The 288358-nt window shown below is 50.1% G+C and overlaps 1 protein-coding gene across 1 annotated transcript; it reads left to right on the top strand.

The window, feature by feature from the left end:
- The first annotated feature begins 59898 nt into the window (after nucleotides 1–59898).
- LOC140917984 (heparan sulfate glucosamine 3-O-sulfotransferase 4) lies at nucleotides 59899–200298 on the top strand. Its single transcript, XM_073361513.2, has 2 exons — nucleotides 59899–60875; nucleotides 194461–200298. The coding sequence occupies exons 1-2, from the start codon at nucleotides 59899–59901 to the stop codon at nucleotides 195095–195097; spliced, it is 1614 nt and encodes a 537-aa protein (XP_073217614.2). The 3' UTR covers nucleotides 195098–200298.
- The last annotated feature ends 88060 nt before the right edge of the window (nucleotides 200299–288358 follow it).

The raw sequence follows: 288358 nt of genomic DNA, 5'->3' as shown, positions 1-288358 counted from the left end.
TGAAATTAAATTTCTTTTGGACCTCTGAAGAAAGAGCTCTGCTGCAAACACTAAGGACAAATATGTATCATGCAAAGGCAACGCTTGGAGTTTCATTCTAGAGGAATCATGCATTAACTATTAGGTGTATACACACTTTCTCTTCATAGTTCACTTCAAAGAGTCATGCTCAAGAGATTTGCTCCGCGGCTGTGTGGCCTGTTGATTTGTGTATAATATAAGAATCTCTTATATCCTTATAAATATTTTAGCTGCTCCTTCACTCACAGCCCCGTTTCCAAAGCAAAATAGTGTTAAACTTGTTTGTAGTATTCTTTCTTCCTCTGCAGCCCTGGGCCATCCCATCCATGCCGCTGGCTGCTTTTCCTGGGGTCAGTGTGATTCCTTAGCTCTTTGGGTTATGGTTTTATGCATATCTCTGCCCTGGTAAGCCTGATTCACCACACCTGGCTGACGCCACATTTCCTGCTACACTGGAGTGGCAGCTGCTGGTGAACGTGGCCCATCCTTTACACCAGCCCTAATCTTGACCCTTCAGCCCTCAACTAGCACTCAGGGCCTTGCTAGAGTTTTTCATGCCCCATTTCCACCCTCTCAAACCTGGGCGATACTGATTATGTTCCTTTCTATTCAACAAACCCTGTCTACTCATGTCCCACCCAAACGACCCAATCTGACCCTCACTTGTCGACTTCCCACTTGCCATTCTGGGCTCAGAGATGTTGTCCTCTGGGCCCTGGCAACAAGGGTTGTTCTCTGCTGGAAGTTCGGTCTGCTGGCTCAGCAGCATGACCCTCCACAAGGCAGAGTTGTGAGGAATGGTGACTGGGGCTTGTTTTTCAAGAACATCAGATCTTGGGGCTCAGGAGGTCATTTCCCATCTGATGGCAGTCACTCTACAGTATTTCATATCCTGGGTCGCTGCCAGATGGGGGTGCCTTTGCATGTAAATGATGGGAATTAATTCCCTGTGCCCAGAGCAGGAAATACTGGAATACAGTGAAGATTTTTTTTAAAAAAGGAAGGGGAAAAGCTGAAAATAACGTGACGTTTTCTTGCTGTAACCGCGCCTCTCCCCCATTCCTCAGTGGTCAGTATTATTTATTAGTGCCCAAAAGCCACGCTGGGCTCCAAGAGGTGCTCCCTTCCCCAGAGAGCTGAATAGCGTTTAGAATCCTCAACGTGCAAAAAGACACAAAGGAAAGATAGAGAAATCATATTTTGTGTGTGTGTGTGTGTGTGTGCGTGTGTGTAGAGAACAAATGCTTCAGACACTCCGTGAACCGTTGCAGAGCATATGCCTAGTCTGAAATGCTGTTTGTAGTCAGGATGGTGAGGTTTGGAAAAGCTCCTTATCTTTCCCCTTGTGTTTGATTTATGTATGATGGGCTTGGCAGGTAGGCAGGTTAGCTCAGTAAGGCCAGCAAGCTTATCACATTACAGATGGGTAATTTACTTTGGGGGTATCCAGCTTTCTAACCCCAGCTCATATCCAGCAGGAGCAAATCATTACGCTCCGTTCTTGTACCCAGTGCAAAATGATACAACACTCCACAAACTGCTGCTCACCCATAGATTTTCCAAATGCCAGCCCCACCAGCGCTTGGGAGGATGACGTACATGCGCGTCGGCTGCATCTGATCATTAATATGCCAGAAGTGTAATTGTAGATGTGCTTTAGGAACGGCTGTAAAAATACTTCGCCCCAGTTCCATCCGGGAATATGCTACCTGCAATATGCATGATGCAGAAGCACTTAATTCTACAGCCTGTCATTTAGAGAGAGAGAGATTTCAAACCAGTATTCTTCATAATTCCCACTACCAGCATCAGGGCAGAGGAGGGCAGCCACGGGGCAAAACAGGGAAAGCATCTCCTTGGTAGGTTGAACCCGAGCCGATGGAATTCATTCTGTGTGATCCACCTTGCCCGGGGCTTTGGACTGTACGCTGCCGCTGCGTTTCTCTATTAACCTGAAATACTGGACGCACTTTGGACTTCATCTCTGGGATTTGTATGCGGCAGCAGCTTTATTAATCCGAAATCTGACTTGGATTTTTACTTGGTGCTGCAAGTGTTTTCCAGGTGGAAAACTCTGTTGCAACCCAGGGGCAGGCCCGCGTGTGTCTCTCCATCATAGCACCCGTCTGCACACACGCATGGTGTGCACAGACACGCACTCAGGGCACGCCCTGGCAGAGTGGGTTGCTGGTTTGCCTTTCACCCCTCCAGCCGGGGCAGTTGCTGACTCCTTAGAGCTGGAGATGTGCGTTGGTGCTGCTCAGCCCTTCGCCCTTCCCCAGCTACTTGGATCACCGACATCCTCAGCATCTGCCCCAGGCCTCTGGGGCTCATGGAAGCGCAGGAATTGGAACCCGAGGGAAGCGTTTGCAGTTTCTGTTTTGAGAGCCGTGGCTGGAGTCTTTGACCATACGTTTGGCTCTGATTCGAATGAGCCCATGGAGGGAGGGAGCGGATGTATGGCAGGTGCAAGGAAAAGGCCCAGCCCCTCCTCACTAGGAGCTGGACCCGAGATGTAAGTTGTTGCATTATCAGGGAGAACAGGAAAGACCAGGGTAAGATAACGACATGGATAAACACCCTGGGGGAGTTCATGTAAGGCTCTTAACTATATGGCTGGGGCCAATCCCTCGAGCTGACCAGGCCGTTGGCTGTCTGGTTGGTGGTGCCGCGCTCTGAACGGCTCCCGGGAAGCAGCCGGCATGTCCCCTGCTCCAGCTCCTATGCGTAGGGTAGGGGTGGGGAACCTAGGGCCCGTGGGCCAGATCTGGCCCTGTGGTTACTTTCATCCAGCCCACGGTGCCCCCCGCGGGGCAGGAGCTGCCATGCCAGCTCAGCTCACTGCGGGGGGAAGCCCCGAGCCTCTGCGCCCCCAGGCCAGCGAGTAAGTGGCCCGCGATTGATTTTTTTCTGTGGGTCAATGGCCCGTAAAAGAAAAAAGGTTACCCACCCTGGAGCCCTCACTCCCCCCGTGTGACCCAACCCCCTGCCTCAGCCCTTATTCTCCCCTCTGCCCCCTGGCCTCAGAATCCCTCAGTCCCAGCACGGAGCATCCTCCTGCATCCCAATCCCCTCATCCCTGGCCCCACACCAGAGTCTATACCCCCAGCCAGAGGCCTCACACCCCACTGCACCCCAACCCCTTGCCCCAGCCCAGAGCCCCCTCCCACACTCCAAACTCCTTGGTCCCAGGCCAGAGCACCCTTCTGCACCCCAAATCCCTCATCCCTGGCCCCACATTAGAGCCCGCACCCCCAGCCGGAGCCTGCACCCCACCCCCTGAGCCAGCCCGGTGAAAATGAGTGAGTGAGTGAGGGTGGGGTGAGCCAACGATGGGGGGACGGCGGGGAATGGAGTGAGCGGGTGCAGGGCCTCGGAGAAGGGGCGGAGCCTAGGCAGGGGAAAGATGTTCATTTTTGTGTGAGTAGAAAGTTGGCAACCCTAGTGCGTCCCCAAATAAAGGCCCTCAGCAGCCTCTACCAGCTCTCCTCTTTCAGCCAAAGTGTTTCCTTCTGAATACTTTTTCTTAGATGTGCAGTGAGTGTCTGCCCACCCCACCCATCCCTGCACAGCCCTTGGCAGCAACCCACGCTGCAGGGCCAGACAACCTCCTGTCTTCGCTGACGAACCAGGTGGGTTTTTACTGCAGGATAATGAACACGTTTATCCCCATCAAAACCCAGTGGAGACAAGGTTTTACCACCATGCAAACGAGACAAGCCCGATCAGGAGCTAGAGCTGACCTCACCTTGGACGCTGCAAATGCCCCATCTCCATGGGTTGTGCCCAGTGAGACCTGTCCCACCGGGATTATCTCACCATTCAGAATGAACCAAGATGACACCTCAGTTCCTGTTTTCCCAGGGCAGTTCCTGCAGACGTGGCCCCCTTTGCTCCCAGCCCATTCGCAGTGTCGGAAGTGCTGCTGGGTTTCAAGCTAGAGCAGGAGAAGCCCCGGTAGATGGAGCAATCCCCTTTTGCCAGTGCCAGGCACAGCCCTGCAGTCTGTTTTCTAGTGCTTTATCCAGGCCAGCTTAGTTCTCCTGCTAATGATCTCAGCCATGAGCTCACCTGCTGAGAGCCGTCTCTGATGCAGCCAAGGAAACCTGCCAAGGTCTCTGTCTGCTTTTTTCCAAAGGTTGCCTGTTCCGATGGAAGCATTTCCCATCGCTCTCGGCATGTTGCACAGTCACATTGGACAAAGAGAGGCAAGAATCAGCCACAAAAAGCGTGGCAAGGAAGGGATCTGAGAGCGGAGGGTGGGAAACCAAGAGGTCTCACTGACCATGCTGAAAGTGCTAACCCCCTCCTGTGGACGTGTGATGGGCAGCGATGGAAAACCTGGCCCCTCCCAGCCATTCCCAGGTAACCCTTCCCCCAAAGTGTGCTCATACCACATGGTCAGCGAAGCTATGGAGGGTCAGCTGTCCCTCCTGCGAGCACAGTAGCTCCTGCAAGGCAAGCCAGGGAGAGATCCAAAGCTCTGGGGTCCAGCTTGGGTCCCTCTGAACTCCCAGAGTTTGGGTTTCCAATTCAGCCCCTGGCCTTGGGGCAGAGGCAGCTGGATGCCCCCCTGCTCTCCTACTGGTTCGGGAGAGACCGTACAATCCCCCTTGTAGTTAGCAGAACTCCAGCGGGCGGGATGCTCTCTAACCTTGTGCTAAGAGCGGAGCTGAGCTTGGTACAATAGCTCCAGCTTCACTAAGGCATAAGAGCAGTTCAGAACCTGATCTCTCCAATCACAAAGAAAAGCCTTCACCTGGAGAATATTAGCTCAGCCCCCCTAATGCAATAGCAGTCACTGAAATCCATCTCCAGCTCTTTAATCGAAAAGGTAGAAATTCCGGTGCTATTCTTCTCCAATATTTACACAACTAACTGCCGTGCTGCGAGGTACAATGGGAGCGCTGATCTCAAACAAATATGTAGTCACGGCTCGAGACTTAGTCATTTCTCTTAAACACAGAGATGCTATTTTCCCTTCCAAAGAGAGGCTTTAGCATGGATTTCTCGGAACAGACAGGCTTCTGCTGCCAATACAACTGTCGAAGACAGCTCTGAGGCTCCTCGGCCTGGCTGGCAGCAGGATACCTGTGGTCACATTTCACCTGGCCACCACACACAGCCCGGAGGAGCTGAGGGAGAAGTGTGGCATGGCAGCTGCCCCTCCCCAGTGACCGAGACCTCTCCTGGCCAGCAGCCCGTGGCAGAGCAGAAGTCAGAAGGCCGGGGCAGCTTGAGAAGGGGCTGCGGCTCCCATGGAGGGGTGCCACAGAATCACGTTATAAACCTAGGTGAGCCTGGTGTTTCCCACATGCAGTGGGAGTGCTGGGCTCTGACGGCGTCCCGTCATTCTGCAGCTGTGGGACAGCGTGTTCAAACGCTGTTCTCTGTGGTTGCAGCTGCACTTACTGGTGGGGCCCAGGGAGGTCACTCGACCGTCCAAGTGCCTTCCTGCAGCCACAGGCGAGGTCCCGCCGCAACTGCCATGGCTCCCACCAATAGCCACAGGAACCGTCTGACTGTCCCAATGTGCAGGTACAAAACAGAACGCCTGGTGAGCCCTGGGGCCCAGACCTTCGTGTAACATTTCCCTCTGCAAGGAACCCCTCGCGCTCCTCTGAATACTTGGCTGGCCAGGCTGGGCTTCCTTCTGTGGATGAGCTGAGCTGGACAATGAAGAGTCTCTCTGGGATTTGGCTCAGCCCCCAGTGTGCATCCCCCCCGCCCCATTCTGTGTGTGTATTTGCTGTTTCTAGAGCCTGGAAGCAGCTCCAAGGGCAAATTTCCCTCTGTAAGAAGTTTCATTTCCTGTGCTGAGGCCAGGGAAGGGCAGTTCATCTCCGCAGAACAGGGGACGTGGCATTCATTTGGGGTTTGGTCCAAACTGGAAAGGCTTCAATGCAGAGGAGGTTCATAAATTAATTTGGGAGAAAGGGGACCTGACTGTGAATAAGGGCCCTCCTGCAGAAGTTCTGGATTTGCATTTGGGCTCCTAAGGAGTGCCGAACCGTAACTATTTTAAGAGGTGTTTTTAGAGCCCCCCAGGGATAAGTGCTCAGTGCAGCTCACCAGGAACTCAGAACTTCCCTTATTGCTAATGGGGCAGCCGCCTGATTCCGCTTGCACAGCACTGAACGTTTACCGCAGGTAACTTGCAGTGCTACTGATTATCTTATAATTGTGATTCCAGATTTGGCACTGCTGTGACAGGTGGGGTCTCTGGATGTTTCTCACTCTTAGAGACAGACAGACACCAGGGCAGTTCACCAGCATATATTTATGGATACTGCAATGGAACAGATGCCTCGGTCATGGAAGCTCCTTCACTAGTGGGTTTTCCAAAGGAGGCTGAATAGCATCTGTCTTGGATGGTTTAGACACAACAAATCCTGCATCTTGGCTGGGGGTGAAACTCGGTGACCCTTGCGGTCCCTTCTAACCTTGGAATTCTATGATTTATTAGGCTCTAAATTATAGCAGGGCGCAAGCAGGAGCACCGTTTGTTTGTTTGTTTGTTTGTTTGTTTTTAAACTGAGCACCCGTCACAGTAAATGCCAGCAGCCCCAGTGCTTGGAATAATAAATGTGCAAATAGCAATTAACAGTCGCTTCCTTTGCTCTCTTGCAAAGGACATAATTAGCCGGTTCCATCTGTTAATTATACCTGCCATGGTTCAGATATTCACACCCTAGCCAGATCTCATGGCAGGAAGGTGAGCTGATTAAGGAAGCAGTCATTTTCTAGATTCAGGTAGCCTCTCTCTCTTTACCAGGGGATTGCCATATGGGAGCTTCCCCTCTAAGGAGGACATACGCCCTTTGATTCATCCTCACTGTTGCCTATCATCTGTCTAATCCTTTCCCAGTGGCATTGTGCCAGGCCTGGGGAATCTCCAATGACAGGTGCTCCTCAGAAACAATTTGGACTACAAATCTCATGGCAGCCTTTTTCTTTAAAAGAAACCTCCCAATGCCTGCTGGTTCCGGCTAGGACAGACGGTCCAAGAACAGACTCTCTGTGCTATTTCCAATGCCAGCGCTGAGAGGCTGACTCAGACTTTGGGTGAACATGGGATCTGATATTTCTTTAAATCTGTAGCAGGAAGCCAGGCAGAGGTGGGGCGGGGGGAAGGCAGGGAGCTGAGGAAGGTTCTCAGCAGAAGCACAGTGGTGCAGAGGGGCTGTAGAGATGAGCTCTGAGTCCTTTGTTCAGTGTTAGAGGAAAGCAGCTTTTTTTCAGTCGTTCTTTACCATTTTCCCATGACAACTTGATCTCCTTGCTCTAAAGGCCCCCATCTCCTGTGTTTTCTCCTGTGGGGTCTGTCTAGATTAGGGGTTCACCATGCACACCTATTCAATACTGAAATGTGCCATCTGCCATCAAGCACAGAAGCCAAGGGTCAGTGGGGCACTGGCCCAAAGAGGAGAGCATGGTCACAATGAATAGCAGCCATCGCTGGGCGTGGGTGGGGAGTGCAGCCATCCCACTCCCTGGTCTAGCTGTCCGGGGAGAGCTGCGCCATGGGGGCAGCAGGCAAAGAGCCCACTGACAGCGAATGACAGGGAGAGCCTTCCCTCTTGTCACCCTGCAGTGATAAGAGATGAACAGGTGTTTCCAAGAGGCGCTAACTAATTTTTTGCTGGAAATGGGGCAAAACCACAGGCTCCTTACGTTCCCGGGCACAGTAGATGGGCTTTTGTCATTGTACCTACCCCAACATGAGAGAGGAGTGCTGAGCCTTAGAGAGGCAGATCCCCACCAGGGAGCTGGCTCGAGCAGATCCCCATGCAGCAAGGCATTGCTCACAGACTCGCCCCAGGCTGGCTCTCAGTAGCAGCTTATTATATTTACATATCGCTTTGTCCATAAACGTGCACCCTCCTCATATCTCCAGGAGTGTGTACAGCAATGGCAGCATTTAGCAGGACACAGTCAGTCAAAGGGGAACCCCACTGGGAAACACAAATCCACCCCACTGCCTGCCTGTCTGAGCAGCTGGGGCACACACCACGCACACAGGGCCATATTCACCCTGCTCAGAGGGGCCAGAATAAGGCCTAGGCACCCCTGCCAACCCCAGAGAGGAGGGACAGTCTGTGGATGGGGACTCAGGAGCTCTGGGTTCAGTTCCCAGGGACTCCTGCGTCATCTTGGGCTGAATCTCTCTGTGCCCTGGGTCCTGTCTGTGCAGTGAGGATTGTACTTCCCGTCTCCCACTCTGTCGGCTTGTCTACTTGGATTATCAGTCTTCAGGCCGGGTGCTGTTTCTTACAGTGGACACCTGGACAGCCGGGGCTGGTGCTCTTGGCTCTGCGGTGATGGTAATAATAATTAACAACAACGTAACCATCCGGGAAAATTCAGGGTCCATAGCCATTTGAAAGAAGTGTGCAATTCCATGGTTATACAATGGAACAAGGCCCATCCTGGGTGATATTCAACCCCACCGAGACTCTGTGTGCTCTGGATAGGTTGTGTTCACCCTAACTATCCACAGACATGGTTTCTGTCAGGTCACCTGGAGAAGGCAATGCCAGGGTCAACCCCCCCAGAGAGACCCTCAGAAATGTCAGTCCAGGGAACAGCTGCCATGACAACTGGGGACGAGAGACAGTTTCTGTATGGAGCCGTCCCAACATCTGGAACTGGAGCTGGGCCTGCATGAGCCAGTGTATGCTCTGCAGGAATGATGCGATGTGCCCCTTGCAGCTGGCTGCAAGCAAGCAGGCTGCTGCATCACAACTGCAGGGTCTGCAAAGTCAAGGGACCTTATGGGAAGACTCTTCCCGTGGCCTGTTTGGAAGATCATGGGCAGGCAAAGCAATTGCTCACCTGTTCTTCATGTCTTGGCAGTTGCTTGGTTCCAGTTGCTGCACAAAAGACCAACCACTCCCAGGGAGAGCTGGGCTTTGGGAGGGGAGCCTGTCTGCTTGGGAAGCCCTCTCCCTTCTCTCTACTATTCTGGGACACCTGGGGAGTCCTCTCTAGTCACCAGAGGGCAGGAGCGTGACCTGGATGCTGCTCCCCTGCTTGCAGTGTGCTTGAAAAGTTAGTAACTTTCCATTGCTCGGCTTCAGCATTGGCATGAAAACAACAGAGATGCTGGCTCAGATTGATGTAGTCTTTTGAGTATTCCTTGGGAGATTTTGGTTCGTCTTAATCTTCACTGCAAAGGCAGAGCATGTCATTTAAGCCTTTTAGTATTCCAACAGTATAGTAACAAATATCACTTAGAGGCCGATTTTATAATAGTTTTAAATGTTTTGCTTTCAGTGTATTTGCATAATTCCGTGAAAAGCCTGTAAAGAGAGTTTGCATGTTGTGGTCATGGAGCAAAATGAATGTGAGAAATCACGTAACGATGATCGACACCGGTGGTCTCTCTGCCAGCTCGCAGGAGGAGCAGGCAGAGGAGCAGAGACACAAAGTTGAGTGGGCGGGGTTCAGGGATGGGGTGAGGTAAGGAGTTGGGCTGGGACACTGCCTCAGATTCAGGCAGGTCCATTATTTAATGTGGTCACCATGTGGCAGCCTTTTGGTGCCCTTGGTGGGACAGGTGGGGGGTCTGAGCCACTTTCCCTGGGGGCAGGTGCTCACATCAGGGCTGGTACTGACTGAGGGTCTCAGCAGAGAGGTGAAGAGGGCCATGGATTCTCAAGTGCTCCACCATGCATGGGCTGGGCACAGTGGTGGCTGCCTGGAGCGGGGTCAGGGATGGTCCAAGTGGGCTTTGACCGGGGACACAGGCCAATGCATCCAGGGGCTGGACACACAAGGCACTTGGGATCACTGTATTCTCCCTGCGTCGCCTTGTTTATTTGCCCGTGTTAGTCAGAAAGCCCGGTGTGAAGCTGGTGCCGACGGCGATCTGCACTCTGCCCAGCAGGCCTCTAGACTGGCCAGTTCCAGCCGCTCAGTGTAACCCACAGCAGAGACTATTCCGCAGCCCCCGCACACCGAGCTGGCAACCAGCAGGCCTGGGTCTGTTCCAGGCCCTGCCGCTGGACTCGCTGCGTCGCCTTGGGCAAGTCACGCCTCAGCCTCAGCGCATCCGAGCAACGGGGCCAGCAGATGCACACTGCCCTGCCCCTGCCGTGCACCGTCAGAGGGGCGCAGCGCTGTGGTTATCCCTCCTTATCCTCCTGTGGGAAGCTTTGGGACTCCCTCCTTCAGCAACACTTCTGGTTCTGTCTCCCACATTTCCTGTGTCCTGCTGCCCTTGTTTCCATCACCGGGGCCACCGGGGCTCTTGCCGCAGAGCTGTGTGCTTGGCTGGTGCTGTTCCCCTGGCCCTGTGTCGCTGAGGGCTGCTCCCTCCTCGCACTGGCCGGGGCAGGAGTGATGAAGACAGCTCCCACTCTGAGGACGTGTGCTGTGCACCTCCACGTCCCTGGAGCCAGGACCTCGACTGGCGCCTGTGCAGACCAGTCCCACGCTGGTATTTGAAGGCTCTTGTCCCCTTCGTATCTAAGCCATTGTCACAAGGGGCTCCCCTCCCCCAGACTGCAGAATACTCCACCATCCTCCCTGGCCAGGCAGTGACAAAGTGTCAGAGACGTGTCCTTCCCTTGGCTGAGCTCTGCCAATGTCCCTAAAACGGCTCCTCCTGCTCACCTTCGGACCCCATCACCTCCACCCCTTCCTGAGCCCTCTCAGGCTGCCATGGCGTGGGTCCTTCTTTCATATCTACAGCTGGGCCTCAGATGTGAGAACCGTAAGTGACCAAAGAAAGGAAACTAGCCAGTGTGCAACACCGGGCAAGGATTAACACTCCTTTCAGTACCCAGACAAGTGTTCTGTAGTCTGCTATTGAACAAAATCAAACAAGTCAGAGCTGAGAAACTGAATCCTGGGCAAGCAGCGTCTTTTTAGACTGAAAGATTGAGTCTAGATCACATCTTTCCCCTGAGATGCTTGATGGATAATGGGCTTGTTTACCAGAGAAGATTAGTCTGGAACTTTATAGATTTCGCCAGAGCTTTTGACTCCATTCACAGTCACTACAAAAGCTCTTGTGACAATATGGGCTTCCTAGAAAGATATTGTGACCACCTAAGTTGCTGTAGGAAGGTTCAAAATGCTGTGTAAACAGACAGTGCAGAGACCGACTGATCTGATATCATCACTGAACTGCAACAGGGATTCATCTCACCTCTCCTCTTCTGCATTCGGATACATTATGAGATGCAAAAAGCAACATCAAAGGAAGACACAAGAATTTTATGGAGTAGAGGAAAGCTTCAAGATCTCAACTTTGCAGGTGACATTGGTCTGATGGACAATTGTTCAGACGGGCAACTGGACGATCTGGGTAGTTGTAGGCCTGTCAGTCTGATACCAATCCCAGGTACAATAATGGGGAGGCTGATAAGGGACTTTATTAATACAGAACTAAAGGAGGGTAATATTAGTGCAAAGAACTTGGGTTTATGGAGGATAGATCCCGTCAAACCAACCTGGTATCTTTTTTGGATGAGATTACAAGTTTGTAATAGTGTTGATGTAATAAACTTAGATTTCCGTAAGGCGTTTGACTTGGTACTGCATGGCTTTTTGATTAAAAAATTAGACTAATATGATATTAACACAGCACACATTAAATGGATTAAAAACTGGCTAACTACTAGGTCTCAAAATGTATCTGTAAACTGGGAATCTTCATCCAGTGGGTCTATTGCCAGTGCTGTCCCATGGGGATTGGTTCTTGGCCCTATGCTATTTAACATCTTTATCAATGATCTGGAAAAAAACATAAAATCAACACTGATAAATTTTTCAGATGATACAAAAATGGGGGGAATGGTAAATAATGAAGTGGACTGGTCACTGATACCAAGCAATCCAGATCAGTTGGTAAACTGAGTGCAAACAAACAATATGTATTTTAATACAGCTAAATGTAATGTATACATCTAGGAACAAAGCATGTAAGCCATACTTGCAGGATAGGGGACTCTATCCTGGGAAGCAGTGACCGAGAAAAAGATTTGGGGTTGGTGGTGGATAATCAGCTGAACATGAGCTCCCATTGTGATGCTGTGGCCAAAAAGACTAATGCGATCCTTGGATATATAAACAGGGGAGATCTGGAGTAGGATGAGAGAGGTTATTTTTTCTCTGTATTTGGCACTGATTTAACCATTGCTGGAGTCCTGTGTCCTGTTCTGATGCCCACAATTCAAGAGGGATGGTGATAAACTGGCGAGGGGTCAGAGAAGAGCCACGAGAATGATTAACAGATTAGAAAACCTGCCTCGTAGTGACAGACTCAGGGAGCTCAATCTATTTAGCTTCACAAAGGGAAGGTGAAGGGGCGACTTGATCACAGTCTGTAAGTACCTGCATGGAGAACAGATATTTGATAATAGGCTCTTCAGCCAAGCAGAGAAAGGATCCAGTGGCTGGAAGGTGAAACTAAAAGAATCCAGACTGGAAATAAGGTGTACATTTTTAATGGTGAGAGTAATTAACCGTTGGAACAAATTTTAAAAATGGTCAGTGATGGAGAATCCACCATGACCCTTGGTAATCCAGACTGGGTGTTTTTCTAAAAGCTCTGCTCTTGGAATGATTTGAGTTCAGGTCTCTGGCCTGCGCTATACAGGGGTCAGACTAGATGATCGCAATGGTCTCTGAACCTATGAAAAGAGGAGGACAGCACATGGCAGCTGAGAACGCCATTGAGGAAGATGTCGCTGCCAGGGAAACAGACTATGACCGAGCAAGAAACGTGGCAGTGGCAGACGGAGGTGGCAGGAATGGTCTGCTCCATGTGGCACAGGCATGAGAGCATCCGATACATAACAAATAACAACAATGGCTCTGAGAGGCTATGGAGCCCAACACGCTCCTTCCCCAGCCCCGTCTGCCCCTGCAGCCCTGCACAGCTGGCTTTGAGCAGCTCCAAAGATTGGGCTGGATCCCAGCCCGACGGCCCAGGGGCCCCGCTAGTTGGTACAGCCCGTTATGGCTGGTTCCATTTTGACTGCTCCAAAAACCGTGAATCCCTCCCCAAACCAAACTCAGCTCCCTGCCCCCCAGAGAGATGCAGCCCGATGCAGCCCACTCCTGCTGCCGGTCGCTCCCCACAGGACTCCCGCTCCCCTCTGGTCACCACCCTCGCTCGGCACGCGCCTGAAGGTGGCGCGTGTCCCCTGCACGTCACAGTGGGCGCCCGGGACTTGTGCGTGGGCAGGAGGCATCGAGGGGCCGTGGCCAGTGCCAGGCTGAGCGCGGTTTATACCCTGTGGCAGCACTGGCAGGAAGGCTGTAAGGGAGCCACCTTCTCTCTTTCCTGCCATTTTCTGCCCTTCGTCACATGCTGCACATTAACGCTACGCTGCCGATATACATTTAATGCACTGAGCAGAGCTTGGCTTTCCCCCCTGAAGCTGAGAGACTCCTGCTGGCCCCGGCAGCTGGTTGCCAGCCTGGCTGTAGCCTGCAGCGGTTCTCACATCTGGGCCCTGCCCTGCGCGCGCTCCACAATGCTCACAGCATTGCCTTTTCACTTCCCTTGTGACCCGGGAGGAGCAGCTGCACCAAGCGAACCCGTGAGCATGAAAACTAAATGGTTTCATCCAAGGTGGCGGAATATTGTCCAGGCAAACAGGCAGCCGTGGGGAGCCTCCCTCTCCGACCCATTGTTTCCACTTTCAGTTTCTGCTGGTGGTAAACTTCAGACGGTGCAAACAACCGACGCTCATTTCCATTCTGTTCCACGGCTGCCTCAGCCAGCCCTAATGATGGCTCAGGTAGAAGGCACAATCCCCAGCCCCTGTCAGAGGGGAGAAGCTCTGTTCATCACACCCAGGACTGCACCGTCTATAGATCAACACACACACACACTCCCCGTCACCCCCCCCACACACACACACACACCGGGAGTGTTACACACAGCTGCTTTGTTGTTAGGAAATAATTCTAAATTCCAAAGCAGAGGCTGAGAAATTGAGTCCTGACTCACTAGACATATTTCCTATATGTTAATTTCAAACAGACTTTCAGAATGTGCTTTCCTAGATCTAAAGTTGGCAACAGAATCTTAACTATTTGAGTTTCTTGCTGGCTGATAAAATATAAATAAAGGAACCAACACTTTATAACAGCAGGAAGAAAAATAATTGCCAGGGCTGGCTCCTATTTGAATATTGTTTAAAATCCATGCAGCGTGGAGGAGGCTGTTGCAGTTGCATTCTCCTTGTGTGAATAACGATGTTACGCAAGAGTTCCCAATCTGTACAGCAAGGCGGGAGGGTAAGGGGGGGTGTTTTCTAATTGCCCCCACCAAAGGCTGGAAATGATCGAATCACACAAGTTAAGAACCATTCTCCATCCTGCCCCTGAGCAATGGGAGCAGTGCTGTGTGTTTAAGTTCTACATGCCAAGGGCTGGGCTGTGATCTCTGGTGCCAGAAAGCGTTTTCCCGGCTCAACAAGGGGAAGGGGAAGATGCTGGGGGCAGTTCTCTAGCAGCTACAGCAACTGGCCAGAGCAATGGAAGGAAAGAAAGAGATGAGTCAAGGAGCTGGCTGGCTTGCAATTGCCATTCACAGTTTTGAATCCCCCCAGTAGCCTGAGCACACAGAAGAGCTGAATTTTGGCAGGATTTGTTGTGTTTTTAACATGGTGTTTTTTTAAAAATGAGCTGCTGCTGCCACTGCAGAGGCTCCCAAGGACGGTAAAGTGACACTGACTAATTTAATTCTGAACAAGCTGGAGCAATGCAAATATCTGACAAATTGATTTAATTGCATTCACGTACAATAAAGCTGAGATCTAAAAGGTCAGCTAGAAAATGGAAAGGGTCCCTGGAGTGCTAATAGGGAGAAGCTGACTTTAATACACATTCATCACATTTTATCATCTAATTAGTTCACACAATGCCAGACTGATAGACAGAGGCCTAAACAAAAGTATTGATTGATTATTACCCCTGTATCTATCATATTACCTTCAGCCCCTTGTCGGCTAGTTCTGGCAACTGCTGCTTAGTGTATCAGCAGAACAGGGTGTTTGTTTTGATAAATTGTTTTTCTATAAAGAAAAGGAGGACTTGTGGCACCTTAGAGACTAACAGTAGCTCACGAAAGCTCATGCTCAAATAAATGGGTTAGTCTCTAAGGTGCCACAAGTACTCCTTTTCTTTTTGCGAATACAGACTAACACGGCTGCTCCTCTGAAACCTGTTTTTCTCTAGCAGATTTTAGACTCAGGAAAGTCTCTCTCCTGGATTCCAACTGATAAAGGTGCTGCTTTATTCCCCAGAATGCAGCCAGCCCGGGCTCCCCCCTCACCTGGTCTGCATAGTGAACAAACAGCAAACCCATCCAGCTCAGGTTGTTAATGAGCCCCAGGATTGCACGGTGTTGTTTGGACAGGTCAACTCTTCTAGAGAAGTTAACACCAAACCACTTGGAATCAGCAACTTTCTGGCCATGAAAAGCAGGACCCACATCTCTAGCTGACTTTCAGTGTCTGTGATTTTGCCTCGGTTAAATATCGTTAACTTTCCTTAGTTACTGTAATGGGCTGGAGCCCTGGCGGTAATGTACAGTTCTGGCAGGGCATCTCTCAGGGTTCTCTATCCGATAGGCACTGGAAGACAATGTTGCTCATCCTGGCTGGGTCCCTGTTTTGGGGGCTCCTTGATGTGATCTCTGGAGCCTGCGTTCCCTTTCACTGTTATAGAAGTGCTTCTCTGCAGTTCTTTTGAGTCTCAGATCAGTCACAGTTTTCCCTTTTCTTTGCTTTTACAAAGCAGGGAAATTCTGAAAACACAACAGGAAGCCTCCTTGCAAAGCTGAGTTGTTTCCTATCACTGTGCATGGCACTCGCATTTGTGCTTTAGTAGCTGAGTTATAGTTGCTATGAAAAACAGATCTTGGCCTGCCCTGACTTTGTGCATCTTCCATCTCAGCCCTTGCCAAGGTGGCCATGTGGCTTTTTGCACTTACTTCCCTCCTACGTGCCCGGAGCGTTTGCAGAACGCTCACAGAAGCCTGGGCAATGAAACCCTGACTTGTAGTGTTGCTTTTCCTAAGTGCTGCAGTCCCTGCTACTGGACAATCTGGGCTTTCACCTCCGCAGCGGGGACTTTGAAAGGCAGGCAGAGATCAGGGAGAAGTGGGCATTCGTCCACCAGGAGGGTGCCTGGAGCCTAGCCACTGTGCTTTGGTCTGCAGTCTTTGTGTTACTCTGAAAAGGGCTTTTCATCCAGGGAGAGGAAGCAGACGTGCTTCTCCCCTCCCAGAGCCCAGCATTTCTCACTCACAGATGGAGAAACATTTTAAAAATCATTTTAAAAAGACAGATGTGATTGCCCTGACTGGCAGTTGGTGAGAGCTCAGCCAGGATGGCCAGAGGCTGCTGCAACCCACATGCTCCAGGAATGGCCTGGCAGGCTGGGCTTGATAAAACCAAACTCCTGTGTTGACTCGCCATCTAGGCGGGGCCTGAGCCGCTCCGAAGAGCAGGTGCTGCACTGTGCCACACGCAGCCGGAACCTGACAGGGAGGCCAGGCAGTGCCACGAGCCGGGGCAAGGCACCGTGGAGTGTGACATCCTCCCAGGCAGCGAGCCAGGGGTCTGTTATCGACCAGACTGTGTGTCTCACGGAAACAGTGGATCCCGTGACAGACAGAGAGAACGAGCTACACCCAAGCACCGCCCGCTCCCACCAGGGAAAGGAGAAGAGGACGAAACTCCATGGAGTCCCCTTTGGACTCAGCTTTGCAGCTGGCGCTCAAACAGGGGCACGCAGAGGTCTTCCGGGGGGACATCAGCTCAGCTAGAGGTTTGCCTCGTTTTACAACAGGTGACATAAAAAGCACCAGCGAAGTCACTACAAACTCAAACTTCATCCAGTGACTTGTTTAGGCTGCTCTATGTTCCATACGCCGAGATGGAAGGACAGTGTTTGTATTCCAGTTGATTTAGATGGTAAAAATGAGAACGTCAGCAACGTTTCAGTAATAGTGTGGCAGTGATACTTTTGTATTTTTATGTCTGACTTTGTAAGCAAGCCGTTTTTAAGTGAGGTGAAACTCGGGGGGTACGCAACACAAATCAGGCTCCTGGAAGGGGTACAGCAATCTGGAGAGTTTGAAAACCACTGCTGTCGGAGACCCTCAGACAGACAGACAGATGAATGGACAGATGGAGAAACAGACTTTTCTCTTCCAACTCTTTGAGGCAGGGGAGACTTTGCAGCATGGATGTAATGCTTTAGCATTTGTCTTTGTTGAGAGGTGTGATGTTTAAGACTCCTTCTTTCCCTGAGTAGTGCCCTCCTTTCTCCATGGCTCATTTCATAAACCTTGGAGTCTGTGGTACATCTGTACTGTAGGAGGATGTGATGAGATAGCTTTCCTGGAGGTGCTGTTACCTGATCAAACCCAACTTCCTGGCACAGTTGCAAACGCTGCTTCGACAATTGTTTAATTCCTGTCACTTTCACACCACTGAAACGTCTCCATAGAATCATAGAATCATAGAATCATAGAATATCAGGGTTGGAAGGGACCCCAGAAGGTCATCTAGTCCAACCCCCTGCTCAAAGCAGGACCAATTCCCAGTTAAATCATCCCAGTCAGGGCTTTGTCAAGCCTGACCTTAAAAACCTCTAAGGAAGGAGATTCTACCACCTCCCTAGGTAACGCATTCCAGTGTTTCACCACCCTCTTAGTGAAAAAGTTTTTCCTAATATCCAATCTAAACCTCCCCCACTGCAACTTGAGACCATTACTCCTCGTTCTGTCATCTGCTACCATTGAGAACAGTCTAGAGCCATCCTCTTTGGAACCCCCTTTCAGGTAGTTGAAAGCAGCTATCAAATCCCCCCTCATTCTTCTCTTCTGCAGGCTAAACAATCCCAGCTCCCTCAGCCTCTCCTCATAACTCATGTGTTCCAGTCCCCTAATCATTTTTGTTGCCCTTCGCTGGACTCTCTCCAATTTATCCACATCCTTCTTGAAGTGTGGGGCCCAAAACTGGACACAGTACTCCAGATGAGGCCTCACCAATGTCGAATAGAGGGGAACGATCACGTCCCTCGATCTGCTGGCTATGCCCCTACTTATACATCCCAAAATGCCATTGGCCTTCTTGGCAACAAGGGCACACTGCTGACTCATATCCAGCTTCTCGTCCACTGTCACCCCTAGGTCCTTTTCTGCAGAACTGCTGCCTAGCCATTCGGTCCCTAGTCTGTAGCTGTGCATTGGGTTCTTCCGTCCTAAGTGCAGGACCCTGCACTTATCCTTATTGAACCTCATCAGATTCCTTTTGGCCCAATCTTCCAATTGGTCTAGGTCCTTCTGTATCCTATCCCTCCCCTCCAGCGTATCTACCACTCCTCCCAGTTTAGTATCATCCGCAAATTTGCTGAGAGTGCAATCCACACCATCCTCCAGATCATTTATGAAGATATTGAATAAAACCGGCCCCAGGACCGACCCTTGGGGCACTCCACTTGATACCGGCTGCCAACTAGACATGGAGCCATTGATCACTACCCGTTGAGCCCAACAATTTAGCCAGCTTTCTACCCACCTTATAGTGCATTCATCCAGCCCATACTTCCTTAACTTGCTGACAAGAATACTATGGGAGACCGTGTCAAAAGCTTTGCTAAAGTCAAGAAACAATACATCCACTGCTTTCCCTTCATCCACAGAACCAGTAATCTCATCATAAAAGGCGATTAAATTAGTCAGGCATGACCTTCCCTTGGTGAATCCATGCTGGCTGTTCCTGATCACTTTCCTCTCATGCAAGTGCTTCAGGATTGATTCTTTGAGGACCTGCTCCATGATTTTTCCAGGGACTGAGGTGAGGCTGACTGGCCTGTAGTTCCCAGGATCTTCCTTCTTCCCTTTTTTAAAGATTGGCACTACATTAGCCATCCTGCAGGTGGTTCCAGATGCCAGGCTCCCATCAGCACCATGCTGTGCTGGTAGGAGGATCAGACAAGGTGCTTCCCCCGTGCGTGCTCTGGTCTGGATCTTTTAAACGGGGCCAGCCCAGTAGTCTGAGACTTGGGTTTGAGGAGAGCTCAGGCTTTCAGTGAGGTGAACCTGCCCCTGACCAGAGGACAAGGGCAAAGTCTGTGCAAGTTCGAAGTCCTGCTCGAGCCCTGAGTCCTCCTCAGGTTCTCCACCCCACATGGCTGTCACTGCTTCTGCATCGCTGGCTGTAGGTACACAGCTGATGACCCTCCAGAGGTGCTGTCCTGAACACTGGGCTGTTACCAGGGCACTACCCTGTTATTTCTCAGAAGTTCATAGCACTGACTGTCCCCAAGTGAGTCCTGGTGCGTGCGATAGCTTAGCCTACTGCCACCAGGCCTCAGTAAGCACTCTCCGGCTATCGGAGAACCGGCTTGCTGCAGGCAGGAGACCACGGGCAGTGCGCTTTTGTCTCCCAGTCTCAGCAAGGATTGTTCGAAGCAAAGGCAGTAACCATGTGCCTCGGAAAGTCTCCACATGTATTTAGTATTGATTTGTACAATGGCAAATGTTATGAACTGCAATTCCGTTAAGCATGAGCCAGTGGCTTCTCCCCATGACCCAGCTGCCATGCGCAGCCTGTTCTCAGCACAGAGCTGAGTTTGGGGGAGATTGATCTTTCATCAAGGAGTCTAAATTGATAGAGGGCAGGGAGAGAAAGGAAAGGCCTGACGCCAGCGGTCATGGTAATAACATGCAGCAGGGGGCCCCTAATGCTGTGGGGAGAGACTAATTAATGGCATCTGCTTTAATACAATTTCACTGAGTTTGCCACATTCCAGCTTGTATTTTAATCAGCCCAAAGTAGTGAAAGTGCAAAAGAAATCCCTTTCAAAGGAGATGAGTTTAAGCATTTGTAAAAGTAATTTAATGAGCAAAGGCAAAACAACTGCCATAAGGTTACATAATATTCTCTTGGCATACAGTTACATTTGCATTTATTTGCATTATTTTTGTGTCAGAACATATGGAATGGGACCTCATCGGGGAAGCGGGAGGGTTTGTTTTGCCTTTTCTTTAGGCTCTATCCATTCTGACTCCAGATTATCTCATTATTCTGGTTTTAAATCATTAGGATTTGAACCTGGATATTTTAATATTGCCTAATCTGGAAGATTTAAATGGCTTCTGGTGAGACAGGCACATTCAGCTGTTGCCACAATACTGGAACTCAAAACCCCCATCTTCATGGCTTGATTTCTATAAAAAATGAATAAAACACTTAAGTGGGATGACTGAGTTTAGCTAACTGGAGCACCCAGAGCACGTGTAGCTCTGTGTTAATGAGACAGTTAAACAAGTCTTAGAAGATTAAATGATCCCAGCCCTGAGGATCTTCCTCCCGGGACTGAAGCAGCATCTACGCCCTGCCCATGGGAAGGGATTGGTCCCTCTGTGGGTGCCACACTGAGGATGCTGCTGCTCTGCACTCAGTAACGCTGTACAAGGAGCACACACCCGGAGTGGCGAAGCTGCTGCTCCTGCTGTATCTGGGTACGTGGACATGGCTGAGACGGGCTGGAATTTACAGGGATATTGTCATGTCTGGGTTTGGGCACAGCACTCTATAAATAACTGCTGCCTCCCTCTTCAGCCCCCCCATCATCCCTCCCTCTGCCTCCCTCACCTCCATAAGCGACATGAGGAAGAGGGAACCATTGCATATGCCCAAAGCACACCCATGGGCTGGAGTCGGCTTTTGTGTAAACAGCTTTTCCTCCTGTGTAATTCTGTTGACTTCAGTGGAGTTGTTCCTGCTTTACACCAGTGCAAGTGCGGGCAGAATCAGGCTCTTTATCTTGGCAGATAAATGAGGTTGTTTCTTGAAATTAGATTGGGGAAGCATCTGTGCAGGCCTGGAGCAGCTTTCCAGCGTGATCACTCAAAGCGTCTCAGGCCCACTGGCGCACACACTTGCTAGACTCGGCTCAGGAATTGCCACCGGAGGCCAGTCGACTGGCTGTCATGTCACTTCACACTTTCTCCCATGCCTCTCCTTCTGCTCCTGTAAAGATCAGCCCTGTCCTGCAAACCCCTCCTTCAAACACCCTCTGCCATGGTGCCTACAGCCTGGGCAGCGGGGGTGCTGTAACCACCACTTCTCACCTGGACTGGGATCAGCATCTTGATTCCTTGTGCTCCCGCATGGCGGCTGCAGCCCCCTGCTGCCTCTTTCATCTTGGACAGTGAGCTCTTCTGGGCAGGGCCATCTTTTTGCTGCGTGTTTGTACGTGCCTAGTAGGATGGGGCCTGGCCCTAGGCACGGCCACGACACACTTAACAGCAGCATGTACCACCCAGCAGATGTAGCAGCCTCTGAAGCTGAGGAACTAGTCTCAGTTCGTCTTTAAAGCTTTAGGTAGGGAGGGCTCAGGCTGGGATCGACCATCTGGAATTCTTGCCCGTGTGCCAGCCCTGTGAAGTGCTCTGTGCCTCCTGGCTGCCCTCAATCCCCTTCCCTGCTTCAGCGAAAGTAGAAGGAACTCAGCCCCTTCTGGTCTGGGAAACCTCCCTTGTAGGGCTGGGTCCTAGCTCTGGACTGACCCCAGTTCAGGCGGTGACCTAGGGAGGGTTTCTTGCATTTCTGGGTCTATCGTGACTAGAATAACCCGTCTGAACAGATGAGCACAACTAATTTATTCTGAGCAAAGCAAGAAATAAAAGGATAATCAGGTTATCCCAAATGACAGCAACAACATCTGTATTTTCTGGTACACTGGGCACATTTGATGTGCAGAATATTGTAATCAGGCTGGAAAACTTGTCAGTGATATTCCTTTTGTCCCTTTCTCAAAGGAGCAATGGTTAGCACTCCAAAAAGAATATTAATTGCTACAAAATGTGGAGAGTAGCACATTCCTGTCCTGACAGTCATTTGCTTCTGTCTTTCTACAAGGGACCTGTTTGTCCTACCAGGGGTATTTCTTTCGGCAGTCCGTCGGGAGGGAACAACTGAAAGTACATGGCCCACAGCAATCTCTCAATAGCTGCCAATGTGGATTTGGTTCATCATGAAAGATCCAGCTGCCTTTATAATGTGACACTCACCTCAGTACGGGGAGCAGCTCTGTGTCCTTTCCCCAGCTCTGCAGCCAGCACACCAGCCAGACCTGCCCTTGCACTCAAGCACTGCAGGGTCAGTGTGGGTGAGTGGCCAACTCAGCCCCTCCTTCAGTCCAGGAATTGCCTGAGATCAGGCTGGACAGTACATAAGAACACAAGAAAGGCTCCACTGGGTCAGACCAAAGGTCCATCTAGCCCAGTATCCTGTCTTCCCACAGTGGCCAGTGCCAGATGCCCCAAAGGCAATGAACACAACAGGGAATCATCAAGTGATCCGTCCCGTTGCCCATTCCCAGCTTCTGGCAAACACAGGATAGGGACACCATTCCTGCCCATCCTGGCTAAAAGCCATTGCTGGCCCTAACCTCCATGAATTTATCTAGCTCTTTTTTGAACCCTGTTATTGTCTTGGCCTTCACAACCTCCTCTGGCAAAGAGTTCCACAGGTTGACTGTGCGTTGTGTGAAGAAATACTTCCTTTTGTTTGTTTTAAACCTGCTGCCTGTTAATTTCATTTGGTGACCCCTAGTTCTTGTGTTATGAGAAGTAGTAAACAACACTTCCTTATTTACTTTCTCCACACCAGTCATGATTTTATCGACCTCAATCATATCTCCCTTTATCCATCTATTTTCCATGCTGAAAAGTCCCAGTCTTATTAATCTCTCCTCATACGGAAACCGTTCCATATCCCTTATAATTTTTGTTGCCCTTTTCTGAACCTTTTCGAATTCCAATATATCTTTTTTGAGATGGGGTGACCACATCTGCACACAGTATTCAAGATGTAGGAGTACTATGGATTTATATAGGCAACATGATATTTTCTGTCCTATTATCGATCCCTTTCTTAATGATTCCCAGCATTCTGTTTGCTTTTTTGACTGCTGCTGCAAATTGAGTGGAACTATCCACAGTGACTCCAAGATCTCTCTCTTGAGTGGTAACAGCTAAGTTAGACCCCATCATTTTATATGTAGAGTTAGGATTATGCTTTCCAGTGTGCATTACTTTGCATTTATCAACATTAAATTTCATCTGCCACTTTGTTGCCCAGCCACCCAGTTTTGAGAGATCCTTTTGTAGCTCTTTGTAGTCTGCCTGGGTCTTAACTATCTTGAGTAGTTTTGTATCACCTGCAAATTTTGCCACCTCACTGTTTACCCCTTTTCCAGATCATTTATAAATATGTTGAATAGGACTGGTCCCAGAATAGACCCCTGGGGTACACCACTATTTACCTCTCTCCATTCTGAAAACTGACCATTTATTCCTACCCTTTGTTTTCTATCTTTTAACCAGTTATAAATCCATGAGAGGACCTTCCTTCTTATCCTGTGGCAGCTTACTTTGCTTAAGAGCCTTTGGTGAAGGACCTTGTCAAAGGCTTTCTGAAAATCTAAGTACACTATATCCACTGTATCCCCTTGGTCCACATGCTTGTTGACCCCCTCAAAGAATTCTAGTAGATTGGTGAGGCATGATTTCCCTTTACTAAAACCATGTTGACTCTTCCACAACAAATTATGTTCATCTATATGTCTGACAATATTGTTCCCCTAGAAGAATAACATGAGGGGGAAATAACATGTTGCATCTGAAAAAGTGAGGTTTTTACCCAGGAAAGCTTATGCTCAAATAAATCTGTTAGTCTTTAAGGTGCCACCAGACTCCTTGTTGTTTTTGTGGATACACACTAACACGGCTACTGCCTGATACATGAGGGGGAAAGGAGTCCAGGAGAGCTGGCTGTATTTTAAATAATCCTTATTGAGTTTACAAGGACAAACCATCCTGATGTGTAGAAAGAATAGTAAATATGGCAGGCGACCAGCTTGGCTTAACAGTGAAATCCTTGCTGATCTTAAACACAAAAAAGAAGCTTACAAGAAGTGGAAGACTGGACAAATGACCAGGGAAGAGTATAAAAATATTGCTCGGCATGCAGGAGTGAAATCAGGACGGCCAAATCACACGTGGAGTTGCAGCTAGCAAGAGATGTTCAGAGTAACAAGAAGGGTTTCTTCAGGTATGTTAGCAACAAGAAGGAGGTCAGGGAAAGTGTGGGCCCCTTACTGAATGAGGGAGGCAACCTAGTGACAGAGGATGTGGAAAAAGCTAATGTACTCAATGCTTTTTTTGCCTCTGTCTTCACAAACAAGATGAGCTGCCAGACTGCTGCACGGGGCAGCACAGCATGGGGAGGAGGTGACCAGCCCTCTGTGGAGAAAGAAGTGGTTCGGGACTATTTAGAAAAGCTGGACGAGCAAAGTCCATGGGGCCAGATGCACGGCATCCGAGAGTGCTAAAGGAGTTGGTGGATGTGATTGCAGAGCCATTGGCCATTATCTTTGAAAACTCATGGCGATCGGGGGAAGTCCCGGGCAACTGGAAAAAGGCTAATGTAGTGCCCATCTTTAAAAAGGGGCAGAAGGAGGATCCTGGGAACTACAGCCCAGTCAGCCTCACCTCAGTCCCTGGAAAAATCATGGAGCAGGTCCTCAAGGAATCAATTCTGAAGCACTTAGAGGAGAGGAAAGTGATCAGGAAAAGTCAGCATGGATTCACCAAAGGCAAGTCATGCCTGACTAATCTAATTGCTTTCTATGACGAGATAACTGGCTCTGTGGATGAGGGGTAAGCTGTGGACATGTTGTTCCTTGACTTTAGCAAAGCTTTTGACACGGTCTCCCACAGTATTCTTGCCAGCAAGTTAAAGAAGTATGGGCGGGATGAATGGACGATAAGGTGGATAGAAAGCTGGCTAGGTTGTCGGGCTTAATGGGTAGTGATCAATGGCTCCATGTTTAGTTGGCAGCCGGTATCAAGCGGAGTGCCCCAAGGGTCAGTCCTGGGATCGGTTTTGTTCAATATCTTCATTAATGATCTGGAGAGGATGGTGTGGATTGCACCCTCAGCAAGTTTGCAGATGACACTAAACTTGGAGGAGAGATAGATACGCTGGAGGGTAGGGATAGGATACAGAGGGCCCTAGACAAATTAGAGGACTGGGCCAAAAGAAATCTAATGAGGTTCAACAAGGACAAGTGCAGAGTCCTGCACTTAGGAGTGAAGAATCCCATTCACCGCTACAGACTAGGGACCGAATGGCTTGGCAGCAGTTCTGCAGAAAAGGACCTAGGGGTTACAGTGGACGAGAAGCTGGCTATGAGTTGCCAAGAAGACCAATGGCATTTTGGGCTGCATGAGTAAGGGCATTACCAGCAGATGGAGGGACATGATTGTTCCCCTCTCTTCGACATTGGTGAGGCCTCATCTGGAGTCCTGTATCCAGTTTTGGGCCCCACACTACAAGAAGGATGTGGAAAAATTGGAAAGAGTCCAGCAGAGGGCAACAAAAATGATTAGGGGACTGGAACACATGAGTTATGAGGAGAGGCTGAGGGAACTGGGATTGTTTAGTCTGCGGAAGAGAAGAATGAGGGGGGATTTGATAGCTGCGTTCAACTACCAGAAGGGGGGTTCCAAAGAGGATGGATCTAGTCTGTTCTCAGTGGTAGCAGGTGACAGAACAAGGAGCAATGGTCTCAAGTTGCAGTGGGGGAGGTTTAGGTTGCATATTAGGAAAAACTTTTTCACTAGGAGGGTGGTGAAACACTGGAATGGGTTACCAAGGAGGTGGTGGAATCTCCTTCCTTTGAGGTTTTTAAGGTCAGGCTTGACCAAGCCCTGGCTGGGATGATTTAGTTGGGGATTGGTCCTGCTTTGAGCAGGGGGTTGGACTAGATGACCTCCTGAGGTCCCTTCCAACCCTGATATTCTATGATTCTGAGATTTATTATAGTTTCATAGAATCATAGAATCATAGAATATCAGGGTTGGAAGGGACCCCTGAAGGTCATCTAGTCCAACCCCCTGCTCGAAGCAGGACCAATTCCCAGTTAAATCAACCAGTTCCAACCAGTTTGCCCAGTACTGAAGTCAGGCTTACAGGCCTGTAATTGTCGGGATCACCTCTGGAGCCCTTTTTAAAAATTGGCATCACATTAGCTATCCTCCTGTCATCTGGTATAAAAGCTGATTTAAATGAGAGGTTATGGACGACAGTTAGTAGTTCTGCAATTTCACATTTGAGGTTCCTCAGAGCTCAGTACGGCTACCTTTGGGGAACTGAGTTGGGACCTGCTTCTCAGAGCTCTCCTGGCTCCCCCAGTCTATTCAGCTGGTTCTTTTCATGGTTAGCAACAGCCATTGCTCTTCCCCTAGACCTCTGGACATAGGGAGGAGGGAAAGATGGGGGAGGAAGTGGGGAAGACTGGAGACCCTGAGTTTAACCTTATGAATGACTCCCCTGCAGGAGACAGCATGTCCCTGTTTCAAGGCTTTTGGATTGGAGCTGCCCTGCCGGATTCGGAGCAGGGACTTGACCCTGGGCTCGCACATCCAGCTGAGAGCTCTAACTTCCAGCTGATGGCTGGGCTCTCTCACACTCATATTTCCAGGAACGATTTCAAAAGGTCTCAGGCTTTTCCACATCAGAACAAAAGCCCATTTCAAAACGTCAATGTTTTTTGCAAAATGGACGACGCGTTGTTTCCAGGCTGTCCCAGTCTCTGATAAGTCATGTCAACTGCTGGCATCACCACAGTTCCCCTCAGCAGCCGCTCCTGACTGGTGAGAAGAGCAGCCCCGTTTCCACCTGAGGTTACCTCAAGGAGGGGGTGGCCATGACAGAACCTGCTTCCCCTCCCTCTGTTTGCCAGTGCTTCCTCTGCTAGGATGCGTGATGCCTTGCGTCCGTCCCCATCCTGCAAAGGCATGTGCTGTTCAGAGGCACTTTACTGCTCTCTGTTGTGATGGGTTCGAGTTAGCACAGCTCTGAAATCACTGCTCAAGTTTTATTTATGCTGATTTTTTTTTCTATTTCTAGGCTTTGAGCTCTGACGATTTTAGAGGGGTTTTATTTGCTACTAAATAACAGGTGGTTATTACTGAGTTTTGAATAACCACTTTCAATGGATGAATTTTATGTTCTCATATGGTGTAATCTGTGCTGACCATAGACATGAGGGGCGACTACATTCAGGTTGAAGTCAGGGGCAAATCTCCCTTTTACAGGGGGTGCCCCAAAGAGCTGAGGAAGAGCTGTGGGAATCTCTGGTACTTGCTGATTTAGGCACGGAAGGATCTTACCAGAACCCAGGTAAAACAACAACTACTTTGGATACAGCTCCCAGGCTCTGCAAGCTCTGGAGAGAAGGCTGATTCCTATTGATTCTTCCCTCATCCCCATATTTTCCCACATTCAACACCAAATTTTCAGCCTGGCCTTATCTGAGCCTCCACTCAAGGGCATAAGTCACTGCAGGTGCAGCTTTGTGCCTATCATTATTTGGACCCACAAAAATGGAGTCTGGTGTCTGAAAATCTGCAGGGTCCAAATACCCTCCCCCGCATTGCAGTGCAAGCACATAGGGGAGCAAATGCCTGGAATAACGGAGGCCCCGAGGGCCTGTGGGAGAGGATCAACTGGACGCTCGTGCCCCAGGAACTGCAGGCAGGAGAGGAGCACGTTTGCCTGGCTGGGGATTGATCTGGAGCCTGTGATCGACAAAGGGGCTAGGCGGCTTTTCCTCGCTTCCAGTGATTAGGAAATTTTATTTTCTCCTCCCACGCCCAGCCGCTAACCCTCCAGCAGGGTCTCCAGCCCGGCCTGCGGTGCGTACCACGCAGAGAGGGAAGGCTCCTCCCCTGGGAGACAGCACGTTTTGTTGCTTTTTGGCTGCCCGTAGCGCTGACACCAAGCTCAGCGTGTACCCACCCGGGCCTCTGAAACAGCCTTTGGCTTTCCTCTCAATCTTCCTTCTGTCCCTGCAGCTCTGTTCCCATCTCTCCCACTCCCACCCTACAAGGATATAGCGATAGCCGCCAAATGGAGCCGTCTGAAGCCGAGGCCGGAGATCCCAGCCAGGGAGCAGCATGGTGTGTAGCTGGCTTGGTGGAGACAGGAACAGTGTTATCTTCATCCATAGAGGACGTGACGAATCGTACACTCCATATCATCCTGCTCGAGACAAGCTTGGGAGCCATCCAGCAGTCAGCCGGTCGCTCTCTTGTGTCATTAATAGCTCAGGTGAAGGGGTGGCCCTCTCACAAAGGCATTTACCATCTCTTGTGTGGAACCCAAAGAATTATATTTAGCTGCAAGGTTATAATTAATCTCCTCATTTCGTTTGTGCAGGCTCCCAGTATATGCAACTAGGCACCATCTTGGAAAAGTACCGTTGATGTTGATTTCTTTTTGTGCTAGCTCATAAGAACTCAGGGCCTAAGAAATTAATCATGGTGCTGGCTAAGATAACTGTCCCCTTGTTTGCTAGTTTCCATTTAAATTGAGCTTTGTGCGGCTTTGATGAAGGAACATATTAAAGCTAGCATGGCTGACATTTTTGTAATAAATTCCAAGATGAATTCCATGCATTTGCTGCACTAATGTGGAAGGTGGAGATAGAGACCGGGATGAGCTGAAGCAGAAAGTAGACTGTAAATTGAAGTTTGGCATTGAATATAAATGGGAAGCATTGCTTGCCTGACAATAACAGTAAATCAGGTTCCGACCCCACGGGGCAGTAGGGCTGAGAGATGCTATTCCAGCCTGACTCTGCAGGTTCGATGGGTCGCTCGGGTGCGGGTGACTCAGCGAGAGATGTGTAAACCTAAGAAAATTGTTCTTTCCAGTGTAAAAGTGGCCCCAGTCTTGGCCCTACAGGTTGTGTGCCAGCCAGGGGCCTGATCCTGTGCAGTGCTGAGCTCCTTTAGCTTCCAGTGACTTCAGTGGGACTTGGGCTCTCAGCAGAGTGCTGGGTAGTATTGGACCCTTAGGGTGGCCTGGGGGGTCCTGATAACCAGACACACTCTTTAGCCATCCTGTGCCCCTCTCTTGTGGCTCACACCCATTTGGAGCAGCACATTCCTTCCTCTCTAGCCGCACAGCACACGTACTAGCCACCTAACTGCCGAGTGCTGTTCTTGAGCAGTGCCTGGAGCCCTCCGTGGAGCTCAGGGTCGCCCTGTGCTGGGTGCTGTGCAAATACACAGCGAGAGTTCCCTGCCCAAAGAGCTTACAGACATGATGGGCAAAGAGTCGGAGAGGGCACTGAGGCCCGGGGAGGGGAAGTGACGTACCCAAGGTCACTGAGGTCAGTGGCAGAGCCGGGAATAGAACTTGGGTCTCCCGAGACCTTGGCCAGTGCCGCAGCCACTCGCTAAAGCCCTCCCAGCTTTTCCTGAGCATTCCAGCTTGGACCCGTCCATGTCCAAGGGCCACGCCTGTAAAGAAGCACTTGCTTGGGAATCCTCCATGGAATGGGGCTCTGTGGGGGAGGGGCCCAGAGAAATTAACCTGCCGTTAACCCTTCTCCCACCACGTGACTAACTGAAATGGGCTAAAGCCCCCATTCCCTTTCCATTGGTCCACAGCCCTCTTTTACAGCCCCCGGGCTCAGTACTGCCTAGATTAAGCACCAGTCAGTTCCCACAGATGGTAGTAATGATGGTTCATCTTCCCTGATGCCTGAGAGAGGTTTCTGTTCCCTCATGGGAAAATCCTACAGAACTACTAGGGGATAAAACCAGCAGGAGTCTATAGGAATTACTTAATAACATAAAGAACAGGAGGACTTGTGGCACCTTAGAAACTAACAATTTATTTGGGCATAAGCTTTCATGGGCACTTCATCAGATGCATGCAGTGGAAAATACAGTAGGAAGAGAGAGAGAGAGAGAGCTACAGAGAACATGAAAAAATGGGGGTTGAAATGGATGGGACAGGAAACCTTTGCTAGGTGTTTTGAACCATCTGGTAGAACCCTATCACCAGGATACACTCTCATCTAGATTCCAAAGGGAGGCCCCAGAATCCCACAGAAATGTTCTCATTTGCTATTCAGTCCAATAAGGCTTTTCCAAACAGGTTTTCTGTGTATCAGCCCCTCACCCTCTTTTCATTCAAACCCTTTTTTAAAGCCATCTGGGCCAAAACCTTTCCACCACAATCCACCAAAAACAAGACATTAGCTGCATTAAGTATCATGACACCAAGCAGTAAATATGTAAAACAAAGCCAATCTGGGATCTGCTCCCTACAGAAAACACGACGCTCCCTAGGGAACAGTGTTTTCTGCCGCCCTTTGCTCTTCTCTCCCCACCCTCGGGGATGTGGCACAAATTTAAAATCAGAAAATAACAATGAACATAATAAAATCCGTTCTTTAAACTGCCCAGCTAAACAGACCAGGAGCCAAGGCTCTGAGTCCCTGGAGAGCAGGCGAGGGGCTTGGGCTCAGCAGCCAGAAGAATCAATTGCTGAAGCCTGGGAAAAGTGAATTTGAGTTTGTTAATTCAGAAAGGAGTCTGTGTGTTGAAGGGTAATGGAAGTAATTCTGGGGGAAATGGTTCTGCCTCTGATTAGAGGAATTGATGGGCTAGGAACTGTGCCGTGATAAAGCTAAGGCAGTGTGAGGAGCAATGTTTCAGGGGATGCGGTCACAGGGAGTGCTTGGTCTGCAAGAATCAGCAGTGAATTTCTTAGCTAAGTTCCCATTGCAAACTCCTTGTAACTGGTGATGGGGTAGGAGGCAGAAAGATTCTGGCTCTGTTTTGGATCCCAGTTGAAACCTGAGATATCAGCAGTTAGAAGAATAATTTCTGGCTAAAACTGAACACCAGCACAGATAAGATGTTAGCTGCACAATGGCACTGACCCTAAGGCACTGAGAATGAAGAGATCTGTACTGTGTTCTATGGAGCGGGACTGGAGACTGGTAGATATGAAGACGGGGTGTAACACGGCTAATATTGCACTCCCCAGAGCATACAAACAAGAGAGAGGTTTTTACAGGAGTATAAACAAAACAATCCCCCACAAACCTAATCAGAATTGAAGGTTTTAAGCAGTAGCCACAACTCTCCGGGGTCTAGACAAAGCTAGATTTAATCATGCTAGCCACAGGAAAGGACATAAATACTGCTTAGGAGATAGGAGATGCCTGATTATGAATTATTCTGGTCAGAGGTTGCAAAGATTTTAATGCCAGAAAGAATCATTATCATCATCTTGTCTACATAACACCAACCAGAGTACCTCGCCCAATAATTTATGCCTCAGGCCCATCTCCTTGGTTTGAGCAAGCCCATGTCTTTTAGAAAGATATTCAGCCTTGAGTTAAAAACTGCCGGTGATGAGAAATCCATCCAGCCCTTGGTACATTGTTCCTCACTTAAAAATGCGCTCCTCATTTCTAGTCTGAGTTTGTGTAACTTCGGCTTCCAGCCATGGGATTTCCTTCTGCCTTTTCCTGCTAAATTAAAAGAGCCCTTGTGACGTTATTGACATAAGCTGGGACCGTATAGATCGTTGTTACAACCAAAGTCCTGTAGTGGCACCAAATCTTGTATAAAGGGGGTCAAATGAGGTGTCTAAGACCAGGTTATGGTTTGCTGGGTTAGGATTATGCTGTCTGTCTGTGTGTATCGTTTTTGTAGTTGAAGTTATGAATATTGGCTCTGTACTGTCTGTAGTTCAAACTTGTGCTATGCTTCTGCGTGACACCCCAGACAAGTTGGTGTCAACTCTGCCTAGCCTGCCTGATGGCCCATTAAGGACCATCAGCTACACAACTGACCCACTGAGAGAAGGCAGACACACCTTGGGACTCAGCAAGGCGTGCAGGGACCTGCCTATGGGCAGAACTCCGAGGTGTTTCCAGGCCATGTGCTGGACAGCTTGTCCTTGGGACAAAGAAAGCAGAGACCACATGGCAAGAGACTGTAGAAAGCTGCTGCAGCTCCTCCATCTTGTCTTCAGTCCTGCTTCTGACCTCTGGAGGGACTCGGCTACACTGAAGCTCTGAACCAAGGACTGAAAGACCCATCCCAGCTGGGGATGTTCTCCAGAGACTTGATCTGAACCTGCCGTTTATTCCATCACTCCTGCAAGCCTGAACCAAGAACTTTGCCATCACTGTATGGAATTGATTCCATTTCACCAGTCCTAGATCTCGTCTATATTTCTTTCCTTTTATGAATAAACCTTTAGATTTTAGATTCTAAAGGATCGGCAACAGCGTGATTTGTGGGTAAGATCTGATTTGTATATTGACCTGGGTCTGGGGCTTGGTCCTTTGGGATCAGGAGAACCCTTTTTCTTTTACTGGGGTATTGGTTTTCGTAACCCTCTGTCCCCATAACGAGTGGCCCTGGTGGAGATACTGGGAAACTGGAGTGTCTAAGGGAATTGCTTGTGTGACTTGTGGTTAGCCAGTGGGGTGAGACCAAAGTCAGCTCTTTTTGACTGGTTTGGTTTGCCTTAGAGGTGGAAAAACCCCAGCCTTGGGCTGTGACTGCCCTGCTTTAAGCAGTTTGTCCTGAATTGGCACTCTCAGTTGGGTCCCGCCAGAACCATCATCATTACAGCCATGTACTACCAGAAATCCCTTCGCCGTGCCGGTACTTGTAGACTGATCAAGTCACCTTTTACCTTTCTCTTGGATAACCTAATACAGTAGATTGAACTTCTTTAGTCTCTCACTAATAGGCAGGTTTTGCAGACTTTGAATAATTCGTGTAGCTCTTTTCTGCACCCTCTCCAATTTTTCAACACCCTTTTAAAACTGTGGGCATCAGAACTGGACACAGGATCCAGTAACCGTCTCACTAATGCTGAGCATAGAGGTAATGACAGCTTCCTCCTCGTACTCAGAGTCCCCTGCGTATACATCTGAGGGTCGTGTTCACCCTCTTCACTGCAGCAGCAGACTGGAGCTTATGTTCGGTTGGTTCTCCATCATGAATACTGAGTCCCTTTCTGTGTCACTTCTTCCCAGGATGCACTTCTCCATATGGTAAGTATGATCTACATTCTTTGTTGCAATAGGTATGACCTTGCATTTTACTGTATTCAAAATGCATATTCAAATGAGCCCACCTTACCAAGCAATCCAGATCATTCTGTATAACTGACCTGTCCGCATCATTATTTATCACTCCACCAACTGTCATGTCTTCTGCACATTTTGATAAGATATTGAACAACAGTGGACAGAGAACAGATCCTCAGAAGCCCCTCTAGGAACACTCCTGATTGGATGTCAGTTCCCCATTTACAATTACTTTTTCTGATCTACTAGTTAACCAGTTTTGACTCCATTTAACATGGGCTATACTGATTTTGCACCATGTTAATATTTTTTTTTATCAGCATGGCATGTGGGACTAAGTCAAATGTCATAGAGAAGTCTATCCACAGCCGTTACTGTTATCAATTAAACATATGGCCTCATCAAAAAGCATTGACAAGTTTGTTGGACAAGAACTATTTTCTATAAAACCCATATCGATTGCCAGTGTTGGGATTTTGTGGTTCCCACTAATAACCAAACGAGTCAGATGCCGGGCAGAATCAAGGGTCTTTGATAATTTATTCAATTCAATTCAACTTTATTCAATGTGCACAAAGGGAGAGCCCCCGGTACAAAAATCAGCCAGAGTCCCTCCAGCAAGGAGCCCCCCCGTTGCTATTTTATAGCACATGGCAGTTACATAACAAGTGACATAACACAAATCTCTAGCCAGTCATATTTAACCTTTCCATATATGGATTTGTTCATCGCATGCTTATACTTCTCCACTCCACATGTTGAGCTCACCCCCCTCCCCTTGGCCTGTTCTAGAATGTTCCTAGCGTGGTGAGCCACACCATGCTTCTTTATGCATACTACCTTCCACATCACATTTTGTTCAAAATGAACACAAGCATACCCTTCACCAGTAAGTATGCTGCCATTCTTAAATGATTTACGGACCATGTCCCATATCAGCCCTGCCATGATTTTGCACAGAATCGATGTCGGGCTAGCTGGCATATAATTGTCAGGGCATCCTGTTTACTCTGTGTAACTATTGTAAAAAGTTTAGGTTTTTTCCAGTTCTCTAGAACTTCCCATTATTCCAAGATTTGTTAACTATTAACAATTGATAGTTCATAGAGCTCCTTAGTCAATTCTTTTAATACTCTTGGATGCAAGTTATTAGCTTCTGCTGATTTAAAAATGTTTAACTTTAGCAGCTGCTGTTTAACATCCTTATAAGAAGCTTACAAGAAGTGGAAGATTGGACAAATGACCAGGGAAGAGTATAAAAATATTGCTCGGGCATGCAGGAGTGGAATCAGGAAGGCCAAAACAAACCCTGGAGTTGCAGCTAGCAAGAGATGTTAAGAGTAACAAGAAGGGCTTCTTCAGGTATGTTGGCAACAAGAAGAAGGTCAGGGAAAGTGTGGGCTGCTTACTGAATGAGGGAGGCAACCTATTGACAGAGGATGTGGAAAAAGCTAATGTACTCAATGCTTTTTTTGCCTCTGTCTTCACGAACAAGGTGAGTTCCCAGACTGCTGCACTGGGCAGCACAGCATGGAGAGGAGGTGACCAGCCCTCTGTGGAGAAAGAAGTGGTTCGGGGCTATTTAGAAAAGCTGGACGAGCAAAGTCCATGGGGCCAGATGCACGGCATCCGAGAGTGCTAAAGGAGTTGGCGGATGTGATTGCAGAGCCATTGGCCATTATCTTTGAAAACTCATGGCGATCGGGGGAGGTCCCAGATGACTGGAAAAAGGCTAATGTAGTGCCAATCTTTAAAAAAGGGAAGAAGGAGGATCCTGGGAACTACAGGCCAGTCAGCCTCACCTCAGTCCCTGGAAAAATCATGGAGCAGGTCCTCAAGGAATCAATTCTGAAGCACTTAGAGGAGAGGAAAGTGATCAGGAACAGTCAGCAGGAATTCACCAAGGGCAAGTCATGCCTGACTAATCTAATTGCCTTCTATGATGAGATAACTGGCTCTGTGGACGAGGGGAAAGCAGTGGACGTGCTGTTCCTTGACTTTAGCAAAGCTTTTGACATAGTCTCCCACAGTATTCTTGCCAGCAAGTTAAAGAAGTAAGGGCTGGATGAATGGATGATAAGGTGGATAGAAAGCTGGCTAGATTGTCGGGCTCAACAGGTGGTGATCAATGGCTCCATGTCTAGTTGGCAGCCGGTATCAAGTGGAGTGCCCCAAGGGTCTGTCCTGGGACCTGTTTTGTTCAATATCTTCATTAATGATCTGGAGGATGGTGTGAATTGCACCCTCAGCAAGTTTGCAGATAACACTAAACTGGGAGGAGAGGTAGATACGCTGGAGGGTAGGGATAGGATACAGAGGGCCCTAGACAAATTAGAGGATTGGGCCAAAAGAAATCTGATGAGGTTCAACAAGGACAAGTGCAGAGTCCTGCACTTAGGAGAGAAAAATCCCATTCACCGCTACAGACTAGGGACCGAATGGCTCGGCAGCAGTTCTGCAGAAAAGGACCTCGGGGTTACAGTGGACGAGAAGCTGGCTATGAGTCAACAGTGTGCCCTTGTTGCCAAGAAGGCCAATGGCATTTTGGGATATATAAGTAGGGTCATTGCCAGCAGATGGAGGGACGTGAGCATTCCCCTCTATTCAACATTGGTGAGGCCTCATCTGGAGAACTGTGTCCAGTTTTGGGGCCCACACTACAAGCAGGATGTGGAAAAATTGGAAAGAGTCCAGCAGAGGGCAACAAAAATGATTAGGGGACTGGAACACATGACTTATGAGGAGATGCTGAGGGAACTGGGATTGTTTAGTCTGCGGAAGAGAAGAATGAGGGGGGATTTGATAGCTGCTTTCAACTACCAGAAAGGGGGTTCCAAAGAGGATGGATCTAGACTGTTCTCAGTGGTAGCTGATGACAGAACAAGGAGAAATAGTCTCAAGTTGCAGTAGGGGAGGTTTAGGTTGGATATTAGGGAAAACTTTTTCTCTAGGAGGGTGGTGAAACACTGGAATGCGTTACCTAGGGAGGTGGTGGAATCTCCTTCCTTTGAGGTTTTTAAGGTCAGGCTTGACAAAGCCCTGGCTGGGATGATTTAGTTGGGGATTGGTCCTGCTTTGAGCAGGGGGTTGGACTAGATGACCTCCTGAGGTCCCTTCCAACCCTGATATTCTATGATTCTATGATCCTCCCTCGTTACTGATGACATGGCCTCTCTTGGACCTCCTATCTACGGCAGCTGCATGTCAGCAAAGAACATAAGAATAGCCACACTGGGTCAGACCAAAGGTCCATCAAGCCCAGTATCCTGTCCTCTGGCAGTGGCCAATGGCAGGTGTCCCAAAGGGAATGGTTATCATCAAGTGATATCACCATGATCCAGACTGGTTATCATCAAGTGATCCATGCCCTGTCACCCAATCCCAGCTTCTGGCAAACAGAGGCTAGGGACACCATCCCTACCCAACCTGGCTAATAGCCATTGATGGACCTATCTTCCATGAATCTATCTAGCTCCCTTTTGAACTCCGTTATAATATTGGCCTTCACAACACCCTCTGGCAAGGAGTTCCAGAGGTTGACAGTGCATTGGGTGAAAAAATACTTTCTTGTGTTTGTTTTAAACCTGCTACCTATTAATTTCATTTGGTGTCCCCTTGTTCTTGTACTATGAGACAGAGTAAATAACACACCAGTCATGATTTTATAGACCTCTTTCATATGCCCCCTTAGTCGCCTCTTTTCCAAGCTGAAAAGTCCCAGTCTTATTAATCTCTTCTCATACGGAAGCCGTTCTATACCCCTAATCATTTTTGTTGCCCTTTTCTGAACCTTTTCCAATATATCATTTTTGAGATGGGGCGACCACATCTGCACACAGTATTCAAGGTGTGGGCGTACCATGGATCTATATAGAGGCAACATGATATTTTCTGTCTTATTATCTGTCGCTTTCTTAATGGTTCCCAACATTCTGTTCGCTTTTTTGACGGCCGCTACCCATTGAGTGGATGATTTCAGAGAACTATCCACAGTGACTCCAAGATCTCTTTCTTGAGTGGTAACAGCTAAATTAGACCCCATCATTGTATATGTGTAGCTGGGATTATGTTTTCCAATGTGCATTACTTTGCATTTATCAACATTGAATTTCATCTGCCATTTTGTTGCCTAGTCACCCAGTTTTGAGAGATCCTTTTGTAGCTCTTCGCAGTCTGCCTGGGACATAACTATCTTGAGTAGTTTTGTATCATCTGCAAATTTTGCCACCTCACTGTTTACCCCGTTTTCCAGATCGTTTATGAATACATTAAATAGGACTGGGCCCAGTACAGACCCCTGGGGGACACCATTATTTACCTCTCTCCTGACTCTAAGCCTGAGTCTACTACCTGGTGCCTCATTTGGTAGCCTGGTGCGTCCACTTGGCACACATATGAATGAGGCACGAGGTGCAGAGCCAGGGAGGAGCAGCCCACAGACTATGCCCTTCTGGTGTCTCCCCTGAGAGAGGCTTTTATAACTGCTGCTGTACTTTAGCAAACAGCCTGGCTAGAATGACATGAATTTTAAGCCTCTCTCCTGTGAATGTACCATATGCACAGACCCCTGTTCTGGGGAGAAGCACTCAGCACATCCAGCCAAGGGGAATGTGGGAGAGTTGGAGGAGTTTTCTGAGGCTTTTATTCTTCAGGACAACACATGTAGGGAGCGGGTAATTTGTTTAATCAGTGTGATGGCAGAGGGCGTGAGAGGACCAGGGGGAGACAGCTTGAGGGATGGGAAGACAGACCAGAATGTTTTTATAATGAAGAATGAACCTGTGCTAAATTGTTTTAGATTAATCTGGAGCTAACTGAGCTCATTAAATGGAAATGATTTCATCCAGGACCATGAGAGAGTGCCTGAGGAGAGCTCTTCAGAGAGCAGAGACATATTAACCCCCGCCCCCACCCCCACGTGGCTAGCACAGTTCAGACTCAAACCACACAGGTGAGAGATTCAAGGTTCAGACTGACCCTCTTGCTCTCCCTGCTCAGCTCTCCACCCCTAGAAGGGAGGCAGGCACATTCAGCGGGCGAGACTGCTGCTCTCTGGAGATTCCTGCAATCTAGGTAATTGCAACCTGCCTATCTATTCACCTGGACATGGGATTCTTCTTCACTGCCAGTCCCGAACTGGGGGCCAGTGCTGCTGTGCATGGTTAACAGCTGCTGTGCTCCACTGCAGAAGTGGCTGTGTTTCAGCACTGGGCGAAGGCATTCCTGTCTAGACACAGCCAAATTCTGCTGCTCTTGGTTAAGCGACTCGCCCATTTGCCCTGTAGTTTGTAAAGCATTTGGGGATCTTTTGGGCTGACAGGCCCCATAGGGATGCCGGATATTTTGGCAAGGTCCTGTGTAACAAGGTGAGCTAAGGTTTTAGAGACCAAAAGGACTGGGGATTTGGGCCCCAATTCTGACCCTTCTCTCATTTCTTGATTAGCTCTCACCCTAAAAAGCTCCTTCATGCTGTTTTTTGAGAGTTTTCCCAAGAGTACTAAAGAAAGGGAGCTCCTGGGAAATGCCAGAAGCCTTTGAGTCTGGGCAGGAGACTAATACAGAAACCCAAACTGTCAGGCCAGGCCTCGCAGTGTTCACTGCCCCAGTGGCAACTAGCCGTGGGACTGTTCGTGTTAAGCACAGCTAAGCCCAGCTCAGTTCCAGGTGAGCCCCCCTTGGTCACCTGCAGGGCTGGGTGAGTCCCTTGGGGTGGACTGGCAGCACCGATGGCCTCGCAAAGACTGGAAGACGCAGCCATTGAATTTTCCTGCCCAAGGTTTGTCCACAAATGGTGAACACAGAGCTGAAGACAGACTTTTGCTATGAACTATGCCCTCCGGCTCAGGGAGCCCATGTGGAACTTGACCGCAGCTCTGCTGCAGACCTCGGAACCCGATCTGCTCCAGTGGTTACGTGTAATCCCAGATAGCCCTTGTGCTGGGTGGGTTTGTCTGTGCCAGAGAAGGGCCCCTGAGGTGCCACCCAGTGCCCTCTAAAAGGGCCAAGACACCAGCACGTCCCCTCTGTCTCTGCCCACAAGGCCCAGCTCCTGGCTTTTGCACAAACACCCACCAAGTTATCACCTTTCATTCCCTCCATGCAGAAGGGGAACTGAGCCAATTGGCTCGGCTCTCCTCTCCCTGCTTCTGGCTGTACAGTGGGGAGCCTCCAGCAGCTTGAACAGTGTCAGTCCAGATTTCCACTGGGCGGGGCGGAGAACCAGGCCAGTGCATGTCAGCAGGAGCTCCGACTGGCTAGTGCCTGCTGCCTTCCCAAAACGTCCCTATTGATTCTGAGCTTTCAGGTGTGGGCCCCTTTGCAAACTGGATTAAACCCAGAGCTCACATGCTGCGACTCGCCTTGCCAAGCCCCCGCCTGGGTGAAACTGAAGGGCTAAGATACAAAACATTCAAATGAAGGTTTCCGCTTATGGAACTCCTGAGACCACCCCTGTCAGGGCAACTGCCTGGAAATCTCCCCACTTCCCGGCTGGTCAGCACCACGCCACCAGCTCATCGGCAGGGAGTGAGGTGTTACCTGGTCATACCATCCTGCTCTGCCGGCCCCACTGCAGAGTCAGGGATCAATGACAGTGTCACGCTGGCTGCAGTGGTTCACGACCGTGAGTGTCAGCCTCAGGGTAGATGATCAAAAAGCAGGGCAGGGACCCCAAACTGGTGGTATGGTCTCTAATGAGATTTCACCAAGCCAGTAACAAGTGTGAACTCCTGAAGCACTCTAACAATCTTACCATGGAGCCACAGACAGTCCCCTTGAGCACTCCAGTCTATCTTGCCACCAAGGCAAGCTTAACTCTGGATAAATGGTTGCTTTACTGCAAAAATCACAAAATATTCAGGTTGCTTCCAGTCCTGGAGACTGGTCATTTACCTCAGGTCAGAGCTCAGATCTCAAACCAAAGACAGTGCTTGTAGCTAATCCCATAGTAAACAAACTAAGGATTTATTAACTAGGAAAGGAAATGAGAGCATTGTTACAAGGTCAAAGCAAACAAACTTAGATACACAAATGAGTTTCAATAGGTAGTTTTAAAAGGTGACAGACTTGTCATAATCTCTCAGCTCTGACTGTCTTTTAGGGCTAACCCAAGTTGACCGTGGGGATCTCGGCTTCTGTTTCCTAGCTCCAGCCCCTTTGTCCAAACAGCAAAGAGAGAGGGAAAATGTTCTTGTTCACTCTCTTTATTTCCTTCTTCCAAAATTCAATCTGGTAGGATGAGCCCTTTTGCACAGAGCCTCTTCATGGGTGTGCAGGGGCAATTAGCAAAGTCTTTGTATTGTGATGCCCCACGATGGCCCATTTCGTTTTGTTAGCCCTTCCTGGTGGACAAGAGGGGATTCCTTTCACGGGGATTTAGCATTTGGCCCTCGGTAAAGTTTTCTCTTGTTTGGCGAGTCCCATAGTTCAGAACAAACACTTTATGGCTCTAGTGCAAACACTTAAGTACCTTGTAGCATCGGATACAGACCATAGAAGTAGGGTTAATACATGTCGCTACTAACAAGTATTTCATAAAGTCTACACCCATTGTTCTAAGTCCAATACCTTCCTGAGCCAGTCTAACACACGGGTGAAACAGACTGGGTTCCAGCAATGAATTTGTCAGTGCTCGGCTGAGGCCTAAAGCCTTGGCAGGAGTGGGCACCTGGTTTGCCACGGCCAGCGTCACAGATGGCTCTGAGTCCAGGACAAACCATACAGGAATCCTGGACAATGCAGCTGTCAAACCCACAGGAATGGGAGGAAGTTTCCTCCTTTAGGGAATGATGAGCATTCAGTGAAACTCCTCAGGAACACTGGAGTATCCGCTCCTGGAGGATCAATTTCCACTCTGATCACCACAGTAAAACTCTGTGTGAGGCAATATGATTTCCTTCTGTGTAAACAGTGATAACTTCAGAATTACCCTGGAAAGACAGAGACCTCAAGAGATCTTTAAATTACTGGCTATACCATTAATCAAACGCCAATGCAAGACTAGCAAAGACTCTAGCTACTGAGCTGGAAAATGCTTAAATTCATTTATTGGGACAGCAGGGGAAGCCAGATCCTGCAGCAGACATTGGGGCGATGCCAAGGGCTGCGTAGTCCAGGAGTCGGGAGGCCACCATGCTGACATGGTGCTTTTACAATATTTACTGACTGTCTAGGGCTGCAGTCTGTTTCATCGCACAACCCTGGGGCCAATTTCAGCCGAGATGGGAGCTCTCCGTGCAATGGGGCTGCAGCCGCCGAGCCCTGGGCTGCATTTCACCCCTTGGCCCGAGAGTCGATGTTGGGCAGCCATCCCAGGTGCTGATTCCAGAGACATCCCGGGAGTTGCACGTGCTTGGGGTTTAGCAACATCTGCCTGGCCGGGCCTCATCCTGCTTCACTTACAATGGAACTGAACTAAAACGGAGAGATGTGGCTGGGAGCTCCTTCCACCCTCTAGGGTTGTCATGCCAACCAGAAGGACAGAGACACCGACTGTCTTCACCATCTTGACATCCGCTCTGAGCTGCGGGTGCCATGGGTGCGGAGAACAATGAAGAGACCTCAGGCTGCACACTCCACTCAGTCATTCTCCACCCCAGAGTGTATTTGTATTTCCCAGTCAGTTCCTGAGTCTGCTCCTGACCTGGAAATGGGACATCCAGGCAGGTGCCCAGGGGAATAAGTCACCCTTGCAGAGTCTTTAGAAGGAGAAGGGGGTTGGGAATCAGCAGGAAATCCCATTGGAGAATGAGCCTCGAAGGCCTGGACTTACTGGGCCTCCTCGTTTTCATGGCAAGACTCGGTCACAAATGCGAGGCACGACCACGGTGTGGGTAGAGCTCCGCCCCTCTGGCTGAGGCTCCTCCCTCCCAGTCTCATCAGTAGAATCTCTCGGGAGCTAAGGTGCAATGTGTGTGACCAACCCACTATTTCTAGCTGTCCTGGCTTTTACCGTCCCCAGACTAGCAGGGGCTGGAGAAGATTCGGAGGTTGAGTCTCATTGGGCCCCTCCACCCAGCTCCGGGCCACACACCCCATTTGAGACGCCCACCTGTCCTGGTGAATGTCTGGGATTGATGCCAAGTGCTGGCAGCGCCTGCTGGTTTGCATTCCCAGCAGTAGGCAGCGTGTGGGGGGGCACTTGCCTGTAAAGCAATATTCCCATGTCTGGCCATCTCTAGCTACCCCAAGCTTTTCACAGGCCTGGTGTTTGGCTCACAGATTGTGTTTGTATCACGTAAACTGCCAGAAATGACCTGCAGAGCCAGTGTTCTTGGGTCAGGCACTGGGCAGTGAGCAAGGGACACTCCATTGTCAGAAACGCATGTGTCTTGGGAATGTAGGCTACAGCACTTTCCTTGGCAGGTGTCCTTCTCAACAGCTGCACACCCACATTCCCAAGACCCTCTCTCACAGCCTGCTGCCCTTTCAGGTCATTTCTACTTCTTCCCTGCCTCCGTGTAGCTACCCGTCTGTCCGTCTACCCTCCAGCTAGCCGTGGCATTTCTAGACTGCTGGGTGTGGCACCAGTTCGGCACTTCATTCCAAGGCGCCAGTGGGGACAGACTTGTAAAAACGTATCCGTTCCTCATAGGAACATAAGAACGGCCACACTGCATCAGACCAAGGGTCCAGCCAGCCCAGTGTACTGTCTGCCGACAGTAGCCAGTGCCAGGGGCTTCAGACGAAGTAAACAGAACATGGCAGTTATCAAGTGATCCATCCCCTTTTGTCCAGTCTCAGCGCTGGCAGTCAGAGGCTTAGGGACGCTCAGAACAGGGGGTTGCATCTCAGACAGTCTTAAGAACATGAGAGCGGCTAGACTGGGTCAGACCAAAGGTCCATCCAGCCTAGTATCCTGTCTGCGGACAGTGGCCAATGCCAGGTGCCCCAGAGGGAATGAACAGAACAGGGAATCATCAAGTGATCCCTCCCCTGTCGCCCATTCCCAGCTTCTGGCAAACAGAGGCTAGGGACACTCAGATATACTCTGATGCTCAGGTGCTGAAACACCTTGTTTTACTGCCAACTCGTCCACCCCTCCATCTCCTCCCCATGTTTGTGTGTTCAGCCAGCCTGGTGCGTCCTGTTCTAATCTAGACTGTAAACTCTTTGGGACAGGGACTTTTAAATACGTGTCTTGACAGTTCCCAGCACAATGAGGACCTGTCCCTTTCTGTGGCCCTGAAATATGGGTGTAACATACTTGACAACTAATAGTAATGATCACAGTATGTCACTGAGCACTGCGTACTTAGCCAGATGTTCTAAATCTAAATCTGGGCTTCTATGGCCACATAAGGAGACACGGTTCAGGAGAATCCGATGGGTGGTCATTCTGGGTCTGCCTATACCACATTTGGGAGTATTTGCTGTTGGATTTGGGATCATCACAAATCGATATCCCAGACTGCCACCTCATATAAATGATGCTTTGCTAATTTTCATGGATCCCTGGTGTCCTGTCATGCACTGACAGTTTTAGTCCAAGAGCTGCAGAGCAATATGCTTTTGAGTAATAGCATCTTATTGGAGTGTAAAGATCTTCCTATTTCACTGATTTATCCTGCATTTAAACTATTTCAAAATTCACTTACTTGAAGTAGTACTGGAAGCAAAATACTCCCTGTAAATAGCTTTGCTTCTTCTAAACTGATATCTCTGAATGGGAAGATGGAATGACTTGCGCTATCTATTTTCTCTTGGAGGCAGCTCCGCTGTTCTGTTTTGACTGGTTTTCAGGAAGAGGGGCCAGAGATGATTCTTTTTCCTCTAAAAAAAGGCTTATGGGCTGGCAAGGACTATTTGACCTTTTCAGCTGAGGCCTTAGGGACTCACTGAAGATTAATCTGAAGTTTGTGCAAGTAGCTCATTAGGAGATCACTTCATTTTCAATTCACTGCATGGTGGATTTTTGAATCACAAAATGCCAGATATCAAAACCCAATTCCTTTTCATTTGCATTATGCTTTTTCCTCCCTAAATATTTTAGATACTCTTTCTGAGCTGTCACTTATCACATCGCAGAAGAACAGCAGAACCGAGCCAGGGCTGGTTACATTGTTCAGCTGTGACAGGAAGCTGAAAAGCTACGAACGTGGAAGTAGAGAAGGAGGCAGATCATGCGCAGTGGACGCTGCAGAGAACAGATACCAGCACAGCCAGTGCATCTACATGACTGGAGATGTGGAGAGCAAAGTGGAAAATTTTTATTGAAAATGATTTTTGAAGAAAAACATTTCCAACTAATTTCCTCCCAATTTCCCCACCATTTTTTGAACAGCTCTAGTCATGAGACAAGGAGCCTTTCGTCTCTAGGTCCCTGGTGTCAGGTCAGTAGAGACCAGACGTTATTACTGTAGCTTTGACAGGCTCTAGGAATTGGATTTGCACCAGTGGTGATTAAAGCAATGGTGGAACTGGACCAGACTGGCTACCTCCTTAGCAGCTGTAAGAGAGAGGCCAAGGCCTGGGTACATCAGAGATTGGAATTCCCTGCTGCCGGTTCATTGGTGGGGGCATTGAGTGTCTTTGCTAGAGGCTCGCCTGTACTGTTCCTATTCAGGGACATCCCGAGGTCTTCAGTCTCTAGACCTTTCACCAGAACTAATGAACATTGTGGGGACAGAGCAGCAGGATGGGTTGTTGTTAAGGCCCACAATCACGACTCAGCAGATATGGGCTCTGTTCCTGACACTGCCCTGACCCTCTGTGCAAACGTGGGCAAATCACTGCCTCTCTCCATGGGGACAGTAGTTAGGGGTGAGCACTTTGGGCCAGGAACTGGCTCTTACTTTGGCTGTACGGCACCAGGGGGCTCCGCTTTCCATTGGGCTTTGCTGGAATGCAAGTAATAATCATTGAACATTAACAAAATACCAGGTTAACTTCATAAAGCACAAGCACCAGGCAAAACTTGGGAACTATTTCTAAGAAAAAGAAACAGAACAAATGTGTAATTTCTAGCAGAGGGAAGATGACTCTGTGTCCGTGCTAACTGTCATTACAATAACTAATGATCCAGTCCAGGGGCTGTATCTGGTAGGTTTTTGGGAACCGAGTTTCATTGTCCCAGTTACATCGGGATCATTTCAATCAGGCAAGCTAGGGCACATCAGCAGGGAGATTCCCTTTACTAGCCCAGGGACTGGGAACAGTAAACGTGGTACCAAGCTTCAGAAAACAGTGATCCTGGTATAATCATCTGCTAAATCCAGCTTCGGTGCCTAGCTCAATAACGTAACACATTCTAAGAGGGGAAAATGCTCCCTAACCATCCAAAAGAGCAGAGCCATGAGCAAGAGGGGAAGCGGGGGTTTGTAGGGAATAGATCTTGGCAGGAATGTTCTGGGCACCTCACCACCAGGCAGATGCTGATAAATTCGGGAGCTCAGAGAACAGCTACAGAAACGATGAGGGGGTGGCGGGTCCAATGGATGAGCAGCGATTAAATGAGTCCAATTCGCAGCATTTGGCTACTTGGCACATGTGTGAAGAGGGGGGAGAGGGCGGGATTACTCCGGGGGTCCAGAGGGGTTCGCTAGGAGGATGGGCTGATGCTATGGAAGGGAACATCTGTTGGAAGGTCTCTCTTGACAATGAGCCGTGTCAGGCTGTGGGATGTCCTGAGGAAACGACGTTTCGTCAGAATCATTCCAACCAGCTCCACTGGGAATGACCAACGGAGCCAGAAGCAGCCAAGAGGTGAAGCCAGACGAGGATGCCGGGGAGGCCCTGAGGTCTGGCCAGGACAAGCTGTTAGACACGCTGGCGGCAGCCGTCCCGGCAGATTGGAGAGAGTGGGACCAGGGAGGTCTGGGATGGAGCTGGAGGAGAGGGACTCAAGTAACCCTTGTAAGCTGCTTGCTTTGTGAGTGTGGTGGTGAAGGGAGGGGGCAGTAGCTGGAGAGGCAGGTGGTTTCAGAGTCTCAGGGGCACCAGGCTGACACCTGTGTTGTGAGCAGGAGCTAGAGGAAAGCGATGAGATATTGTCCCCGAGACGTGGGGTCCAGGGAGGCAGGGTCATCGTCTCATGATGCTCTTGGTAGCACCCACCTACCTCCAAGTGCCAGGCTGTGGGATTTATTGTGGTAATGGCAGCTGACTGCCGGACCCTCTCTGCTGCCAATAGCAGGCTCTGGGTGATGTGGCTTCAGGCAGCTGGCAAGTTGGCCTGTGCTCCTGGAAGCCATTTTCTCTGAAATCACCTGGTGGCTTAATTAGCTTATCTCTGAGCCGTCTGCAGAAAAGGGTCCTGCACTTCCCTCAAAGGCTTCAGGTGCCAGGATGGGGAAAACTCGTCTCAGTGATGGAGGACGGGAGAAGAGTGGCTGCTCAGGCACGGAGATGGTCTCTGACAGGAAATGGCCACATTAACTCCTCTCATAACAATCCTCCTCAGCTGAGCAAAATCCAAGCCTGGCTAATATCGCTGGTTCAGACGTCCATCACTCGAACAGACGCCGCTCTCCAAAGCAGCCCGGTGGAAGGAGTCACTGTCTGGGCAGGTTTGTGAGCTGGCTACGTGGCTTATGATCACATGCTGGTTTATGATCTATTTGGGTGACAGATGTCCATGGGAGAAAGGCGTTATGCATTTGGAAAATGAAGTTATTTGGCGTGGTTAATGGGGCGTGACTGCGTGAGTGACAGATGTCTGTGTGCCGGACAGGGCTGGCTCCCCTCACTCTGTTCCAGGAGCAGTCACTTTAGAAGAGTTTCTTTCCTCAGAGAGGCGAACACTAAAATCTTCCCTTAACCGTTTACCTACCTGTTCGTCCTCAGCCATTCACACCCCATGGGCGTCAGTGGGCTCTGGGGACACTTGAGCCCCAGTAGGTGTGTTCCAGTCAGAGCTGCCTGGTGCATCTGGCTATACAGCAGGTGTGTGCTGCCGGGATCGGGCTCGGGCCCTCGGCAGGAAAGCAGTCGACCTCGGCCTGCCGCCGAGCACATGCATTTTACCATTTGGCCACCAGCACGTGGGCCAGCCCTGTAGAGCGGGAAAGCGGTGCTGTGGGGGTAGCACTCACATTCACCACCCCCTTAGTCAGCACCCACCCCAAGAGTTACTGCAGGGCCCACAGCTAACAACATGGCACAGGCCACCTGCACTGCCTCTGAAAGCCAGAGGACCTGTGGGGCTTCAGCACCCCACAAACCAGACCCCCTGTGCCTGGCTTTGGCCAGCATATGTGTTATGTTGACCTATTCTGTAGAGGTTACTACGTTCTTATGGCTTTCAAAAGCTGTGAAAGGAGGAAGAGCTTCTTGGCTCACGGTTCCGACTTTTCTTTCTAGTGTCTAATAATTTCTAAGGTTTCTCCTGCGTCTCTGGTGGCAAACTGGGCAAGTCCTTTTGCAATATTCAGTTCCCACCACCTGCAAGAATTGCAGAACACTGCTTCTCTTTCTCTTCGTGGGCTGCTAACAGTCAGGTGTCCGAGGCACAGCCTGAGAATGACGAGACAGGTGGCGAGCGGAGACTCTTGCTTATTATTCAAGAACACATTCCTTTCCCCGTCTCCCCCATGTGTCTGCTTCAGCCACCACATCCGATGAAGTGAGCTGTAGCTCTTGAAAGCTTATGCTCAAATAAATTGGTTAGTCTCTAAGGTGCCACAAGTCCTCCTTTTCTTTTTGGGAATACAGATTAACACAGCTGTTACTCTGAATTCAGCCACCTGCTGCATCTTAACCTAGCCCGCCAGCCCTCTGGGCCAGGCCTGCCTTTTCTACCTCCACGTCTGTGCAGCACCGAGGACAACGGGGCCCTGCTCCAGGCCTAAGGCTCCAGACATTCCTGTACTGCACGTAATGAAGGGGAAGAGAGGGATCAGTTATTCTGATGGTTGGCTCTGACCACAACAAGGGAAAAGGCTGCCAACAGCAGCTGCAAAGGTCTGCCCTACCCAGGAAAGAGGCAGAAGAGGAGGCTTTCCCAGCGGAAGTGGGGCTCCACAGAGGTAACTCGAGTGGTCTTCGGCGAATCGGAGGGTGGTGTCTGCATTGCAGATCTCAGAGCCCAGTGCAGAATGCGGGAGACACGGAGAATTCCTGCTTCATTAGCACATTCGTCAGTGGCGATCAGAGAGATGCACCCCGCTGGATATGGCACTGCAGAGGCTGGACTGGCCATTTCATCTCCATGCCCCCTATCTGACTGCTGTGGTGATAAGATGCCGGGATGAGCCCCTCAGAGAGAGGCCTGTGTGCCAGGCTACCTGAACTAGGCTAGGGAGGTCGGCACCAAGACTGATTCAGTGGCATCCTGCCATCAGCAGCCATCCTGGGCCCGCAGGCCGGGGAGAGGGTGCGAGAGAACTCCCCTGGGAAGGGCCACGGTGCTGAGACAGTGTGCGGCAGGAGCTCAGCACACAGCACAGTTAATTGACCCCAGGGAGCATTTCATTCGCTGCATTGTCTCCCCGGAGGCAGAGCTGGGCACTGATGGGCAGCAGCTGACGATGGGCATTTTAATATGCACAGACGGGCTGGCACAAGAGCCAGAATTCAGCCTTCCAACCCAGTGCTGGCAGCGAACAGGGCAGAGGTGAACTTGTGCCTCCGACCCCCAGCGCCTGTCAGCTGCTGAGACTCATCCGCCCCTTTCCAATTCATAAGCCACCCCCGTTGTTTAGGCAGCTGAGTGACACCCCCTCCACCGTGTTGGAGTGCACAGGGTCACTGGCCTCACCCACCTCCAGGCGAGATCCTGGCCCCCGGGGCGGGGGGGGGCCTGCTGTGTTTACTCGGATGAATGCTTCTCAGCATTTCTCCCCCCAGACCCAGGTCACACTAAGGAAGGAGTCACTCCACTCCCCCAGCATGTGCCTCCCTGCTGGGATCGCTGCACTAAGCCCCGCATGCACCGCACCTGAATGCGACGCCCAGCCCCAGAGCTGGAGAGCCGGTGTGTTACTCCGGGAGGGCGCTTTCTGCTCCGCCTGCCGCTGAACACACAAGGGTCACTCTAGCCGTGCATGGGGCTGCCCGGGGCCAAGATAGGGCCCAGTGCTCAAAAGGGGCAGGGGCAGAGTAGGAGCTGCTGGGACACAAGTCACAGCACAGTGAGCAGAAGGAGCAGGAACTCACAGTGGCCGGACCGTAGCAGGGGCAGTGGGAGGTTAGGGGGCTAGACCAGAGCAATGGGGCTCAGGTGGGGAAGAGGCCATGTGGGCAGGGCTCCCAGGGGCCAAGTCTCCACTCAGGGCTCAAGTGGGGAAGAAGCTGTTGGGGCAGGGCCCTGTGTGGGGCTCAGAGGGGCGGGGAATGGGCTCTCCCAGCACTCCTGCAAAGCTGCAGCTTGGAATATGGAAACAGACCTGGAATTGGAGTAGTTCAATCAGCAAAAGGAGCAGGGTCTTCACTCTTAGGCACCATCTACCCTGGGGAATTAACCCTTTCCTGGGTCAGCAGGTGAGTCCCCTGGCCCAGGGCTGAGAGTGCTGATGGGACAAAGCCATTTCCGGCACCATTCAGAGGTAGGTGTGGGGATCGGGTGGGATCGTGGCCCACCTACACTAGCAGTGATATCATTCTCAGCCCGGGGTGGGGTGCCCAGTGCAAACCTGGCATTGGTACAGGTCAGAGCTCTTTCCATTTACAGCCTGTCCTGAAGAAATAACCTACCAATAGTAAGTGACATTCACAGCACAGTGCACTGGGCCCACTCCCACTCCCTGGACCTGTAGGGAGCGGCTGGGACGGCAGGGAGATCTTGCCCTGCAAGGCCGCAGAATGGCTCTTGGCCTGTAGGCTGACCGCGCAGCCCGCACCCCAGTGTGTGTATTTGTATATGATGGGAGGGAGCTGGCAGCCTGTGCTGTATCCGAGAGCTGCTCCCTGGCCCTGGGTGAGGGCACGCTGCACACACATCCCCAGGGCTGAGTGCAGAACTCGTGCCGTCCCTTCTCCCGGGAGGTTGCCCGGTGGCTAGAGGTGACTGAGTGAAAATATCTCAGCCTGGTAGGAGCACAAGGGGCTGAGCGTGATATTCTTTCAGGTGGATTTAGTGTTGGTGGAGGGTGACCAGCAGACAGGATGGGCTGTGCCAGGGCAGATCTCCCTGGGCAAGACATCTCCAGCCCGTGGGTCATCCAAGCATTGACCTGTTCTCACAAGGGGCTAGATGCTGCCAGTCACTGGGACTGTGATTTCTGTGATCTGGGCCCTTGTCCAGAGGGAGCTAGACTCAGAGCACAACCCCCAGACGGGGTAATTTATAATCCCACTCACCCTGAGCTACTGTCCTAAAGGTAACAGGCTGCCAAGCCCATTCCCAGGCTGTGTGCTGGGTAATCAGTGTCATGCGGTGTGATGTGATACCAGCCCAGACTGACATCACCCTGATAAAGCAGCCTTGTCGGTGATACAGCAGCTGCATGAATGGTTTGTCAGGAGCTTTGATCAGGAATGTTGCCACGTCTGAGCAACCATCCTACCCTTTAAGTTGGGAGGCAGCATGCTTCATTGTACAGGACATGGGGCTGGGAGCCAGGAGACCTGGGCTTTGACTCCTCCACAGAACCCCATGTGCCCTTGGTCAAGTCACTTAGCCTCTTTCTGTGCCTCAGTTCCCAGTGTACAACAGCCCTACCTTGCCTCACAGGGGAGTGTGAGGGTGCTCAGATCCTGAGGTAAAGTGGGCCAGAGATGTACCTAACAGCTTCCTGGCTCTGCAACTAACTCACGGTGTGCCGTTGGGCAAGGCTCATCATCTCTCTGTGCCTCAGTTTCCCCCTCTAGGGATGATGACATTTAGCCCCCTTGAGAGCGAAGCGTTATAACTGTTATAGTAACGCACACGTTGGGGACACCCAGCTTGCTTCTGCGCTCAGTGTAATCTGCTGCCTGGTACGCCATTTCAACCCGCCCTGCCATCAGCCAGAGGCCTCTCTTCATTTGCAAACCCTGGCACTTGGCTTGCAAGCACTTGGTTAGATTATCTCCTGACAATGTGCAGATAATGCCACTCACCCACACACATCACTGCACGTCAGTAGGTGACAGATTGGAAAAGCTCCCACTGACACCCTTTCTGAAGGAGCAGATATGGCTGCACACGCATTTAACAGGGAGATGGAGGGCAGGAGGGGGCCAGTCACTCTGGCCTTGCCTGATGGGAGTGGGTCTCTGAAATCAGAGCCAAGGGTCACTGGGCTCGTTGCTATACTGGGCAGCCCGTGAACTAGATACGTCACTATTGACTAGAGCCACTTACTAGGCTCCTTCTGTGCAGTGCCCCGACACTTCAGAAAACAGAAACCTCCTCTGAGCCTGGAGAAGAATGCAGGCCCGTCACATTGCCATAGGACTGAACGCAGGAGGGGCAGGCAAGCATCTGCTTCTGCATTCCCGGTGCACGGTCTGGGGCCGGGGAGAGCAGAGCGATTAGCAGGCCCAGAGAGAGTGGAAGGGACACTGAAGACCACCAAGAACCAGCAGAGGCTCAGACTAATCCTGCTGATCTGCTGCTGGGGAGGCGGGCACCGTGCCCGCAAGGCTGTGGGGCGGTACAGTCCCTGCTCTCCATGCAGCTGGATTGAAGGGGGGCGGTGACCCCGGAGGCATCTAAAGCAGCCCCAAAGAGGAGATCAGTGGGCTGAGTGTGCATTTTACACTGCTTTCCTGGGAGGATGGAGCGGTGCAGTGGGTGTCTCCCTCAGCTCCGTCCTCTCCCCACCCAAGCAAGCCAAGCCGCTGAGTGTCACGTATGCGGGGATCCTGGTGTGCAGGAGTTTAGAGGAGCCCAAGGGAGGGAGTGAGGATGCAGCTGAGCTCAGCCCTGCTGCCCCTGTGGAGCGAAGCGAGACTCACTGCCATAGCACCTCCTGCTGGTTGTCTTGGGAATTAGCTCTTCCAGCCTAAGGAGCGCCCTCTGCAGGCCGGTGTCTTGCCTGCCGCTGGCCACCATGTCCCTCCCGGATCCCAGTGCCCCTCTACCTCAGGGTTCTGTCCCCAGCAGTAACCCAAAATCTGGGTCTCCCCACCCAGGGGAACCCCCAACCCTTTAAACCCACCTTGCCTCAGTGGCTACTGCCAGTCGCCATCTAGCCCCCGCTCACTGGGGCAGACTGCAGTCTGTAATAGCCACTCATCATTGGCAAGGAGGTTGGACCAGCTGCCTCTGCCAATCACCGAGCTGCCCCTCTACAACCCGGTGCCTTTTGGGCCCTTAACAAGGCCACAGCCTCAGGGTTTACCAGTCTAGAGCTGCTCTGCTCCCAGGCAGCTAGTCCTTCTCCCTCCAGGGCCAGAGTGAGACTCCACCAGCTTCTGGCCCACAGCCCTCTTCTAAGGCCAGCTGGGCCCTGATTAAGATGACCACAGCTGTGGTCAGCTACTCCCTCAACTTCCCCCAGCTGTCCTCACTCCATTTCCCAGCCACAGCCCTCTCCAGGGCTGCTTTTAACCCCTGTTCTGCAGGAGTGGGGCAGCTGCCCCACTACACCCTGGGATTCTGCTCTTTCCCTGCCCCTCCATTTGGAAGCAGAAGGCCCAGCCTGGCCCAGGCAAACACACAGATTCTCCATGTGAATTTAGACACCAAAGAAGCCTCAGTTCCGTAGCCAGCTCAGGTCGAGGCGGCCAGGGCAGACCCTTGGTCTCAGTGCAGGCAGGGATGGCAGCTCCATTTGATAATGGCCCGGGAAGTTGCGAATCCCAGTGAGCTACACTGATCTCAGCGGTGGCTGTGTCCCTTTCCCTAGCCCCAGGCATGTGGCCACTTCCCTGAATGGCTCCCAAGATCCTAGCAGTGGCTAACTCTTCCTGGGCTGCTAAACAACTCGCACTGCAGAGCCCTTGCCTCCCCCGTTCTGCTCCAGACCTGAGCCATGCTGGTACACGTGCAAGGATGGGCCTGGGTGTGGGTGACAGCACCTCCCCCATGACCCTCCAAAAAGGGTGCAGAGAGCCGGGGACTCTGCAGCCGCCAAGGAATGGAAATCCAGTTCCAAGCCTCAGCCGCTTTATGGTCCTTTCCTCAAGGATGGTTTATTATCCAGCAAACCATCTCAGCCGAAACCAAAGAGAAACGAAACCCGGCCTCTACCAGCAAATAGCCCGAGGACTCAAACAAATCCCAACGTCTTGTGAGTGTTCTCGGCAGGGATGGCAGGGGGGAGGCAGTCACCTTGTCACCATGGAAACACAGGGCAAGGGGCCCTGTTCCTTACCCAGTCCGCAGCAGAAAGAGCATGGACAAATTCAACAGGCCCCTATTAGCCCATATCTGGCCACTGCAAAGAGGAGTTTTGGGTGAAAGTGGGTGACAAGAAAGGCCCTGCCCTCTCTCGGTGCAGTCACACCGGTTATACAGGGCTCCATGGAAAGGTGAAAGGTCATTTATCTTGATGTGTGAACTTAGTGCTGGTGAGAGGTGCTGCCTAGACATCTCTGGAGGCTGAAGTTGTCTCTGTACCCACAGAAGGAGTTCAGGGGCCATGCCAGCTTCCGGCTCGCGGCCCACTGGCCAGCAGCATGCTGAACAAGAGCATGAAGGGGCTACTTTAGGGTCCAAGTTTCCTTTCCATTTCTGCTCATCATCCCTTAGCCTGTCTGCTGGGACTTCTACCAGCACAGAGATCTACTGAGGGCAATGGCCGTGGAGTTTTAGGTGGCATGGATTCCTGAGACCGTAACTTATTTCACACAGACTGCTGACAAAAGTCCTCGGGATACACTCCGATCCTGAACTCAGAGCTGTTTCCCCCACATCAAAAACTCCTTGAGACTGCAGAATGCCATCACAGAGCTTTTGCCAGGTTTTAAATGGTTCCTTCATTTGTAGTTTACTAGCTAATCAGCCTGTATTTACAATCTCATTCTCTCATTCAAGTGGCTAGGACACAACATGGGATAATTCTTACCTCTTAGAGGTGTTTCATTGTTTCTGATTAAAAATAAAGAATGAAACTGAAGTAGCAGAGGAAGGTTGGGTAGGGAGGTTTCTGGAAATATAGGTTCCGGACTATATAATTACATCTACAATGTTGTAACTGTCAGGAGAAGAAGACCACATCCATACTCGCTTCTAGGTGCTAGTAGCAATGAGCTAATACAAGCTTCTGACACACGTAGATTCACAGATTTTAATCAGGCCAGAAGGGACCATTGTGATTGTTTAGCCTGACCCCTTGTACAACACAGGCCAGAGAATCGGACCTAGCAATTCCTGCATCAAGCCCTATCGTGTGGCTGAGTTAGAGCAGATCGTTTAGAAAGATATCCAATTCTGATTTAAAGACTTCAGGTGATGGAGAGCCAATCACAACCCTAGATAAGTTGTTCCAGTGATCAGTAGCCCCCTCCGCCCCCCAACCCTAAAATGCACACCTTATTTCTAGCCTGAATTTGTCTAACTTCAGGGTCCAGCCCTGGGATCCCACTAGGCCTTTGTCTGCGAGACTGAAGAGCCCTGTGCTGCCAGGTAGGCACTTGTCGACCATGATCAAGTAACATCTGACCCTTCTCTTGGGTAAACTAACTTATGTGGACAGTGACACAAACAATTCCTTTGTTTGGATAGGGGCCAAACTCTGCCTTCCCCTCACGAGTGGGATGCTGAGCCGCTCAAGCGACAACAGCGAAATGGAGCCCGGTGCGCGGCCTGAGAGAAGACCATCGCCAGTGGGACGGAGGGAAGCTGCCGGTAGCGCAGCCATGGGACACGCCTGGATTTCCCGCTGTCTAGCTCTCCCCTAGGGGCGACTCAGCGCCCATGAAAGCCATTGACATGACTCTCGTGACGTCAGGGAGACGTGGGACAGGCCCTAGTGCCTCGTACAACAAAGGGTCCCTGTAATAGGGCCTGCCAGCAGCCGAGCGACCCCCCCTGGCCAGCTGACTCTGCTGCTCCCTTCGCCAGGGCTCCTGCAACGGACGCGACAGTCACTTTCCGTCACCGCCCTGCACAGCGACTGGGGTTTTATCACATTAACACAATTCTCAAACGAACACAGAAACAACCTTCCAGCTCGGCTCGAGCTGGCACAGCTCTCCTCCCTAGGGACCTGCCACTTCTCAGGCACCCCGGCAGGGACCTCCTTCCCTCCAGCTTCATCCACCATCCCTCATGGCAGGAGCCCCAGCCTTTCGCTTCCCGCTGCTGCCTTTTACCCAGGGATCACCCTATTCAACCCAGGGGAGGCTCATCCTGAAATGAGAGCTGCCTTAGCCCCAGGCTCTGCAGCCCATGGGCAGTGCCCAAATGTCTACAGCCACCCATTGCCACAGGATGCCATGGAGGCCATGGGCCCAGCAGGAATCACAAAGGAGCCGACATTTATATGGCGCTGAGAGAATCCAGTTATATCACATAGGGTAGGAAAAATAAGAAGTGACATAAACGTTCAAGCTTCAGGGCAACTACTAAATAACGGGGCTTGAAAGAAACCCCCTCTATGGGAAGGAAATGCTGTAATTGTCCATCGGGTTTTTTGCACCTTCCTCTAAAACAGCTGGTCTTGGCCCCTGCCGGAGAGAGGAGCCTGAGCTAGATGGCTCATGGGTCTGATCTGCCCAGGTTATTCCTGTGCATAGCCAGCAGTACCCGCTGGACTCTGAACTGGACACTTCCCGAATACTTGGGAGTAACTTTCAGGGCTAATTAATGAGCCTGGAAATGTGCAGGTACGCGATGTAAATGTAGGAGCCCTCAGTAGCAGAAACTGTGAAATAAAGTGTCACACTCCATCAGTTTCTATCACATCCACTCACAGAGCACCACCGCCACTTGGATCACACTCACATCTGCTCAGGCATGTGTTTGACACCCATACAAGAAAAATACAAAATGTTGCTTCGGTTATGAGGAATAAAATACTCAGCTCTGAGCCTGGGTACCAGCCGTTTCAGGAAAACCCCTCGTTGTACAGGGCTTTCCAGTCTGGTTGTAAAATTTTCCTCTGGGCTAGAAGCTGGAGCCCAGGAGGAGATTCTATTTCCTTGATGCTGGATATGTGTGCACATCCTGTTCGGTGCATGTGCAGCAAGCAGGGCACACGGAGAGGCGCCCCTGGAATCTCAGACGGGGCCTTTTGGTAAATGCTGTGCTGTAAACGTGTGCTCTGTTTTACAATAAATAATTGATGTTTTTCTGGCCCCTCCTGTTTATTTTGGAGCTTCAAAATCACTTCCGTCTCCTCTAGGGTAAATCCTCATTTCACAGGTGAAAACGGCTGCCGCAGAGTAACTGCATTTGGCCAACACGGCCTTGGAGATTTTTCCCACGCGGAGTCAGTGCAGAGATGCAGAATCTGCTGGGTCAGTGGTTCAGGCACCATGCTGGCAGATTCAGCCCATCACTGTGATACCCAGTGATTTCTCCAAGTTTAAATCAAAGACAAACGAGTGCAGAAGCAGGTACGAGATGCTCCAAGGATGTCCAAGCACCGATCTAAGAGGCGATATCTCCATATTAATGTTGGAGACCAACTCCAGAAATGGCCAGCGTGCATCCAGGTCAGTATGGAGGATAATGAGACAACACTGTGGGCCCTGCACACCCAGAAGTCGGGCAGCTCTGATGCATTCAGACCATGCTCATAGCTCCCAAGTGGGGAGTAAGGGGAAAGGGCTGGAGCCAGCAGGCTGAACTCTCCCAAGGCCTGATCAATCAGTGCCAGTTCTCTCTGGAAAGAGCAGTTGCACTATTGATTTGCTTACGCTCAGATTGCAGCAACTCCATGGGATGTAGGTTAAGGACAGTTAGAGTAGCTAAAGCCATTGCTAAACCAGAACAGCAGATTAAACCTGCTCTGCTCAGAATGTCTGGGAAGGGTGGAGCTGTATCTAGCCCTACAGTTCACACTTCCATCTACAATGGGCTGACCTTCCCCTTCCCATACCCCCCCCCCCCGGAGTTTTCAGGACCTTTGGCTTTGGGTTTGAATCCTGATCTCACCTTGCTAGTCCTCACTTCTGAAACAGATGCCCCTCACCCCTGAAGAAATGCCCCCTGGAATGCACCTGTTCACGACAGAGATAGAAGGACAGTGCGGTCCCAGGGCTAGGAGTCACCCAGCACAACCTACGCTGGCTTCCCAAGCTCTATGTTGCACTGCCCATGGCCGTGCTCGGCTCTCGCAGGTGTGTCACCGGATCCTGAATGTGCTCAGTAGAGAATCCGCTCCAGTACTGAGGCACAAGGCTGTGAGTGAAGGAGACGAGGCTTTACTTCTGTCAGCTCAGGTTAGCCCCAGAACATTAACATAACTGTAACGCAGTTGAAAAGGAATCCACTAGTTACAGGAAATGATTTACAGGACACAAGACTGCCTTTCAGAGGCCTCAAGTGTACCATAAAAAATATACTGTAAAGGAGTAATCTTTATCTGAAGTGAAGCTGCACAGAGAGAACACATGTCCAGCTGAGAGCAGCATTGAGCTTTCGTTCACTCTGGGAAAAGTCAGAGCTCTTCATCTCATTTGATTAATTTTTTTCTTGGCACTGGACATCTAGTTAATATTTGTGCTCAACGACGGTGGTTTTTTCCTCCAAATGTTGCTCTTGTCCTGGGCTCAGACAAAGGCAGAGTTGCTGATAGTATCTCCCCAGACAAACTGCCCTGCTGGGTTTGTGTGTTAACTGCAAGATGTGGAGAAGTCAGACTCCACTCCCCACTGTCCTGTGCCACGCTGCCAAGACTGGCCTATCTCGGACCAGAAGGTGCCAGGAGCAGTGACCCCACCTGCCCCCCTCCTCCCGCCAGGCTGATGCCGAAGCCCATTGGCAAGAGCCTGTGTGGTTGGGTGTGGAGCAGCTCTGTACCCCCAGGAGTCTGAGGAGGAAGGGATGGCTGTCTTCAGCTGTACTTTCTTCTCTCCCTTGGTGAAGCTGAGGTTCCCTGGGGTTCACAGTATGCAACACTGAAAACATGGGCATTGTGGTTGCACCCAGCCCAGAAATGTGTGTCGCTCAATGAGCACCCCCACAACAGGTGTGGGATCTCCAGTGCTCACACACGAGCCAGGCGTAGCATGCAGCGGCACCTAAGTGTGCCGGGGGGTTTCTGTCCCTCACGCAGGCGGGTGCACTTAGGCACATGCGTCTTCGAAATCGGGGCCCTAATGTTCACTTTCAGATCCCCCTTGAGTCAAGGCAGCAATGCAGAGAGGAAGGAGAGTCCAGAGGTTAGGGCACTAGGGTTCAGTTCCCTGCGCCATCACATATCGCTAGTCTCTCTGAGGCTGTCTACACAGCACCTAGACACCCACAGCTGGCCCGTGCCGGCCACCTGGGGCTCGTGGGGCTCGGCCTGTGGGGCTGTCTCATTGCTGTGTAGACTTCTGGGCTCAGGCTGCAGCTTGGGCACCAAGACCCTGCGGGGTGGGAGGACCCATCTGTACACCCAGAGAATAGCCCTGCCCTGCCCTGCCTCCAGGGGGCTGTAGGGATAAATACACCACAGATTGTGAGGTGCTCAGCTCCTACGGGATAAGTACCTAAAAGATACCAACAGACTCCAGGGCAAGGTGGGGAGTGTAACAAACCCACGTCCACACACCCCAGGAGCTGCTCAGCTAAGCACACCTCTGCGGCAGGGGCAGAGAACTGCAGCCCTCCCCTCGCCCCAAATGACAGATCGGGGAGGTTACTGGATGGTACTGGAGCCCAGGTACCTCTTGTCGACATCCCGAAGGACAGAAGGACCGGGGTAATTTTAGGCCTTTGATGGAGTCGCCCCTTTCCGGAGATCACTAAATCACCCTTGCAGGGCCTGGGTCCAGGGCCCCATATCGGTATTTCTGAAGGATAAACAGGGATGGCCACTGCCTCCCCTTGCATCCCATGGGGGAGCCAGGCCTGCCCTCAGGGGAGATGGCGCCTCCTTAGTCATGATGAGGGGAGCTCCTGGGTTGGGGGGGGGGCTGTACCCCGGGGGAACAGACTCTCCTGCCCATAGAAATGTAGGGCTGGAGGGGTCACCTAGTCTAGCCCCCATCTTCTGGCTTTTCCCCACAGAGGGAATCCCCCAGCTCTGGGGGCAGGGCCCAGCCTCCTCTCATGAAAGAGGAGACTCCTTTCCCCTATGACTTGGGGTCACCGTGGCCCCTGCTTGGAGCCCCCAATGACAGAAGATGGGGGCCGACAGCCACTCACCCCAGAAACCTGCAAAGGAGAGGGGGAAAGGCCCTGTCCTCACAAGGCCAACAAGGATTAGTCTTGGGGAAGCTGTGGAGTAGTGGGGAGGGGGCCTGGGGCGGGAGGGGGGCAGGGAGAAGCAGAGGGCAGGGTGCTGGGGGGTCGGAGTGGGGGAAGGGAGGAGTGGGGGTAGGGCGGCTGGGGGTCACAGCTGGCAGACTGGGGCAGCAGGAGAGGTGGGGCTGTGGGGCACAAGAATTGTAAGGCAGGAAGGGGACAGCCAGTGCTGCGAGGGGCGGGGGGCAGCAGGGATTTGCATGGGGGAGGTCTCAAGGGGCGCGCTCCTCATCTCCATTCCCAGCGCCCGGCGCTCCGAGCGCACCCGCCGGCTCCGGCCGCGCTGCCCCGGCCCCGGCCCGGCCCCGGCCCAGCGGCACCCGTGCCCGGCGCGGTCCCAGCCCCGGCGGCCGGGGCCAGGCGCGCTCTCCCCGTGCCGGGGGCGGGCTCTCCCCACGCGGGAGCGCGCTCTCCGCCTCCCACCCGGCACAAAGTTTAGCAGCAGGAACTCGGGCGGCAACAGTGCGAGGCGGCGGAGCCAGAGCGCAGCGTCCCCGGCCGCGCCGCGCCGCGGAGCCGGTCCCCATGCGCCCGGCCGGCGGGCGGCGGCGGCACCGCGGGGCTCCGCGCTGACTGTGCCATGCGGGGCTCCCCCCCGGCGGCTGCGGGGCGGGAGGGCGGCGGCGCCCCATGCGCGCGGGGCTGCCGGGCGGCGGCTGACACCATGTGCGCCCGGTGCCCGGGGCTAGGAGCGGGGAGCAGCCATGGCCCCCCCCGCCCAGCCTGGGGCGCAGGGCGGGCGCGGCTCTAAGGGGCCCCCCGCTCGCAGGCTCTTCTGCATGTGCACCCTCTCGCTCTGCCTCACCTACCTGTGCTACAGCCTGATGGGGGGCACCGGCCCGGGCGCCCCGCGCTCCCCCGCCGCCCCGCGCGGCTCCCCGGCCCCCGCCGCCCCGCGCGGCTCCCCGGCCCCGCGCGGCTCCCCGGGCCCCAGCGCCCCGCGCGGCTCCCCGGGCCCCAGCGCCCCGCGCGGCTCCCCGGGCCCCAGCGCCCCGCGCGGCTCCCCGGGCCCCAGCGCCCCGCGCGGCTCCCCGGGCCCCAGCGCCCCGCGCTCCCCCAGCGCCCCGCGCGGCTCCCCGGCCCCCAGCGCCCCGCGCGGCTCCCCGGCCCCCGCCGCCCCGCGCGGCTCCCCGGGCCCCAGCGCCCCGCGCGCCTCCCCGGCCCCGCGCGGCTCCCCGGGCCCCAGCGCCCCGCGCTCCCCCAGCGCCCCGCGCGGCTCCCCGGCCCCCGCCGCCCCGCGCGGCTCCCCGGGCCCCAGCGCCCCGCGCTCCCCCAGCGCCCCGCGCGGCTCCCCGGGCCCCAGCGCCCCCAGCGCCCCGCGCGGCTCCCCGGCCACCCCCGCGCCCCCCACTCGGGCCAGCAACGCCAGCCGCCCGGGGGGGTCGGCGGCCGCCTGGCTCCGGACCGCGCTGGCCCCCGGCGAGGTGATCGCGGCGCCGAGCGGCGCCTTCGAGAGGGACCCGCAGGAATCCAGCACCACGGACGAGGAGCTGAGCCGGGCGGGCAGCACCACGCCGGACTACGGCGAGAAGCGGCTGCCGCAAGCCCTGATCGTCGGCGTGAAGAAGGGGGGCACCCGGGCGCTGCTGGAGGCCATCCGGGCGCACCCCGACGTGCGCGCCGTGGGGGTCGAGCCCCACTTCTTCGACAGGAACTACGAGAAGGGGCTGGAGTGGTACAGGTGAGCGCCGGGCGGGCCGGGCCGGGCCGGGGGAGAGACACCTGCCCTAGGCAAACAGCCTGCGGCCCCCCCCGGGGCAGGAGCCGGGCCTGTGGCCGGCGGGGAGCGCTCCTGGCTGGAAGGGCTGGGCCCGGACCCCCCTGGCCTGTTTGGAGAAAGCCCCCCCCGGGCAGGGCCAACGCTGCCTGTAGCCCTCCCCCTGTGCCCCTCTCCGGCTACATGCCCGCTCCCCTTAGGCACCAGATCAACCCATCCTCTGTGCCCTGGGAGCAGGTGGCAAATTCCCTTCCTTCTCCCCATGCCGCCCCTGGAGGCTCTGGGCCTCATGCCCCGCAGGGGCGGTGTGGGCGGGGGGGCTGTGTCTTGGAGCCTGAGGGCAAGGCTTGTCAGCCTGTGCTGGGTACCAGGGGCTGTAGCTGTGGGAGGATGCACCAGTCCAGCTCAGTCCTCCCAGCCCTCAGGGACAGAGGCTGGGGGTGGGGGCGGTGGGGTTAGTAACTGTTGTGCCCAGGGATGGAGGAGAAGGGAGTGTGTGTTGTTCCTGGTTTGACTTTCCATTGCCTTGCTTTTGTGGGTGTGGGTTTGTGTCCCGTGTGGGGTGTGTGGCTCACCCTGAAGGTTTCTGTGTATTTAAAATCTAACTTTCCCCCTCCCTGCAGAAGTTCTCACATTGAGTCTATTGCTTACTTATTTATTGCCAGCAGCGGGCTCAGGTCTGCCCATCTCCAACCTGGCAGCTTACCCGAGCAAGGTACTGTCTCCAGGATCTGTGTGAATCCCAGACATGCTCTCCCCTTTCCACTGCAGGGACCTTGGAATTGCTTAACGACATAAAAACAATATATAAGGGACATTGATAGTGACAAATAAGGGGGGCAGATGAGGCCCCAGAGCAGCCAGTGCCTGGCGTGGAGGCAAGTTGTGCGATAACACTTTTAAATGCAGGTAAATAAATGTATAATTAACGTGACTGGCTATTATACCATTTCAAATACAGGGTTGGGATGGAGATGCCAGAAATAGATAAAAATGCACATTTTATGCAGCCCCCAGTACACAGAAGATTTGAACAGATTGCTCTGGGCAGCTGCACTTGCCCTGTACAAACCTAGACTGTTCAGTAGTTAATAATTACGGAAATAAACAAGCCTGCAAGCCCAGGTGATAGCTGCAGTTTTAAAGTGACAATAAATAAACAAGGATTCTGTCTTCATACAAGCCGCAGAATCCTGAATTTACTTCCCAAATGGAGATTTATTCCTTGTATGCAACAAGTTCCATCTGCTAGAAGTTTCTGAATTGACTAGACTGAGCTCTGTGTATGAATTACTCTTGGTATTGCCTTTTGCTATTACACATTTGAAACTTTTAACATAGACTCCTTTTAACCTGTTCAAATCTATGAAAACTGGATGAATTCATCAGTAGGTTTCTTTGCTGTTTCAGCATACCAAACTAATTGTGATGTTCACTGTTTTAAAATATTTATCTCAAAATGTGAAAATACAAATAATTAATTTAACTTGAAGATTACTGATGTTATTATTTTTTAGTTTCTGGCAGCACCCGCACTGTCCTTGTTGCTTTCCATATAGGCAAGAATCATGATTAAAACATTGAGGTCCTGGCTTTTTATTTCACTCATTAGGGCAGTTAACTAAACAGCTCAAAAGAATGAGGAAATTTTCAGTTTCAGGGGCAAAAAGTTAACAACTGTTTAAATTAGCTGGGTTTTGTTTTTTTTAATAAAAATAAAGTGTGAGGTTTTCATGCCAACACTAACTTAGATATGGTCTTCAGGCAGGTTTCCTCAGAAATTTTGGAAGCAAAGTGTGTGCGTAACGCTTATTTGCTGTGGGTTTTGCTTGGCTTTGTTATGATGCCCAGCGATTCTCTGAGGAACTCCAGCGAAGTGGAGACCAGCAATCAGAAAGAGAGTACTTGTGTGGGAGCGTGTTCGTTATGTGCTGTCAAAGGCTGTGCCTGTTACATCAGCATCTGGGCATGAGGAGGAGGACTGGCTCAGCTGATTTCATTTTGTGCACACTTTGTTTCAAACAGCCATCATCATATTTTACCTAATTTTCACCCAGGAAAGCTTTGCTTTAAAGACCAAGTTTAGAAACTTGATGAAAGAAGCTAAAGATAGGGGTGTAGAGAGGTTTGGTTTTGTTCAAAATAGGCAGAAGAAGATCAAGCATTGAATATGGCAAGCAGCTGTGTTTGCATCTTGAAAGTAAAGCTGGGAGAAAAGGGCCAGGGAGTGAGCGTAGATTTCCCTTGGAGTGAAAGGCACAAACAGGTATGCATCTGCAGAACAGTATTTGGATTTTGTTGTCATTCTTGTAGCTGTGTGGTGTTGCTCTGCATAGGTTTGTTTACGCTCATTTTTAGTGCTGGTGAATGGTGCTGGACTCGACAGCTGTGGGCACTGAAATCTACTGGTTACCCTACCTGCAGCCACCTCTCAAGCAATGAGCAGATTTTCTTCTCTCTGCCAAGGTGTCTCAATCCTAAACTGGAATTGCCATACTGGAAGACAGCAAGGGGAGACTTACAGTTAGCTGTCCTTAGTGCCTCAGAGTAAGGCATAAATTCCCATTTCCCATTCCTAGGAGACAGTAATTTTATGTTCTACTCCAAACTCTGCCAACATGGCCTAGAGCTAGTCCCCTTTTAACTTCCCTATGCCTCAGCTTCCTAATCTGTAAAATGGGGATGATAATACTTAGCTATTTCTTTTGGATGTGTATCTTGCTACAGTTGGTCATGCTTTTGTCTCCTTGAGATTGACTGAGGTAATACACTCTACATGAGGTTGTATCTTATGATGATCCAGAAGACAAAGGTAGTGCAAAATACACTTTATGTAGAGAATCAGTTACACCGGTTCTTTAGAGTCTCTGCCGTTTTTCTGTAATGTTTAGGAAAAGCTATGTGAATGAGTGATCTGTGTTGATTGTGATAGTTTGAAAGCCAGGGTTAAAGTTTATGTGGAAATTACAGAATTGAAATCTTCCTACGTGTGTACTGATGGATTTTGTTTAAGGTGGAGTTAAGGCTGCGGGGGATTGTTCAGCATTAAGGTGTCAGAATTGCTTTTGGAATCATCATTTGTGATTCCATACACTTTAGCGTTGGGTTGTTTGAAGTGTACATCATGTGTTCAGTGGTACATCTTCCCTTCAATTGCATTTATAGACTTCAGTGTAAGTTAACTGTTGTTGTTGAATTTCCTAGATCTTCTTTTTTGTAAATGTAGAATCTATTTTGAATGCTATTAAAAGTTGTGTTTAAGGGTTTGTGGGAAGCGTTATCTACTTTTAGTCTCTCTTTTTATTAACAATCCACTGACATTTCTTTCTGGCATATATATCTTTTGCATGTTCTTAGTTTCACCTCTTTCTTTTATCAGTGACATTGATACTTAACAGTAGATATTATCCTTCATGGTAAAGAGAATTAACTGCATCCCTTCTACAATGCCAAAATGATTGTGAGGTTTGGCAAAGGTCATGAGGTCTTCATTTCCAGCAAAGTGGAAATTAACTGATGCCTCTTCATTCCTTCCTTACCCTTCTAGATCACATGATCTTTCTATCATCCTAAATATGAATTGCCATGGATTTTTAGTCAGTACTTGGTGCTTTTATAATCCAAGAATTTCCCACAGTCAACAGAGGGGAATGTCCTCACTGCACAATTAACTGGGGTGACCAGCACTGGGGTGACCAGCACTCGGGTCTGAGTACGGGGGTTGCCCTAGTCAGGGTGAGAGTTGTCACACTGCAAATCCGGATTCGACTGCGTCCACACAGTTGCTGTGCTCATCCATATTAGCTCAGGAACTTCTGGGGGCTCGTAGCGCTGCAGCATGATATGATGCTCTGTGATTCTTTCCTAGTGAATTGTGGGAGAACTTGTCTGTCCTTCTGGGCACACGGGGGAATTGTGAGAAGGCATCGGAGGACTGTCAGCACTTGAGTGGTTTAACCTGAATCCTCACTGCAAAGTGGGCAGGTTGCCAGCCCAAAGGTAAGCCATGTTCATGCGTTAGCCTATAGCCCAGGACGGGCCAGCTAGCTCAGGGGTAAAGCTGAGGTGTGGGTGTGAATGGGAGTCAGGATAAGGCCAACCCCACCTAATAGCCGGGTTTAACTCTGCAACAAGGATGGACTCCCAATCATTTCTGGAGCTGGGATACCTGTGTCGTCTTGCAGTTTCAGATGCCAAAACTTGTATCATTTAAAGGTTCGTCATCTACTAGGAAACCCTTTGGCAAAACCCTGCATGCTCCAGAACAAGCTAGACCTGGATTCTGTGGCAAAGTCTCCGAAAACTGTGGCACTCTGCTGCAGCTTCATTTAAGTGGAAAAGTGGAAGTGTTTACTCAGTGAGATACTCGCCGAATGATACAGTTAGCACACTAGCCCCTGTGCTGTTCATTTAGAGGTTAATGTAGAAACAGCACCAAATAAAATGATTTGACTGGTTTTCAGCATGCCTAAGCGGCAGCATGTTCCTGCATTGTAGGACTTGTCCCGTGGAAGCAGGTTTGGGGAGTTGGGCTGAGGGCAAGTGGGGCATTGGCACCTAAAGAGGCAAGGAAAGCTGCCTGGGCGTGATAAGCACATTAGCTAAGTGTTGCACGTGTGTGATCAGCAGAGAAATAGTTAATCATGTTGGCATGTAAATTGTCAACTTTAGGTATCACAGTAACTCACAGAGAAGGGTGGGACAGTTCATGGATCTCAGAGCGATTGTTTCCGCTGCTTGCAGGTTCAGGAAGCTTCATGCTTTCAAGGTTATCTTGGCATCTGTAAGGGCTAGAAACATTTTTAAATGAAAGTTTAGAGTCTGTAGCATCCATTTGATAACAAATGCACCATTTGTAACAAAATAGGATAAGCCTCATAACGTAAATACAGCATTTATGACTAGCAGTGTTAAATCCAATATTTTCACATTAATAACCATGCCATGTATCCTGTGTCTTAGATTTTCAAATACAGTAATCTATAAATCAATGAATTTTCGAATAAAAATGGAGACATTTTAAAATGATTATAACTAACAGATTTACTGTTAAATTCTCAGAAAATTCATTCAGTACTGTTAAGAGTAAGTGCTGTAAGTATGGGGAGGATATGATAAATTTATATTCTTCATTCATAATGAAGACCTTTCATCCTTTTAGTGAAACTCTCAATGCAACTTTAACTAAGGGACTTCTATGGTGTCTTCATAATTATAACCTTGCTTTTACTTCATGGCTCATTCTCTCTTATGCCTCAATCCTTTAGGGTATATCTACACTACGAAATTAGTTCGATTTTATAGAAGTCAATTTTTAGAAACTGATTTTATACAGTCAATTGCGTATTTCCACACTAAGCGCATTAAGTCGGCGGAGTGCGTCCTCTCTACCATGGCTAGCATCGACTTACAGAGCGGTGCACTGTGGGTTGCTATCCCACAGTTCCCGCAGTCTCCGCTGCCCATTGGAATTCTGGGTTAAACTCCCAATGCCTGATGGGGCAAAAACATTGTCGCGGGTGGTTTTGGGTACATGTCGTCAGGCCTCCCTCCGTGAAAGCAATTGCAGACAATCGTTTCACGGCTTTTTTCCTGGGTTACCCGTGCAGACGCCATACCACGGCAAGCATGGAGCCCACTCAGCTCACCATCACTGTACGTCTCCTGGGCAGTGCTGGCAGACGCGGTACTGCATTGCTACACAATAGCAGCTCCTTGCCTTTGTGGCAGACTGTGCAGTAGGACTGATAGCCATCATATGTCTCCTGGGTGCTCCTGACAGACCTCGGTGAGGTCGATCGGGGCGCCTGGACAGACATGGCTATCCTCCTCTTCGAGCACCGAATGGGAGCCAGAGACTCCAGGTCATTCTCTTCTTTAAGTTTTGTCTCATGGAGATTCAGTCCTGCCTGGAATATCATGCAAGCTGGAGGCTTCTGCCTCAGGCTGCTCTCCCAGCCGACAGCACTGCGCAGTTGCACCTACCCCAGCCTACACCTTGCTCCCATGGCTCATGAAGCCTGGACAGTAGTAAGGAGCAGTTCAATTATAGGCTGAGCAAGTGCAGAATGGTGGTAGAATGTGCCTTTGGATGTTTAAAAGTTCACTGGCGCTGTTTGCTGACTAGGTCAGACCTCAGTAAACCAACATTCCCATTGTTATTGCTGTTTGCTGTGTGCTCCATAATATCTGTGAGAGTAAGGTGGAGACCTTTATGGCAGGGTGGAAGGTTGAGGCAAATTGCCTGGCAGCCAGACATCAGGGCGATTAGAAGAGCACAGCAAGGCATGCTTCACATCAGAGAGGCTTTGAAAACCAGTTTCATGACTGGCCAGGCTTTGGTGTGACAGTTGTGTGTGTTTCTCCTTGATACAAACCCGCCCCCTTTGTTGATTTTAATTCCCTGTAAGCCAACCACCCTTCCCCCTTCAAACTAAAGTAACTATTATTTTCAAACAGGGGGGAGGGATAGCTCAGTGGTTTGAGCATTGGCCTGCTAAACCCAGGCTTGTGAGTTCAATCCTTGAGGGGGCCATTTAGGGATCTGGGGCAAAAATTGGGGATTGGTCCTGTTTTAAGCAGGGGGTTGGACTAGATGATCTCCTGAGGTCCCTTCCAACCCTGATATTCTATGAAACCATGCATTCTTTCTTTATTAATTAAAAAAAGAGAGAGATAACGGACAAGGTAGCCTGGGTGGGGTAGGGAAGGACAAGGCCACATTGCTTATTGTAGCCACACTAAAAATCAAACTGTTTGAATGACAGCCTTCTGTTGCTTGGGCCATCCTCTGGAGTGGAGTGGCTGGGTGCCCGGAGCCTCCTTCTGTGTTCTTGGGCATCTGGGTGAGGAGGCTATGGAACATGGGGAGGAGGGTAGGCGGTTATACAGTGGATGCAGCAGGGGTCTGTGCTCTTGTTGGCTTTCCTGCAGCTCCAATAGACATTTCATCTTGTCCGTTTGCTCCTCCCTTAGCCTCAGCATCGCGTCCTGCCTCTGCTCTTCGCGCTCACTTAATTCTTTCCTGGTCTCTACCACTGAATGCCTCCATGCATTAAGCTGTGCCCTGTCAGTGCGAGAGGATTGCATGAGCTCAGAAAACAAGTCATAGTGAGTGCGGTTTTTTTGTCTTCTAATCTGCGATAACCTCGGGGACGGAGACGAAAGGGGGAGCGTAGAAACATTCTACGCTGTATGATTCTGGGGGACTGCATGGTCACCTATGCTGCTGAGTTCGCCATGCTGACCAAACAGGAAATGAAATTAAAAAGTTCCTGGGGCTTTTCCTGTGTACCTGGCTAGTGTATCAGAGTTCAAAGTGCTGTCCAGAGCGGTCACAATGGAGCACTCTGGGATAGCTTCTGGAGGCCAATACCATCAATTTGCATCCACACTACTCCAAATTCGACCCAGCAAGGTCGATTTTAGCGCTACTCCCCTCATTGGGGAGGAGTACAGAAGTCGATTTTAAGAGCCCTTTAGGTCAATGGAACGGGATTGGTTGTGTGGACGCAGTCATTTTTAAATTGACCTAACGCGGCTAAATTCAACCTAACCCCATAGGGTAGACCAGGCCTTAGGCTTAACTTTTCACGTGTAAGTAGCCCCATTGAACCAATGAGCCTACATGCATGGGGAAAGTTCAATGCACATTCCTTGTCTGTCTTGTCTTTCTAGGCTGTCAAATTGTTAGGGCAGGGCCTGTCTAAGTTGGTTGTAAAGTGCCCAGCGCAATAGAGCCCCCCGGATGCTACAGTCATAGAAATAAGTAATAACAATAAATCAGGAGTCCTAGTTCTGAATAATAGAAATATCTGTTCCCGAACCAGTTGGTCCAAGAAGCAGTTGTACTGGGATTGAGAAATTGATTCTTTAAACCACACCCCTCTGGCCACTACCCTAGTGCAGGGATAGACAATGGGCGGACCATGGGCCAAATCCGGACTACCAGACACTGTTGAATGGACTGTGAAAGCTTTTTATTTACTTATTATTATCATTATTGTTATTGCAGCGTGAAAAGATGTTGCTCTGGAGTCTGGACCTTAACTATACCTTGACCAAGAAATTTGGATCTTGACGAAAAATAATTGGTTACCCCTGCACTAGTGTATGTTTGGGTGGTGACTGTCATGTGCTATTGTCGTTTTAGCAGGGTTTGTTGCCTCCCTGCTGCTGCGACCATGCTGTGTTCCCCATCCCTGGCTGTGTTGATCTAGAGGCCAGTGGTCTGTGCTTCACACTCGTACAGTGTTTGTACTCCTGTGACCTGCAATTTGTATCCACACAGATTGAACAGCATGAATTACCTTTCAGGTAGATTGGTTTCCATGGCCATGTGTCCCTTGGGCCTCTCTGCTCAGACTGCCAGCAGGGGAAGCGAGAGGAGGGTAGGGGCAAGGAAGGCTAAGATCCGGGACTGAGACTCTGGACTCGTTTCACATTGGGCCCTGAACAGCCATCCGATAGCAATAGCCTTTAGTCACCTCAGTGTTAGTCCTGTGCTGCTGTATAATATTTGTACCCCTCTATTCTGCGTCATAAGATTCAGAGAATAAACCCACAGCCGCTAGTGCTACCGTTCAGTGCTGAGGAGCGCTATCGGGTGCAGAGAGAGATGGGGCTTTTCTTCGTGTGGTGTGAGAGACTGCTGGTGCTTTGCAACTACTGTATTTCTCTGCAAAAGGCCTTTCCAGTGTATACTGTATCCTCAGCACTTCTGATAGTTTAGGGAAGGGGTATTGATTTTTCCAGGACCTGCTGTGAGTTGGCTTTTGCTGAAATGCAGTGACTCAGCTGCCCTCCCTACGCTGTGGATCCGATGTATGGGGATTACCCTGGGCTGTGAATTTTAAATTATACACACGTGCCCCATTGTAATGTTGGTTGTTTCAAACCTGTCACCTCTTCTTTTTCCTCAAACATTGAGGACCTGATTTTCAAAGATAGCCTCTAATTTTGTGGCACAATTTTGCACCTGCAAATAATTCCGGGATAATGTCAGTGCTGTTTCTCACGGGGGAAGAAAAGAACTAGCCCACTGTTATTTCAGATGCATATTTCTCTTGTGCATTCCTGTGCATACATGCAAGGCAGAGATGCATGTATATATATACACCCCACTGAGGTCTGTAGCCAGTTCTCATGGAAATTGACAGAAGGACTGCAATAGATTTCAATGCTCTTTTGATCAAGCCTGTACAGTGCATGCCAAGGGCCAGACTTTGCCCTTGGCCAGGTGCCTGGAATTCCCTATTCTTGCCCTGCTGAGAGGTTGGGGGTGAGTAAAGGTCTCTCATAGGGTACATTAGCCTCTTAAGCTGGGGGGCTGGATCTGCTCCCAAACCAAGAGCTACTCGGTGACTCTACCCTGATGCAGATAGGTCTGGCCCAGAGACACTCACAGTCTTTCTGTGGTCTTAGGCCAGGAGAGCTACGTTTCCCAAAGATGGTCCCTGGTTTCTCTTAGCCTCTCTGCTTTGTTTCAGGTAGAGGGATGTAGGGGGATGTAGGGAGGAATCAGGCTTCGCCGCAATGTCATGTGGCCTAATGGCCACAGAGCAGCACCTAGCGCTCAGCACCCCCAAGCCGGCCACAGACACTGAGCTCAGCCCTGCACAGCAAAGGGGAGCGTGCTCGCAGGGGAAGCATTGCGGGAAGACCCATTCCTGCTGGAAGGCCCTTTCAGATTCGTTATTTGTTTGCTGCTGAAAGGGCCTTGGGGGGCCACGGTGCACAGAGACCCTCCTGGCCTCCTACCAGGAACCAGGCCTCAGTGAGCTCAGAGCTATGCGCCTCCTCAACATGGCGGAAGTCACACTCCCGCCCCCACCTCCTCAGCCACACCCACTGCCCGTCCAAGCTCCACCCCCTCGTGCCCTGCCCTCTTGAGAGGGAAGGAGCAGAGGCATGGGGCTTGAGGCCTCCTGCACTCAGAGTGGAGGATGAAGTCTGGTGCTTCTCCCCACACGTAGGCTCTATTCACACTCACATGGCAACACAAGAACCTGGTGCTCCCCGCTGGGTTCTGTGCATAGGCTTGCAGGGTCATGGTCGTCATCTCGGCTGTCTATAAGGACACCACAAACAGGAGCAACTAAAGATTTCCCCAATTAAGCATTTATTTTTTGCTTTCTAACTTATCCCCTGTCAGGGGGCTATGCCTTCCCCACCTCTGCTCCTGCACCCATCCCTGGGGTAGTCATCCTTCCCTCAGGACTCCCTGATTATCCAGGTCAGAGTTCTGTTTGTGAACGCTTCCAATGAGCCCAAGCAGATATTGGGCTGACTGCGAGGTCCCCCTGCTCTGTGAAGCTGAAGTCCCTTCTGTTGGGATTATGACTGTCCGAAAGCTGTCCTTAAAAAGGATATGACAAGAGTTACAAGCTGGGAGATAAATAACAACAACCAAAAGGTAAATTTATGTTTCTTTTAACACCCTTTTGGAGCATCCTTTTGCCAGATGGTGGCCAGTGCCACGTTGCCAGGCCTGGAATGATTTACATATCAATCTACGTATGTGGGAACAACAAAGCTTCAGAGCATTTGTCTCCGTAATCCACAGAGGAAATTCTACAGTGCTTTGCTTCTACCGATTTGTCATTTATATGATGGAAGTTTTCAGATTGAGCTTCGTGTGACTGCCATTTCACATTGGCCATGCAGCTACTGCAGCGAAGGGCACAACAGAAAACCCAGAAATAGGACTGAGCTCCTTTGGAAAACACAGTGGAAAAGAATCAGCTGGTTACATTTCTGGGTTTAAATGATGAGTTTGACCCCTATTCATGTATTGATTTAGTGAGGCATATTCTGCTTTGTAAAAACTGCGGTCTAGTTAAGGGAGGAACAACAGGTTTACAAAGAAAGTTAAGAGCAAAGGCTTTTGATTTTCAAAGTGAAAATTCCACCACAGATTGGTGACACCTTCTACTGAGAGCAGTTTGAATCCTCTGCTTTTCATGGATCTCTTTTTTCCTCCTGTTGTCATGGGGATTTCTTTTCCCTGAGTTATTATATCATGCACTTCAGCAGAAATTTTATTGCTTTTGGGGCTGGCAAGGCTCATGTGGGACATTTCTCACTGCTCACGGTGTAACACGCTGAGGTAATTTCTTTCAAATGTTTTTTGCTTGAAGTGGCTTCAATGAATTGAGAAGGGTAAGAGTGTGAGTGAATGGCTGAGAATTTAGCACTGAGTTCAAGTAAGGAACATACACTATCAAACTTTCCAAAGCATTCAGAGTGGATATTATAATTTCACTGTGGCATATAAATAGCTAGCAGTACATTTTATTCTTTTTCCCCCGAATATTATTTAGCATTAGAATCTGTTTAAATTGCTTTTCAGCCCCTTTTAAAAGTTTTATTGTAAATCCCAGGCTAGCTGAATGTCTTCATCCAAGGGGAAAATTATTGTTGTTTAGATTGAAGATATAGGGTCCAATCCTGCAAGATGCAGCATACCCTTTAACTTCCGTGGGAGCTGAGATCACTCAGCAGGATCAAGCCTTTATGACCCAGGCCTCACACACGCAAGTCGGACTTGTCACACACACAAGTGGGAGTTGGCCCCATTGAAGTCAGTGAGGCCGCTTGGCTGAGTAAGGATTGTTCATGTGAATAAGCATTTGCAGGATTACACCTTTAACCCTCAATTCTGCAAAGATTTACACCAATGTTTAACTTTCCGATTGAATTTAGTGGGATCATACGGAAAGTTCAACTTCAGTCTGTGCAGGATCAGGGCCTTAACCTGTAACCTCTTTGGGGCAGAGGCTTTTTCATTTGATTTCCCTGTGAAGCGCCCAGCATACACTTGGCAGCATGTCAATATAAATCATTGGTTGACATATTGAGAAAATGCCTTAATGCCAACGTTATGGGGCTACCCCAGAACTTTTAATGTGGCCAGAAAGACATTGTTTCCTTTACAGAACTAAGTCTCTGGATTTTTCTAAGGCCAGTTTCAGCCCGCAGGGGCTATGTCCACTGAAGCCAAGGGGAATCACTGGCATGAGGGAAAGCATAGGCAATTGGATTCCCTAGCTGGGACTTCTGATCCGTGGTCTCCAGTATGGCATTGGCTGTGGCCTGGCTACCTGCAGTTCATCTTCCCTTTTCCCAGCTGCTGGAAGGCCCTTGAGCATGTCAGGGTTTGGAAACTCAATAATAACTCCGAATGAGACTCTCCTCGTTGGCAGCAGGAAGGCGGCACTCTTAGGCAAAACTTGTTAATTACTGCAACCGAGGTTCCAAAACCAACTGCCGCTTGTGAACACAACATTCATTGGGTGTTTTATTCCCATCCAGGTCTCTGCTCTGCAGTGGCTTTGAGTTAGTTGCCATTTCAATGCTGAAAGAGTATTTAAAAAGCAAAGTGTTTGAAGGCTGTGGAAAAAAATCATACTTATGAAAAATATCTATTTTTGTAAATCTCCAATTTTCTTCCCCAAAGTCTCCACACCAGTTTAGTAAATGTTGCAAGATTTGCTGTTTTTCTCCCTGTCAGATTGTACATCTAAGCATCATAAACTTGCTCTTTATTGCTTTAATATTACAATCACAAGTCACATTTTATGTAAATGATGGTATTTACCTTGACAAACTCTCCTGTGAAGTACAGTAACTTTAAAGAATTTATTTTGCAACATAAACAGGCCCAAACTGCCTGGAGTGGATGTAAAATTCAGAGTGGTTTTTACAGCTAAGTTCTTCTCCCAAAATGTCCTGCTAGATGTGCTGGGGCCTGAGCTGGAGTCGGTCAGCTCCAAATTGAATCAGTGCTTCAGAGAAACTGAGTAAAGGAGGCTTATGGGAAAGAAGAATCGGCCAAGAGATTGCAGCTAAATTCTAGAACCTGTGAAGCAGCCCAGGACAGTGGATTAAAGCACTAACTGCCAGGTGTTGTTTATTAGGAAAACTGTTGGAACACGTCTTGAGCCAAAATTTGCTTTTAGTTGCATCCATGGAGCCACGCTGGAGCAGAATTTGGCCCTTTGTGTTATGACTGAATAAAGGCCTTGGGTTCATTAGGCCAAGAGCCGGAGGAATTCACAACTCTCTGGTGTTTTGGACCCACATACGCCTCCATCCCACACAGAGATGGACAAGCAACACAACTGACTTTCCATCACTATTCTCACACATTTGTAAGTAGCATTGCTTCATCTATATTCACGCTCCATGAACATTTGTGTAATTCAACTTAACAGGCAGGGAGTTCATAGAACGTGAATTTCAGAACCATGCACAAAAGCATTTGTTGAAACCAAATTTTGGATTCACATAGTCAAATATGTATACTGCACTCATCCAATCAGGGAACAAAAGCAAAGCCATGTGACATTCTGACCAATTGCAACGAAGTAACGTTGCTGTGAAACTGAATCTCCGGTTTTCACAGGGCACACTTTGCCATTACCACAAGGAACTAAAAATATCATCCAAAAATCAGAAATGTATACACTGGAGGAAATCACAGCCTGGGTGATGTGTGCAGAGAAAGTCTAAATTAGCTGGAGAAGTAATGAATTGTAAATTATACTTTCAGCTCTAATCCTACACAAAAATTGCGGTAAAATATTAACACCAGAAATGCTGACTCATGAAACTCCAATTACAAACCGTGAATCCTAGAGTCATTTCTGTTGGAGGTGCCCTCTAATTGGCCGGTAGTTTATCCCCATTTGGTTCTTCCCCCTAGAGAATATTGGCATTGATTCTGCTACCTTTTGCATACAAAGTCAGCACTCTAACCTGCGAGCTAATTTCCCATCTATTTATTTCAACTAAATGAATCCCATGCCATCTTCAGCTGCTATCACTGCTATCCTCTGTCTCTAATTTTGGGCCTCAGCAGGGTAAGAGGTACACGCCGATGGGACAAAGGTGTTGAAGAAAGGGATGGCATTGTGTTATTTACATGGGCTGCAAAGCACAAAAATAAAGAAAAAAGTGAGTGGGTTTAACAGCTAGTAGCGAGAGCTGAGAGCCAGAGAGGAGTCTGACAGTGTCGTGTGAAAGGCCATGATCCTGGAATGAAATGGTAGTCAGAATAAACGGATGCAGTGATGCAGGATTAACCATGTGACGGTAGCCAGTGGATACCAACCCCTGCCACACCAGAGGGGGTATTAGCTTTTTGTAAATGTGATTCAAGTGATGTGGCAAGGGCCAAGAAATAAAGTGCAGCCTCTCAGCAGCATTCCTGTTGGCGAGATCTGTATGGCATGGTACCAGAAATGGAGCAAACGAAGCTACCTGAGTCCCTTGGTCTGTTGCCATTGGCTTCATAGCCACACTTGTGCCTTCCTACCCTCCACTCACTAGCACGACTTGGGTTAGAAAGCACAGAGCTGGGGGATGCAAGCTTTCATGCTGCAGTTAGCACCACTGGAAACTCCACCGTAACCAGTTGTTCAAGGCGGGATACGAGAGGCCGTGTCCAGTGCCCATCCCCTCTCTCTGCCTCCCTCCCAGAGCTTTAGCCCCAGGAGAGTGCCTTCGAGGGGTTTTCACACACACTAGCAATGTGAGGGGAAAGAGGACGTGGCAGGTTAGTGTAGGTCTGTGGATCAGCATCAAATGACAAGCTCTGTGTTACAAACACCGTTTGGAGTGGGAGACTGTCCGGTGCCTACGCTGCTGCCTTTTGCCTTCCGTCTTCTGGTGAAAGCTCCAGGGAGGGGTCAGAAGCAGTTCTTGTGGCTAGCCAGAGGCTAACAGTGCACTCAAGGGTCGTTGGTCTGGAGGGTCCCCCATTCAAATATAGGTTTCAGAGGAGCAGCCGTGTTAGTCTGTATTCGCAAAAAGAAAAGGAGTGCTCGTGGCACCTTAGAGACTAACCAATTTATTTGAGCATAAGCTTTCGTGAGCTACAGCTCACTTCATCGGATGCATACTGTGGAAAATACAGCAGATGTTCTTATTTCATGGTTTGTATGTATAAGAACATCTTCTGTACTTTCCACAGTATGCATCCGATGAAGTGAGCTCTGTAGCTCACGAAAGCTCATGCTCAAATAAATTGGTTAGTCTCTAAGGTGCCACAAGTCCTCCTTTTCTTCATTCAGATATAAGCACCGTAAACCAGCAAACTAGCTGCCCCCTGAGGATCCAGTTTAACTAGGTAAGTTGGTAACCAAGGAACAGATCACCTGACAAGGGCTATGAAGTGCCCAAGTAGAATCACCTGCCTGGGGCGGGTATGGGCAGAGTCTTATAAAAGGGAGGTTTTCTCACTGGCCATTCCGGAGAGTGGCTGGGCAGGAGGAATCCTGCTGGACCCACTGGAAAGACACATATCAAATCTTCCAGGGCTCTTGGCATGGTGAGGGTGCTGAGGCAGGGTTCTGCATGCAGGTTTTCCGTAGATCTGTGTGTCCCGTTTGCTGTGTTAAAGTGTGTGTGTGTAAATTCCTTTGCAGAGCCAGTGTGTTACTTGCTTGCACTGTCCCGTAGTCCCTGCAGGGGCAAAAAGTAAACCAGCAGGCCCACAGCTTCCCTGGAGCTCTGGGAGCATACAGCAGCTACCAGGGAGACATGGGAGAGCTAGCACTAGTTTCAGGGTCTAGGCAACTGGACTGTAGGGTCCCCACTGCCAAGAGGGTTACCAGACACAGGCTCTGCACCTGGAGAGTTTGCCTCCCTGCCCAGAGATGGACAGACAGTGCCTGAACTCCACCCAGCCCTAGCAAGCTAAGAGCACATGGGATCGAAGGTTTGGGTTCAGTACAGCAGCTGCTGCTTGTGCTTCTCCTCCCATCCCCCTTATACACTCATGTTAGCCGCTGCATCACGTGAGTAAGCTGGGTCGGGGAGATGACCTGTCCCTGTGGATGCACTACACATGCCTACATCAAGAATAATAAAGGTTCCTTACTCAGCTCCAAATCCTCTAGAAACCTGAAAGGAAAAAATCAAAGCACGATGGAAAAATGCCTGAAGCAGTAACTTCATTGGTAAAGGAACACGTCTAGCTGAGAATTGCGAAGACCCAGCAAATCATAATGCAATTTCTTATGCAAAAAGGATTTATCTCTATCTAAATATTATTCTGCATCATTACTCACTGAAGGGAAGCTATTGCTGTCCTAGGTTAACTGATTGAACTTTGCAACCAAAGCTGCAAGCTCATCATACTGATGATAGTTTGACTTTTATTGCTCCTAAATTGCAGTGATATTGTTAGATATGAGTAAATGTACACTCCATTAGGAAATATTAAAGTTTTATACCTCTTTAGAATTAAAAAGATTAAAACAGGCATTTCTGTGATCTAGTCCACCATGAAATTGGAATCTATTTGGTATGTAAAATGTATAATACAAATCGTCTAACAATTAATGATAACAGTGGGACTAGGTTGGATTTAATGCTCAAAGGTAGCCTGGATTTTCTGAGGCTGATAAAACATATTGCCAGGTAGTCACAACCCTTATGGCAAGGGTCACTTGCCATAGTTACAGTTCCACCAAGGAGTTTTGTTATAACTTGGTTTCTATATGCTCAGAACTTTCTGAAAACATTTCATGGTGGGCTGAAATTGTCCATGCTGGGCATCTACCAAAGGGAGGCTGTTTAGAAAGTTTGCAGGAAATTTTCTGCAGTTTGCAATGCTGAGAAAATACTTTTCCGCCAAAGGAACCTTTTAAAGGTGCGTATTTGTTCATTTGTAACTTGAAAGAGGATGAACATAAAACTGTGGCATTTTATTGCTCTCTTGGGACTAGGGCCCCCATCCAACATAACACTGAAGCACATGTATAACTTGGTCAGTGGGACAACGCATGTGCCTAAGTTTTTTGCTGGATGGATTCTAGGTCCTTCCCCTACTTCACATACCAGTCAGATAAGTGCTTAAGAGGGTGGTTTTGCACACGTGCTTAAGCTAGTGTTCAGAGCGTCAGGACTGACGTTGGTGCTAAGGGTGAAATTCACACCTGTGCATGGAGGCCAGTGATTTTTGAGTGCGTAACAGGTGGACAGGCTTGGTGATGGCCTTCGGCGCAGAGGTGATTTTCACCCTTAGGACTTGGGCCCTGCAATAAACTCTGTGCAGGTTCAGGACCAACATCTCTGTCATAGCTAATGTTTTAGTAGAAAACCTTCAACCAAGCGCTATATAAACAGTTCTCCATGGGTAGATGTCTGTGCACAGGGGCTGGATTCTGCATCATTCCCTTCATGGTTGGTTGGGAAGCAGGGAGCCTTTCCCATACAGAACTTCTAACCTCTGCAAGGAGAAGTTTCTCCCATGTGGAACTTTACCACTCTGACGACTCCTTTTCATCTCTTCTTCTTTTAACCCCTCCAAGAGCAACACTGGGGATTCCAAATGGAGTTTGTAAATGGTGCCAGAACAATAGCTCCTCAGACATTAATGTTCTTTTAATTGTCCCTTCAGGGGGACAAAGAAATTTAAAATAAATCTGACGTTATTATGAAGTTAGAGTGTGTATCTCAGTGCTCAAAACTGGGGAAATGGGAAAACCCAGGTTGTCACGTTAACGTTCACTGGCCGCCCTGCACATACTTTGTATTCCTAGTCAGGTCACCCTTTGTGAAAGTGCATTTTAATATCTAAAGTATCTGCTGCACAATGCTGATCACTCTGTTTTTAAATGTGTAGGACAGACTCTGGAGATCCTTCTTCGCTGACCTGACAGTGAGACCTTTGGCACTTCATTGCTGGACTTGTCAGTGCTTTAATGAATAACCTTAATGTTACATTAATGTAGGATTCTTGTATTTTAATTATTTGTGTTACCATTGGAAATGAAGGGGCACAAATGGCAGTGAGTTCAAAAAGCAAGTGGCAGGTTTAATTGGCTGTATGTTTGAAGCTGGAAGCGCTTGGTGATTATCTGCACAATCCCTCACAGGGCCAGCTTCTCCAGTCCAGCCACGTTGTGCTCAGCATCAGACCCCACAGAATGGGCAAAGGTGGCTTGAGGCTGCCTTTGCAGCCCCCCTGCCCCGATCCTGGGGATAGTAGGCCACCAGTCTGATCCCTGATGTATGGCCACCAGTCTGATCCCTGACTGTGCGTCATTCTGCCCGTGGCCCCAGGGGGATGTTCCAACAGGTGGAGATCCCTGGGGTTCCCTTTGACCACAAGTTGGTGGGGCGTGAATGCCACAGGAGCTGCTTTATGAGCACTGATACCACCCGTGGATTCCTCTATCCATGGGGACTCCTCCCCGGGCAGTTACACTGGCTTTCGGGCTGCTTTGTGCTACCAGAAAGGTGCAAAGCTGCTCAATAGACCACAGAATCTGGTTCATATTAGTGCTCTTAAAAATATAATGTATATGCAGAGGTACCAGGCTTGCTTTCTCGGAGCACCAGGCATGCCCTGCCTGTGGCAATAAAGCCATTTATGAAGCTGTTTTGCATTCAAGGATTTGCAGTTTCCTGGCCCATGAATATTCAGATCCGGGCTTGTCCTTTCTGTGGGTGGACTGTACCTATAGTTTCCTCCTCTTTCTTTTTTTCCCAGTGGATTCAATTAGTTCTATTGGCTGCATTAGCAATAAACAGTTCCCTCTGTGGCGTGGAAATGAGTTTGTGTTTCATTGTCTCCTTGTTACATTTTAAAAACTGGCCAGGGAAGGGTGAGTGGGGACCCTGCAGGGGGGCTGCCCTGGTTTGCAGAGCCAAGCACAAGAGGGCACAAGATGTATGTGGAGCAGCACTGAGAATTAATGAAGAGTCTTGAAAACCACAAACTCAGAAGGTTGTTTCTGCTGAGACAGGAGCCCCAGCACACAGGGCCCAGTTTAGCGGCTATTGGTAAAATGTTCACAAGTGCCACGTCCCAGTGGCTCTGGGGTAACCTAAGTCACTTAGATGCTATTGAAACTTGGCAGAGACTTGGTGGGATAACTCACATGACTGGAGTACTGTCATGGATGGATATAAACTGTTCAGGAAGGACAGGCAGGGCAGAAAAGGTGGGGGAGTTGCACTGTATGTAAGGGAGCAGTATGACTGCTCAGAGCTCCGGTATGAAACTGCAGAAAAACCTGAGTGTCTCTGGATTAAGTTTAGAAGTGTGAGCAACAAGGGTGATGTCGTGGTGGGAGTCTGCTATAGACCACCGGACCAGGGGGATGAGGTGGACGAGGCTTTCTTCCGGCAACTCACGGAAGTTACTAGATTGCAGGCCCTGGTTCTCATGGGAGACTTCAATCACCCTGATATCTGCTGGGAGAGCAATACAGCGGTGCACAGACAATCCAGGAAGTTTTTGGAAAGTGAAGGGGACAATTTCCTGGTGCAAGTGCTGGAGGAACCAACCAGGGGCACAGCTCTTCTTGACCTGCTGCTCACAAACCGGGAAAAATTAGTAGAGGAAGCAAAAGTGGATGGGAACCTGGGCAGCAGTGACCATGAGCTGGTCGAGTTCAGGATCCTGACACAGGGAAGAAAGGAGAGCAGCAGAATACGGACCCTGGACTTCAGAAAAGCAGACTTTGACTCCCTCAGGGAACTGATGGGCAGGATCCCCTGGGAGAATAACATGAGGGGGAAAGGAGTCCAGGGGAGCTGGCTGTATTTTTAAAGAATCCTTATTGAGGTTACAGGGACAAACCATCCCGATGTGTAGAAAGAATAGTAAATATGGCAGGTGACCAGCTTGGCTTAACAGTGAAATCCTTGCCGATCTTAAACGCAAAAAAGAAGCTTACAAGAAGTGGAAGATTGGACAAATGACCAGGGAAGAGTATAAAAAAATTACTCGGGCATGCAGGAGTGAAATCAGGAAGGCCAAATCACACCTGGAGTTGCAGCTAGCAAGAGATGTTAAGAGTAACCAGATTGGTTTCTTCAGGTATGTTAGCAATGAGAAGAAAGCCAAGGAAAGTGTGGGCCCCTTAATGAATGAGAGAGGCAACCTAGTGACAGAGGATGTGGAAAAAGCTAAAGTATTCAATGCTTTTTTTGCCTCTGTCTTCATGAACAAGGTCAGCTCCCAGACTACTGCACTGGGCAGCACAGCATGGGAGGGAGGTGACCAGCCCTCTGTGGAGAAAGAAGTGGTTTGGGACTATTTAGAAAAGCTGGACGAGCACAAGTCCATGGGGCCAGATGCGCTGCATGCTAAAGGAGTTGGTGGATGTGATTGCACAGCCATTGGCCATTATCTTTGAAAACTCATGGCGATCGGGGGAGGTCCCGGATGACTGGAAAAAGGCTAATGTAGTGCTCATCTTCAAAAAAGGGAAGGAGGAGGATCCTGGGAACTACAGGCCAGTCAGCCTCACCTCAGTCCTTGGAAAAAATCATGGAGCAGGTCCTCAAGGATTCAATTCTGAAGCACTTAGAGGAGAGGAAAGTGATCAGGAACAGTCAGCATGGATTCATCAAAGGCAAGCCGTGCCTGACTAATCTAATTGTCTTCTATGACGAGATAACTGGCTCTGTGGATGAGGGGAAAGCGGTGGACGTGTTGTTCCTTGACTTTAGCAAAGCTTTTGACACAGTCTCCCACAGTATTCTTGCCAGCAAGTTAAAGAAGTATGGGCTGGATGAATGGACTATAAGGTGGATAGAAAGCTGGCTAGATTGTCGGGCTCAATGGGTAGTGATCAATGGCTCCATGTCTAGTTGGCAGCCGGTATCAAGTGGAGTGCCCCAAGGGTTTTGTTCAATATCTTCATTAATGATCTGGAGGATGGTGTGGATTGCACCCTCAGCAAGTTTGCAGATGACACTAACCTGGGCGGAGAGGTAGATACACTGGAGGGTAGGGCTAGGATAGAGAGGGCCCTAGACAAATTGGAGGATTGGGCCAAAAGAAATCTGATGAGGTTCAACAAGGACAAGTGTAGAGTCCTGCACTTAGGACGGAAGAATCCCATGCACTGCTACAGACTAGGGACCGAATGGGCTAGGCAGCAGTTCTGCAGAAAAGGACCTAGGGGTTACAGTGGACGAGAAGCTGGTTATGAGTCAACAGTGTGCCCTTGTTGCCAAGAAGGCCAATGGCATTTTGGGATGTATATGTAGGGACATTGCCAGCAGATGGAGGGACGTGAGCATTCTCCTCTATTCGACATTGGTGAGGCCTCATCTGGAGTACTGTGTCCAGCTTTGGGCCCCACACTACAAGAAGGATGTGGAAAAATTGGAAAGAGTCCAGCGGAGGGCAACAAAAATTATTAGGGGACTGGAACACATGACTTATGAGGAGAGGCTGAGGGAACTGGTTTCAGAGTAACAGCCGTGTTAGTCTGTATTCGCAAAAAGAAAAGGAGTACTTGTGGCACCTTAGAGACTAACCAATTTATTTGAGCATGAGCTTTCGTGAGCTACAGCTCACTTCATCGGATGCATGCCATGGAAACTGTAGCAGACTTTATATATACACAGAGAATATGAAAAAATACCTCCTCCCACCCCACTGTCCAGCTGGTAATAGGGAACTGGGATGGTTTAGTTTGCGGAAGAGAAGAATGAGGTGGGATTTGATAGCTGCTTTCAACTACCTGAAAGGGGGTTCCAGAGAGGATGGATCTAAACTGTTCTCAGTGGTAGCAGATGACAAAATGAGGAGTAATGGTCTCAAGTTGCAGTGGGGGAGGTTTACGTTGGATATTAGGAAGAACTTTTTCACTAGGAGGGTGGTGAAGCACTGGAATGCGTTACCTAGGGAGGTGGTGGAATCTCCTTCCTTAGAAGTTTTTAAGGCCCAGCTTGACAAAGCCCTGGCTGGGATGATTTAGTTGGGGATTGGTCCAACTTTGAGCAGGGGGTTGGACTAGATGACCTCCTGAGGTCCCTTCCAAGCTCAATATTCTCTGATTCTATGAAAAATTTTACCCTATACCCTTAAAAGTGGGGCCTGTTGGAGTCCATTCTGAGAAGGCTCCTAAACACACAGCACCTCTCATTACCCAGTAGGGATGGAATACATTTAACTGGTCTTTATTTAAACTGAAGCATGAGTTCCTTGGTGCTGAAACGTCAATTTCAATCCAACACAGAGGTTTATTGAAATGATATTTGAAAATGTCCACCGTTTGAAATATTCACTAGGGAACCGGGACTGTATCAAGGAGCCGTGTAATTTGACCTCCAGGGCATGGAAGCGCACAATGTAAAGAAAGAAATTAAGCTTTATAAGAACTGGAATAACATGGATTATGTGGCCAGGGTATATAAATAATTATACAGGACGCCAGAATTTTGTTAGCAGTCTGCACTTTTAGGGGGTTGAAATGTCGTCAGGTACCTGAATAATGTTAACAGACCCATAAATCATTCTTATTTCACACTGCGTTAAACAGAAATCATATTAGTTACAACGTTGAAGAGAATCTAAGTAAAGAAAAGGGAAAGGCAAGGTAGTAAGAGGAAACTAGATTTAAATCTAATTGCTTTTTCATGTGTATTTCATTGCTGTTTGGCTGGAACACAATGGTATTCTGTAGGAACTAAAGATTAGACTGTGCACTGGGAGGGAATTCACACAATGTTCCTCCTCTCCCATCCAGGTTGTTAACAGCACACAGTTGTATTAATGGTGGATGAAAGAGAATGTCTTTGTTTATTAATTTGTTTTTAAATGGCATGTCCTCTTCTTTCTGTGACTAATACATTTTTAAGCTGTAGCACTGGTTTCTTTTTTATTAATGAGATTAAATCTCTGCTCAGATGAGAATTTCTAGACCAGAATGCTCAGAATAGCTGCTTTGACCTAAATGGATTTAACTAGTGTTGGAATTCTTGGAGAAAGAGCTCTGTGTTTTTCCTATCCCCAAGACTTGTGTGTCACACCTGGAAAAAGCCTGAACTGGCCTCTAATGGAAAGTGAAGTGACTAATTAAACCCACTATCTTCAAAACTAACTATGGAACCGAAGCCAGGACTGTTCTCCACCACAGTCCTGCAGGTTGTAGTGAATTTCTTTGCTGCAGGTTTCAGCGGATGTGCAACATTGAAAGTTACTGTTAATAACAACATAAAGCAAAGATGCTTAACAAGAAAATATGTCTATTTAAGATGAAAACCCATTTTAAACAGATGAAAAATGAGAGAGTGGGGCAGGATAAGCGGGATGGCAAGTTAAGGAATTAATCACATGGGTTGTGGAAGGGAAATAAACGTGATAAAAGGATTTGTCTGAGTAGATTACAGACAAATAAAAAAAGGCACCAGGCATCACTGGCTTGGGAATTGTACTCTTTAGAAATCTTCAATCATCCTTACAATCAATTCTGCATTTCCTTAATAGCGGTGTGAAACATGGCTCCCTGTGCATTGTCTGAGATTAACCGCTAACTGCAAACCATACATTAAATGAAGTATTGAATATTTGTCTCGTAACAATACACTTGGAAGTTGTTTATTTCCTTGCTAGGTCTTCTGCGATGCATTTAGGTACTGTACCTAAATTGTAAAATACATACTTGGAATATCTGCCCTCAATAGTCTCCCAATGTCTCGCCTGAGAACCAGCTGTGCCGAGGTCCCACAATTACAGTGAGTTTTTCCTATAAAGGGGCTGTTTGTTTCTGGAGACAATTACTCTGTGACTTTATCATACAATGTATGTTTCCCTGCAACAAACAATCTGCTTTATGGGTTTTCTTAGTAAAATACCAAGTTGAGATATGCTATGCTCACTAATATGATTCAATTGTACTGTGTTATCTGACCTTTAAGGAACTCGCAATCTATAATAACACGGTTCTACCACAGATCCACTAGTAGAAAGGAGCAGGAGCATTCCAATGTAGATTGTATACTCCACTGCTAATGGAATAGAAAAGTCTCCCAGGATGGACCTGGGATGTTGCGCATCACAGAGACGGCCTGCTGGGATATTGGCACTGGGTTCTTGGGAGTCAGATAATACAAAACTGGGACCATTAATCTCCTCTCCCCCAACTTTGGGATGTTGGATGCAAGTTGCATCTCAGCCAGTGCAGGTGTTGGTTGCAGCTTTGCATTCCCACAGGTCACCGAAATAAAGCTTTGCACAATGAAAATCACCTATGGCCTCACTCTGCCTAGAGCCCTTGGCAGCAGTGTAGAAGTGAGCCCCTCTGGACAGGCTGCCCTGAGCTGTTATCACGTACTGTGCCCTGCACGTGATTCACACGGGTGATGTAAAGCACTTCCCACCCATCTACCTACATGCATCTCTTCACTGGCTTTGGGTTCCATGCCCCTTGCCTTAGACATTGGGTCCAACACCACCGATTGCGAACAAAGGGTGAGCGCACCACTTTCCAACCAGCTGCACTGTCCCCTGTAGCCTCTGTCTCCCTGCAGCCTTGAGCAGGAGGGAGCTCCGGGCTGGCTCAGAGAGAAGAGGTTATCCCTGGGTCCAGGAGTCAAAGGAATTCTAGCGCAGAAGGGCAGAGCTGTACTTGCTGGTTGCAGTGACCACGTCGAATTCCTGAGACCAGGCCAATGGCTAGGTCACTACCTGGGTAGGCAGGCGCTGTTGGGAGCGACAATGGGGACACGTTGCTGACTGTAGGAGATACCAGACTGGTCAGACCTGCCTGAGACATTTGGTGCTGGTCTGGTGTCCTGGCTCTCGTAGTGACCAGCACCAAATGTCTCAGGCAGGTGCAAGGACCCCAGCAGTGATCAGACATCCTAGGCCAGAGGAATCTGTTCCTGACCCCCATCTCTCTGAGGTGGGGCAGCCGTGGAGCAGGAGGCTTTCGAACGCTACCACGGACGTGCTGAAAGCCAGGAGGAGATGGCTAGTCTGAATAAAGATGGAGGAAACAGGGAGAGAAGAGAGGGCTGCCTGCCCCACGCCCATGACAAGTAATCCATTCCCACTCCCCACCTGGTTCCATCGCAGTCAGGGAATCTTTGGGCTCCCACCCCCCCCCAAATCATATCTTCCTCTGTCTCCCCATTCTCCCCCAGTGCCCCTGGTACCAGCAACCCCCTCCCCGGTCCTTCGGCTTCTCCCTTGCACTTGCCTGCTGTGGCCCTTGGTGTCACCTTGCGGGGAGAGGGCTCCCCTGTTGTGCTCCTTTGACTGGGATCATGAGTGGGGGGGTTGAGGCCTCAGCAGCTCCTTAGCCTTCAGCCTCTGGTCTCTTTGCAGCCGTCTGTGTGACCTTTTCCACCCCTCAGCGCACCGCTCCAATGGCCAGGTTAAAACATGAGTAAAGAGATGAAATCACATTAAAGGAGAAGAACCCGGTTTCCTAGCTCCCCTCGGCAGAATACTCTGCAAAGCCCAGCCAGGTGGGCATTGCATGGCTGAGCTAGAGAGACAGGAGGGCACATCGGACACCGCTAGAAACCCACCTCTTGCCTGACTTTGCCAGGCCATGCTGAGACAGCATCTCCTCTCTGGGTCCCTGAGCCCCCTGCTTTTCAAGGGCTTCCAGAGCCCAATGTTATGCCAGACAGCCCCCATCTCTGTGTCTCAGCTTATCCCTAAAGTGTCTGTTAAAGGATGATGCCTACAACAGGTGTCAGTGTTTGCATTCCCCTTCCTCCAGGGAAGGGGGAGAAGCTCCTTCAGTGATGCTAAATAGCTGCCTTCTAAAAGCTCCGTTTTCTGGCTCAGCAGATGGAAGCTGCCTGCTCCAGGAACTCCATAGCTCTTTTCCTGGGATTGAAGGAGTGACCTACATGCATCATAACTCAGTTTTCACCTTATTTCCCCCATATTAATGTCTCTTGTTGACAGATATTAGCAGCTCCCCATCTACCTTCTCTGTGTCACTCATTATTCTGTATCTTTTTATCATGTCGCCTCTTGTATGTCTCCTCTCTCAAGTAAACAGGCACAATTTTTTCAAACTCTCTTCATAGAGAAGGTTTTCCAGACCTCTAATTGTTCCTGGCCATATTTGAACCCTCTCTTGGACAGTAGTAACTTTGGATGACTTTGTTTAGATAGGGGCATGATGTGGGATATTCAGGAATCTCCTATCCCTATCATATGGGCAGAAAACTCCAACAGAGGAAGGAAATAGCCATTAACAAAATAAGGGGCTATTTTCGAAGAAGCTCTAGTAAAGCCAGTGCCAGTCTCTTGGTTTGAAGGGTTTTTTCCCCCATCCTGCCACATGGACTTCAGGTACAGATCTTTGCGAAATCATTTTTCCACTGAAGAACCAGAGATCAGAGAATCACTCTGTTTAATGTTGAGTGTGCATGAACGTGCAGGGATATTATCTGAGGCTCTAATAACCTCCTTAAAGGTCACCTTTTGATCCATCAAATATCCTCTTTACCAGGAGATAAGGTTTAAAAATGAAAGGTGAAAAAGAGAGAGCTTAAGAAAGAAGGAAAACTTGGAAGCTAGCAGTGCAGACAGGTGGTGAGCATTTTTACTCTCAGGTTATTAGAGCAACTGCTGAATGGTTGGAGAAATCACCATGCAATGGATGAACTGCCATTGAGGTTTCGTGGGCAGTAACTTTCTTAGGAGTTAGATCCCTAGGGAGGAGCGCATGTGAAATCTCTTTTGAATCCTATTGGACTGCAGGGTTCTCTGGTGCTGGGTTAACTAATGCACCAGGGCATCCTGTTTGAATTAATCACTTGCAGGCTTTTGCTCAGGAGAAGTAGCATAAAGAATCACTCGGGATTCAACTCTGAAAACCTACAGTGGGGAGCCCAGTGGCTTGTGCATTGCACTAGCATGTTGGGGGATAGTAATTGCTCTTCGCTAGCACCTTCCATCCGAGGTTCTTGTCCCACTTTGCAGATATGAATGAATTTGGCCTCCTAACACTGCTGTGAGACAGGTTAGCATTATCATTGCCACGTCCCTTAGTATTTCTGCAATCGCCCGCGAGGTGAGGTGACTTTTCCAAGGGGCATGCAGTGAGTCTTGCAGAACTAAGGACTGAATGTGGCTCTTCAGCCTCCCCGTCCTGTGCTTTATCCACAAGACCAGCCCTAGCCCCGTAGCGGCTGTGCTGTCTTCTCACGTGTCCAGCTCTGAAGAATGACGTAAGAACCCTTTGAAGAGAACCAGCTGACTTAGGAATTGTACTGAAAGACTTTCAGGGCTGCTGCAGGCTCATGGCGAGGAAAGAACTGGAGGGGAGCTCCCCCTCTGGAATTGTTGGTGGCCCACTAGAACAGTGAAGTTCAGTGACGAACAAGCAGGCAGGAGAGTGCTGGGTTTTGTGAGCTTAAATGTGTAATGGGGCCGCGTGTTCTCCGTCATACAGTTCTTGGGATGCCTGTATTGCACTGAGTGTTCCCCAAGGGCAGGGATTGTGTCTCTGTAGCCATGCCAAGCACCACGAGCTCTTCTGACGTCAAAATACCACACGAAATGTAAGCTTAGAAAATTACTACTTGGGGGCTAGAGGAGAGGACCCAGCAGATCTCACAGGCCTGGGTGTGCTGGGCTTAGGATTGGCTTTATATCGACCCAGTCAAGTCAAAGAAAAATCAGCGTCTGCTGGATCTTGTGGGTTGGCAGTGGGTCAGTCAGCGGGATTGGCACTTCCCCCCCCCCCCCCCCGCTGGGTAGCAAGCCAAGCATTGCGTGCTGCCTTTCGGGCTCAGCTGATGACATCACTAGTGCTGAGGTTTTCTGCTGTGCCTGGCTTGAAGTTCACCCCCTTGCACCTCCACTTGGCTGGCAGGGGTTGGAACGTGATCCGGACATGTTTACATGGCAGTGGGGATCAAGTACAAAGCTGTCGTGCAGCCGTGGGAGCCCTTCTGTGATGTGGGGTTTCAGCAATTGTTTGCCTTTTACAATCAGTTCCCACGTGAGGGGCTTTAAGATGTATAACTGTCTCCTTGAAACTGCGGTGTTCAGCAGGTGGCAACACACAGGCCTTTTTAAAAATCTGTATGAAGGATTTAAAAAGGAAACCTTGACTTTTAGATTGATTTTTAAATAAGCATACATTTAGCTGGTAGTGCTTGAAGTACGTCTTGGATTATATTCTTCTGCAAACAGAATATTCTAATTGATCTTGCTAATAAATAATGAAAGCCAGGCATGCTACATATCATTCAAGGTTATCCTATGTTTGTACCAGCAGCACTGGGGTGGTTTCTGATGTGTAAGAGATTTGGCTTTTTTATCACACACACAAAAAAAGAAAGCAAGAGAGGCCGGGGGCTGGGAGCGAAAGGAGAATGCTGGGTTTGGCTAGAGTTCCCTTCTGTTATTTTCTAAAATGTAATTAGTGAGCTTCACCGTGTGGGATTCTTAAACATGTACAATTAACGGGCAAGCCTTTTCTTCCCTGGGAATGGCTGGCCACGGCACAGACCTGGCCTTGGATTTCTGGAGTTTCTAGCCACCATGACTAACTGTCCTGGGTTTGCTGTTGTAAGCCTGACCCTTCGTGTTCTTAGTGCAACTTTTTTGTTTGCAAATAATAATAACAGAAAGTCTTCAGCAATTGTCAGGATAAAGGTGCAGCTGATTACCAGAATGGTAGATTGTCTGCAGAATCAATTTTAATGTTGAGCCTAATATTGATCGGAGCTGTGACGGGTCACTTTCCTGTAGTGCAAGAAGCTTCAAGGAGCGTTTGTTCTGGGCTGGATCCAGGGTGTCTGAACGCTCAGAGAATACTAACCTGGCCAGGGCCGGGGAGCTGGAGTGGCTGGACTCTGTGTGTTTTTTTTGAAGCACTCACAGGAAAGAGAGCACACCACAAGCCTCAGTGGGCAACTTCTCCCTTGTGACACTTTCCACACAGGCTGTTCTTGTAGCAGGGCACACCCTCTGGGAGGGCATCAGGAGGTTACAGGCAGAGTGATTCCAGCACTTGAGATGCATGTGTATCTATCTGTATAGGGACCTCATGGCAAGACTTTGTACAAACCAAACCAGCTACCCAGAGAAGCGTGGCACAGATTCCTGCACACAGTAAACCTGAATCAAAGGGGCAGCGCTCAGCCTCATTTCAAACCAGGGCACTCAGAGCACCACAAAACATGTATGGAATGGACTCCCACAAAGCTGAAACATCTTGCTATATATGTTGTGCTGGCTAGCCTATCCACAACTACGAACACTGGCTCATCAGGCCCCAGTAGACAGCCAGCAGCACCAAGGCCATGCACCACCTCCTGATTCAAAGGAGCATGGTTTTATGGTTTGCTAATGTTGCATGGGTCCTTTGCTTGCAAAGCGGAAATTACTCATTTGGTGATATTTCAATTATCACACAGGGGTGGGGCATTTATTTGGCATTTAATATGTAATTAGAGTCAATATCTGTTTCTCTCCCCGAGACAGTGCAAATCCCATGAGGCCAGATTTTGACCTGATGAAAGTGTTGGCGATGTGACTGCAGGGAAGTTGCTCCAGGGCAGTAGACTTTTTGCCCAGCTCAGTGCAATTATAAAGCCTGTTATTAAAAACTAGTGGATGTCGCAATAGAGTCTCAACTAAAGCCCCAGCTTGCGGCTGGAGCCATAACCGTGATCAGAGTCGTGTGGAGGACGAGGAGTTCAGTTTTCAAGACTTCAAAAGTTGGCTTCATTCTGAATCAGAGCAAAAACGGAGAATTATGAAATTCTCTGCAAAAGAAAAGGCTGAAGAAATGTCAGTTGGGGTGGATCAAATGTTTAATTATTATTTATTTCGGGTTGGCAGAATTAGATTTTTTATGTAATTTCAGTGGGACAATAGGAATGTTTATTTTTATCAATTTAAATTTTCTGAGTTGCACAAAATTATGGGGTTTAAACATTTAAAAATATTTTATCGATTTAAATTTTCAGAGTTGTGGTAAATTGGGGGGGGGGGAGTGTCAGAGAGCGATTATTTAATGGTAGTAGACATTGAGATTCAAAACGTTAAAGCTTTAGAACCCTTAAAACACAAATTGTCAGCATCATATTTCAAAATATACAAAGTAAATCTCCTTAAATCAAAGTCTAAGAAGTTCTCAAGCAGGACTTTCCCTACTTCACCTGTCTGGACATTTCAGTTATCTTGGATGGAAATTTTTTTCTTCTTTTGTGTGTGCATGGTGAAATTGTCATTTACCAGCATATACTAATAAACATCTAATCATTCCAAGACTTATTATATTACAGTATACAAAATAAAAAAAAATTCTCAATGAAAAGTCATTTCAAAATGAAAAATGGGAACATTTTGTTCCAAAAATGTCAAAACAGGACATTTCAACATTGTCAGGCCTTATTTTCCCCATTTTCCTTCCAAAATAGCGTTCCAGTGAAATCAGCTAGATTTCATGAAGCATTTTGATTTCCATGGAAGTGGGTCCCTCGAAGTTTCTCCAGCTGTGGGATGATGGTGATTGTCACGTCCCATCCCAGCGCGTGGCCCTGCAGACAAAAGCCCCTGGCACTTATCACAGGGGGAGGCGCCTAGACAAGCTGTCGGCTGGTCCTTTCCAACCAAGTGAGTCCCTGCAGCAGAATCCTCAGGATTCCAGGACTCCAAGCAAAGAAATCTGCAGTGCTCTCCGTGGGCCTGCAAGCCAAGATTGCCAGCTCTCCCCTTGACTACTCAGGGAAGCAGGCAAATGCTTCCTGGCCTGAGCTAGGGCAGTGGTCTGTGTTTAGTCCTTTGACCTAGATGGAGGTTGCTCCTCTGGCCCTGCTCCCTGGTTTGTGCCCTTTGGCTGTCCTAGTTCAGCTGTTGCTTGGAAGCCCCTTTCCCAAGCTCTCAGCCAGCAGAGGAGCTAGTGGCTGTGTTGGCCCCAGGCTACGAGAGAGACAAGGATCTCCTCTGCAGCGTGCTGAGCCCTGTCTGCCTGTGCCTGGCTGCTGCGGCTCCTCCCCTCAGGCCCCTCTGGAAGGGGGCAGGGGTCAGTGCCAGCTACGGAGGGCTCTGGGAGGGAGGCAGAGGTTCCTCTGCTCGCGGTGTGGAAGTGCTGGGTTACCAACATTTACCCACTCGCTTCACAGACGCACCCTTCGAGGAGGGGTCCCTCGCACCCAGCCATCTCCCCTGCTCACCACCCCCTTGCACCCTGGCCTGCGCTGGGGCACGTGAGTGGGAAATCTGCTCAGAATGAGTCTTTTCTGGTCTGCCCATGCAGCAGGGGAAGGGCAGACACCGGGAACTTGCTGTCGGTCAGACTCCCAGCAAAGCGGGCAGGAGCAGAACGGGGGGAGGAGCAGCCAGGCCGGGGGGTGCGGGGAGGAGAGGCCACCAGCGAGCATTGGAGAGGCGAAGGAGGGAAGGACCAGGGAAACAAGGGCAGCAGGTAACAGACACTGCACTGCAGTGCTCCATAACCCTCCCGAGTCACTGCGATCAGACCCTGCACGGCCTGGCCAGCCCAGGAATCCAGCCTCTCCTCTCCCCACGCTAGCCACAGGTGAAGCAGGGAGCGCTGAGCTTCAAGGCAGCCGGCTGAGCAGAATCTGCAGGCAGGGAGCAGCAGTGCCAGCCTGTGGCCGGGGCAGGAGCAGGGCGGGAGGGGGCTGTTTTGTCTCCTAGGCACGCCGACCCCTCTGCAGCTCTGAGCATATCCCCTTGCAGCCTGTGGCTGGAACTTGTCCCTGCCCAATGTGTGTGGGGAGGGGACGGTGCAGAGAGCTGGAGCTGGACCGAGCAGCTGCTTCTCCTCTTGCTGGCTGTGCGGCCCCTTGTGCGGAGCTGTTCCTGCTTCAAGGCAAATGTGGTGTCTGAGCAGCAGCCAGTGTAGCTCTTCCAGGAGAAAGGAAACCGGTTGCTATCATCCCTTTCCTTAAGGAAGCTGGCAGCCACGCTTCCCACCAGCTGGGGCTCCTGCATGATCAGCCAGCAAAGGCAGGACGATGTGAAAGAGCTGCTGACGCCTCACGGAAAGCTCATTTAAAAACCATTGTATTTGGATGCGCGTGTGCAGGGAGATCACAGATTTTCTGTTCCTCTCCCCCTCACTCTGTGTCACTGGGGAGGTTTGCATGGAAAATAGGATCCGGGAGTGGACGTTTATTCTCTGTCCTTTGGCTAGTGGGGGGCAGGATGCATGGAGCTGAGTATTTTAGTACATTCAGGGCCAAGCCCCAGGCCTCTGATACGCAATGGCATCATGTTCAGTGAGTGCGCCGAGTCTGCCGGGCCCCCAGACAAGCACTTCCTGGGACTCTCCTCCCTGGGATGCATAAGCCAGGCAGGGGCAGAGGGGAGGATGTGTTTGTGCTGGCTGGAAAGGACACAGAAGCCACAGGCAGGGCAGACAGTTACACTCCTGGGACTTGGGCTGCTGTCACTTAGCAAAGGAGTTTATTTTCCTTTTGCCTGAAATGTGCTCCAAAAGGTAGCAGGCATGTGAATGCCCGTGATCTGGAGGCAGGGAATAGTAATTAGAGTGGGGCACTGAGCGTCAGGACTTCTGAGGTCGGTTGCTGACTCTGCTGTTGACTCGTGGCATTACCTTGGGCAAGTCACTTCACCTCTGTGGATACAATAATACCTGTCTCACAGGGTGTTGTTACGAATCTGAGTTAATTAGTGCCTGTAAAGAACGCCAGATCTTTAGAGGAGAGGTAACTTAGTCATGTTTGTAATTTAATCTAATTTTAGAAAGTCTCCCTGACAGAAACACTGGTCCCGGCTCCCAGACAAGAGCCACCGTAGCCCGATTACCGAGACTGCTGCTTACAGATGTCGGTCCCTCAGACACGCTGGCTCATGCTGCCCCCCCCCCCCGGCTGGACTCAAGCACAAGCGGGGGGAAGGGGGGCAGTGAGGGTCCCAGTCCTGGCCTGGTGTCATTGTGACATCTCAGACACCACCACAGGCTCTGAGGGCGGCAGGATGCCTGGCTTGTCAGAGCACCAGGGAATCTGGGACACACAAATATTAATAGAATCGCTGCCTCTCGGGAGCCTTCTACAGGAGTTTCTAAAAATTCATTTCCCAGGGGAGCTCAAAGCTCAGACACAGCAGCCGCTCTGGTGAGCGCCCAGTGCTGCATGTGGGTTGGCTGAGGCCTGGGGCCGCAGGAGCCATTGTGCGCCTAGACCCCAAAGGGCAGCAGCTGCTGCGAGGGGGCAGATGGTGAGCGAGCAGGCCGAGGTGCTCTCCGCACATGGAATCGCCTCGACACAAACGTCACCCTACGCTGGCACTTTGTGCCCCCATGGCACTAACTGACCAGCTCTGCCACGAGCCCGAGGCCCAGGGTGCCCAACCGCAGCCTGTGCAGACGAGTTTGTCGTGAGCCTGAGGATTGGGAAGGGAGCCGTTCAGGGCCAGGAATGTTTGAGACAGCCCCTCACGGGGAGAGACTGCCCCGGCACCGCTTGCTGAGCTCCTCTCCGCAGGCTGGCGAAACTGCTCCGGGCATACGGCCTCCCAGCAACCCAAGCCAACCAGGTGCAGCTGTGGGCTCGGGGGCTGCTCTCAGGTTAGGAACCTGGGAACCATCTGGTCCAGCTTTGGGGAAAACTGTGAACAATTTCTGACACATGCTGCAGCCGTAGCTCAGAAATCTCGGACGGTGCCCTGAGGTATTTCCACTGAGTGTCTGTCTGCCCTGGCCCTGGGTTCGAATCCGTGTTACCAGCACACTCCACAGCTCCAGCTGTAGGCATCAGCTCATCCATCAGGCCTTGGCGAGCCAGAGGACACAGACCCTGCAAACCAAGTGACCATTCAACACTTGGCTTGCCGGGGATTGGACTGAGCTCAGGACCAAAACTAATCTACCCAGAGTCCCAGCTAAACTGGGGTTTGGCACTGGAATGAAAGGCAAATGCAGGAACAGGCTCCCGGGGTCTCTCTCCAAATTGTTTAAGATTCACAAACATTCTTCCCCCCACCCCTCTTTATTTTGTTTCCTCAACTCTTGTTGGGTTTCCCACCAGCCAGGGCTGGAGGCAGGAGGGATGGGAGCTCTTTCCACGGCATTCACAAGCTTGGAGTTCCCTTTGCTGCCCGCCACTGTGGCTTGCACAGGAGGTGGGCAGGAGATGCAAACGGTATGAACGGGATGAACAAAGTCGCTGCCCAGCGCGAGAGAATTCAGCATTAATGGTGCTGGCCTGTGGACCAGCACACTGCGGGACGGGCAGAACCGCTCACCGGGGCTCAGTCTCGAGGGCTGCTGCCACCACAAGCGTTGTCCCAGAGAGCGCTCAACAACTCCCGGTTCCCACAGTGTCTCCGTGAAGGGCAGCGCTGCGTGAGGCCGACAGAGACTTGGGGACACATTGTCAAAAGGACCCAAGTCCCACTTTCAAAAGGGACTTGGGCACGTGGGGGCCAACGTCCTGGGGCCTGTCCCTGAGACTTTAGGCAGCTGAGTCACATCGGTGCTTTTGAGAGTGTTACCCTCAGTCTCCGCCCAAAGAAGCCACAGTCTAACAGACAGTTACATACAGGGAGATCGGTGGGGCAGACCCTACCAGCTGTGCAGATCCTGAGGGCTGCACGCAGCCACGTGGGCCCTAGATAGCCAGGCCCTGGAGGTATATTACCAACTAAGGCGGCTGGTTTATATTGATACCTTGGACATAAGTGTCCCCTCTCTGGTTCATGTTCTTATCCAGACCCAACTCCTGGCTTGTGCCCTCTCTACTGCCTAGCTCCAAGCCGTGGGCTGCGGCTTGCCTAGCAGAGACACCAAGGGGCAGCGGGGCCTCGAGGTCCAAGCAAAGGACAGCGAGTCGGGAACTCCAGCATTTTACACCCACTTGTCATTGACTCCCAGTGTCTTTGGGTTTATCCTCAACTTACAGATGGGGAAACCGAGGCACCACTATTACTACATAGGAGCTGCCAGACTGGACCAGAACTGAGGTCCATTCAGCCAAGTGTCCTGACTCAAAGAGCAGCCAGTGTCAACCGCTTTAGAGGAAGGACCTAGGAGCAGACAGTTACAGACTTACTGGCCCACAGGGAAACCTACCAGTGAGCAGTTGGCTTAGGCACTGAAGAAGGAAGGGGTAAGGCCCTTCTAGCAATGGGTTTGTCCTATGCAATGTAACTGGATGGTCTTGCAAGCCGTATAAATGTCTAATCCTTTGCTGAATGCTAAGCAGCATCAATGACCCCTTCTGGCAGTCCGTTCTAAAGTTCAGTTATGCAATTTATTAAAACAAAGTATTTCTCTGTATAGGTGTTCAGTACGTTGTCATTCAGTGCTGGTGGATATCCCCTTCTTTGTGAGTTATGGGCAGGTAGATAGGGATGTCTGATCTACTTTCTCTAGAGAGACAAGGTGGGGGAGGTAATATCTTTATTGGACCAACTTCTGCTGGTGAGAGAGACCAGCGTTAGAGCCACACAGAGCTCTTCCTCAGCTCTGGGTCTCCAGAATTTCTGTGCCACTCACACACTGCATCTAGGTCTTCGCAGCACCCAACTGCTTTCATGGCTCCTCCGCCCTGGACTCTGAAAATCTCTGCTGGGATTTAAGAAACTAAGATCCAGTCCTCTCTGGCCCACAGGGGCCCTTTCCCAGGGACAGCTCCCAGATTGCTGCACTGGGCAGCACAGCATGGAGAGGAGGTGACCAGCCCTCTGTGGAGAAAGAAGTGGTTCGGGACTATTTAGAAAAGCTGGACGAGCAAAGTCCATGGGGCCAGATGCACGGCATCCGAGAGTGCTAAAGGAGTTGGCGGATGTGATTGCAGAGCCATTGGCCATTATCTTTGAAAACTCATGGCGATCGGGGGAGGTCCCGGACGACTGGAAAAAGGCTAATGTAGTGCCCATCTTTAAAAAAGGGAAGGAGGAGGATCCTGGGAACTACAGGCCAGTCAGCCTCACCTCAGTCCCTGGAAAAATCATGGAGCAGGTCCTCAAGGATTCAATTCTGAAGCACTTAGAGGAGATGAAAGTGGTCAGGAACAGTCAGCATGGATTCACCAAGGGCAAGTCATGCCTGACTAATCTAATTGCCTTCTATGACGAGATAACTGGCTCTGTGGATGAGGGGAAAGCAGTGGACGTATTGTTCCTTGACTTTAGCAAAGCTTTTGACACGGTCTCCCACAGTATTCTTGCCAGCAAGTTAAAGAAGTATGGGCTGGATGAATGGACTATAAGGTGGATAGAAAGTTGGCTAGATTGTCAGGCTCAACAGGTAGTGATCAATGGCTCCATGTCTAGTTGGCAGCCGGTATCAAGTGGAGTGCCCCAAGGGTCGGTCCTCGGGCCGGTTTTGTTCAATATCTTCATTAATGATCCGGAGGATGGTGTGGATTGCACCCTCAGCAGGTTTGCAGATGACACTAACCTGGGAGGAGAGATAGATACGCTGGAGGGTAGGGATAGGATACAGAGGGCCCTAGACAAATTAGAGGATTGGGCCAAAAGAAATCTGATGAGGTTCAACAAGGATAAGTGCAGAGTCCTGCACTTAGGATGGAAGAATCCCATGCACTGCTACAGACTAGGGACCGAATGGCTAGGCAGCAGTTCTGCGGAAAAGGACCTAGGGGTGACAGTGGACGAGAAGCAGGATATGAGTCAGCAGTGTGCCCTTGTTGCCAAGAAGGCCAATGGCATTTTGGGATGTATCAGTAGGGGCATAGCCAACAGATGGAGGGACGTGATGGTTCCCCTCTATTCGACATTGGTGAGGCCTCATCTGGAGTACTGTGTCCAGTTTTGGGCCCCACACTACAAGAAGGATGTGGAAAAATTGGAAAGAGTCCAGCGGAGGGCAACAAAAATTATTATGGGACTGGAACTCGTGACTTATGAGGAGAGGCTGAGGGAACTGGGATTGTTTAGTCTGTGGAAGAGAAGAATGAGGGGGGATTTGATAGCTGCTTTCAACTACCTGAAAGGGGGTTCCAAAGAGGATGGATCTAGACTGTTCTCAGTGGTAGCAGATGACAGAACGAGGAGTAATGGTCTCAAGTTGCAGTGGGGGAGGTTTAGGTTGGATATTAGGAAAAACTTTTTCACTAAGAGGGTGGTGAAACACTGGAATGCGTTACCTAGGGAGGTGGTGGAATCTCCTTCCTTAGAAGTTTTTAAGGTCAGGCTTGACAAAGCCCTGGCTGGGATGATTTAGTTGGGGATTGGTCCTGCTTTTGAGCAGGGGGTTGGACTAGATGACCTCCTGAGGTCCCTTCCAACCCTGATATTCTATGACAGGAATGCGGCCAGTGCAGCAGGCTGCAGAACCCCATTTACAATGCACCAACTCACCCGTCCTCCCACCTACGCATCCCAGAGCTTGAGGCATCGGGGAGGTAAAAGCTGTATCTGAATTTGGCAGATCAGGCCCCTTGTGAGCTAGGACTGAACAAACTGTACTGCTCCGATCTCTTAGCTCTCCTGGATGGAGTATCTCTAGCCGGCTGCTTTGTGCCCCATCTTTCCACAAGCCAGTCCATTGTTATTGGCTTGGTTCTTCTCAAAACACACAAAATCTGATTCCTGTCTTCTTTTGCTTCAGCCTCCGCAGAGGGTGAAGATGACAGGAGCTTGACTAGCTGTTTAACAATCTGCCGTTGCCTTCTCCAATTCCCTGCAATCATTCCATAGCGATCCAATTTTCTCACTTACATTTGCTCTTGCTAACAGATTTGAAAAACTCTTTGTTAACGGAAATAGTCTCTGGAAGTCACTGCATTGTATTTCTTTTTGCTATTCTAATTAGCCTTTTAATGCAGCACTGCTGATATTTATAGGTGGCAAATCTTCCCCCTGTCGCCCTGCTTCTCCGGGTATGGAGAAACTTCTAAAAGCCTTTTGTGCCTGGCTGTTTTCTACGTCCTGCTTCCCCTGCCCTTCGCCTGGTTCAAACACCCTGACGCTCTGCTGCACTCTCTCAACCAAAAATTGGACGGGATTCCAGGGTCCCATTCCCAGGAAGTCACAAACCTTTGAGCAGCTGCCTCTGCTTCTCGTCTTCATGATTATTTCCAACCCACTCACATGGTGGTGTTTTGCTGCTCCCTACTTCATCCAGTTCTTCACCATCTCTTGGAAAGATGGCTGCCTGACATGGGCGCCCACATACAACTGATTTACCCTGTCCTAGCAGCTTGTCAGTGTGGACATGGATCCACTTCATTCATCTCTTACATGCTTTTAAGATCTCATTTCCCAGTCAGACACCACAGTCTCTCTGCATCCTTGAACTCTGAACGATCTAGTGTAGCCTTTTGTTCTGAACATCTTAGCTCCTTTCAGTCAGAAAGGCCTTTACATTCATACAAAGGGAATGTGGTAAGATATTCTTTCCTATCCACCATCCTCATTAATATTTTAAAATAAATCACCCATTTGATTCTTTTGATATATTAAAGAACTTGGGTCGAATGATTTGCTATGCTGCATGCTGGAAATGCTCTGAGTTAAGACTAATGAGTCCATTTTCCCCAGTGTGTGTGTTTACACGCACTTATCCTACCAGCACTTATCCTACCAAACCTGATGGGAGAGTAACCCGTAAGAACTCTCTTCCGCCACGTGTTCCTAACCTTGACTTAGGGACAATTCCCCCGGTAATGCTTTATCTCTGCACTTATGAAGCTTAAGCTACCCCAGAGCTCTTCTGGTTCAATGCCAAATTCCAGAATCAAACAGCAAAGTGATTTTTACAGGGCAATGTTTTATACATTGTAAAAACTTTATCCTTGCACTGGAGATGTAGAGCTTTACCCTTTGTGCAATCCCGCTGCCAGAGCCTTTCACTTTGTGGTGTCAAACAGAGAACACACAGCGCAGGGAATCTGCTGGCTTATCTGCATTTAGAAATTGTGTTAAATCTTAAGAGCCTCATTCCAGGTAGAAACATTCCGGTGACAAGGATGTGTTTTCTGTTGTGCAAATCTCTGGGTGTGGTGTGACAAGATGGCCGATGGTAGTATGTGGGTCCTGCGCTTTTCTTGGCTGGGGCTAAGATGCCACCTCTTGCCCCTGCTCTTGGGGCCTCGAGGGCCCTACTAGTGGCTCAGGAAGGTGGTAGAGGAGGGAAGTGGGAGAGGGGTCTGGGTTTGCGCCTCACTCTGAGCCCCAGCCCCTTTCAGCCCCTGTGGGTTCTTACCCTCTTCCCCCTTGGGTGGGGTACCTTCAGTCCTTAGACGCTGGGGAAGGGAGTCTCCCTCCCCTGCTGGGGCAGGGTCTGTCCTACTTCGGTTCTCTGGTTTTTCGAAACACACCTCCAAGCTCCAGTCCTCTCTCCTTCCTCCTCCTCCTCCTCTGATTGCCTGAAGCAGGGGGGTTTATTAGGTTCCTGACAGGGCCTTAATTGACAACAGGTGCTCCAATTAACCTGTAGCAACCCTCCCTAGTCTACAGGAAACCACACCTTAATTAGCCTCGAGCTCGCCCATGTCCTGGTGCTCAAAAGGAACACTCTACCACTGCTCCCTGGCCCTCCTGAATCACAGTGGTAAGGTGGGGTGGAGAGTGCAGACAGACACACACACAGCCCGGTGAGCTTGGTGGGCTACTGTTAATGTGCATTATTCTAAGGTGCTGTCTCTCCTTAAAGAGGACGCTGTGTTTTGGAGAAGGTCCCTTTGAAATCTGAAGGTGAGCTCTCCATCTGGGCACCTCCTGCCAAAGTCCATGAAAGTTCCAGCTCCCAAGTGCACTGCAAAAGGCCAGGCAGTACCAGAGTACCTGTAATAGAGACCCTGGCAGTGCCATCCCCCACCCCCATGCATTCTTCTGTGATCAGCTCAAGTAATCCCAGATGTGTGGTAACCCCCCAGGCATACATTATAAACCATCCTGAACATGACAGTGTCCCATAACTTCCAGCACAGGAATTGGTGGGTGAGATTCAGTGTCCTGTGCTATTCAGGTCAGACGAGAGAACGGTAATGGTCCCTTGTGGCCTTGCAATCTGTGGCTTTCCCTGGAGGAAAGGACGTCTCCTCACATTAAGAGCTGAAGCCAAGTTCTCCAAACTCTAGTGTGGGGGAGGTGTAACTTAGTACGGGATGAGAACATCTTGCATGGCAAGGAACCGAACCAGAAATGAGGCTGTTTTCTCACCGGGGAAGCTCCAAGTGTTTTCCTAATATCCCGTTTTTGTAAGTGCATATTTTGGAACATGGATGGCTGAAACTAGTGGGTTATTTGTTGACACAAGATATTAGCCCTTGTCAAGAGATGTCTTTTCTGTGCATACATTACATTTTCGACACTTTGTTTTCTTTTTTAAATTGCCCCAGTTCCTCAAACTCATCTCCGTTTTATCATTCGCTTGATGCACTGCATGTTTTTGTCCAGTTAATGAGATAGTTGCAGCACCAGGATCCTTAAAGAGCCAGACACATGGGAGAAAAAGTGCCACAGTGGCTTAGCAGCACAGATCCAGATGCCCTGATACCTCAGGGGGTCTTCATTTGAACTCAGTGATGTGTTTTAATTCCTTTCCAAATTTCCCGTGTCTGAAACTTGCAGTAGGGCCCTGGCCTGCCTGCTGCCACCTTGAGAGGGAACCTGGGAGGGTCTGACGTGGGGATGAGAGGGGGCATGACTGGCGGGTGCGGAGGTGCCTGGAAACGCCTGCCACACCAAATAGAGACAGCTGTGCTCAAGGTGCGCAGCTTGGCAGCGTTTTACAGTGAAACACTGCCCCAGATACACTGGGAGGGAAAGCGCCCAGGTAAGGTCAGTGAGGAAGGGGAATCTACTGTATCATGATGCTCTTGACCTGCACCAGGCATGTGAAATGCCTCTGCATCCATCACCCTGCACGGGAGGCTAGGGGGCCCCAGGACCCCATATCGTCTCCTCAGCCGTAGTCAGTTTAGTGCCGGAAGCCAGTTATTCTACCCAGCCGGAGAAGATCGCAACGTGGCCTCTTACCCTCACCTTATTTTTACATCCCAAACAAGAAGCGCTGCGGGAGAGAGAACAGAAGGAAAGCGTCTCAGAAGAGGATCAGACTGGCAGTGAAACAGACTCCTCCCGTGATCGGGGCAGGCTATTTTCAGCAGCAGGACGAGCTTGGGGAACTCCTGGCCACAAGAGCTCAGACTGAGCCATGGTGTGTTGAGAACAAAGTGCAAAACATGCCCCTTCCCACAGTCCTGATCAGGGTAGGGGCACGGTGGTGACAAGCCCTTTATAAATACTGAGGTAGGTCAATAGACTCTTCTTCCCCCTTAAAATGGCCACTGAATTCAGAGCAAAGGCATCTAACAGGATGTTCTTGACACAGGCATTGAACTTCACCCTGGTTTAAAAATAAGGGCCAGCTCCTCAGCTGGGGCAAATCAGCCAGTGGGATTCAATGCACCCAGTTCTGGATCTGGCCTGGCACGAAGTACGTTGCAGGTCAGCTGCTCCCGTCGACTGAGAATCCCAAGTTGCTTTCCACACCCTCGGTGGAGCCATACAGCCCCCCTGCAAAGTAGCTAAGGGATATGCAGGAACGAACGCCCCAAGACTAAGCCTCGCTTTCCTCCCACTGAGGGGGAGGCAGCAGAGTACAGTCCAGAGCAGGACGTGAAGAGGACTCTCTTATCTAGTTGAGACTGCAGGGGGTTAGAGGCAGAACATTGAGACACGGGCTAGCGTTTGGCAAAGCCACTGAGATCAACTGTCTGCTCTTTAAAAAAAGTGCCCTGGGGTCTGTGATGACCACAAGTGGGCTCAGTCCTCTCTGACACAACACACCCCATGACCTTGCCTCACAGGCACGGCGGTGGGAGGCCTGGCCAGTGGAGCAGACCTACCTGATGTTCCCAAAGCACTGGGCAGCATCGCGTCACTCAGGCAACAGAGTCCTGTCCTCAGCATGGCCCTAAGTCTGTCACTGGGTGCAGCTGTCTTGTAATGGCGCATTAGAAGTTATATGTAAGGAGCCATGTAAGGCTCGGACCCTTGCCCAGAACCTGGGTGCTGACATGCACACAGAAGAGTAGGGATACATTGATGGCTTCAATCCAAGATCTCTGTGTTTTCATCTGCTAACGTTGTTTCAAACGTACCCTTTTTCTGGCAGAGCGAATAAGGGCCAGATTCTGGTTTTGGCTACCTGCAGAAAACCCAAAGTGACTCTCTGACGACACTGAAGTTTGTCCACAGTCACTCTGATGGCATTAGACAGTGGCCCTGGGCATGATCCAGATCACACCAGTACGTGTTATAACACGTTTGATTGGCACAAACTCTCTGCCATCAGCTTGCTCTCCGCCTGGTTAGTGATGGGCAAAGGACAAAACATGCTCAAAGATTTACCCTGAATAAGCACCGAAAACCTGGTCAGCATCCTTTAGTGCTTTTTTGTAGCTAGCTTTTGCATTGACAAGAGCTGCACAGAGATCAGCTCTTCACAAAGGCTTCTCACGCAATCATTTAACGTTTTGTTTCTAATTCATTTACGGTATAATTCCCTGAGAGGGAGAAGCCTCCAGTACCCAAGGGGTTAACGTTCTGTATGTGTCCAAGAAGCTCCTGTCTATTCTCAAGTGCTACTTGTACCTTTCCAAGCCTCCTAAACCCACCTCCTTGCTGCGACAAGCAAGAAATCCCAGCTTGCGCTCACTCAGTCTGAGGTCCCTTCCTTAGCAAAGCCATGCAGCTGGTTGCTCCTGTACCCAGCTGCACACATGCCTCCTCTGGTTTGCTGCTGTTGGTGGCTCTGCAGTCATTAATCCAGGGGAACCAATGACAACTCATGGGGATGTGGTTCTGGGTTAAATCTCATCTCAACCAGACATGTGCTGTGCAGCCTGCATGTTGAAGAAGTGATTTGTCATTGGCTGGATAGCAGCACCTAGTAATGAGCAAGGTAACTCCCGGCTGAACCAGAAGCTGCTTTCCTGTGTTAGAGCAAATTGGGAAATATTGGCCAGAGTCAACATCTGTCCCTAGGGAGTTGTGCAGTCTGTGCTCTCAGGATGTGAGGACCATTCTCTCTCTACAGTCTCCTCCTTGACTCAGACTGGTGCCACCCCGCTTCGACAGCCTGAGCTGGAGAGAAGCATCCGTGACGGCCGGCAGCTTCGCCCGATGGAAAGGGCAGAGGGAGGTTAAACACCGATATGCACACGCAATGTGTGCATTGCAAACAAAATGCCAGCCTGTCCTGTCGCTGGATTTGAACCTTTCACGTTAACAGTCACCATTTTACCTACTGGCCATCAAGGGAACGTGTGATGAGCAGGGCCCTGTTCTGATGCGTGATGCACAGTAACCGAGCTCCCCCCATCTCCTCCCAGCCTCCTCTGTGCACAGAAACCTTCCTGAGCAAACCAGACTTTTTTCAGCCAGACAGTGAGCTGTCCACGCGGACTGGACAGCCAATCAGAAAAGGGAAGAGGAGGAACCTGACCCCAAGGCAGACAGACCTAGACATCACTGAGGCCATGTGCTCCCCGCTGCACACACACACAGGCCAGGAATGGCTACAGGACCTCAGCCACCACCTGCAGAAATCCATGCTGCAGCCTATGGAGCAGGCAGGAGACTGAGGACCTGCAACTAGGATCCTTTCTGGCAAGAGCTTTAGCAGCATTGGAGAGCAACTCTCTGGGGAGCCCGCTCTGCCCATAGAGATTCACCTGGGATTCAGAACAGACCACAGCAGCGCAGAGCTGCACTCCCACGGCTCTCCCAGCTGCTGCTGCCCCGGAGTGCCAGGGGAAGGCCCACACTCAACACTGTGGAGACATTTTTGGGCCCCACACTACAAGAAGGATGTGGAAAAATTGGAAAGAGTCTAGTGGAGGGCAACAAAAATGATGAGGGGACTGGAACACATGACTTACGAGGAGAGGCTGAGGGAACTGGGATTGTTTAGTCTGCAGAAGAGAAGAATGAGGGGGGATTTGATAGCTGCTTTCAACTACCTGAAAGGGGGTTCCAAAGAGGATGGCTCTAGACTGTTCTCAGTGGTAGCAGATGACAGAACAAAGAGTAATGGTCTCAAGTTGCAGTGGGGGAGGTTTAGGTTGGATATTAGGAAAAACTTTTTCACTAGGAGGGTAGTAAAACACTGGAATGCGTTACCTAGGGAGGTGGTGGAATCTCCTTCCTTAGATATTTTTAAGGTCAGGCTTGACAAAGCCCTGGCTGGCATGATTTAGTTGGGGATTGGTCCTGCTTTGAGCAGGGGGTTGGACTAGATGACCTCCTGAGGTCCCTTCCAACCCTGATATTCTATGATTCTATGAATTAAAGCCTGATTCTCAGGGGCGCTGAGTCTCCACAAGCCCCCTGGGAGACGGGGGTGCTAAGCATTGCTGGGAATCAGGCCGCCCTGCCCACTGGTCCCATGGAGACTCCCATGCAGGGGGTGGGGATCCTGCCATGGGGCGAGCTGCTCTCCACCCCTCTGCATGGGAATGGGAAGATCCGTGCCTCTTGTTGGCTACTCCCTTGTTTGCCTTGCAAGACTTGCCAGGTTGCTGGCATCTTTCAACGGGCAAGAGATTCCGGGTGTGGGAGGGGGTCCCCTGCATAAAAAATACTCACTAGTCAGAAATCCAACCCCCCCCGCCCAGTTTGGCATCTTTCTCCCCTCCCCACTCAGGCTTGTGAAAGGGGCCAGCGATGGCTACAGGTAATTACTGGGAAGCCTCCCCAGCGGTGTGGAGCATGTTTCCTAGCAGGCTGTGTCAGCAGCTGCATCCCTGAAGAGGGCTCCAGGGACCATTGCTGGACTTGCTGCTGTGTTTAGACATTTTACAGGGGACAGGGGGAGGGGAGTTTATTGCAGTATTTATGAGGGACAGGAGATTATCTGCATACTCTGAAAAATCACTGGCCGATATAAAGAAGGGAAAGTATCTTCCCTTGGCAAAGAAGGTGGATTGGTATTAGCCTGGAGTCAAAGAGGATCTTAAATTATTGTTGTCTTTTTGTATCACTGAGCAGTGGCGTAAAGATAAAAGCCATCTGGGAGCAGTTCAGATAAGTGGGGGAAGCCAGAGAAGCCTAGATAAACTGGTGACAATCTGCCAGGATGAACCTAGTGGCTGTTAATGTTTCTGCTTTGCTTGCTAGGATTCACATTCATAACCCTGAGATCTGCCAGGGTTGGGCAGTGTTAAATCCTTCTCCTCTTCACCGCTCCATCCATTCCAGCAGGGGTATTGCTTGTGGCCACATGTCTCAACAGGTGTCACTGCAAAGCAGCGCTGTCTCTGCAAAGCGTTGGCTGGAGTCCTCAGATTTGTGCTGCCTCTCGGAAACACCTGTTCATTAAGCAGCTCTGGCTATAAATTCACATCCTTAGCTTCATGTTTATCATTTCACCTGCCTCCAAATGGAAGCTGCAGGCACTTGGATCAGTGGATTGACAGGCTGTCTGGCTGCACAGCCACCCGAGACAGCTTCTCCGTATACAGAGATGCTTCTGCTTCCTTTAGCCACAGCATGGAGGAGGGAGGATTATTTTAACACCCCCCTCCCCCAAGGGATGGAAGTACACTGTAAACAAAGTTTTCCTCCATTGGGTGACTTTACTGCTCTCCACTGACACAGCTGACTAGCAGCCTAAAGCCAGGATAACTAGAGAGCTGAGACTTTCAAGAGTCAGAACACGTGCTGGCTGATACATTAGAGAATTAAAGAGTTAAAAGGGCACCCACTTGAAGCCAATAACTAAGGGGTTAAATTAGTTAACCTCTTGGTCCACAGCTGACTATTGTATGGCTAACATAGGGAAAAGACTCCTGAAATCATCTGACCCTGGCTGGTTCTATAGTTTAGACATGGGTCTATTCATAATAACGAATGGAGTGTGCAACAGAACGACCCAGCGAGAGCAGCTTGGCTGCTGCTTAGCACGTGAATCCTTGAAGTGTTATGGGGACGAGCACATGCTGTTCGTGCAGGAAGGAGCACAGGGAAGGCTGTGTTTGTACTAACTGCTTCCTGAAGCCTCGTTGAAGGGACAGGCTGGTTTTCGCACTGGCAGCCCTGAGACCGCAGGAAAAGTGGGCACTCAAAGCACTCAGTGTCTCGGACGCAGGCAAAACAGGCACCCGTGGAACGTGGGTTTCATGCGTTAGAAACCCACCATTCCTGCAGGTTTACTGACTTTATCGTCACTACTGCTTCTGTCACACCGTGTCAGTGCTCAGAGTCTCCAGCCAGGACCGGGTCTACAGAGGAAGAGACAGCGTCAGGCCAAAAGGGCTTGAACTCCAGGAAGTCAGGAGATGGACACAGGGCTCCAGGTGACGATAGGTGGCATGTGAAGGGAAGCATGGGGGAGAAGAATACTGTGGTTTAGCTGCATCCAACTATAATAAATATTTGAAAGAGTAAAATGCCTGGTTCCGAAATCTTCCTGGTAGGAGAATGTCTGTGCTGGCCCTGGGCAGCCCAGATGATCAACAGACATTCTCCTCATCACGAGGGTTAGACTACCTGACTCTGAGCAGATAGTCCGGATTCTTACGCAGACATTTCTAGACCATCCGTGTTATTTGTTAAACTGGCTTTGGTGGCAGAGTCAGTGTTTCCCAAGGGAGAGAAATGACACAAGGGAGGAGCCTGCGGCATGGAGTGAAATCAAAGCGGAGAAGCCATGACAGCTCGCATAGTGCAGCGAGACAGACTGGGGCAGAATCACCTGCCCGGAGCTCAGAGCTGGTTTTGAACAGGACCTGTGCTCGGTAGAGAGGTCTGGTGGCACTCTCATGCCATGGTGCTGGGTGCAAAACGAACACCCAGACAGGTATTTTAAAATTAAAACTGGAGTAATCTTGAGGCCCATGTCATTCAAGAATTTCCTGAGGTCAGCCACCATCTTGACTTCAGTCCCTGCAGCGAAGCCAGGCTTGGTGAAATGCGGTCACATGGCTGCATACCCTGTGCTGGTGTGGCATAGTCTTACAAAGACTGAGGATTGGTAATCAGTTCTCCTGGCAAGCCAGCAAGCTGCACGGCATTACAATAATCTAGTCTGCAGGAGATAAAAGCATGAACAAGCTTTGTGGAGTCAGACAAGGATAAGCACAACGTCTGGGAGGTTTTTCAAATGATAATGGGTCTCCTTAACAAAATGCTAAATTCTAAACCCTGTGGAAAGCCACACATGAGAGGAGGGGTTTACTTGATGATCCCAGATGAAGTGCAAGCAGATGGTAAGAGCCAGTCTGCTCAAGGGCTCCTTCCGGTGGCCAACACCTTTACCTCCACCCGTCTGTGAATGAGTGGGAGATTCCACCTGGACCCTGACTTGTACACCCAAGAGGACATGGCACCACCGTACCCCCGGCAACCATCCGGGGTGCCTAGGTACCCACCAGCCTCCTGTCTTCTGCTACCCTCCCAGAGCCCCCAAGCTGTCCCCAGGGTTATTCTGTCCCAGGAGAGTCAAAAAGCCCCATTTCACACATTGCCCCTCAGGATAAATTCCTGTGCTGACCCCGCACACCAGGGTCCCCTGGGTGCTTGGGCCCTGCCCTGGCAGTGCGTTGCCAGCAGCGTCACCGCGTGCGTCTGTCCGTGTTCCCAGCGTGCTGCTGGGAGGCAGCTTTGAGTCATTTCAGAGGGTGCTCAGGGTGACTGAGCCTTTTCGAGGCGATCTCACTGACTCCCTGATGATTTCCAAATCTGTCTTTGTTTGGCGCTGCTTCTTGGAATGGCTTCCTTTCACAGCGCAGTTTGTGAGGGGAGTGATAAGGCTCATGAATATGTAAATGCTGTTCTGAAGGTGGGAAGTTTTTTCGGTTTGACCTACGATGTCTGCCTGAAGTGTGCATGTTTTGGAACTCATAGAATGGCATCTGCAGAAATAATGGCTGGGCTGCTCACTGCCGACGCCCCCCTCGGACGTAAGCCTCCAGTCATTATCAGTAGGTTTGCAGTGGGAAACCGGTGCTACTTGCATTCCAACTCTGCAGAGGTAGTAAGGTCAGACCAGCTTGCCCAATCAGAAGCGGATGAACAGTGGGACTTATCCGAGAGATCAGGGAAATGCTCAGAGGAATCCTGCGAGGGTCCAACTTTCAACAGCTATTGCAAAGCACCAGCTTCTCACGCCGTCATTGAGGGAGCGCAGGACGCCGTACGGGCCGCAGAAAGAGACACGTTGTTATTCAGCACATACCGTCCTTGCTAGCGACACAGTCCAGCAGCAGGCTGTTACCAAATGCAAATGAAATGGCTTTGCAGTTCTTTGGCATTGAGCACCCGGCTCACAGTCATACACTGCCTGCTAGATTGCAACTAAATATTCAGTTCTCTGTGACTTCAGTGCCAGCAGTGAGTGCCTCCTGCCAGTAGTGTACACTAAACCCAGCTAGCCTGTACCGCTGACCCTAGTGAGATGGGCCTGAGCCAGTGGATCTTTGAAAGCTTCTGTAAATCATCACGGTCAGTTAATCACTGACTAAGTGACAAACCCCTTTCCTTCTCACACTGAGATCCTCGGGACTGCCAGAGTGTCAGGATAGATGGCACGCAGCATGGCTGATGTAGGGACTTGAATTAAACAGCACACCTCCTCTGGGGCCAGGAGCCAACTCTTCTGGGCTGAGCAAGAGCTGCTGCATTGTGGGAGACCGAAACCATTAGAACTGCCCAGCACAAATAGCTCCAGAAGCACGATCAATCGTGTGCCTTGTAAGTAGTGAAGTACCTCCCCTCTGCCCCCAGAAATCTGGGTTGGCGTGGAGCCCTCTGCAGTGTAGAGCTCTGTGCCGAGGCAGGGAGACAAACTCCTTCAGACTGCTGTTGCAACTTCTCGAAGGTTTTAATGATTGTCCTCAGACAAAACTAACCCTTTACAGTCTGGAAAATGCAGTGTGGTGTGCTCCAGGGCAGCACATGTGACAGACCACTGGGAATAAGCCTGTGGTGGTGGCAGGGTCCAGGAATTAACATGGCATAGGCAGGACTTCAGCTGCCAGCCCGGTCCTGGGAGACGACCGCGAGGCCCCTAATCCAAGGCAGCCCTGGGACTTTTCCCCACTGGCACATTCCTCCCAGGCTGATGGTTGCCTGTTGCCATAAAAATCTATGTCAATAATGAAGCTCTGGACAACATGGATCATAGAATCATAGAATATCAGGGTTGGAAGGGACCTTAGGAGGTCATCTAGTCCAACCCCCTGCTCAAAGCAGGACCAATCCCCAATTAAATCATCCCAGCCAGGGCTTTGTCAAGCTTGACCTTAAAAACTTCTAAGGAAGGAGATTCTACCACCTCCCTAGGTAACGCATTCCAGTGTTTCACCACCCTCCTAGTGAAGAAGTTTTTCCTAATATCCAACCTAAACCTCCCCCACTGCAACTCGAGACCATTACTCCTTGTCCTGTCCTCTTCTACCACTGAGAATAGTCTAGAACCATCCTCTCTGGAACCACCCCTCAGGTAGCTGAAAGCAGCTATCAAATCCCCTCTCATTCTTCTCTTCTGCAGACTAAACAATCCCAGTTCCCTCAGCCTCTCCTCATAAGTCATGTGTTCCAGACCCCTAATCATTTTTGTTGCCCTTCGCTGGACTCTCTCCAATTTATCCACATCCTTCTTGTAGTGTGGGGCCCAAAACTGGACACAGTACTCCAGATGAGGCCTCACCAATGTCGAATAGAGGGGGACGATCACGTCCCTCGATCTGCTGGCTATGCCCCTACTTATACATCCCAAAATGCCATTGGCCTTCTTGGCAACAAGGGCACACTGCTGACTCATAGCCAGCTTCTCGTCCACTGTCACCCCTAGGTCCTTTTCTGCAGAACTGCTGCCTAGCCATTCGGTCCCTAGTCTGTAGCTGTGCATTAGGTTCTTCCGTCCTAAGTGCAGGACCCTGCACTTATCCTTATTGAACCTCATCAGATTTCTTTTGGCCCAATCCTCCAATTTGTCTAGGGCCCTCTGTATCCTATCCCTGCCCTCCAGCGTATCTACCACTCCTCCCAGTTTAGTATCATCCGCAAATTTGCTGAGAGTGCAATCCACACCATCCTCCAGATCATTTATGAAGATATTGAACAAAACTGGCCCCAGGACCAACCCCTGGGGCACTCCACTTGACACCAGCTGCCAATTAGACATGGAGCCATTGATCACTACCCGTGAAGCCCGACAATCTAGCCAACTTTCTACCCACCTTATAGTGCATTCATCCAGCCGTACTTCTTTAACTTGCTGACAAGAATACTGTGGGAAACCCGTGTCAAAAGCTTTGCTAAAGTCAAGAAACAATACATCCACTGCTTTCCCTTCATCCACAGAACCAGTAATCTCATCATAGAAGGCGATTAGATTAGTCAGGCATGACCTTCCCTTGGTGAATCCATGCTGACTGTTCCTGATCACTTTCCTCTCATATAAGTGCTTCAGGATTGATTCCTTGAGGACCTGCTCCATGATTTTTCCGGGGACTGAGGTGAGGCTGACTGGCCTGTAGTTCCCAGGATCCTCCTTCTTCCCTTTTTTAAAGATTGGCACTACCTTAGCCTTTTTTCCGGTCATCTGGGACTTCCCCCGTTCGCCAAGAGTTTTCAAAGATAATGGCCAATGGCTCTGCAATCACAGCCGCCAATTCCTTTAGCACTCTCGAATGCAACTCGTCCGGCCCCATGGACTTGTGCACGTCCAGCTTTTCTAAATAGTCCCTAACCACCTCTATCTCCACAGAGGGCTGGCCATCTACTCCCCATGTTGTGATGCCCAGCGCAGCAGTCTGGGAGTTGTCCTTGTTAGTGAAGACAGAGGCAAAAAACTTTGGCTGTCTCCGCTCAATTGTCACCAGCTCACTTAACCTTAATAGGGAGCCTGACGCTAGAATCAGCAAAGCCTCTGCCATGTTTGGCAAATGTACCTCATGGGTCTGTAACAACCAGCTGCTAACCCTGAACACAAAGGCATCTGTTCATCAGGCTTGTGTCCTCACTACCCACTTTTTCAGCTGTGAAAGCTGGGTGACGTACGCCAAGTAGGAGCAGATATTGAACAGTTCTCGCCTCTGCTGTCTTAGAAAATGTTCTGGAGTTACTTGGGACCAATGGATCACCAATAATGAGATCTTTGAGAGCACCAGCCTACAGTCTATGCAGACCATGCTGGAGGCTCACAGGCCTTGCTGGCTGGGACACCTGGATCATCTGCTGAAGGCTGTGCTCTATGGCCAACTCAAGAACTGCCCGTGACGCAGAGGAAGGCCAAAGCTCTGGTACAGCGACAAGGGCAGCAAGGCCTCAAGAAATTCAGCATTCCCACTGGCAACTGGGAGAACCCAGCCTACAGCCGCTCAGTCTGGAGAAGCTGGGTCAAGGCTGGTGCAGTGACTGTGGAGAGCCGTCAGAGAACCCAGGCTGAGGCCTGCAGGCGAGCCAGGAAGTAGAGCGTGCTCCAGCCTCCATCTGGCGAGTGGACCTGTAGCCACTGTGGAAAGGTTTGTCCCTCATGCATTGGGCTCTTTTCCCCGTACCATTGCCAAGCACCACTGACAGGCCGACGTTGTCACGTCTCCTTTCATCTGTCACGATGTTGCATGGCCAGATGTAGAGCTTCAGTGGTTCTATTAAGCAGACGGCACACCTGCTGCAGACAGCCCTGGCTCGCTTTTCAAAGGTGCTGACCAATCTCAGCTCACAGGTACTTTAATAGAAGGTGCGGGTGCTGAGCGCATCTGACATTCAGGCCACGAGGTTGCCAGTACTCTGCAAACTGGACGCCCCTGAGTGCTTGTGAACAGACCTGTGCGTGCCCCTCCCTTCAGACTCATTCATGAACCTTTGAGCTGTGTTCCCTGACTCTGCCAGCTCGCAAGGCAAAACTCCTGGCGATAGTCCTGAATCCAGGGCTCTGCTCTGCCCATACCTGCTGCTGTGCTGTGCCCCTGAGCAAGGCGCAGGGAGATGTGGACTCACAAGAGTCTCTGGCACACAGACAAGGGCATTGGCCAGGAGTTAGTTTTCAGCCGGAGACCCCCATGCCGAGTAGTGACTGAGGCGGGGAGAGTGCACTGGGGATGTTCGCCAGACAATTCCCTTCTGTAATTAACCTTCCCAGCCACCAGGTGTCACTATTCCACAAATAAAAGGGAACCCGAATTCCCCTGGCATCGCACAGCTTGGCTCTGGGCTCCGCCGTGGCGGTTCCATTCCCACCAAGAAGTTATCCAGCAACAGCCACTGCCAGCTAAAGCCTACGCCAGGAGCGGGGCTAGCGGCCTTCTGCGCCCACCTGGACATCACGTCCTTTGCACACACAAATCCAATACGCTCTGCATAAATCCCACCAAGTCCTGAGCTGTCTAACAATAGACTCACTTCTTGGAACAGACACAACGTCTTGAGGGAATGCAGCGCACGTTGCGCTCCGGCATTTGTGGGGCTGTTTTGTTGTGTGGAGACAGCTGTTTGTAACGGGACACGCCGAGCAAGCGACCTATCGGCACTGGAGGTGATGCAGCCTGTGAACGGTGGCCTACGATGGCGGGTGGCGGTAACCTGGCCATGTGCTCTAGCCACATAAACACACCGCACTCCAAGACTGGGTTTAGCGGCAGTCATTTATGCAGAGCTCTTAGCATTTACCATAAAATTAGACTCTGTCTCCTCTGCTTTTGACCTAAAGGATCAATGGGAGTGATGCACGGCTTTCTGGAGGCATGGAGGGAACAGCAGGCAAATAAATCCCAAACCCTGTGAATAATTTCTTTGACGCAGGAATAAAAAAACCCCTAGGTTTGTGGTGGTTGGGGGTAGATTAACCCATTCTTGTAGTGCACACCCAAATGCATTAGAGCATGGTAATTCCCTCTGCACCAACGCTGCACTGGAAGGCATCTTGCTTTGTACATTACTAAGAAGAGACCGGAAAGGACAATGGATGTGTTTTGTCAGCTTGAAAAAATCCCACATGACATCCATTTAGCCAGGAACCATTCCCACATTTAGTCAATGCCACCGCAGGGTCACTGGGGCTGGGTCTTCCTTTCTCAGTGGGGTCCTATGTTCAGTTAACTTCAGACTCAACCAAAATTCATGTGACCCACAGTGATGTCTCAAGGCCTGGGCAAACTGGGCACGCACCCAGTGGGGGGCCCCAGCAGTGATGTGTACAATTGTTTTATCCACTTTCAGCTCATGCAATGAGAAGTTCATAAGCAATTGGAGCTGCAAAAAGAAAAAAAAGCAGCTGAAGAAGGCAATGTTTTTAAATCAGCGAAGACAAATAACACTTTGTCTCTTACCACGCTGTTGTGTTTTGGTTCGCAGTAAAATTGCTAAGACCAGAATTACTGTTTATTTCCTACTATATTCTGGTAGGGACCCCAATGTACGCTGTCCCCCAGGCCCCCAAAAGCATTCAGGTGGGCTAGTGACCCAATACCAAGGCTCTCTTAGAATTAGCACCACCGTGGCTACAGCTAGGCAGCATTGCCAGTGTTCTGCCAATCTCCACTTTTACGCCATGCTCATCATTGGAATGTCTGAGCCCCTCACAAAGCTGCTGTCACATGAAAGATCTGCCTGTGGCCTGACGTATTCTTCCACCTCATTGTCTCGGCTCTGCCAAAGCCTGTACTGGAGTCTGGGGTCCTTGTTCACAGGGAGCTGTGACAGAGGAATGTCTCTCTGTTTGGAGCTGCAGGGCACATCTGGTGTCTGCCATGGACAGACGTGCCACTTGCCTAATTGACTCAGGATGTTGTGCTGAAGTAAAGAGCCGACACGTTTGCCTCTTAAAAGCAGGGCTGTAGCTGCTCTCATCCATCACGTCTCCCTGGAGTCACCCAGGCTCCGAAGCCATCAAAGCTCCTTGTCCCCCAGGAGGTTCTGCCCTCCCCACCACCCACTCCATGCATCTCTGCTGCCCATCTTAGGCTGCTTTGCTTGGCCCTATGCTGGACGATGGATAGCGCGGAGGACACGGTTCCCCCAGGCAGAGTCAGAAATGATGGTGCTATTGTCATCTCTGTGCTGTACGTGCAGGGGAGGGTGAATGGGGGGCAGATAGGGATTTTTCTTTCCCATGCTGATAGCTTGCCCCTTTCTCAGATCCCTACCCCACATATATTTCCCCTCCTACATCCCCCTGCCCAGTGCATTTCTTGCAGTGACAGGCAGTGGAATGTCTTCTCCAGAGCTCTCCATGCTTGTAGCTCTACTCCAAGTGACCACTAACTACTCCTTAGTTCTCTTGCGGCATCTTCCCGCCGCTGTGCATCTCCCCTGCAAACAGCCCTGGGGGAAAGGGCTTGGCCAAGTGCAAGGAGGCCGCTATGTCGCTGCCTCTCATGTGTGCGACACCTTCCTTGACCTGGAGCAATGCCTGGGGCAGGTGGAGAGTGGGAACATGCTGGTCTCCCAGTTGGCAGACCGATTCCTGGCGCATAGATCCACAGAACAGGATTCTAAAACTGGTCACAACTGCCGGCGCGGCCACCTGCTTCCTTCCCGAGAGCCGGCCGTCCTGCTTGCTGCAAACGCCCTTTCCTACCAGACTGTGTCTAGGCAAGAGCTTTCCCTGCGCTAGGAGGCACGTGCGGCCGTTGGTCCCCAGGTTAAAAGGCTTTGTGCCTGCTGTGTTCTTGGGAGGAAGAGACTCTGCATCAGAAATTCCAGGAGTGGCACTTGTGGAAGGAGCTTGCGGCTAAACGGCTGAGGAGCTTCTCACTTCGCAATTTAAATCCTTCTTGACCCATCTTCTTATTCCAAGCAGCTGCTGAGTCTTCTCTTGTACAGTCAGCAAACAGCTTCTGCGTGCGTGTGTTGCTCCTGGGCAGAGAGGGGACAAGGTCTCCTGCAGGCAGCCGGCTGGGAAGCACAGAACAAATCAGCAATAAAAGTACATTTGTATCGTGATGTTTCCTCTGCCCACCATGCAACCCCCTGCCCCAAGTGCTTCCGAGTCTCCCCGGGCTGTGGTCCGTGGCCTGCAGAGGGCCCCATGGCCGCAGGCCCCTGTTCGGCTTCCTCTATCGACTGACAGCCCCTCCGGGCAGGGATCATCTCTTGGCTTTCTGTGTAGAGTGCAGCCTGAGGGGGCCCGGTCCTGGGCAGGGGGCTTTGGGCACCAGACGTTCACACCACTGCTCCCCTCAGCACTGTCCCCAGCCTGCATACAAACAAAGAGCCACTGCAGGGACCGCTGAGGGCTTTCGAAATACAGCGGAGGAGAGAACTGAACCCCTGAGTCACCCGTCAGTCCCTCCGTAGCCGCCTGTAGCGACCGGCTGATGTCGCTCCCTGCCGTGGCTGGCGCCCGCCCCGTTCTGCTGGGTGGACTCTGGGCACAGCAGCTCGCGCTGCGGCTGGCCGCTCCCCATTCTCCCCCAAGCAGGGGGCAGCTCCCACGGACGCGCTCGTCGGCCGGATTTGCCCAGCCTCCCGGCCTGCTCACGAGCCCTTATCTGTGGGCATTCCGGGGCCGCAACTGCAGAGTCGTGCTGCGGGATTGGCCACCTCAGTCACATGACACCGTTTCCGTTTGCTGATTGGATGAGGTATACGCTTATCAGCTGGAGAAAAGCCGATGTGAGCCAGAGGGCGGTGGCCCTCGGCGGGCGGCAGGACACAAGCCGGCCCGGGGAGTTCACATCTCCGCTTCTCCGTGTTACGCGCTGCTTTGCAAGGAGCCCCAGATTTCAAAGCTCCACTCCCGGGTTTCTTTCAGCCATGGCTGGGTGCCCAGCGAGTGCCCGTCTCCTCCCCAGTGATGCTCTTGGTCAGTTTTGTTTCACTCTTGAGTCAGGCTCTCCCCGGACAAGGTGCATCTGCATAGAGACCATGGCTCCATGTAGACAGGTCCCTGTGGGTGCCAGCTTTGCCATTCAGTGAGAGAACAGCTCTCAGTGCGTCTCAGACTCTCTGTGGTGCCGCCTTGGCAGACCATATGCCAGCCCAGAGAGCACATGACCTGCAGGCCCTTTGCACTGTCAGAGCTAGACAAGTCAAGGACAGACTGTTATGGGCTGCACCTGTCCCTCGTTGGGTCTGTGTGTTGGGCAGAGTCCCAGGTTGGGACTGTGGAGCACAGAGAATGAGCCCATCCCAGAGTAATTCCTGCACCAGTCACAAGGCGCGAGTAGTCACTGACTGCTGAGCGAGTTTACTCGCTACAGGGGTGAATGCTCAGGAGCGAGTCATTGCCTAGCCCTTCAGGCCATGAAAGAATGAGCTTTAGCAGAGAGACGTGCATCCTGGTCAGAAAGCAGGCCAACCTAGAGATTAGAAATGGAAGGCCCCCATTAGCCCGCCCCATCCATCTCTTGTGGCCAGCATTGGGTCGATCCCTTCGGGACTTTTCTGTCCAGTCTTGCTTAAAGTCACAAGCCGTGGAACTCCCATGCTTTCCCTTGGGGGCTATTCCATAGTCTGACACGCACCACTGTCAGGAAGCCCTCTGTGATATCCAGTCTGCATCTTCCTTGTGTTAATTTCATCCCATTTCTCCTGGTTGCTGCATCATGTACCACTCTAATTAATTACTCTGCTTGCTGCCATCATTGTTACAGGAGTGCTCTCTAGAAGAGAGAGGACGCTGTGTACGTTAATTGTCAGTTAATAGATAAAATGCCCGTAGGTGGCTCTCTGGAACATGCAGCATTGTTCCCGGCTCTGGTAGGACCAATGAAACTTCTTGCTGTGCATTGCCATTGCAAGTGGCCCCTTGACAGTCCTGGCTTAGCCAAGCGAGAGAAATTGAACTCTTAAACTTTCCCTCTGGCCCTTGGTCATTTCTTGTGGCTCTTCTCTGCGCCCAGCCCAACTGTGGCAATTTTATTTTGCTGATGAGGTGCTCAGATCTGAAGTCAGTACTGCGGAGTGATCACGCCACAGCCAGACCTCCCTGCCCTGGGCATGCTGGGTTTGCACATGGAGCACAAAAAAACGCACTGGACAGTCTTGCAGTTGTATCAAATTACAAACTCATGTCTGATTTATTCTCCTCTCTCAGCCCTACATCCCTTCCGACCATGTCCAATTCCTGGGTCTCTCTTGCCCATGGGGCATGCATGTTTTGCATTTTTTCACTCTGTTTCCATTAAATTTTCACTTGTCAAGTGAAATCTCATTTATTTCCTGTCCACATTTCTGATCTCTCTGGGTCCCCTGTGAGTTCATTTATTTATTTAGTCCTCACTGATATTTGCAACACCACCCTAATCCATACACTGGATCTTCTGCATCTCCCAGGCTTTGTTTCAGAGCCCAGTGCCAGCACTTAAAGAGCCAATTGCTTTCCAGCCATCCGGCCAATGGCACCCACTTTAATTGAGGTAGCAAAACTGAACGTGGCTGAGAGCAGAACCATACTCATCCACCATCCACAGCAATGAAACTCTGTGTGTGTGCTGAGTGAAGGGGGGAGCCATGGAAAGTCAACCTTTGTGAGCTCCCCAATCCGTGTTCGAGTCTTTCTGCGCACTGGGGAATTTGTAGAGATGCATAATGTCATCAGTTAGAGGCCAAAATCCAGCTCTTGGGGCATTTATCCTGTTACCGAGCAAGTCCCACCTTTCCATTGCACCCTCATTCAGATCAGCTCCCTTCGGAATCCTTGAGGAGCAGACGTATGGTATTGCACCTGATAGCTCACGCCCTGTGTCATTTGGTACCTCTGGCTGCACTCCCCAGCAGAGGCATAGCACAGTGGGATTAGCTGGTATTTCAGCATGAAAAGATGCTCAGAAAGGTCTCCGGACTGCCCTACAGTACTGCCTCTTAAGTGAGGCTAAGAGGCATCCATTAATGGTTAGCTTCATTTTCATTTATTAAAGAAAAGAAAGCTTCTGTCAAACTTCAAAGATGGGATTTAGGACACAAAGCAATCTGCTTTTCTGAGAAGCCAGAGGAGGAAAAACAATTGTTTGAAATTCCCCACTAAACTAGTGAATCTGAAACCTGCATTTGTATTTCGCTGAATAGAAAAGGCTAAATAAATTACCTGTCTGCCATAAGTCTCTCTGCAGTCTGGTGCTCAATTCAGATAGGAAATACGTGAGCATGGAGCATGAAAAATCTGCTACAGAGCATGCCGCACAAGTGCAGGAGCGTCCTGTCCAAGGTGGGCAGCCACATGCCGTGTGTATCTCTGGCTGGAGAAGGGCTCTGTTATGCTACGTAACAGCCCTGCACTTTACCGAAGCTCACAGCAACCAACCCAAGAAAGGGAGCCAAACCCAAGAACCCTGGAAAACAAGGCAACAGAAACGTCTTGCCTGGAGCTTGGATGAGCAGTGTATTTTAAAACCTCATAACCCTTGATAATTGATGGTAGAGCCTGGTATTTTCACAGCATTGGATTACAAGCTGTAACCTTGAGCTACAAGGCATTATCGGCCGTATTTAACACCCATCTGTTTTCCATCATAGTCAAATCCCACTTCAATATGCACCGCAGGAAGAGAAGTCGAATACAAAATTGATTTCTTTAATGGGAAGTGTTCTTCAGGAGAGACCAGACCTCCTGGAGATGCATTAGTGGGATTACAAGTGAATATTTTTTTTATGGATGCTTCTCTATGCCTCCATGGTTGTGAGACACTCTGGCCCACGTGCTTTGCAACCCAGCTCACTGCCAGATGGATGTGCTGTTCCAGAGAAGGAGCATGGGGACCTGGCCATTTGTACCAGCTGTATCTGTGAGCAGGGAGAGATGGTCTGCTGCTCTGTCACTCCACGGGAGAATGGAGTTTAGAAAACACCAGCAAAGGGAGCGCTGGTCACACAGTTCAGACCCAGGATAATGCTGCCTTGTATCCAGCTGTGACCTGAACTACGTGTTCATTTTCCCCTTTACCGGTGTCCTGAACTGCCGGTGGTTTTCCCTTCAGCCGCCCTTGTTTACAGCTCCGCAGTACAGTGGGCTGCACATTCTCTTTGGAGGGGTTGTGAGCATGTTACACAATGGAAATGCAGGAGAAAAATACAGCTGGCCAGATAGCAAGGTCCAGTTTGGGAGTGAGGGGCCCCTACACAGGGCCCACCCCTCTTCGTAGTCCCCCTCTTCTCACGTGCCCCCACCTCACTGTGGCTTTTTGCCCACGGGGCAGGCTGGCTGCCTCTCTCTGGGGTGCAGCTTGCACTGTTTTGGAGGCATCTGCCACATCGCAGGGTGGGCTGGTCCGGAATGGAGCAGCGAGTTACTGGAGGTGCATATTTCTTCCCTTTTGTCTCATGGTTACACAGCGGGGCTGGAAACATTTGTATAGTGGGGGTGCTGAAGGCGGAAGCCACGTATTTGAGTTATTATTACTACTTCAAGCCAGGGGGTGTGGCAGCCCCCCCAGCACCCCTAGTTCCCGCACCAATGCGGTTATATGGGAATTCGTGGCTTGTGAGCTCTGTGGACAGGGACGGAAGCTTCAGATGCATTTGTGCAGTGCTCAGCAATGTGGGCTGGCTCCCAACCACACGCTCTGGGGTGACTGAAATGAAGAAGTCTGCACTAATTGTGTGCTGAGTCTGGATGTTAAATACAGGGCAACTATTTGTCTTTCCACCATAAGGAGGAGGGTTTGCCTTGACCTGCCATAAGGAGGAGTGTTTGCCTGTTTAAGGGTTTGCCTGTTCCTGGAATAAGAAAAGGAGGACTTGTGGCACCTTAGAGACTAACCAATTTATTTAAATAAGGTGCCACAAGGCCTCCTTTTCTTTTTGCGAATACAGACTAACACGGCTGCTCCTCTGAAACCTGTTCCTGGAATGTTAGAGCACCCAAGAGGGATAATTGTCCCTTTTCAGCGTAATTAAACTGCCAGAATTTAACTTGACTTTTTAAAAACAAAAGCCTTGCTGTCCCCCTTCTCTTTGCAGGGAGAGCCCTCAGTTCAGGGCCATGCTTCATGTGCCCACTGAACCAACTTGACCCCCTCCTGGAGTGGATTGCAGAGATTAGGGTTGGCACTGGGAGCTCCTGGCTCAGTTTGATTTTAGAGCTGAACAAGTCATCTGTTTTCTGGCCATAGCCTTTCAATGAAGATAGAATAAGAGAGAGAGGGGGAGAAATTAAAGCTACCCCAGCCCCACCTCTCTCTGAACTAACGCCAGGGCCAGGTCCGGATTAATATCATTTTCTTTCTCCAGCTTAGTGCCAAGGAAGGAAAGAACCTGGTTTTGGTACAGAACTTGCCTCAAAGGGTCCAGAACCAGCCCTGGGGTAACAGCTTTGTTCTGGGTAGAGTTATACCAGCAACTGATTTGGCCCAAAGGGCTAAATGGAAGGGTAAAATCATTGTGGGGAGAATGTGCTCCTCATTAAATGGGTGTAAATCGGGACCGGGCTCACATCCAGAGGGGAGAATCGGAGACCAGGGACATGTTTGGGGTTGTGGTGGCTGAGAACGTGCACACCCATTTTCTGTGGCCCCGGGGTCGCCTGCAGAAACAATGTTACGGAGAGACACCTTTGCTTGACAGAAAACATAGCAGGTCTGAAACCACCAAGTAGGAAAGGGCCGCAGCAAAGCCTGCGTGAAAAGCACAGGCTAAATGACGGTGCTTAACATCAGCTCGGAAGCCGTTGCCTGGTCAGGGATCAGCAGTGTTGCATGCTGAGAATAGGAAAATACTCCTCTGTCCCCTGAGTGCGGGCAGAGGGCGAGGGAGACGTGGCACTCGCACTTGGAGGTGTGTGCTGGTACAAAAGCATTTCCGGCCAGGGAGCTGAAGCTCCGGTTCCCCTTTACGTAAATTAGGGGCCCTGCTTTAACCTATTCCTTCCTAGGAGCTGCTTTTCCAGCCTCATCACTTCCTGTCCCTTCCAGCCCCCTGGCATCCCCCCTGAAGCTGCCTCAGGAACCCTGACATCCTGTCCCAGGCCAGGAGGGTGAGACTGCACCACAGAACAGCCCCTCTTGCCTCTGGGCTGTGGGTCAGGGGGAGAATCAGCTGGATCGTTATGATTCATTATTATTTCTCTCAGTTCTGCCTGCTCTCTGCAGCCTGGACTCTGGAGGTGCCCGCCTAGGTTCTAGTCACTCGCTCTGGCTCAGCTCAGTCTGATTCCCCCTTGCTCCCCTGAGCTCTGCCTCCAAGCGAAGTCTCGGGGAAGCCAATGGGAATCTGTGTGGTGGTGGGAGAATCCACACGGATGGGCCTTGGTGGACAGAGGCTCTAGAGAGAAGGAGGGAGCCTCTGGGGACCACGTCCTGTGTCTGTGCTGTGTGTGGCCATGCTCAGGGCACTGGCCATGGATTCGAATGAGGAGTCTGGGTGGGAGAGGCCACAGCGCCTTGCAAAGGCCAGTGTAGAGCTCGGGACCTTCTCTCCCCAGAGGCCTTTTCAGCTTCCTCCAGGCAGCTGCTTTGATCAGTTCTTTTGCGTAAGGTGCCAGCCCCAAGGTGGAGGCCCAGCCAACACTGCAACTTCTAAATCCTATTCCTTGAGCTCGCAAAGGCAGGTCCCACACCTCTCCCCCGGCTCCACCTGGCACCTCTGGGCTGAGCTGGGACCCTTTTCAGCTTTCTAAAACTTGGGGTAAATGGCATGTGCAGAGAGCCATGTGGCTGGAAGGGATCTGCTGGGTTAGTCACTCGGTCCATGTCCTGACTTGGCAGCAGGATCGATTTCATTGTCCCTACAGCGTACGCGGAAGGGTTTGTGTGAGAGTGATAAAGCCCTGAAAGATGGGATTCACACTGGAAATGCTGACTCAGACTTTGCTTTAGTAGCACAAATGGCACCACAGTAAAGTTGTGGGCTACTATAAAGCGCTTTACAAATCTTGTTGGCAGAGCTGCATGTTTCCTTGTGAAATGCTGAGAATTCATGTCTGTAAATAGACCAGTGATGTGCAGCAGGCAAAACTGGTCAATTGGGCTGGAAAGAGCTTGGCTTTTGTCCTGGATCTGAGCGGAAGGGTTCGCTCCTCCCGGCGTCCCGCGCGCCATTCACAGGGTATTGCCTCATACTTTTTGGAAACGTTGCAGGAGGCTGCAGTTATGACACTTCACTGATGAGGGTCCCAGCTACACCGAACCAGAGCTTGGGTCTGGGGAAGTTATTTGGCTGCCTGTCACCCTCATGCCTTTTAAGACCCCAACCAGCAAAGCACATAAGCGTGTGCTTAACTCAAAGCACACAAGTCGCCCCACTGAAGTCACTGGGGATGGTCTAGACAGACACTGAAGCCAGTGGGGTTACTCAGGTGCTAAAGATGAGCAGGTGTATAGGGGCTTTGCTGGTTCAGGGCTTGGTGCCTCATCTCCAGTATTGCTTAAAGCTAAAGCCAAATGTGCAGTGTGGAGCATGCCCGCTAGCTAAAACTGAGCGGTAGCTTCCTACGGCAGGAGGAGGCCGTCACTGAGGGCTAAATATGTACTTTGCAGCCATGAGCAACATTTACATCTTTCAAAATCTGCAGCTTGCCAGATTACGTTTGTTTTTTCGTCAGCGGAATTGGAGTATAAAGCAAACACACGGACATTTCTCCTGCACTACAAACTAAGGATTTGAATATTGATTTCTAAATGTTAACACACACAGTGCTGAGTCTCCCCAGGATCTCGAGAGCCGAGTGTTACATGTGGCAAAGCCCTTGCAAGAGCTGGGCAGATCATCGAATCTGAGATTTGCCACATAATGAAAGCAGAACACACTGCAATATTTAGTGACTGGGTTGGGCCCGATCACCCATCTCCTGACTCTTATGATCAGTGAATTATTCATAGTGCAGAACTATCTAGGGAACCCAGCCAAGACTGGGGCCCCATTGTGCTTGGGGCTGTACAAATGCACAAGAAGAGGCAAACAGCTTGCAGGCTAAACAGAAACAACACACAAAGGGTGGGAGACAGGTGGTATTATCCCCATTTCCCAGTGGGGAAAGTGAAGCGCAGAGCAGAGCAAAAGGAGCCTGGCAGAGCCAGGGAAGTGAACCCAGCTCTCAAGTCCCAGTTCAGTGCCTTAATCACAGTCCGTTCGTCCTCCGTCACACTGGTTCGGGGCTGGTGTCACTTTGCGGCAGGCAGTGAAGTTACATGGCCATAAAATGAGGTGGGTGATCAAACCCCTTAGTCACAGAAATCTCTGGGAATGTTGAGCCCAGGTCTACCACTGGTGAATAGTTTTTAAAACTATACATAGAATAATTTATTCAAAAGTATTCTGAAGCTCCAGGAATAAAACACTTGACTATTTAAGAGATTATCTGAGCCGGTCTTGTCCTCACTGATTCCTCAGTTCAACAGACAAGACCTTCCCCTGCTCCATCTGGGCTCCCAGCCGAGATGGCAATTTTGTCAGGTGCCAGCTCATGTCAAGGCCCCTAGGCCTCAACGGAGCACTGTAAATGCAGAGCTGGAAAGCAGTCGGGCTCACTTGTGGGTTAGTATTGATAAAACAGACATTAATTATTAAAATGGTTTAGGGTTTAGACTTTATGCAGTGCTTCTGAGTTGCGGCCGGTGTTAGTCTGATGTATCATATCAGAACCCCACACTCTAAGGTTACAGTGAGCGTGTGCATTGTAAACCTCCGTCGCTGTGTAATTCCCCAAACAGGAAAGAAGCATTAACTAAGGCGATGTCACACTCCAGTTTATGTTGGCTCACCCCCCTGAGCAACATCAGTTACACTGACCTATGTGAGCAGGAGAGCTTCTCCTGACAAAACACATTCCCTTGCTGTGGGTGGATTCATTACGTCGATGGGGGAGCTCTCGCCTGTGGGCTAAGAGCCCAGATTCCTGCTCCAGCCGAGACTTGGAGGGACACCTTCCAGCGTGAGAGGACAGTCCATTGAATCCTTTGCCTCTCTGCAGAGATTACCGGTTCGGGTCACTCAGTGTTAATTGTGTGGGTGCATTTTGTGATACATAAAAACTTAAGAGTGGCCAGACTGGGTCAGGCCAATGGTCCATCCAGCTCAGTATCCTGCCTTCCAACAGTGGCCAGGGACACGTGCTACCAAGGGAGTGAAGAGAACAGGACACTTTACTGAGTGATCCATCCCCTGTCATCCAGTCCCAGCTTCTGGCAGTCAGAGGCTAGGGACACCCAGAGCATGGGGTTGTGTCCTTGGCCAAGAGCCACTGATGGACCTATCCTCTGTGAACTTATCTAGTTCTTTTTGAACCCAGTTATAGTTTTGACCTTAACATCCCCTGGCAAGGAGTTCCACAGGCTGACTGTGCGTTATGTGAGGAAGTATTTCCTTATGTTTGTTTTAAACCTGCTGCCTGTTAATTTCATTGGGTGACGTCTGGTTCTTGTGTTATGAGAAGGAATAAATAACACTTCCTTGTCTACTTTCTCCACACCAGTCATGACTGTATAGACCCCTCTCATATCCCCCCTTCATTGTCTCTTTTCCCAGATCAATAGTATTTTTAATCTCTCCTCAGATGGAAGCTGTTCCATATGCCTAATAATTTTTGTTGCCCTTCTCTGTACTTTTTTCCCATTGTATTTATCTTTTTTGAAATGGGGCGATCAGAGCTGCACGCAGTATTCCAGGTGCGGGCGTACCGTGGATTTATATAGTGTGTGACAAGGTTCCTCCTCTGCCTTGGTGGGTCCTGTGCTTATTGGCGGATTTGCTCACCTCAGAGATTCACAGCAGCCCACAGTTTGGCCACTTTTGCTAGTGGCACAAACCTGCCGTCCACTCAGCTAACCTCATCACTGGCCAGCATGGGGGAAACAGAGAACAATCCCCGCAGTCTCGGTGTCCCACCTAGTGGGTCAGGGACAGGCCAGATCCCTTTCCAATTTAGATCTTCCCTTCTGGTGTTTCTCATAGACCAGCTCAACTCCTCCTGTGTCCGATCAGGAGTTGAGGGGATGGGGGAAACCCAAGCCCACCCTCTACACTGGGTTCCAGCCCAGGGCCCTGTGGATTGCAGCTGTCTACAATGTTCCCTGTATCAGCTGCGTGACAGCTACAACTCCCTGGGCTACTTCCCCATGGCCTCCTCCCAACACCTTCTTTATCCTCACTGCAGGATCTTCCTCCTGAAGCCTGATCAAGCTTGAACTCTTCACTCCCCCAGCAGTATGCCTTCTCACTCCCTGCTCCTTATGCACTCCCCTACTAACTGATGGGAGGTCCTTTTTAAACCAGGTGTCCAGATTAGCCTGCTTGCCATAATTGATTCTAGAAAGTTCTTAATTGGCTCTAGGTGTCTTGATTAGCTTGCCTGTCTTAAGTGGTTCTAGCAGGTTCCTCATTGCTCTAGGGCAGCCCCTGCCCTGGTCACTCTGGGAACAGAAAACTGTTTATCCAGTGGCCAGTATATTTGCCTTCTACCAGACTCCTGTACCCCACTGCTCTGGGTCTGTCACAAGTGGCATTATGATATTTACTATCTTACTATTGATCCCGTTCCCAATGGTTCCTAACCCTGGTCACTTTTGTGACCTCCGCTGCCCATTGAGCAGATGTTTTCAGAGAACTGTCCACAGTGTCTCCAAGATCTCTCTCTTGAGTGATAGCAGCTAAATTAGACCCCATCATTTTGTATGTATAGTTGGGATTATGTTCTCCAATGTGCATTACTTTGCATTTATCAGCAGTTTGTTGCCAAGTCACCCAGTTTTTGAGATCCCTTTGTAATTTTTCGTAGTCAGCTTGGACCTAACTTTCTTGAGTAATTTTGTATCATCTGCAAACTTTGCCACCTCCCTGTTTACTCCTTTTTCCAGATCATTTATGAATATGTTGAATAGCACTGGCCCCAGTACAGATCCTTGTGTGGACCCCGCTATTTATCTCTCTCCACTGTGAAAACTGACCATGTATTCCTACACCTTGTTTCCTGTCTTTTAACCAGTTACTGATCCATGAGAGGACCTTCCCTCTTATCCCATCTCTGATTATTTTGTTTAAGAGCCTTTGGTGAGGAACCTTGTCAGAGGAATTCTGAAAGTCCAAGTGCACTATATCCCTGGATCACCCTTGTCCACGTTTGTTGACCCCATCACAGAATTCTAATAGATTGGTGAGGGATGATTTCCCTTTATAAAAGCTAAGCTGACTCTTCCCCAGTAAATCATGTTCAACTGTGTGTCTGATAATTCTGTTCTTACTGTTGTTTCAACCAGTTTGTCAAGTACTGAAGTTAGGCTCACCAGCCTGTAATTGCCAGAATCGCCTCTGGAGCCTTTTAAAAAAATTGATGTCACATTAGCTATCCTCCAGTCACATGGTGCAGAGGCTGATTTAAGTGACAGGTTACAAAACACACAGTTAGTAGTTCTGAAATTTCATATTTGAGTTCCTTCAGAACTCTTGGGTGATACCATCTGGTCCTCGTGACTTATTACTGTTTATCAATTTGTTCCAAAACCTCTAATGACAGCTCAGTCTGGGACAGTTCCTCAGATTTGTTACCTAAAAAGAATGGCTCAGGTGCGGGAATCTCTCTCAGATCCTCTGCAGTGAAGACCTGTGCAAAGACTTCATTTCACTTCTCCGCTACAACCTTGTCTTCCTTGAGTGCTCCTTCAGCATCTCAATCACACAAGGCCCAATGGTTTTTTGGCAGCTTCCTGCTTCTCAAGTACTCAAAAATATATTTGCTGTTAGTTTGTGTCTTTTGCTAGTTCTCTTTGAATTGTTTTCTTGACCTGCCTAATTCTACTTTTACACTTGCCAAAATGTATGCTTCATTCTATTTTCCTCCGTAGGATTTAACTTCCAATTTTTAAAAAATGTCTTTTTGTCTCTCATCACCTCTTTTATTCTGTCATTTAGCCATAGTGGGATTGTTTTTGGGGGGACGTGGGGGGTGATAATCCATTTAGTTTTAGCCTCTGTGATGGTGTTTTTAAAAAGTTTCTGTGCAGCTTGCAGGCATTTCACTCTTATAGCTGTTCCTTTTAATTTCCATTTAACCCTCCTCCTCACTTTCGGGTAGTTCCCCTTTTTGAAGTTAAATGGGGCTGTCTGGGTTTCTTCGGTATTTCCCCCCTACGTGGATATTAAAGGTAACGACATGATGGTTGCTGTTACTGAGCAGTTCAGCTATAGTGTCACCTCTTGGGCCTGATTCTGTGCACCACTTAGGACTAAATGGAGAATTGCCTCTCTCCTTGTGAGTTCCGGGACTGGCTGCTCCAAGAAGCAGTCCTTCCTGGCATCTCTGCATCCCGTCCTGAGGTGACATGTTCCCAGTCAATATGGGGATAGTTGAAACCCCCCATTATTACTGGGTTTTTGTAGCCTGTCGAATCTCCCTGAGCATTTCACAGTCACCGTCCTGGTCTGGCGGTCAGTAATCTATTCCTACTGCTCTGCTCTTCGTACTCAAGCACGGAATTTCTATCCACAGCGATTCTGTGGCGCAGTTTGATCCATTTAAGATTTTTACCATATTTGACTCTTTGCTCTAGTGCCCCTCCCCCACCAGCACGACCTGCCCTCTGATTGCTGTATACGGATGCCTGCTCCCTAGGAACCAGACTGAGACACCAACCGTGGCACAGAACCCACTGAAGAGCCATCACAGCTCTGAGGCAGGGCCTGCTGACTTCATTCACAGCGGTGAATTAGCGAGGGGAGGTTTGACGGCTCTCCCTGACTCCTCACCATGCAGTCCCTGTGGACAGCTAGCTAGAATTTTCAGTAGTGCACATAGATTATCCAGGGCTCGTGCTGTGCATTTTCGGAACCTCAGGCCCCTTTGAGGTGGTTCAAGGTGGGCACCCAAAATCCCTCGTCACTTTTGCCTTTCATTTACAGCAGTGGTTCTCCACCCGCATATGTGTACTCCTGGCGGTATACAGTGGACTTCCAGGGGGTATGAAACTCATCTAGAGGTTTGCCTGGTTTTATACCAGGCTACAGAAAAAGCACGAGCAACATCAGTACGAACTACAATTCCATACAGACAATGACTTGCTTATCCTGTTTTATATACTGTACGCTGCAATATGAGTATGTTTATATTCCAGTTGATTTATTGTATAATTGTCTGGTAAAAATGACAGGTTTCAGAGGAGCAGCCATGTTAGTCTGTATCCGCAAAACGAAAAGGAGGACTTGTGGCACCTTAGAGACTAACAAGTTTATTTGAGCAATTTGTTAGTCTCTAAGATGCCACAAGTCCTCCTTTTCTTTTTGGTAAAAATGAGAAAGTCAGCAATGTTTCCGTAAGAGTGGGCTGTGACACTTGTATTTTTGTCTGACTTTGTAAGCAAGTCATTTTTAAGTGAGGTGAAACTTGGGGGTACACAAGAGCAATCAGACTCCTGAAAGGGGTACAGCAGCCTGGAAAGGTTGAGAGCCCCTGATTTACAATATACTCCTCCTTATACGATACATTCCAGAGATATGGGGACACCCCACCCACGTATGAAGATCATAGAACTGCCAGCTTCCATGATAATTGTGTGACCTTTGCGTTGTCTGCAAACAGGCCCTTCACCCATTTTAAACCAGTAAATACATCATTCCCTTGCTCACTGTCAGCATCCTGTGGATTCCCTTAATGTCCCTCCGATCTCAGTGACAGAGCTGTCAAGGAAGTGGCAGTCCAGTGCCTAAAGAGCAAATGTAGAGGAGGTGGGATGAGAACCTAGGTCCTCAGCAATCTTACCAGTTGATGCCAGCAAAGAATTCCCTTCTCTATTACCTGGAATCCCTTACAACAAGGTGTCCGTGACCTACCTGATAATATAGAGGATTGCTTGCGCTGCCTGTAAATGTCAGAGGCAGGGCTGGAATCCTCCCCAGGCTACGCATGATGCCCAGGGGTGCAATCACCAGCCGTTTGCTAAGTCAAAGCCTTTCATAGGGAAGGAGAGTTAAACAGAAATGCACAGAGGACCCCGGCTGTCTAGTGTTATCCCTCACTGGGGCACCGCTCCGGCCGGCTAACAAATGACGACAGTGTCAAGGTTTCTTGCTCCTGGCAATGAGAACCGTTCCCCTGAGAGGCTGAAGGATTCCAGATGGAGGCTGTGTAAGGAGAGCAATCCAGAGACGTGCCAGCAGGGTGAGACTCTGAGCACACCTGACCTTCGGTCTCTGCAGAACTGGAGAAACCCCCTTTCTAAAGAGCGCTGACGACACGTGGTAATTTCACTTTTCATGCCCCCCTCCACTGCTAAGCAGCAAAGCTCTCCCTGGAGCACTGGGCTCCTCCAGCCGCTCCGTGTTCTCTGCGCAGACACGTCAGATAGCCCACAGTGCCCGAGGCCTGTGGAACGGGTTTACTAGAATTGCATCACCTGTCAGGGAAAATCGATTCAGGCTCTGGCTTATCTGAAACAACAACAGGCCTGGCCAAGTGCAGAGAAGGCACTCCATTTAACAAGCCCACGGCGGGTTTCCCGGCTCTGATGCAGCGGTGGGGAGGGGGCTGGGCTGAGGCGGTTTGTTTCCTTGTAACCCGACTCACCTTGGCTGAACTGGCTGCACAAAGTCAGCCCCAGAGAAACTGACCAGGGTCACATTTCATCACAACCCCAATTTTTTTTTGGGGGGGGGCTGATTTTTGAGCATAAAGAGGAAATTGTTTCTTTTATCAACATTTTAATTTGGGTAGAGCTGAGACCCTGGGGATTTCAGAGCCTCCTGCTCTCGTTACGTAGCATGTTTGGGGTGTTGCCGGAGCCTGCGGTGTGCGCACTGGGATCAGGGCATCACACGACTGCAAAGGGGCGCTGCACGATGGCTCCATAAATGGCAGAGAGACTGGGGGGCGGGGGATTCCAGGCCTCACTTGCCTTTGCTCTCTGTGTCAGTGTGTACCCAGGACAAGACATAGGTTGGTCAGGCTGGGAACCTCTGTCAGCATTTGAATGGAGCCAGTTCATTGCTCAGAATTACATTCTGCTGATCCCTTCTGGGAGGATGAAGGGCCAGAACAATTTTCCTTGCATCCAGCTTTGAGGCCATTTGCTGTTCCTTTATCATTTTTGCTCACTTGGTATTATCTCTGAAACCCTTTTAGAAGCTTGGAAATGCACATTCTGTCTCATGCTGGAGCTTTTCACCATGTGGCAAAGACAGGTGGCTCTGTTTGCTAATGGAGCTGGATGTTAAGTCGATTGTTCTGGTTAGTGATTAGCAGCCCTGGAAAAAGGAAATGCAGAAACAGCAAGAGGAAAGGCTTTCAGCAAGCCGTGAATTTGTGGAAGTTTGAGTGCGCTAAGACGAGGTCAAACTATGTATTTATTTAAACGCCTTTAGTGTGTGGTCCCTTCGCCCAGCCACCCCCTTGCTGTTGAAATAGGCTCCAGGACTGGCCCATTCCTGTGCTGACTGTAACGCAGACAACATTGTCAAGGAGAATGGGTCTGCAACATCTCTCTCCTAGCTCTGACGGATGGCACTAATTCAACATGCCATTTGGTATCCATCTCAGACCACGACAGCTGAAGCCCTCATTCCCATGGCACCACAAGCAAAGGGTTTTATCATCTTACCACAGTGGGAAGAGACTTTAAATGTTAAAAGGCAGGTTAGCTGGATTCTAGCCATGATAGCCAGCTAAGGACTCTCTCTCTCTGCGGTAGGGTGATTGGTGTTTTCAGCCTCTTGATTTCATGTGTTTCTGTTGTGCCCAGCTCTCTCACACACAAACACACACCCCTGCAGCAGGTTACCTCCAGACGAGATGCTAGGTGTGTGCAGTGACTAGGGGTGCGGGACTAGCATGGAGAGCAGGACTCATCCCTCCAACTAAATCTTTAACCTGCCAGTGTAGAGGCAGAAATCCCAGATCTATTTTCCTGATCCTCTTCCAGCAGAAAGCAGGGCCCTTTGCTCTGCCGGATTTCTCCTGCTGGCTCACGGCAGCTAGGTGTGTTAGCACTGATACTAAACCGAGCGTGGGGAGCTAAACCTTGTGTCAAATGCACTGTAATATTCTGGAAACACAACCCCAGCACTGTACATCCTCATGCCAAAGGGTAAAGTAGCCAAGGTGTGCAACTCAGGTGATTAAGACTCTCAGAGTTAAGTTGCCGAGCCCTAATGTTCTGTCACTTAGGATACTGCAAATTCCAGGTGTGTGGGTACAGGGGAAGCGTGTGCTGGGAGACATGACAGAATTAGGAAGCTTTTTTCCATGTTTACGTTTCACTAAGGAAGTTTTTTATCTTTGGAACAATGGGCCGGAAATGTTCTTTTGCTGATTATAAGCCCAGCATTAATATGCAGATGAAAATGCAAATCAGTCAAGATTAGACTTTCTGGATGGCAGAGGAAGTCAGGGATTTAGTTTAATATGATCTTTTACATATTTTAAGCTTCTCAAAACAAGAACACAGATAACCCGAGGGAAAGATTTCATGTCAGCAACCCTCCCTGTCAACAAATTCGTGGGGCAGTTGTTTGCCTCCAACCATTACAATTACCCAATATTAAAGGTCTGGCTCCTACAAGGCCCCTACATGCTGATGGACCAAATCCAACAGCAATGTAAAGCCGGGGGTGGACATGGCACTGATTTCATAATGGGGGCTGTGCAGAGCAAGTGTGATTTGCAAGGCAACGGGACAGAAGGAACAGCAGCTAAGAAGGCAAAGTAAGGCAAAGGAGCCCCCTCGCCCATCCTGATAGTGACTTTTCTTGCCAGCCCCTTGTTCTGCCCTCCCTTCTCCCTGCCGGCTCCCATAAACTACTCCATGCACACTGGGCTCAGGGCTAGGTAGGGGCAAGGTCTGCTCCTTGCTGACTTACCCCCGGGGGTTCAGAGTGAGATGGCATGGGGGGGGTGCCAGGGAACTGCAGGACCAGCCTTCAAAGTCAGCGTCTCTTGCATAGTGGGGTCAGTGCTCTGAGCACAGACGGGCTGTTCCATGCACAGCAGGGAGAGGGGCAAACTGGCCTGGCACCAAGCTGGAAACACAAGCCTGGAGGGGGTGCAGAGCAAGGGCACCCTCCTGCTCACAGGGGACCGGCCCCTTTGAAAACCAAGCATTTAATGAACCCACTCAGTACAGGCCTAGCCCAGCAAGCCCCAGGCAGGAAAGCGCCTTCCTGGAGGAAGAAGCAAGGGAGATGCTGGCTCCAGAGCACCCACCCTCCCCAGAGCTGGAAAGCCATCCCACCGGGGACATGGGAGCCAAGAAGGGTTGGCAGCCCGGGAAGCTCAGCACCCCTCCGTCCTCACGCATAAATTACCCCCAACTCTGTGCTAAACAAAGGGACTGGGAACAATTGTGCTGTGAAAAGTGACTTTGTTATTAAAATTCACAGTTTTCCTTATAAAACGGGAATTTGCATTTCCTTCTGCTTGTGCGCCATGCGCAGCCTGGCTGGGATTGAAGATCAGATGCACTCCCTACACTCCCCGTAATGAAGTCAGTCACATTTTATTGCTAAATCACCCTAATAATACCTCCCTCACCGCACTGAAGAGCTGCTTCAGCTTTCTAGACTAGTCAGTAAATCTGAACAGCACCATCATGTCCTTTGCTTGGGTAAATGTGTCCAACGGCCATCGCTGCTCCTGGCACCTCCGCTAGTTTGGGTTTCCACCCGGTAAATCACAGGGTGCCGCCTGGGCGTCTTTCACGCACTATTCCAGCCCAGTCAGGATTGGTGGATGGGCACATCATGTCCCCCCATCCCCCTCCCGGCTGGTGGCTTTTCCCATCAGTAGCCAAGGGTGGCAGAGAAGGTTCTTATTGAGCTTTCTCTGTGTGATACGATTCCCGGCGTATCACTCTGTGTGTGTGTCACTCTGCAGCCTAGAACGTCTGTTGAATCAGCAAGATATGATGGAGGCAGCATGGCTGAGGGCTCTCTTTGGTTAGCCTGCCCCTGGGTCCCGTCATCGCGGGGCTCCGGAAGAATCAGATGCGATGGCGGTGCCAAATGTGGGAATGTGATAGCTGATCAGAGCGGGAGGGGCCTCCAGCTGGGGGCAGCTCTGTGCACAAATGCTGGGGAACCCGTGTTAACAGCCGCTCCGCTTGCTGTGCACAGCATGGGACCAGGAGCCCTGTGACATGCATGACCGCGCATTTCAGTCGGGCGCCAGCCGGACTGTCAGTTCCTAGTGTTTCTGGAACAGGCAGTGCCCCAGCCCAGCTCAGCGGTGATCTGCTTCCTCCGCCATGGGACACTGCCCAGGTCTAAACCGCTTACAGCTCAGCGGTGATCTGCTTCCTCCGCCATGGGACACTGCCCAGGTCTAAACCGCTTACAGCTCAGCGGTGATCTGCTTCCTCCGCCATGGGACACTGCCCAGGTCTAAACCGCTTACAGCTCAGCGGTGATCTGCTTCCTCCGCCATGGGACACTGCCCAGGTCTAAACCGCTTACAGCTCAGCGGTGATCTGCTTCCTTCGCCATGGGACACTGCCCAGGTCTAAACCGCTTACAGCTCAGCGGTGATCTGCTTCCTCCGCCATGGGACACTGCCCAGGTCTAAACCGCTTACAGCTCAGCGGTGATCTGCTTCCTCCGCCATGGGACACTGCCCAGGTCTAAAGCCGCCAGCGAACAGAGTGCATCATGTGTCCCTAATCCCTGCCACCTGCTCTCTGCCTTGTAGTGCCTCTTTGCTTTCAAACATCTAAAACTTCACCCTTAACTAGGCTGCAGAGACTTGGGGTTTCCTGTCCTCGGATCCCCAGCAAAGCTGCAGTAATGTCTCCTGCTCTCTGCTTCCAGCCTACCCCGGGGGCTAGCTCACACGCCCTGGGACCTGCAGACACCCAGTTCCTCCCTCCCCACAGCCAGTCCCTTCACCCACAGCGTCTGTGCGAGCACAGGGCAGGCACAGGCAGGGCCGTCCCTAGGGGGTGCGGGCCCGGGGCAGAAGTGACAGATTCGTCTCTTCCATCCCCGACTGCGCCGGCCCATCGCACCAGCCTGCAGGGCCCCCCAAAGGAAGGCCTGGGAGTGGTCTCCCCAATTCGCCCTACCCAAGGAACGGCTCTGGGCACAGGCAAGGAAGAGCCCAGCAGGGGTCTAATGTGACCCTTCTCCAGGTGCCTCTGACTCACTAAGGTTGGTGCTGCCCCAGTGCAGGTGTTGTCCAAGGGATTTTCCTTGAGCCTAATCACCTGTTGAGGATGGCAATGGTGGTGATGGACATCAGTCCACTGCCACCCTGGGTCATGCCATCTGGGCAGCTTCATTCTAGATATGGTCATTGCTTGCAGCTTGGCCCAGCAAAGGAGAGGAATGAGAGGGAATGTGATAAAGGTACATGAAAATAATGAATGGTCCAGGAGTTTACATCAGGGACTGGTATTCACCCTTTCTTGTGATGCAGGAAAGCTGGAAATGGGCAACAGGGGAGGGATCACTTGATGATTACCTGTTCTGTTCATTCCCTCGGGGGCACTTGGCATTGGCCATGGTCTGAAGACAGGTTACGGGGCTAGATGGACCTTTGGTCTGACCCAGTGTGGACATTCTTATGTCCTTATGATATCAAAAGGTAGAAAATGTAACAGATAAAACAGAAATCGGTTTTGACACAACCATGGTTGACCTGTGGAACTCACTGCCACATGGTATCACTGAGACCAAGAGTTTACCAAGATTCAAAAAGGACTGGGCATTTACATGGCTAGTGAGAATATCCAGAGTTAGAATAGTAGATTCATGGATTCCAAGGCCCGACGGGACCATTGTGATCATCTAGTCCAGGGGAGTCAATTATTTTTTATCAAGGTCCAAATTTCTTGGTCGAGGTCTAGTCAAGGTCCAGACCCCAGAGAAAATAATACAAAATAAATGACAATAATGATTATAAGAAAATAAAAAGATTTCATGGTCTGTTCAAAAGTATCTGGTGGTCTGGATTTGGCCTGCGGTCTGCCTATTGACTACCCCGACCTAGTCTGACTTCCGGTATAACACAGGTCAAAGAACTTCCCCAGAATAATTCCTAGAACAGATCTTTTAGAAAAACACCCAATCCTGATTTAGAAATTCGCAGGGATGGAGATTCCACCACGGCCCTGGGTACATTGCTCCCATGGTTAATTACCCTCACTGTCCTGAACCTGGCGAGGCTAGTCTAGCACCAAGGACTGCACATCGCTGGGCAGCATTGCACCTTGACTTCCTTTTGTCAAGCTCTCTCAGCAAATCTCAAGCATTCATTGCAAAGCGATCTGCTATGGCATATTACGGTTCCTGAACAGTCATGTGCTCTAGGCATGCTCTCAGCAATCAGACAGGCTGAGCATGTCAGGTCTGACACCCCCCCCCCCCACTCCCCATGAAAATCCTTGGCTGTAAGCTGTTCCATTCCAAAGAAGCCCGGATGCCACCATGGACAGCACCTTATTGACCGCTCTGTCCTGCAGTTCACGTCTACACTGTAATTCAAGACCAAGGGGAGGGCTCTGGCTGGCCCAGATCAGCTGACTCAGGTTCAGGGGGCTCCCTCTGTGGGGCTATAAAGTCCCAGTGTAGACATTTGGTCTGGGGCTGGAGCCCAGGTCTAAGACCCTGCAAGGGGAGAAGATTCCAGAACCCAGGCTCCAACCTGAGCCTGAGCCCAAATGTCTAGGCTGCAGTTTTACAGCCCCATAGCCTGAGCCCTATGAGCCCAAGTCAGCTGACCTGGGCTCTGAGACTCAGTGCCAGAGGGTTTTTATCCCCCAAACTAAAAAGAGAGCCCTGCAGGTTCCTGTGACCAGTCCCCCGTAAGCTCTTGCGACTGTTACATAAATGTGGCTCCTGCCAGATTCCCAGCTCGATGCTGCACAGTGGCAGCCCTCAGCTCCTAGGAGGTTTCCCGTGGCACAACCAGGTCCTCTAGCTATTCTGAAGAGGGCGAGCCCCCCAGCCCTGCATGCGTAAGGAGAAGCACCGGGCTGTTGTTCTGTTATCTGTACAGATGGGGGAAAGCCATTTGTGTTCCGGCTGTTTTCTACTGTGGGTGAATGTGTCCCCTTAGTCCCCGGTGGTGTAGTGCCGTCCTTCTCAGCTTACCAGGGTCAAAACCTGCATTCCAGCGTCTGAACCTTGCCTTGGCCCCGGAAAACAGATGCTTCTTTAAAGAAGGAGATATGGAAAGGCTGCATCTGTACACAAAGGCAGTTCTCTCAGAATGACATTGCAAGGCCCTGTTGAACAGATTGAAGCAGGAAACCTGAATTACCACAGACACACTGAACTCTCCTCAGCTTACAACAAACAGGACCCCAGGCCACTGTCCCTGACACACTGGCCGCTCGTTACTCAAGGAGTTCAGAATTTATTCCCATGCTTTAAAGGTTCAATTTCTTAACAGAGCTGTAAATCACTTCAGACCCTGGCCCATCTTCTGGGCCTTTGAGGGTCTGGGTTTTGGCACTTCGTGGGCTAACTAAGCAAAGCTGTAAACGTTCCATGAAAAAGAGCAGAGTGGAGTCATCTAACCAAGGAGACTGGCTGCATCTGAGAATCAAGAATGGAATCCAGGCTGGTAGGGAGCAAAAGCCACTCTTAGAGCTGGGGAATGATAAGTCATAAAGACTTCCTTCAGCAAAGGTCGCCTCTTTTTCCGGTAGAGAATTGTCTGAAAAGAAGAAGGTGATTTTCTTTTATGTTTATTATTTGAAATCACTTGCTAAACATTTCCTGTGACTAGGTCTTGGCCAGTGGCTCGTTTGTCAGCAGTTCTCGGTGAGCCTTTGATATTGGAGTATTGACTGGACGCATTGGTCACACGGTATTCTTGTTCCCTAATTGGATGCATATCAACTCTTATCCCAGTGTGTCCTGGAGCTTGAAATCCACTTGCCATGAACATTTGCTAACATTTGTTTAAAATTCGCTGTTCACCTGGTAGAAAACTCCTTTGCGGTTTGTAGTCACTGTTATCAACCAGCCGTTCAGTGGTCTCTACCAAATAAACTGGGAAACTTGGTGCAGGTTCCAGTGGACAGGTAGCCCCGTTGTGACAGCTGTCCCAGCTGGCAGACAGAGGCCAGGGCCTGAAGGTGGTGCAGTGGGGTGTCCCTCATCCTGAGAGCCCGTCTTTCTGGAGCCAAGTGGGTCCTGGTGGCAGGGTAGCATGGGGGAACATGTACTGTCCCTATCAAGGGGCACAGGGCGGCCTTCACACTGTTAATGGTTTGTATTTGTATTACAGCAGCTCCTAGGGGATTCAGCCAAGGCCGGGGACCCGGCACACTGCGCACTGCACCCCCCTGCCCAGTGAGAGACGGCCCCTGCCCCAAGAGCCTCCCCGGGCTAAAAGACAAGCCAGACAAACGGGGGAGGGAACAGAGTTTCAGAGAGGGGACATGACCTGCCGGAGGTCACCCAGCAGGTCAGTGCCAGAGCTGGGCACAGAGTCCAGGTCTCCTGACTCCCAGCCCAGTGCCCTTCGCCCGGATGCTGCCCCTGCAGCTGGCTCAGAACAGGCCACTGCCGTTCTTTTAAAATCTAAAACTGACCCAGATTCCAAAGAACTGTCAGTTAGTCATAGCACTCTTTTCCTTTGCCCTGTGATTTCCCTGTAGGGGACCCCCCCGCACATGAACAATGGCTTGTTTCTCAGCCTGGCAGCACCATCCCTGCGGGAAGATGCAGTGTCAAGCACCTGCTGGCAGGTGTCTGGTAAATAACTTCACTCTAGAGAGGGGAAAGCCAAAGGGCTGGCACCTGCCTGACCAAACAGAGACAAGCCAGACCTTTCAGACCAGACCTGCCATGGCATTAGCTGAAGCTATTAAGCGAGGCAAGGCAGGACCCAGCCCAGCAGCGTTCCTTGCCTATGTTCTGCACATTATTTCACCCGCCACACTCCTTCCCTCCCATCAATGCCCTTCCTCTTTCTTGTCACCATCTGCATTTGTCTAAAAGCAGAAGCTCTTCAAGGTCTGTGTCTTTATGTTTTCTGCAAAGCCTGCTCCGGCATGTGCAATCAAGCACCAGCCCCCTGCTCATAGACCCTGTGCTGAGCCATGTTTCAGGAGCAGGGCTTGCTATAAGTCTGAGATACTAGAGAAAGTTTCTAAACCAGCCCTAGGAATGTGTGAAGAGCGGATTTAAAAGGCAGTAGCAGGGCGCCCATGCCACTGCAGCAGCAGCAAGGCCAAAAGACTCCTCCGTTCTTTTGAGAGAGGGCAGGACTGCGTGCAGGAGCACTGTCATTAAAACACGAAGCTGGCTGGGTGGGAGCCCCGCTGCAGATCAGGGGTGAACCATTAGGCATGTGCATTGTGCTTGCTCATGGTTCCAACTGAAATCCACGATAAGGGACCTCTAGCATAGAGAGGTTGTCCTCCGAGGCAATGAATGGCAGCAGAGGGATTACTGCACATTAAACCGAGTGCAGTGGAGAGGCTGAACCATGGCAATCCTCTCTCAGGAGCCGCTCCCGCACTCCAGAGATGGGATCCATGCTCAGGAGAGGCAATGGGAGGCTTCCTTGCCATCTGCATTTGAGCCGTGGCTTGTGCCTCTCGGTCCCTACAGCAGGAGCCTGGGAAGTGCTCGCAAGCTGCTGGTATTTTGAATGCATTTATTTATTTATTTTTGCTGCAGGGAAAAATTGTGACATTAGCTTTAAGCATGTTCAATTACTGTCAGTTAATGATGATTAATTTACAATTAAGGCCCTTTAAAGGCTAGTGTGTGTGTTATATAAATATTGATCTTTCATTTGTGGCCACAGATATATTACCCCGATGACAGGAAATTCACCGCCAGTAACTGTTCTGCAGCCTCTGCTCCCAGCCAGACCTGTTCAAGGAGGCACCGCCTTGGAGCTCCTCAAAGTTAATTGAGTTTGTCAGAAAATTCTGGTGATTGCTGGGCTCCAGGCAGCACCAAGTGTCTCAACTTCTCCTGCGTCTGGCGCTTTCTGCATTTGGAGATAGATTAGAATCACTTCAAATTTGAAATTCAAATATTAACTCTGATTGCTCAGTCCACATCCACTAGCAACAGCTTCTGTGGAACAGGAGGTTCTCAGAACTCACGGAGCCCTGGGATCTGCCTGCTTTCTTCTTTAATTGGCCATAGAAAATAAACCAACTGCCCACAGTCTGATAAAGTTTTATTAGCCCGATTTAACAAACCAGTCAGTGGCTTGAGTGTGGCTGAGCCTGGGATTCCAATAAAACCTCGACTAGTGCAAAGGTCGGCCTGGTCAGCAGCTCAGACGGGCTGACGCTGCCTAGCCGCAGAGCATAGTTAGTTTGCAGAGCGCTCTGGCTTTCTCTGCCTCTCGCTTGGGCAGACTTGGCTCACCAATCCCCAGAGAACCTGAGCAGCTGGCAGAGGTTCCATCCTTCGCCCACAAGCCATGCCGCCCCTACACGCAGTGAATCAGTGGGATCCAGAGGAAAGAGGGCAGCTGGCCTCAGCCAGCACATGCTTTGTGGGAAGGCGTCTCTAGTTTTAGAAGGCCAGGAGCTCGTGGAACCCCCTGGGGCATAGGATGACCAGATGTCCTGATTTTATAAGGACAGTCCCAATATTTGGGGCTTTTTCTTATATAGGGTCCTATTACCCCCAACTCTCTGTCCCGATGTTTCACTCTTGCTGTCTGGTCGCCCTACGGGGGAAGCGTACCACACTGACATGTCAGAGGCATCTTGTCGGTGTACATAGGGGAACTGTTTTGTTCCTGAAGCAATGCCAGCTGGTTCCCTGCGTTTGGAGCTCTGGCTGATGAGATACAAATACTCTCAGGCAAGTATTAATAATCCAATGCTCATGTTTCTGACAGGCTGGGAGTCGAGTGTCCAGCCGGCAGTCCTCTTCGGAGAATGCTACTGTCAAGGTTACTTCCCCACTCTGAACTCTAGGGCACAGATGTGGGGACCTGCATGAAAGACCCCCTAAGCTTATTCTTACCAGCTTAGGTTAAAAACTACAAACTTTGCCTTGTCCTTGAACCCTATGCTGCCACCACCAAGCGTGTTAAACAAAGAACAGAGAAAGAGCCCACTTGGAGACATCTTTCCCCCAAAAGATCCTCCCAAGCCCAAACCCCCTTTCCTGGAGAAGGCTTGATCATAGAATCATAGAATCTCAGGGTTGGAAGGGACCCCAGAAGGTCATCTAGTCCAACCCCCTGCTCAAAGCAGGACCAATTCCCAGTTAAATCATCCCAGCCAGGGCTTTGTCAAGCCTGACCTTAAAAACCTCTAAGGAAGGAGATTCTACCACCTCCCTAGGTAACGCATTCCAGTGTTTCACCACCCTCTTAGTGAAAAAGTTTTTCCTAATATCCAATCTAAACCTCCCCCACTGCAACTTGAGACCATTACTCCTCGTTCTGTCATCTGCTACCATTGAGAACAGTCTAGAGCCATCCTCTTTGGAACCCCCTTTCAGGTAGTTGAAAGCAGCTATCAAATCCCCCCTCATTCTTCTCTTCTGCAGACTAAACAATCCCAGCTCCCTCAGCCTCTCCTCATAAGTCATGTGTTCCAGTCCCCTAATCATTTTTGTTGCCCTTCGCTGGACTCTCTCCAATTTATCCACATCCTTCTTGAAGTGTGGGGCCCAAAACTGGACACAGTACTCCAGATGAGGCCTCACCAATGTCGAATAGAGGGGAACGATCACGTCCCTCGATCTGCTCGCTATGCCCCTACTGATACATCCCAAAATGCCATTGGCCTTCTTGGCAACAAGGGCACACTGCTGACTCATAGCCAGCTTCTCGTCCACTGTCACCCCTAGGTCCTTTTTAACATGGTGATAAAAATCCTCACCAATTTGCATAGGTGAACACAGACCCAAACCCTTGGGTCTTAAGAACAATGAAAAAGCAATCAGGATCTTCAAAGAAGAATTTTAATTGAAGAAAAAGTAAAAGAATCACCTCTGTAAAATGAGTATGGTAAATACCTTACAGGGTAATCAGATTCAAAACACAGAGAATCGCTCTAGGCGAAACCTTAAGTTAGAAAAAGACACAAAAACAGGAATATCCATTCCATTCAGCACAGCTTATTTACCAGCCATTTAAACAAAAGGAAACCTAACACATTTCTAGCTAGATTACTTACTAACAAGTTCTAAGACTCCATTCCTGTTCTGTTCCCAGCAAAAGCATCACACAGACTGACAGACCCTTTGTTCCCCCCCCACCCCACCCCAGCTTTGAAAGTATCTTGTCTCCTCATTGGTCATTTTGGTCAGGTGCCAGCGAGGTTATCTTAGCTTCTTAACCCTTCACAGGTGAAAGAGTTTTGCCTCTGGCCAGGAGGGATTTTATAGCACTGTATACAGAAAGGTGGTTCCCCTTCCCTTTATATTTATGACAGCTACCAAGTTCAGCAATGGGCGTGCAATGCTAAGTGGAACAGGGGGTTCCCACATGGGGAGAGACGGAGAAACGTTGGGCTGAGTTAGTCCAGGAGAAGGCCTGCTCAGGTGAGTTGCCTGTGGTGAACTCAGGGTTACTACTGCAATCAGCTGGCGGAGACTGTTACAAGAGCAGACCTGGGAGGCAGACAGTTACGTTGAAAGAAAACACATGGAAGGCGATGAGTGAATGTTAATACCTTGGTATTAGTGACAGTCGGCACCCAGCTGCTATGTCTAGCTGAAGGCTTGTGCTTCGGCCCATCACCGCAGTGCTGAGCGCCTGCCACACAAGACTGACCAAGTGAGATGCCTGGGGACTTCATAGAGCCATGAGCCATTCTGGGCAGAGGCGAGTTTGCCTGGTGGTTGGGGGGCAAGGGAGCAGGGGTGGTGGTTGTAAATGTCATTCTGGTCATGGAGGGACAAGCCAGAGCACAGAGTGGTCTGCCCTACGTAATTAATGCAGTCATTAAAGGTTGGCCTTTACAGAGGGTGACGAACAGAAGCAGTGGGCTTTCACTGGGATGATGGCCCTTCCAGGGGGCAGGCTGGGGGGTTCGCTGGCTATGTCCCCCCACCCCGACTGGAGGGGAGGGCGATGCAATGGGAGCTCACTATTTTAATTTGAAACTTTAACATTTAAAAATATTCCAAACATTCCCTCAGACAGAAGTGGCAGGCCTGCCGTTGGCTCGGCCCTGTGGCCCCGGGAGCGTGCGGTTGCATGCAGTGCCCGGGCCTGGCCCTCGGCACATGTGTGGCTCACAGCAGGTGCATGCCGGCAGCAGGGGGGATTTGCACCAGCTGTTTGGTTATTTGGGGTGGTTTTCCATAGCTGTGAGGCCATGCTGGGTGTTCTTGTTTGTTAAAGCACCTGGAAGTCTTCGCTATTAATGCAGGCTCCCTCGGGCTGGCTGTGGGAGGGAGGGTTCCCAGGGCTTATTCAGGCTAAAAGGAGTGAAGGAGTTCACCCAGTTTAGGAGGAGTCCCCGCCATATAATTGCATCAGCCGAAAGGCAGAGCATGCAGTAGCACCCCGGCATCTCTCCCATAGCCCCTCTTTGTGGCAGTGACATTGTTTAAAACATTTGCATGAGTAAAAGAGAAAGGCTCAGCTGTGTCCTCACCAGCAGGGCCTTTCTTTCCTCTTCTTCGGCTGCAGCCTGCTCTGGACGGGGCTTGGTGCAATCCCCAGTTGGGAGTGTCCCTGAATTCCAGTGAAACACTGCAATGAGTTACCTAGGGAGGTGGTGGAATCTCCTTCCTTGGAATTTTTTAAGGTCACACTTGACAAAGCCCTGGCTGGGCTGATTTAGTTGGGGTTGGTCCTGCTTTGAGCAGGGGGTTGGACTAGATGATCTCCTGAGGTCCCTTCTAACCCTGATCTTCTAGGATTCTATGATTCTATGAATACTTGATGTGGTTTTTCAAAGGCCTGGTTTCTAGCCAAGCTCTTCTGGAGTTTTTCTACCTGGTATCGCCATTCAAAGGCCCAGCACACGTACAGAGTATACGGAGACAGCAAATACATTCAGGATCATCTGCAAAAGGCATCCAGAGCAGTACGTCTGGGACTTGATCCAACTCCCATTTAAGTCAATTGGAGTCTTTCCACTGAGCTGGATTAGACCATTAATGGAAGCCAGTGAAAGTTTTATCTCTGGAAAGATGTGCATTAGAACTGGCATAAGTTAGCATGAAAACTAGATTCCTGGCATGTCCAATTTGGGGCACCAGGGGCACTGACTCTGTGAGTGAGCCCCAAGTCTTCCTACCCATGATTTCCTCCACTGTCACTGTTGTTCTGTTGCCTGTACACTGTCAAACTGTCTTAGCTGCTACTCTCCAAATGGGAATAGCCAAACCACCTTCCAGGTCTCTTCTCCTTTGGGGCAAGCGCTCTCCTCCCAAAGTCTTGGGTAACTGGTTGTGTTGGCAGTTTCTTATGTCAGGGCTTAAAGCACACAATCACTAGCAGCCTAGGACACTATGATCTTCCCGTCTCTCAGAACACAGCGGTACACGTTCCCCCCACTCCAGAGTGTTTTCCAAAATCCATCTGGCTTTTTTTCTAGAGCAAGTGCTCTCTCTGAGATGTATTTATTGAAACCCTTTTAGCTGCTAGTTGTTAGTATTTTATTTGCAGCCAGGTTTCACATGAAGCTGCAAGGCACTCCACATTTTCCAATTTTATGACTATTTTTAACTTGCATCTTCAAAGCATTTGAGGCTGCTCTGTTGGCATAGCAGTGGCAATCTGTGTGATGTCAAAACCCATATCACAACTTAGCTGCTACAGCGTCCTTCCTGCAGTGTATCCACAGGACACTTCTCAGAGCCACACACATTAAAGTGGCACCTAGAGAATTACAGGTAACCCAAGCTGGGGATTTCCAAGCTGAAAATGTGCCTGCCGTGCGAGTCCTCAAAAGGAGGTAATTCCGTCTCTGAGGCAGAGTACAACCGAAGGTTCCAAGAGTCCAGGGCCAAGGCGAGGTGCCAAGCCGACCACTTTACTTTAGCTAAGAATACAAGCCGGGAGCCAGCCCCCATTCTCAGATGGAGCAGATTTCTCTAGCGCAGGGGTACTCAAACTTCATTGCACTGCGACCCCCTTCTGACAACAAAAATTACTTCACGGCCCCTGCAGCGGGGACCGAAGCCTGCCCAAGCCCCACCACCCTGGGTTGGGGGGCCAAAGCCCGAGCCCCACCGCTCCAGGCTGGGGGCCTGCAACCTGAGTCCTGCCACCCAGGGCGGAAGCCCTCAGGCTTCAGGTCCGGCCCCATCAAGTCTAAGCCAGCTCTGGCGACCCATTCAAAGTGGGTTGCAACCTCCCGACCCACAGTTTGAGAACGGCTGCTCTAGGGCTGTTGAGGCTATGCTAAAGGCCTGCCAAGGGATGTTATCGGCAGTCATTGTGGAGCAGGGAAGGGTGAGTGGCAGCAATAAAACGCAGCTGGGGGTTATAAAGAACCAATCGTGACATCAGTCCCTTTTTGATCAAACGACACAACAAGCGGAGGAGGGGAGTGCGGGGTAGCTGAAATATGTCAGGGGGTGAGTAAAGCATTTACTCATGAAATCTCACCTGAACAACTGTGGCCGAAGGGAGATGATAAATAGGACTGTCTTCATAGTTAGGGTGAGGTGTGTCTCTAGCAGGGTCCTGCAGGGGTAAGTGTTCAGTTCAGGCTTAGCTACAGTCTTGGTTAAGGATCTGGAAGAGGGGAGAAAGCGCCAGCTAATTAGAGTCGCAGATGGCATTAAACAGAGAGGAGATGTAAACACCAGTGCAGACAGGGATAGGACAAAGGAAAGGGACCTAGTGAGAAATATGGGAAAGAAATAAAACCAGAGACTCAACCTGGCCAGATAATAGAGCTGGGGATCATAATGTAGCTCAAGATGTAGCATGGGAAGGAGGATGAAAGGAATAATGAAAAAGAAGGCTTCAGAGTGCTAAGAAACAAAACTGAAGCTAGTGTCCCAGGATGGCAGCTAAAAGAGCTGATGCCAGTTTGGGATGGCAGGTGCAGAGACCTCCCCATGCAAATCACCCAGGGATTGCTGCAGCTCCTGACAGAACACAAGGAGCCAGCGGTGTGCATTTCTTGGCTTTAATACATTTATCTCACACTCTGAATAAACTTAAGAACCCTAAAATAATGCAAATTGGTAAAAGTTCCCTCCACATCCTGGAAACTTGCTTCTCCCTCCAGGGAGCTCCTTACCAGGACCCGGGGTACTCTGAAAATGCAGAGTCTAACCATTCTGTTTGGCTTTGCCTACCAGATCCCTCTGCAGCTAGGACGCTGAGGGTGAAATCCTGGCTCCGCTGAAGTCAGTGGGAGCTTGACCATGGACCTCCATGGGCCAGAATTTCACTCAGCGTCTTTGAACAGCGGTTTTCTTTCTTTCGGCATAAAATGACTGGCTTTCTTTGGTCTTTTCCTCATTGCTGCAACATGATGGAGCGGCCATTCTTGCTGCTGCTCTTCACTCTGAGCTCTTCAATCGACTCTACGTAGAGATAAGGCTCATTAGTCTTTTATTATTATCTTTCTACAGAGACACAGATTTAAGTTGGTTGCTGCCATCCCATATATTTTAAGATGGACTGTTAAGATTTGCTATTCATGCTGTGCAAACCCCCATGGAGTGTCAGACTTCGTAGGTGCATGTATATGTCTAACTCTGCATCGTTCCTCTTACAGGGATTTTATGCCTACAGTTCTCGAGTGAAGGTTGTTGTTTCTCTCTCAATTCTTTCCAATTTCTCAACATCCAGCGTGGAGGTACCCAGAAAATAGCCATAGAACTCCATTCGAAAATATCTAGCCAGGGCACTCGCTCCTTTAAAGCATTTCAGAGTTAGCAACCCCCGCCCCCGTGCTGTGAGCTCACCAGCAATGTTTTATTAGAATAATACATGCCACCTGGGATTCCACGCCATTCCCACCTGAGCTGCTTTTTCACACCTAGCCTACTCCTGAGATGGTAACATCCCCCCCACACCTCACAGCCATTTCACAAAGCAAAGGCAGAGACTCACCCAGACATCCTCTGAGCGATTTATGCCCTTCTCCTCAGACAAATTCTACTTTACACTCTCTCCCCACTGGCTAGTCTCCTTTCTCCTGCACAAGTGGTTTGTTGAAGGCAGCTTCACCACAAGAACATTGTCTCTGGTTTTCACTTTTGTTTGAGGCGTGTGTTTAAAATGATCCTTTCGTTCCATGTGAATGCGCCAATTCATTCAGAAGTGCACTTTCTGGTTTTGAATCAGCAGAGCTGTTTATGCTCATAGTGTCCATAAAAATGTTATTTTAGTCCTGACACTGATGCTTATGAATAAAATTTAGATCTCATTCAAAAGTGCATTAGCTGTAGCTATTTGGCTTCTTGTTAAAGCATTAATTTTTACTGGGAAGAATACATTGCCAAGCAGTTCCCTCTCCATCTCACAGCAAACTAAGTAGTTCAAAGTATATACTTCAGTAAGAGGCCATAACAGCATTTCACTTCCTCTTTATTACTTGCTGGCCTAGAGATTCGAGTTGCAGCTGGTTTGGTCCTACTACCAGATTGCGATTGGAACTTCATAATTAGATTTCATTAACGTGAAAAAACGGTGCCTATACAACTCATGATCAGAAAGGGCCTTTAATAGGTCTGCCTGAATCATCAGTAAATTGGCACTAAATTACTTATTCGTGAAAGCCCGTATGTTGGCTGTGTTGGAGCCAATTAGCTCACCTGTGCATTTATTGTACTTTTTTTTGCTTGAAGCAGACTGCCAAATGTCAAAAATACTTTAGTAATTTATCCAAAGGATAGTTTTTAATAGATTCCACCTACAAACAGGAGCTGACTAGCAGAATACTAAACTCGGGGAGATTTATTTTTAATCTGTGCCCCCAAACAGCTCGAGCTAGCTAGTTTTGCATTGCTCCTAGCTGATGACTCTTGCTGTTCCTAGACTGGCCTTCCCACGTGCTACATACAGTGGCAGCTGCCTCCTTTCACATTCTATTAACCTTGTCTGTGGAAAAGACACCTGGCCAAAGCAAAGAATTCGTTCGTGTCATTAGGAAGGTAAACAGCACATTCTCCTCAGTAACATGCATGCACTTTGCACCCCATTCTCCACATATACACGGGGTTTGAGACATCTGGACAGGCCGGGCTGCCACAGTCAGATGTTTACCACTGTAATGCTGAACCCGTGGCAGTGATTACAGCTGGGCAGGAACTTTTCCAAATGTTTTTTCACTGGAAAATGTTGATAAGTTGGAACAGAACCTGTTAGTGGGAAAGGGCTGATGTTGATGAATTTCTCATATCAAATAAAACTGGAAAAAATTCCAAATTGCAATTTCCCATTTTAAGACATTTTAAACAAAAATTTTCCATTTTTTGGTTTGAAAGTATTTTTGTTTCCAAATGTAAGGTAATTTACAGATTAAAAATGTAATGAGAACGTAAAACATCAACATTAAAACAAAACATTTCAAAAACAAATCACAAGACCCAATCCAATTTGGGGTGGGAGGGATTTTTGGTTTGTCAAAATTTTCAAGACTTTGGATTTTCAGCCCAATTCAGGGTGGAATTTTTTATTTTTTTTTTACTCTTCAAAATTATTGAAGGACAGGAAACCCATTCCCTGCCCAGGCCCAGCAGTGATTATGGCATCACCAGACACTGCTGCATCTCAAGGGAAGGGCAGGATCCCTGCTGAAGGAGGAGCCTGGCAGGTTTCTGGATTCCTGCCTGCTCCTCCTGGATTCCTGCCTGCTCCTCCTGGATTCTGTGTCCTCTTTCGGACCTGTTGCAGATTAGCACCTGTGCTGTTGGCCACAGAGCCAATGTGTGAAGCCTCTTCAGGCTTCAGACAAAAAGGCAGAGATAGCATCCTCTTTGTGGCCTAATGAATCATTGACGTATGAACAGTGGGCGTAAGCAAGGAGCCAATGCTTTCGCTGCCTCATTAAAGCTTCAGTGTACTCTCCTGATGCCACCATGCCTTCAATAACATTGGTATCAACTAATTTAAACCCAGTGAACTCGATCTGCAGGTGTGTTTATGAGCAGAGTACTAAGTAGATGGTTTAACTAAGTGGAACATTTCTTGCTTCAATTAATGCAGAAGATAGCAACTCAAAAGGAAATATTAGGGACATTAACTTTTATATTGGTCCCATTCATTATATTCGATGGGTAACACTCTTAATCAGTTTATTTCGGTGTTGACATCTGTGATTCATTTGTGGTTAAAACACCTTCCAAAGGCAAATAGGGAGGCGTCATTACTGAGCAGCTGATTTTAAACAGAGTTAACCCATACATGTACTGTGTCTCCAGTTATTAATTACTGTCATTGGTGGGGGAGGGGAGGGTCCCAGAGGGTCCCGGAGGAGAAGAAGTCTCTCAGTTACACTGAGTCATATAACCAGTCTGTGACTGGTGGAATAACGTCTGATATTTATGGAGCACCTTTCCTGTTCCATTCCCAATGCACTGTGTATGGGCCTCCCAGACACCTATCCCTGATATACACAATGGATCACTTCACTCACTACTGAAATTACACCTCTAGTGTCCGACTATTAGGAGCACTGTGCACTGAGTATGGCAGGTAATAAGGAAACCGTATGTAGCTGGGGTTTATAGGGGAATACAGGTGGAGAGAATGCAGGAACAGATTGGCTAGGTTGCTCATGATAGACAAACTTCCTCCCCACTGCAGCTAGACATTGACCCTGTTATGGCTGAGAGATGAACTGTACCCATGATCTCTCTCCAAGTCTCTCCATGAGCAGGTGACAGGCCTACACCTGCACTCCTCTCAGAGTGGCACCCTGTGGCTCACCCCACCTTTAGAGGGAATCACCAGGCTACAGTGTCCCCTTTATACCAACTGTATTTACTTCCATCAGGTCTGAGTGGATTTGTCCCGCTCTATGAAATCGTTCCCAGGAGCTGGGACCAGCTGGTAAATGCAGTGATCGAACAGCGTGTTCCAAGCAGAGCATGATTTACTGATCCATAGGAAGAGCGCAAATGGAGAGAAAAGGGTTAAAAATAAGAAAAGGCCAAAATGCAAAGTGTCTCACTAAACTTGGCCCCTCCTTGACCAAGGTTTTTAACCCAGGCACCTGTGATGAAGTGGGACTGTTCTTAATGTTTTCTCTGAATATTGTGGGAGTGCCTCAGTTTCCCCTCTTCAGTTCTTAAGTATCTAGGTGGTGGGATAAGGGTGTATGATTGTTGCAGAGCCCTAGAGGGCAGGTGTGTGCAGGGGTCTGGACACAGAGAATGGCCGACACCCTGTTTCCCGTAGAACTAAGGAATCAGGTGCCCTCCTGGCCCAGGAAAGGGACAAAGCCCAGAGGAGGAGGGGCTGGAGGGGGAGTCAGCTTGGGGCTGGCTGGGGACATGGAGTGAAGGGCAGACGTGGTTGTCTGGCTCACTGCCCCCCAGAATGGACCCAGCTGAGGGGTCCTGTTCTCTGCACCCACAAGCTCTGTGTTAGACCATGTTCCTGTCGTCTAATAAACCTCTGTTTTACTGGCTGGTTGAGAGTCACGTCTGACTGCGAAGTTGGGGGGCAGGATCCTCTGGCTTCCCCAGGACCTTGCCTGGGCGGACTCGCTGGGGGAAGCGCACGGAGGGGCAGAGGATGCTGAATGCTCCGAGGTCAGACCCAGGAAGGGGGAAGCCGGGTGAGCTGTGTGTCCTGAAGACAGTCTGCTCACGGAAAGGAGACTTCCCCAGAGTCCTGCCTGGCTTCGTAGGGAGCAGTTCCAGAGCATTGCCCGGGGACTCCGTGACAACTGGTGGCAGAGATGAGATGTACTGCACCCCGTGGATGGCGCTTCCTGCAGTAAGTGACTGGGGAGCGGTAAAACGAAGGGGGAATGACCAGGACCAGGTGTGCTGAAGGCTCAGAGAGGAGCGGTTTCGGGGGGCGGTTAACCCCTGGGAGTGTGTGACCAGCGAGAATGACTGTGCAGTAATGGGGTCCCCCTGGGGACTGCGGTGAGCAGTCTCATGGGCGGAGGAGCCTGCAGCTTGGCCCTTGGAGAGAGAAGGACTTTTGCAGTAACAGGGTTCCTCTGGGGATTGCAGCGAGCAGTCCCAGGGGTGGAGGAGTCTGCAGCTCAACCCTGGCAAAGAGGTGGTGACCTCGAGAAGGGCTGGCACACTAGGGGTTCTCCCTGGAAACCGTGGGGAGCTGAGAACACACGGGCCTGTGAGTCCACAACACCTTGGGAGGAGCGGAGTGATGGCCTGTCACCGTCTCCTTAACAAGGGCATTGTAACCCTGTGCAAAAAGAGAGGGTTGCACATTGGAAAGTTCACCAAAACACAGTTCATCGTGCAGCTGGAGGAGGATGACCGCTCTAAGGAACAGATTCCTGACCCCAAATGGGCTATAGCAAGATCTGGGAGCAGCTGGAGTGGTAGCCAGGCATCCCCAAGACTCCTGTCCCCGACCAGACGAGGTTCTTCGCGATTGGGTTCCCCATTCGGGGATCGGAGATGGATGGGATTGGAGCTGAGTCCGAGGGAGCAAGAGGACTGTGGGAGACAGCGAGAGCCCGAGAAAGAGCTGCAGAAGCAGCAGCAGCATGAACTGGCGGTGGGGGAGCGGAGAGGCCTAGGGGACCTCCCCGGGGTGAGTGGGGATAGACCCCGGGGGCCAGTTCCGCAGGGAACCTCGAGACTAAATTGCTGCCCCTGGTTAAGGAGGGGGGGGATGTGGATGCCCACCTCACTGCCTTTGAGCAGGCTGGAGATCTGAACCAGGGGGACCCTGCGGAAAAGCCCCGGTGTCTAGCTCCCTTGCTGGGTCCCAAGGCCATAGACTCCATCAGCCAGATGGGTGGGGAAGTGGACGGGCTCCCACTCCTGACCCCAACCTATATGTCTGTTTGGAGTCTCCTGGGGCCAGGCCCCTCGGACCTCCAGTGGGAGCGGAAGGTGATGGTCAATGGGGAGACATGCCTGGGGTGGCGAGATCCTGGGACGGAGAGAACTGGTGTCAGGCCCCGGGTGGTGCAGCCTCAGAGGCTGAGGGGCTGGGTGAGCTGGGTGAGGGTCTCAGGGACAAAGCCCCTCGCCCTGCCTATGGCCCAGATCCCTGTGCAGACCCAGGAGGGGTGGGGCTGGCTGGTCGTTGGGGTTCTCCAGGATACCAGCTGCGAGACCCTGTTGGGGGGTGACAGCGTTTCTTTGGGACAGGATCCAGGCCCTGCTCCTGTAACAGCCGAAGGTTTGAATTTGAATCCAGGGAACGAATTGGTGGAGAGGGAAATGGTCAGTGAAAATGCAGATGACCTGGCTGGCAGCAGGGAGGAGCCACTAGGCTTGGGCTACCTGCCTGCCTGTAACCAGACCCCTGGGGCTGGATGGAACAGAGAGATGCTCCCTGCCCCCTTCGCTCCGGAGAGGGGGCTCACACTGGCTCTGATGCAGTGAGGAAAGCAGCGAGCTTGCTGCCTACCCCCACTGGGACAGCAAGGACAGCGCTGAGCACAGTGGGAGCTGAGACCCCAGCTGAGTGGGGGGAGACACAGGCAGGGCAGGGGATCTGTGGGGAGTGGCAAAGTTCTGGGTAAGGAAAGTCTGGATGAGCCTAGGCAGCCTTGTGAGCTGATGGCTGTGTCTAGTCAGCAGGGTGGGAAGGCGAGGAGAGTGGAAGATGAGTGTCCCTGGACCTTACCTGTTAGCTGGGTGGAGAATTGTGACAGTGAAGGAAACGTGCCTGTGTTTGTCAGGGGTATTGACTTGCCTGTGGAGGGAGCTACCCCGGTCTCCAAGCAGTTGTCTGTGACCAGCCTTGTGTGCTGGGACAAGGGGAATGAGATCCCAAGCTGGGTGTCTGGGAAAGGAGAAAGTGTGTCCGGCTCTTCTTTGTCTGTGGAGCAGACAGAAGGGGCCTTTCAGCCTGTGACAGTTGAGGGTCGTGCAGTTGTCTCAGAGCTGGTTCTGGACTCAGCTAAAGCCCAGGAAGGGAATGGCCCTAAGTTTGTGTCTGCTTGGGAGAATGGCCCTGTAACTAGGTCGCATCCAGCTAGTGTCTATGTAAAATCCCAGATACCAGACAATTCTGGTGCTTGTATTTTGCCTGTTGCTAGTGTGTTGTTGGGAAAGGGTGGAGCAACTCTGTCTGATCAGGTGAGATCCTAGCCAGGGCACAAGGAGAGCATGAAGGTGTGTGATTGTGTTACCTACTGATGATGTGGAAACCTGTAGCAAGAAGGAAAAGATTCCTGAACTTGTGTGTGACAAAGGGAAGGAGAATGCATCTAACCTTTTATCTGTAAGTTTGCCTGAAAGAGGATTGTGTAGGAATCCACCGGATGGGCCAGAGGTAATTCTGGACGTAAGGGAGACCCAGAAAGAGTCTGTTGTTGCTCAGGACAGTGTTCCTCTAGAGCAAGCCCTAGGTGAAGAGGGTAAGGGCAGAATTTCTGGGAGGGGTGAATTGTTGCATAGAAAAGCCCTAGGGAAAGGAATCCTCATGGAGTCTTTGCAAGCAGTTTACTGCAACTGAAGGGTGTGAAAGTGATTTAATCAAGTGTAACCCTTCTGCCCGTCAGAGTTGGCAGCAACAAGGGCCGGGTTCAATATCTAGGGGTTCCATTCCAATAACACAATGCAAACTGGCTCGAGCCCCCACCCAGTGACCTGGGACAAATATATACCACCCCCGCTGGGCGCCTCCAAGAGGCAATACTTCCCCTCTCGCAAGCACATAGTCTGAGTGTAGCAAAAGTCTTTTAATAACAGAGAGAAACAATGTGGCATTATGTTGGGGAAACACCACCAACCGGATTCATAACACAACCCATGAGCAAAAACAACCCACCCCAGGCAAATTGGGGCATGCCCTTTTCCCTTTGGTTCTTGAGTCCAGCAACCCCAAAAGTCCAATGCCCCAAAAGTCTCTGTCCCTGGTCAGGGCAGCCCCAGAGTTCGAAAGTTTATCGGCGGAGCTTTACCTCCCAACCTGGGTGGAAATGGGACGGGGGTAAGAGGCACCTTACGTGATCTGAAGCTGACCGCCCCATAGCTCCATAGCGGCGCTCCGCTCCGCTCCGCCAGCCGCCCCACAAAACTCCTTCGCGCAGCTGCACTCCGCTCCACCAGCCGCCCCACGAACTCCTTCACTCAGCTGCGCTCTGCTCCGCCAGCCGCCCCACGAACTCCTTCGCTCAGCTCCACGGCCCACAAGCAGCTCCTGCCATCCACACACTGCTCCGTGTCAAACTGCTTCGCCAGCCGGCCCGCAAACTGCTCCACAATATATCTTCAGGCTCCCCCACTACTTAACACAACACTCAGTGATTTCAGCGCTTAGGTGAATTCAGCTTATAATAGGGGAGCCCCAGTGCTGGTGCACTGTCAGCCCAAAGTGAGCTCAGCAGCCTGTAACTAGACTTCTAATGAAATCAAAATTAGCTCTGATATTCCACAGTGGAGAGAGGAGGAAGTGCAATTAGCATGTAAGGCCCTCACCAAGGGGCCCATGCCACCAAGTATTAATACTTGTCCCCAGCCTCTCTCCATTCACACAGTTTTGGAACCCATGACCCTTGCCTAGCGAGTGCTACTTAGATGATGGTGAATCCCTCCATCGTAACAAAAGGCCACGTACAGTTCCAAGCACAGTTCCCATAATCAGGGTAATAACAATTTATTCTTCCTGCCCCAATAACAGAGACACTGGGGATCCCACAGCAGCCAAAGTGACCATTTGGGCAGCTATGGTCTCATTCTAGGCGTGGTGGGTGTGCCTATGCAAATGAGATCGGCCCCTGAAATTCTTTTCCACAACTTGCCACACCTCACCACCAGATGTCAGGGTGGAGCTCATCCTGACACTGCTTACACAAGAAAGTTTCAGTTCCTGACAGCCAGAAATTTTCTGTTGTGAATGGATCCACTGACTTTCCTGTTAAAAGATCCAGTGAGAATAGCTTTGAGAAGGCCTCAGATGGAGTGAAAGCTGTTAAGAAAGTTAAACAGTCCTATAACCAAGTGGCTGTGTTTGGCCAGCTTGTTGGGGAGACAAGGTTGTGGAGAAAGGGATGTCTCCATGCTAGTTCTGTAAGTGAACAGTATGTAGCCCAGGTCAAGATGGGGGCTCTTAACCAAGAGAGCCCGAATTGCAGCCCTCCAGACTGGAGTGCTGGGAGAAGACCCAATCCCAGTTTGACCCCCGGGGGTTTTGGGGTGGCAAAAGGGCACGGGCCATATAAACCTTCCCACATGCGGCCTGCAAGTGCTATCGACCACCCCCAACCTAAGGGAGGGCGTGAAACTGGAAGGGCCTGGTGTAACTCCCACCAAGGAACGGGAGAGATGCTGGGCCATCCATGGGAACGCTGGTGGCTTCGAACTTCCCCAGGTGACCGGCTAAAGTGACCCCGCTCCGTTCCGTCTCAAGGGGGGGAGAGATGTGACGAAGTGGGACTGTTCTTAATGTTTCCTCTGAATAGTGTGGGGGTGCCTCAGTTTCCCCAAGGCAGTTCGTAAGTATCTAGGTGGTGGGGTAAGGGTGTATGATCATTGCAGAGCCCTAGAGGGCAGGTGTGTGCAGGGGTCTGGACGCAGACAATGGCCGACACCCTGTTTCCTGGCAACTGATGGCCTGGCCCTTCCTCCCTGCGAGGTGAGAGCTAAAGGGCTGGAGAACTAAGGAATCCGGTGACCTCCTGGCCCGGGAAAGGGACAAAGCCCAGAGGAGGAGGGGTGGGAAAGAGTTTCAGTTTGGGGCTGGCTGGGACATGGAGTGAAGTGCAGATGGGGTTGTCTGGCTCACTGCCCCCCAAAATGGACCCGGCTGAGGGGTCCTGTTCTCTGCACCTACAAGCTCTGTGTTAGACCATGTTCCTGTCGTCTAATAAACCTCTGTTTTACTGGCTGGCTGAGAGTCACGTCTGACTACAGAGTTGGGGGGCAGGACCCTCTGGCTTTCCCAAGACCCCACCTGGGCGGACTCGCTGTGGGAAACGCATGGAGGGGCAGAGGATGCTGAATGTTCTGAGGTCAGACCCAGGAAGGTGGAAGCCGGGTGAGCTGTGTGTCCTGCAGACAGGCTGCTCACGGAAAGGAGACTTCCCCAGAGACTTCCCCAGCTTGGCTTCATGGGGAGCAGTTCCAGAGCATCGCCCGGGGACTCCGTGACAGCACCACCCCCCTTCCCACCCCCCAAGCTTTGAGGATAGGAGAGACAGGCTGCCCCCTGCAACCGTTGCCTCTCAGTCTGATCCCCAAGTTCCTGTGTTTGAAAATTCCCACCTGGGATCCCCTGCTCCCTTGGGAGTCACTGTCCCACTTGCTGATCGAAGCTTGGTGGGGGCAAACCTGCAAAGGAGCTGACACCTGCAGTGCATGCCAAGAATCGGAGACTGCCCCTACACTCTGCCTTTCTACAGCCCTACAGGGCCCCGTAGAACTGAATTAACCCTTAGCAGTCACCCACTCAGAATCCAACAATGGAGGTTCCCACAACATTCATCAAAAAATACTACAGACAGCTATTGCCTTCCTCACAGCCATCCTCCGCTGCCCTCCCGGTGCAGGCCGGGACCCACCTCAGTGGGGCGGGGATGAGTGCATGGTCTTGTCCTGCCTGTGGCTGAGGGGAGGCCAAATGGCAGCTGGAGCTGCGGGATGTTGGGCTCCTAAGGAAACATCCCATGTGGGTGGGTTGTCCCATTACTGCTGGCTGAGGGTGTCTTGCACTTTCCCCAAAAGGCAGTTGGGACCAGCCACAATCAGAGACTGGACACCAGGCTAGATGGATCTCCAGGCCGATGGTAATTCCCCTGCTCCTAGTTCCAATGTCTTGTAAACTAAGGCACGCTAGGAGACAGCCTGCTCCTGTTCCCCAGAAACTCAGGGTCTGTCTGTGTGTGGGGGGGGCGGGGCGCGTGGGGGCCAGGGCACTGGCAGCATCCCAGGTTCAATGGAGCCATGGGTCCCTCAGGGGATGTGACTGATTAACTGGGATTTCTCCAGGGCATGGAACGTGAAACGTCTGACAGGATCTTGTGTTCAGTTCCTGGTTTTTAAAGCAGCACGAAGCCCATGAGTGCTATGTTGGGCCACCACTCAAGTGTTTTAACCGATTTTCAGGGTAAGGAAAATCTAGGTAGCACTGAAGAAGGAAAGGCTGCCTAGGGACCATGTGCATCTCATCATTTTAGTCTTAATGTTAAGGCTTAGTCAGATTGGCCTCTTAGTTCTGAGACTCAGTGGGGATGTGTGACCATTAGGTGAAGCAATTAAATGATCGTTCACAACGTGCTCACTTCTGAAAATTGCAGTGACTTTATTTTTGCTCGATAATATAGTGAGTTTTATTTTGAGTGATGCCGGATTTAATAGTTAAATCAATATGTGTGTTTAGTATTAGGCTTTATTTTAGCACTAAGTGACATGAGATAAGCAGACTTAGAGAGTGTTAATTGGTTTGTGTTTAGCATTTACACTAATCAGAGTGTGCAGTGCAGGGGGCGGGGGGCTCTTCAGCACTAGTGATTCTGTTTATCTAAACCAGGCACTGTTTGCTTTATTGACTGGAGTGGAATCACTCTGGTTTCTCACAAACTTGACTATTATGCTGAGTTTGTGAGTTTAACAAGAAGGCCTCTCCAATGCGAAGCAGCACTGCGCACACGGCACGCATTCAGGGGAAGGCAGCGAAACAAACCCAGCAGAATGCAAAGCACTGCCTGTCGCTTGTTGTGACAAAGCCAAGACACAAAGATTTCAAATGTTGCGAGGAAACAGCATCTATTTTCCCTTCATCGCTGGCACTTTTGTCTCACTACATTTCTGAGGACGCTCGAACAGCCAGGAGAGCCCATTTGTCCCGTTCACCTTGGCTACAATGAAGATAGACCCTCCACCAGACCATTTATCTGACGGATCCAATAGATTCTGCTGAGTTCTCTCGCCGGAGTCATAATGCTCTGTCTTCATGAATGGTAAATGGAGAATGGGTTTTATCGGATGAAATTAAAGAGATGGCTCTTTGGACTCCCTGCGAAGCACAGAATTGCAGTCACTTCTGGGCTGTGATGGGGGCTGTCATCTCATCTGTTCCCTCTGCTGCCTCTCCTCTTACAGCTCGCCCCGTACACTGGGTGTGGGTCTGCTCTCCAGCATCTTTGGCTCCATGGGGGATGGGCTGGAAAAAGGCTAAGGTAGTGCCAATCTTTAAAAAAGGGAAGAAGGAGGATCCTGGGAACTACAGGCCAGTCAGTCTCACCCCAGTCAACGGAAAAATCATGGAGCAGGTCCTCAAGGAATCAATTCTGAAGCACTTATATTAGAGGAAAGTGATCAGGAACAGTCAGCATGGATTCACCAAGGGAAGGTCATGCCTGACTAATCTAATCGCCTTCTATGATGAGATTACTGGTTCTCTGGATGAAGGGAAAGCAGTGGATGTATTGTTTCTTGACTTTAGCAAAGCTTTTGACACGGTCTCCCACAGTATTCTTGTCAGCAAGTTAAAGAAGTACGGGCTGGATGAATGCACTATAAGGTGGGTAGAAAGTTGGCTAGATTGTCAGGCTCAACGGGTAGTGATCAATGGCTCCATGTCTAGTTGGCAGCCAGTGTCAAGTGGAGTGCCCCAGGGGTTGGTCCTGGGGCCGGTTTTGTTCAATATCTTCATAAATAATCTGGAGGATGGTGTGGATTGCACTCTCAGCAAATTTGCGGATGATACTAAACTGGGAGGAGTGGTAGATACGCTGGAGGGCAGGGATAGGATACAGAGGGCCCTAGACAAATTGGAGGATTGGGCCAAAAGAAATCTGATGAGGTTCAATAAGGATAAGTGCAGGGTCCTGCACTTAGGACGGAAGAACCCAATGCACCGCTACAGACTAGGGACCGAATGGCTAGGCAGCAGTTCTGCGGAAAAGGACCTAGGAGTGACAGTGGACGAGAAGCTGGATATGAGTCAGCAGTGTGCCCTTGTTGCCAAGAAGGCCAATGGCATTTTGGGATGTATAAGTAGGGGCATAGCCAGCAGATCGAGGGACATGATCGTTCCCCTCTATTTGACATTGGTGAGGCCTCATCTGGAGTACTGTGTCCAGTTTTGGGCCCCACACTACAAGAAGGATATGGATAAATTGGAGAGAGTCCAGCGAAAGGCAACAAAAATGATTAGGGGTCTGGAACACATGACTTATGAGGAGAGGCTGAGGGAACTGGGATTGTTTAGTCTGCAGAAGAGAAGAATGAGGGGGGATTTGATAGCTGCTTTCAACTACCTGAGGGGTGGTTCCAGAGAGGATGGTTCTAGACTATTCTCAGTGGTAGAAGAGGACAGGACAAGGAGTAATGGTCTCAAGTCGCAGTGGGGGAGGTTTAGGTTGGATATTAGGAAAAACTTTTTCACTAGGAGGGTGGTGAAGCACTGGAATGCGTTACCTAGGGAGGTGGTGGAATCTCCTTCCTTAGAAGTTTTTAAGGTCAGGCTTGACAAAGCCCTGGCTGGGATGATTTAATTGGGGATTGTTCCTGCTTTGAGCAGCGGGTTGGAGTAGATGACCTCCTGAGGTCCCTTCCAACCCTGATATTCTATGATTCTATGATTCTATGTGCTGGAACAGTTTGGAAACTGGGTTTTGCTGTGACAGCCTTTGCTGGAGGAAACAGCAAGTTTTCCCTTTGGGCTGTAAACGCTCTCTGGCTCATTTCTGCTTCCATGAGGTCCTGGAGAGAGGCTGACTTGGCCACCCCATCTCTCGCTGAGAGTGATCCATTGAGTCTGAAGGGGAGGACAGATGAGGGCAGGGATCAATATGAAGCCCAGTAGGCCGAATGGTGTCGGTCAGACATAGGAGAGATCCCTGTTGGCTCCACCTCTTGCTTCTCAGTTTGGATGGGGCACAAATTGTGGAGGAGGAGCCGTGATGGGTCTCTGTAAGGCACAGGCTTCCAGGTGCTGCTGGTATCATGGGCCAGAAACATCGTCCCGAAACTGTCAATGAGCAGCTTGTTGGCCTGGGCTCACGCCCTGCCTCTGAGGAGAGAATGTCCTCGTGCTGAGAGCTAATGTGTTGTATAACCTAGCTCAGCTCAGCCCAGCCCTGTTCCCAGTTGGGGGGGTTGGGGGGAAGGTTTGCTGAGTTCATAAACCAGAACGCTCTCTCTTGTTTTGTTCCCATCACTTTCTAAAGTCATTTTGGGCCATTTAAATGTTATCTAAACATGTGCTTCCAAGCTGAGCCCTTGAGCTCAGCTCTCTAGCCCTGCTGGAAGCCCCTGGAAATACGCTATCCAATGGAAATGCTGACAGCTCTAAGTACAGTCCAGTGGCGCTGCTGGGATATGCCTCCTGAACACTGCACAAGGTTCTCGCTGGCTGCAGACCTGATTTTCACTCTGCCTCAAAATACCCTATTCCTGGTAGTGGAGCGAGTATCTGCATGCAGCAGTGACATGTACAGAACCTGCAGAAGTTGGGGCCCCAGCAAAGATACTTTTTTGAGACAAAGGTCAGAGGCATCGGGGATCTTTTCATTCTTGCGGGCACTTGGAGCTGCACTGAGAGGTGGAACCAGATGGAACCTCTTGTTTTTCTTGTGTGAGTTCACGGATTCCCTCCAAACATGATTTAACTTTTCTGCCATGTCCCTCTAGGGTCTGTCACCAGGGAGTACCAGTGTGCTCCTGTGCACAGCCACGGGCAGCAGTCACAGGAGGAGGGGGCAGGCCCACGGCCACTGTTATCTGGGGCTGCAGAAGCATTTTGACAGTTTTCAAGACGGACATTAAATCACTTGTGCGAGGGAAAGTGAAGTGCACGTCACTCAAGCTGTGCGAGAGGAAGCTGAGTTGTACCAATTGCACTGACTGTGTGATCCGAGTCAGAATGAGAATCATAAATCTTGATTATTCTCTGTCTCAGCTGATTTGAACCAAACGCCTTGGACAGGGATATAGTTCACATCTCGCTGAAAACTGCAAAAAAAACTGATTAAGTGTACAAACTGATATAAATAGCACTCTATCTATGTTAATGCTCAAACTGTCACTGCTCAGGCAGAGAGGTTACTGTGAGCACAGGGCTTTCTGGCCTGACACAAAGCAGCTTGCTGGATCTTTTCTGAGGTTGTTTTCTCCCTGCTTCCATTTATTTTGGTACTTTGTTTCCGTAATATTAGCTGTTATTATGATGCAGTCAATTACAGATGGCATCTCTGATTCTGATTGCGCCTCGGTTACAATTAAGCGTCCTATAGAAAAATGGAAATGCTGGGGTATTAGCATAAAGTAATAATAAGGTAAACCATTCAATTATGGAGGAAAAAACAACATTTTGAATAATAAGAATATTGTACGCCTAAAAGACATTCAGATGTTGGCATATTACCATTTTTGCATACATAATGAATGAACTTAAACCCCAAAATAATCAGCACAAGCCAATAATAACTGGCTGTGCCCTTTGCAACAGCCCGGCTGGCTTTGCTTTCTCCTGGGTCACAAACATGGACCTTGCCAGACAGAGCACTTTTGCCGAAAGCTGAACAAAGCCAGCTGAGCTCCCTGCTGCAGCCAGGCCTCATAGGGCATGAAGTGGCCATTTTGCGGCATGTCTGTCACCTGAGTGGCTTTTTCAGGCTTGGAAAGGGAGGCTTCCCAGTTGAACCCTGCACAATGTATTGTCTATCCCTTCCCTTCCCGTTCTACTGACAGCACTGTGCACTGGGGGGACTCCTGGGCAGAAGGCAAAGAGTCTCACCTCGTGGGTGACTCAGGAATGCTCATGGCCCAATACATCCCTGGTGCAAAGTGACTGACGTCCCTGGTGTTACATGACGGATTGATTTGGTGTCCAGACAGGACAGATGGCGATTAGGGGATGTGGATGTGGTGTGGGGGGAGACGATTGTGCACATGGGTGTGAGGTGGCCGAGGGCCCGGTGCTTGTTACAGTGTGCACGTGGGTGTGACTTTAGAAGAGGCAGTTTATTAAGTGTAAGGAGGGGAGAAGTCTCACTGCTCATGGGAAGTCTAGAGCGAAGAGGCAGGTCTTACAATGCTTCCTAGAGCTGCTCAGACTCTGGACTGGTCTCATCTCCCTTGGAAGCCTGCTCCACAGCCAGAGCCCATCAGCTGAGAATCACTTAGCTCTGGCCTGTAAGTGCTGTGCGACGTGCCTGGTGTGGACCAGTGTCAGGCAGATGGGAGTACAGGAGATACTCCTCGCATGTACATCCTCGGGACAGGGGCATGCTGAGGACAGGAGACATGGGAGTGAGTCAGGGATACCTCTCAGCGCAGCCATCTGCCCATGGCTGAGCCTGACACTGAATGGGCCGCCAGAGGCAGTATCTGGTATAGCCTGGTGCCCTGGTTTAATGTCTATTGCTCACAGTAGAGGGCAGTAATATGCACACACACAAACTAGCTGATCGCAGGACCAGCCAAGCAATGCCCCAGCGCTGTTCCAAAGGGGGCTAGCTCCAATCGTGGGGTTCCCAGAGTGCTGCGAGCTCTTGGTGCATGGCGAGAACCAGGCTTTCCACGGCATGGCGTTTCTGCACTTATGCTTTGGGGCTGTCTTCCTTTCCACTTTGCCTGCGGCTTCAGCCCCACTCCCACTGTCCCTTCCAAAATTAGGATCCAAATAAATGTTCTGTTTAAAGAGCGAGGGGATATTGTGTCACTACCTAGCTGCCTCCATGAAAGCCAGAAACTCTGACTGGCAGCTCTAACTGGCCCTCCCCCCCGAGTAGTTCAGTACTTGTAAAGCAGAGTCTCTCTCCATTCGGCGTGGCTCATCATCATCGTTAGAGCTCTGGTCTGAGCTGTGTGTAATCATTTCTGGTACTCAGCCTCTTCTGCAGACATTACTCCTCTGGCCGCCCTTCCATAATAGTTTCAATCCTTTTAGTTGTTGATGGCTCTCCTATTACTCATGATGCTGCGTTAGGATAACATCCAAATACATCTGAACAGTGGAATTTATTTACTGTTTTTCTCCTAAAAGCTTTTAGCATGATACAGCCAGGGTGGCTTCATTTAGAGAGCCATTATTCGCAGATCTTTTTTGCTGGGAGTAAATTTCCCAGAAGATGAAACGGAACTCCTTGCAATGGAGAGCCACATTATTACATTTTTAACACTCCATTTTCATGATCTTCCTTTTCGGGAATGGCCCCTCCTGGAGGGAGCAGGAATAGCCTAAATTGCACAACTGAGACAAGTCGATGGTTAGAGTGGTTTGGACCGGGTATCTCTCTCTCTTCTTCAGCTGGATCATTTTACACAATAACTTGTTTTTTTCAGGTTTCCAATAGCCTGCAATATGAATAGTGAATATTAATCTTGAAGCTTCTGCAGATGTTACTTAGCTATCAGTGAGGCAGATACCCCTGTGGCAGAGAATATGCCTCTGCCTTAAAAAGATGTGCAGAACTAGTTTACTGCACGTCAATGCGCATATGTTCTTGTCTCTCACAAGGCAAGAGATGGCGCTGCGGGGTGCGAGTGTCACAGGTTTGAGGTGACATCCTCCCCTGATGGAGCCTCCAGAGTCATGCAGTTCTTCCCAGCACGTGACACTGGAATCTGTAAAACATCCAGCAGGGTCCCGTATTTGCTTACATGGGGACAAAGGAGCCTAATTTTCTCCTGCCTGGTTTGCCCATTCTGGCCAATGGATATGAAGGTTTGACAGGGACATTGGGCTTGGAATGTAGGCATTCACACGCTGGATTTTGTGGGCCCCTCTGCAGCTGGCACAGACGTACCTTTGACTGCAGCCTGAGGTTAAAGGTCTACACACAGAGGGCCTGCCTGAGAGCATACAGCAGCCAAATGATGTGTGTATGTAGCTGCTTTTACCATAATGGCTATGAACACAAAGGACCAGTGGAAAGAGAAGAACATGCTAAAGCTCCATGCTGATACAAGCTGTTACTGAGTGGCCCAGAGGCATACGTGCTGGGCGGGGGCGTGGGGGGAAAGGAGGGGAGGGAGGAAGGGTGGCATTTACAAAGCTTCTTACAGTTTTAACAAAAGAAGAAAACTGGCTTTAAAAACTCTTAACCCTGTGAGCACAAATGTTCCCTTTTCCCTCTTGCCCTGGCTGCTCCAGACTCCAGGGCAGCAGGTTGACTGCTCATGTCCTTCCCTCGCGTTGATTTCAGCTCCTTGGCACCCTAGGCATGTTCCTATCCCCTCCCCGGTGGCACACACTGGGTTTGCAGATATGTCAGTGGTGTGGATTTCCCATTCAGATGCACACTGCAAATACTCTAAGGGGAGACACACACGCGCACACACAGGGAATCTCTCTCCAGAGGCATTTCTGAGAATGATTACAAGCCAATTAATTAAGGAATATTGTACCGTTCGGGCTAAGGGAATGGTCGATGGAAGTAGATTTCAGAGGCAATTTAGGGTGAGTAACTGGCTGTTTACATGCTAGATTAGGATTCATTTCTAAGGCTGATGCTTTAAGTTGGAAATTCACAGGACATTTTCCCCCCACTTACAGGTTTCATTCCAGCACCGAGGCAAAAGTATATTTATTCATTTTTCAATGTAGACACATTAAAGGCACCGTTCCCCTGTTCTTGGTGCCTGGAGAATCACCGTATGGTTCTCGCCAACCATTTACCTGCAGAGATGTCGCACCAACATGGTATGCACAGAACTGGTCCACGGCCTCAAGGTGTGACAGACACATTCCACGTAAAGCCCATCTCCCTCCATTGCCCAGCACTGGGGGCAGCAGGCACCCCCAAAGTGGCACAAACCAGGCACCCCCAAAGAAGACCTGCTCCTTGCAGACCCTGACTGGGTCTGTTCTGTCCCATCTGGAGACCCCCTGACCGTCTCTTGAAGCATCCTCCCTGTCAGTGTGACCCAAACGTCTGTCTTCTGCACAATGGCCCCAGGAGACCAGCTGTCAGGTGCTCTGGGGACTGGGATCCCTTTCCCAGCTTTGAAACTCTCCCCTGCAATGGACACTGGATCTGCCCTTCCTTCGTGCTTTTCCCACTCAGTGTCCGGAGGAGTTAAGCCAGTAAATCCCCCCCTCTTTCCTGAGGGAACAATTTTCAGCTGCTGCTGTTTTGCTCTTGAAATACAATATAGCGACTCCTTTACACGCATCACTCCTGTTACTTCCCCGTGTGAGCGGCTCCTTTCGTAGCGAACAGCCCGTATCTTAGTGCTCTTCTCACAGCAGCCTCTGGGTCTGACACTTTCTCAAATAGCCTTGTAGCCTTTCCACTTTCCGTACTCCAGGGAGCTCGTTTTCTCCAAGGAGTTCACAGCTAGCTTTGCTAGCCCACGCAGATTGCTACACGACACTCCTGCTGCACTGTCTTCCTGGCTGCCCGCCGTGTCCCTTCTCCATTCCCAGACTAGCCAGGGGTGACCAGGGCAGAGCAAACTACCACAAGTGTGGAGGGCTGGGACCATTGTGCCTGAGCTTGTGAGTGAGAGAGAGAGAGGGTGAAATTTGGATTTCTTGGCCGGTTGGGCTTTAGGGGCAGTTTTGCAGAACAATAACAAGTTTCTCTCCCTTGACCCCACCATCCCTAGGAGCTGGAGCCAAGTCCCTGCATGTAAAAGGATGCTCAGTGTAGTGTCCTCAGCACTTTTAGTGGACTCAGGACTGCTCAATGAACTGCAGCCACAACTGTGCCCATCTGTGGCCCTGTGTCTGCCCTGTGCTAATGACCCCCAGCAGGGAGCTGATTGTGATTGCTCAGGACTGCCATTTTCATGGATCCCTGACGCTGCAGCACGGCGCCGCTGATGTCCCATGAACAGTCCTTATTAAAGGTTTCCTTCAAATGCCGCCTCCCATCTGCTCACCAGAGCTGCTCCCCTCCAGCTCCCATGGCTGGTCTTAGGCTCCTCTGCAAACCCAGCAGGAATGCATAGGGGAGATCGCTGCTCAGCTGCACTGAAGAGCAGGGGGATTGGGGCTGCAGACCCCCTAGGCCCTCTGAGGATCCGGAGCTCCAGATTCAAGCCCAGGCGGGGGTCCACAGTGCTATTCACCCCTCCTATGGGTCCATCTCTGAATCCCGCCACTTGCCCTTCTTCCCTGACTTGCTGTTTCTTCTCATCCTCCTGCCCCGTCTTAGGATGGCTGGCTTATATCCCTGCTCCCACAGCTGCCCTGCCAGGCCATTCACATGCATGGCACAGAAGTCACCCCCACTGGTTCCTGATGCACCCAGCAGGAGAAACCTGGTAGAGGTGCCTGGCATCCTCCCACTCTGGCAACTCTGCTCCTGGCACCTTAACTTGCCAGCTGTCGCCCAGGCCTGCTCTGTCACATGCTACCAGGGTGGTCCCCAGGTCAGTCCTGGGGATCCCTGCATCTTCCCAGGGATCCTAATTGGAGATCACAGCTTATGCTAACATCTTCCCCACCCACCGATACCTCTCTGGAATGGACATATTGCATTCCTACCTTACCCCTTTTGCGATAGTGTTACAGTGTTCACTCATATTTAGCTTGTGATCCACTATGATCGCCAAGTCCCTTTCTGCAGTACTCCTTCCTAGGGAGTCATTTCACATTTGTGTGTGTGCAACTGATTGTTCCTTCCTAAGTGGAGAACTTTGCATTTGTCCTTATTGAATTTCATCCTATTTGCTTCAGACCATTTCTCCATGCTGACACCTGACCCTCATCCTAGCCCTCCTCCCTCACTGAGTTGGGCTCTTCCCCCAGACACAGCTGTCCAGCCCACCTGCATTGCTCCTGCAGGGCTGAGAAAAGAATAAAGAGACATGGCTGAACTGATGCTCACAGTGGAGTCAGAGCGTCTGAAGGTGGAGTTTCAAAATGATCTCGCTTCCCTGCGATGACATGACAGACCACATGTCTCATGGCTATACAGGGAGCCCTGTTAACATCCCAGGGGCTCCTCTTTAGGAGGGAAGCCTGGACCCCTCTGTAGTGAAACCATGATTGAGAAGGTACAGAACTTGTTCCCAGAGCACTCTCCTGGACCTGATGGGCAGTACAGTGCGTCTTGCTGGACGCTCTCAATAGAAACCTGCAGAAATAATTTTTACTCCCTTCAGCGACAGCCACTGTGCCTAGGACACACACTATCTAGGCCCTAAGTCAGTGAATGTCTTTGTGCTGGCTACATTACATGTATTAGACTGAATTAAGATACTTGCCGTAAACAGCATCAGGGCAATCAGTATTCACCTCCGTGAGAATGACCGTGAAGGTGGGATTTGGACAAAGGGGCAATGCTTGTTACTGAGGTTGGCAAGCTGCATCTTTGAGCATCTGGCCCTCCCATCTCAGCACCTAACTACTGACAAACAACAAATACAAAATAAAAACTGGACAGCCCAAGCCAAATGCATGCCCAGCATAAACGGAGTTACACCAAACATGCGTTAAATGTCCACGTCCCACAGAGCCAAGATTCCTTTGCATACAGGCATGGAAGATGCTCAACAAAAGGTGAGTAAAACTCTGACAGTCACATTCCCTGTGGGCACCAGAAAAAACTACAGGGCGTGTCTCGGTGCCAATATGCCAACCACTGCCCACTACACTCAGAGCTCTGTTATTTTTGAGGTCAGTGCTGTACAGGGCCAGGTGCTGGGCAGAATTTGCATTCTCCAGCTGACAGTCAGGATGCTGTGGCAGGAGCCAGTGATTTTGTGCACAACCCGGTAGGGAGGCAGTGGAACGTGGAGGTGCTGTATGACTTGGGATTTTCTGAGTGTGCTTTACCTGTGCGGCCATGTGGGCCGAGGGATTTCAGGGCAGTTTGATAATCCTTTCCTGGGAGGAGCCTCTTGAGGAGCCAGCAGAAGGGAGTGAGATTCATGTTAAGATCGGCCTTTCCGACTGCATTGTGCTAGCCACACTGCCCTATGCAACAGTGGGTCTGGGGGGAGGGAACTAATATAATAGCTCTTCAGACCAGCCTGGCCAACAAGGCTTATTTTAATTGCAATGGAATGGCTTTAACCTTGTGATGTCTGTGCACAAAGCACTGCGGGATTAATATGGGCTCCATCGCTGCCTCTACTAAAAGGCCTTAATGGATCAGCTTAATTTTTTGCTCCATGATTATAGCATTCTTACCCACCTATCATGCGCGAGCCAGATGGTCCCAGTGAAATCACAGTGTATTTATATCTCTCACTGATACTCAGCCAGCTGCCCCTTGAATCTATTCCGTGCTGGCAGGAAGGGGGACCAACCTTGCTGGGCGCAGTTCACCCCACCCATCATCCCTGGCCCTGGTGTTTCACCCACATCCTGAGAACGCTTCAGAGGGCAGCACAAAGGTTTGTCTGCTTCACAACAGGCGAGGAATTGAAAACTAGGCCATGTTGAAGCCTCATACGGCTGAGTCCGGAGGACTGCCATGCCGTCTTCCAAGGTCAGAGCAAGCTCCCCTCATCTGGCTGGACCCAGAGATTGCCCAGTCTGCAGTGGATTTGTTTGATTGGCAACGAGAATCATGAGGAAGGTTCGGACACCGAAGAGATCCTAACAACGCCTACAGAATCCGAGTTCCTTACAGATGCAGCAGCTGATTCTCAAGCCTCAGTCAGTCCCTGACTCATGCACACACCAGCACCCTCTACTTCTGATTCTCAGGCCTCAGTCGGTCAGGAGTAGGGGGTGTTGGGGAGTGCGTGAGTCACGGGTAAACTCTGGCCTGGCTCGTTATCCCAGCTCTCAAGCAGTGCTGGATTCACCCTGTAAGAGCCTAGTGGATGAGGTAGGTTGGGTACCATTAAGGCTGTAAAGGGAATGTCATAGGACAGCCCTGCCTGGAGAAGCCTTCTGCTGTAGACCATGGCATCACAAGGGCTCCTGCCTTGGTTTCCCTCCTGCAGTCTCTCCAGAAATAACCCAAAGCATCTTCCAAGTATAAATATGGCTCTTGTGAGGTTCATTGAGGACAAAAGTCCCATGCCCATAAATCATAACAAAACAAGACCCAACACCATAGGCCAAAATCCCCCCAGCATAGTCCAAAAGTACCGGCATCATACAGCCCCCTGTATGCATTACCATGCACTGGCTCTCCGGCGCAGCCCTCCTGCCCTTGCACCAGGGCACCACCCCAGCCTTTGCAAATGGTGCGCCTTCCCATTCTTCCCAGTAGGAACACCCACAGGCTTGCTGCTAGGAGCATCTTTGCCAGGAGAGCATCCCGCACTTCCCCTGGCCCTCTCAGTCCAGCTTTCCAGCCCTGGAGAAGTCCCTCTGCTTTTCCCCTGCCTGCAGCCCTCTCAGCTTAGAGCCAGCAGGCACCAGCTCTGGCTTTCTGTCTTGGGGATGCCAAACATCTTCTCCCAGGAACCACCTTCTGCTGCCTTCTGGGACAATCCAACAGCCCCCAGCTCTCTGGCAGCTCTCACCTGCCTTCCTGACCAAACCAGTCAGCTCTGACCCCCTGTCACTGGGTCACACCCTCAGCTTTTAGAGCCCCTCGGTGCTGCCCTGCCCTTTTAATTGGCCAGTTGTGCTCTGGCACAGGGGAGCTGGACCTACATCACTTACTAGGGCCAGCCATGCTGTGACAGGGTACACCATGAAAACCCTTTGCTTCAGGACCATAGGAGATAGTGATCTGTCCTGAGAACACCACACCAAGATCCACACTAGCCTCTGCAGGATTCCGACACAAACTCAGGTGTGTGCATCACCCAAATTCCTGCCACTGAAATATTCTCGACTACTTGGGCTGTGACTAACCAGTGTGATAAGCTCCCTAGAGCAGGAACTAGCTCCTTGTGTTTGTACATTTCTGGGCTCATTCAGCCTCTTCTTGCTTACCCTTGTGTATATCAGGAGCTACTCCACTGTGGTCAACAACGACCCCAGTGTACGTGAGAGGAGTGAACTGGGGTGGGTGGTCAGCCAGGTGCAGCCTCCTGAGTCCGGGGAAGCACCCTCCTGTTGGTAGCAGCAGCCTGCATTGTCTGCCAGGTCTCAGCTACATGGTTTCGTATCATGGCGCCATGTACATCGCAGCGTGACTTATGCTGTCCCTCAGGCATCGGAACGGCCATTACGCCGCGGCCTGCTCAGAGGCAGAGATTAAGTTTAGAAGATGAGACTTTTCTCTTATGCCCTGTGACAAAGCGCAGATGCCCCCCTGGACCTTCTAGATCCTGCCTGCTGCATCCATGGGATGGTCCCATGAGATCACATTACCCATCCCCCAAACCCGCACCATCCTGCATAGGATACCAGCTGAGCAACAAATGTGGCATGCTGCAAGTGGCAATAACCTTTGACTTCCCTGGCATGGTGAAGACACTCTGCAGAGTTGGGAGAGCTTTGCAGGGTCCTGCCAACCATTGGTAAAGATCCTGTTAGAGACAAATCCACTACCAGGGGCAACAAGAGGCCGAATCAGAAAGTAAAGTGGCATCCATGTTGTGGTGCTAACTGGAAACTCACAGGAGCAATAAGGGTGAGTCATGGAAAGAACCAAGGAACGACAAGTCTTTGTAGCGTTGCCCCAACAGAAGAGCCCTTCCCTAGGACCCCTGCCTGGGCAGTGGCTGTTCAGACCCAGAGCAGCCATAACAGAGCATTAATAACACATGGAGAGGTGCACATTCTCTGCCCCATTTTATCACCTCACCTCCTTGCTGCAAAGCCTAGTGAGTGCTCACAGGGGAGACGCCAGAGCCCAACTGAAGGCAGACGGGGAGATCCTGTCCTGTCCTTGTGAGATGGGGTTGCCGCCTTTGAAGTGCAAAAAACCTGGTACCCTCCCCCACAAGGCAAGCCTGCCGTAACCCCAACCCCCAACCACAAGGCAACTCCACATCCCCCCTTCAACAGCCACTTATAGTGACTCAGACCCTCTCTCACACACACACGCAGGGTGCTTGCGTGTTGGTGGGCCCACAGCCGCTGTATTTTCAACAGTTTTGATCTGTTATCGCTTAAACTGTGGAAGTGGAAACACTGCAGCCGCTTTAGCTGGACGCAGACACTTTTAACATTAGCCATCCCAGTGTATTGTGATAATAATGCAAACCTTTAGACCCACCTAAAATACCCGGCAGATTAAATTATTTTTCTGGCAACTGGCAAATCCATAAAAAAACCCAGCCAGGTTGGTCAAATACTGTGAGAGTGTGAGGTGCAGACTCCACCCCACCAGCTGTGTACAGGGCAGCCAAGACCCATTCCCACTGGGGCAGTCTAGGGGCAGGAACACAGTGAAGGCCATCACTCAGCTGGGCAGGGGGCAGGCCTGGAGTTCTCTTCATACCCCATTAATGGAGCATCCAGAATTAACAACCAGAGGTTCACAGGAAGGGCCAAGCTCCAGACCAACTGCTCAGAGGGAGCCTGATCATTTCTGTACAGTAACTAATGTCTCTAGTGCACATCTCTGGATACCTGCCGCTGAGCGAGGCAGGTGTGATGCAGTGGTAGAGGTGGAGTGATGGGCAAGGTGAGCACAGGGTGTCCAGGTGCAAGTGGGCCTTTGGCTGGGTCGGAGAGACCCTGAGTGCTGGAACAGTGCGGAGACCTCCCACCATGGCAGTGTTAAAGCAGAAGGCTCCGGGAGCCCGTGTCACACCACAGGCCCCAGCCCCAGGAGCCCTGCTGCAGACTGGTTTTCTGGGGTCCCCTGAATTGGTTCATTCACTGAAAAGCGAGGCTGAAACAGAGCAAACAAGCTGCCCGGCTCAGCCGCAGAACAGTCTCAAACCAGCAGGAAACGTTTGCCCCAAACTGTTGTTTACATTTACTTCTTCTCCGAGAACCTCGCTATTGACACAATTTCAAATTCAGCATTTCAGTTGCCATAGCAACTCGATACTTTGGTTCTCTGATCATATCAGTTTACAGTTAGAAACAGGATGTTAGCACCTAGGTTGTTATGGTAACAAGGCCCACTCTCCCCTGCTTTCCAGACACACTGTTGTGGAGGGGCTGGCCTGGCTGGCTGGTGCTTGGCAGACACGTGTGAGGGGGGGATCCCTATGCCAGGGCTCTGCAGCCCAGTGTGCACCACACTTTGGGGGCGGCGGGGGGGTTCGGTTGACTCCTGGGGTTAGCTGAGCTTTGTTGGTATTTCTGTGTCTGTAACCGGTGCTGGGGCACCTAGAGATTTCAGACGGCACCCCTCCCCTCTTTTAGGATGATAGGAGCCCAAGTAAATGAATCAATCCTCTGCTGCCAGTGGTCTCAGACATGCCACATTCTCCTGTTAGCACAAGGAGAGCACACGCCAGCAGAAGGGGGTGGCAGCAACTCCTACCCAAATGCAACGGTGCAGCACTCGTTCCCGTCCATCATCCCTGGCGGGATGGGCAGGAGCCACAGCCGGGATATGAGGTGTCCAGCACCCCTGGCCATCCTGTAACTCAGACCTGTCAGGAGCCTGATGGCGAGAATCATAGAATCATAGAATATCAGGGTTGGAAGGGACCTCAGGAGGTCATCTAGTCCAACCCCCTGCTCACAGCAGGACCAATCCCCAACTAAATCATCCCAGCCAGGGCTTTGTCAAGCCGGGCCTTAAAAACCTCAAAGGAAGGAGATTCCACCACCTCCCTAGGTAACTCATTCCAGTGTTTCACCACCCTCCTAGTGAAAAAGTTTTTCCTAATATCCAACCTAAACCTCCCTCACTGCAACTTGAGACCAGTACTCCTTGTCCTGTCATCTGCTACCACTGAGAACAGTCTAGAGCCATCCTCTTTGGATCCACCTTTCAGGTAGTTGAAAGCAGCTATCAAATCCCCCCTCATTCTTCTCTTCCTCAGACTAAACAATTCCAGTTCCCTCAGCCTCTCCTCATAAGTCATGTGTTCCAGTCCCCTAATCAATTTTGTTGCCCTCCGCTGGACGCTTTCCAATTTTTCCACATCCTTCTTGTAGTGTGAGGCCCAAAACTGGACACAGTACTCCAGATGAGGCCTCACCAGTGTCGAATAGAGGGTAACGATCACGTCCCTCGATCTGCTGGCAATGCCCCTACTTATACAGCCCAAAATGCCATTGGCCTTCTTGGCAACAACGGCACACTGTTGACTCATAGCCAGCTTCTCGTCCACTGTAACCCCTAGGTCCTTTTCTGCAGAACTGCTGCCGAGTCATTTGGTCCCTAGTCTGTAGCCGTGCATGGGAGTCTTCCGTCCTAAGTGCAGGACTCTGCACTTGTTGAACCTCATCAGATTTCTTTTGGCCCAATCCTCTAATTTGTCTAGGGCCCTCTGTATCCTAGCCCTACCCTCCAGCATATCTACCACTCCTCCCAGTTTAGTGTCATCTGCAAACTTGCTTAGGGTGCAGTCCACGCCATCCTCCAGATCATTAATGAAGATATTGAACAAAACCGGCCCCAGGACCGACCCTTGGGGCACTCCACTTGATACCGGCTGCCAACTAGACGTGGAGCCATTGATCACCACCTGTTGAGCCCGACGGTCTAGCCAGCTTTCTATCCACCTTATTGTCCATTCATCCAGCCCATACTTCTTTAACTTACTGGCAAGAATACTGTGAGAGACTATGTCAAAAGCTTTGCTAAAGTCAAGGAACAACATGTCCACTACTTTCCCCTCATCCACAGAGCCAGTTATCTCATCATAGAAGGCAATTAGATTAGTCAGGCCTGACTTGCCCTTGGTGAATCCATGCTGACTGTTCCTGATCACTTTCATCTCCTCTAAGTGCTTGAGGACCTGCTCCATGATTTTTCCAGGGACTGAGGTGAGGCTGACTGTCCGGTAGTTCCCCAGATCCTCCTCCTTCCCTTTTTTAAAGATGGGCACTACATTAGCCTTTTTCCAGTCATCCGGGACTTGCCCCGATCGCCATGAGTTTTCAAAGATAATGGCCAATGGCTCTGCAATCACATCTGCCAACTCCTTTAGCACTCTCGCATGCAGCGCATCCAGCCCCATGGACTTGTGCTCGTCCAGCTTTTCTAAATAGTCCCGAACCACTTCTTTCTTCACAGAGGGCTGGTCACCTCCTCCCCATGCTGTGCTGCCCAGTGCAGTAGTCTGGGAGCTGACCTTGTTTGTGAATACAGAGGCAAAAAAGCATTGAGTACATTAGCTTTCTCCACATCCTCTGTCACTAGGTTGCCTCCCTCATTCAGTAAGGGGCCCACACTTTCCTGGACCTTCTTCTTGTTGCTAACATACCTGAAGAAACTCTTCTTGTTACTCTTAACATCTCTTGCTAGCTGCAACTCCAGGTGTGATTTGGCCTTCCTGATTTCACTCCTGCATGCCCGAGCAATATTTTTATACTCCTCCCTGGTCCTTTGTCCAATCTTCCACTTCTTGTAAGCTTCTTTTTTGTGTTTAAGATCAGCAAGGATTTCACTGTTAAGCCAAGCTGGTCGCCTGCCATATTTACTATTCTTTCTACACATCGGGATGGTTTGTCCCTGTAACCTCAATAAGGATTCTTTAAAAATACAGCCAGCTCCCCTGAACTCCTTTGCCCCTCATGTTATTCTCCCAGGGGACCCTGCCCATCAGTTCCCTGAGGGAGTCAAAGTCTGCTTTTCTGAAGTCCAGGGTCCGTATTCTGCTGCTCTCCTTTCTTCCCTGTGTCAGGATCCTGAACTCGACCAGCTCATGGTCACTGCTGCCCAGGTTCCCTTTCATTTTTGCTTCCCCTATTCTTCCCGGTTTGTGAGCAGCAGGTCAAGAAGAGCTCTGCCCCTAGTTGGTTCCTCCAGCACTTGCACCAGGAAATTGTCCCCTTCACTTTCCAAAAACTTCCTGGATTGTCTGTGCACCGCTGTATTGCTCTCCCAGCAGATATCAGGGTGATTGAAGTCTCCCATGAGAACCAGGGCCTGCGATCTAGTAACTTCCGTGAGTTGCCGGAAGAAAGCCTCATCCACCTCATCCCCCCGGTCCGGTGGTCTGTAGCAGACTCCCACCATGACATCACCCTTGTTGCTCACACTTCTAAACTTAATCCAGAGACATTCAGGTTTTTCTGCAGTTTCATACTGTAGCTCTGAGCAGTCATACTGGTCCCTTACATACAGTGCAACTCCCCCCCACCCCCCTTTTCTGCCCTGTCTGTCCTTCCTGAACCATTTATATCCATCCATGACAGTACTCCAATCATGTGAGTTACCCCACCAAGTCTCTGTTATTCCAATCACATCATAATTCCTTGACTGTGCCAGGACTTCCAGTTCTCCCTGCTTGTTTCCCAGGCTTCTTGCATTTGTGTCTAGGTACTTAAGATAACTCACTGATCATCCTGCTTTCTCAGTATGAGGCAGGAGCCCTCCCCTCGCACTCTCCTGCTCGTGCTTCCTCCTGGTATCCCACTTTCCGATTTACGTCAGGGCTTTGGTCTCCTTCCGCCGGTGAACCTAGTTTAAAGCCCTCCTCACTAGGTTAGCCAGCCTGCTTGCGAAGATGCTCTTCCCTCTCTTCATTAGGTGGAGTCCGTCTCCGCCTAGCACTCCTCCTTCTTGGAACACCATCCCATGGTCAAAGAATCCAAAGCCTTCTCTCCGACACCACCTGCATAGCCATTCGTTGACTTTCACCATTCGACGGTCCCTACCCAGGCCTTTTCCTTCCACGGGGAGGATGGACGAGAACACCACTTGCGCCTCAAACTCCTTTATCCTTCTTCCCAGAGCCACGTAGTCCGCAGTGATCCGCTCAAGGTCATTCTTGGCAGTATCATTGGTGCCCACGTGGAGAAGCAGGAAGGGGTAACGATCCGAGGGCTGGATGAGTCTCGGCAGTCTCTCCGTCACATCGCGAATCCTAGCTCCTGGCAAGCAGCAGACTTCTCAGTTTTCCCGATCGGGGCTGCAGATAGATGACTCAGTCCCCCTGAGGAGGAAGGATGAGAAGCTTGATGCTGACAGAGTGGGAAACGGAGCCAGTGGAGGGATTCAGTCCCAAAGTGCCACGTGCACGAGCACCTTGCTGCCTGTCGCTCTCTGACTCGGGCCTGCAGGAACTGCTGCACCTTGAGTCAACTTGCACAAACCTCAGCTGAGCTCTTCTGCCTGGCCCAGAGGACAGTGTCTGGGTGGGCTCTCCCAGCTCCAGTCCCAGTGGCACATGTGTGAGGCCATGATCCCATGCACTGTGTCCTGGGAAAGCTCACGGTCTTTGACCCTCCAAGGGGCCAGGCTGTTAGTTCACTGCAGCACTTCACGGCTGCAGGAGCTTTTCCATGGTAATGGAGCTGCAAAAGCCTGCAAAAGTCTCTCTAGCACCTCTGACTCCAGCCCCTTGTTGGCTGGCCTGATCCCTGTGGAACAAGGGCAGTGTCTGCCCCTGGGTTGGAGAGCCTGGGGCTGAGCACCCTGATTGCTGACCCAGCCCCACCTCGGGGGAATCTGGCAATTCCCCATCAAGAGCAGACGGTGGCTGCAGTGGAGAGGGAAGCCCTGGGAAACAGCAGTTGTGTCTGTAAAGACTGCAGGGGGCAAGAAGGCTCCCACAGGGCCCTGAGTCAGCAGGGAAAGCTCAGTGCAGGGAAGGAAGCTGCCAGGAGAGAGTGAGAAAGAAAAGCTCCCTGGGCTGGCAGACCCTGACTAAACACAGGGGGGGGGGGGGGGGGCAGGGAAAACCGGAGCACAGGCAAGGAGCAGACCCAGCTGTTGTTAGGGGACTTATTCCTTCACCCTCTTACTTCCCTGGTCCTTCTTGCATGAACAGAGAGCAACAATACCTGAAGTCCAAACGTGCAGCCAATTGGATGTTTATTGGGGTGAACTTCCAACAAGCATGATTCCACTTTCCTTCCTTGGTGTCCCCCTTCCCAGCTCTGCCACCACAGAGCCTTACCTGTGTCCCTGTTCCCATTTCCCCCCACTTAGCAAAACATGATTCCAATTTCCCCACCCCCATTCCCTGTTCCCATTCCCCCCCTACTTCCTGATTGACTGCAGACTATATAGTAAAACTTGAGATCCGCTTAGCTATACCTCAACCTATCATTTTACTGAAATTTAACTAACCAATCCTAACATATTGTAACATGATTATTTAACCAATTATATCCCACCACCTTAATTAGTTTACACCCAGCAAAATTAATTATACAGCAGACAGAAACAATCAAAGAACCAGAGAGAGACCATGCAAATAAACAATAGCAAAGTGGGAACTCTAATGACAAAACAATACAGGAGTGACAGGTTTCAGAGTAACAGCCGTGTTAGTCTGTATTCGCAAAAAGAAAAGGAGGACTTGTGGCACCTTGGTTAGTCTCTAAGGTGCCACAAGTACTCCTTTTCTTTTTGTGAATAGAGAAGTGAGGATTTCACAACTACCTCCATAAAGACATAAGGGTTTCCCAGCTGTGTCTATAGATAAGTGAGTTCTTACCAGACAGAAAACTATCAAACTAAACTTCCTTTTACATCTTCTAGGCTCTTCCCTTTCTCTGGAGGTGATAGATCAGATCACCTTTCTAACAGCCCCAGATTGACTAGTTTGGGATGTGAGGAGGTGACCGGTCGCTTCCCAGCTTATGGCTGCCTCTGCTGCTTAGCCAAAGGCATTGGCCGAAGCACAGGGCCCCAGACTGTCACGGTGAGAAAAGGCCCTATCAACAGGCAGACAGTGATTTTGATTCTTTCTTTTATACCTCTCTAACTAGCTAAATGATAAACATATACCTAAATTCTTAGAGTCTAGGCCTTTACAGACAGGCCTGAATATCTATATGCTAACAGCTGTCACTCCAGGGCCCTGGGCTGGAGGCCAGAGGAGTGGGCGGGACTGGATCCCCCGAGTCCCTAGGAAGCGGGTGCACAAGCCCCTTGTAAGGACCGTGAGTCCAGGATGGGGGCAACAAGCTGAGCCAAAGACAGGCTGGGCAGGAGCCCTAGAAGGGGTTTAGTTTCTGTTAAAGACCTTGTTGGACTTTGTTTGGGACCACTGTGACCCTGGAGAGGCTGAACTTAGGGTGGTGACCCAGTGACGGGTGGAGTTAGCGGGCAGAGAAACTGCCGGGGTGAGCATGGGTAGGGGGCCCTGGCCCAGTGAAAGAACTGCAACCCCACACCTGGCCATGAGGGGGCGCCCCACGCTGCGTGACCTCGGGCCCAGGCCCCCTGTGAATCAGCAGGGAAATGCCGCCCCGGGCCTCAGGCCAGCGTCCAGGCAGCAGACGGCGTAATGCCGGAGCCTGGGTGAGGGGGACCAGAGACTTCACTTCCACACCCAGGCAGCAGGGCAGAGGTCGGAGAGGTGCCGGAGCCCAGCTCCCTCCATCCTCCATCTGCATCTAATCAGTGCTGCTTCGTCCGTGGGATGCATCCTGGCTGCTACGTGTACCCGACAAGCCTGGGTCCTGCTGCAGCCGGTTGCTGCCTGGAGTGCCCCTGGTACTGGCAGAGGGCCTGGCGGCGGGCCCTCAGGCAGGGGGCTTGCTGACGTCCCTAGCGGCATTGAGACACAGCACTCGTGCAGCTTGAGCAGCTTTCCTGGGAGGGGAGAGGGCACCCTCTGCCCACCATTTCCAGGCGGTAGGCTCAGCCCGCGGGAGTGGAGCGGTGAGCCCGGGGGGATGGATTTCTCCTGCCCACCTTCACCCCCATGACCCGTGCTTGCACTGGCCCAAATGTCATGAACTGTTTCTAAGCGAGTCTCCCTGGAGGCCGCGTGTTCAGTTTTAATCAAAGCCACAGGAGCCTTAGCAAAGGAAAACATATGAGTAACCACAAAGTTTCCTTCCAAAGCTCTTTATCATTTGTGTTTAACGTTTTTTAAAGCATATGTGCGAGCCATCTGAATTAGAGTAATATGCATCTATTAGGCAGCAGCAGCTGCAGGTTTTGTGTCTCTGATTAGAACGGATTGGATTCTGTGGTTTAGTGATGTGCAAAGGATTGGACTTTGGAGAGATTAAAATTATTTTCAGCATTAAGCACAGTATTTCTAAGCTAATGCACGCAGTCTTGAATATAGATTCACGGACCAAAAAGATTATAAAACATTAAATCTATGTAAATTCAGCTATAAATTTATGTTTGAGCAAATTCAACAAGAGATTTGACTTGGGGGCTTACAGCAAATAGATTTTATTTTAAATGCATATTGCAATCTTTAACTGCAGTGCTGTATTCCCCTTGAAAATTCCACAGCTGACTGAATTACCAACAGTCACAGTTGAAAGCCCAAGCAATTATACCAGAATGTGTTAATAATAAAACAGGAAAATGACTCTGTGTTTGTCTGGTCTAAAGACAAAAACAGATGTTTGCACCACATTTCAAAGAGTGGTAGTGACTGGTTCCCTTCACAGAAGACGCAGTCAAGGCAGCTGAATGCTGCATCTTTTGGGTAGCATTTGTCCTGTGCCTATTAAGGTCCTGCCCCTCTGTGATACTGAGCTGAGGGAGTCACTATACAAACTTTTTCTCTATGGTGGAAGCATAAAAATATAGTGAACAAAGGCTCCTTTTGAGTGGGATTGCAGGAACCCTACAACATAATGAACAAGCTGCCTACACAGATATACGTGACAGCTGTGACTGAAGCAATAAACAGGATAATCTGGATTTAAATAAGCCACAAGGGGGATTTGGCAACATGTAAATTCGCAAATTTATAAAACGTATCCTTTGAAAATTAAGAGCTTGTTTGAAACCAGCAGCTAAGAACAATTACTCAAGCACACTTCTCCAGTAAGGGTTTAGAGCCGGCCTTTGCGGCAAACTGGAGTGAGAGAAGGGGACACAAAGTTACTGCCACTCCCTGCATGGTGGCACTTGTAGACCTGATTAGTTCAATGGTCTAACAGGAGAGAACTGCGTACAGTGAGTCTCCCCTTCGGACCCTGGAGCAGCAGACGTGGTCAGGGAGGGGCCAGGGTGGGATGCAGGAAAGGCTGGTTTGTTTTAGCATCAGTGCTGCGGTGCCATGGGGTGAATGTGAAGGGAGGGATATATCAAAAGCCAAACGAGCGCCCAAACAACACGTGTGTGTTAGTCAGTTAGGACAATTCCTGGACCCCAGCCCAGGACTGGCAATAAACGTTTCCGGGTGACAGTGTACAGCATAGATAAGCAGGAGCCCTCATGTCCCTTAGACACTCAGAGGATGGAGCCTTTTCATAACCCCACTGATGGGAAGTGAAGGAGTGGTGTGAAGAAGCCTGGAGAGCAGCTGAGTGGCTCAGCTGTCCTTTCTGGCTATGCAGCGCGATGCCAATGTTAAACACAATTCCACAGCAGCCAGCCGAAGAGAACCACCCCAGCCAGGCAGGCTGGCATGGGTTCGCGTCCTGTTTACACACATGCAGTGAGAGCAGAGCTCATGACAGGCAGGACTGGGAAGGGTTAACTGCTCTGAGGAACATGCCTTTGATGCTGGCTGTTTGGCTGCTTGACGTTTGAGACTCTTGCTATTTTCAACACCACGAGTGAAATAGCGGCAGGTGTTTTTCTCTCCTGTGCACTCGGCACGTGCACTGCTATTGGACACAGGCAGAGACCAGGCCAGCAAGGGTGTAGGGAGAAAGTGCTGGCCAGGAAACCCAAACATGCTCTCAGGCTGGTGAGACATGAATTCTGACCCGCCGGGAACCCGTCAGACTAACAAAGGAGAGAACCGACGTCCTGCACAATAGAGAGGCCAGCATGTCAGAGGGATCCGTCCCGGAGGTGCAGCTTCCGTACGGCATCCCAGCTCTGCTTTGGCTTCCCTGATAGTCACTGCCCAAGGTGCTCTGGATGGGGACTGGATGCTTAGAGAAACGTCCGTTCCCGCACACGGCACGCCTACACCAGTCTGCTGTTTGCTTTCATCCCTGCCCTGTGTTAGAAAACCCATTTGCCTGTCTTCCAAGCAGCTCCCTCCCATCCAGTGTCTAAACCCTAGATTATTATCCCCCGGGAATTACTGGGCCAGGCCTGGCTCTAAACTGAATTATCCTTTTTTCACCCTGTATCTCAGTGCAGAGCCCAGTAGCTTGGGCTTGGAGAGGGGCAGAAATCCCTGAGCAGCTCTCCCGCTCCATCGGGGGCACTTGCATAAGACCCAGCCCTCCCCATGGTATCATGAGAGACTTTTATTGCTGACAGTCCTTCAAAGTCAAGCGTTCCCTCCACCCTGGCCCCTGCTTGCAAGCCTGGCCCCGCACTGGAGGCAAATCTTCCAGACCTGTATGTATGAGCTCAGCTGTGAAGCAAGAGTGAAATCTCTTCGCCGGTCCCTTCTCCTCCGTCTCCAGCACCCTTCTGTCACTGCTAACTCCCCATCTTGCTTTGCACTTGTCTCCAGGTGCACAGAACTGAACACAGTCCCGGGATGTGGTGGGGCTCTCAGGTGATTAGCTCTTTATTGTAATTTCTCGGCTCCTGTTTATTGTGATCGGATCAGCTGAAGGGCTCCTGTAATTAAGAGCTTGTCAGTGGCTCTTCCGTAAATCCCTCATTTGTTTGGTTTGGACCTGAACGTCTGCCAATGGAGCGCGGGTGTCCCCACCAGGCAGGTGAGGCTCTTAGGCATTTATTTACACAACAGTTTGTTTCCAGCGCTATGGTAGAGTAACACTGAGTACACTAAACACGAAACTATGGAAAGGACAATCCCTTTGCCTTGGCCTCGTCACCTGAGCACCTGGCAGAAGATACTGCTCTAACCCTTTGACAAATCCTGCAGCCAAACTCCCAGCTGGCGGGCGCCCCGTGGGCAGGAAGGGCTGATCAGGGAGGCTGTATTTCCTACTGAATTTGGGTTCATTTTTATCTCATTAGTCTTACGGTCACCCCAATAAATAAGAGGCGCACCCAACAGTCACGGCCACCAAATACACAGGAATGGTTCAGGCAGCAGCAAACCCCTGTATTCCTGAGCCCATCCCCTGCCCAAAGACTCCAGGAACAGGTGAGTGACAGCAGAAGGCTTGGGGCAGTTTTCCTTGTACAGCGCCTAGCACATGATGTCCTGGTCCATGGTTAGGGCACCTGGGCACAGACGGAAATACACAGATTAATAATAAATTGCCAGAGTCTATCCCAGAGCATCGGTGCCAAAGGCGGGCAAGCCCGGCTGTGGGCATGGCCACACGGAGGGGTGGGATTAGACTGGTGCAGGGCCCCTCGCAATCAGCGTCCACAAGCACATCTCTAGAAGTGGGCAGTGGCCAGGGCGGGGTGTGGCCAGCCTTGGTGCCAGTTATTTGGCAGAGGACAGATTCAGGGCATTCCCAGGCAGCCTCCCATGTGCAGGAGTCCTGGGGAGACCCAGCTTTTTAAAGCTTCTGTCCTCCAGGATGGAGGCTGCCCACAGCCCTGCCTGCCCTGGGGGTGTCTCGCTGCTCAGCACAGAGGCGAACCCAGAGCCTGCGCGGTGTCTCCTGAGAGTTAGATCACAACTGGACTGGCCGAGTGGTTTGTGCATGAAAATCTGCGGCGGGGGCCTCTCTTCGCCCCCCCTTCCTGGACCGTGTGCGACTCGTCGTGCATGCTGCCGTGGACGGCTGCCCTAGGGGGAGAGGGCTGGCGGCTCCAGTCTCCCGCCCACTTCACGACTCCCGGCCTGGCTGGAAGCCATTACCACTGGATGCCTGTGTGGGAGCCTGGTGGGCAAGAGAGGCTCAGGGTGCAACGGACATGGAACCCCAGGCCGGGGCTGGATCTGGCAGTGCTGCTGCCCAGCGGGCCAGGGCTGCATTCCCAGACAGCACTGCAGCTCCTGGAGGCCGGGGAGCACGTCTCTCCCATGCTGCCTGTGGGGCCTGGCTCACGGAAGGAGACCGACGATGACGTCTCTGACTCCAGGACTGTGCAGCGGCCTTGAGCCAGTTCCAGAGGCATTTGACAGCACATGTTAGAAGGGAGCCCAGCCTGCTCATCCCACCTCACCTCCTTCCTTGGGCCCAGTCCTCGTGGTGCACCGCTGCAGCCCCCAGGCTCCCTCTCGTCGGGTTCACTCAGAGCGCCGAACAGCAGCCCCGTTCTGCCATCCGCCAGCCTGGCCTAGGTGACCTTGTTCCTGTTGTCACAGTTTCTGACTCAGATTAGCATCAGTCAGTCAATTTCACCCACCCTGATCCTTCCATTTGCTCAGACGATTGTATAAGAAAACAGCCTCTCGTGTCTGGGAAATTGTAAACAAGTGTTATTGCTGAGCTGGTGTCAGGGTAATTGAAATCCCCAGGATCAGTGACTCTTTGTTGTCGCCTGGCATTCCAGCCCAGCTCGTAAAGCTAGAGGACTCTTACTGCTGCTGCTTCTCCTTTGCATCCTCTGCTGTCTCAGCTGATCAGCCGTGCACTGTAGGTCTCTTCTGGAGATAGGGACCATCTTCCCCCGCCCCACGCGTTTTCTGCCTCCCTGCTGTGTCTGCATGTCATGTACATAAGCACTATAATTACACAACAGTATTTTAGCATCCTGTTAATCCACTCTCCACGTCCCAATTTGCATCCTCGCATCTTAAATGCTGAGATTTGGGTTTCTGCTTTGGCCAGCGGAAGGAACAGCCTCTCCTTGCTGGGTAGCTGACTCTCGGGGCAGGCAGTTCTCAGCAGAGGTACGAGCACCATTGTTCACCTGGAGGAGAGGCTTCAAAAGATTTGCTCATGAACTGAGACCTTATATATTCCTTTAGAGGCAAGGGAAAAGGTATCTGAGCTTCTGTTTAAAGCCTTCTAAGTTCTAGCCTGTTACAAAATAATTACTGGTTTAGAGAAGGGAGATTGGGAACATCTGTTTTCTGCCTCATCACACAAGAGCAAGGGGACAGTCACTGAAATAAAAGGTGTGAACTCTAAAATCAGTAAAAGGAAATATGTTTTTATGTAATTAGCCTATGGAACTCACTGGCACAGGGAGTTGTTGAGGCAAAGAGCTTAGTAAGATTTGGAAAAGAACTGGACATAATTCTGGATATTCTTGAGATCCATAGAAATCATAATTAATAGCAATGGATGTTGGACAGGATATTGAACCTCCTGCTTCAAGAGTTAAGCCAATCTCTAACTATTGGCGATTACGGTGAGACATAATGTAGGGAGCAAATTTGCTACTGTAGGGTTCTTACATCTTCCTCTGAAGCATCTAGCTCTGGCCAGTGTTGGAAACAGGCTACTGGTCTAGATGGAGCATGGGTCTGAGCCACAATGCTAGTTGCTAGTATACTGTGGATACTGCGGTGGTGAGTGCAGGGCAAGCCAACACACAGCAAGAGAAGAGAAGTAAAATCATTGCACAAGATTTGTTTACTCTTCACTGTTGATGGTGCATGTTGATTTTTTGCAATTAACATACCCTGGCTCAATGAAAACAGACTAGCCAGCTTGGCTTTCGTTTCTAGTCAGTCAGTTTCCATTTCTGGTTCTCATGGGCCTGCACAATGCTGCTAATGTCTGGGTATGCATGTTGCAGACACCTCAAGGGAACAGATGTTCAGCCCCGAAACAAAATGTATCTGATTTTCTACTATTGCTAAAACAGATGTTCAGCATTGATGTGCCCAGCAGTAATTGTCCAGTCGACCCTACTGCAGTCCTGTGAGGTCCTGGGGGAGGATTGCTCCCATTTTACTAGTGGAATTTGAGGACCAAAATTGCCACAAAAAGGGCCACGGGTTTGGTCACCCAACTGTAGACACACAGGGCCTGGCTACTTTAGGTGCTGAGCACTCATCATCGCAGCAGGAGCTTTGGGTGTGCTGCACCCCTGCCTGATAAGCAGGCCCCATGGTGGTTTGTTGAACCCCCAGAACTAGTGGCCACTTCTTAAAATATTAGCTTAAGTGGCCTGTACTGGGCCATGGGGGAGGCTGGATCAGAACATAGATGAAAACTCAGAACTCCTGATTCCCAGGCCTGTGCTCAAAGCACAGGGCCAGCTCTCCTTCTCCGGCACCAGGCAGTGGTGTGGGAAGGGTCAGGGCTGGAGCTGGCCAGGGGTCTGTGCAGACCGTTTCCTCATCAAGAAATACAGTTTTGTCAACACCCACATTTGTTTGTCAATGAAAAATGGAACTGAAAGGAAACAACCTTTGAATTCAGATTGCAGGTTTGAAATGAAACTTTTTGTTTCAAAATTTCTTGTGGGAAAAGCAACATTTTTCAACCAAACATTTTTCACACCGATGTTTTCTGTTGGCGTTTCTCTCAGGAAAAGCGTTGGTTTCCAAGCAGCGCTAGTCAGGACAGAGCAACAGGAGCAGGCTGAGCTGGTGCTGGTGGACACGTGCACAGGTGCACTGTGAGGGCCACCTCTGGTCACACTCGTTCCTGCGGCCCAGTCCCTCACTCCAGGAGTGTCCCTTTGAACGCAGTCCGCCTGCTTGCAAGGCTGAGGGAGCAAGGCTGGCCGAATCTGGCTCATGGTTTTGACTCTCTGACCCAGAGGATCTCTTCAGTTGCTCGGATTCCATTGTGCCCCCGATCCTGAGTGTGATCCTGAGTGTCTGCTATTCCCAGGTCTCCCATGAAAATCACACCGCACCTGATTAGCTGCTGCTAGTGAGAGCGTGACAAGACGCAATTCTGGGTGGAGGAGATTAGTGAGTCACTTCTCCCCATTTCCACATGTGCCCCGTGACCCTCTGCGCAGCCATACAGAGGGCACACGGCAAGGGAGGGGGATGCTGTAGAGAATTCACTGCGGTAACAGCCCGTAACCCTGCCTGGCGGCTGCATCCCCCACAACACTGTGCAGAGCTACCCAGGAAAGACAGCCGGAGTGACGTGCTTCCTACAGAGTGATTTTCCTCATGCTACTTGAGCTGCCCACCCAATTGCAGCCCTTGGCTCTTGCATCCGGCCTTGCTGGATGTGCAAAACTCAGGGGCCGGCACTAGCTGTCAGCTGGAGGGGCTGGCCGCAGTTTATGGCATAAGGGAATGATGACTTGACCCTGCCTTGTGCGGCTAGAGCAAGTCACAGTGCAGGTGGGAACAGGGGTGAAAGACAAGACATGACCAGTGGGAAAGGCTCAGCTGTCATGATCTCCAAGGAGCCCCTGGGTCAGGATGACACTTAGAGCACAGGCCTGCTACATGGAGTCCTTTGCCTTCTCAATACAAGCTAGCCCAGGGGTCGGCAACCTTTCAGAAGTGCGGGGCCGAGTCTTCATTTACTCCCTTGAATTTAAGGTTCCATGTGCCAGTGATGCATTTTTAACCTTTTTAGAAGGTCTCTTTCTAGAAGTCTATAATATAAAACTAAACTATTGTGGTATGTCAAGTAAATAAGGTTTTTAAAATGTTTAAGAAGCTTCATTTAAAATTAAATGACAATGCAGAGCCCCCCGGACCGGTGGCCAGGACCCGGGCAGCGAGAGTGCCGCTGGAAATTGGCATGCGTGCCATAGGGTGCCTACCCCTGAGCGAGACAGTGAGTTTCTTCCAGCCTCCTGGCTGTGATGAACTTCCCTAGGCAGGCAGTGCACCGCTGCCTGCAGCCAGACCCCGTGAAACAGCAGGACAGGGACACCTAGGCACGAGGAAGGCCCCAGGTTGCATCCTACAGATGCTGCACAATAGAAGAGGGGCGAGTGCTCAGGTGTGTACCAAGCAGGGTATAGTCTGAGGAGACAAAGGCTGGAAACTGCCAGGCCTTAAAGGACACCAGCCAAGATACAAACCCAAACTGAGCATGCCTGGCAGTGGGAGGGCCAGTCGCTCATAGCAGTTCCTATTCTCCTGAAGGGGAGAAAGGGCCGAAGAGCAGCAGACTGTCCACATGAGCCCATGAGCACAGTGGTAACTGATTCTAATCCACTAGACCAGGGAGCCTGAGCAGAAAGATCCCAGCTCCAGAAGACAGGCTGCCTGCAGCCCATATCTGTGTCGTACGATCACCCGCAGCCCCCACAGTCACATCCAAACAGGAACAAAACATTGTAGTTGGAAAGAATTGTGTGCCAGCACCTGCCCCCAGACTGGCAGAGGCATTTCCCAGCTCCTACACTTTCCTGCTTCCTGCTCTGGCTGAGCCAACACCACCAATCTAGTGCATCATTCTGGGGGCTGTCGCGGTGTCGGGGGGAGCCAGAGAGAGACAGGGGCTTCCCTTCCTAACAGATGCACCAGCTGGGGCTTTCTGCATGTTGGACTAAGCATGAGAAGCAGCATACTCAGGACCTGTCTCCTCTTTATTTGTAATTGAGTCGGTTACGGAGGCAACGCACAGAAATGGGCTGTTATGAATTACCATCAAATCTGTTTTGTGGCTTGAACAACAAAACCATAACACACTGATTTCCGTAGTTAATGGATCAATAGAGATCTCGGCTAGGAGTTCTTCAGGAAAAACAGCTTGATTGGACTGTCCTGCCTGGTACCTTGCCTTTGTCCTCCACCAGGGCTTCAAACAGACTGATAATTATGATAATTACTGGTTTCCTTGAAGCCCCAGCTCCTGGAGTCAGGTGGAGATGTGATGATTTCAGCTTTCATTCTTAAAGAAAAATTAAGTTTCTAGCCTTTGTGGCTGTGGAGAAAGCTTCCAAAGGTGATCCCAGGGCACCCTAAAGCAGTGGTTCTCAAACGTTTGTACTGGTGACCCCTTTCACACAGCAAGCCTCTGAGTAAGACCCCCCTTAACAATTAAAAATGTTTTTATATATTTAACATCATTATAAATGCTGGATGCAAAGTGGGATTTGGGGTGGAGGTTGACAGCTCACGACGTCCCATGTAATAAGCTCGCGACCCCCTAAAGCTTGAGAACCCCTGCCCTAAAGGCTCAAAAAGCAGGAGGCAAATAAAAAGAACCCCAAATCCATTATTGTACATAACCTCATTATTTTAAAGCCAATCTCAGGATTTTTGGTGATTTTTGACTCAGTTTTTGAACATTTGGGGTTGGCAAGGCTGTTCAAGGCCCAGAATTGGAGCCAGCCTTTGCCCTAGACTTTCTTCTCTCTCTGTCCTGCCACCTCCCACCATCTCTAGAGCATCCTGGTGATCTTCCCCCTCTCCCCTGACATCCCTCGTTTCCTCTTTTCACGCTTATGGCTCCTTGAATAATGTCCTTCCTAAATCCTCACAAGCCAGACATCCTGGAGTCCGCTACTCTGGCTGCCCGCCCTGGCCTTCCCTCTGCCCTGGGGCTGGGGCTGGAGAAAGGCTGTTCTGCTTGTGCCAACACCTCGGTCCCCAGCCCGCCACACGCACACATTCAGAATCACTTCCCATTTGAACATCTTGTCTAAAAACCTTCCTTTCCCATTGGCTCTCAGAGCCTGGAGGGTATTCTCCCTCTGTTCCACCCCCGCTGCAAAGGCCTTGCAACACTCTGTAGGAGACATGCAGACACGGACTAGCGGGGGTGCCACCTTTCATGACTTTATCACACGTCTTGAAATATTTGGTGTTTGCTTTAAAGCCCCAGTTCTTGGAGCCAGGTGACTGAATCTCAGCTTGCCTTTAAAAAAACAACACGTGTCTAGCTCTCAGGGGTGAGGAGAAAAACTTGAAAATCTGACCCGAATGCCCCTGAAGGCTCAAAATACAGAAGGCGAATAAAAAAAAAAAAAAACTCAGCTGGACTGGAGTTTATTCCCCTAAACCCATGATTTTCAAACCAGTTCTCTGATTTGGATTGGCCTGGCTCATGACATACGCATGCTTGGGGTTGGCGAGACTGTACTAGGCATTCGTTGTTCTGATATTGCTCAGAGTCCTTAACAGAGAGATTTCAACCACCATCCACCAGGAGCACCCTGGTGTGTTTGGCTCACACGTTAACCTGCTGCTGGATGAATTAAGCATGAATGAGGCTACGTTACACTTAGTAAAAGTCATGGACAGGTCACGGGCAGTAAAGTAACGCTTGGGTGCTCGGGGGGGGGCGGCCCAGGACCCCCGCTGCTGCTGGGGGGAGGGTTGGCAGGGCTGGCAAATTCCCTACCCAGCTCCACGCAGCTCCCCAGAAGTGGCAACATGTTGCTCGGCGACCAGGCACAGGGATGGCCAGGGGTGCTCCATGTGCTGCCTTTGCCAGCTCCGCAGCTTCCATTGGCCAGAAACTGCAGCCAATAGGAGCTGCGGGGGCGGTGCCTGCTGGCGGAGGCAGCCCGTGGAGCCACCTGGCTGCACCTCCCTCTGCCTAGGAGCTGAGGGACATATTGCTGCTTCAGAGCCCTCACCCCCTCCCACTCCCCAAACTCCCTGAGCCCCCTCCCACACCCACACTCCTGCTGCTGCTGTGGGGGCAGGGGGCCCGAGACTGCCCCAGCACCGGCTGCCGCAGAGGTCACGGACGTCACGGAGTCCATGACAGACTCGCAGCCTTAAGAGTGATGCGTAGACAAAGCACGGGAACAACCTGCCACTCCAGTTAGCGTGGGGACGGTACTCCTTCATCCTCCGCTCTCACTAGCGAAATGGAACGTGTTTTCCTCAAGCAAATTACAGGCTGTTACATGTTTACAACTAATTGAGCCCTTTCTTGGAAATGAGGTTATTGGGGAGGAGAAATGCATGAAAAGGTTTCTGTTTTGGCTGTATGATTGCCTTGCGTTGCTTGAGAAAACATGATAAAATCCTGCTGACTTTTTGCGTGAGTGTCCTGCGTTCTTAGCATTTGGGTTTTCGGCACTAGATATTCAAATATTTTACTAGCCAGAGCAAACACTTTCCTTTCCTTTGCCTTTCCTAATGATCTAACATAACTATGTGGGAAGAGGAAAGTAAACATTTATGGCATTATCTCTTCAACTGGGACACTTCTGCTTATTCCTGAGCATCCTCTTTTGTGAGAGAAGTGACTGGGATCTGGGACTGATTCAAGGCTTGACGGGGGGGCATAATAAAGTACCGTCTCTTCAGAGACCCAGCTGAACAGGCTGGCTGCAAGATTTCTATGGTAAAGAGGTGTGTATTAGCACAGTATTGCTCATCCATTCTCCATTCCATGGAAGAGGACTGGATCCTGTTCTCATTGTGGGGTAACTCTGTGTTGCTGAGTCTAATGCTCAAGCCTCCCTCTGTGAGAGTGGAGATGTCTCAGAATGTAGAGGGGGAATCTGCAGCCAGCAATATCACTTCCACTGTTTGTAAACTGGTGTTTCTTTCTGTTATCATTCAATAAAACTAAATCAGCTCTCCAAAAATCAATAACTATGGAATACAATTAAGCCCCTGCAGCTGAGTGCATTTAGAGCACAACTGCTAATCTGGAGGGAGATTTGATAAGAAGGAAATAGAGTATTACTCTTCAGAAATTCTTGCTAACCTGATCTTCAATATCATATTTTAACAAATTTACCGAGCCACTTAGCCTGCAGCGCTAGCAGCCCGCCGTGCACTGAACTCAGGGCTGCGGGTGGCACACTCGTGAATCGCGTGAGGGCCAGTGAACTCAGCACGCTGGGGGAAATCACTTAGCTGCTGCTCTCTGTAAACACTGGCCTTTTATTTGAAGGGGCCAGATCGCATCCCCCTTCTCCATGGGAGGAGGATTAGCATTTTGGTGCAGCGCACACAGCCATATGCAGGGCTGGATTCTCCCCATGCAAGCCTACAAGTGCCCTCAGTCATTTGCTCAGCTGATGAAATCCATCAGCTCTGTTCTGTCACTTTAATCTGTTCTGCTCAGTTGCATCAGACCAGCCTAATTTCCAGGCAGAAATTTTAGCATTTCAGTTCCAAATTTTCTCAACAGAGTTTTCTGAAATCTATCAAGAAATTTCACGCTGCCATGCTTGGATTGTTTGGCCGGTGCAGGCAGGGCCAATGCACAGGGGTATTGTGTGCACTGAAAGTTCGCATCTGCAAGAGCTGAGGAGGGGACACTAAGCCTGGGAGTATGTACAGATGGGCGCATACTGTAATTAGAGCTATTTCTGGCTGGTCATTTGCAAAGAGACAGTGGTGAGTGGAAGTGATTTCCATGGGAATGTGAACACCAGTCTGAATTACTCAGGGAAATTGGAAAGGTGCATGTGCGCAGGTGCAGGTCCACACATTTGATTGGGTGAATTTGCCATGTAGATCATTGGCAGCTGTTTCTGCCGTTCGTAGTGTCTTTTGTCCAGCTGGCTGGTGTGCAATATATCAGAAAACCACAAGCGCAATAGTATTTACTGAAAAAGACACTCCGCTTTCGAGAGCCAATATTGTCAGCTTTGCTCTGAGCATAGTGAGGCGTAGTTTCTTTCTGCATTGAACTGCCTTTCTCCTCCAAACACATCTCTTCCAGTTATTTAACTGGAGAGCCCATTCTGACATGGGAAACAGTCACAGAATCATAGAATCGTAGGACTGGAAGGAACCTCATGAGGTCATCTAGTCTAGTCCCCTGCACTCATGGCAGGACTAAGTATTATCTAGACCGTGTTTGTCTAACCTGCTCTTAAAATCTCCAATGATGGAGATTCCACAACCTCCCTGGGCAATTTATTCCAGTGCTTAACCACCCTGACAGTTAGGAAGTTTTTCCTAATGTCCAACCGAAACCTCCCTTGCTGCAATTTAAGCCCATTGCTTCTTGTCCTGTCCTCAGAGGTTAAGAAAAACAATTTTTCTCCCTCCTCCTTGTAACAACCTTTTACATACCTGAAGACTGTTCTCATGTCCCCTCTCAGTCTTCTCTTCTCCAGACTAAACAAGCCCAGTGTTTTCAATCTTCCCTCATAGGTCATGTTTTCTAGAATTTTAATCATTTTTGTTGCTCTTCTCTAGACTTTCTCCAGTTTGTCTGCATCTTTTCTGAATTGTGGCACCCAGAACTGGACACAATACTTCAGTTGAGGCCTAATCAGCCTGGAGTAGAGTGGGAGAATTACTTCTCATACACCATTGCAAATCCTAGCTCTTTGGGAAACGCCCTATAGACTTAATAGAGAATGTACACATCTGTACGAATCTCTGTTAAGTTCTGTAGGTTTTTGATGTAACTTGTATAGAATCCTACAGTTTTATCCCTGTTAACTTCTACGGGACTTTTCTATAAGGAAGCTAATGAGATTTCGCTGGTCTATTCACTCATTACTATCAATATGCACAGTGCAGAAAAGGAAGGAGTTGGTGGCTCAGAGGCTGGGGTGGAAAGAGGGCTGGATAGAGGGGTCAGAATAAATGGAAGAGTGGAGAGTCGTGGTTATCAGACAGAGATGGCTGGGTTGTAGGAACTGGCCTGAGGGAGACATACCGGGGGAAAGGATGGGGAGGGGCCTGGATGCAGGGAGTCCATGGAGAGCAAGGAGTCACGCTGCTGAGTCTGAATTGGATTTTGAGAGATCAGAGCAGCTGCGGCAGTTGATGGAGTGTGGGGATAGTAGGGTCCCACCCCTAGAGCAAGGAACCAGTCTGGCTACAACATTTGGGCTCCCTGATGCCTAGAGACTGCGGATTAGGAAGATCAGGCAGGGGAGTGGTGCATGGGGGAGCTGGCAAGGCACAGAGGAATAAGGGGCAAGTCAGATGCTAAGAAGGGTGACAGTGTCCCAAAAGGGATGAACGTCTGAATTCCAGCCACAGGAGATGTCAGGCGCAGACCGCAGGCTAGCATTCTTCACAGGAGGAACCATCAGCTGGCAGCCCTGCCTGGCGAGCCCCTGGGCATCTGTGTAAACATGCTGACAAAGCTTTAATTGCCATTTAATTGTCGCACATGGCCGTTAAAACGGGAGCGGATTTGATAGTCCGCAGCGATTGTATACACACATGCCACTGCTTTCTGCTTCAGTGCAAAGCAGTGTCTGCATGTCAGGGACTTGGCGCCTACTGGGCGTGCAGCATTCTGCGGGTGTGGGGGGCCTTGTGCTTTGCTTTGCTGCTGGGCGCTGTGCATTGTGGGATGCAGAGCGGAAGCCTGCCAGAAGCGACTGGAAATCTGGGACTCAGGATCACAAAGTTCAGCAAAAGAGGTTGTTTGACAGCAACCCCGTTTACCACAGGGAGACCGGGGTGGGGTGGGGGACAGGACAGTCACCTAGCAAACCTCTTTGCCAAAAGAACTCTTGTCTTCAGTACGATAAGGCAGCCTTGGGCCCTTCTGGCAATATGGACAACTCTAGCCATCCATCACCAGCTTCCAAAGCCTTTCAGCTCAGAGCTGGTTCCTGGACCATGCACCACACCCGAAAGGAATTCTATGGCACAGGGAACTTAGTCTGCTAGGCCATCATGTCGGGAAACATGAGCACACAGTACACGTAAAGCCACGGATGGCACTGAACAGTCTCAGACACAAGGCAGTGGCAAGTTCACCTAGCTGGGCCTTGTCTAGCAAACATCTCTGCTTGCAGTTGTCCACTGGGGAACCCCACAGGAGGGCGGCTTGCCTGTACGCTGCTAGGCAGCAGCAGTGTTGCTGCGGTTGTGGACCCTGAGGGGCTGGTAAAGAACCGTTTCAAGTTATTTTCTCACCCTATGTTTGCACTGAAAACAGTTTCCCATGTGAAGGGCCTGATCCTGCAAGATGCTGAGCAGCCTTACCTTGCATTAAAGCCAATGGGAGAGGTGGGCAATGCAGGGGCTCCTCTCAGGGGATGCTCAGCGCCTCGCATAATCATGCCCTGGTATTATTTTACGAGTTCTAGCCCACTGCTGAGTGACCACCCCTCCCCCTGCTAATTACCCACTCAAGCAATACAATAATCATGAACATTTGGGGCAACTTACACCAAGCTAAACATCCCAGTGTGTTTGAGAGAGAGAGTATAGCTGCAAAGTTTAAAAATCAGAAAGTTGAACTGAAAATAAAATGGGCGTTTTTGTTTTATTTTATGCCCAAAACATTTAAATTTGTGCCAATTGCAAACGCTGAAACAATGAGCATTGCTCTGACACTTGGCACTAATACCTGATATAAACCCCGTGCACCGGGGACCTGTTTCCTGACTGCCTTGCCCCTTACTTACCTTGCTGACTCCTGCACAGAGTGGGTGTTGAATGGCACCTTTCTGGCTGGGAGATGTGTCACACACACATTACACAGGTGCCAATCACTACATGAAGTACAAGGCCAGGCCTCTGGCATGCTGGGTGAGGCAGGATGTTGCACAGTTGCTCTTTCTGTAGCTGGGGGGTAAATTTTCCAGCTGATAAATAAACGTTCTCAAGCCAGGAGCCACAAGAGAAGAGCAGAACCCGCCCTGGCCGTGAGAAGAGACCCACGAGTTCTCTTCCTGTTCCTGGGAGCGTACTGCCCTGCCAGCCCTGCCCAGCACAGCGTGTGTGTGACATGGAGGCACTCTGTGCCCGGTGTACAGCAAAGGTCGTCAGCCAGTCTGGTACCCAGCAGATAAGGTTCAAAAGATGCTCTAATGCACATACTGAGCCCATGATTCAAAACCTTCTGGTTTGCGACATTAATCTTTGGCTTGGGCCACATGAGCCAGGCATTTACTTCTCCATTTTCTTAGATATAAAAGCTATCTGGACTGCAGCTGCATTTTACAATATGATAATATGCTATCCAGGAAAGTCTTGCTACATGTTAATTTATCCAGTAGGCAAATTCCTTTTGGCTAATAAAAGTGCTTGCGCAGGAAGCTCAAAACCCAGCAGCAATTAATTATTGACAGAGCATGTGAATTAGAGATAAAAGAAAAGTCATTCTTCCTCACACACAAGATAGTAAATAAATTTAATTATTGTACTAGAAACAGGGGATCTTATTCTGTATTAAGTTTTATTAGCTGAGACATTTAAAAGCATGTCATCATAATAAAAAGGTCTTGTGTAATCCTAAATGCACCACTTTGGTACAAGGCTTTGAAGTGTATAGACTTAATTGAGCAAATGGTAGCAGATGGCTTGCTGTACAGACAGGTATTGTACAGGTTTATTGTCAATTAACTCTTGTCTACATATGCCTATGGCAAATTGACTGTATAATGTGTTACTGAGACTGGCTTTAACACTTGATGTACTTGCCTTCCCGGGTTCTGAAGCCAAAGGACACTAACCGGCATTAGGTCTCCAGAGATTATGGGGTAGCTAGTGTCACTCCCTCGAGGGGTGCCCTCAGTCTCACTGGGACACGGGCTTCAAACTCACTGCGCATGGCCAGAGGGGAACCCACATGCCTGAGTTTCCTTGGGAGCTGGATTCCTACTGCAGAACTAAGCTCTCTCTCTCTCTCTCTCTCTCTCTCTCTCTCTCTCTCTCTCTCTCTCTCCCCCCCTCTCCCTCCTGTTCCTTTCTCTACAGGAATGTGATGCCCAAGACTCTGGATGGACAAATAACGATGGAGAAGACGCCGAGCTATTTTGTGACCAACGAGGCCCCAAAGCGCATTCACTCCATGGCCAAGGACACCAAGCTGATCGTGGTGGTGCGGAACCCCGTCACCAGGGCCATCTCAGACTACACGCAGACGCTCTCCAAGAAACCTGAGATCCCCACCTTCGAAGTACTCGCCTTCAAGAACCGGACCCTGGGACTGATCGATGCCTCCTGGAGCGCCATCCGCATTGGGATCTATGCACTGCACCTGGAGAACTGGCTGCAGTATTTCCCACTTTCCCAGATTCTCTTTGTCAGCGGCGAGCGGCTGATTATTGACCCAGCTGGGGAAATGGCCAAGGTCCAGGATTTCTTAGGCCTCAAAAGGATTGTGACAGAGAAGCATTTTTATTTCAATAAAACCAAGGGGTTTCCTTGTTTGAAGAAGCCAGAGGACAGCAGCGCCCCCAGGTGCCTGGGCAAATCCAAGGGTCGAACTCATCCCAAAATAGACCCAGATGTTATCCACAGACTGCGCAAGTTTTACAAACCATTCAATGTCATGTTTTACCAAATGACAGGTCAAGATTTCCAGTGGGAACAGGAAGAAAGTGATAAGTAAAGCCAAGAGAGCAGGGAAAAAGCTATCTGCTATCTAGAGGTGAATCGTTGTCAGAGACACTAAACTCACACAGGGCTAAAGTCTCAGTCTTGTGACAAAGAGACTCTTGCAGCGTCAAGGTTAAAGTCAAGCTGAACAGCATTTCTAGCTCTGAAACCTTCATGTCACAGCGAGTACAGGTTGCATTTGGGTCTGTTCCAAGCCCTCCTACTGTATTGTATTGCAAGAATTGCTGGGGGAGGCTCCAGTGGGACAGGGGAGGCTACCTGTTTCTAGCACTTTGTTCCTGGTGCTTCCTGTCAGCGCCAGATAGTCAGTGTTCAGTGAGTCCTACCCGCGGCCAACAAAGGATGAGGGAAGCTTATAGAATCCCAATAGCGACAAGGCAAGCCGACAGATTCAATTTCTTCTGCACTACTTTAGTTTTGCCTTGCTGGCAGTCAGGTGGTATCAGATCACACACACACACACAGCAAAGCTGCAAAGAATCTATTTACAGATACTTTACTTGTATCCTAGTTACACCTTGCACTAGCTACCATTTACCAAGTGCCACAGATATCCTGAGCCCGAGTCTTTTCTCACTTCTGAGTGTAACTCCATTAACTGAATAGAGTTGCTTGTGATTTCCTCTGGTCTGCAGTGAGACAGAATCCAGGCTTCCTCTCTAAGTCCTCATATGCTCCTTTAGATGATCACGCGCTAAAAACCACTGCCATGCACTGGCACCTAAGAGCCAGCTGAGAGTGTTCTCATGGGATCCATCCCAGAAAGCTTGGCCTGGACGCATGGCATAGTCGCCTAGCAGAAGGTGCAGTGTCCCACTCACAGCTCTTCCTGCAGGCAGGGAATGAACTGGCATTTCTCAGTCATTCTGGAAGCCCCCTGCTTCCCCGCAGAGCAGATGGCAGTTGAGGTTGTCATTACAGGCGGCTTTTTAGTTCTTTGCAAGGTGGCCATTAGCCCAGAAGGAGAATCCTCTACTGAGTAAAACCTCATCGCAGTATCTAGAGTGGTGTGCAAAATCCAGACACAGGCCAGACTTTCAAACATGCTGAGCAGCTGCAAATGCCACTGGAGTCCCTGGGGCTGTGGGTGCCAACCCGTGGGGCTGTGGGTGCCAACCCGTGGGGCTGTGGGTGCCCAGCACTTCTGAAAATCCAGACTCAGCTGGGTTTGCAAAACCATGAAATAGTCTTCATCTTTGCTCCAAAACCTGCAAGAGAAGAAAAGGTCATTTCCACTGAGTGAGTGCTCACTACCCTGGAGAAAGCTTCATTTCCAAGTGGAAATGACAAAGGTTTATGATCAACCAAATTGGCAAATCCCGATGGAAACTATAAGATAAGCACCCATCACTCCTAGAATCTCAGCAAAACCGAAGCGAGCTGCAGGCCTGGATTAGCAAAGACAAGGTAGCGGCAGTTTGACACAGCTGCACTATATTCCATGTCTGTTACGGAGAAAAACCCAGTAACAGTGGGCATGAAAGGAAAACACTGTGTTACCTGTGAGGGAACATTTCCTTCCTTGGGGTGATTTCTTGCTGTCTGGGGTTTATTCTCTTTTCTTTTCCTTTTATTAACTGTTTAAAAAGAGCAGCAGTGGGGCCTGCTTTTGCAGGGGGAGGGAGGAAGGTGTTTTATTTTTGTCAAGCCTCAGTGCTCCTTTGAGATGTTGCGTTTGTTGCTGTTTGAAAGCAGCAAGAAAACGCAGCTTATGCATACCTGAGCAAGACCAAGGCTCGGTTTTGATTAAGGTGGCAAGAAATCCTTGTTGATCCAACTAACCAAAGGAAATGTCACTAAAACACTGTTAAGCAAGGTAACAAGCTGAACCTGCTTTGGGTTTCATGGCCTGTCATGTGGTTCATTACACAATAAAGTGGGGCTAGTGCTTTGGATTGTATAAAAGGAGCTAAATTCATTTGTCAGATTTCGACTGTGGGCCAGGTTTGGGGAGCATCACATTCGTTCCCGCTGAAGTAAATGTCAGTTCAGATTAGCCTGATTAGGTTTTAAAACAGCGTCTGACAAAACGCTTTCTCACCGACCTGCAAACCCAGAAATATATTGTACAAACACTGGAAATATGTAGTAAGGGGGGGACATTCAATTGTTTCAGATGTTATTAAAATGTCGTTTCTTCTGCAAAATGAAAGCTGGGTTGTTAGACCATTTGGTGCAAAATGATTCCTGGCTTCAGAGGGAGGGCATTTTTTTTAAATCTTCCCAATTTCTAGGGTCCTGCTGACATGGACACCCCAAGTCTTTTCTTATTTCACATGCCCTGCAAACCTGGAACTCGTTTTGGTCTCACTCCTGCCCGATGCTGAGCCCCGCCTGGAAATAAGCGGTTGCCCGTCCGCCCAGGGGAGATGATGGAACTGAGGGCACTCAGCACCTGGCAGGATCAAGCCCTTTCAACTAATCTTTGCAAAAGAGGATTAAAAAGTTTATTTTCCTGACCGTGGTTTCACTTGCAGTCAGAACAGTGGCACGTGAACCACAGCTGCTGCTGGGGCAGCCGGCCCAGCCCTTAGCAACAACCTGCGCCAGGGGGAGCTTTTCGTTCCCACACGAGATCCTACTGAGCTCAGAGGCCCCCATAGGAAACCTCCCACAGACCGCACCAAAAATGTTCTTTGCGTATTTCAAAAGCCAGAGTGTTGCACTGCTCCCTCATCAGGGGCCACCGGGGATCAGCCAGGGCAGCAGGGGCGGCGGATTGCTTGTGGTCTTTGGCTGCTCTTTTCACAGGCCCATTCCTGGAAGGAAAAGAGACTTGAGGAAAGACCCTGCCTGTGCGTGCTGACGCTGGAGTTCTGCGGATTGGTGAAAGCTTTCAGCCGGTAGCTGGGCAGGAGAGGTAGCTGGATCCAGTACAGTCACCCCCAGCCCGTTTGCTGTATTCCCAGAGCAGCAACGAAATGTTGACCCAGGATTCAGACAGCAGCGTGTGGCCATGGCAGGCTGCCTGCGCTTAAGTCTCCATCCCTTCGCCACCCTCTGGAAGGAGCTTGCTTCACCCCAGCCAGCTCGCCCACCCAGAGGCGAGCAATGGAAACGGTTACAAAGCTGCGTGTTCTCGCAGTGGCTTGCTCTGGAGGCAGGTGCCATTTGGCTGCGACAATAGCACTGGACCTGTCTGCATCCAGAGGATGCTGCGCCACCGGGGCTTCTTTTTGCCATATTTGAAGAGGTTTATTTTTTATATGGGTGACTTCCCTGCGCCCGAGGCGCTGACTGACTCCAGCAAAGGGGATGTGCTGCTCCTGCACTTTTCCAACGGCATTGCTCGTCGGCAGGGCCTGTTCTGGGGCTAGCCCCTGGTGAGCGTTAACGGCCTGCTAAGAAGGCAAGGAGCCAGGAGAAACTCGGGTGCCGGGGGAGGGTGGCTGTTCACTAGCATCACACAGGATGCTGTTGCTCTTGGGAAGGGCAGGCCTGGCACGTCCGGCCATCAGGAGGCGGTGACATGGCTTTGTCGGCTTGGGTGAGATGGTGACTTTTGTCTCTGCGTGCCCGCATGGTCAGTGACAAGTGTCTGCTTTTGTGATGTGCTCATGTGACCGAGGAGTTATTTTCTCTCCAGCGAGAGAGGGAGCAACCTGCTAGGAGAGAGTTGGGTTAATAACTTTTTTTTTTTTTACTATTTAAATGTCAGCATTACGACACACGGGAGATTGAATTTTGTATTTGATTTCCATTAGCAAAGCATAAATTATATTTAATTTTGTACACAGAGACTGGATGATTCATTGTTATGGAAAAGCAGGTACTTAATGGTTCAGAAATGAAAATGGACAATTTGTCCTTTTGAAACCAAACTGCAGTGCTGTCATCTCCTCCCAAACACACCTGTCTGTATCATTCTGTACCCGAACGATAGGAACATCTGCAAATCTTGAACTTAAAACTTGAACCTAACAGCACTAAACAATAAAACATTGTAACAGCTGCATTTCTCTGCTCCATTTCTCCTTGGTCTCCTCACAGGCATATTCCAGAGTGGCAGGAGTGGCAGCGGTGAGGGGAATTCTCTGCTCTATCCCGTAATCAACCTAATACCATAGAGACAGCTCAGTACCATGCAGGACCCTGGGCCCAGTCAGTCACTTGGGATGCAGGTAGTGGGAGATGTCCCTCTCTTAGTTTTCCATGACCGTGAGCGCAAATCAGATCCAAAGGGACCTGGGAGCAGGAAGAGAACAAACCGCGCAGCTGCTACTGGGGCAGAAAACCCACTTTGCCACTTGGGGGGCTCTGTGCCTTGCTTGGGTGTCCTCGCAGGGCTGAGGGCCTGGGGAGACGGTGTCACTCCCTGGGAAGGACAGAACCAGCAGCAGGGTAAGGCTGCCAGCATTGTCTGAGCTCTGCCTGCAGGTTCCCTGTGTGAGCTCGTTAATGGCGTGTTGAAAGGGTGTTTGGCTAACTGCAGGAAGACAGTGACTCTCACGCTACATATGACCACAGCTGATGGCTGAGTCACCCCTTCCCCAGTGCTCTGCTGCCCGTCTTTGCTAGGCCTGGACTGCAGCCATGCAGCGACGCTGTCTCCTTTGCAGGGCCCTGCGTGGAACTAGCAAACACACAGGGTGTGTCTCAGGGCTACAGGAGCCTCACGCAGCCGGGCCGGGCCAACCGCTGGGAGCCAGGGGCTCAGCCAACAATGGGCATCTCTGCTGTGAATTAGCCACAGACTGGCTGGGATTGTTACGCACTTGTGTCATCTTCTAACCTGCCTTGGAAGGGCATTTCAGCCCACAGGACACTCACAAACCATCCCCCCTGCCCTGTCCCTATGGGTCTCTGAGTAGCTCAGTGATGGGAGACAGCTCACCCAAGCCACACAGTCCGCAATCAGGCAACCAACTCTTTTAGCAGCAGGAGGAGGGAGGATGATTCCCAGGGAGCTGCACAGAGCTGTGTGTGAATACTCAGTAGGTTGGGGGCTCCTTGCTCTGCACCCACTGCCCCATGTGTCAGGGCCTCTCAGCTCTGCACCCTAGGCCCAGTTGGGTTTGGGGGCTCTTGCTCTGTGTAAACACTCCTGCAAACAAAGTATGCCTTTGCAGACAATGAATGGAATTACAAACACCGTCAATTTATATCAATCAGAGGCTCGGAATTGTCGCAAATTGATAAGGGAAGCAAAGGGACACAAGAAGACATCTATGGCCAACAGAGTTAAAGAAAATAAGAAGGAGTTTTTTAAGTATATTAGAAACAAAAAGAATCTTGACAATGGTATTAGTCCACTACTAGATGGAAATGGTAGAATTATCAATAATAATGCAGAAAAGGCAGAACTGTTAGGTAAATATTTTTGTTCTGTATTTGGAGAAAAAACAAGATGTAGTCATATCATATGGTGATAACACTCTTTCCATTTCACTAGTATCTCAGGAAGATGTTAAACCACAGCTACTAAAATTAGCTATTTTTATGTCAGCAGGACCAAATAGCTTACATTCAAGAGTTTAAAAAGAGGTGGCTGAGGAGCTCTTCAGACCAGTAATGTTGATTTTCAATAAATCCTGGAGCACTGGAGAAGTTTCAGGAGACCAGAAGGAAGCTAATGTGCCAGTATCTGAAAAAAGGTAAAGGGGATGACCTAGGCAGTTATAGGCCAGTCAGTCGGATATCAATCCTGGGCAAGATAATGGAGCAGCTGATACAGGACTTAAGTAATAAAGAATTAAAGGGAGGTAATATAGTTAATACCAATCAACATGGGTTTATGGAAAATAGATCCTGTCAATCTAATTTAATATTTTTGATGAGATTACAAGTTTGGTTGATAAAGGTAAATAGCGTGGATGTAACATATTTAGACGTCTTTAAGATATTTGACTTGCTACCACGTGATATTTTGATTAAAAAGCTAGAACAATATAAACTCATTACAGCCCACATTACGTGGATGGGTCTCAAAATGTAATTGTAAGCAGAGACTCACTATCAAGTGGATGTATTTCTAGTGGGGTCTCATAGGGATTGGTCCTTGGCCCTATGCTATTGACCAATTTTATCAATAATCCAGAAGAAAATATAAAATCATCACTGATAACGTTTGCAGCTGACACAATAACTGTGGGAGTGGTAAATAACGAAGAGGACAGGTCATTGATACCAAGTAATCTGGATTTCTTGGTAAACTGGGCACAAGCAAACAATATGCATTTGAATATAGGTAAATGTAAATGTAGACATCTAGGAGCAAACAGGTCGGACATACTTACAGAGTGGGGGACTCTGTCCTGGGGAGCAGGGACACTGAAAAGGCTTTTGGGGGGGGTGGAAAATCAGCTGAACTTGAGGTCCTGGTGCAAGGCTGCGGCCAAAAGGGATAATGTGATCCCACAATGCATAAACAGGGGGATCTCGCGGAAGAGCAGGGAGGTGATTTTACCTCCAGGTTTGGCACTGGTGCAACCACTACTGGGATCCCGTGTCCTGTTCCAGAGCCCACAGTTCAAGAAGGAGGTTGATAAATTGGAGAGGGGTCAGAGAAGAGCCAGGAGAAGGATTAAAAGATTGGAAAACCACCTTAAAAAAGGTGATAGACTCAAAGAGCTCAATCTGTTTAGCGTCACAAAGGGAGCGTGAAGGGGTGACTTGCTCACAGGCTGTAACTTGACATGGGGAACAGATATTTGATAAAGGGTTCTTTAATCAAGCAGAGAAAGCTCAAACACAATCCAATGGCTGCAAGTTGAAGCGAGACAAATTCAAACTGGAAATTTTGCAGTGAGAGTAATTAACAGTGAGTAATTAACCACTACAACAATTTACTAACGGTCATGGTGGATTCTCCAGCACTGAATTTTTCAATCAAGATCAGATATTTTCCTAAGGGTCTGTCTACACAGGAAACAAAAACCCACGGCTGGCCCATCCCAGCTGACGAGTCCATGGGGCTGTTCCATCACTGTGTAGACTTCTGGGCTTGGGCTGTAGCCTGGGCTCCTAGACCCTCCCACCCTGCAGAATCCCAGAGACTAGACACCAGCCTGAGCCTGAATGTCTACACAGCCATGAAACAGCCCCATGGTCTGCGTCAGCTGGTGTGGACCAGCCATGGGGGGTTTTCTTGCTGTGTAGACATACCCTAAAAGCTCTGCTCTAGGAATGATTTGTGGGCAGTTCTCTGGCCTGTGCTATACAGCAGGTCAGATGAGAGGATCACAATGGTCCCTTCTGGCATCAGAATCAGTGAATCAATGTAACAGAGCAACTTCTGTTTGATAGACACGAAGCCAGTTCTTAGTTACAGTGGCCCCTCAGTGCTCCAAGCAGAGTACCCAGTCTGGAGATGAGTGAGGCCAGCAGGGGAGACCCCAGCAGCTCGCAGCAGGCTGGACAGGTGTTTTCAAGACAGGGTCCTGCACTTAGGACGGAAGAACCCAATGCACAGCTACAGACTAGGGACCGAATGGCTAGGCAGCAGTTCTGCGGAAAAGGACCTAGGGGTGACAGTGGACGAGAAGCTGGATATGAGTCAGCAGTGTGCCCTTGTTGCCAAGAAGGCCAATGGCATCTTGGGATGTATAAGTAGGGGCATAGCGAGCAGATCGAGGGACGTGATCGTTCCCCTCTATTCGACATTGGTGAGGCCTCATCTGGAGTACTGTGTCCAGTTTTGGGCTCCACACTACAAGAAGGATGTGGATAAATTGGAGAGAGTCCAGCGAAGGGCAACAAAAATGATTCGGGGACTGGAACACATGACTTATGAGGAGAGGCTGAGGGAGCTGGGATTGTTTAGTCTGCAGAAGAGAAGAATGAGGGGGGATTTGATAGCTGCTTTCAACTACCTGAAAGGGGGTTTCAAAGAGGATGGCTCTAGACTGTTCTCAATGGTAGCAGATGACAGAACGAGGAGTAATGGTCTCAAGTTGCAGTGGGGGAGGTTTAGGTTGGATATTAGGAAAAACTTTTTCACTAGGAGGGTGGTGAAACACTGGAATGTGTTACCTAGGGAGGTGGTGGAATCTCCTTCCTTAGAGGTTTTTAAGGTCAGGCTTGACAAAGCCCTGGCTGGGATGATTTAACTGGGAATTGGTCCTGCTTCGAGCAGGGGGTTGGACTAGATGACCCTCTGGGGTCCCTTCCAACCCTGATATTCTATGATTCTATGATTCATGCTCTAGCCATGGGCATTTAGAGGTAGCATTTAAAGAGCCAGCCAGCAGCCTGGTCTCTGCTCCCATTGCCCTGCCCTACCAGCTCATAGTTGTGGGGAGGGGGGTGGGATCGCAGGATCTGGGTCACAGCCTTTGGCCAGCTCTGAACCCCACGGGACAACTGTGGTTGCATCTGGGAAGGAAGGGCCTGTGCAGAGCGCTGTCCAGCTCACAGGCCAAGGGCAGCCGAGAGCCAGTAGCAGACAGGGCCCTGATCCACTCTGAACCCTGAGGTGTCAGTGCCCAGCCCTCTGCTCTCTTGCAACACATCAAACACCTGTGGGCCCAACTCGGCACAGCCCCCGGACAGCAGGAGGAGGCCCCTTTGGACCTGGGGGACAGGGCAGGGTTTCATTGATTGGCAGGGGGAGCTCTGTACTGCACACATGGCCGTGCCCCAGATAAGGTGGCCGCTCACATGTTCCCAGCCCACCCGTCATGCTGCTACTGCCAGAAATGACGGGGTGGGCCTGCCCCCTGCTGGCGTGAGAAGGTGCGTGTGAAGGTGCGTGAGAAGGTGCGTGTGAAGACGCACCAATCTGAAGAGCCGGAGGGGGCGGAGCAGCAGCCCCCATCCGCTCCCAGACAAACCCATGTCTGGTTTTGTCCCAGTACCAGAGAGGGAACACAGCTCTCGAAAAGGGACGGTCCAGATAATACCGTCTGAGTGGCCCCTGGCCCCGGTGGGCGGGGCCACCCCCAGCCCCAGGTCTGTGCTGGCTGCTAGCTCTTTCATGGGAGCCTTTTCCCTACTTTCCTTTTGACCCTGGCAGTTGCTGTTTGGGAGCATTTGGTACCAGAATCAAAAGCAGGTGGGATGTCACATGGTGCCACTTTCCACCCAAACCCACCGCCAGGCCCAGCCCACTCTGAGCTCAGGGCGAGCTGTGCCCAGGGCAGGCTGGTTCTCATGCCTTCCTGGCATCGACTCTGGACTCAATCACCAGAGTCTCAGGAGTTCAGTGCAGGCACCAAGCCTGCCAGCCACAGGCTTCTCCTCTGGATGTTTAGCTGTGCAGGCTGCAGATTGATGCGTGAACCAGCTGAGCCCCACAGCGTACAGCAAACAAACACCACGGGAAAGCGCTTTCTCTCCATTTATTCTCAGTCTTCCCTCTACTCCTAGAGCTCATGCAGTCTGTGGAGCTGCAGAGAGGGGAATGGGGCTCCTGGTGGGCTGAGCATTCCCACAAGCTCATTAAGGAAAGATGCTTTAGTCCTAATAAGGAAACCGCTTTCCTTCCCTGCTCCCACAGCGAAGGTTAAGAACTCCCAAGAAATCCCTGAACAGTGCTGGGAGGGTTTCACCAATTGCTGATTAAAGCTAATTTACTGCATTATAAAGGGGGGGGGGGGCTGGCTTCCAGTGGAAGATGTTAAAAGAGAAAACAGTTTATTTTCTGTGCACCCTTTCCTTGCAATTTAGAAAACTCTATTTCACACCATTGTGTTATTGTGTCATCTGATAAAACCACTGACAATTTTTATCAACAAAATTAGGAAGTAGTGAACTATAAAATTGCTAATTATTTTCTAGTAAATTTACTTTTAAATAACTTTAGACACCAATTATAGGCACCATTAAGCACCATTAACACTGGGTGTATTTACCAAACAAGGACTGAATACTTATTCAAATCAAGATCATTTTGGTGTAGAAATGTACACTGTTTGAGAAGCAGCTCCCCTCTTGCCAGACATTTAAAAAGTCATCAAAAGATCAATTAAATCTCAAAATAAGTCAGAGTTTTAGTACCTGAGTGATATAATCACACTGCAGTGTAATCCGCCCCCTTGGAATAAATGTTTGCTTGACTAAGATTTTAATCCTAATTAGTTAACTGGGGGCCTCTCCCTAGCTGCTCAGCATTGATGTAGCAGAAAAATCTCAGTATTAAGACCAAGGAGAAATGCGCTCTTCTCTTGATGACCTTTGCGACGCAAGTGCTGTATTTTTAGACAATCAAACGGTCTTGAATGATGTGCCATTTTCACCTGCTGTTGTCATTAAAAGCTTTTGGAACAGACATAAAGATGCAAAGTAACGTTTCCCTTTATTGGACACCTGAGCTCCATGAGCAGAGCACGACTTTGCCAGGGCCATGTCCGGGGCAGACCGATAAACCAACTCGCCTGCTCCCCCAGTGTGGGCAAGGGCAGGCTCTTTGCTGGCAACTCAGACTGAAGTCCAAATCACTGGATTCCTGTGACCAGGGACAACGCAGCCCCTCCCTGACACATTCCTGTGCTGACAACACTACAAAGAACCCGAAGGAAGAGAAGAGAAATACAAAATGAATTAAACAATGAAAGATGATAACTTGCCATGGATGCATCACTGTTGGCTGTGGTAACTAGAAGGAGCTGTTTCTAATGGAGCCACACCAGGCTCCCCATGGCCCCAACAGGCCCCAACAGCTGCTGGGGATGGCTGGGCTACAGAGGCATCCTGTCCATGTGTCCTTTCCCCTGGGAATGCCACAGGCCCATGCGGGGTGGGTGCCAACCAAGGATTGCCCTGAGCAGGGTGAGTGGATTTGAGCTGCCAGCCTTACGGCTGCTTTGTGCCACAGCAAAGCAGACAGCAGCCCAGAGCAGCTCTTGCCAAAACCCTGCTTAGCAGTCGTTCCTTGCAGCCGTTGTTGGGAGCACCCCTCAGAGCCCCATCACATCCCCTGGTTTGAGCTGCTCACACATCCTGGGACTGAGGTTTCCCACACTCACTTTCTCCCCAGAAGGGAGCTTTTTTGAGAGAGCATGTGTGAAATCATTCCCCCATTTCCAGGTCTGGGGGAATGGAAAAAATGTACAAGGTTCTACCCAGACTGCCCTGCAGACAGCAACAGCAAACCCAGCTGTGCTCTGAAACCTGCCTGAGCACCGGCACCTTGGCTTGTTGGGTCTCCTTCCCCTGGGAGATTATCAGCTTCTCCTTTCTAGGGAGTACGCATGGAAAGGACTATTAGCCACCTAGGCCACCCTTTGGCCCATGCTGGAGTGTTCCTGCAGCCCCATGCACTTGTCAAGCGGGACGGTTCACTAAAGGACAATCACCGGGGCACTTCTCCAGCCAGTTTTTAATTCCTCCAGTGAGTTCCTGACAGAACTGGGTGAAAAGTACAACATTTATTGGGAAATAGTTGCTTGCCTGTGAGAGCAAAATCTGGGGACAGAACAAAATTAGCCACTCAGTGTTTTATTTTAAAAACTTTGTGATATTAATCAAACCAAGTATTCACTGACTATGTTTGCAAAGTATTCACCAGCTCCACTCCCTGGTTACCTCTTTACTGTTCTACAGCTAAGCAAAGCTCTGGGTGATGTTTCTCGAGGCATTGACCCATTCTAGTGCCCAGGTGTAACATCTCAAAAGCTTGCTTCAGCCATGCATTGTCTTGTTGAGATGGAGTCGTGCTTTTTAACTGGACATTGCCTTGTCAAAGAGCTGGCTGCAAAGTTTCAGAAGAAGGCAAGTGTTCTCAGATCAAAGGGTCTCTGTTGTGCTGCGGTCTGTGTTGTTGTCATTACTGCCAATATTCCATAAGAAGGATTCATGGACACATGGTCAAAGAAACCCACAAACTCACTTCATGGGGCTTTGCCCCTCTTTCCAGTGGTGTCCACACACACACACACACGGTAGAACGATTACTTTGTTCACTGCAAGTGCAGGTTCATTCTGGATGAGTCCATACACCCACCAAGGAGCCCTTTGATTGTCCTCCTCCTAGTCATCAAAGTTTCAGCATCCAGTCAGGGAGCCGAAACGATGCCATGTGACTTAGGTGGCCAGTCCCTCCCCACAAAGGACAGATCACAAACATAATCAAAGCAAAGACAAGTCACAAACTGTTTCATAGAATCATAGAATATTAGAGTTGGAAGGGACCTCAGGAGGTCGTCTAGTCCAATCCCCTGCTCAGGTAGTTTGCATACAGAAAAAGGGTGAAATGCGTCACAGGAGTTAATTCCTAGGAATAGCTCATCATCATCACCGCCTGCTCCCTGTCCCCCGCCCCCTGACTGCCTGTCACTCTGCCTGGAGCTCAAGGGAGCTCAGGCTCAGCACTGCACACCACCCCAGCCATGAATGCTTTGGCCACGGCTGCTTTCACCCACGGTTCCTGTCTCCCAGAGAAGATACATTCATGCCTCAGTCCAAGCCTCGAATGGGGGGTGACTTGCTGAGCACTGGTGGAGAGAAACACCAGCGGTGAGTAACCCCCTCTCACACACACACACACACACACACACACCAGGAACAGATTGCTTTCCAAGCAAGACACATCCCTCTCTGAGGTCTGCAAGCAGGCCAGCCAGGAAATGGCAAGGCTTTGCTGTGGAAAAGTTCCCAATGAAACTAAACCGTTTTGGTGGGGGGGGGAAGTCAGACTGATGTGTGTCTGAACTGGCCTCTGCCGTCACTCCGTGGGGGCACACGCAGCACTGCGCAAGCTGCCCACAGCTGGGGCCTAAGCCCCTCGTTACGCTGGCAGGGGCTGTGTGTCTAGCGAGCCCACCGCCTGCCGGGCTGGGGGGCCTGAGTAAAGACACTGGGCAGGTATGGCCAGTGCCCGGGTGGGAAGAGGGCAGAACCCTGACGAGGAATAACCAACAGCTACTGAGCTGAGCGAGCGTCAGAGAAGTAGCCGCCATCAGTTTCTAGGCTGATCGCTAGTGTTCACCCGGCTGGGGGTGGAATTCAGCGTGCCCCAGCGGGCACCAGAGACGCTCGTGCTGTTATTATGACGTGTGTGTGAGAGAGCAGGGAGTGAAGATCCCAAGCCCTGGATCAGGACCACTAGGTGTTGCCCAGACACACACGGGCCCTGCCCCAAAGAGCTGGCAGTATGAAGAAGACCGGCCACACAAGGGAGATGTGGGAGGAAGGAGACAAGCGGAGTGACTGCGGCGAAGGGGCCAAGTCAGTCAAGGTCTGCCGGGGCTGGGTGGGGGTTATCTTGTTTGGCTGCTCTTTGTTTTTACACTGTTTGGTGCGAGGGAGGGAAAGACAAAGAGGGAAAGGCGAGAAGGGGGAAGCAGTATCAGGGACAGTGAGGGAGGGCCCCCCTGTCCTGCTGCCACCACAGGTCCCAGCTTCTGGCAGGGCAGAGCTGTCTCTTTGGCCTCATAGGCTGAGGCCACCAGGATTTCCTTCACCCAGTCCATGTGGCTGGGGATTGGCGGGAAGGGCACGCAGGACCCCCGTCTTTCTCTATACATGGTCTCTCAGATCACACAGCACAGTGACGTGGTGAACGGTTAACGGCGATCCCTGGAGGTGGCCGCTGGCTGCACGGGGAGCAGAGTGGAACGGGAACTAGTCCGTGCACTGAGGACTCTCCTGAGGACTTGCCAGTGGAGTTGTTTTTCGGAAAATGTGACACGACTGGTCCTCTTTTCCTCCCTGCTCCGCCAGAGCCCGAGGACAGGGGAGGGCAGGGAAAGCATCAGGACATGCAGTCTCGGAGGAAATAGAATTGCAATGTATCAAAATTGTTTCAACACTACATTTTGTGACTAACGTCATTATGTGCAGAAAGATGTGTGGGGAGCTGAAGGAGAGAATTAATATAGTAAGTAATCCTCTCCCTTTAGCAATATCTTTCTGCATGAAGTAGTGATTTAATGTGTAACTGTTTCCAGCATACACATTTCCTCCTAACAAACACTTCTATGATATGCAGCTATTTATGTTTCAAGGCAAAGAGCGCTGAGCATAATGGACTCTACTCTGACTATTTGTCCGTAAAGACATTCTGACGCCTCATGGGAAAGCATGAAAAACATTCCATTTGGAGAAAATTCCCTTCTATTTAATCCAGTTTCTGTCTCCCTTTCTCCCTCATGCTCTAGGACACTTGCAGAAAAACAGCGTCTCTTTGTTGACTGTTCTGCACCTTTAGCCCTAATCCTCTGTCTGTGACCTCACTGGTGGTTGTATGTCGCAAAGAGTGTTTTATCCAAACCCGTCAATGCACATGGCTAGAAGACAAATACACAGACTGTACCATGCACTATGCTTTTACAGCTGATCTTCTTTTTACAGCTGTCACAAGGTGCTGTACTGTGCTGTGCTTCTTTTGTGCAGGCTAACAGAGCAGCTTACTAGTCTGGGTAGCGTTTACCAGCTGCTCTGGGCTCCTTTGGCATGGAGAGCACTGTAGATGCATGTTCCCAAAATGCCAAGCAGGATATTTAGTCCTAGCACTAATCAGTGAAAGATCAAGTAGTAACAGTGTTTAAACTCTGGTAACGAGTCAGGTGCAGGCTGAATCCAGCCACTGGCTCTCCTGTGTGTCTCCCCAGAAGATGTTCCCAACCCAGCCAGGTACAGCACACACTGCTTTAGGAGGAGACAGGTTGCTGTTTACAGGACATATCACAAACATGGGAGCACTTGCTGCTGTGCAGGTGACAGACACACGCTGCTCAGCTCCACGGACTGCTCAGAGCAACAGCCTGCTTAGGTGGGTCACTTGCAAGGAAAATTCAGAGCAGCTCGGATTTCTGAACATGACTCAAGGGGCTCCTGGCTGGGTTCATAAGAACATAAGAACGGCCAAACTGGGTCAGATCAAAGGTCCATCCAGCCCAGTACCCTGTCTTCCGACAGTGGCCAGTGCCTGGTGCCCCAGAGGGAATGACCAGAACTGGTAATCATCAAGTGATCCATCCCCTGTCGCTCATTCCCAGCTTCTGACAAACAGAGGCTAGGGACACCATTCCTGCCCATCCTGGCTAATAGCCATTGATGGTCCTGTCCTTCAGAAACTTAGCTAGTTCTTTTTTCAACCCTGTTCTAGTCTTGGCCTTCACAACATCCCCTGGCAAAGAGTTCCACAGGCTGACTGTGCGTTGTGTGAAGAAATACTTCCTTTTGTTTGTTTTAAACCTGCTGCCTGTTTATTTCATTTGCTGACCCCTAGTTTTTGTGTTATGAGGAGTAAATAACACTTCCTTGTTTACTTTCTCCACATCAGTCATGATTTTATAGACCTCTATCATACCCCCCTTAGTCGTCTCTTTTCCATGCTGAAAAGTCCCAGTCTTATTAATCTCTCCTCATATGGCAGCTGTTCCATGCCCCTAATAATTTTTGTTGCCCTTTTCTGAACCTTTTCCAATTCCAATATATCTTTTTTCAGATGGGGCAACCACATCTGCACACAGTATTCCAGGTGTGGGTGTACCATGGATTTATATAGAGGCTATAAATATGATACTTTCTGTCTTATTACCTATTCCTTTCTTAATGATTCCCAACATTCTGGTCACTTTTTTGACTGCCGCTGCCCATTGAGTGGATGTTTTCAGAGAACTATCCACAGTGACTCCAAGATCTCTCTCTTGAGTGGTAACAGCCAATTTAGACCCCATCATTTTATATGTATGGTTGGGATTATGTTTTCCAATGTGAATTACTTTGCATTTATCAACATTAAATTTCGTCTGCCATTTTGTTGTCCAGCCACCCAGTTTTGAGAGATCCTTTTGTAGCTCTTCGCAGTCTGCCTGTGTCTTAACTATCTAGAGCAATTTTGTATCATCTGCAAATTTTGCCAGCTCACTGTTTACCCCCTTTTCCAGATCATTTATGAATATATTGAATTGGACTGGTCCCCGTACAGACCTCTGGGGGACACCACTATTTACACTCTCCATTCTGAAAACTGACCATTTATCCCTACCCTTTGTTTCCTATCTTTTAACCAGTTACCAATCCATGAGAGGACCTTCCCTCTTATTCCATGACAGCTTACTTGCTTATGAGCCTTTGGTGAGGGACCTTGTCAAAGGCTTTCTGAAAATCTAAGTACACTGTATCCACTGGATCTCCCTTGTCCACAAGCTTGTTGACCCCCTCAAAGATTTCTCGTAGATTGGTGAGGCATGATTTCCCTTCACAGAAACCAAGTTGACTCTTCCCCCAACAAATCGTGTTCATCTCTGTGTCTGACAATTTGGTTCTTGACTATAGTTTCAATCAGTTTGCCAGGTACTGAAGTCAGGCTTACTGGCCTGTAATTGCCGGAATCACCTCCGGAGCCCTTTTTAAAAATGAGCATCACATTAGCTATCCTCCAGTCCTCTGGTGCAGAAGCTGACGTAAATGAGAGGTTACAGTTGTGGTCCTGCAATTGCACATTTGAGTTTCTTCAGACACTCTTGAATGAATACCATCTGGTCCTCGTGGCTTATTACTGGTTAATTTATCAATTTGTTCCAAACCTCATTTAATGATACCTCAATCTGGGACAGTTCGTCAGATTTGTCACCTAAAACGAATGGCTCAGGTTTGGGAATCTCCCTCACATCCTCAGCCGTGAAGACCGATGCAAAGAATTCATTTAGTCTCTCTGAAATGGCCTTATCGTCCTTGAGTGCTCCTTTAGCATCTCAATCATCCAGTGGCCCCCCCCAGTTTTTAACAGCTTAGTGCTTCTGATTTACTTACAAAAATTTTTGTTCTTACTTTTTAATCTTTGGCTAACCGTTCTTCAAATTATTTTTTGGCCTTCCTAATTATATTTTTACATTTCATTTGCCAGAATTTATGCGCCTTTCTATTTTCCTCACTAGGATTTAACTTCCACTTTTTAAAGGATGCCTTTTTGCCTCTCACTGCTTCTTTTATTTTGTTGTTTAGCCACGGTGGCACTTTTTTGGTTCTGTTACTATGTTTTTTAATTTGGGGTATACATTTAAGTTGAGCCTATATTATGGTGTCTTGAAAAAGTTTCCATGCAGCTTGCAGGGATTTCACTTTTGGAGCTGTACCTTTTAATTTCTGGGGCTCCACTTCTGACCCTGCACGTGGGGTCCCAGCTGCATGCCCAGGGTTCTGCTTCTCGCCCTGCACGTGGGGTCCTGGCTGCTGCCCATATCCGGGGATCCCTGCTCCCAGTCACACACACGGGATCCTCACTCCCAGCCCCATGCCCCAGGCTCTGCTCCTGGTTCCACACATGGGGCACCAGCTGCCACTCCACATCTGGGGCTCTACTCCCAGGCCCACATGCAGGGTCCCAGCTCCTCATCCGGGACTCTGCTCCCAGCCCCACACACAGGGCTCCACCCCACAGCCTCAGCCCCCTCACCCCTGTCCGGGTTCCCACTCCCTGTAGACATGACCCTGTTATCGGACCCAGTTCTGGGGGGTTGGGGGGGCATAGACAGGAATAAGGGTGTTGGCTTTCAGCACCCCCACTAGTAAAAGTGTTCCAGCACCACTGGGGAAACTCGGGCCCAGGGAGAAGGTTCTTGGGGTGTGTCATAAACCTACAGCTAAGGGTAGCAATAAAATCCCTCCTTTACCTGTAAAGGGTTAAGAAGCTCAGATAACCTAGTTGGCACCTGACCAAAAGGACCAATAAGGGAAGAAGGTACTTTCAGATCCGTGGGGGTGGGTTTGGCTTTGGCTCTTTGTGTGTGTTCTCTCGGGAGACAAAGAGAGAGACAAAGTAAGTAACCTAGCTCCTACTGAATGATACCTCTAAACTTACAGAAATAGTAAGTAATAGCAGGGAAATGCGTTAGAGTATCTTTTCTCTTAGCGTGTGAATTTTCCTTGTGCTAAGAGGGAGGTAGATCTCTGTTTTTTGTAACTTTAAAGTTTTGCCGAGAGGGGAATCCTCTGTGTTTTGAATCTGATTACCCTGTAAAATTACCTTCCATTCTGATTTTACAGAGGTGCTTCTTTTATTTTGTTTTTATAATAAAATTCTGTTGTTAAGAACCTGATGGGTTTTTAGGACTCTAAAAACCCAAGGGTCTGGTTTGTGCTCACCTTGTTTACCTATCTGGTTGGTAGATTATTCTCAAGCCTCCCCAGGAAAGAGGGTGAAGGGCTTGGGGCAGATATTTTAGGGAAACTGGAACTCCAAGTGGTCCTTTTCCCGAATCTTTGGTTAACTCACTTGGTGGTGGCAGCAGTACCCATCCAAGGACAAGGAAGGATTTGTGTCTTGGGGAAGTTTTTAACCTGAGCTAGTAGAAATAAGCTTAGGGGGTCTTTCATGTGGGTCCCCACATCTGTCCCTGCAGCCAGCAGAGCGTACACCTGAGTTGTAGCATGCAGTGCTTTGTCCCACAAGGAGGCTCCGGTATTAAGTGTTTCTCTCCTTGTCACTGTCTGTCTAAGGCAGGATTGGAGGTTTAAAAAATAGGTGTCCCTGCCCCGCACAGAAGAAGCAGTGTTACTCCAGCCCTACAAGCTACAGAACCGCACGGACGCTGGTACCGGAGACTTCTGTGCCACGAGGGCAAGCGACTCATCTGGCAACATTCCACCCAGCTGACAGGGATCGACAGATAGCAATATCTCCCATGCCCTCCAAATGCCTCTCTAGGTGCAGGGGGCTCACCAGCCGCAGATATCCCAGCGCTAAGGCTGGAATCACATTCAGGAAATAGAGACGTGCACTCGGACTGACCAACTGTAACCATAAACGACAAAGCCAGCTGACAGCCAGCATACCCACAGCACCCAGTAACAAACTGGGCATTACACAACTGTAAGTACGTGCTGGAATGCCTCCAAAATGACTTGGATGACCTGTTTATTCATAGCAATGCCATGCTGGGGCTCACAGCTTCAGAACCAAAACTCTGCACAAACCATAAATCCCATCCCTTGGGCTGCAGGCCACAACTCTTCTTGTTGGGTTTCCCCCCCCCCCCCCCATGGACTGGCAGCTCCTCCCACCCTTCATGCACCAACTGATCCAGCTGTTCATAGGGACCAGGTCTTGGTTCCTTTATCTTACCGTCCCAGATGAACTTCCCCTGGACACCCTATACAGAAGGGGTTCAACAGCAGCGTAATGAGAAATAGCTAATGGAATGATTTTTACTTTTCCCTTAGAAATAACCAAAGAATAAAGTGCAGTGAATGAAAGGAATAAGGAATTCTCAGATCACCTTGGGTGACTACACTTCCCCCTTGGAGAATTTCACTAGACAGAATAAATGATTCAGAGTAAATAATTTATTTGACAAATTTAGCCTCTCTCTCTTCATGGAATCTCTGTTCACATTACGATGTCCTGGAATTTAATCTCTCTGATGAATATTTTCCATTTTTTTGCTTTATGGTCATAAATATTCAAATTTTATTCTGTGTACTTAGTTGTGATTGGCCAGAGAAGTCAAGGTATTGTCTCCTTCTCTATCCCAGGCATCTCTTGCACAAGCTCTTGTGCATTATTCACGCAGCTCCAGCTGTTTTGCTGCTCAGAGGAACTATCCCACCAGGCCTTCGCCCTCCTCGGATTTCCTGTGCTCAGAAATAAAAGCACCCTGGGTTCTTCAGCTAATCGTCACACAGGGCAGTGTGACTGCAGCCGAACTGGCACCATGCTTCTTCTGGGCCACGGCACGTCACCCTTTCGACACCTAGGTCGTCCTCTTCTGCCTGGCCTGCGGTGTGTTTAGCCCCATCTCGGCAGGTTGCAATCTTCCCTGCTACACCCTCTGTTGTGGTGCGAACAGCAGCTCTGATCAGGGGAGTGGCTGGGCCCCATGCCCATCTCCTCTGCTGAGGTCAGACCACCAGCTCTCGTTACCCTGACTGCAAACGAGCACACGCTGTTCCAGTTACGCTTTGGAGCCATGGAGCTGCCAACACAAGCCCTATCTGTTAAAGGATTCCCAAGGCATCTCTCTTCTTCAGTAACTCACTGCTTCAGCTTTTATAGCTCTTGGCCTCACATCCCCACATGCATCCTGCTCCTGCCATCTGGCTCCTCTGCGCTGGCTGGCAAGGGAGTCCTCTGACTCTGTAGCATTTTCATTCAGAACATTCACAGCCGAAGAGCTATCTGGGTACAACAGTGCCGGCCTGGCACTAGATGGCACTCTCCTACATTCTTCCTCCGAAGAACAGGCTAAACTATACTGCATTCAACAACGCACAGCCCCTCCCAGGCCATCCGTATCCTCCCCTTGCTGCAGGGTGCAGAGGCGAGCACGGTGCATACCAGGCAAACGCCCCTTCCATGCTTTTCCTCCTCAAAGGGAAGGATTTGGCCCGGCATGCCCTGGTCCCTCCATTCTCTCAACCCTTGCTGTCAACAGCCAGCCAAGCTCCCCGAACTGAGCTCCGTGCCGGGGACTCAACTCAGTCACATTTACACCACAAGTCGCAAGGAACTGTCCTGGCCGACAGCTGCGGTGAGGTCTGAGTACATGGGGCACGCAGCCGGCGAGGCCCAGGAATGGCCCTCGGCCACGACAGTGTTCCTACGGCCAAGCAGACTCAGGAGTGTCCGTTCTGGGTCCCTCCATCCTCTTCTCACAGGGCCTGGCAGGTGCCCGATTTCCACCACAGCCAGCAGGGCACGTGGCTGTCTGGGGCACCGCAGATGGGGAGCTGATGGAGCTCCGTGGTCTGAGCAGCATTCCAGGGCGCAGCTTCCAGACCCGCTCACTGACTCCGCACAATTATTCTACCGTGCGCTGAGCTCTCCTGGAGAAGCTAGTGGCTTTTCTGCTCGTCTTCAATCCACATTTCCCAGCCCTGCCCCTCGGCTGGCTTGCCAGCCAGCATCTCTCTGCTGCTCTAGGCACTGACGCTGTTATAAATACAAACTCTTGCCACAGTCCATAGAGCCTCTTCCCTCCCTACCCTCCATGCGCCCCTTCGAGAAAGGCCTGGGGTGGGGTGGGGTGGAAGAGAGCACTATGTAGCCTTGCAACAAATCTGGGCTCTTTTGGGGCCCAGTCCCAAAGCTGAGGATCCCTCCCAGAGAATGTCCAGGCTCCAGCCTCTTTCAGTCCAGGCAACAGGCTTGAGATTCAAGTGCCTTCCTAACAGCGCTGTGAGGTGCAGCGGGAATCTCCCAGGGCAGCCGTAGCATTGTGGGCCTTTCCCCAGTACCTGTGGGTACAGTGCTGTGTGACAAGCCTGCCCTGGGACTCTCTGGGCCTAGCCCAGTCCCAATCCACTCCTTAGCAAAGGCTCCACTCCCTCATGTAGGATAATCTCTCAACAGTGGGCCCTACGCTGCGCCCGTCAGTTCCAAGGGCAGGCCAGAGGTGGAAAGAACTCACACTGGGGTAGATTATCCATGGTTATGAAGGCTGCCAGGCCTGGCAGATACTCATTAGTCACATTCGCCAGGTGATCTTGATGAAGGAGACCAAACATTTCAGCGTGTTTTGCCCATGACCAGGATGGTAAATATACACTGGCTGCCTTTCATGCAGATAGTTGAATTTATGGGGCAGGTTTCACAGATACTAAGGTCAGAAGGGACCATTACGATCATCTAGTCTGACCTCCTGCACAACGCAGGCCACAGAATCTCACCCACCCACTCCTGCGAAAAACCTCACCGATGTCTGAGCTAGTGAAGTCCTCAAATCGTGGTTTAAAGACTTCAAGGAGCAGAGAATCCTCCAGCAAGTGACCTGTGCCCCATGATACAGAGGAAGGTGAAAAACCTCCAGGGCCTCTTCCAATCTGCCCTGGAGGAAAATTCCTTCCCGACCCCAAATATGGCGATCAGCTAAACCCTGAGCGTATGGGCAAAATTCACCAGCCAGATACTACAGAAAATTCTTTCCTGGGTAACTCAGATCCCACCCCGTCTAACATCCCATCACAGGCCATTAGGCCTATGTTGTTCTCAGCCTACGTTGTTTAGCAGGCTTGCTATTGAGAAGTGAGCTTTTTCTAGAACATTTCCTGAGCCAACTGCAGCAACTTCTTAATCCTGAATGTTGGCACCACAGTGTCCTTCCCTTAATAACAGGTTTCGGAGTAACAGCCGTGTTAGTCTGTATTCGCAAAAAGAAAAGGAGGACTTGTGGCACCTTAGAGACTAACCAATTTATTTGAGCATGAGCTTTCGTGAGCTACAGCTCACTTCATCGGATGCATACCGTGGAAACTGCAGCAGACTTTATATATACACAGAGAATATGAAACAATACCTCCTCCCACCCCACTGTCCTGCTGGTAATAGCTTATCTAAAGTGATCATCAGGTTGGGCCATTTCCAGCATAAATCCAGGTTTTCTCACCCTCCACCCCCCCACACAAATTCACTCTCCTGCTGGTGATAGCTCATCCAAAGTGACAACTCTTTACACAATGTGCATGATAATCAAGTTGGGCTATTTCCTGCACAAATCCAGGTTTTCTCACATCCCCCCGACCCCCATACACACACAAACTCACTCTCCTGCTGGTAATAGCTCATCCAAACTGACCACTCTTCAAGTTTAAATCCAAGTTAAACCAGAACATCTGGGGGGGGGGGGGTAGGAAAAAACCAGAGGAAATAGGCTACCTTGCATAATGACTTAGCCACTCCCAGTCTCTATTCCCAGTCTCCCGAGAAACTGCTGAATTGGAATTCATTTGCAAATTGGATACTATTAATTTAGGCTTAAATAGAGACTGGGAGTGGCTAAGTCATTATGCAAGGTAGCCTATTTCCTCTGTTTTTTTCCTCCCCCCCCCCCCCCGATGTTCTGGTTTAACTTGGATTTAAACTTGGAGAGTGGTCAGTTTGGATGAGCTATTACCAGCAGGAGAGTGAGTTTGTGTGTGTATGGGGGTGGGGGGGATGTGAGAAAACCTGGATTTGTGCAGGAAATAGCCCAACTTGATTGTCATGCACATTGTGTAAAGAGTTGTCACTTTGGATGGGCTATCACCAGCAGGAGAGTGAATCTGTGTGGGGGGGTGGAGGGTGAGAAAACCTGGATTTGTGCTGGAAATGGCCCACCTGATGATCACTTTAGATAAGCTATTACCAGCAGGACAGTGGGGTGGGAGGAGGTATTTTTTCATATTCTCTGTGTATATATAAAGTCTGCTGCAGTTTCCACGGCATGCATCCGATGAAGTGAGCTGTAGCTCACGAAAGCTCATGCTCAAATAAATTGGTTAGTCTCTAAGGTGCCACAAGTCCTCCTTTTCTTCCCTTAATACAATACCATCCTGAGCAGACAGCTCATTAGTGACTGTGCAGAAAGGCTGTGTTTATCTGGGCTGCAATTTGGCCATCTTCCAGTTCATGCAGTCTGGCAGAGTTCACCAAAGAGAAGGTCCTGGTGAGAAGTGCTTTACAGTTTCTTGATCATTAAAGCTTCCGAGCTAATATGCATGTACAACAGCTAATGCTTTGCTCATCCCATTTGGTCGGGGCCATCTCTACAGGCTACAATACAATGAACCATTAGCTGGCCTATTTTTCTAGATACGTTTAATAAAATCAAAAGCCTGACGTCTTCATTCCAGGTACTGAAATGCATGTAGCAAAAGAGATTTACCAGACTGGCAATATGGGAATTAGCCACCAGAAAAAAGATACATTCCCAGAGACACAGTGAAAATCTGAAACGCTCTAAAACTCAAACAGCCGCGAGGTTTATTCCCATTCCACGAGGGAATTATATCTTTTCATATCAGCCAGGAAGGGAATGGCATATGCCACTGTTTTTCCCATCTGTCTTGTTATGTTTGTAGCAGAAGAGCTCCCAAACCAGCAGGTCTGCCATTGGTCACAGCAAGAGTTGCTGTATCTAGTTTTAAGATGTTAAATGCAAAAAAGCTAAAGCAATGTCGGGCTAAAGCTGAGATCTTAATACGCACAGAAGTTAAAAAATCCAGAATTAAGGTGCCCTCCGTAACAATAGGTGTGCCTTTCCACATGCAGTCAGATCCCCCATTGCTAGACAATGGGAGAGATGATTGGATTAGGTAGCTAACACACCCCTACAGTAGAGGAGAGCTGCACTTGGAAGTAAGTTGAATTGTTCATTCTTTCATTCTTGCACCTGGGTGCATCCCCGTAGACGGGCGTGCATCTCATCGGGCATCAGAGCATGCATGTCGTAGCTGCACAGAATTAAAAACTCTCTTGCAGCATATGCACACACACGGAGGCAGGCGCAGGGCTACTCTAGGAACCTCAGCGCTGAACTCCCCTGTTCTTATGCAAAGCCTCGCCGTGACACGCAGCCGGGAGGTCAGGTTTGACATAGAATTTCTGGTTTTTTAGGCTGGAATGAAGGCTCCCAAGGCAGGGGCTTTGCTTTCTTGCGTTCCAGAGAACGCACAGGGCACAGTTATAAGTTTCTAGAGCGTGCCCCAGCCGGGTGATGTGGCGTTTCCCTAGAATTCCCTGGCAGGGTGCCTAGGGCAGTACACGCCTGCATGCAGAGGATGGGCCTTGGACAGGAGGGCTCAGAGCGTGCCTGCTCCCAGAGAACGGGAGCAGGAGTTTGTTCTGGGAGCTGTGTTCACCTTCCGGAACAGAGCCGGACAGACTGCGTGTCGCACCCTCAGCTGGGATTCAGGGCTGGGCAGAACAACCTAAGACTGTAGCGCCCCAGAGGATGGTCTAATTTCAGGGAAGATGGGGATGTTTGGAAGGGACAGGCTGTACATCAGATTTTAAATTGCATGCTCCTCTGTGTCGGGACCAGGCCTGTCTTTCTTTTGTTAGCATGCTGACCATGGGCGGCAGGTGGACCCCTCCTGAGCCCCCCACCCCACTGCTGGAGAAGCCCCAGACCGGCCGGAACCCCGACACACACACCCCACCGCCAGAGGAGACCTGGGCTGGCCCCAGCCAGCCGAGCGACCTGAGCAGCCCCAGCCCAGCGTCCCACAGAAACAGGCTATTGTACCTGCCCCCAAGATGCTGACAGCACTCTCATTGTTAATGACCACCCCGGGGGGTATATCACCAGTGCGTGCAGAGTCTGGTAGGCTGGACTTTGGTACCTTTTGCACCTGTATGTTTTGTTTTCCAGGCCACTTAGGCAGTGGGTTTCTTCTGGGGTACACTTAACACGCAAGTACCATATTTCAGCATCCTCAGCCCCACACCTGCTGCCACCCCCTCCAAGCGTTCCTGAGACACACTAAGCAGTGTGCACCCTCCACAGAGACGCCTGCCTAGTGTCAGCACACACAACACCTACTGAGTCTTTGATGTTAGCAAATGGCAAATGCTCGGTCTTGTACACTGTGTCCCAGATTTGTACAACTTCTTCCTAAGCAGCAAGGAAATGTTTTCCAGAGCGAGCTAATTCCGGCACATCCTCCTTGGGTAGGTTTGATGTTATGGAACAGTGGATCCGTGAAATTAATTAACATACAGCGTTCAGTTACTCAGCTAATCTGCACATTTTATTTCCCTGAGGAGGGAAATTTCCTTAAGATTCTGCTAGGAGACAGGCTGCAGCCGTGGCTCCAGTCCTGAGGCAGGTGAGCACACACCCCCAGCGAGGAGGGCATCACTGCTCCATCCCCCATGCCCCAGCCAGGCTGTCAAGTCTCCACAGAAATCTCCCTCTTGGGAGCACTAGATCATTCCAAGGAACACAGAGAGCGCTGCCCCGGCTTGGCTCTCTGCTTCTGGACAACTTGCTCCAGGCTCAATCATGCTGCCCATGGCAAACATGAGCAACAGGCTTGGCCCAGAGGAGGGGTCAGCTCGGGGGAGAATCCTCACCTCCTTCTCCACACCCCTTGGGGCTTCTGCTGTGTGCTCAGGACAGCAGTAACCCTGAAGTCAGAGAGCTGCTTGGGTGAGCAGTGGTTCCCTGCCCCCTGCCAGCCAGGCCCAACACCCCTTCCCTGCTGGTGCAGGGCAGTATGGTAACAGGCCTCCTGTGAGAGCATCTGTCTCCACCCCCCCCCCCCAACCCCTTGCCCAAATGCACCATCCCAGCTCGGCTGCCCTGAGGGCATGCTGCAGCCAAGGAGGAAGGGGCAGCAGCTGCCCTAAGAGGTGATGCTAGGAGAAAGACACACACACGTTTTGTGATTTGGCATCTTTTCCTCTTGGCACAAAATCTTCCAGTAGATGATTACATGAAAGATGAGTCCCCGCAATACAATAGCAAAGCGACATCCTTGACTTACTGGCAGGGAAGAAAGAATGTGACCAGCATTAAGGCTCGGTTCAATGTCTCCATTGTACAGTGTCTGGAGGGGATTCTAACGAGGGCTTTCAGGCCTGGGCAGGAATGTCTCTGAACATCAGAAACCCAACTCTGTTCCCACGAGAAGGCTGGTGAGCGATGTTCCTTATTAGGAGCGTGGATGAACAGGCTCTTGCGGCAGCTCTCAGCTCTGCAAAGCGTGAGCTCACAGTGCAGGCACCGGCTAGCGCCCCCGTAGTTTGGCGCGCAGTCTAAAAGGGAGCACCAGTTCCAATGTGTGTTCCCTAAGAACAGATGACCCGTCGGGGTGAAGTTTCACATAGGGATAGTGTTTATGCCATTGGATTTTCTATGTCACTTTTGTCTGGTCTCTTCATAGATTTTTAATAATCCGCCTTTAAATTTGGGCTCTGGCTGCAGTTTTTCCTTGGCCATCATCTATTACTGCTGACTGATAGCTGCTACGGACATTGGCCTCCACGCAAAGCCTGGCGGGGTGCCCCCTAAGGAGAACGGGTGCACCGGGAGGGCCGGTTTTAGGGCCATGTTTCACTGTTACTCACATTCGAACGGAAAGGTTCTGCACTGTGCTCACACGTCTGATTGACGGGGGGCGGGGGGAGCACATTCAGATTTGATTGGATGATGGCGGGAAAGGGAGAGGGCACACGCAAAGCCTGATTGGTTGATGGGGGGCAAGGGCACATAGAGCCCCCTCCTGGTACTACACTCTTCAGACAGCGTCTCGCCTATACCATGCGCCAGGGCTGATGAGAATCATAGAATCATAGAATCATAGAATATCAGGGTTGGAAGGGACCCCAGAAGGTCATCTAGTCCAACCCCCTGCTCGAAGCAGGACCAATTCCCAGTTAAATCATCCCAGCCAGGGCTTTGTCAAGCCTGACCTTAAAAACCTCTAAGGAAGGAGATTCTACCACCTCCCTAGGTAACGCATTCCAGTGTTTCACCACCCTCTTAGTGAAAAAGTTTTTCCTAATATCCAATCTAAACCTCCCCCACTGCAACTTGAGACCATTACTCCTCGTTCTGTCATCTGCTACCATTGAGAACAGTCTAGAGCCATCCTCTTTGGAACCCCCTTTCAGGTAGTTGAAAGCAGCTATCAAATCCCCCCTCATTCTTCTCTTCTGCAGGCTAAACAATCCCAGCTCCCTCAGCCTCTCCTCATAACTCATGTGTTCCAGTCCCCTAATCATTTTTGTTGCCCTTCGCTGGACTCTCTCCAATTTATCCACATCCTTCTTGAAGTGTGGGGCCCAAAACTGGACACAATACTCCAGATGAGGCCTCACCAATGTCGAATAGAGGGGAACGATCACGTCCCTCGATCTGCTCGCTATGCCCCTACTTATACATCCCAAAATGCCATTGGCCTTCTTGGCAACAAGGGCACACTGCTGACTCATATCCAGCTTCTCGTCCACTGTCACCCCTAGGTCCTTTTCTGCAGAACTGCTGCCTAGCCATTCGGTCCCTAGTCTGTAGCTGTGCATTGGGTTCTTCCGTCCTAAGTGCAGGACCCTGCACTTATCCTTATTGAACCTCATCAGATTCCTTTTGGCCCAATCTTCCAATTGGTCTAGGTCCTTCTGTATCCTATCCCTCCCCTCCAGCGTATCTACCACTCCTCCCAGTTTAGTATCATCCGCAAATTTGCTGAGAGTGCAATCCACACCATCCTCCAGATCATTTATGAAGATATTGAATAAAACCGGCCCCAGGACCGATCCTTGGGGCACTCCACTTGATACCGGCTGCCAACTAGACATGGAGCCATTGATCACTACCCATTGAGCCCGACAATTTAGCCAGCTTTCTACCCACCTTATAGTGCATTCATCCAGCCCATACTTCCTTAACTTGCTGACAAGAATACTATGGGAGACCGTGTCAAAAGCTTTGCTAAAGTCAAGAAACAATACATCCACTGCTTTCCCTTCATCCACAGAACCAGTAATCTCATCATAAAAGGCGATTAGATTAGTCAGGCATGACCTTCCCTTGGTGAATCCATGCTGGCTGTTCCTGATCACTTTCCTCTCATGCAAGTGCTTCAGGAGTGGCCTCCTGCTGCCCTTTGACCCCTTCATGCTCACCCCCCTTTGCCCTCCCCCAAGCCCTACCCTAGGTTTAGCTCTAAATACCCTAGGGCCATTGTGACGGAGTTATGGTTTCTTCACATACAACATACCTGGCACTCAGCCCTCACTCTGCCCTCAAGGGTGCCCGCCATCCACCACCCCCTTTAGACACACTGCTGCCCTTTCGCAATCTACCTTCCCGCAACACAACTCCTACCCCACACGCCCGCTGCTGTTGAGGATGTGGGGTAAGAATCAGGGGGCAGAGTTAAGGTCGTGGTGCGTGCTTATGGGTGAAGGAACAGAGGGTACATGTTGGTAAGTGGCTTCACTTTCCATTGCCTAGCTTTTGCGTCAGACTTGCAGCTAGTGGGCAGCCACTCTACCTGTGTCACAAAGCCACACCTTTGTGCACTCACACACACACACACACAGTATACACACCTCAAACCCAGCAGCTGTAAAACACAGGCTACAGCTGGGGATTTACAGTTGTGATGCGAATGGGCCTGTTTTGGAGGTAGGCTTCCCCTTTACTGTGTCTGGCCACAGCAGTCAGTTTCAGGGAATAAAATCGCTTCTTCTTTTTAAATGATGCCACAGACAGTGACCTGTCAGACAGGGTTTCCGTGGCCTGGGGCGCCACGTTTTCCAGCAGTAAGGTCAGTCTCTCCGGCTCCCCACACATGACCGGATAGTCCCATCAGAGGCAGTTTGTACAGCGAGAAAAATACTGTCGCTGCCCCCATCCCTTCCCCCACCGTTTGACCTGGGAATGTTTCCGATGCTGCAGACCCGCAGCACGGGGAAGAACGGGGAGGGAGGTACAGGGAGGGGCGATTGGCCACATTCCCCTTAAAGCAGCTCTGAGCCCAAAGCCCACTGTGCAGCTCGACACCGTGGCCCTGGGGGCGAACCCAAGCAGAGGCACAAGCAGGGGGCTGCCTAATCCCACACATCCTGGATTCCCCCCACAGCAGCGCTCCCCGGGCGTGGGAACAGACATGCCTGCTGCATGCTCTGTGCACAGCCTGGCATCAGCTTCGGAGTCCTCGAGGGCCGGACTCTTATTCAGATGGCAGACGCACCCGGTGCCCCGTGGCCAAGGAGCATCGACAGCTAATGATGCGGGTAACACGCTGTGGCCGCAGCGTGAGGAGACAAGACCCACACGCACCCCCAAGTGGGTGTCCTCTAGCCAGGCCATTCTGGCCCTTAATTTAGAGCAACCGTGTTAAAACCCAACAAGAAAGAAGTGGGTGTGTTTAGCCTGGCGAAGAGAAGGCTGAGGGGGGACGTGAGAACAGTTCTCATGTCCAGAAAAGCTTGTTACAAGGAGGGAGAGGTAAAGGTTCTCATTAACCTCGGAGGGCTAGATGGCCTCTCGGGTCCCTCCAGTCCCACCGTTCTCTAGGGATGTTGTAGCAGTGGCCCCTCACCTTGCCATGTGGCAGAGTGTTAACATGATTAAGGCGGGGTGATCAGGGCTAGGAGATAAAGACCAACCTCTGCGGGTCTGTCTACACAGCACCCAGACACCTGCGGCTGGCCCATGCCAGCAGACTCGGGTTCGTGGGGCTCGAGCTCTGGAGCTGTTTCATTGTAGTGTGGCCCAGTCTGGAGCCCGAGCTCTGGGACCCCCCAACCCCGCAGGGTCCTGGCGCCCGGGGTCCAGCCTGAGCCCAGAAATCTACCCAGCAATGAAGCAGCCCCACAGCCCGAGTTGGCTGGCATAGGCCAGCCATGGGTGCCTAGCTGCTGTGTAGACACACCCTGAGTGGCAGTCAGGTCTGTTGGCCGGATGTGAAATCCTGGCCCTTAGCAGACCGGCGCCTGGCAGTGGGAAGTGTCACTCCCAAAGCAGAGGACAGGCCTGGGGAGGGGCCTTGGGAACGCACAGCTCCCTGTCACTGCAGGAGGTGCCAACCTCCAGGGGACGCGGGACGGGCTCAGTCTTTACATGGCTGCCTGGGGGACAGAAAACGGAGGGGGGATTCTTTGGCTAGCATTTAAAGATCTACAAGAGCCAGGGCTGGAAGCGGGAGCCAGCTACATTCAGACCAGAAATAAGGGGCAATTTTTTTAACGGGAGGATAATTAACCACTGGAATAACTGGCCGCGAGCTGCCATGGATTCTCCAGCACTGACTTTTAAATCAAGCCAGGTGGTTTTTCTAACAGACCGTCTCTGTCCAAACAGGAATTCGCGCAGAGGAGGCCAGACCAGATGGTCCCGGGGTCCCTTCTGGCCGCGTGATCTATGAGTGAACCTGCATTGTAGAAAAGGCCAGTGCACAGCGCAGTGTTCGGGAAACGTTTTTACGGGCAGAGATTTGGGGCTGGCCTCTGGGGCTGGCTGAGCGTCCCTGGGAACACCTGCTGCAGCTGCCCCTGCTGGCAGAGCAGTTGGAAGGTTCTGCTTCCAGGCTGATAAGCCACAGAGCAAGAGGCCTTGCTAGGAGCAGCTCCGAGCACCAGGAGAAGCAGCACAGTGACTGGCAGGGTTTGCACCCACTGGCTCCAGGGACATGCCTACCCGCAGCTGGCCTGGGCCAGAGCTGGGACTGGGGCTGTTTCCCTGCGGTTTGAGCTCAGGCTGGAGCCCGGGCTCTAGGGCCCTGCAAAGTGGGAGGTCCCAGAGCCCAGATGCCCACACAGGTTTTCAGCTCCCAGCCCAAGCCCTGGAGCCTGAATCGGCCGATCCAGGCCAGCCACAGGGTTTGTATCTCTGTGCAGAGTTTCCCTCAGAGCACAAAGGAGGGCAAGAGCCCAGGGCATGGAGTCCCACTGTCCTTGCGCAAAATGACTTTCGGTAACGACTTCCCAATATCAGGGAGGGCGAGGACCTGGTTCCTGTCCTGCCCAGTTAAAGCAGGTGAGTGCTGGGAAGAGGGGGGAGACATAGCTGCATTCTAGCTTTTTCCACTTCAATAGCATGTTCTAACCTTGATGATGTTGGTTTAACTAGAGTAGGAAATGCAAATATGGCATCAGTGCAACAGTTTGGACACCCAGCAGAAACACTGAAGGGTGGGAGGCTTCCCAGAAGGGTCAGAAAGGGAGCAGGCGCAGTTAGATAAAGTGAACAAACAGAATAAAACCCTCCCCTGGGCCTGTCTCTGCAGGACAAGCTGCCTGGGCCTGTCTCTGCAGGAGCGGGTGAGATTGCCCTGCAGAAAGTGAACTGCTGGTCAGGAGAACAGCACAAGTCGCGAAGAGGGAAGGCACTGGGGTTACGCTAAATGACTAGACCAGGAGGGGGCCTCCGCTCCTTCTGCTGCTTGGCTGCTTCTGCATTATTACCACCTGCCCCAGCACTCATGGCAGCCCTTCCATTGATTTCAATGGGCCCTGGGTATGCTGCAAGCCTTGAGTCAGAAGAGCGATTCTCCCCTCGTCTGTAACCGAGCTGGGACCCAGCATCCACACCACATGCGTGGACGGGTGGCCTGGACCGGACAGAGTCAGAAGCGAGAAATGGCCCAAACCAGCCAAGGGTTCAAATGGCTGCTGACACTACCTGTTTAGCAAGCCCTTGATTTACAAAAGCTGCCCCCACCCCTGGTAAATGCAGCACGTCATCGGAAAGCATTGAATGGAGCAGGAATGTGCGACTACCTTTCAATCAAGGTGAGACTGATGCGTCAGCCAGCGATCCCCCAGTGGCATGGTTTGCTTTGTACCTGAGGTGCAGTACAGCCCATCTAGCTGTCCAGTCAGGGCACTAGAGTCCTGCCAGCTGGACATGGCTACAAAGCCTGCTCTCCCGTCTCAGCTGGCTCCTGCTTTACACAGTGGCTTTGCCATATGGGCCCAGGGCCAGCTGCAGTCGAAAGGTGCCCAAGGCACAATACAGCAGGCGGGTGTTCTCCGGATCAGGCTCAGACAGTGACAGTCCCAGGTGGTGCTTGTGGTCGGGCAGGGACAGCTGGTTACATCAGGAGAATTTTGCATGGGTGTCTTTCTTGTGGCTTCTCGGAGGCATAATTTGCCCTAATAGAACCAATTTATAATTTAAGTACAAGGCAGCTAAGCAGTAATTGTGCTGACTTTGCTCTGGTGGCTGTCCCCCATTCAGTTCAAGTATTCCTTGGTTCATCGCTTACTGCACAGTGCTGAGACAGATACTTTATACAAAACACTACACATGAACATCGAATGTAGCCACAGATGTTTACAACTGCTATAGCCCTGCGACACGCATGATTTGCCGTGCACACATCGCATCCCCTCCCGCTCCCCAGCCAGACCCAACAATGGGATGAGGGCGATGGGATGAGACGCTGCATTTGCCAAAATTCGCCAAAGCAAACCTACCGTTCCTGCCACTGATCGGTGTGTGATTTCTCACACACACTCCTGGAGCTAAGGCACCATGGCCCATGTTTAAGAAGGATGAATTCAAACTGGAACAGGTACAGAGAAGGGCTACTAGGATGATCCGAGGAATGGAAAACTTGTCTTATGAAAGGAGACTCAAGGAGCTTGGCTTGTTTAGCCTAACTAAAAGAAGGTTGAGGGGAGATATGATTGCTCTCTATAAATATATCAGAGGGATAAATACCGGAGAGGGAGAGGAATTATTTAAGCTCAGTACCAATGTGGACACAAGAACAAATGGATATAAACTAGCCACCAGGAAGTTTAGACTTGAAATTAGACGAAGGTTTCTAACCATCAGAGGAGTGAAGTTCTGGAATAGCCTTCCAAGGGAAGCAGTGGGGGCAAAAGATCTATCTGGCTTTAAGATTAAACTCGATAAGTTTATGGAGGAGATGGTATGATGGGATAACATGATTTTGGTAATTAATTGGGCCCAATGACCTGTGATGGGATGTTAGACGGGGTGGGATCTGAATTACCCAGGAAAGAATTTTCTGTAGTATCTTGCTGGTGAATCTTGCCCATATGCTCAGGGTTTAGCTGATCGCTATATTTGGGGTTGGGAAGGAATTTTCCTCCAGGGCAGATTGCAAGAGGCCCTGGAGGTTTTTCGCTTTCCTCTGTAGCATGGGGCACGGGTCACTTGCTGGAGGATTCTCTGCTCCTTGAAGTCTTTAAACCACGATTTGAGGACTTCAATAGATCAGACATAGGTGAGATTTTTTGCAGGAGTGGGTGAGATTCTGTGGCCTGTGTTGTGCAGGAGGTCAGACTAGATGATCATAATGGTCCCTTCTGACCTTAGTGTCTATGAATCTATGAAGCTAAACCACCATGGCCCACAGTGCCTCGGAGGAGGCAGCCACTAGGTGTCTATGCTTACTCCAAACTGGGACTTGAAAGGAACACAGCAGGGGAGGTTTCTTATCCCCACATGCTCGTCGCACCATGAGCAACTTGCTGCCAGCAGGTCAATGAAGAGGCAGACACAGGTGGATTTGGCCAAGACAAAACCAAACCAAACCACCCAAACAGTTGTCCGGGGCGAAGGTGGCTGGAGAATCTGGTTTGCCAGATAGACACTAGCAAGGATATTCTAGGTGCTGTAGGGGAAATTCAGCTCTGTACGGAGAGGCAGCGTGTGCAGACAGGCAGGAGGCCTGTGCATCCTGGGACTCAAGTGGCCCAAAGGACTTGGACTGGGCTTCTGCACAGAGGTGAATTTCACCCTCCCAGAACAATTCCCTTGCGCAGGGAGCCCAGGAGTAAGCAATGCACTCTGAACAGCTCGCCACATGGTAGCAAACATCCATTCACTCTCACGTGATTGCAACAGATTCATCAACTGATTCATTCCATCTGCTTCAGATGCAAAATTCCCTTGGGGACAGCTTTCCTTCTGTGGAGATTCCCTTTGGGGAGGGCTTTCCTTCCGGGGCGTGACAAGGTGCCATGCTCTAGAGGGGAGAGGACCCAATGTATAGACAGGGTTAATGTCACAGGAGCACTCTGGTTTAGGCATCTGCAGTTTCATCATGGCTTTATTAAAAATTTAAATCACAAATTACAACATTCACCAGGGAAGAGTTGCTTTCCTACCAATTACAGTTAATAGAAGAAAATTAATGTACCAATTAATATGGCTGCTTTTAAAACTCAGTCTAATATGTTAAATACTGTTCCGGCCTCTATAAATGCAGCAAAATAACGCAGTGATCAGGATAGAAGCTAATAAAGTTTTGCTTCTTTGTACTTAAACTATGTGGCATCACTGACTTAAGGCACAGGAAAAAGGAGATTATTTAACATTTTAAGGTTTGTAAGACCCATAAATCATTTCATACATGCCATGTTTGTTGAAAAGGATAGAATACATTCAATTTTACAGTATATTAAACTTCATCTAATTTGAACGTAAGAACAGACCAGCAAAATAAATGACCAATTTCTGAAGCAGAAATTACCATTTGGCTGCTGCCATTATGAAGCTGCTGGTATTTTATCATGTTCTTAGCATAATATTGCTTGTCTATTGATGCACAGTTGTAATGTGAGTCCAAATTAGAAGGCAGTGAAAGAGGAGAGTGCAGAGGTTTTTTTAATAGGCATCATTTGTCAGATGTTATTTCAGAGGCCTTTGCACTGACGATAATAAGCAGATTAAAGCCGAAGTAAATAGCAAAGGAAAAAGCAAAAAGGGAATGAAAATTGTATACTGTTTTGGCTGCAGCAAGTAAGAGGCAGACAGGTGGACGGGACCCCAGTGGGCACAGATAACAGTAATTCTGGTGTGAAGGGTTTCTGCTGAAAACCCCGTGGTCTTTGACAAAGAGGGAATCCTCCTATGAATTTCAATGCTGAGTGGAGACCATGCACATACAGACAGAGTGGCCACACTCCACTTGGGGAGCAGCGCAAACGTGACTGGCTGTGCCCAGCCCCCTGCACAGAGGTGCAGAGCGCAGAGCCCCCCTCCCGCTCTGTTCACCAGCCACAGGAACCACAGATCTGAGTGCAAATAAAAATTATGTTTAGTTTGCAAAACGAGTGGTAGGTATCGCCATCCTTTAAAGTTTATTGTTCTGCTGAACTTGGGATTACAGCAGCAACGTATTACGATAAGAGAAAGCAGCTGGCTGAATCACATCCAGAATGACAATGGAAAGCCACGAAACATGGTGGAGGGTGAGGCTAGCTGGAGGAAATTCCACCCAGAGGGATTATAGGGCATTAGGCCCAGGCAAGAGGGGTAATTCACATGGCCAGAGTCCCTCACATGGGGCATTGCCCATCCCAGCAGACCTGACTGATGGCTGTTCGACACGGGGGAGGAGTAAAGAGAAGTATGCCTGGAAAAGGAAGTTGGTAGCCTAATGCAGCTGACATGCTGGATCGCACAGATTAATTTCCTCCTTATATTTACTAAGCTCTCCATCAAATATAACCCTTCTGTGAGTGGCAGCCCATTGCAATGGGGCCTGGAGGCCAGAGGAAGTCCATTGGGTGGACATATAGAATATAGAATCATAGAATCATAGACCATGGGATGGTGTTCCAGGAAGGAGGAGTGCTAGGCAGAGACAGGCTCCACCTAACGAAGAGAGGGAAGAGTATTTTCGCAAGGAGGCTGGCTAACCTAGTGAGGAGGGCTTTAAACTAGGTTCACCGGGGGAAGGAGACCAAAGCCCTGAGATAAGTAGGGAAGTGGGATACCGGGAGGAAGCACGAGCAGGAAAGCGTGAGAGGGGAGGGCTCCTGCCTCATACTGAGAAAGCAGGACAAACAGCGAGTTCTCTCAAGTGCCTAGACAAATGCACGAAGCCTGGGAAACAAGCAGGGAGAACTGGAAGTCCTGGCACAGTCAAGGAATTATGATGTGATTGGAATAATAGAGACTTGGTGGGATAACTCACATGACTGGAGTACTGTCATGGATGGATATAAATGGTTCAGGAAGGACAGGCAGGGCAGAAAAGGTGGGGGAGTTGCACTGTATGTAAGGGAGCAGTATGACTGCTCAGAGGTCTGGTATGAATCTGCAGAAAAACCTGAATGTCTCTGGATTAAGTTTAGAAGTGTGAGCAACAAGGGTGATGTCGTGGTGGGAGTCTGCTATAGACCACCGAACCAGGGGGATGAGGTGGACGAGGCTTTCTTCCGGCAACTCACGGAAGTTACTAGATCGCAGGCCCTGGTTCTCATGGGAGACTTCAATCACCCTGATATCTGCTGGGAGAGCAATACAGCGGTGCACAGACAATCCAGGAAGTTTTTGGAAAGTGAAGGGGACAATTTCCTGGTGCAAGTGCTGGAGGAACCAACTAGGGGCAGAGCTCTTCTTGACCTGCTGCTCACAAACCGGGAAGAATTAGTAGGGGAAGCAAAAGTGGATGGGAACCTGGGCAGCAGTGACCATGAGCTGGTCGAGTTCAGGATCCTGACACAGGGAAGATATGAGAGCAGCAGAATACCAGGATCCTGGATTTCAGAAAAGCAGACTATGACAACCTCAGCGAACTGATGGGCAGGATCCCCTGGGAGAATAATATTAGGGGGAAAGGAGTCCAGGAGAGCTGGCTGTATTTTAAAGAATCCTTATTGAGGTTACAGGGACAAACCATCCCGATGTGTAGAAAGAATAGTAAATATGGCAGGCGACCAGCTTGGCTTAACAGTGAAATCCTTGCTGATCTTAAACATAAAAAAGAAGCTTACAAGAAGTGGAAGTTTGGACAAATGACCAGGGAAGAGTATAAAATATTGCTCGGGCATACAGGAGTGAAATCAGGAAGGCCAAATCACACCTGGAGTTGCAGCTAGCAAGAGATGTTAAGAGTAACAAGAAGGGTTTCTTCAGGTATGTTAGCAACAAGAAGAAAGTCAAGGAAAGTGGGGGCCCCTTACTGAATGAGGGAGGCAACCTAGTGACAGAGGATGTGGAAAAAGCTACTGTACTCAATACTTTTTTTGCCTCTGTCTTCATGAACAAGGTCAGCTTCCAGACTGCTGCACTGGGCAGCACCGCATGGGGAGGAGGTGACCAGCCCTCTGTGAAGAAAGAAGTGGTTCGGGACTATTTAGAAAAGCTGGACGAGCACAAGTCCATGGAACCGGATGCGCTGCATCCAAGAGTGCTAAAGGAGTTGGCGGATGAGATTGCAGAGCCATTGGCCATTATCTTTGAAAACTCATGGCGATCGGGGGAAGTGCCGGACGACTGGAAAAAGGCTAATGTAGTGCCAATCTTTAAAAAAGGGAAGAAGGAGGATCCTGGGAACTCCAGGCCAGTCAGCCTCACCTCAGTCCCTGGAAAAATCATGGAGCAGATCCTCAAGGAATCAATTCTGAAGCACTTAGAGGAGAGAAAAGTGATCAGGAACAGTCAGCATGGATTCACCAAGGGCAAGTCAGGCCTGATTAATCTAAATGCCTTCTATGATGAGATAACTGGCTCTGTGGATGAGGGGAAAGCAGTGGACGTGTTGTTCCTTGACTTTAGCAAAGCTTTTGACATAGTCTCCCACAGTATTCTTGCCAGCAAGTTAAAGAAGTATAGGCTGGATGAATGGACGATAAGGTGGATAAAAAGTTGGCCAGATTGTCGGGCTCAATGGGTAGTGATCAATGGCTCCATGTCTAGTTGGCAGCCGGTATCAAGTGGAGTGCCCCAAGGGTTGGTCCTCGGGCCAGTTTTGTTCAATATCTTCATCAATGATCTGGAGGATGGTGTGGATTGCACCCTCAGCAAGTTTGCAGATGACACTAAACTGGGAGGAGAGGTAGATACGCTGGAGGGTAGGGGTAGGATACAGAGGGACCTAGACAAATTAGAGGATTGGGCCAAAAGAAATCTGATGAGGTTCAACGAGGACAAGTGCAGAATCCTGCACTTAGGACGGAAGAATCCCATGCACTGCTACAGACTAGGGACCGAATGGCTCGGCAGCAGTTCTGCAGAAAAGGACCTAGGGGTTAGTGGACGAGAAGCTGGATATGAGTCAACAGTGTGCCGTTGTTGCCAAGAAGGCCAATGGCATTTTGGGATGTATAAGTAGGGGCATTGCCAGCAGATGGAGGGATGTGAGCGTTTCCCTCTATTCAACATTGGTGAGGCCTCATCTGGAGAACTGTGTCCAGTTTTGGGCCCCACACTACAAGAAGGATGTGGAAAAATTGGAAAACGTCCAGTGGAGGGCATCAAAAATGATTATGGGACTGGAACTCGTGACTTATGAGGAGAGGCTGAGGGAACTGGGATTGTTTAGTCTGCGGAAGACAAGAATGAGGGGGGATTTGATAGCTGCTTTCAACTACCTGAAAGGGGGTTCCAAAGAGGATGAATCTAGACTGTTCTCAGTGGTGGCAGATGACAGAACGAGGAGTAATGGTCTCAAGTTGCAGTGGGGGAGGTTTAGGTTGGATATTAGGAAAAACTTTTTCACTAGGAGGGTGGTGAAGCACTGGAATGCGTTACCTAGGGAGGTGGTGGAATCTCCTTCCTTAGAGGTTTTTAAGGTCAGGCTTGGCAAAGCCCTGGCTGGGATGATTTAGTTGGGGATTGGTCCTGCTGTGAGCAGGGGGTTGGACTAATGACCTCCTGAGGTCCCTTCCAAGCCCGATAGTCTATGATTCTATGACATGCCCATCCGTCTGCACCGCCTTTCCCAACAGCTCAGAAAGGAGCCAGCTCATGCGGGCTGGCCATGGAAGCAATGGGAGCCTGGAACAGGATCTTGCCTGTTGGGGTGCTGCCCATCTCCCTGCTGCGTGCAATGGCTAATGAGGTGCAGAGCTGGGCATGGCCAGCGGAGGGTGGGTGGGAATCACCAGGAGGCAATTTCAGGAGAATGGTGGCCAGACACTATCACACAGCCCCCAGCCGTGCTCCTTTGCCACGGCTATTCCCAGGGAACAGTAGAAGGGGAACACAGAGTCAGAGCCCAACGGCAGGGAGTGGGAGGCACATGTGCATGACCCTGGAGCAGCCTGCCAGGCTGCAGTGCTCGGTGTGATCTCAGACTGTCAGGGCTTTGGAGCGTGAACCGGCTTTTCCTCTGGGCGTGGAAAGCTGGGCCTTCTGCAATGCGAAGTCCCACACACTTAACAGCAGCCGCCAATGCCTGCAGCAAAGCCGGGAGAGCAGATTGGTTCACTGCAGAGAGCAGCCTGGTGTCCGTCACAGCACACAGGCCACTCAATGCAAGGAGGCTGGACTTTTGCATCTCCTTGGGCCTCTAGAAAGCTCTGGCCCCCCAGCCTGGGGGTTTTCATCCCTCTGCCTGGCAGCAGAGGGGAGCACACAGCCGCTGTGTCCCTGCACAGGGAGCAGAGAGGGTGCTGCCTGGGTGCACGAAGCTCCGGCAGGTCAGGTGGCTTTGCCCCCGGGAGACCCAGCATCCCTATGGGGGAAATCCCATGGAAGGGTGTACAGGAAACTCTGATGGGAGCCCTGGAATTTCCAGTCCCCTGGAGGAGGGGCAGGAAGAAACAGCGAGTTGCCCACCTAGGACATGTGGTGGCCCTTCCTCTAGGAGCCACTCCCCGAGAGTGGGAAGAGTGGATCCAATCACCAGTCCTGCAACTCCTCCCAGGGCCACCACCTCAGCCATTTGTCTATAACTGAACGCAAGCTTGCCCGTCAACCACGCATCCTGGGGCTGCCAGTGCAGCACCTCAGGAGCGTCCGAAGGGTTGGAGTTCGGGTCCTGCTGGGTGTTTTCCTGAGCAGTCCAGGTCTCAGGAGCCCACAGCTTTGGGCTGGGGAGACTTGGCTCCTTTTCATAATGTCCTACACTTCGGATCCCAGCTGGAAAGGGGCGTGGAAGCAGGTTCCCCAAGAGAACTGGAAATGAGGTTGAGGTTTGGCTCTGCCAGCAGACAAAGGGTTGCAGGCGGGATCCAGAACCGTTTGCCCATTTCACCCATGGAGGCAGCTGCAGTTTGCAGGCTATTGTCTCCAGGGTGAGTTTGTCTTCAGGGCAATTCATCAAGTTCTTGTTTGCTGAAAGCAGAACTGGTTGCCATTGTGTAACCCAATCTGAACCTTTCTCTTCAGCACATGGAAATTGAACACACCTCTAGTATTGTGCCTGCTTAAACCAAATGAATTGCTCAGTTCTTAGCTCCCAAAACTGCAAACCTATGTGCTAGGCTCTAATGTGCTATAACAGATTTCAATTACTTTCTAACCTTCAGTGCGATGATGTGACATTATACTCTGCTGTCAGAGCTTGCCAGCATGCTCCGACTTTTAGTTCTCCAGTTAAATATGGTCTTTGTTGCGCTTCATTGATCTCTGAGCATATTCTGCTGTTTACAACTTTGATAATCTTTTGTAATCTTCAGGGGTAATTGAATTCCTACAAACGCAGCTGAATTTTAAACTCCTCACAGATTTAAACATGTTGAAATGCCACGATATGAAAGTCAAACCTGAAGGAAGAGAGAAGCTCGCTCTCAACGTCTTTGCTACAAACTAGGCCAGGAGGTGAGCGAGTGCCAGTGAGGAGAGGAGTAATTAATTTGTTAGGAGACACAGCTCAGGCCTTTGCTTTACTCGAGGGGATGCAGGAGGGCCTCCTTCAGGCCTTTCTTCCTCAGGCCAGATGAATGGACTTTTCTTTGAATGAACTAGAAGTGGCCCTGGGGCCTCAAGTGGAGATGTCTCTGCCGGGCACCTGGAGAGAAGGGTCCGGGAGATGGAAGCAGGAGCAGGATGGGGCAATAGTCAGCCAGCCAGAGGGAAGTCGCTGTGGCCCCTCCCTAGGCAGTGCCATGAGGAAGCTGGGATATACTGGGGGGAGGCATGAGGGAAGCTAAAAGAGCAGCAGGGTCCCAAACTGGTGACAGCAGCGCTGCTTACCAGTGGAGCTTTGCATTTCCACACACACACAACATCCAGGTCGAGTGACGGACGCGATGCAGCAGGCCAGGAAATGCCTGGTGCTGGAGAATGGTGCCAGAGCCTGGACGGCTTCGCTCCAGCTGCTGATTCTGGAGCTGCTCATGGCAGCTCTGGGGAGGAAGAGGCACCCGCTTACCGGTCTGAACTGTGGGAGGGAAGATGGCAGACACGGCACAGCTAGGGCAAGGAATCATGGCAGTGTGTCTGCTAATGGCTGCCGTAGCCCAGCCCCAAGACTGACTCTGTCCCATCTCTGGATCCCTGGGAGGATACACTCATACCTGTGCCCCCAAGGAAACAACCGCTCATTTCTGCTTCTCATACCTCCTGCCTGGAGCCTCTCTTTGGACATCTCCCAGCAGGGACCCACCCCACACTGGTCACAATCCATTTAAAATGCTCCTGCTAGGATTTTAACTCAGACTCGGTCACCTTCTCCCACTGCGCCTCCTCGGAGTCGTTACATTGATGTTTCACCAGAAGCCAGATGGATTTTTAAGGCCCTTGATGGACTCTTCTTCAGCGAACTGACAGCAGCTCAGCCCTTTGCAGATGCCTAGAATCAACTCTGAGCCATTAGCTACCGCCCTCCAGGCAGCAGGCTCGCAGCTCCCCCACCATTTTTAAAGCCAAGTGTCAGATGGTTTGGACCCAGCAGTGGGTTATAAACACTGAGTGCAGCCAAGCCCAGACTGCGTGCAGTGGCCATGGGTGCTTTGGAGGCTGGCTGGCTCTGTGGACTGGGAAAGGAGCATCCAGGCTTTCCCTCAGTGAGTCCTCAGTGCACATTCAGCCTGGCTTAGCGAGCAGCAGCTGAAATTCATTCCCATCCAGCAGTTGTAGCGTGAGATGAGCTAAGACCCAGCTTATTGGGGGTCTCAGTCCAGTCCCTAGTGGATGGATGCAGATCACCAGGGTCACTGACTGGCCCCTTGTTGGCAGCCCCAGCAGAAGCCAAGGACTGTGACATGCATGAAGTTTCTGCTCCCATCCCTCCAGGGACGGGACACGTGGGCAGAGGGACAGGGGGCTGCTTTCGCTGCTGCCGACGGGGCTCGGCAAATCCTGGGCATGTGGGAACGGATGCTTCCCAGACCCAGCACCGTCAACCCGGCACCTTTCACCAGCACGTAGCGTCTTTAAAAAGCCGAATCCGAGCGTGGTGCCAGGAGTCCATCTGGAGGCACTGTCTGAGGAACTGAGTGACTGGGAATAAGCTCTCGCAGCCCAGCTCGGCTGATAAGGCCTCCCACACATGCTGCAGTGTGTGGATTAAAACGCAGAACTATAATGAGAGTTTACTTTAAATGCCATAAAAAGTCAAGCTAATCAGCGACTGAACCTGTAATTGATTCTTTTGCTAGTTCAGTACTTACTCAGCTAGGTGGGGAGCGAGAGGGTTTTACAATTCGCTAGCACTTCACTTGCAGAGAATTAAGCAATAAAAATCCATTCTGAGCACAAACAGTGAGAGGGCAGCCACACTCGCTAATAAGCGAATGAGCCAATAAAGTGACTCAATGCTCACATCGACCCTTTGTTTTTCAAAATCTCTCTCTCTGCGTGAGACGGGGAGAAGCTTTAATGGACTCCAGCGGTGTCTGAAAACACCCCCAAACACAAGGCTCTGGCAGAGGACTAAGTTAATGGAATCAGAAATGCCAACAGTTAGAGGCTGAATCGAGGTGGGTTGGTGCGGAGGTGGGCGTCCCATCATGATGCAGGGCACTCCCACGCTCAGGAATTTGCAGTTAGTGCAGGGAAGTCCCTGGTATTTGTAGTGAGATCTGCAGAACCCGCTGGAGCATGGGCTGGAGAGAGCATAGAGGAAGGTGGATCAGGAAGCCAGAGAAACATCAGCAGTTTCCCAAAGGGCAGGTGCCACACAATGAATCACAGAATCATAGAATATCAGGCTTGAAAGGGACCTCGGGAGGTCATCTAGTCCAACCCCCTGCTCAAAGCAGGACCAATCCCCAACTAAATCATCCCAGCCAGGGCTTTGCCAAGCCTGACCTTAAAAACTTCTAAGGAAGGAGATTCCACCACCTCCCTAGGTAACGCATTCCAGTGCTTCACCACCCTCCTAGTGAAAAAGTTTTTCCTAATATCCAACCTAAACCTCCCCCACTGCAACTTGAGACCATTACTCCTCGTTCTATCATCCGCTACCATTGAGAACAGTCTAGAGCCATCCTCTTTGGAACCCTCCTTCAGGTAGTTGAAAGCAGCTATCAAATCCCCCCTCATTCTTCTCTTCCGCAGACTAAACAATCCCAGTTCCCTCAGCCTCTCCTCATAAGTCACAAGTTCCAGTCCCCCAATCAGTTTTGTTGCCCTCCGCTGGACGTTTTCCAATTTTTCCACATCCTTCTTGCAGTGTGGGACCCAAAACTGGACGCAGTTCTCCAGATGAGGCCTCACCAATGTTGAATAGAGGGGAATGCTCACGTCCCTCCATCTGCTGGCAATGACCCTACTTATACAGCCCAAAATGCCATTGGCCTTCTTCGCAACAATGGCACACTGTTGACTCATATCCAGCTTCTCGTCCACTGTAACCCCTAGGTCCTTTTCTGCAGAACTGCTGAAGAGCCATTTGGTCCCTAGTCTGTAGCGGTGCATGGGATTCTTCCGTCCTAAGTGCAGGACTCTGCACTTGTCCTTGTTGAACCTCATCAGATTTCTTTTGGCCCAATCCTCTAACTTGTCTAGTGCCCTCTCTATCCTACCCCTACCCTCCAGCATATCTACCTCTCCTCCCAGTTTAGTGTCATCTACAAATTTGCTGAGGGTGCAATCCACACCATCCTCCAGATCATTGATGAAGATATTGAACAAAACCGGCCTGAGGACCGACCCTTGGGGCACTCCACTTGATACCGGCTGCCAACTAGACGTGGAGCCATTGATCACTACCCGTTGAGCCCGACGATCTAGCCAGCTTTCTATCCACCTTATAGTCCATTCATCCAGCCCATACCTCTTTAACTTGCTGGCAAGAATACTGTGGGAGACTATGTCAAAAGCTTTGCTAAAGTCAAGGAACAACATGTCCACTGCTTTCCCCTCATCCACAAAGCCAGTTATCTCATCATAGAAGGCAATTAGATTAGTCAGGCCTGACTTGCCCTTGGTGAATCCATGCTGACTGTTCCTGATCACTTTCCTCTCCTCTAAGTTCTTCAGAATTGATTCCTTGAGGACCTGCTCCATGATTTTTCCAGGGACTGAGGTGAGGCTGACTGGTCTGGAGTTCCCCGGATCCTCCTCCTTCCCTTTTTTAAAGATGGGCACTACATTAGCCTTTTTCCAGTCGTCCGGCACTTCCCCCGATCGCCATGAGTTTTCGAAGATAATGGCCAATGGCTCTTCAATCACATCCACCAACTCCTTTAGCACTCTTGGATGCAGCGCATCCGGCCCCATGGACTTGTGCTCGTCCAGCTTTTCTAAATAGTCCCGAACCACCTCTTTCTCCACAGAGGGCTGGTCCCCTCCTCCCCCGTGCCAGAGGTAGGGCTGATGGATAGAGCCCGACACCTGGGAGCCAACCCGCCTGTTCTGCCATCGGCCACGTGTCCCGTCGCTAAGCCAGGGGAACGAAACGCTGACACAAACGTGTCAGTTCTGTGGAAAATTTAAAAAATATCGTTTCAGTCGTGGGCAAGGGGCATGACATTTTTCAATGAAAATCTAAACCCTAAAGGCTTGGGGGGGGGCAGTTTTTTGAAAACCATTTTTGGTAAAAAAAAATTCCAGATTTGTCAAAAAAAAAAAAAAGGAGCATTTTGATCAAAACTAGAATTTTCTGTGATATTCACTTTTGTAAAAAAAAAAACCCCAATGTTTTGACCGGAAGCTCTGCTCGTGGTTCTCAGCCCAAGCCCCATCCCCAAGCCTCGGCTCCCCCCACAGTCCCAGAGAAACCAGAAGTGCTGCTGGGTGACCATCACTGAAATAGTTACAGTACTGCCATTTACCTGGCCATCGTTAGGGTTCAGAGCACTGCTCTCCTCCTGTCACCCCCATGCTCACGCTCTGCCATCAGCGGGTCCCAGGGGAGAGGGCCTTTGCACCAGGGTCTGCTCTTTTCGGGGCAGCTGGCGAGCAAACGCTTCTCCACGCCCGCAGCTGGGCCTGCGACTGCCACCATTCTCTCTCGCTCAGCCCTTTGTAACAACTGGAGGGCCAGACTTCTAACCGCTTCGCTTGCAGCCCGGACTGGACTCGGCCACTTGGCTGATTCCCCATCTCTGTCCCACCGGCGCAGGAGTGGGGAGTGAGAGCACAGAGCAGCCTCACACCTCACAATTGATAAACTGCCAGTGCTTTACAGCTCTCTACGAAGGGTCGTTTCTCCTCAGGAGCGTGGCGAACAGGCCTCTGCTTTATTCGAGGGCATGCAGGAGGGAGCTTCTTCCAAAGATCTGACACTAACCCCACACAAAAGTGGCATCAGTTTATTTTCCAGACTCCTCGGGGCCCGCTCACACCACTCAGCAGGTTAGCAAGACTATCTGCTCACTAGGATCTCTGGCATCAGTGCGCAGGGATGTCAGACGGGGAGCAGCTGGCAGCCCGGGCTAGTGAACAAGGCTGTGGGGAGCAGGAACACCTCCCTGCTCAGGCCATCCAGGGGGACTGCTGAGTGTCCGTACACTAAACATGAGAGCCGTCTTCTTCCCGCAAGTCTCTCAACTAGCTCGGCCTCCAGACTCCCTCTGTCTCATCCCTCCTGCCTACTTCCCACACTGTGGAGGCCTGGACCATGTCCCTCGCCTTTCTGACTAACGGACGAGTGGGGCTTGCCCTGGGACAGTCACCTCGCTGGCTAGAATGGGGTGAGCCCCCCCGCACACCAGGCCTCTCCCCACAGGCCTTATGGCTGCTCTGGAGCTTGCAGTGGTTCCAGTTCTAGAGCCTGTGGATGGCAACTATTAGCCAACCCTTATCCGGCCTGGCCCTCAGCGTGGGACTGGCCACTGCGCTCTCCTGCTTAGACCTTGGTAAAAACCTCAGGGCCCATTGTCCTGCTGCTCCTGCTGGACTCTGCCGCTTGCCCACTTCCCCATCTCACAGAGCCTGTTCCATGGTGAATGCAGCGTTGACCCTGTCCTGGCTGGGAACTGGTGCTCACAGAGAGTCTTCACAAGCCAGCACCTAGTCATTTGTGAAGCCAGGGACCTGCGGACTTCATCCCCCTGCCTGGGCACTCAGCATCCTGGGATGTCCGCCCCTCCCGCAGCCAGCTGATCTAACGAGCTGCGCCTCCATCCAGCTCCTTCTAGATCCCACCGCTCGCAAATTCCAGCCCCAAGCTGCTTCGTGCTCTTCACGTTCCCGTATTGACTGCTCTACGCAGCAGCACTTGGGGGCTTCTATGGAAATTACAGGATAACTGTTCATTAGAGATGAGCCCCAGGGCCAAACGCCCCCCAGTGTGTGCTCCAACTCCAAACCCAGATCTAGATCTGAATTCCAAGCCGCTCTCCTTCCCTCTGTGTCCTGGGCCAAGCCACATCTCCACTCCCAGACACCCCACAGACTGGGAGTGGCTGGCGGCTGGCAGCCCGGATCCCAAGACAAGTCTCGGGTGGCAATCAGGCTCCTCTCTGCAGCCCTAGCTCGCCAAGGGAACCTACCTGCAGTGTGTGGCGCTTACTGGAACGCAGAACTGCTGCACCAGATGAGACCCACAATCCAGGCCAGTTCCCCGCCTCCTGGCCGCAGCCATGCATTTGTCTAGCTCCTCAAAACTGCAGATATTTGTGTCGGGGAAGTTGCTGGTGTGAGTTCCACAGCGGGTGTGTAGCCATGGCAATATTTTTCTGTGTGCAATCAGAGATACACAAGATCTGCAAAGGGCGCCTCTGTTGTGCTTTCAGAAAAGGAGGAGGTGTGGCACCTTAGACTAACCAATTTATCTGAGCACAAGCTTTCGTGAGCTACAGCTCACTTCATTGGATGCATGCAGTGAAAAATACAGTGGGGAGATTTATATACACAGAGAACAGGAAACAATGGGTGTTACCATACACACTGTAACGAGAGTGATCACTTAAGGTGAGCTATTACCAGCAGGAGAGCGGGGGGGGGGGGGGGAAAGAAAGTAGTGATAATCAAGGTGGGCCATTTCCAGCAGTTGACAAGAACATCTGAGGAAAAGGGAAGGGTGGGAAGGGTGGGCAGGGGAATAAACATGGGGAAATAGTTTTACTTTGTGTAATGACACATCCACTCCCAGTCTCTAATCAAGCCTAAATTAATTGTATCCAGTTTGCAAATTAATTCCAATTCAGCAGTCTCTCGTTGGAGTCTGGTTTTGAAGTTTTTTTGTTGAAGAATTGCCACTTCTAGGTCTGTAAGCGAGTGACCAGAGAGATTGAAGTGTTCTCCCACTGGTTTTTGAATGTTATAATTCTTGACGTCTGATTTGTGTCCATTTATTCTTTTACATAGAGACTGTCCAGTTTGAACAATGTACATGGCAGAGGGGCATTGCTGGCACATGATGGCATCTATCACATTGGTAGATGTGCAGGTGAACGAGCCTCTGATAGTGCGGCTGATGTGATTAGGCCCTGTGATGGTGTCCCCGGTTGGCAAGAGGCTTTGTTGCAAGGATAGGTTCCTGGGTTAGTGGTTCTGTTGTGTGGTATGTGGTTGCTGGTGAGTATTTGCTTCAGGTTGGGGGGCTGTCTGTAAGCAAGGACTGGCCTGTCTCCCAAGATCTGTGAGAGTGATGGGTCGTCCTTCAGGATAGGGTGTAGATCCTTGATGATGCGTTGGAGAGGTTTTAGTTGGGGGCTGAAGGTGATGGCTAGTGGCGTTCTGTTATTTTCTTTGTTGGGCCTGTCCCCTAAGGAAGTTACTGCCTAAGGATCTTTTGATTGGGGAAAATATTAAAGCTTTGTTCAGTCCAGGTAACCAGTCACAGGAAAGGAATGATCTTAAACCTATGTCTATTATGGGCAATGATTTGCCTGGGGAGGGTTTCTCCAAAGGTTTGTCTAAGGAAAAGAGCTGTTTGTCTGTAAATGAAGTTTCTGAATGTCTCTCTAATGTCTCAGAAGTGAATCTGGAGTTAGATAAAGAGCAGAAAGAACTCATTGGTCAGGAAAATGTTTCTCAGGAGCAGTTTAAAGTGGATGGTCAGGTGGAAGCCCTAACTGAGGAAGGAAAGGGTGGATTTTTGTTGGGGGATGGATTGTTGGCTAGTACAGCTTGTAAAAGTGAACCTGGAAAAGGTAACTGTGATTTGCTGGAAGTAGCTCAGTGTAGTGAAGAGAGCAGCAGTTTATTGGTGGGGAGTGGCAAAGTGCTCGGTAAGGAAAGTCTGGATGAGCCTAGGCAGCCTTGTGAGCTGATGGCTGTTTCTAGTCAGCAGTGTGGGGAGGCGAGGAGAGTGGAAGATGAGAGTCCCTGGACCTTACCTGTTAGCTGGGTGGAGAATTGTGACAGTGAAGGAAACATGCCTGTGTTTGTCAGGGGTATTGACTTGCCTGTGGAGGGAGCTACCCTGATCTCCAAGCAGTTGTCTGTGACCAGCCCTGTGTGCTGGGACAAGGGGAATGAGATCCCAAGCTGTGTGTCTGGTAAAGGAGAATGTGTCTCTGGCTCTTCTTTGTCCATGGAGCAGACAGAAGGGGCCTTTCAGCCTGTGATGGTTGAGGGTCGTGCAGTTGTCTCAGAGCTGGTTCTGGATTCAGCTAAAGCCCAGGAAGGGAAGGGTCCTAAGTTTGTGTCTGCTCGGGAGAATGGCCCTGTAACTAGGTTGCATCCAGTTAGTGTCTATGCAAAATCCCAGAGACCAGACAATTCTGGTGCTTGTATTTTGCCTGTTGCTAGTGTGTGGCTGGGAAAGGGTGGAGCAACTCTGTCTGATCAGGGTGAGATCCTAGCCAGGGCACAAGGAGAGCATGAAGGTGTGTGATTGTGTTACCTACTGAGGGTGTGGAAACCTGTAGCAAGAAGGAAAAGATTCCTGAACTTGTGTGTGGCAAAGGGAAGGAGAATGCTTCTGACCTTTTATCTAGGAAGTCTGTCAGTTTGCCTGAAAGGGGATTGTGTAGGAATCCGCCGGATGGGCCAGAGGTGATTCTGGATGTAAGTGAGACCCAGAAAGAGTCTGTTGTTGCTCAGGACAGTGTTCCTCTAGAGCAAGCCCTAGGTGAAGACGGTAAGGGCAGAATTTCTGTGAGGGATGAATTGTTGCATAGAAAAGCCCTAGGGAAAGGAATCCTCATGGAGTCTTTGCAAGCAGTTTACTGCAACTGAAGGGTGTGAAAGTGATTTAATCAAGAATGTTTCAGTTCCTAACAGCCAGAAGGTTTCTGTTGTGAATGAAGCCACTGACTTTCCTGTTGAAAGATCCAGTGTGGATAGCTTTGAGAAGGTCTCAGATGGAGTGTAAGCTGTTAAGAAAGTTGAACAGTCCTATAACCGGAGACTGCTGAATTGGAATTAATTTGCAAACTGGATACAATTAACTTAGGCTTGAATAAAGACTGGGAGTGGATGGGTCATTACACAGAGTAAAACTATTTCCCCATGTTTATTTCCCCTGCCCACTGTTCGTCAGACGTTCTTGTCAACTGCAGGAAATGGCTCACCTTGATTATCACTACAAAAGGTTTTTTCTCCCCCCCCCTCGCCCCCGCTCTCTTGCTGGTAATAGCTCACCTTACCTGATCACTCTCGTTACAGTGTGTATGGTAACACCCATTGTTTCATGTTCTCTGTGTATATAAATCTCCCCCCTGTATTTTCCACTGCATGCATCCGATGAAGTGAGCTGTAGCTCATGAAAGCTTATGCTCAAATAAATTGGTTAGTCTCTAAGGTGCTACAAGTCCTCCTTTTCGCTTTGCAAACTGTGTGTGCTGGGCCCTGCACCGCGTGGGCAGCTCTTCAGATGTCCAATTATTATGCGAACCTACAGGAGCCTCAAAGGGGATCAGAGCCAGGTGGGGTGTGTCACGAACTGATCCTGCCGCTGGAGAGGGCGACATCCTTCCCCACGTATAACACATGGTGGGGTGAAATCTCACTTGGACTGTCAGGTCCTGGGGCAGGGACCTGCCATTTGCATTGGTCTGGAAAGGACACTGCACACCTACAGCTCTGCAACAACCAGTGTCTGCAGTGCTGGGCACTGATAACAAACGTTAGCATTGATGGACTGACAGAGTAACTTTCCTCCTCCCCTATTCCCTTAGGGCTTTTCCCTGCCCCCTGGAGCCAGTAGGCACAGGATCGAACGCGTTAGCAATCAGCTCAGCTGCAGTGCACGGAGCTTAGGGAGAGAACAAAATGATTGCACTCAGGCCACCTATTAGCATCATGTCTTAACCGCAGGAGCTGCTGGCCGATGCAGTGCTGACTCCCGAGGATGGTGCTGGCCCTGAAGGGGTTACAGGAGCGGGGACTGGGAGTGGTGGTGTTGGTGGGCGGGAGCTGAGGGAGCCCTGCACACTGTGGCTAGCTGACCGCACGGAGCCCAGGGCCTTGTTCTGGCTGCTCTGAGTTGTGGGAGTAGAAATTTATCTAAAGAGGTACAAAAAAACCAACCACCAGAGCCCAGTCAGCAATTTTAGCTGTTCTGGACATTTCTGGAGAACCTCCTCCAATGTGAGCTCTGCAGAGCCCTGCTCCGAGCACAGAGGAGATGCAAGCCCCAAATTAGATGGGAGGGGGGGAGATCTCCAACAGCCATGGCCACTGCCACCTTCAGAACTCTGCCCATTGAACCCTGCAACTCTCTGACTAGGCAGAGAATCATAGAATACCAGGGTTGGAAGGGACCTCAGGAGGTCATCCAGTCCAACCCCCTGCTCAAAGCAGGACCAGTCCCCAACTAAATCATTCCAGCCAGGGCTTTCTCAAGCCTGACCTTAAAAGCCTCTAAGGAAGGAGATTCCACCACCTCCCTAGGTAACGCATTCCAGTGCTTCACTACCCTCCTAGTGAAAAAGTTTTTCCTAATATCCAACCTAAACCTCCTGCACTGCAACTTGAGACCATTACTCCTTGTTCTGTCATCAGCTACCACTGAGAACAGCCAAGCTCCATCCGCTTTGGAACCCCCTTTCAGGTAGTGGAAAGCAGCTATCAAATCCCCCCTCATTCTTCTCTTCCACAAACTAAATAACCCCAGTTCCCTCAGCCTCTCCTCGTAAGTCATGTGCTCCAGCCCCCTAATAATTTCCATTGCCCTCCGCTGGACTCTCTCCAATTTGTCCACATCCCTTCTGTAGTGGGGGCCCCAAAACTGGACGCAGTACTCCAGATGTGGCCTCTCCAGTGCCGAATAGAGGGGAATAATCACTTCCCTCGATCTGCTGGCAATGCTCCTACTAATGCAGCCCAATATGCCGTTAGCCTTCTTGGCAATGAGGGCACACTGCAGACTCATATCCAGCTTCTCATCCACTGTAACCCCCAGGTCCTTTTCTGCAGAACTGCTGCCGAGCCAGTCGGTCCCCAGCCTGCATCTCTCTCTAGGTTCTTATATGGCCCCTCGGATCAGAGCACGGGGTCATGACCTTGCATCTACCTCAGTTGCACTAATCTGATTCTGAATCCAAGTGATCTCATATTAAGTGTATGCGAAGTGAGCTGCTATTACACAGCTCCTCACCCAGCACTGTGCGGTAAGAAGCTGTTGCACTCTGTTGTGATACTTGGGCCCACAAATTTACTCTAATTGTGAGCTCAACTGTAGAAAGGATGTGGAAGTTCATAAGATGTCACAGTAACAACAAGTGTTGATGGGAAAGGTACAAAATGGAGACAGAAAAACGGCATTAGTCTCAACAAAGAGGCCCAAGATCCTGCCTGGTGAACAAGAAAATGAGGATCTGGAAATCAGTGAACAAAAATTGTTGTGCTGGAAACTCGGTCTAACTGGTGGAAAAAATCATGAGGGGCTGGGCTGTCCCCCCACCACGCCCTTTGTGGTTCCTGAAAGAAAGAGACTGAGGGGAAAGCAGAAAAGAACAGATGGAGGCTTGTGGAACGAGCTTTACCATCATGGCTGCCACCCCCACCATCTCCTGGGACCCCGCACCTTCATCGTCCTGATCCTGAGCGATGTCCTGACCAGACTCGGCCAGCGAGAGGAACCCAGATTATGTCACCCCCCTGCCCGCTCCAGCTGAATCCCACCCACCACCTGAGATGTAATGAGATCGGACTAAGAGCAGCAACCGCTCAGCTCCAGCCCTTCTCAACTACCCTGTCTTTCCCCCAGAAGGACAGTTATTGTCATCTTTGAGACCACCTAAGAGACTGTCAAACAAGGGGGGGAGGGGTTCCTTCTAAAATCTCTCCCCAGCTAAAGGCAAAGGAACAAGGGATGGTGTTAAAATGAAAGTTTTAGTTAATACTTTACATTTCCAGTGCTTCAACAGTGCCTAACCTAGGGGGCTAAAGGAACTCGCTGAAACAATCTTGGAGCCATTAACAATGATCTTTGAGAACTCCTGGAGGATGAGTGAGATCCCAGAGGCCTAGAGAAGGGCAAACAGAAGGGCAAACAGTACCTATCTTTAAATGGTTGGGGGAAAGAGGACCCAGGGAGTTACAGACTGGTCAGCCTAACGTCAATACCTGGAAAGATACTGGAACAAATTATTAAACAATCAGTTTGTAAGCATCTAGAGGATAACAGGGTTACTGGCTTAGTGGAGGGGGGAAGCTGTAGACATGATATATCTCAATTTTAGTCAGGCTTTTGACACAGTCCCACATGACAGTCTCATAAGCAAACCAGGGAAATGTGGTCTAGGTGAAATTACTATAAGGTGGGGGCATAACTGGTTAGAAGACCCTACACAAACTGGGGAACATATCTAGGGGGACCCCAACGGGGTTTGTCTTGGGTCCAGCACTATTCAGTATTTTCATTAACAACTTGGATAATGGAGTGGAGCAGATCCTTATAAAATTTGTGGGTAACACCAGCCTGAGGGAGGTTGCTAGCACTTTGGAGGACAGGATTAGAATTCAAGATGACCTTGACAAGTTGGAGAATTGGTCTGAAATCAACAAGATGTAATTCAATAAAGACAAGGGCAAAGTACCTTTCTTAGGAAGGGGAAAATCAAATGTACAGCTACAAAATGTGGAATAACTGGCTCGGAGGTAGGATGCTGACAAGGATCTGGGGGTTACAGTGGATCACAAATTGAATATAAATCAACAATGTGATGCTGTTTTGAAAAAGGCTAATATAATTCTGGGGTGTATTAACAGGAGCATTGTATATTAAACACAGAAGGTAACTGTCCCACTCTACTCAGCACTGATGAAGCCTCAACTGGAGTACTATGTCCAGTTCTGGGTGCCACACTTTAAGAAAGATGTGGACAATTTGTCCACAAGAGAGCAACAAAAGAGAAGTCCAGAAGAGTCCAGAAGAGAGCAACAAAAAGCAATGTAAAAGGCTTGGAAAACCTGACCAATAAGGGAAAGGTTAAAGAAAAAACTGGACATGTTTAGTCTTGAGAAAAGAGGGCCGGAGGGGGAAGGGGGATGGAAACCTGACAGGGACTGTTATAGAGAGGACAGTGACCAATTGTTTTCCGTGTCCAGTGAAGGTAGGACAAGAACTGATCAGCTTAATCTGCAGCAAGGGATATTTCAGTTAGATATTAGGAAACACTTTCTACTTCTCAGGGGTAGTTAAGCTCTGGAACAGACTCCAGGGGAGGTTGGGGAATCCCATCACTGGAGGTTTTTATGAACAGGCCAGACAAACATCATCAGGGACGGTCTAGGGTCAGTTGGTCTTGCCTCAGTGCAGGGAGCTGCACTAGATGTGCTGTCAAGGTCCTGGCAGCCCTACGTGTCTATGATTCTCTGAAGAGACATCAGAGGAAGAATCCGTGGTTGGCAGGGCTAAGGACAATAAGGTGGAGGTTTTTTTAAGTGTACTAGAAACAACTGAAATCCTGGCAGTGGTATAGGCCCATGACTAGGTGGAGATGGTTAATAATGATGTAGAAAAGGCAGGAGTGTTCAACAAACACTTTTGTTCTGTAGTTGGAAAGAAGCGGGAGTATGTACTTGTTTCACATGAGGGTGATGAAGTACTTTCCAGCCCATTAGTTACCGAGGAGGATGTTAAAGAACTTGTACTCGTGGTGAATATGTTTAAATCAGCAGGCCCCAGTAGCTTGCACATAGGAGTGCTAAATGAGATGGCCGAGGGGATCCCTGGCCCACTGATTTTTATTTTTAATAAATATTGAAATGCCAGGGAAATTCCAGAAGACTGGATGAGTGCTCACATCATGCCACTATTCAGAAAGAACAAGTGGGATGACCCAGATAATGACAATTAGCCTGACAGCAATCCTGGGCAAAATAATCGAAAAGCTGATATAGGATTCAATTAATAAAGAATTGACAGGTAGGAATATAAGTTAATGCCAGTCCACATGGTTTTATGAAAAATAGATCTTGGCCTATAAATCTGATTTTATTCTTTGAGGAGATTACAAGTCTGATTGATAAAAGTTCACTGTATAGAAAGAATAGACTTTTGTAAGGCGTTTGATTGACAATATTCTATTCAACCACACGCCACTCCATGAGAGATGAGCATTATACACTATCAACAGAGCACATGTTAAACAGAGGAAGAACCGGCTCAATGACGGATCTCAACGGTTAGTTCTCAGTGGGGAATCATCCATTACGGGGGTGTTTCTAATGGGGTTTCACAAAGATCAATAGTAGGCTGGATACTATTCACCATTTCCAGTAGTGATCTGGAAGTAAATACAAATTACTCCTGATAAAACTCATGGATGGCCCAGAGATTGGCAAAGGGGTTTATAATGTGAGTGCAACAGTCACACAGAGCAGTCTGGATTGCCTGGTGAGCTGGGCCCATTCAAATGAAATGTGTTCAGTACAGACATATGCAAAGTTACAGAGCTGGGTCCAAGTCATGCAGGCCGTACCTACAGAAGGGGGGGCTGTAGGCTGAGAAGCAGGGACTCTTCGAAGGACCTTGAGGTCATAGTGGACAGGCACAATGCTGTGCCAAAGGGCTAATGTGACCCCTGGATGTATAAACAGGGGAGCAGCGGGTACAAGAAGGGAGGTGATTTTACATCTGTATACACTGCCTTTACAAACAGACCTTGTAGCCAGGATCACTCGTTCATTATGCCACTTGGTTATTTATTTGGATTTCTTAATACAGTGTGTCTGTCCTTCCATCACTACCCCCCCCCCCAAGCTCTTTAACAAATTTTAGGAAATAAGCCAGGGGCAGAATATGAGCTTTGAGGTATATGTGCCAGATATGCCCAGAATATATATATTGGTAATAGGTTACTACAGGGCACCCTCTGCTTCCCTAATCAGGAAGCAATCATTCCCCCTACTCTCCTCTCCATAATAACCAAGGTTACCACCTGTCACTCTCATGCAGATTCCAAACTTCCGCCTCCTCTTCGAGCTAAACACATTGGGAATCAATTCGCCCATGCCAGCAGGGGGACATCTTGTTTCAGGAGGTTCAGTTAAGCTAGTGTTGAACTACACCGTTCCCGGGAAAGGAAAGCTCTGATGCTTGACACTTTCAAATTACTGTTAAACCTTTAGACAGGAACTTCTCATGACCTGCATGTGGAGAGAATTTTTGTCTGGCTATACAAATTAAGAGCCAGGGATGAGAACGGAAAATGTAAATTTAAACCAGCTCAGAATGGCTAGCTACGTGACCCAACAACCTGAAAGGTCTGGGGGTTAAACTTCCTGATACCCTAGGAAGTGCAATAAATATCTTTGGCCTCAAAAGAAAGTGCACATTTGTCTGCCTTATGAATCATATCTGTACCCATCTACATGTGAATGAATGGCCTTGCTTCTCCACTGGAATGTCTCATATCTTATGATAAACCCTGAAAACTGTGAAATGAAAAAATATTAGATATAGTCTGTACATTCTTTCATTATGTCCACTACATTTAGAAAACGAAAGCTCATGCTCAAATAAATTGGTTAGTCTCTAAGGTGCCACAAGTACTCCTTTTCTTTTTGCGAATACAGACTAACACGGCTGTTACTCTGAAACCTGGATTTTGTTGGTTTTCTTCCTAAATTATTATTGCACTATAGAAGTCGCATGACTCGTATGGCACAGAAAGAGTTGGAATGTTACTTGGGACACAGAACTGGAAGGGATCTCCTGGGTCACTGAGTATTGAAAGATACAATCACCCAACCAGGGTGTCATTTTGGAGTATCAGGAGAAATTGCTTAAAAAGGGGGATTTGAATTAATAGGAATACAGAATCACAGAACCATAGGGCTAGAAGGGACCACAAGGGTCATCTAGTCTAACCCCCTGCCAAGATGCAGAATTCTTTGTGTCTAAACCAGAAGGACAACCCTTAGAAAGAATCAAACATAAGAAGCCTCCGATAAGAAAAGGACTGAATACGCTGACACCATCTGCTGGATGCTGTTAGAAGCAGCAAAGAAAACTAAGCTGAAACCTTGAGTGCCCAGATTGGCCAGTGCCAATAGAAAATAAAAGAATGGCCTTCCTCCAAGGGACCTGGAGACAGAGTACATAAACCCGAGGCCACCGTGTGGAGACCAGAGTTTGTGAAGCCCTGCAGACAGGACAGCCTTCCCTCTCCTCCAGAGGTAAAGGACAAAGAAGAGGAGTTGCTGAACCCACAAAGAAGCTGCAGAATCCAGAAGTGCTATCGGACCCTGGGACTGGCCCAGTGAACAGCCCTCCCCCGGGGTTATAGGACTAAGAAGTGCGGAGATTTCATTTAATAAATTCTATTTCTCTTTCTGTTCTTTAATATAAATAACACATTATCTTGTTGAGCCTACACTTTCTAGCGAGACATCAAGTAATCATATTTTGGCATTTAACTAATGCTACGTGTGTTCTTTGTAAACCAGACCAAAGTGGCCTAAGAGAGACTTAATAACTTGAAGCAATTGCTTTTGATATTTTAAAACTTGTCCCTTATACCAAATAATTTGAGTTGCAGGGACCACACGCTTGATGATTATTAGTAAATGTAATAAGAAATCTTGACAATTTGTATTGTTCCTTGGCATAACTGCAGGATCCCCACACGGGCCATGGTTAATCACTTACAAGACTGCCTGTGTATTTTGTGTTCAGTACGTGCAGAGAACATGGGTTCTATCTACGCTTGACTGATGAACTGTCGATTGTTTACTTATGTCATTCTGGGTGAATTAATAAACTTTTTGATTTCTCAGAATAACTAAGTGTCCCGATCTGAGAAATCCCAGCCAAAGGAAAGGCTGACCTGAGAAGAACCTACTGTTCAGTTATTAAGGTAACACTCCCTGGACTCATTTAAAAGCAGATATACTCATTAAATTCCATCACAGTATTGGCTACAGCATTTAGCAAACTTAAGAGGCTTTTAAGGTCAGGCTTGACCAAGCCCTGGCTGCGATGATTTAGTTGGGGTTGGTCCTGCTTTGAGCAGGAGGTTGGTCTAGATGACCTCCTGAGGTCCCTTCCACCCCTGATATTCTATGATTCTATGAAACCGGCAAATCTAGATTTCAGCTTTAAAATCTAGCTGGCACCTCAGCAAGTTCATAAAATGGGCCCTTTTCTATTGACACTTCCCTCCAAACTTGGGCCCATGGCTCATAAGGGGCCATGCCAGAGGTTTAAAAAGGTTTCATGATTCTTCTGTGTCTCCTTGTTCTGCCTGGGACTGGAAGCAGAAGAGTTGAAGTGACCTCAGAGGCCATTCTTGTGGCATTTCTGGCCTGACAGGAAGGCAGGGGACTGGGTATCTGGCAGGAAAACCTTCCCTCACCGGGATCCCAGACCTCCAGGTACAGACAGTTTGGAGACACATTGGTATTCATCCAAACTGAATCTCTGGAATACCTGGAGGTTCAATCCCCGCTGCCATAGGCACTGACTCCGTGGGTGCTTCGAGGCTGAAGCACCCATGGGGAAAAAGTGGCAGCTGCTGAGAACTCACCGGCAACCCCCTTATCTGCTCCCCTCTTCCCCCAAGTGCCTCCTGCCCACCAGCGACCCCGCTGATCAGCTCTTCCCCCTCTTTCCCTGCACCTCCCGCCCGCCTCAATCAGCTGTTTCACGGCATTCAGGAGGCTCGGGGGGGAGGAGCGAGGGCGTGGGGCGCTTGGGGAAGGGGGTGGAATGGGGCAGGAAGAGGCAGGGCTGGGGTGGAGTGGGGGCAGGGGCTTGGGAGAAAGGGTGAGGTGGGGGTGGGAAGAGGCGGAGCAGGGGTGGGGCCTGGGACAGAGCCAGGGGTCGAGCACTCCCCCAGCACACTGGAAAGTGCTACCAGCCCACTCCACCAAATCCAAGACTCAGGACACGAATAAGAGTCTTAGGAGCTTTGTCCCAACTGCACTCAGAATTCCTCTGAGGACATTTTCCCATCAGCAAGGAAAACCTGATCGGCGAGGTTCTCGCTAAGACCTAGAGCCTTCAACCATGAAATTATATGACTCTGCCTTGACCTCAGTTTTTCTGCAGTTAATGTCTCTGGCAGAATATAAACTGCTGCTCAGGGCTGCTTTTCTGACTCAGCCAGTCACTAGGAAATTTACAAAATCTCAGAATGTTGCGTGGGTGCCTTTATCAGACACCTTCTCCCCTAACTCAGACCCAGTCAGCAGAGCAGCCTCATAGCCCTGTCCAGGTGCTGGCTCACCCAGAGCAGCTTTGAAATATCACTTCTTCATCCCATGTAGGGGCTGCATCTTTGCGTGCATCTCCCTGCTTGAAGAAGTGCATGAAGATCTCTCTGCAGAGTCCTGGGAAAAGCCCAGCTCCACCCCCAGCCCAGTACCTCTGCTCAGGACACAGAGCACAGCTTCGTTCCCAGCTCTCTCCTCCACTCCAAAGAGCTTTGACCCGGTTGCCCCTGAGGACAACAGCAGAAACGTCCTTGATGTCAATGGGAGAAGGATGGAAGGGCCCAATGGAAACTGGCTACAAATCTCTGGCCAGCTGGGATAGTGTATGTAGCTGCTTGGTGGAGCTCTGTTCCCAGTGACCCAGAAAGGGGGGCAGGGTTTGGATAATAACCTCAGTGTGGGCTGCTGGAGACACTGTAAGGATAAGGCCTTTGTCTGCAGCCAGATTAGGAGAGCAGCAGCCATGAGCTAAGAAGCAGGACGTCACATCCTCACATTCCATCTAAATTACATTAAAACACTGTCATATCAGGCTGTTAAGAAGGAGACCCCACAAAAGATTAAGCCCTGAGTCCACAGGGAAAGGGTGTTTACCCGGAGCCCACGGAGGGGTAAAGTGAGGTGCCTTTCGCCTGGAGGCCTACGAACTTGGAAAGGATGGGGGGATGCCTAAATTAACCAGGTTACGCCTTGAGCCCTAGGAACTAGGTAAAGGTGGGTGCCCTAGAGTGTGCAAGTGACAGAGAATTGTGCACGGGTAACAATACCAGTCCCTCTTCCCCAGGGTCTGTCTCAGGTGGCTCCAGTCAGGGAGCCTTATGATGTCAGTAGCCTCAATATATATATAAAGCCGTCCCACACCATTCACACACCCATCTGAACACCAGGCCACCCCCACATTCACCCACAACCTTAGCCTCTGGCCCACCCCCACTGTTAATGCAGCCGCTGAGGGGCTGCCTGAGTGCTGTCCCTCTCCCCCAGTCACCTTCTTTGCTCCAGGAGGATTTTATTTGTAACAGCCAATTGCACCGTTTAAAACATGTACTTGTTACTGCGTGTATTACATGGATGACAAGGCCATTGTGGAGAAACTAAATTAATTCTTTGCATTGGTCTTCATTGGAGAGGATGTGAGGAAGATTCCCAAACCTGAGCCATTCTTTTTAGGTGACAAATCTGAGGAACTGTCCTAGATTGAGGTGTCAGTTCAGGAAGTTTTGGAACAAATTGATAAATTAACCAGTAATAAGTCACCAGGACCAGATGGTATTCACCCAAGAGCTCTGAAGGAACTCAAATGTGAAATTGCAGAACTACTAACTATGGTATGTAAACTATTGCTTAAATCAGCTTCTGTACCAGACGACAGGAGGATAACTAATATGACACCAATTTTTTAAAAAGGCTCCGGGGCAATCCCAGCAATTACAGGTCTGTAAGCCTGACTTCAGTACTGGGCAAACTGGTTGAAACTCTAGTAAAGAACAGAATTATCAGACACATAAATGAACATGATTTGTTGGGGAAGGATCACCATGGCTTTTGTAAAGGTTAAATCATGCCTCACCAATCAATGAGAATTTTTTGAGGGGGTCAACAAACATGTGGACAAGGGTGATTCAGTGGATATTGCATACTTAGATTTTCATAAAGTCTTTGACAAGGTCCCTCACCAACGGCTCTTAAGCAAAGTAAGCTGCCACAGGATAAGCGGGAAGGTCCTCTCATGGATTGATGACTGGTTAAAAGACAGGAAACAAAGGGTAGGAATAAATGGTCAGTTTTCAGAATGGAGAGAGGTAAATAGCAGTGTCTCCCAGAGGGTCTATTCTGGGACTAGTACTACTCAATATATTAATAAATTATCTGGAAAAAGGAGTAAACAGTGAGGTGGCAAAATTTTGAGATGATACAAAACTACTCAGGATAGTTAAATCCAAAGCAGACTGTGAAGAGCTACAAAGGGATTGCACAAAACTGGGTGACTGCGAAAGAAAATGGCAGATGAAATTCAATGTTGATAAATGCAAAGTAATGCACATTGGAAAACAATCCCAAACAAACATATAAAATGATGGGATCTAAATTAGCTGTTACCACTCAAGAGAGAGATCTGGAGTCATTGTGGATAGTTCTCTGAAAACATCCACTCAATGTGCAGCAGCAGTCAAAAAAGCGACCAGAATGTTGGGAATCATTAGAAAAGGACAGATAAGACAGAAAATATCATATTGCCTCTATATAAATTAATGGTACCCCTGCATCTTGAATACAGTGTGCAGATGTGGCCACCCATCTCAAAAAAGATATATCGGATTTGGAAAAAGTTCAGAAAATGGCGACACAAATTATTAGGGGTATGGAATGGCTGCCATATGAGGAGAGATGAATAAGATCGGGACTTTTCAGCCTGGAAAAGAGATGACTAAGGGGGGGATATGATAGAGGTATATAAAATCACAACTGGTGTGGAGAAAGTAAATAAGGAAGTGTTATCTACTCCTCATAACACAAAAACTAGGGGTCAGCAAATGAAATTAACAGGCAGCAGGTTTAAAATAAAAAAAGGAAGTATTTCTTCACACAACGCACAGTCAACCTGTGGAACTCCTTGCCAGGGGATGTTGTGAAGGCCAAGATTATAACAGGGTTCAAAAAAGAACTAGCTAAGTTCATGGAGGATAGGTCCATCAATGGCTATTAGCCAGGATGGGCAGGAATGGTATCCCTAGCCTCTGTTTTGCCAGAAGCTGGGAATGGGCGACAGGGGAGGGATCACTTGATGACTCCCTGTTCTGTTCATGTCCTCCGGGGCACCTGGCATTGGCTGCTGTTGGAAGACAGGATACCGAGCTAGATGGACCTTTGGTCTGACCCAGTGTGGACATTCTTATGTCACGTGAGCAGCGAGAGTCCAACCTGTGGCAATGACTCATGATGCTGACTCCGAGGTCAAGGCCAGAACGGACCATTGGGATTATCTATCTGCCCTGTTTAGGGCAGGCCAGAGAACCCACCCTCTGACTCCTGCGCAGTGTGTGGCTGAGCAAGAGCAGAACTTTCAGAAACACCCTCTGCCTTGATTTAAAGACCGAGTGACAGAGACCGTGCTGTGTTCCCTCGGGAAGCTGCTCCAATGGCTAATCCTCCTTGTGGGGAAAATTTTGCTCCTTCATTCCAGTCTGACTGCCCAGCCCCCTGCCATTGGCACCACAGTCCTGCCCATAAAGTGCATCTGAGAGGTGGGTGTTACCAAGGCTGGGACGCAGCGCTGGCTGGCTGGCCGGCCAGCTCCCAGCCTCTGCTTCTGGCTGCACCGGTGCAGTGCACTTGGACCTGGGGCTTCGTGCCCCCTGAACAACGGAAAGGTGTGGCAGAGCGTCTCGAGTGCCCGGGTGCTCCTGGAGGGGTCTCGCTTTGTGTCAGCGTCACGGGAGTCTTGCCTGGGCTCAGTTTGAACCATCTACACGTCAGCCTGCAGCCAGTCTCGGGCAGGCTCCGGGACGCGTCTGGGGTCTCACTCCTGCGGGAGGTCCGGGCACGGCCTTAATCCCTGTGCAGCTCCTCTGCAAGGCTCGGGGGCAGGGGAGCCGTCGCCCATCATCACTCTCTGGGCCGTGCTTGTGAGGGATGAATGAAACCGCCTTCATCCGCTCCATCCGCACCCCAGGCACACAGCACTGTCCGGGGAGGAGGGGAAGGAAGAGGAAGGGGGATATCAGTCTGTCACGGGATGAACTCCATAAACCAGGCCTTGCTGTGTGAATGACTCACATTCCTGAGCTGCAGCTTCTATAGGGTTAGTCTGGTGCCATTCCTGAGACCGCAGCTCAGATCCCCTACAAGGGTTTGTGGGGAGCTCAGATAGTGGTTATGGGGGTAGGATTTTCATACGAGGCAAACTTGGCATGTCTGGCAGGAGAAGGGTTGCATGGTAGCAGCAAAAGCAGAGTTGCCAATTCTTGAAAACTTCAGGCTTTTCCTGTCACTATCAATGTTTCCAGAGGCATCTCTCTGATCTTGCAGGGAAATTGATGTAGAGAGAACGCCAATGCCATTATCAACTGAACTCGAAAACTCAAAAGGAGTTTGAAACATTTTATTACATGTTGGGGCCTTTGTGGAAGGGTTGTTGAATCTGCTGGGTTTCCGTTTCCTTTATTTGGGGCGGGGGGGAAGGTAAGGGGTATAAATATCGTAATCCATTCACTTCTGGCAAGTTAAACTTGCTCTTTAATAGCCCCGCTAAGCGTGGATTAGGGCTAAGCCCCTGCCTCCGCACCAGCAATATTTACATGTATGGTAAAAAAACAGAAGCGTCCCCCCGTGGTAACTACCCCTCGCTGCCAGAGGCGAGAGAGTGACTTGCTGCGTGATTCTAGGGGCCGTTTCCCAGCGTTGCCCCTCTCGGCGAAGCAGCCCAAGCACCATTGACTCGCACGGATGGGCTCTTCACTTGGGGGTGGCAAAGTGTTACTTGGCGACACCTGCACGTGCTGTTGATTTGTGGCTCGCTTTGGAATGAGCTAAGTGAGCAGCGTGGCCGCCTCACACTGGTGATGGCCAGACAGATGGGCCCCGCGCACGGTTCACGCCGAGCGGAGGGGGAAGGGCAGCGCCCCTCAGTCTCCGTACGAAGGGCACGTGGACTGGAAAGGGGCGGTGCCGCTGGGGGAGGTCACGCAGACGGCACTAGCCCTGTGTTACAATCTCCGAGAGGGGAGAATCCAGCCGCTAGGCCTTGGAAAGAAAGTGCAGTGGGGCCTTGGGGCTAGGGTTGCCAATTTTGGTGGCACATATTCCTGGAGGTTCCAGCCCATGACATAATCTTTAATTAAAGTGTAATCTTTAATTCCTGGAGACTCCAGGACAATTCTGGAGGCTTGGCAACCCTACTTGGGGCCCGCTGGGCTCCAGTCAGACATTTCCCACCTTCATGCCACCAGGAGGTTTTGTTGGGCCTGACTGTGTTCTCACGAGTATTTCCTGGAGATGAAAGTGCCAGCTAGGAACACAGTCAGCTCGGCTCCGCACCAGGCTCCACCGGCCCAGGCCGGCCCAGCGCTCCCTGCATCCCCCTAGCCCTAGGGAAATGCAGCCAGGTTGGGCTGGGCCTGCCTCTCCTGTTCACATCCTCCTCCTCCTCCTCCACCCTTCAGGGCAAGCCTTCGCCAGAGCTCCCCTGCAGGGCTGCTCCTCTGGGCAGCCACTGCCGACTTCCCCACACGCTAGTGACCTTCCCAGTCCTTCGAAAGGCAGGGTCAGGATTTCAGTGGGGAGCCCTTGAACCATCCCTTCTGCCCCCTCTTGACGAGGGATTAATCCCCTCACTGGAGCGGGGGAATGGCTCTATAGACACCCTGCTGTCATCCTCTGTCTGCCATCTCAAAGCTCCTGATACCCTAGAGCACCAGCCCTGCGCGAGCTCAGACCTGACTCGTCTATTGAGCGGTGCGGTTTGCCTTGCCTTGCCTTGCCTTGCCCTGCCCTGCCCTGCCCTGCCCTGCCTCGCCTCTGAGCACTAAGAGCCCCTGGGGACTGTCCAGAGGCAGCTCTCTCTCCCCCTTTTATAAACTGAGATCCCAAGAGAACCTGCTCCCACAGAGCCCAGCCTGGTTCCCAATTAACCTAATTGGCAGCAAGCTTCACCCCTCTCCCAATCAGGCCAGCAAATCCCTGCTCAGCACAGCCAAGGTCCCAAAACCCCTCAGAAAACTCCTCCCCAGTGACCTGGTCTATAAAACGCTTTCCAGTAAAAGCCCCTAACGAGGAGCACAGACCCCCCCCCCGCCCCCACAGGGAGCCTGGCCAGGAGGTGGACATGGGCCTCAGCCGCTTGTCTTGAGATTTTCCCTGCTGTGGACGGGTTTTTAAGGACTCGGGGAGGCCTTAGAGGATCCCAGTGATGTGTGAGCTGGTCTTCTCGGGCTGTTTCAGCCCCTCCCCTCCGGAAGAGCGTACACATCCCTGACCGGCAGTAATCTGGGTCCCAGCAACGGCTTCTGCAGGCCTGAAAAAGGCCAAGGAAATCAAAAACAAACCCCAGTGCTGGGTTTTCTCCCCCAGCCCTACCAGGGCTGGGTTCCAACTCCACCCCCCACCTCCCCCGCCGAGCACTGTGCTGAGGCCCCTCAAACCTGAGCTGCAGCCAACCCCCCTGCACTCCCACCCCCACCCCCAGCTCTGCCAGTGCCCCACTCAGTCCTCCTCTGCCATCCCCTCTGCTAGTCCCGTCCTGGGTCTCTAGTCAGCAACGCTGGTGAGAATCCCAACGCCCTTCACTGAAATGAAGCCGGACTGGTGACGAAAGCACACAGTGAGGACTCAGGAGATCTGCCATCTGCTCCCACCCCAGCACTGATATACTGTGTTACTTTGGACAAATTGCTCTGTGCCTCAGTTTACCCCCCCTTCCGAGTGGGATAACATTGCCCTTCCTCACTGAGTCGGTGAGGCTAGTAAAGCCCCCCACGTTCTCCCTGTATCTGGTGTTAGAACAGGGTGAGGTCTGGTTGGGTGAGCGTCTGTGATTTAGATCAAGGTCTGGGAGGAGCTGGGAGAGGGCTGAACCGCTTCTCACCTGGGACTTGCTAGACTCTGAATCCAGCTCTCTGGTGGTGAAACCGAATCCCTTCTCGTTTACACCAGTCTGAAAGTAGGGTAGCGCCTGCGGCATGTACCCCTGCCTGGCTGCGAGCAGAGCTGGATGAAGGGGCCAGGGACACAAGTCACGAGCGCTCGGCGGATGCGGGACCCTGGTGTGAGGGGCGGCTCACGTGTCTCCATGGGTACAGTGACCATGTACAGGGCGCCTCAGGAGTCCCTGGCTCTGTACAGACGCACAGGGCCAGGCCCTGCCCCAGGTGCGCCCGGCAGGAGCTATTTCTGCAGAGGTCCAGCTCAAAGGGGTTCCCTGGAATTCTGCTGCCAAGGGGTTGTGTCCCTCCCTCACCCCATGGATGAAACCAGGGGCTCGTCCCCTCTGCCCCACATCTCCTGAGAGCCTTGGGGATCTGCCAAATGCAAGGGCCATGCATGCAGGGACCCGTGGCCTCAGCATTGTCATCCAGCCCCTCCCCGCAATTTCCTAGGGCAGTGGTTCTCAAACTGTGGGTCAGGACCCCAAAGTGCATCGTGAGCCCATTTTAATGGGGTTGTCAGGGCAGGTGTTAGACTTGCTGGGTCCCGGGGCCAAAGCCCAAGCCTGAGGACTTCAGCTGTTGGTGGTAAGGCTCAGGGTTACAGGCCCACCCTTCTCAAGGTGGGCTCAGGCTTCGGTTCCCCCCCTCCTGGGATCATGCAGTAATTTTGGGGGTCAGAAAGGGGTCGCAGTGCAGTGAAGTTTGAGAATCCCTGTCCTAGGTCAACTACAGAGCGTGGCTGCTGCAGAAGCACATTTCGAATCTAAAGTCATTAAAACTCCTGCTTCACGGCTGACGCCCATCTGTAACTAGTGGAGGCCAGGGCCTTCATGGGGGCAGACTATCCCACTCCAACCCTCCCCCGCAGTACCTGGTGCTGGCCACTGGGCTGGATGGACCTTGGCTCTGACCCAGTCTGGCAGTTCCTATGCTTGTATGATGGATGCTACTGGCTCAATCTGGCCTGAGCTGACTTAGGAATGGATAGCTGTAACTTGCACCTGTTGGGCCAGGACCCTCATCTGGAGGTAGATGGAGCGATACCAATTTACCCCAGTCAAGGATTTGGCCCTCTGGCTTCACCAGCTAGGAGAGGGGAGAACGAAATGTGTCTGCTGACGAGGCCCAGCTGCTGCACCTATACATCTCATACAAACCCCGTCTGACCAAGGCGTGGCCAGCCCTGCTGTGCCCCCTGCCCTGGCTTCGTAGACTGCAGGGTCTCTGGGGCAGGGTCCTTCAGACCTGTGAGTGCCCAGCATGTGCTGGGAGCTACCGTGCCAAATACAGACGGACGATTCGAATGCTCCTTGGACGCGGAAGGGGAAACAGCTCCCGTTCTGTTCATTCCTAACCTGCTTTTAGTCTTTCATTTCCTGGCCCTCCGTTGTGAGTATCCCATGAGAAGAGTAAGGGGAGGCCACCCAATCCCGCTCTGGCTGCATCCGCTCCCTGTCCTTAATGTAGGCATGGGTCTGTGTCTTGGGGAGGCGGTGTGGATATAGGTTGTGGAGGGAGAGGGGTGGACAGCTGTACCCTCTAGTTGTTTTGAAGCGTGCAGATTGCTTCCCTGTCCAAGAGCTGCTTGGAAAGGAGCCTGAAATTGCTTTCTCTCGAATCTGTGCTGTACTGAATGCTGCCTTTCCCTGGGTGCATCAGAGTCTGGCCCCTGCCTGGGCATGTTGGATTCCTCGCTTGTGTGGACAGCCCTCCGTTTTCATTAGCCATGCAGATGGGTGCAGCGCCGGGGCTCTCACAGGCTGCAGCAGGTGACCCTACTTCTCCTTTCAACGGGCATGTTTTATACCTCTGCATTTCCGACCTAATCAGCTGCCAGAACCCCAGGGGCATTGGCACGAGCTTCATTCTACAATCGGAGAGCTCAAAGCACTGGGCACTCCAGAATCCTATGCCTCAGAAAGAGAAACAAGCTGACCCCAGGAAGGAAAGACCCATGACCATGGAGAATAGTATATTGTGCAGCTTATTCCAGTCACATTGAGCCAGGCCTGGGCCATGGCCGGTGCAGCCCAACACAGATATTGATGTTGGAAGGTAAAACTAATTCCCAGCGAAGTCCTCTGGTCACACAGCTCTGGGTTTCATGCTGTAAAACTCCCACTGGGGATAGCTGTACAAAGGCCCAGACACAAGAGCGTTTCAGCAGCTGGAGCTCACACAAAGGTGAATCCCTGACCAGATTACAGCGCGACTGGAGAACTGCTGCCCTCCACACCCTCTCTGCAAGGTTTATCTGTGAGAGACAGGCTGCGGGAGGTGATATCTTTTATTGGGCCAACTTCTGTTAGGGAGAGACAAGCTTTGGAGCTACTCAGAGCTCTTCTTCAGGTCTTTGGCAGCCAGGTTGTGAACCACTTTCTAGCTCCATTTCAAGCCTGGTTTGAAATCTTCTCTTATACATTGGAAACAAAGCTGGTTTATTGAAGTTGGAACAATCTGAATGTTCTGAATTCCAAGAGGAGTGCAGGCAGACGAACGCAGCTGGCAAAGATTCACACTCCAGAGGAAGCAGTACTATGGGGTCCTGCCAACTGGACTAGCAACAATTTCATCCGGCTGCCTCCTTCACAGTGCCTAATATTCCTGTCTGGCAACAGATTTCTTTAAAGTCGTTTTTTTACCAGTTTTCACAAATCTGTCTGTGACCCGACTGGACACTTCTCTGCGCATTGGCGGGGGAAAGGCCTGGATCCACCCTCCTGCCAGCTGTCCCTCCTTACTAGGAACTGGCAGTACCTGCAATAGCTAGCAGGCCTGGGGCTTTAGGGTCTGCATCCTGCCAACATCCCAGTGTAAAAAGTCCAGCAATCACGCAGGTGCCCTGGGCCAGCACATTTTGATTATGCTGCAGGATCCAAGTAAATGAGATGGTGCAGACCCTGCTTCTGCACACAGGACATTCTTGTTTATCAGACTATTTTTCTTATCAGGAAATCTCACATCACAATTAACTGCGGAGATGATCCTGGTGCCAGGGAGACAAAGCATGTTGCAGAGAAAAGCCTCCCTGGGGCAAAGTGCAGTCAGACAGAGGAGCATTGGAATTCAGTTCAGGTGCAGACCAGGCCTGCAGGGCTGGCAAAATGCTGCTGAAATCTAAACACTGTCCTCCTTGGATCTAGTTACCTTTTGCCTGGCTCTGGCTGAGTGCAATGTTTTCTGGCTAAACACCTCACAGAATGTAGGACCCAGCAGAGACCCAGAGCAGGTGCAGAGGCTCCCATGGCTGAGAATCTCCTCCCTGGGCTTTGTGAGAATCAAATTTTAAGAGAAGTTTCACGACACAGATTCATGTGAGTATGTCCAACCTCACTTCTCCGAGACCCCAGGGAATGGCAATGAATACTGCAGTTTCTGGGGACTGGCATGTAAGAATTATGGAGACATTTAAAGGTGACACCAGGAGCACACAATATGGACATATACATACTACGTATCTCCACATCAGATAACTTGGTTACTGTGCAGCACTCGCATTGTTTAGTGCATAGAAGTACAGCTTGAAATACAGGGTGCATGACTGTATGTATAACTTTTACAGGGATTATGTCTTGATACACACGTCAGTTTGATAACACCAGCACCCGTTACGTGCGTCAATATGATTAATGCCTGGCTCACGTGACAGTCCATGATAGGGAAATTACAGTAAGGGAGAATGCCTGGGGTGCAGAAGAACAGTCTGGAAGTAGTGGAGGAGGGACAGTAAGAAGAAGACATAAGAGGGAGGGGCGGATGCGCCATGTGGAGGTGGGGGGTCGTACTGGAGGAATATTGCCCCAGTCTTGTACAGCTTGCAAAGTATCCCAGAACCCCCAAGCCCTGGACTGACTCTTGTCACAGGCATGATTCCTAAACATCTTTTAATGCCTGAGGTAATTCCCAGGCAAGAGTGTTTGTTGCCTGGAGTTAAGTGGACTAGATCCAAAACTCCTGAGAACACTGCAGTTTTTTCAGATAATACAGATCTTACAAAGCCTGGACATTGCAAGTTAAAGGTCTGCCTTACCAACATACCACAAGTAGGCCAGAAGGAGACAGCTAGTGCGAAGATGGGATGTTCCAAGAAACACTTTGAAAGAAATGAAAAAATTTCATTTCTTAAAAATGTTTTTATTGAAAATATCGATTTCTTTTACAAGAAAGAAAGAAAGAAAGAAAGAAAGAAAGAAAGAAAGAATTTTACCAATTTATTTTTTTTAACTGAAAAATTGGAAAATTTCAAACAAAGCTAAACATTTTGGGGAACAATCCAGTTTTCATTTTTAAAAGTTGAGATGGAAAATGTTAGACCAGTTCTAGTGTTAACCCTTTCGTGGTCACTGACAAGATGTTCTTCTATTCTGACAGCCATAGACTGTCAGCACAGAAGGGAACGTTGGGATCAGCTAGTCTGACCTAATACCATGGGCCAGAGAACTGCCCCCAGACATTCCAGCATCAAGCCCAACAACTTGTGATTGAACTAAAATGTAGCCTTGAGAAAGACTCTGTGTGGTGGAGAATTCCCCACACCCCTTGGAAGTGGTTCCATCACTACCTACCTTCACTGTTAGAAGCAGGTTTCAGAGGAGCAGCCGTGTTAGTCTGTATTCGCAGAAAGAAAAGGAGTACTTGGGGCACCTTAGAGACTAACCAATTTATCTGAGCATGAGCTTTCGTGAGCTACAGCTCACTTCATCGGATGCATACTGTGGAAACTGCAGCAGACTTTATATACACACAGAGAATATGAACCAATACCTCCTCCCACCCCACTGTCCTGCTGGTAATAGCTTATCTAAAGTGATCATCAGGTGGGCCATTTCCAGCACAAATCCAGGTTTTCTCACCCTCCACCCCCCCACACAAATTCACTCTCCTGCTGGTGATAGCCCATCCAAAGTGACAACTCTTTACACAATGTGCATGATAATAAAGTTGGGCCATTTCCTGCACAAATCCAGGTTCTCTCACCCCCTCACCCCCCTCCCAAAAACCACACACACAAACTCACTCTCCTGCTGGTAATAGCTCATCCAAAGTGACCATTCTCCCTACAATGTGCATAATTAAGGTGGGCCATTTCCAGCACAAATCCAGGTTTTCTCACATCCCCCCACCCCCATACACACACAAACTCACTCTCCTGCTGGTAATAGCTCATCCAAACTGACCACTCTCCAAGTTTAAATCCAAGTTAAACCAGAACATCTGGGGGGGTGGGGGAGGAAAAAACCAGAGGAAATAGGCTACCTTGCATAATGACTTAGCCACTCCCACTCTCTATTTAAGCCTAAATTAATAGTATCCAATTTGCAAATGAATTCCAATTCAGCAGTTTCTCGCTGGAGTCTGGATTTGAAGTTTTTTTGTTTTAAGATAGCGACCTTCATGTCTGTGATTGCGTGACCAGAGAGATTGAAGTGTTCTCCGACTGGTTTATGAATGTTATAATTCTTGACATCTGATTTGTGTCCATTTATTCTTTTACGTAGAGACTGTCCAGTTTGACCAATGTACATGGCAGAGGGGCATTGCTGGCACATGATGGCATAGATCACATTGGTGGATGTGCAGGTGAAGGAGCGTCTGATAGTGCGGCTGATGTGATTAGGCCCTGTGATGGTGTCCCCTGAATAGATATGTGGGCACAGTTGGCAACGGGCTTTGTTGCAAGGATAGGTTCCTGGGTTAGTGGTTCTGTTGTGTGGTATGTGGTTGTTGGTGAGTATTTGCTTCAGGTTGCGGGGCTGTCTGTAGGCAAGGACTGGCCTGTCTCCCAAGATTTGTGAGAGTGTTGGATCATCCTTTAGGATAGGTTGTAGATCCTTAATAATGCGTTGGAGGGGTTTTAGTTGGGGGCTGAAGGTGACGGCTAGTGGCGTTCTGTTATTTTCTTTGTTAGGCCTGTCCTGTAGTAGGTAACTTCTGGGAACTCTTCTGGCTCTATCAATCAATACACAATGCCATCCACAGCCTCAGAAACAACTCTGACATCATAATCAAAAAGGCTGACAAAGGAGGTGCTGTTGTCATCATGAATAGGTAGGAATATGAACAAGAGGCTGCTCGGCAGCTCTCCAACACGAGTTTCTACAAGCCATTACCCTATGATCCCACTGAGAGTTACCAAAAGCAACTACAGCATTTGCTCAAGAAACTTCCTGAAAAAGCACAAGATCAAATCCGCACAGACAGACCCCTGGAACCCGGACCTGGGATATTCTATCTACTACCCAAGATCCATAAACCTGGAAATCCTGGGCGCCCCATCATCTCAGGCATTGGCACCCTGACAGCAGGATTGTCTGGCTATGTAGACTCCCTCCTCAGGCCCTATGCTACCAGCACTCCCAGCTACCTTCGAGACACCACTGACTTCCTAAGGAAACTTCAATCCATCGGTGATCTTCCTGATAACACCATCCTGGCCACTATGGATGTAGAAGCCCTCTACACCAACATTCCTCACAAAGATGGACTACAAGCCGTCAGGAACACTATCCCCGATAATGTCACGGCTAACCTGGTGGCTGAACTTTGTGACTTTGTCCTTACCCATAACTATTTCACATTTGGGGACAATGTATACCTTCAGATCAGCGGCACTGCTATGGGTACCCGCATGGCCCCACAGTATGCCAACATTTTTATGGCTGATTTAGAACAACGCTTCCTCAGCTCTCATCCCCTAACGCCCCTACTCTACTTGCGCTATATTGATGACATCTTCATCATCTGGACCCATGGAAAAGAAGCCCTTGAGGAATTCCACCATGATTTCAACAATTTCCATCCCACCACCAACCTCAGCCTGGTCCAGTCCACACAAGAGATCCACTTCCTGGACACTACAGTGCTAATAAACAATGGTCACATAAACACCACCCTATACCGGAAACCTATTGACCGCTATTCCTACCTGCATGCCTCCAGCTTTCACCCTGACCACACCACACGATCCATCGTCTACAGCCAAGCTCTGTGATACAACCGCATTTGCTCCAACCCCTCAGACAGAGACAAACACCTACAAGATCTCTGTCAAGCTTTCTTACAACTACAATACCCACCTGCTGAAGTAAAGAAACAGATTGATAGAGCCAGAAGAGTTCCCAGAAGTTACTTACTACAGGACAGGCCTAACAAAGAAAATAACAGAATGCCACTAGCCGTCACCTTCAGCCCCCAACTAAAACCCCTCCAACGCATTATTAAGGATCTACAACCTATCCTAAAGGATGACCCAACACTCTCACAAATCTTGGGAGACAGGCCAGTCCTTGCCTACAGACAGCCCCGCAACCTGAAGCAAATACTCACCAACAACCACATACCACACAACAGAACCGCTAACCCAGGAACTTATCCTTGCAACAAAGCCCGTTGCCAATTGTGCCCACATATCTATTCAGGGGACACCATCACAGGGCCTAATAACATCAGCCACACTATCAGAAGCTCGTTCACCTGCACATCCACCAATGTGATATATGCCATCATGTGCCAGCAATGCCCCTCTGCCATGTACATTGGTCAAACTGGACAGTCTCTACGTAAAAGAATAAATGGACACAAATCAGATGTCAAGAATTATAACATTCATAAACCAGTCGGAGAACACTTCAATCTCTCTGGTCACGCAATCACAGACATGAAGGTCGCTATCTTAAAACAAAAAAACTTCAAATCCAGACTCCAGCGAGAAACTGCTGAATTGGAATTCATTTGCAAATTGGATACTATTAATTTAGGCTTAAATAGAGACTGGGAGTGGCTAAGTCATTATGCAAGGTAGCCTATTTCCTCTTGTTTTTTCCTACCCCCCCCCCCAGATGTTCTGGTTTAACTTGGATTTAAACTTGGAGAGTGGTCAGTTTGGATGAGCTATTACCAGCAGGAGAGTGAGTTTGTGTGTGTATGGGGGTGGGAGGGATGTGAGAAAACCTGGATTTGTGCTGGAAATGGCCCACCTTAATTATGCACATTGTAGGGAGAATGGTCACTTTGGATGAGCTATCACCAGCAGGATAGTGAGTTTGTGTGTGTGGTTTTTGGGAGGGGGGTGAGGGGGTGAGAGAACCTGGATTTGTGCAGGAAATGGCCCAACTTTATTATCATGCACATTGTGTAAAGAGTTGTCACTTTGGATGGGCTATCACCAGCAGGAGAGTGGATTTGTGTTGGGGGGTGGAGGGTGAGAAAACCTGGATTTGTGCTGGAAATGGCCCACCTGATGATCACTTTAGATAAGCTATTACCAGCAGGACAGTGGGGTGGGAGGAGGTATTTTTTCATATTCTCTGTGTATAAATAAAGTTTGCTGCAGTTTCCACTGAATGCATCCGATGAAGTGAGCTGTAGCTCACGAAAGCTTATGCTCAAATAAATTGGTTAGTCTCTAAGGTGCCACAAGTACTCCTTTTCTTTTTACTGTTAGAAGCATGCACTTTATTTTCTGCTTGAACTTTGCTAACTTCAACTTCCAGCCATTGGATCTTGCTGCACTTTGGTCTTCTGGTCTGAGAGCGCCTCTCCCTGTATAGATCCTGTAAGCTGGGAGTGAGTCACGTCTTCACGTTCTCTTTGATGAAATAGTCTGAAGCCCTTCAGTCTCTCATCGTGATATCTGAGTGAGCGAGCAGTTTAGGATGAACAGAGGGAGAGCAATTCGGGGTGAGTACAAACATAGGATTCAGATTTATGTGTAATTAGCAGCATATTTCCCATGAGAATCCCCGCTGCATGCTGTAAAAATCTGGATGTCCCACTGTGGCTGTCGAGAAGAAAAGCTTCTCGGGCAGTGACCATGGTGCGGTTACCCTATGAAAGATGCGTGTGGACGGGCCTTTGGAAGCCATGGCAGTGATGCTCCTCGATTGGCGGCCAGGAGCTGGGAGCAGAGCACGGTGGGTGCCTCCCGCACTCTCCTTGGGAGTCTGTAGTTTGGCAGAGGCCCTCCGGGATTCTAGTCCTTCCAAGAGGCAGAGGTGCTGGAACTAGGAGAGCGCGGGAGGGGGGGCTCTGCGCCCCGTGCTGCGAAGTGGTTTCCGTCATATTCAGAGTTTACAGTTTGGTTCAATGGCTCGCAGCCACCGCACTGTACACAGTGTGCCAGCCCCCCGCAAGCAGGGCCACTAATCATGCTGAGACCATGACTACTGCACACCCACTGCATGCCCGGTGTATTTCAGTGAAAGAAATTACAGCTCCAGGGCTGGGCAGGAGGAAAGCCTATTGGGCTGTGGCTAAGTAACAAATCAGACATAGCCCCGGACTTCATAAAATATGTAATCTATTAATAGGTCTGTGACCAGATTTCCCCCGTCAGCAGTCAGTCCTGAGAGGGGCTGGCTGCCCAGCACATGCTGTCAGACGAGAGGAAACCCTGCTGGAGTCTCTGCTAGAAAATGAGATTTTTCTCTTAAAATTCATGAAGGAAAATGGAATATAAGTTAACGAATAAGGGCTCTCCCTATTTACATATATCACCGAGACTATTACCGTGTTTGCTACGAATTACTTAGCATAATACACTTTAACATCAGCCCATTCAATAGCAGGTCACTGAAAATGTAAATTAAAGTGACACTGAAATGTGTTGGAGCATTTATTTATATTGTTCTCTTGTTGTTAAAATGCATTTATGAAGGATAGTTCCAGGCACGCTTCCTTTCTTATTAAAGAAAAAGCAGGTTAGTCAAAGTAATGCTAAATGTGATTTAACAAGACTGGAGCTACCTGGATTCAGCTTCTTAAATGGCTTGTAAGTTTTAATTCTGTTCCCTGCTTGATTCTGGAGAAATGCATCTTCTGTGCTTCACACTCACAAACTGACTCCCACGGAGTCAGTCCCACGGTTTGGGCCCAGTACTGCAGTCACCCCACTGCAGCCCATGGGAGTGCTGCTGAATGTGGAATGGGGCTTAAAAATCCTGGCAGTGGGTGTGCCATGGCTGTGGGTGGGCATGCAGGGGGTGTGCAGTGCATATTGGCAGGCATGCAGTGGATGTGCCGTGGATGCGGGCGGGCATGCAGTGGGTGTGCAGTAGTCATGGAGAGGCAGGCATGCAGTGGATGTGCCGTGGATGCGGGCGGGCACACAGTGGGTGTGCAGTAGTCATGGAGAGGCAGGCATGCAGTGGATGTGCCATGGATGCGGGCGGGCATGCAGTGGGTGTGCAGTAGTCATGGAGAGGCAGGCATGCAGTGGATGTGCCATGGATGCGGGCGGGCATGCAGTGGGTGTGCAGTAGTCATGGAGAGGCAGGCATGCAGTGGATGTGCCATGGATGCGGGCGGGCATGCAGTGGGTGTGCAGTAGTCATGGAGAGGCAGGCATGCAGTGGATGTGCTGTGGATGCGGGCGGGCATGCAGTGGGTGTGCAGTAGTCATGGAGAGGCAGGAATGCAGTGGATGTGCCGTGGCTGTGGGCGGGCATGCAGTGGGTGTGCAGTAGTCATGGAAAGGCAGGCATGCAGTGGATGCGCCGTGGATGCGGGCGGGCATGCAGTGGGTGTGCAGTAGTCATGGAAAGGCAGGAATGCAGTGGATGCGCCGTGGCTGTGGGCGGGCATGCAGTGGGTGTGCAGTAGTCATGGAGAGGCAGGCATGCAGTGGATGCGCCGTGGATGCGGGCGGGCATGCAGTGGGTGTGCAGTAGTCATGGAGAGGCAGGCATGCAGTGGATGCGCCGTGGATGCGGGCGGGCATGCAGTGGGTGTGCAGTAGTCATGGAGAGGCAGGCATGCAGTGGATGTGCCATGGATGCGGGCGGGCATGCAGTGGGTGTGCAGTAGTCATGGAGAGGCAGGCATGCAGTGGATGTGCCATGGATGCGGGCGGGCATGCAGTGGGTGTGCAGTAGTCATGGAGAGGCAGGCATGCAGTGGATGTGCCATGGATGCGGGCGGGCATGCAGTGGGTGTGCAGTAGTCATGGAGAGGCAGGCATGCAGTGGATGTGCCATGGATGCGGGCGGGCATGCAGTGGGTGTGCAGTAGTCATGGAGAGGCAGGCATGCAGTGGATGTGCCGTGGATGCGGGCGGGCACACAGTGGGTGTGCGGTGGTCATGGAGAGGCAGGCATGCAGTGGATGTGCCATGGATGTGGGCGGGCATGCAGTGGGTGTGCAGTGGTCATGGAGGGGCAGGAATGCAGTGGATGTGCCATGGCTGTGGGAGGGCCTGCAGTGGGTTTGCAGTGGCAGTGCACGGGCATGCTGTGGGTGTGCCGTGGCTGTGGGCCGGCATGCTGTGGGTGTGCTGTGGATGCGGGCAGGCATGCAGTGGATGTGCAGTGGATATGGGTGGACATGCAAGGGCTGTGCATTTGGCATGGAGGGGCGGGCATGCAGTGGGTGTGCAGTGGTCACGGAGGGGCAGATGTGGGTCAGCAGTACAGGTTGCAGTTGAACTTCCATTAAAAGGTCTATATATTGTCCCTGTCTGTAATGCTTTGGAGTCAACCCAGCCCAGGAAGGGGGTGTCTCACTCCCTGTCCTGCAACTCTGGGTGCATTCAATGGTGTGCTGCTGTGGCTCAAAGCCCTGACACTCACAGCTCACAAATCAGCATGCAGGTCACACCCTGGCTTCCACGGCCCTGCAGCATGACCCCCAATACGCTCCCAGTCCTGAATTCCCCCAAACAGTCTGCCCTGGAGTATCCAGCCCTCTCGCTGAGCACTTACAGAAGTTATTAAACTCCCTTAAAGAGACAGTTCCCAGCAGCTTAGTACCTTACCTGGGGTTAACACACACTCTGTTTTTATTAAAGCACTGAACTGGATTAGAGTAAAAGTAAAACAGATTTATTAAACAAAAAGTTCGAGGTTTGAGTGACACCAAGTCAAGGTATAAATGTGGGATTACAAACAAACAATAGTAAAAATATGCTTCTAAACTAAAACTTCATTTCAGCGAATCACAATCTTGCCTAAGTAAGGTTCTCACCTGTACTCAGTTCCCAGACACTTCAGCCCCCTTGGTCGAAGGACCCACCTTTCTCACGCTGCAAGAACTCTGTCCCCTTGTGTCTGTCTAGTGCTGGATTACTTAGGGGCTCTCTGCCCCTCCCTTTTGAGTCCAGTAACACTTTGAAAAGCACACCTCTCCAAGGTCATTGACCTTGTTTCCAAGGGACAGGATGAGCTCATGCTGGTCTTCCCTTCTTGTGGACCTCCCACCTCCTGCTGATTTCTATGCAATGCAGCTTCCATTGTTTTTGGTCACTCCTTGCTTGATTTCTTTGGAGACAGATAGATGGACAGAGAGCTGTGACGTTCCAGTTGGTCTGGGAGAGCCTCTTTCTCCCTGTTTGGGTCACAGACTTTAAACATAATGTTGAGGATTCAGAACCTCTTATGTGGTGTTAATACATACGCCTCACAATTACGGCAGGAGGGGAAGGGTGCCGGAAGCCCAGCCCATTCCCCAGACAGATATGCCCTGGCTGCTGGAGTAAATACTGGGGCCCCCTGATGGCTCCCCACTAGTCCTGTGTGGATGGGGCCCTGCTACCTCTCCTGGGGACAAAAGTGACCCCATGCTGGTGCCGGTGCCTCTCTGGGACCAGAGGGTGGTACTCCTCCCACTGTCCATGCTGTGGACAGGGCTAAATTCAGGGGCAGAGCCACATGGGCCCTGGATGGCATTAACCCAGCCTTGTCTGATCCCAGTGGTTTCTGCCTGGGCCATTCCAGGGGCACAGCTGCATAGCTCTGGTGTCCGTGGGAAGTCACTCTCCCCAGCCCTTGCACTCTGGTTGTTATGCCGGCTCATTTAGCAAGGCAGAAATTACAGCAAGATTTTAAAAGCTCTGCGTAATATTGTGCCTTGCAAATTCCCTGTCTGCAAAGCCAAGTGCATGCAAGCTAAGTGCATTTACAAAGGCAGGCCAGGTTGATCACATTTTAAATTGTAGACTGGAGTTTAAGGATTCAATCTCATGAGTCACCAGAGTCTGCCCCTAGTGCCAAGTGGAAAGGCTCCTTTCCTTTTACCCAGATAAAATTGCTTTTCTAGGGCAGGTGCTGGTGGAAATGAGTTTATTACCATGTGTTTGTCTCACACTTGTTTTACCAGTGCAAAGAGGAAACATGAGCAAAAACCACAACAAGAGGAAGGAGGTGGGATGGAGATGCCAGAGGAGCACACAAGCTCCTGCAAGCTTTGGGGGTGGGTTGGGGGGGCGCAAATCCACTGACAATTGACATCATGGCACTGAAATAACGTAGCCAACCCAGGCGCTGTGACCTGGTGTGTTGGGCCTTCCCAGTGCAAAGCCTGCTAAGCATCGGGCCTGCACCAATAACCAGAAAAACACCGTGACCCTCATGGCCAGCAGCCACAACCACAGCAGGTTTTGTACCATCCAGCAGCACTCTGGGCTTCTGCCGGGATCCAGGGCCAGCTGTCAACCTGTACTGGGCAAGTGAGTAGCTGCTTGCCATAGGGACAAGGCCTGGGCCTCCATAACCCATACGCCTGCATTGCAGCATTCAGGGTGTAAATCAGGGAAGACACAGTCTGGACGATACAGTGTCGGTTTCGGGGACTCTGTTTGCCTGCAGACTCGCTGGCACGGGGTGGAGTGACTCTCCTGGAAGAGCTAGATGCAGCCAGACGCTGGGGTCTGGCATCACTAAACATCCACTCAGTAGCCATTTAGAAGCTCTATAGGAAGCTTTCCTTGTTGCAAACCGCCTGTCAGGATGCACCCAGAGTCACCGTCTGAAAGCTGAGCAAATGGGAGCTCAGTGAGGAGGAGGCTATGAATAAGGGATGTTGGAGACGGCCTGCAGGAACTGGGCAGCTGAACCAGGCAGGGATAAGAGGTGTCGGGTGTGAGGCGGGTGGCTGGGGGCTGTGCCCCTTCATGTAGATCAGACGGCACACTCCCTGTCACTGAAGCCAGAGAACAGACTGGAATTACTGCTGGGTGTGAGAGCTTAAGACTGTTGTTGCTGAAGAGATGGTGGGGGAGGGATGATTTTTTATTGGACCAACTTCTGGTGGCGAGAGAGAAGCTTTCCAGCCCCACTGAGCTCTTCGTCAGGTCTGGGAAAGGAAATCCCAGTATCACAGCTAAATGCAAAGTTGGACAGAGTGTTTAGCATAGGCAGTCAGTGCATGCTGTAAGGGACCATTCAAGGTAGAGAGACCCGTTAACACCTCTGCAGTGTTTGGACAAAAACAGGGGGCTAGCGAGTTACGGATCGTTGTAATAAGCCATAAACCTAGTGTCTAACTACTTATGCTAAACTATCTGTTTGATCTTGTATTTAGCTGTGATGCTCAGAGTTCCTTTCTGAGGAAGAGCTCGGTGTGGTCTGAAAGCTGGTCTCTCTCACCAACAGAGTTGGTCCAATAAGAGGTACGGCCTCACCCCGTTGTCTCTCTAGATACAGGGAGGTCGTTTTGTCAGTGTTTTGCAATAGCAGCACATGAAGGTGTGGGTGACAAACACCAAACAGGGGGTTGTGAGAAATAGTTGCAACCAAGGCAAATATTGCCGGTAGATAGTTTATACTTATTCGCTTTTTTAAAATTAACTTTCTCTCTGTCTCAGAAGCGTAAGGCTGTATAACATTAAATCGCTATCCTGGAGGGACTGACCGCTGGCCTGTCCTACAGCGGAGGAGTGGGCAGAAGTGCAGGCCCGGAGAAGTAATCACATGCAGTGTGATCTCAGCCTGCTGATTCATGCTACTTCATTCTACTGACCGCTGGCCTGTCCTACAGCGGAGGAGTGGGCGGAAGTGCAGGCCAGGGGAAGTAATCACATGCAGTGTGATCTCAGCCTGCTGATTCATGCTACTTGTCTCACAGCATCTGGGCTGTGACTCTGGTGGTTCCCACCAGGACGCCAGCCCCCAGCTCCGATGGAGAGTTCTGCATCCAAACCCGCATCTATCACCAGGGCAGACCTGAGACTCCCAGAGCTAGCAGCTGGCCTGCTTTCCCTTTAATTTCTGTAACACGGCGTGCGCCCTATGCTATTGATCCTCGGTAGAGCAATTTCTCAGCTCGGAGAGCACTGGAGCATGGCTCCCAACTCCAGTTATGATTGCCTGGGTGGTAAGAGCACGACTGCACAACGTGCAGGAGGCCAGACTCCCAAGGACCCGTCTTAACGAGGCAGGAATCACGCTTGTATAATTCTGCAATAGTCTATGAATTCATTCATGGTGAGAAGGATTAAAATGCATCAAAACCCAAATTGCTGCCTAACAGAGCTACTTGTTAGTGTGAAAGCCAGTAATCTCCAGGGATTGTCTACAAAGCAAAGGCCAGGAGAGGAAAGAGTGATGCAGTCTCTTCTCTCCTGTCTAATGTTCATCTTACAAAATGTGCCTTTCTAGCTACATTTCCATCTGGAAAGGAAGCAGCCGGGTTAGTTTAACATTTTCCCTGGCTTTTGTGAAAAGAAATCTCAGAAGAAAAGGGCTGTCCAGACAGGGGCCAATTTGTTAATCAGTCGCTGTGATATTCTCTCTCTCAGTGCTGGGGCTGCCTGGATCCTCAGCAGCACTTCCCAAGAGGGCTGGAGACAGAATCTAAACCCTGCTGAGGTTCAGATTCAAGACACTTCAGATTCAAACTGGAAGTCTCTGAAATTAATCTTGAACTAACTGGGGAAGGAGACGAGAAGGAGGGGGGCAAACACGAGATAGGAGACACCCATGAAGTTAGAACAGAACTAAAACAGCCCAGCTGAAGCAGAGGACGAGCCAGAGGGGAAGGGGGAGCATCTCTGAAAATGTATCAAATGCCCGTCCTCCAGGCGCTCAGTCACTGCCCTCTCAGGGCTATTCAGCATTTCTCTAGGAGCCCTGGAGTGGCTCTTTGCACAGCTCCTCACAGGCCATTGTGGTCCCATTGGGAAAGTCCTGTTCCTTTGCTGGCTGTGAGTGGAGCCAGTGCCTGGCATCCTACCATGTTTCCACTGAGCTGGTTTTTCAGCCCAGTCGTTCTATGTGACTAAATGTTTTGACATTCTTGGAGCTGTAGTAAACCTGAAATAATTTCCCTCTGTTCTTCCCTCCTGTGGGATGCAAGAAGCATTTTATTCACATGGGATTTTAACTGTGGCTTTCATTCTATTTCAGCATCTCACTCTGACCCCTTTTGCTGTTTGCCCTGAGGAATTCCAGCAATGGAAGATCCTGTTGATTCGTCACGCATTTCTGGGTATGCACTTGGAAAAAGTGGCAACGATTTACCTTAGCCATGGCACTGTGACTGGCCAGATTTCCTTAGCAGTGCATTGTTTTGTCAGGCAAGGAGTTTGGGTTCAGAACCTTTCTACCAGCACTCTCAGGAATCCAGCCATACCATGTTAGAAAGCCAAGGCCATAGGTCTGGGAGAATCCCCTCTGGAAAGGCACCAGGGAGAGTCATTTGGCTAGTGTCATGGCTCAGCTCATTCACACCAAGTCCTTTCTCCAGTCGTCTCAAGCAGTGGGGCTTGCGTGTCTTCTCTTGTGCAAGGCTCTGGCTCTGTGGCATTCTGTCCCGCGCACACACCCAGCTCCCTCCCTAGGCACTACAGTATTTTTGCAAAGGGCAACTCGGCATCTTCCGGACACTAGCACCTTCTGACAGGCCTTACAGCTGGGTCTTTGCAGGCCTCCTCATCCATTTGCAGGTGGAATCCTGCTGACTTGGGACAGCAGAGGTCAACAGACTGGTCTGCAGAGCACTTGCTAGTGATTGCCAGAGAGCTTACTGGTCACGTGGGATTGGCTTCTCCTCCTCCCATTCATTAATGAAGAAGCTGGATAAAACGGCTTCTGATCACAGACAGTGTCTCCCGCCTCAGTTCATTGCTGTTTATTTCCCCCTTTTGTTTATTCACCATTGAGTAGCTTTGAATCTAGAATCAGCTAATTTTTCAAATAGATTTTATGAGATAACCAACTGCTTCATGAAGTTCCAAATATCTCGCATATGCCCTGTGTTCCTACTGACCACTAACCTTGTTAGTGTATGTCCCATACTTCAGAAAAATTGGGATATTGATTAAATATGCAGTCATACCTGAGCAAATTGGCTTGGAGGGAGCTGAGCAAGAGGAAAGAAAATTATATCTACATTTTAAATGGAAAAATCCTAGAGCCTAAGTGTGTGGAGATCAGCGCCCCTTGTAAGAATGAGAACACAAACCGACCCTATTTATTCAACAGGTTTATAGAGTGCATTTGGAGAAGCAGAATAAAAAGTTCATTTGTACGAAACCGGTTTCACTGTGAGCTCTGGAGGGCAGAGAATCACCTGCAATGTCACACGGCTGGCTGCCGCAGGACTGCGCCTTAGCTCTGTCGCACCAGCTTTATGCCAGTGTTGGAGTCCATGCGGTTATCCTGGCAGGGTGAAAAATCCAGGTCTGTGACAATATTTCAGGTTATCCAGCAGTTGTTTCAATGGGCTACACCCTACTACAGTGAATGGTTTCTCTGGGCCCTGAGTATATTTGTTTTTCCTGAACCACTAGCCCTGTACGGGGTGATGGTAACATTAATAGCATTTGTCTGAGTGCCGCTGAGTGGTAAAACGGTAATATTAATGGCCATTTTAGTTATGGTCAGATTATCCTCTGGCAAGGTCTCGATTTCCCCCCAGGATAATGCAGTTGGGCCACATGACCATAAATCCTTATCATGGTATTAGATTGGAGTCGAGTGCTGGACAACTGGCTAATGACAGAGAGGTCTACAGCGCACTCTGAATTCTCCTTTGAGCAGATGGATGGGCAGAAATGCCAAGGGTAGCAGGGCCCCGTGGAGCCATCTTTGACACCCTGACCTGCCATAATTTGTAAGGTCAATGGATAGTTATTTTAGAGGTCAGCTCAGAAAGCCAAATTCCCTCTCCGTGCACATCCTCAGCAGCTTGTGTTTTTTGCCCCTGCAATGTCAGCTTTCTTAACCGCTCCTATTTACATGACGTGGGATGCTTCCTGTGCAGTTATAGGCTGTTTGGTGATGTCGGTGAGCTCCACAGACCCCTCCCAGAGCATCCACACGTCCACTGGCCCGTAGATTGCAGGAACTGATGAATTTTTACCAAAGATCCAGAAAGAAGGACAATAAATCCCGGAAATGTGTACAACACATAAATGGTTGTCATGGTGTTCCAGAGAGCAGCTATGAAGGATCTTTCAGGATGATGTCAAACATGGGGGGCCAAAAGAAACAAAACTCAGAACTTTAAAAAAATCTCCCCTGATGAAGTGGATGGAAGGGCGGAAAATTGATTCATTGATTAATGAGGGAAGAGAGCCCCTGGGGCAGCCGTGAAGATATCTCCATCCACTCCATGCCATCCAGTGCTGTGACAATCCCCAGGAGAAGCTAGTGAAGCAATCCCCTGTCATCAGAGCAAGGAGATGTGTAAGGGAAGAGAGACCCCAGTGGGGCGACCACTGTCATGACATGCAAGGGAGTCCTGGTGCAATCTCCATTTGGCTTGTGTCTATCTTCCTCTGCGGCAGAGAATTCATCTGAGAGCTGGAGAGAGCGTCTCTAAGAGTGTGTACCCAAGAGGTCCAGGCAGGTTTGCACTCAGGCAGCTAGCCCAAGCCACCACCCATGGTAACCCCAACTGCACTGCTGTTTTTAGCAGGCTGACTCAAGCAGAGAGAGTGCACGTCTGTCTACCCATGCTGGAAAGCACACACTAAGAGGTTGTGTAGACATACCCTGAGTGCGACACATCCCCTTGGTTTGCTGCATTGTTCAGCAGAGTTTTCATTTTAATATTGTTACTTTCTCTCCAAGATATGAGAAATATGAACTGTCCCAAGTCTGCAGTTGCTAATGTTGTCCTCTTTCCAGCTTGATTTCTACTGCGGGATTTATCGCTCTCCCAACACCTGGGTTATTTGAGTTCTGCTTTGCTGCAGGGCCAGGACATCAATAAATTTCCTTCCCCCTCTGGAACATGTTCTGACCTTATCATTTTCTAATAAAGCGTTAAAGCTTGAAGCAACCTGCACTTCCACAAGTGCCTGAGAAGGGAGCAGTTTTAATGGAGCTGATGAGCTTTTAGCCCTTGGCTGGAATACACCTTTATGGGCTACCACTATTCTTTCCAGAACTTGATTAGTTCTAGCTTTCCCCTCCAACGGAAGCCCTGTCGCCTGGCAGAGGCAGCAGCTTGCCCTTCCTGTCACAGATGGAATGGAAATCTGCCCAGCCCATTGCAATCCCCTCGCCACACACCCACACACACACGCTGAGGAGCAGCGACCCTTCAGGCCTCCCGTGATTAATGACTCCGCTCACTGCAGGATTTTAGTGGGGCTGCTGCAGATGCTGCATGGTGACAGTTTGTTTTCTTCATACAGTATCTGAGGATGTGGAAAAATAAAACGCTCCTTCAGGACGAGAACAGCAGGCCTGCCACGCATACAAAGCTCGCCTTGCTTTGACTTAACAGGCTTGTGTTGAATGCATGTGCAGTAGTTATGGTCCAATAGATACTGAGTTGCATTTCAAGGAGTGAGGTGGCTATGACATGCCCAAGGCATAATCCAGACCAGTGATTAGCTGTGTCACCCCAGCCCTGTAACCTGGGGTGCCCTTTACACTGCTTTCTGCTGTGGCCTCCAGTCCGGACTGCTCACAAGCAGCCTCCGGCGTGTAAGTCACTCTCAGCTACGTCTGTGTGTAAGCTGCAGCCAGCCAGCCAAACCGTGGCTCCTACCAGCGTGAATGGTACTGCAGGGTGACCCCGGCACACTCCACTCCCAGCTTTTTCCCCAGCCACGTATGTCTTGCACTGCTCAGCCCTCTCCTGAGCAACACAAGCTCTTATAAAGTCCATCACTTTATGAATAGAAGTGATTTTCACCAAGCTTGTTATCGCAAACGTAGTTTCCCAAACGCCTTCAGTTCAAACACACTTGTTTAGATAAAACAATAAAACAAGTTTATTAAACTACAAAGAGAGATTTTAAGTGAGTCCAAGTAATGATGCATAAAAGTCAGAAATGGTTGCAAGAAAAATAAAGATTAAACACAACTAGTGCCTCACTTAACAAACCATGTTAAACTCAAAGTAAAGTTTTTCTCACCACAGTCTTACTGGCCAAACTCCTTAGGCCAGGACCCCCTCTTCTGTGTAATGGCTTCTTCCTTTGTTCTTTCTTGTGTGGTGAATTGATGGACAGAGAGAGAGGAGGAGGGGTATGTGATGGGTTTGATCACAGAAACCCCCTTGGGAACTGCCAACTGATGTGCTCAGACAACTGCCAACCCGTTTTTCCTGCCAACATGGGACTCCAAAACCTTGCCAGTTTGAGCCAGACACGCTAGCCTGTTACAAACCCAGACCCGGGTCTGAACCACGTCCCCCAATAGGGGGTTTAACTGAAAACAGATTAAGAAGTGTTCCTGTCTCCAACACTCAGATGCCCAGCTCCCAATGGCGTCCAAACTCCAAATAAATCCATTTTACCCCGTATAAAGCATATACAGGGTAAACTCATAAATTGTTTGCCCTCTATAACACTGATAGAGAGGTATGCACAGCTGTTTGCCTGCCCTCCCCCCAGGTATTAATACACACTCTGGGTTAATTAATAAGTAAAAAGTGATTTTATTAAATACAAAAAGTAGGATTTAAGTGGTTCCAAATAATAACAGACAGAACAAAGTGACTCCTTTGGGGGTGGAGAGGCTATCTCTTGAGCCAGCTGAAGACAAAATGGAGGGGTCTCCCAGGGGCTTAAATAGACTTTCTCTTGTGGGTGGAGACCCCCTCCTCTCTCCTATGCAAAATCCAGCTCCAAGATGGAGTTTTGGAGTCACATGGGCAAGTCACATGTCCATGCATGACTCAGTTTTTACAGGCAGCAGCCATTGCCCACATGCTATCTTGAATATCTCCAGGAAGACTTCTTATGTGTATTGGAGTCTTCCAAGATCCATTGTTAGTTACTTGTTTCTTGATTGGGCACTTAATTTGCATATTCCTTTCTCAAGAAGCTGACCAAATGCTTTACTAAGGCTATTTAAACTCAAACAAGTACACAGCAAATATTCATGACTTCGAATACAAAAATGATATATACATACAAATAGGATGAATATATCCAGCAGATCATAACCTTTGCAGAAATATGTTACATGGCATATCTAGCATAAAACATATTCCAGTTATGTCATATTTACTTTCATAAGCACATTTCCAAAAAGCATTACGGGGTCCAACGTCACAGGGTACACTTCTTTTTATAGTCCTGTCCTCCTGTTACAAAGCATTTCCAGCTGGGAGCATGGCGGCAGGCAGATTGTGTGGGTGCGAACTGTAGGACTGTTTCTTTGCTAAGATGCAGATTTTCTGCCCAGGTCCCTTTTCCTGCCAATGAATATCCACTTAGCAGGTAAGGGCCCACTGACCTTGTTTACACCTGGCTGAAGCATTGGCTTCCCCTTTGTCTCTGAGGAACTGGTTTGGTCACTCCCCAGACCTGGAACATGTTTTAGGAAGTGGAATCTTATAACTTTACACACAGCATTGCCACGCATATTTTACCAGGGCAGTAATGACCAGCAAACTATGAGTTTTCAAATGATACCTCACAAGGCATCCTTTGTACAAAGATTACCACCATCGTGTGCAAGGAGTGAATACAAGGGGATGGTCTGTCTGCTGAAAGGGGATATGCAGTGATGTGGTGTGCGCAGTGGATGCTACCTCATACCCAACAGCCTGGGGACAGGGAGCTGTGCCTGTATGTGGGGTGGGGTACAGAAGGCTAAGGCTCGAGCAGGTAGCTAGCACTCAGAGTCTTTAAATCAGGGTGGGATACCTTTCTACAGCCGCACCCTAGCTCAGCCCTAGGTTACTGGGCTCAGTGCAGGAATTGCTGGGGGACATTCTCCAGCCTGTGCTATTGAGGGGCCAAACTAGATCCTCATAATGGTGCCATCTGGCTTTAAATGCCATGAATCTCTGCCTCACTACACAGGGTAGGATGGCCACAGCAGAAAGACAGATCTTTAGGACCTGCCATCTATTTTCAGTTAGGGCGGAGGCTCTGAACTTCATGAACTTGGATAAAGTCTGTGAAATCTTGAAAACAGCTGTAAAAACACATTTGATTAGGCCCCCAAACCAAGTGGCATTGCGACCCACCACACCTGTCCACACTCCTCAGGTTTAGCCAGTCTGCTGCTCTGTCTCAATCCATGCAGGGATGGACAGGCCAAACCGGAGGGGCTTGCAACCCACGTGCCAGGTCGCAACAGCCTGAGCAGGGAGCTGGCCCCAGCCCGAGAGGACAGGAGCCACTGACTCAGGGTGAGCTGGCTCTCCATCTCCTCCCCCTTTCCCTGATGTATCATTTTTCACCCCACTCCTCTTCCCTCAAATTTACTAAAAATTTCTGTGCCAAAATTGTAGCCTTAGAGTTAGCACTGAAAAGTGACTTGGAACAATGGTCTCGTTCTGAACATGATGTTGACCAAGAAATATTGTCTAGTCTCTTTTAACAATAAGGAAATCTAATGGGAAGAGGAGTGTCTGGAGGCACTGGAAGAGGACAGGCATTCAGCAAACTAAGCCTGTAATGGAATAATGTGTTGTATCATTATTATCTTCTTTGTAAAACAAACAAAACCCCCACAATTAAATCTGACACAGTTTGCCGAGGAGAGAGAAGATTTAGGAGGAGGCCTCTGGCACTTTCAAACTTTCTTCCATACCTCACCTTATGCATAGAATGGCTTCTCCCAAGAGATCCACAAAGCCTGTTCTCCTCATATCCCTCCCTCTGCCATGCCACCTGCAACTCTCTGCCAGCTAATCAAGCCCAGGAAGAAGGCAAGCTGAGCCAGTCTATGAAGTAGCACACTCATAATTCATAGATTCCAAGGCTAGAAGGGACCCTTGTGATCATCAAGTCTGACTTCCTGTATAGCACAGGCCAGAGACCTGCCTCCAAATCATTCCTAGAGCAGAGTTTTTAGGAAAACATCCAGTCCTGTTCGAAAAATTGTCAGTGATGGAGAATCCATCACGACCCTTGGTTAGTTGTTCCAATGGTTAATTACCCTCACTGTGAAATATGTATACTTTATTTTCAGTCTGAAATTGTCTAGCTTCAGCTTCTAGCCATTGGATGATGTTTGACCTTCCTGGTCTAGATTTGGGGTATACATTTAATTTGAGCCCCTATTGTGGTGTTTTTAAGAAGTTTTCATGCACCTTGCAGGCATTTCACTCTTGTCACTGTACCTGTTAATTTCCATTTAACAAGCTTCCTTGTTTTTGTGTAGTTCCCCTTTCTTGAGTTAAATGCTACTGTGATGGGCTTCTTTGGTATTTTCCCTCCCACAATGATGTTAAATTTAATTACATTATGGTCACCATCACTGAGCGGTTCAGCTATATTCACCTCTTGGACCAGATCTGTGCTCCATTTAGGATTAAATCAAGAATTGTCTCTCCTCTTGTGGGTTCCAGGACTAGCTGTGCCAAGAAGACATTTCTAGACATTAATGGTGTCTAGAAACTTTATCTCAACATCCCGTCCAGACATGACATGGACCCAGCCAATATGAGGCTAGTTGAAATCCCCCATTCTTATTGAGTTATCTATTCTTATAGCCTCTCTAATCTCCCGGAGCATTTCACAGTCACCATCACCTTCCTGGTCAGGTGGTCAGTAGTATATTCCTGCTGCCGTACTCTTACTATTCAAGCGTGGAATTTCTGTCCAGAGAGATTCTATGGTAGAGTCTGATTCATTAAGATTTTTGCTCTGTTGGACACTATGCTTTCTGGTCAGTGGGCTGTAATTAGGGGAGGCATGGGGGATTTGTGGAAACAAAGCCGAGTAAATAAAATCCCTTGTCACCTCAGCGTCTCACAGCAAGATAGTGCTCAGCCTTCTGAGCCGTCAAAAGGCAGGATTTCACACCCCTCAGTGATGGGCCGCTTCAAACCCAGCCCAATCCTGGCAGGTGGTTCCGTAATTGTTAATCACTTTGCACAGGATTTCCCAAGAGCCGGAGTTCTGTGCAGTATTTTAGGAGAATCTTAACACTGTAAAAAGAATGGATTGATGTTGCAGCAAGTTCTATTCTCATTACAGTAGAAGAATCAGGTGCAGTATTAGAATTTTACCGGGTAAACTGTTTGGTGAATTCTAGCAAGGCTCTGTATTGTAGAAATATGATTTGTTCAATATATTCTGTTTGGATTGGCAGGTGAGCCTAACTCTTTCTCAACTGACTGATAAAGCACTAGACAAGGGATTAGGCCTCTTGGAAGCTAAAGAAAGAGGTAATTTGGGTTGTTTATAGCCTGCAGGGGTGGAATCAAAATGTAGAGTACTGAGAGTCAAACTTTGACAGCATATGGTACAGCCATAACTCTCAGCAAGTATGAGACATTACGGCTTTGTGAAACCCGTTCCCATGATAAAATGCTGTAAAGGCAAGAAGAATGAAAGAAATTAACCTATTCTTGGGGCAAATATTGTAATGAAGACAGGAAATGCCAAAAAAATAACCCCTGACTGAACCAGTATTGGGATTAGATTGCATGATCCTCGTGTGATTTCATAATTCAGAGAACTTCACCTCTGAGCTGTGGGTTTGAGTCAGAAATAAATAAGGAGTCAGGAAGCTGCTACTAATGCTGTTGACACATGACAGCAGCCCCAGTTCTGACCTAGGCTTTCCTATACTAAACGAAGAGCATCCCCCCAACTGTGTTTCACTGGATTTTTTAGGTTTTAAACCTAAGTGCTGAGATCGTTATAAAATCATCACTTTAACTATGCAGATTACATGAAGTAACTGGTCCTGTATTTCTGTGATTATCCCTGATTATTAAATGAACAGCTGCTTCCAATGTGTTCGCAACATACTAATTCAATGAGTCCATGTGCCTGAATATTCATGTCCCTGATTCGTGTCTCAGCCTTTTAAGACTTTTTCATCGTGGCTTTAAAAGTTAATTTATCCTGACAGTTTAAATAAACACACTTCCATCAGCTTTAGTTACTGCTCCAGCCTTTAACATTATATTTGGCAATAAGCAAAAGGTGCTGTAGTCCCCACACTGACATCCTGTCACAGCCCAGAACTTTCAATGGAAAGAAACATCAGTGTTTGTGTTGATTTCAGACTTCTCCCATGTCTTGTTTGCCAGCTTGACAGCCTCTCTCCATGTAGCACTAACAAAATGTGACACTCTACAGTCTGTTTGGTTTAGCGCTTCCACTAAATTCTGCAACCATCTGAAATAGCCAGGAAATAACTGGCTTTCCCTGAATGTTAAAATATGGAAAAGATTGGCTTATGCAACAGAGAGAGAGTAACTCCCCCACCCAGACTGCACTGTGCTAGAAAATGGCACAGACAAACTGTTAATTTTTCATTTAATCAGAAACTGCTTTTTCCCTCCTCATCTCCACATCCTTCTCCCAGAATAAAAATAGCTCTGAAGTTTTCTGCACAAAAGGAAAAAGATACGTCCTTTTCGCTAATTGCTTCTCCGAAATAATTGGTGGGGAGGCTGGGACTGGCTGCCAAGTGATGCTCAGACAGATGGTGCAGAGTCTCCTGCCTGGCACCACCCTGACCACCAGTGTATCTGAGACGCTAACGCAGCTGCAGAAGCCAATTTCTGGGTCAATCGCCCTCCTCCCGCTGGCCCAGCCAGTGAGGCTGACCCGCCTGCGGCTGCTGGAGAGGGACGGTACAGGAGGCCCATGCCCAGGAGGCAAAACACTCTCTCTGGCGCTTCAAGTTAATGTATTCACTCACTCCCGCTGCAGCAGGGGTTCACTCGCTGCAAGAGCGCCTCCTCCTGGCCAGGCACGGCAGGGCAGCTTTCTTCCCAGGTGGAGCCCCTGCCATGGGTCACTGGCACCGGGCTGGTCTCTCTTCCCATAATCCACAGTTCTTCCTCTTCGCGACTCAGCCCGCACTATAGAGCCCCCACTTGCGGAATCAGTCTTGCCAGACCAGCTGCCTGGGTGATGCCTCCAACAGTCCATGCCGCTTCCCCATGGCTGGGAGGGGACCCCAGGCCCTCCCACTACCCTGGGTTCCAGCCCAGGGACCCTGTAACCAGCATCCAGGGCCTGCCCAGTGCCCCTCCTTGCTGTTGTTTCCCTGGGCTTCTTCCTGCCATCTTTCTCCATCTCTCTTTCCCCAACTCCTCTGGGGTGGACCCTGCTTCCAGGGCTCAGAGCTTGTTCTCTGCCAGGTTTCCTCCTCCTCCTCCCAGAGTCTGCACTAGACAGAATCAGATTAGGCAATTGCTTAGGGCCCCGAGCAACTCCAGGGGGCCCCTGTTTGCTGTTAATTATGTGTTGTGGGGGGATGCCCCCAAAATATTCCTGCCTGGGGCCCCCAGGGGGCTACTACCACCTCTCTGCTCCTAGAGAGCGACTGCAGACTCCCCCACTGCTCCTGCCAACTTCCTCTCTCCATGTTCCTGACCAGCATCCCCCCAGCTGGGCTTCATCAGCACTTAGTATTTGTAACTCCCTGGGCCTCCCTTCAGGTGCAACTGCAAAAGTCATCTGGCCACCTTTGGGCCACCTTAACCCCTCTGGGGCTGGTGTGCAGTGAACACCCCATCTCTCTCTCTCACACACACACACACACACACCCCATTGTACTCTCTGGTCACATTCCATTCAGGTTTCAGAGTAGCAGCCGTGTTAGTCTGTATTCGCAAAAAGAAAAGGAGTACTTGTGGCACCTTAGAGACTAACCAATTTATTTGAGCATGAGCTTTCGTGAGCTACAGCTCACTTCATTGGATACATACTGTGGAAACTGCAGAAGACATTATATACACAGAGACCATGAAACAATACCTCCTGCCACCCCACTCTCCTGTTGGTAATAGCTTATCTAAAGGGATCACTCTCCTTACATTGTGTATGATAATCAAGGTGGGCCATTTCCAGCACAAATCCATGGTTTAACAAGAACGTCTGGGGGTGGGGGTAGGAAAAAACAAGGGGAAATAGGTTACCTTGCAGAATGACTTAGTCACTCCCAGTCTCTATTCAAGCCTAAGTTAATTGTATCCAAGTTACAAATATTCAGTTCCTTAACCCCCAGCAGTATCAGCGAGCGCCATGATCGGGTACAAGTCGGGCAGTTCCTGTGCTGGCCCTGTCCCTTGTCTTCCCACTGAAAGGAGCCCACCCCTTGTAAGGGTCTCAGCTAGCGCAGCTCAGCACACCGGATTTTTCCTCACAGGATGTGCCCCTTTCCCACCACCCCACTGCACTGTGGGGCTCAGCGGGGCCTCTCCCAGGGCACCCTTGAGACAGGACATTTGTGGCTGTAGGAGCCCAGCTGGGGGCTTTGAGAGACCCACACTGCCCACGTCGTTCTCCGAGCCAAGCTGCCCTGAGAGAGGTGGTATCATGCCGCCGAGCTGCAGCATTTGGGGCCCACACTGCACTGCACTGTCAGGCTCATAGAACAGCTGCCTCGGTGGGAAGCCCGGCTTTGCAGATCCTACCGTCATAGGGCCAAATTCTTCCGTCCTTCCTGAGGCAGGCACCCGCCAGAACTGCGTAGCCAGCTGCAGCGACGGTGCGGCTGCCCTGGTGCTCAGGTGCGAGCAAGGCAGGGCTCAGGCCTTTCCATCACCCTCTCATGGAGCCCCTCAAGGGAGAGTCACCCAGAGTGCCTGGGCAGGGCCACGAGCCCCCACTCACCCCTACACAAGGCACAGGGCATGGGCATGTCAGCCCGCGGGGTGCCATCACACGGCCGGGCTACCTTCTGATAAACACTGGCTCCCCTTCTGCTGCCGTGTTCAGTGGCTGGTGTTTGGGTGTCGTTCTCATTCCCTCTGCCCCCTGCCTTACCTGAAATCATCCCCGGCGTGCTACAGAATGACTGCTCTGTCACTGAAGCCATC

The sequence above is a fragment of the Lepidochelys kempii genome, chromosome 10 (assembly GCF_965140285.1).
Source record: "Lepidochelys kempii isolate rLepKem1 chromosome 10, rLepKem1.hap1, whole genome shotgun sequence".
Lineage (NCBI taxonomy): Eukaryota > Metazoa > Chordata > Testudines > Cheloniidae > Lepidochelys > Lepidochelys kempii.
The sequence above is the reverse complement of the archived record's forward strand: the minus strand, read 5'-3'. Positions and strand labels throughout refer to the sequence as shown.

Coding starts and splice junctions, on each gene's coding strand:
- LOC140917984 (XM_073361513.2), top strand. CDS start 59,899: ATGGCCCCCCCCGCCCAGCCTGGGGCGCAGGGCGGGCGCGGCTCTAAG. Junction 60,876..194,460: donor AAGGGGCTGGAGTGGTACAG/GTGAGCGCCGGG, acceptor CTTTCTCTACAG/GAATGTGATGCCCAAGACTC.